The sequence below is a fragment of the Epithele typhae genome (assembly GCF_022376455.1).
Source record: "Epithele typhae strain CBS 203.58 chromosome Unknown BXZ73scaffold_30, whole genome shotgun sequence".
Lineage (NCBI taxonomy): Eukaryota > Fungi > Basidiomycota > Agaricomycetes > Polyporales > Epitheliaceae > Epithele > Epithele typhae.
The window spans coordinates 1-263,807 of NW_025954221.1; the positions used below are offsets into that span (position 1 = coordinate 1).

At 58.9% G+C, this 263,807-nt stretch overlaps 77 protein-coding genes and 5 non-coding genes across 82 annotated transcripts in view; 43 read left to right on the plus strand and 39 right to left on the minus strand.

Annotated features, from left to right (window-relative positions):
- Positions 1–2,789: 2,789 nt before the first annotated feature.
- Positions 2,790–6,964, minus strand: BXZ73DRAFT_102155 (uncharacterized protein; the record flags this gene model as incomplete). The annotated part of the gene is made up of 5 exons (XM_048015129.1): positions 2,790–2,888; positions 2,936–3,064; positions 4,903–5,414; positions 5,787–6,036; positions 6,395–6,964. 5 exons carry the CDS (start codon positions 6,962–6,964, stop codon positions 2,790–2,792), a joined length of 1,560 nt encoding a protein of 519 aa, XP_047876985.1.
- A 2,963-nt stretch (positions 6,965–9,927) lies between these two features.
- BXZ73DRAFT_78163 (uncharacterized protein) lies at positions 9,928–10,852 on the plus strand (the record flags this gene model as incomplete). The annotated part of the gene is made up of 4 exons (XM_048022820.1): positions 9,928–10,098; positions 10,151–10,255; positions 10,317–10,380; positions 10,581–10,852. The coding sequence occupies 4 exons, from the start codon at positions 9,928–9,930 to the stop codon at positions 10,850–10,852; spliced, it is 612 nt and encodes a 203-aa protein (XP_047876986.1).
- A 131-nt stretch (positions 10,853–10,983) lies between these two features.
- BXZ73DRAFT_t118 lies at positions 10,984–11,055 on the plus strand. The gene has a single exon. It is a non-coding gene; the product is annotated as a tRNA-Ala (tRNA).
- Positions 11,056–12,696: 1,641 nt separating this feature from the next.
- Positions 12,697–14,664, minus strand: BXZ73DRAFT_102157 (cytochrome P450; the record flags this gene model as incomplete). Its single annotated transcript, XM_048015130.1, has 12 exons — positions 12,697–12,840; positions 12,881–13,025; positions 13,083–13,161; positions 13,216–13,261; positions 13,318–13,404; positions 13,455–13,574; positions 13,636–13,751; positions 13,811–13,962; positions 14,027–14,101; positions 14,195–14,227; positions 14,290–14,422; positions 14,475–14,664. 12 exons carry the CDS (start codon positions 14,662–14,664, stop codon positions 12,697–12,699), a joined length of 1,320 nt encoding a protein of 439 aa, XP_047876987.1.
- Positions 14,665–19,320: 4,656 nt separating this feature from the next.
- Positions 19,321–20,727, plus strand: BXZ73DRAFT_48152 (uncharacterized protein; the record flags this gene model as incomplete). Its single annotated transcript, XM_048019999.1, has 2 exons — positions 19,321–20,283; positions 20,356–20,727. 2 exons carry the CDS (start codon positions 19,321–19,323, stop codon positions 20,725–20,727), a joined length of 1,335 nt encoding a protein of 444 aa, XP_047876988.1.
- A 3,240-nt stretch (positions 20,728–23,967) lies between these two features.
- BXZ73DRAFT_102159 (uncharacterized protein) lies at positions 23,968–24,489 on the plus strand (the record flags this gene model as incomplete). Its single annotated transcript, XM_048015131.1, has 4 exons — positions 23,968–24,045; positions 24,087–24,110; positions 24,170–24,385; positions 24,433–24,489. 4 exons carry the CDS (start codon positions 23,968–23,970, stop codon positions 24,487–24,489), a joined length of 375 nt encoding a protein of 124 aa, XP_047876989.1.
- Positions 24,490–27,173: 2,684 nt separating this feature from the next.
- BXZ73DRAFT_78166 (uncharacterized protein) lies at positions 27,174–28,276 on the plus strand (the record flags this gene model as incomplete). The annotated part of the gene is made up of 2 exons (XM_048022821.1): positions 27,174–27,407; positions 27,581–28,276. 2 exons carry the CDS (start codon positions 27,174–27,176, stop codon positions 28,274–28,276), a joined length of 930 nt encoding a protein of 309 aa, XP_047876990.1.
- Positions 28,277–33,863: 5,587 nt separating this feature from the next.
- On the plus strand, positions 33,864–36,019 carry BXZ73DRAFT_102161 (cytochrome P450; the record flags this gene model as incomplete). Its single annotated transcript, XM_048015132.1, has 12 exons — positions 33,864–34,056; positions 34,110–34,245; positions 34,303–34,494; positions 34,548–34,690; positions 34,747–34,862; positions 34,921–35,038; positions 35,107–35,120; positions 35,174–35,363; positions 35,416–35,497; positions 35,551–35,679; positions 35,741–35,872; positions 35,938–36,019. The coding sequence occupies 12 exons, from the start codon at positions 33,864–33,866 to the stop codon at positions 36,017–36,019; spliced, it is 1,527 nt and encodes a 508-aa protein (XP_047876991.1).
- A 571-nt stretch (positions 36,020–36,590) lies between these two features.
- BXZ73DRAFT_102162 (Mfs1.1) lies at positions 36,591–38,768 on the plus strand (the record flags this gene model as incomplete). The annotated part of the gene is made up of 10 exons (XM_048015133.1): positions 36,591–36,788; positions 36,839–36,964; positions 37,018–37,229; positions 37,280–37,359; positions 37,418–37,529; positions 37,583–37,751; positions 37,799–37,839; positions 37,892–37,938; positions 37,987–38,351; positions 38,406–38,768. The coding sequence occupies 10 exons, from the start codon at positions 36,591–36,593 to the stop codon at positions 38,766–38,768; spliced, it is 1,713 nt and encodes a 570-aa protein (XP_047876992.1).
- A 1,034-nt stretch (positions 38,769–39,802) lies between these two features.
- BXZ73DRAFT_102163 (uncharacterized protein) lies at positions 39,803–41,680 on the plus strand (the record flags this gene model as incomplete). The annotated part of the gene is made up of 17 exons (XM_048015134.1): positions 39,803–39,885; positions 39,945–40,026; positions 40,079–40,092; positions 40,146–40,244; positions 40,297–40,306; positions 40,363–40,380; positions 40,434–40,459; positions 40,511–40,571; positions 40,628–40,664; positions 40,724–40,739; positions 40,802–40,841; positions 40,890–40,990; positions 41,047–41,106; positions 41,162–41,189; positions 41,248–41,305; positions 41,370–41,581; positions 41,648–41,680. 17 exons carry the CDS (start codon positions 39,803–39,805, stop codon positions 41,678–41,680), a joined length of 978 nt encoding a protein of 325 aa, XP_047876993.1.
- A 692-nt stretch (positions 41,681–42,372) lies between these two features.
- Positions 42,373–48,521, minus strand: BXZ73DRAFT_90470 (P-loop containing nucleoside triphosphate hydrolase protein; the record flags this gene model as incomplete). Its single annotated transcript, XM_048025649.1, has 23 exons — positions 42,373–42,489; positions 42,551–42,574; positions 42,628–42,740; positions 42,867–43,277; positions 43,334–43,527; positions 43,647–43,713; positions 43,769–43,990; positions 44,043–44,282; positions 44,337–44,398; positions 44,448–44,591; positions 44,645–44,712; positions 44,765–44,862; positions 44,911–45,429; positions 45,485–45,964; positions 46,012–46,101; positions 46,206–46,233; positions 46,284–46,329; positions 46,380–46,707; positions 46,766–47,112; positions 47,509–47,636; positions 47,684–47,860; positions 47,918–48,181; positions 48,408–48,521. The coding sequence occupies 23 exons, from the start codon at positions 48,519–48,521 to the stop codon at positions 42,373–42,375; spliced, it is 4,281 nt and encodes a 1,426-aa protein (XP_047876994.1).
- Positions 48,522–49,906: 1,385 nt separating this feature from the next.
- On the plus strand, positions 49,907–56,237 carry BXZ73DRAFT_48202 (multidrug resistance-associated ABC transporter; the record flags this gene model as incomplete). The annotated part of the gene is made up of 33 exons (XM_048020009.1): positions 49,907–50,038; positions 50,097–50,351; positions 50,411–50,578; positions 50,627–50,690; positions 50,815–50,881; positions 50,933–51,047; positions 51,107–51,286; positions 51,331–51,419; positions 51,486–51,613; positions 51,676–51,811; positions 51,871–51,916; positions 51,973–52,027; positions 52,081–52,140; positions 52,199–52,239; positions 52,294–52,698; positions 52,751–52,799; positions 52,853–52,940; positions 52,997–53,069; positions 53,128–53,220; positions 53,275–53,545; positions 53,596–53,693; positions 53,747–53,814; positions 53,874–54,017; positions 54,075–54,136; positions 54,195–54,434; positions 54,488–54,590; positions 54,648–54,775; positions 54,958–55,200; positions 55,259–55,281; positions 55,338–55,764; positions 55,872–55,984; positions 56,045–56,068; positions 56,121–56,237. The coding sequence occupies 33 exons, from the start codon at positions 49,907–49,909 to the stop codon at positions 56,235–56,237; spliced, it is 4,305 nt and encodes a 1,434-aa protein (XP_047876995.1).
- Positions 56,238–56,517: 280 nt separating this feature from the next.
- On the minus strand, positions 56,518–59,630 carry BXZ73DRAFT_48308 (uncharacterized protein; the record flags this gene model as incomplete). Its single annotated transcript, XM_048020026.1, has 12 exons — positions 56,518–56,673; positions 56,731–57,097; positions 57,146–57,659; positions 57,713–57,736; positions 57,796–57,961; positions 58,034–58,190; positions 58,256–58,518; positions 58,566–58,685; positions 58,737–58,827; positions 58,882–58,988; positions 59,043–59,264; positions 59,373–59,630. The coding sequence occupies 12 exons, from the start codon at positions 59,628–59,630 to the stop codon at positions 56,518–56,520; spliced, it is 2,445 nt and encodes an 814-aa protein (XP_047876996.1).
- Positions 59,631–60,507: 877 nt separating this feature from the next.
- On the minus strand, positions 60,508–61,620 carry BXZ73DRAFT_78171 (uncharacterized protein; the record flags this gene model as incomplete). The annotated part of the gene is made up of 3 exons (XM_048022822.1): positions 60,508–60,540; positions 60,839–61,270; positions 61,399–61,620. 3 exons carry the CDS (start codon positions 61,618–61,620, stop codon positions 60,508–60,510), a joined length of 687 nt encoding a protein of 228 aa, XP_047876997.1.
- Positions 61,621–62,027: 407 nt separating this feature from the next.
- On the plus strand, positions 62,028–62,539 carry BXZ73DRAFT_48244 (signal recognition particle, SRP9/SRP14 subunit; the record flags this gene model as incomplete). Its single annotated transcript, XM_048020017.1, is given in 4 exon segments — positions 62,028–62,099; positions 62,160–62,174; positions 62,194–62,244; positions 62,315–62,539. The coding sequence occupies 4 exon segments, from the start codon at positions 62,028–62,030 to the stop codon at positions 62,537–62,539; spliced, it is 363 nt and encodes a 120-aa protein (XP_047876998.1).
- Positions 62,540–63,504: 965 nt separating this feature from the next.
- On the plus strand, positions 63,505–63,984 carry BXZ73DRAFT_102168 (uncharacterized protein; the record flags this gene model as incomplete). Its single annotated transcript, XM_048015135.1, has 3 exons — positions 63,505–63,703; positions 63,770–63,791; positions 63,849–63,984. The coding sequence occupies 3 exons, from the start codon at positions 63,505–63,507 to the stop codon at positions 63,982–63,984; spliced, it is 357 nt and encodes a 118-aa protein (XP_047876999.1).
- A 1,857-nt stretch (positions 63,985–65,841) lies between these two features.
- On the plus strand, positions 65,842–67,843 carry BXZ73DRAFT_48175 (cytochrome P450; the record flags this gene model as incomplete). The annotated part of the gene is made up of 9 exons (XM_048020003.1): positions 65,842–66,034; positions 66,089–66,218; positions 66,282–66,470; positions 66,525–66,789; positions 66,841–66,969; positions 67,026–67,297; positions 67,350–67,478; positions 67,537–67,680; positions 67,735–67,843. 9 exons carry the CDS (start codon positions 65,842–65,844, stop codon positions 67,841–67,843), a joined length of 1,560 nt encoding a protein of 519 aa, XP_047877000.1.
- An 882-nt stretch (positions 67,844–68,725) lies between these two features.
- BXZ73DRAFT_78174 (P-loop containing nucleoside triphosphate hydrolase protein) lies at positions 68,726–75,316 on the minus strand (the record flags this gene model as incomplete). The annotated part of the gene is made up of 34 exons (XM_048022823.1): positions 68,726–68,845; positions 68,897–68,920; positions 68,981–69,093; positions 69,149–69,163; positions 69,220–69,628; positions 69,688–69,710; positions 69,769–69,962; positions 69,991–70,018; positions 70,191–70,309; positions 70,359–70,461; positions 70,520–70,759; positions 70,823–70,884; positions 70,938–71,046; positions 71,131–71,227; positions 71,257–71,354; positions 71,410–71,666; positions 71,721–71,812; positions 71,865–71,964; positions 72,000–72,087; positions 72,141–72,189; positions 72,249–72,653; positions 72,711–72,751; positions 72,802–72,861; positions 72,914–72,968; positions 73,023–73,068; positions 73,127–73,262; positions 73,318–73,444; positions 73,563–73,584; positions 73,618–73,756; positions 73,884–74,054; positions 74,248–74,311; positions 74,364–74,531; positions 74,584–74,835; positions 74,888–75,316. The coding sequence occupies 34 exons, from the start codon at positions 75,314–75,316 to the stop codon at positions 68,726–68,728; spliced, it is 4,455 nt and encodes a 1,484-aa protein (XP_047877001.1).
- A 1,111-nt stretch (positions 75,317–76,427) lies between these two features.
- Positions 76,428–78,571, minus strand: BXZ73DRAFT_48277 (MFS polyamine transporter; the record flags this gene model as incomplete). The annotated part of the gene is made up of 12 exons (XM_048020022.1): positions 76,428–76,491; positions 76,540–76,681; positions 76,739–76,924; positions 76,980–77,171; positions 77,225–77,337; positions 77,385–77,513; positions 77,553–77,620; positions 77,669–77,815; positions 77,887–77,978; positions 78,042–78,125; positions 78,177–78,349; positions 78,411–78,571. 12 exons carry the CDS (start codon positions 78,569–78,571, stop codon positions 76,428–76,430), a joined length of 1,551 nt encoding a protein of 516 aa, XP_047877002.1.
- Positions 78,572–79,272: 701 nt separating this feature from the next.
- BXZ73DRAFT_90475 (uncharacterized protein) lies at positions 79,273–80,303 on the plus strand (the record flags this gene model as incomplete). The annotated part of the gene is made up of 6 exons (XM_048025650.1): positions 79,273–79,466; positions 79,493–79,541; positions 79,598–79,640; positions 79,830–80,057; positions 80,112–80,212; positions 80,265–80,303. 6 exons carry the CDS (start codon positions 79,273–79,275, stop codon positions 80,301–80,303), a joined length of 654 nt encoding a protein of 217 aa, XP_047877003.1.
- A 774-nt stretch (positions 80,304–81,077) lies between these two features.
- On the plus strand, positions 81,078–82,745 carry BXZ73DRAFT_90476 (MFS general substrate transporter; the record flags this gene model as incomplete). Its single annotated transcript, XM_048025651.1, has 5 exons — positions 81,078–81,131; positions 81,158–81,539; positions 81,594–81,743; positions 81,802–81,870; positions 81,955–82,745. The coding sequence occupies 5 exons, from the start codon at positions 81,078–81,080 to the stop codon at positions 82,743–82,745; spliced, it is 1,446 nt and encodes a 481-aa protein (XP_047877004.1).
- Positions 82,746–83,151: 406 nt separating this feature from the next.
- BXZ73DRAFT_78177 (uncharacterized protein) lies at positions 83,152–86,688 on the minus strand (the record flags this gene model as incomplete). Its single annotated transcript, XM_048022824.1, has 9 exons — positions 83,152–83,384; positions 83,482–84,393; positions 84,479–84,652; positions 84,889–85,003; positions 85,057–85,449; positions 85,491–85,657; positions 85,999–86,065; positions 86,157–86,338; positions 86,679–86,688. 9 exons carry the CDS (start codon positions 86,686–86,688, stop codon positions 83,152–83,154), a joined length of 2,253 nt encoding a protein of 750 aa, XP_047877005.1.
- Positions 86,689–90,345: 3,657 nt separating this feature from the next.
- On the plus strand, positions 90,346–92,336 carry BXZ73DRAFT_102173 (pyridoxal phosphate-dependent transferase; the record flags this gene model as incomplete). The annotated part of the gene is made up of 10 exons (XM_048015136.1): positions 90,346–90,359; positions 90,418–90,533; positions 90,590–90,658; positions 90,715–90,827; positions 90,889–91,273; positions 91,321–91,383; positions 91,443–91,582; positions 91,633–91,744; positions 91,815–91,933; positions 91,992–92,336. The coding sequence occupies 10 exons, from the start codon at positions 90,346–90,348 to the stop codon at positions 92,334–92,336; spliced, it is 1,476 nt and encodes a 491-aa protein (XP_047877006.1).
- A 1,093-nt stretch (positions 92,337–93,429) lies between these two features.
- BXZ73DRAFT_90478 (major facilitator superfamily domain-containing protein) lies at positions 93,430–95,346 on the minus strand (the record flags this gene model as incomplete). Its single annotated transcript, XM_048025652.1, has 8 exons — positions 93,430–93,650; positions 93,713–93,784; positions 93,846–93,964; positions 94,022–94,180; positions 94,410–94,721; positions 94,778–94,838; positions 94,957–95,107; positions 95,158–95,346. 8 exons carry the CDS (start codon positions 95,344–95,346, stop codon positions 93,430–93,432), a joined length of 1,284 nt encoding a protein of 427 aa, XP_047877007.1.
- A 1,372-nt stretch (positions 95,347–96,718) lies between these two features.
- On the plus strand, positions 96,719–98,525 carry BXZ73DRAFT_48183 (Cdc37 N terminal kinase binding-domain-containing protein; the record flags this gene model as incomplete). Its single annotated transcript, XM_048020005.1, has 5 exons — positions 96,719–96,757; positions 96,817–96,875; positions 96,933–97,365; positions 97,613–98,031; positions 98,087–98,525. 5 exons carry the CDS (start codon positions 96,719–96,721, stop codon positions 98,523–98,525), a joined length of 1,389 nt encoding a protein of 462 aa, XP_047877008.1.
- Positions 98,526–99,273: 748 nt separating this feature from the next.
- Positions 99,274–101,879, minus strand: BXZ73DRAFT_102176 (MFS general substrate transporter; the record flags this gene model as incomplete). Its single annotated transcript, XM_048015137.1, has 18 exons — positions 99,274–99,445; positions 99,543–99,608; positions 99,672–100,036; positions 100,091–100,131; positions 100,185–100,410; positions 100,466–100,484; positions 100,542–100,591; positions 100,648–100,684; positions 100,734–100,757; positions 100,814–100,885; positions 100,938–101,021; positions 101,093–101,123; positions 101,183–101,206; positions 101,260–101,357; positions 101,414–101,426; positions 101,497–101,508; positions 101,559–101,619; positions 101,670–101,879. 18 exons carry the CDS (start codon positions 101,877–101,879, stop codon positions 99,274–99,276), a joined length of 1,605 nt encoding a protein of 534 aa, XP_047877009.1.
- Positions 101,880–102,632: 753 nt separating this feature from the next.
- BXZ73DRAFT_48233 (FAD/NAD-P-binding domain-containing protein) lies at positions 102,633–106,374 on the plus strand (the record flags this gene model as incomplete). The annotated part of the gene is made up of 14 exons (XM_048020014.1): positions 102,633–102,825; positions 102,876–102,973; positions 103,024–103,047; positions 103,102–103,132; positions 103,194–103,219; positions 103,271–103,415; positions 103,476–103,562; positions 103,734–103,962; positions 104,018–104,090; positions 104,281–104,311; positions 104,412–104,496; positions 104,931–105,136; positions 105,212–105,428; positions 106,332–106,374. The coding sequence occupies 14 exons, from the start codon at positions 102,633–102,635 to the stop codon at positions 106,372–106,374; spliced, it is 1,488 nt and encodes a 495-aa protein (XP_047877010.1).
- A 3,682-nt stretch (positions 106,375–110,056) lies between these two features.
- Positions 110,057–111,703, minus strand: BXZ73DRAFT_102178 (uncharacterized protein; the record flags this gene model as incomplete). Its single annotated transcript, XM_048015138.1, has 5 exons — positions 110,057–110,121; positions 110,188–111,075; positions 111,172–111,256; positions 111,315–111,451; positions 111,520–111,703. The coding sequence occupies 5 exons, from the start codon at positions 111,701–111,703 to the stop codon at positions 110,057–110,059; spliced, it is 1,359 nt and encodes a 452-aa protein (XP_047877011.1).
- A 1,543-nt stretch (positions 111,704–113,246) lies between these two features.
- On the plus strand, positions 113,247–116,924 carry BXZ73DRAFT_90482 (cytosine-5--methyltransferase; the record flags this gene model as incomplete). The annotated part of the gene is made up of 14 exons (XM_048025653.1): positions 113,247–113,374; positions 113,438–113,542; positions 113,623–113,728; positions 113,779–113,850; positions 114,207–114,239; positions 114,298–114,668; positions 114,815–114,945; positions 115,119–115,341; positions 115,408–115,527; positions 115,590–115,925; positions 115,976–116,355; positions 116,409–116,463; positions 116,519–116,596; positions 116,699–116,924. 14 exons carry the CDS (start codon positions 113,247–113,249, stop codon positions 116,922–116,924), a joined length of 2,364 nt encoding a protein of 787 aa, XP_047877012.1.
- Positions 116,925–118,804: 1,880 nt separating this feature from the next.
- Positions 118,805–120,010, plus strand: BXZ73DRAFT_102180 (uncharacterized protein; the record flags this gene model as incomplete). Its single annotated transcript, XM_048015139.1, has 1 exon — positions 118,805–120,010. The coding sequence occupies one exon, from the start codon at positions 118,805–118,807 to the stop codon at positions 120,008–120,010; it is 1,206 nt and encodes a 401-aa protein (XP_047877013.1).
- A 359-nt stretch (positions 120,011–120,369) lies between these two features.
- BXZ73DRAFT_29930 (uncharacterized protein) lies at positions 120,370–120,883 on the minus strand (the record flags this gene model as incomplete). The annotated part of the gene is made up of 3 exons (XM_048017785.1): positions 120,370–120,458; positions 120,512–120,782; positions 120,839–120,883. Coding segments are annotated over 3 exons (405 nt in total), but the record flags the coding sequence as incomplete, so codon positions are not given.
- Positions 120,884–122,817: 1,934 nt separating this feature from the next.
- On the minus strand, positions 122,818–124,470 carry BXZ73DRAFT_90483 (Smg-4/UPF3 family-domain-containing protein; the record flags this gene model as incomplete). The annotated part of the gene is made up of 5 exons (XM_048025654.1): positions 122,818–123,734; positions 123,787–123,862; positions 123,919–124,013; positions 124,069–124,151; positions 124,238–124,470. 5 exons carry the CDS (start codon positions 124,468–124,470, stop codon positions 122,818–122,820), a joined length of 1,404 nt encoding a protein of 467 aa, XP_047877015.1.
- Positions 124,471–124,714: 244 nt separating this feature from the next.
- BXZ73DRAFT_78186 (uncharacterized protein) lies at positions 124,715–126,668 on the minus strand (the record flags this gene model as incomplete). The annotated part of the gene is made up of 6 exons (XM_048022825.1): positions 124,715–124,805; positions 124,951–125,863; positions 125,894–126,008; positions 126,062–126,172; positions 126,220–126,407; positions 126,554–126,668. The coding sequence occupies 6 exons, from the start codon at positions 126,666–126,668 to the stop codon at positions 124,715–124,717; spliced, it is 1,533 nt and encodes a 510-aa protein (XP_047877016.1).
- A 421-nt stretch (positions 126,669–127,089) lies between these two features.
- On the plus strand, positions 127,090–128,433 carry BXZ73DRAFT_48150 (TPT-domain-containing protein; the record flags this gene model as incomplete). Its single annotated transcript, XM_048019998.1, has 3 exons — positions 127,090–127,632; positions 127,684–127,811; positions 127,863–128,433. 3 exons carry the CDS (start codon positions 127,090–127,092, stop codon positions 128,431–128,433), a joined length of 1,242 nt encoding a protein of 413 aa, XP_047877017.1.
- An 813-nt stretch (positions 128,434–129,246) lies between these two features.
- BXZ73DRAFT_102184 (uncharacterized protein) lies at positions 129,247–130,797 on the minus strand (the record flags this gene model as incomplete). Its single annotated transcript, XM_048015140.1, has 9 exons — positions 129,247–129,273; positions 129,333–129,416; positions 129,473–129,816; positions 129,864–129,987; positions 130,041–130,399; positions 130,472–130,530; positions 130,585–130,634; positions 130,696–130,724; positions 130,779–130,797. The coding sequence occupies 9 exons, from the start codon at positions 130,795–130,797 to the stop codon at positions 129,247–129,249; spliced, it is 1,095 nt and encodes a 364-aa protein (XP_047877018.1).
- Positions 130,798–132,862: 2,065 nt separating this feature from the next.
- Positions 132,863–134,648, minus strand: BXZ73DRAFT_90486 (GTP-binding protein Obg/CgtA; the record flags this gene model as incomplete). The annotated part of the gene is made up of 2 exons (XM_048025655.1): positions 132,863–134,407; positions 134,469–134,648. The coding sequence occupies 2 exons, from the start codon at positions 134,646–134,648 to the stop codon at positions 132,863–132,865; spliced, it is 1,725 nt and encodes a 574-aa protein (XP_047877019.1).
- Positions 134,649–134,963: 315 nt separating this feature from the next.
- On the plus strand, positions 134,964–138,207 carry BXZ73DRAFT_90487 (MCM-domain-containing protein; the record flags this gene model as incomplete). The annotated part of the gene is made up of 11 exons (XM_048025656.1): positions 134,964–135,102; positions 135,154–135,277; positions 135,337–135,683; positions 135,704–135,793; positions 135,819–136,037; positions 136,085–136,828; positions 136,861–136,919; positions 136,973–137,088; positions 137,142–137,235; positions 137,292–137,570; positions 137,626–138,207. The coding sequence occupies 11 exons, from the start codon at positions 134,964–134,966 to the stop codon at positions 138,205–138,207; spliced, it is 2,793 nt and encodes a 930-aa protein (XP_047877020.1).
- Positions 138,208–138,872: 665 nt separating this feature from the next.
- Positions 138,873–140,847, minus strand: BXZ73DRAFT_48194 (alpha/beta-hydrolase; the record flags this gene model as incomplete). Its single annotated transcript, XM_048020008.1, has 7 exons — positions 138,873–139,298; positions 139,388–139,568; positions 139,623–139,733; positions 139,785–139,912; positions 139,969–140,366; positions 140,425–140,508; positions 140,565–140,847. The coding sequence occupies 7 exons, from the start codon at positions 140,845–140,847 to the stop codon at positions 138,873–138,875; spliced, it is 1,611 nt and encodes a 536-aa protein (XP_047877021.1).
- Positions 140,848–141,121: 274 nt separating this feature from the next.
- BXZ73DRAFT_78192 (uncharacterized protein) lies at positions 141,122–142,900 on the minus strand (the record flags this gene model as incomplete). The annotated part of the gene is made up of 5 exons (XM_048022826.1): positions 141,122–141,439; positions 141,724–141,884; positions 142,096–142,485; positions 142,583–142,780; positions 142,810–142,900. 5 exons carry the CDS (start codon positions 142,898–142,900, stop codon positions 141,122–141,124), a joined length of 1,158 nt encoding a protein of 385 aa, XP_047877022.1.
- A 1,201-nt stretch (positions 142,901–144,101) lies between these two features.
- On the minus strand, positions 144,102–145,636 carry BXZ73DRAFT_102190 (uncharacterized protein; the record flags this gene model as incomplete). The annotated part of the gene is made up of 5 exons (XM_048015141.1): positions 144,102–144,458; positions 144,795–144,851; positions 144,971–145,309; positions 145,365–145,436; positions 145,490–145,636. 5 exons carry the CDS (start codon positions 145,634–145,636, stop codon positions 144,102–144,104), a joined length of 972 nt encoding a protein of 323 aa, XP_047877023.1.
- Positions 145,637–145,965: 329 nt separating this feature from the next.
- Positions 145,966–147,055, minus strand: BXZ73DRAFT_102191 (uncharacterized protein; the record flags this gene model as incomplete). Its single annotated transcript, XM_048015142.1, has 5 exons — positions 145,966–146,053; positions 146,510–146,610; positions 146,694–146,718; positions 146,777–146,913; positions 147,011–147,055. 5 exons carry the CDS (start codon positions 147,053–147,055, stop codon positions 145,966–145,968), a joined length of 396 nt encoding a protein of 131 aa, XP_047877024.1.
- Positions 147,056–147,597: 542 nt separating this feature from the next.
- On the plus strand, positions 147,598–148,792 carry BXZ73DRAFT_102192 (uncharacterized protein; the record flags this gene model as incomplete). The annotated part of the gene is made up of 4 exons (XM_048015143.1): positions 147,598–147,860; positions 147,918–148,482; positions 148,544–148,630; positions 148,679–148,792. 4 exons carry the CDS (start codon positions 147,598–147,600, stop codon positions 148,790–148,792), a joined length of 1,029 nt encoding a protein of 342 aa, XP_047877025.1.
- Positions 148,793–149,373: 581 nt separating this feature from the next.
- BXZ73DRAFT_48276 (uncharacterized protein) lies at positions 149,374–151,298 on the plus strand (the record flags this gene model as incomplete). The annotated part of the gene is made up of 7 exons (XM_048020021.1): positions 149,374–149,452; positions 149,511–149,632; positions 149,690–149,859; positions 149,913–150,190; positions 150,255–150,507; positions 150,560–150,728; positions 150,789–151,298. 7 exons carry the CDS (start codon positions 149,374–149,376, stop codon positions 151,296–151,298), a joined length of 1,581 nt encoding a protein of 526 aa, XP_047877026.1.
- An 884-nt stretch (positions 151,299–152,182) lies between these two features.
- On the minus strand, positions 152,183–154,280 carry BXZ73DRAFT_48310 (uncharacterized protein; the record flags this gene model as incomplete). The annotated part of the gene is made up of 6 exons (XM_048020027.1): positions 152,183–152,235; positions 152,293–152,901; positions 152,955–153,023; positions 153,077–153,302; positions 153,693–154,028; positions 154,086–154,280. 6 exons carry the CDS (start codon positions 154,278–154,280, stop codon positions 152,183–152,185), a joined length of 1,488 nt encoding a protein of 495 aa, XP_047877027.1.
- A 1,549-nt stretch (positions 154,281–155,829) lies between these two features.
- Positions 155,830–157,156, minus strand: BXZ73DRAFT_48285 (uncharacterized protein; the record flags this gene model as incomplete). Its single annotated transcript, XM_048020023.1, has 3 exons — positions 155,830–156,549; positions 156,601–156,914; positions 156,973–157,156. 3 exons carry the CDS (start codon positions 157,154–157,156, stop codon positions 155,830–155,832), a joined length of 1,218 nt encoding a protein of 405 aa, XP_047877028.1.
- Positions 157,157–157,654: 498 nt separating this feature from the next.
- On the plus strand, positions 157,655–160,175 carry BXZ73DRAFT_48185 (alpha/beta-hydrolase; the record flags this gene model as incomplete). Its single annotated transcript, XM_048020006.1, has 11 exons — positions 157,655–157,724; positions 157,785–157,989; positions 158,043–158,079; positions 158,130–158,226; positions 158,283–158,318; positions 158,367–158,398; positions 158,448–158,540; positions 158,593–158,706; positions 158,760–158,830; positions 158,880–159,226; positions 159,283–160,175. Coding segments are annotated over 11 exons (1,995 nt in total), but the record flags the coding sequence as incomplete, so codon positions are not given.
- A 796-nt stretch (positions 160,176–160,971) lies between these two features.
- On the minus strand, positions 160,972–161,633 carry BXZ73DRAFT_102196 (uncharacterized protein; the record flags this gene model as incomplete). The annotated part of the gene is made up of 3 exons (XM_048015144.1): positions 160,972–161,471; positions 161,521–161,551; positions 161,604–161,633. The coding sequence occupies 3 exons, from the start codon at positions 161,631–161,633 to the stop codon at positions 160,972–160,974; spliced, it is 561 nt and encodes a 186-aa protein (XP_047877030.1).
- Positions 161,634–163,091: 1,458 nt separating this feature from the next.
- Positions 163,092–163,595, minus strand: BXZ73DRAFT_102197 (uncharacterized protein; the record flags this gene model as incomplete). Its single annotated transcript, XM_048015145.1, has 1 exon — positions 163,092–163,595. The coding sequence occupies one exon, from the start codon at positions 163,593–163,595 to the stop codon at positions 163,092–163,094; it is 504 nt and encodes a 167-aa protein (XP_047877031.1).
- Positions 163,596–163,815: 220 nt separating this feature from the next.
- Positions 163,816–165,234, minus strand: BXZ73DRAFT_48212 (MoaB/Mog domain-containing protein; the record flags this gene model as incomplete). The annotated part of the gene is made up of 7 exons (XM_048020012.1): positions 163,816–164,041; positions 164,099–164,238; positions 164,302–164,501; positions 164,559–164,635; positions 164,694–164,732; positions 164,814–164,894; positions 165,095–165,234. The coding sequence occupies 7 exons, from the start codon at positions 165,232–165,234 to the stop codon at positions 163,816–163,818; spliced, it is 903 nt and encodes a 300-aa protein (XP_047877032.1).
- A 531-nt stretch (positions 165,235–165,765) lies between these two features.
- BXZ73DRAFT_t127 lies at positions 165,766–165,836 on the minus strand. Its single transcript has one exon. It is a non-coding gene; the product is annotated as a tRNA-Gly (tRNA).
- Positions 165,837–167,383: 1,547 nt separating this feature from the next.
- On the minus strand, positions 167,384–167,866 carry BXZ73DRAFT_48269 (uncharacterized protein; the record flags this gene model as incomplete). Its single annotated transcript, XM_048020020.1, has 4 exons — positions 167,384–167,419; positions 167,474–167,533; positions 167,606–167,737; positions 167,795–167,866. The coding sequence occupies 4 exons, from the start codon at positions 167,864–167,866 to the stop codon at positions 167,384–167,386; spliced, it is 300 nt and encodes a 99-aa protein (XP_047877033.1).
- Positions 167,867–172,254: 4,388 nt separating this feature from the next.
- Positions 172,255–173,220, plus strand: BXZ73DRAFT_90492 (uncharacterized protein; the record flags this gene model as incomplete). Its single annotated transcript, XM_048025657.1, has 6 exons — positions 172,255–172,302; positions 172,359–172,468; positions 172,557–172,724; positions 172,863–172,997; positions 173,053–173,089; positions 173,149–173,220. The coding sequence occupies 6 exons, from the start codon at positions 172,255–172,257 to the stop codon at positions 173,218–173,220; spliced, it is 570 nt and encodes a 189-aa protein (XP_047877034.1).
- A 2,170-nt stretch (positions 173,221–175,390) lies between these two features.
- Positions 175,391–176,912, plus strand: BXZ73DRAFT_102201 (aldo/keto reductase; the record flags this gene model as incomplete). The annotated part of the gene is made up of 9 exons (XM_048015146.1): positions 175,391–175,456; positions 175,520–175,539; positions 175,602–175,705; positions 175,763–175,904; positions 175,964–176,174; positions 176,241–176,353; positions 176,414–176,469; positions 176,526–176,700; positions 176,759–176,912. 9 exons carry the CDS (start codon positions 175,391–175,393, stop codon positions 176,910–176,912), a joined length of 1,041 nt encoding a protein of 346 aa, XP_047877035.1.
- A 333-nt stretch (positions 176,913–177,245) lies between these two features.
- Positions 177,246–179,145, minus strand: BXZ73DRAFT_102202 (acid protease; the record flags this gene model as incomplete). The annotated part of the gene is made up of 8 exons (XM_048015147.1): positions 177,246–177,315; positions 177,381–177,421; positions 177,474–177,902; positions 177,957–178,087; positions 178,138–178,337; positions 178,393–178,503; positions 178,558–178,684; positions 179,103–179,145. 8 exons carry the CDS (start codon positions 179,143–179,145, stop codon positions 177,246–177,248), a joined length of 1,152 nt encoding a protein of 383 aa, XP_047877036.1.
- Positions 179,146–182,092: 2,947 nt separating this feature from the next.
- Positions 182,093–184,671, plus strand: BXZ73DRAFT_6388 (Endonuclease/exonuclease/phosphatase; the record flags this gene model as incomplete). Its single annotated transcript, XM_048021765.1, has 2 exons — positions 182,093–182,180; positions 183,692–184,671. Coding segments are annotated over 2 exons (1,068 nt in total), but the record flags the coding sequence as incomplete, so codon positions are not given.
- A 4,698-nt stretch (positions 184,672–189,369) lies between these two features.
- BXZ73DRAFT_48264 (uncharacterized protein) lies at positions 189,370–191,592 on the plus strand (the record flags this gene model as incomplete). Its single annotated transcript, XM_048020019.1, has 3 exons — positions 189,370–189,803; positions 190,200–190,216; positions 191,324–191,592. 3 exons carry the CDS (start codon positions 189,370–189,372, stop codon positions 191,590–191,592), a joined length of 720 nt encoding a protein of 239 aa, XP_047877038.1.
- Positions 191,593–192,222: 630 nt separating this feature from the next.
- Positions 192,223–193,260, plus strand: BXZ73DRAFT_78204 (cytochrome P450; the record flags this gene model as incomplete). Its single annotated transcript, XM_048022827.1, has 6 exons — positions 192,223–192,278; positions 192,344–192,423; positions 192,478–192,607; positions 192,661–192,849; positions 192,909–193,176; positions 193,243–193,260. 6 exons carry the CDS (start codon positions 192,223–192,225, stop codon positions 193,258–193,260), a joined length of 741 nt encoding a protein of 246 aa, XP_047877039.1.
- A 3,154-nt stretch (positions 193,261–196,414) lies between these two features.
- BXZ73DRAFT_102208 (cytochrome P450) lies at positions 196,415–197,431 on the plus strand (the record flags this gene model as incomplete). Its single annotated transcript, XM_048015148.1, has 6 exons — positions 196,415–196,496; positions 196,558–196,571; positions 196,628–196,899; positions 196,954–197,082; positions 197,139–197,282; positions 197,341–197,431. The coding sequence occupies 6 exons, from the start codon at positions 196,415–196,417 to the stop codon at positions 197,429–197,431; spliced, it is 732 nt and encodes a 243-aa protein (XP_047877040.1).
- Positions 197,432–197,897: 466 nt separating this feature from the next.
- BXZ73DRAFT_102209 (Aldo/keto reductase) lies at positions 197,898–199,038 on the minus strand (the record flags this gene model as incomplete). The annotated part of the gene is made up of 8 exons (XM_048015149.1): positions 197,898–197,906; positions 197,963–198,074; positions 198,132–198,306; positions 198,364–198,428; positions 198,484–198,515; positions 198,646–198,772; positions 198,887–198,906; positions 198,973–199,038. 8 exons carry the CDS (start codon positions 199,036–199,038, stop codon positions 197,898–197,900), a joined length of 606 nt encoding a protein of 201 aa, XP_047877041.1.
- A 6,203-nt stretch (positions 199,039–205,241) lies between these two features.
- On the plus strand, positions 205,242–205,763 carry BXZ73DRAFT_5166 (uncharacterized protein; the record flags this gene model as incomplete). Its single annotated transcript, XM_048020676.1, has 2 exons — positions 205,242–205,302; positions 205,357–205,763. Coding segments are annotated over 2 exons (468 nt in total), but the record flags the coding sequence as incomplete, so codon positions are not given.
- Positions 205,764–207,306: 1,543 nt separating this feature from the next.
- On the plus strand, positions 207,307–208,796 carry BXZ73DRAFT_48210 (acid protease; the record flags this gene model as incomplete). Its single annotated transcript, XM_048020011.1, has 5 exons — positions 207,307–207,485; positions 207,541–207,908; positions 207,959–208,089; positions 208,144–208,661; positions 208,727–208,796. The coding sequence occupies 5 exons, from the start codon at positions 207,307–207,309 to the stop codon at positions 208,794–208,796; spliced, it is 1,266 nt and encodes a 421-aa protein (XP_047877043.1).
- A 218-nt stretch (positions 208,797–209,014) lies between these two features.
- BXZ73DRAFT_48215 (aldo/keto reductase) lies at positions 209,015–210,524 on the minus strand (the record flags this gene model as incomplete). Its single annotated transcript, XM_048020013.1, has 9 exons — positions 209,015–209,168; positions 209,231–209,405; positions 209,467–209,522; positions 209,551–209,684; positions 209,751–209,952; positions 210,012–210,153; positions 210,211–210,314; positions 210,376–210,395; positions 210,459–210,524. The coding sequence occupies 9 exons, from the start codon at positions 210,522–210,524 to the stop codon at positions 209,015–209,017; spliced, it is 1,053 nt and encodes a 350-aa protein (XP_047877044.1).
- A 989-nt stretch (positions 210,525–211,513) lies between these two features.
- BXZ73DRAFT_78209 (uncharacterized protein) lies at positions 211,514–215,819 on the plus strand (the record flags this gene model as incomplete). Its single annotated transcript, XM_048022828.1, has 14 exons — positions 211,514–211,882; positions 211,940–212,039; positions 212,101–212,484; positions 212,540–212,616; positions 212,674–213,318; positions 213,411–213,819; positions 214,139–214,217; positions 214,400–214,505; positions 214,528–214,614; positions 214,658–214,696; positions 214,946–215,097; positions 215,202–215,305; positions 215,379–215,547; positions 215,606–215,819. The coding sequence occupies 14 exons, from the start codon at positions 211,514–211,516 to the stop codon at positions 215,817–215,819; spliced, it is 2,934 nt and encodes a 977-aa protein (XP_047877045.1).
- A 2,952-nt stretch (positions 215,820–218,771) lies between these two features.
- Positions 218,772–221,382, plus strand: BXZ73DRAFT_102214 (uncharacterized protein; the record flags this gene model as incomplete). The annotated part of the gene is made up of 8 exons (XM_048015150.1): positions 218,772–218,842; positions 218,893–218,929; positions 219,115–219,221; positions 219,275–219,612; positions 219,681–220,062; positions 220,118–220,390; positions 220,627–220,810; positions 220,867–221,382. 8 exons carry the CDS (start codon positions 218,772–218,774, stop codon positions 221,380–221,382), a joined length of 1,908 nt encoding a protein of 635 aa, XP_047877046.1.
- Positions 221,383–221,943: 561 nt separating this feature from the next.
- On the plus strand, positions 221,944–222,664 carry BXZ73DRAFT_102215 (uncharacterized protein; the record flags this gene model as incomplete). The annotated part of the gene is made up of 3 exons (XM_048015151.1): positions 221,944–222,249; positions 222,305–222,419; positions 222,492–222,664. 3 exons carry the CDS (start codon positions 221,944–221,946, stop codon positions 222,662–222,664), a joined length of 594 nt encoding a protein of 197 aa, XP_047877047.1.
- A 1,336-nt stretch (positions 222,665–224,000) lies between these two features.
- Positions 224,001–225,166, plus strand: BXZ73DRAFT_78211 (uncharacterized protein; the record flags this gene model as incomplete). The annotated part of the gene is made up of 3 exons (XM_048022829.1): positions 224,001–224,436; positions 224,533–224,672; positions 224,783–225,166. 3 exons carry the CDS (start codon positions 224,001–224,003, stop codon positions 225,164–225,166), a joined length of 960 nt encoding a protein of 319 aa, XP_047877048.1.
- Positions 225,167–225,558: 392 nt separating this feature from the next.
- BXZ73DRAFT_48236 (endo-polygalacturonase PG1) lies at positions 225,559–227,525 on the plus strand (the record flags this gene model as incomplete). Its single annotated transcript, XM_048020015.1, has 11 exons — positions 225,559–225,787; positions 226,098–226,152; positions 226,220–226,236; positions 226,295–226,341; positions 226,401–226,450; positions 226,507–226,531; positions 226,582–226,669; positions 226,738–226,999; positions 227,051–227,168; positions 227,231–227,278; positions 227,349–227,525. The coding sequence occupies 11 exons, from the start codon at positions 225,559–225,561 to the stop codon at positions 227,523–227,525; spliced, it is 1,116 nt and encodes a 371-aa protein (XP_047877049.1).
- Positions 227,526–227,820: 295 nt separating this feature from the next.
- On the minus strand, positions 227,821–227,891 carry BXZ73DRAFT_t126. The gene has a single exon. It is a non-coding gene; the product is annotated as a tRNA-Gly (tRNA).
- A 618-nt stretch (positions 227,892–228,509) lies between these two features.
- On the plus strand, positions 228,510–230,617 carry BXZ73DRAFT_48255 (chondroitin AC/alginate lyase; the record flags this gene model as incomplete). The annotated part of the gene is made up of 8 exons (XM_048020018.1): positions 228,510–228,693; positions 228,811–228,877; positions 228,950–229,005; positions 229,065–229,338; positions 229,639–229,806; positions 229,857–229,992; positions 230,060–230,122; positions 230,213–230,617. The coding sequence occupies 8 exons, from the start codon at positions 228,510–228,512 to the stop codon at positions 230,615–230,617; spliced, it is 1,353 nt and encodes a 450-aa protein (XP_047877050.1).
- A 645-nt stretch (positions 230,618–231,262) lies between these two features.
- On the minus strand, positions 231,263–233,538 carry BXZ73DRAFT_48167 (permease for cytosine/purines, uracil, thiamine, allantoin-domain-containing protein; the record flags this gene model as incomplete). Its single annotated transcript, XM_048020001.1, has 11 exons — positions 231,263–231,648; positions 231,708–231,769; positions 231,837–232,114; positions 232,166–232,427; positions 232,480–232,511; positions 232,565–232,721; positions 232,777–232,836; positions 232,894–232,917; positions 232,970–233,053; positions 233,123–233,212; positions 233,279–233,538. 11 exons carry the CDS (start codon positions 233,536–233,538, stop codon positions 231,263–231,265), a joined length of 1,695 nt encoding a protein of 564 aa, XP_047877051.1.
- Positions 233,539–237,648: 4,110 nt separating this feature from the next.
- On the plus strand, positions 237,649–239,136 carry BXZ73DRAFT_90501 (uncharacterized protein; the record flags this gene model as incomplete). Its single annotated transcript, XM_048025659.1, has 4 exons — positions 237,649–237,778; positions 237,802–238,001; positions 238,039–238,267; positions 238,334–239,136. 4 exons carry the CDS (start codon positions 237,649–237,651, stop codon positions 239,134–239,136), a joined length of 1,362 nt encoding a protein of 453 aa, XP_047877052.1.
- A 1,450-nt stretch (positions 239,137–240,586) lies between these two features.
- BXZ73DRAFT_102220 (uncharacterized protein) lies at positions 240,587–241,709 on the minus strand (the record flags this gene model as incomplete). The annotated part of the gene is made up of 5 exons (XM_048015152.1): positions 240,587–240,869; positions 240,927–241,007; positions 241,067–241,164; positions 241,454–241,594; positions 241,647–241,709. 5 exons carry the CDS (start codon positions 241,707–241,709, stop codon positions 240,587–240,589), a joined length of 666 nt encoding a protein of 221 aa, XP_047877053.1.
- A 1,673-nt stretch (positions 241,710–243,382) lies between these two features.
- Positions 243,383–243,787, minus strand: BXZ73DRAFT_3476 (kinase-like domain-containing protein; the record flags this gene model as incomplete). Its single annotated transcript, XM_048017857.1, has 1 exon — positions 243,383–243,787. A coding segment is annotated over one exon (405 nt), but the record flags the coding sequence as incomplete, so codon positions are not given.
- Positions 243,788–245,118: 1,331 nt separating this feature from the next.
- On the plus strand, positions 245,119–246,337 carry BXZ73DRAFT_48179 (SYF2-domain-containing protein; the record flags this gene model as incomplete). The annotated part of the gene is made up of 6 exons (XM_048020004.1): positions 245,119–245,304; positions 245,365–245,614; positions 245,685–245,869; positions 245,926–246,056; positions 246,109–246,205; positions 246,269–246,337. 6 exons carry the CDS (start codon positions 245,119–245,121, stop codon positions 246,335–246,337), a joined length of 918 nt encoding a protein of 305 aa, XP_047877055.1.
- Positions 246,338–246,615: 278 nt separating this feature from the next.
- On the plus strand, positions 246,616–248,902 carry BXZ73DRAFT_102223 (DNA repair protein endonuclease SAE2/CtIP C-terminus-domain-containing protein; the record flags this gene model as incomplete). The annotated part of the gene is made up of 7 exons (XM_048015153.1): positions 246,616–246,678; positions 246,750–247,515; positions 247,572–247,772; positions 247,826–247,948; positions 248,007–248,388; positions 248,439–248,580; positions 248,636–248,902. The coding sequence occupies 7 exons, from the start codon at positions 246,616–246,618 to the stop codon at positions 248,900–248,902; spliced, it is 1,944 nt and encodes a 647-aa protein (XP_047877056.1).
- Positions 248,903–250,108: 1,206 nt separating this feature from the next.
- Positions 250,109–251,025, minus strand: BXZ73DRAFT_90505 (uncharacterized protein; the record flags this gene model as incomplete). The annotated part of the gene is made up of 3 exons (XM_048025660.1): positions 250,109–250,179; positions 250,236–250,865; positions 250,995–251,025. The coding sequence occupies 3 exons, from the start codon at positions 251,023–251,025 to the stop codon at positions 250,109–250,111; spliced, it is 732 nt and encodes a 243-aa protein (XP_047877057.1).
- Positions 251,026–251,485: 460 nt separating this feature from the next.
- Positions 251,486–251,875, plus strand: BXZ73DRAFT_48138 (uncharacterized protein; the record flags this gene model as incomplete). The annotated part of the gene is made up of 2 exons (XM_048019997.1): positions 251,486–251,555; positions 251,601–251,875. Coding segments are annotated over 2 exons (345 nt in total), but the record flags the coding sequence as incomplete, so codon positions are not given.
- A 131-nt stretch (positions 251,876–252,006) lies between these two features.
- Positions 252,007–252,080, minus strand: BXZ73DRAFT_t125. Its single transcript has one exon. It is a non-coding gene; the product is annotated as a tRNA-Ile (tRNA).
- A 281-nt stretch (positions 252,081–252,361) lies between these two features.
- Positions 252,362–253,121, minus strand: BXZ73DRAFT_78219 (uncharacterized protein; the record flags this gene model as incomplete). Its single annotated transcript, XM_048022830.1, has 3 exons — positions 252,362–252,504; positions 252,562–253,009; positions 253,065–253,121. The coding sequence occupies 3 exons, from the start codon at positions 253,119–253,121 to the stop codon at positions 252,362–252,364; spliced, it is 648 nt and encodes a 215-aa protein (XP_047877059.1).
- A 2,810-nt stretch (positions 253,122–255,931) lies between these two features.
- On the minus strand, positions 255,932–259,126 carry BXZ73DRAFT_102227 (uncharacterized protein; the record flags this gene model as incomplete). Its single annotated transcript, XM_048015154.1, has 5 exons — positions 255,932–256,650; positions 257,084–257,630; positions 257,685–257,909; positions 257,969–258,051; positions 258,184–259,126. The coding sequence occupies 5 exons, from the start codon at positions 259,124–259,126 to the stop codon at positions 255,932–255,934; spliced, it is 2,517 nt and encodes an 838-aa protein (XP_047877060.1).
- A 163-nt stretch (positions 259,127–259,289) lies between these two features.
- Positions 259,290–259,363, plus strand: BXZ73DRAFT_t119. The gene has a single exon. It is a non-coding gene; the product is annotated as a tRNA-Ile (tRNA).
- Positions 259,364–262,904: 3,541 nt separating this feature from the next.
- BXZ73DRAFT_102229 (uncharacterized protein) overlaps positions 262,905–263,807 on the minus strand; it is a gene marked incomplete at both ends in the record, with an annotated part of 1,011 nt that continues 108 nt past the window's right edge. The window contains 3 exons of the mRNA XM_048015155.1: positions 262,905–263,551; positions 263,635–263,648; positions 263,701–263,807. The exon at positions 263,701–263,807 is cut by the window's right edge and continues 108 nt beyond it. Coding sequence (XP_047877061.1) covers positions 262,905–263,551; positions 263,635–263,648; positions 263,701–263,807 — 768 coding nt within the window. The remainder of the gene's footprint in view (positions 263,552–263,634; positions 263,649–263,700) is intronic.

The following is a 263,807-nucleotide window of genomic DNA, read 5'->3' on the forward strand; positions in this document are numbered from 1 at the left end:
CGTCCATAGGTACAGTGGTAGGGGTATCACATTCTTCACAACCACAAACAGGATTAAAAACAATCTAGCTACTCCCATACCCAGAGATGCTCACCTGGAGCTCGCACGATTCCAATAGTAGGAACGCCGGCCAGGCGGAGGTCTAGCAACGACGAAATTTAGGGGCAGTGGACGCAGTGAGCATTGAGATCGGACTCACCCGCACCCATAGTTGAACCAGACGGGGGGGGGAACGCACCCTCAGAGGAGTCGTAGTTCACGAAGGACGCCTCTGCAACCCCGACCAGACCGTGTGGGTAAGCCTAGACGGCCGCGACAATGAAAGACAATATCTACGATGATCACGACGGATCCCCTCAACGAGGTCGGCACGATCCTCTTCAAGGGCTGCCCTCGTCTTGCATGACCGTTCGTGGTTCTTGATCCCGCTTGGAGCGTACTTCTTGCCGCATATCGAGCACGGGAGGTAAGAGTCAAGGGGAGCGCGAGGGCGACCTCTCCCGCGCGATGACATAAGCTAGTTGAGGTGCTAAACACACCATCCTGAGCGAGGGTGAATAGAGAGAACGCACCGACTTCAAAGTATAAGGAAGGGTACAGCAGAGAAGGAGAGGGGAGGAGTGAGGAAAGAGGAGGGGCCAAGAGCTATCGCAACAGCATCCAGATCTCGCGATATCATCGCAAGATCTGCCGCCCGTCTCGCAACATACCGCAAGACGCTCAAGGGATTGCGATGCCGCTGTCACATCACGGGAGGCATTGCAATCTAATCACAAGGCGGCTACGAGAATCTCGGCTCGCGAGGCCGATTTGAGTTTTCCGACATGCCATACGGCGCGGGCTCAACTGCAAATACGAACCGTGCTCGGTCTTGGACAGCTTTCGTCTCCTTCGTTCTCTAGGCACGCACGGTCACTTCTGAGATGAACGCGATGCGTTACTTATCCAGCCCCGCTATACATACATGCCGCCATCAGTCTGATTCAGCAGGAACCACGTCGCCTTCGTTCCGACCAAAGTGCACTCCACCACCCCAATCCGCCCATACCACCCTCGACCCATCGCGCGACACCACCACCGTGCTCACGTGTTTGGAGTCCAGCGTCGGCAGGAGACGGTAGAGGCACCCGTTGTGCGTGCTCCAAAACCACGATCGACGGTATTTTGCGTCCTCTTGGCCCACGTCTCGGTAGGTGCCGTTCTCCACGAAGATCCGCACCGGGAAGTCGCCTTCGACGATATCTGAAAGAAAACCTCCGGTCCGTGTCTCCACGACGCAGCACGACCATGTGGTCTCAGACGGCTCGGCGTCCGCGACGCACAAGGCGCGCTCCCCGTCCTCGGATAGGGCTATCACCCCGAACCCTGCATCAGGAAAAACCCAAATCTATAATGAGACGTTACTGAGGCTTATAAGGGCTAATGAGCCCGATTATTGCGTTATTCAGAAGTATTATTATTCGCTTACCCATTTGCTAATGAGAGACCATTACACGGAGAAGGAAATATTAGTCGCAAGAGCAGGCTCTCACCACGTGCATTTAGTCTCACTCATGTCCATAGATCGCTGCTTCAAGCACTGGATATCGAGTAGTAGCACTAATCACACATAGAATATAGCGCAATCACGGATGAGCATTGATTCAATATCTGACATCCAGACTAGACCAGTACCTAGCTACAGCGATATAGAAGTCCATATCAATGAGCGATGATGATGCAATGCAAACGGTGCCGTAGGTGCGCGCGTAGAGACGGGGAAGTGCACGACCGAGAATGCGTGCACGGGGAGGGATGAATACCAAGACGAAGAAGCCGTGTACTAACGAGGGTGGGGCTGGGTCCGGCGCGTGCGCGCGAGCGGCAGAGCGCGGACGCCGCATCCCGAAGCACATGTGGAACAGGTGCTGGCGCACATGGTCTTGTTGGTGCTTTTCGCCGAGCGTGTGGGCCTCCTTCGTGAGGTCGCCAGTTGGGTGCGCACGCGAATAGTGTGCACGCCGCTCGTTTTAGAGACGACCACTCGCGCCCACCGCTGCCGCGACCAGCGCAAGGGCGGCCCTCTCAAGCCTTTCGCACACCGTCTGACGGCGCACGAACCGGCCCTCCCCTTGTCTGCGTTTGGACCTGCTCCCGCGCCTGCGCCTGGGACAGCAGCGGGCGGGCCGTCGACCTTGGAGACGACGAACGTGCCCTCGAGCGGGACCGTGTGCGCTCACGCTCGCTGACGACGTACCCGCGGGAGACGGTGGGGAGGATGCTGCTGTCAACGTGACCCCTGGCGGGACGTGGATGTGAATGACGATGACGATGACGTCCTGGGGGCGGACGCGGCCGTGGAGCGCGCACTCGCGCCAGGCCAGCGCGTATCACGCGGGGTTCTGTGCGTGCGTGAGGGCATGTATAGGGGAGAAAACGGATCAGCAAGCAGAGCGGACGGGGTGAAGTATGCTACCTCACCGGTGACATAGATGTTTGTGATCCCAGACCACATCCGCTTGATGACCATGACCAGGTCCGTCAGGCTCGCCGCGTGAGTCGTCCGGGTCGTGCTTTTCGTCAGCCTTGTTCGAGACAGAAACCGGCGGGGGGCACACCGTGACCGTCGCGCCTCAATCCATCCGTCGCACTCTTCAAATACAGTGCGAGCCCTTCCCTTCTGGGCATTTGCCGGGCACGAAATGACCGCAAGACGAGAGCGGACACACGCCGCTGGCTGCGCTCCCCAGATGCAGCGGCGGTACATCGCGGTGAAAAGGGGCACGGGCGGGAGGTTGCGACAGGGGCACTCACTGATTCCCAAGATAGACGGATGGTCCGCCGCGGTCGAAGACTCGTTGGCCTCGGGCAGAGAGGTGGACGTCAACGGTAGCGCGAATGAGACCAACCTGGCAGATTAGTAACTTAAGGGAGCTTGCGGAAGCGCGAGACATACCTGCGGGGTGCGCGCGGCGGCGAAGGAAGAGCTCTGGGACTCATTGTCGTCCTCAAGGCCGTGGAGGAAAAGGAAGAGGGTGCGACCCAGGGCGTGGCTGATGAGGTGGGCAAGGTGGAGGTCCGAGAACTGGGAATTCAGCGGAGAAAACGACGGGGAGTTTGACGGAGGAGGATGGAGGAGGCGGCGGCGGAGGCGGAGGCGGAGATGTCGATGATGGTCCGTGGAGACAGCTGGAGCCCGGCACCGAGCGGGGACGCGCGTCGCGCGTTGGGAATAGGCGCTAGTGTGGCCGACGGTGACCGGTGACCCTTGGTGACCGCGTCCCGTGATCGCGTCCTCAACGCGTTCATGAGTGGGCGATACGCTGTCCAAACTCCCGTCCAGTCTCCCCTATGCAACGCCCTCTTTTTCTGGTTCTCGCTTCCTCAGCGCTCCCTGCCGCATCTCGTTCCCAGCATACCACTATTCCTGTCCATCAAGCCTCCCCGCATTTGCGTACTTCGACTGCCACAACCACCATCTGGCTTCGTCCCAGGCCCCCTCCGCCCCCCCGCTCGAGCTTGCACCAAGTGGCCGTGAGTTGCCTTGCAGCCTTCATCGCCTACGCACGTAACGCACTCCATCAAACGCGACTGCACACCTCCGTCAGTCTCCCTCTACCTCCTTCGACGACCAAATTCCTGCTTCCCCGCGCCTGAGGGTCGTCAGTTCATCGGCCGTCTGCGACAACACCTATTCCAATACATAGTGGACGATCGCCGGCCAAGGCATGTTCGCGCTTCACGAGACCAACCAGATGGAGCGGTAAATGCGCTCCTACCTAGTGCACCACTCCTTACATCATCACGTCTGCGTCAGCCTGCGCTCACAAACAAGACGCAGCAACCGCTCTCCACTTCGCCGCCAAAGCCCATCTTCCCTCCCGCCACCATCCACGCTGGTGCCCCGCTGTATAGTGCGAGCTCCTCGCGTAGCTTGTACAGCACGCGGCACACCCGGCACCTCCGACACCCCGGAGTCGTCGATGTCGACGTCGCATCCCCCGCGTCGAGCAAATCCCCATCGACCCCGTTCGGCTCCCATGTTTATTTCCCTCGAGGTTCTCTACCACCAGATGCTGGGTGCGAAGATCAAGAGCGATGTGGTCATCGACTCGCGGGTGCACCTGGGTGAGTGCGAGTTCCTGACGCTCCACAACAGCTGCTGAATATCGTCAATGCGCTCGTGTGCGGCTTCTTCGGGGGGTGCGATGGCTGCTTCCCCCTCAATCCGATCGTCGTCAGCGCTTTAGCCGTGATGGCACGTTCAACACTTATACCCAGCTCGCCCCGGGCGCAGTCATTCCTGACGGCGCGACGTACGGCCCGCACGTGTCCTCGCACGACGACCCGTCGCCCGACCTCCACGTGCAGTACAGCGGCGCGGCGCCCTCACTGAGCATTTCCGCACCAACTGTATACGCCCAACACGCGCCGCACATGCACTCCGCGAGCAACGCTGTGATCACTGCGCCCGACTCACTCACGCGCGGTTGGATCCACACCAGCAGGTCTACTCGTCGGGCTGCAATGCTCCCGTCTCACCCACCGCGCCCAGCCCGTGATCGCATTTGTCGCACAAGGCAAGGTTGTCGTAGTACTTAGAACATGAAGCAATAACAGTTTAATGAATGATCTATCTATGCGTGCTGATGTGTGGGCCGCTGAACAGTGGGGGATCATTGTATACTGGCCGGGATCCAGTCGAAAGTATCATAACTGGCTAACTGCATGTACAGATATCCACTACACCCACTCAAACATGTCAAATTATACCTCATCCACCCCATTAGGGAGGCAATAGTTCAACGTAGTGTCTAAAAACTGCGGTGAGTTGGAACAGCGGCAGTATTTTCGCGTATAGGGGCTTACCAATATTTTACCTCTCAATAGGGATTTGGGTTTTTCCTGATGTGCTAGAAGGACCCGCTTGTATGCCGCGAGCGGAGTTCCCGCGGGTTCATCGTCCGCCCCGGAGTCGACTAGGAGCGTGCCGTTAGTGGTCACGGCGAGGACGGCGGGTGTGCCGCAGCCTTCCTCACGCCGCAGAACGGCTTGGAAAATCTCGGCGTAGTGTCCAGGGAGGCCTTCGACGTCCGCACCAAACCGCGGCTGGTATTTTGCAGAGCTCAGATCCCAAGCCTCGACGTATTCACTAGCCATGTTACAAAGGACCTCGACCAGAGCATAGAGGCGGCCGTTGGAAATGTGCACCGATAGCCTGGCGTGTGGATCAGATTTGTCTTCAGTCATGCGGCAAGGGCGTTTGAAATGGAGGTGTTTCGTGTTCTCCGGGTCAACCACGAAAATGTCTCCACCACGCATCAAAGTGAGGATGTATGCGCCGTCCGGAGACCAAGCAGAGGCTAGGATGTCGTCACCCATATCCACAACCGACCTCTCTCGCAGCGGTCGGTTGTAGCCGATCGGCACTTCGTCTGCGTGGGGTAGATCGCAGATGTGGAGATGTTTTCCGAGGGGAAAGATCAGAACTGTGCCAGAGGGGGAGAATACCGGCGAGCTTTGATGATCCTCTGGTCGATTGGGAAGATCTTCATCCACATCATGCCACCGTTCAAGCACGGGAGGACCCCCGGTTCTAGCGTCCCAGACCATCGTCGATATTCCATAGCGAATATCGATATCTAGAGTCGATACTGATTTGCTGGCTGCCCAGCTTCCATCTGGAGAGACGGCGAGGCAATCAACGCAATCAGGATGACCATATGATGCTGGTGCGATGGTTGCTGAAATAGAAAGTGACGGAGTCAGAGACAGGAAAAGGATCACATTTGCAGAATATGGCGCACCATAGTTCTCAAATACTATATGGAGAAGGTCCTGTTCGTGCAGAGGAGACAATAGGCGCTGCAGCCACATTCGGAACCGATCACGGAGGTTCATGGTCGAGTTTTTGATGATGAAAGTGATACCGAAGTTCCCGTTCGAGTATTTCGCGTGATTTTGCACAAGCCGTGAAAGGTCAAGGGAAGTATCCACAGCGTATTTCTGGTCGATGTCGAAGTGAAATAAGTATGCGAAATCGCTGTCTAGAATGATCTGCAGAGAACACAGAGATTTTGGAAAGTCTCCACCCTTGATGATCAGAACGTTGAGCCCTAGCTCTTCCCGAAGCTGCGTTTCTCGGAGTGAACACATGAGCCCATATGCGGTTAACTCCAGGGAAATACAACTAATGTTGGAGAATCCCGTTAGGCGGACGGCTGTAAAGAATACATTCAGCTGAAAGCTCCCTCATCTCTCAGGCACTGCAAAAGTACCTGGAGTAGTCAACCACTTAGACGTATTTACGATGGAAATCTTCTCACCGCGCGAAATCCATTCTGAGTACTGTCTTCTTATCTTCGTAACACATCAAGTTAGCTCGCACTCAGATGTCTGGATATAATTATCTCACCACAAAATTCTTCAAGCTGGGCTGTTTACCAGGGACGAAACTCCAATCGTGCACTGGTCTATTGTCGATGTCGTGGAACTCGGATAGCTCAAGTGTATCGAGGGCAGGCAGGGCGCGGAAAATCCGACGGACGTGATGGTGAGTGGGAAAGATTTGGTAGTAAACCATGAGTGTTTTGAGTGCGGTATAGTGCTGGAGACGAGAGAACACAGCGCTCGGGAAACGGATGCCGTCGTATTTCGAGTACATTTCTAGACTCGTGATGCGGGATCCGATGAAGGGGAAAAGAAATGCGAGCGCCGTGTGGGGAAAGTCGTCGGGGTCTTCGTCCTCGAGCCGGACGGCATGTATGAACCGACTCAACTGAGGAGAGTGCTCAAGCGCTGTACGAACGGAATCGAGGCCGTTCTTGCCATGGATGGTGACTTTGTGCCAGAGATTGAAGGTTGCCCTCGGAACCCAGGAGTGGCACACACGAGCGCAGGTGGAGAGCGTACGGACATCTTCCTGGATGCCGAGGTCATCGAGGACCCTCTCAGCGACTTCGGTTGGTACCGGTCGAGATCTCATCGAGGACGGTGGAAGTCGATGGGGATATACAGATGGAGAAGACATTCTGAGTTGCTGTGTGTGCCGCGAGAGAGAGGGGGGAAAGGCGTGGTGGGATATGCCATCGGATAGCAATGGCAAAGCAGCGCGACACCTGGGTCACGTTACATCCACGTTCCCGCCGAACCTAGGAGTCCCGGTCCGATTGATCCCGCTCTTCAACAAATACCTTCCCGACCCGGAAATTTCTACCGCAGACTCCGGCAGAAAGACATCTGGCTGTAGCTACGTTGTGATCTTTGCACAAAGTCTCCGATCTGGCGCCGAATTGCTCGGTAAGTTATGAACAAGTACCCCAAGGCGTATGTATTCATGTACCGACGCCCCACCCTCGAGCCTCGAGCCCGCTGTGATCGGCGTTGGTGAACGGGGTGGACGACGGAGCCAGGACAAAGGTCGGCGCTTTCCCGGAACCTCGCGATCTTGGTCCGTCGCCGCCTCCACATCAAGTGCACGGACGCAGCGCCGGCCCAGAGGTTATGCTGTTGGCACGTAGTTAGTACCCTACACAGCGCGCGGACTCGGAAACGACGTCACATACCCTCCAGTGTACTGCGCCGACAGCGACGTTCGACGCGCTCGACGCGCAGTCGCAGCCAGGGCGGGCTCAGGAGGCACTGACCCGGGTGCAGCTCCCTGGAGGAGCGGTAGGAATGAACTTTCAGTGAGCGTCGGAACGCGAGAACGACAGGAAGGCTACCAACCCAGGATCGACAATGTATGCCGCGGTGCCCTCCAAATGCCTGTCACCAGCGCAGACTGGCTACTGGCGAAGTGAAGAGATAGAGCCTGGCCCAGCAGAGACGCCACGAGCGAGTTCGATCGTCCCTAGCTATCCCTCACTGACAAGCCTCGCGCGACGCCAAGGATGGGTGCGGGAGAGTGTGGGGGTAGGTGGTGCATTGCGGAGGAAAATCCAAAAAAAGGAAGTCCTGGGTAGAAGTGGAACGTGTCAGCCATGATTTTAAGCGAAAGCAAAGTACAGCGCGGGGTGGACTGATAGGATAGAGGCGCAAACGCAGAAAAGAAGAAGTGAGCCATACCTTGCTGGTAGCCTTCTGCCAGTACGGGCACCGTAATCCACGCCGTCGAAGGGAAGCTTGCTGACGGAGAGCCGTCGAGATCCAGACAGAGCTTATTCGGCATTCGGCCGCACCAGAAATGCATGGGAAGGGAGCGTGGCGTATGCGGGACAGAGGCTAAGGCCCAAGAACGACGAGGCGACCGTGGAGAAGGTCCTGGGCTGTCCTGGGGCCGCAAGTCCACGCCCGGCCGCGCGAGCTCGCGATTGATGGCGCTTACATAATCAGCCCAAGGCATCCGGCGGCTTGTGGGGCCATCAGCTTGTCTCGTTATTGACTGCTCTACTGCTCAACTACTGTCGTCTGACGATTGAAAGACAAATTTTGTCGTACATGCAGTCTGGTAAGTCGCATTCAACGCCAGTAATAAGTATCAGTTTTTGACTGATCCGGGCCGCCCGCCCGATAGAGACACGTCAACAACTGCGGTCGCATCTAGAACCATGGACACGACTTCTTCCTATCCCGTACGTGATTCTGTAATTCCGTGCCCTTGCAAATATCAAGGATATCCTCAGTGCTACAGCGCCTAGATTCTCATCCCCCTCGGACATCCCGATCATGTCACTTCACGCAACCCTCTCCAATCAGCACGATCACGAACCATCCTGGGCCGTAGAGTCCTGTGAATTGGCCGGCCCAGCATACAACCACCTCCCTCACAACCTTGCGTAGCCGTGGACAATCCGACCCAGCGCGTTGCATCCCATACCCACTCTCACGTCTCACGTCCACATGGATTTATAGGTCTCAGAATGTGCAACAACTTGAACGCACCGCTGGCACATTCTAACTAATATCCTTTCTGCTCTCATAAGCGTGACGTGTTTTCAAGATGACGTGTGCCAACTTCTCGGCATTATGATGGGTCTCCGGCGTTGTACATAAGTACTCGTGGCTGCCAGGCTCAAGTCCCGAGCTTGACAAACGTGGGCAGCACGGCGACGGACTCCAAACTAAGTGAGCGCCCCCTGCCGTTCTTGGGCGTGTTCTAACACCGCCGCCCAGCATCAAGCCTTGGAAACCAGATCCCGAGACGGTACGCACGACTCAGAAGCGGCTTCCCTGGAATGCTTCCGGGCATGCACTGATGGGTGATCTCGAGTGAGGACCAAACAGACTGCTGAATGTGCCCAAGGCAGATGGCCATCCCATGGCCGCGTTCTGAATGACAACCATGGAAGGAGATTCCGGTACAGCGCCTAAGGCCCTACCAGTCCTTGGGCCATGCTTTGTTCCCGAGGTTTTCGAGGTGGCACCGAGTTTCAAGACGCGGTTTGTCATGTTGCCCGTCGCGGCTAACACGGAGCATTTACTCGTAACAGACGCCAACCCAATCGCGCAACGAAGAACCCCACAGCTCCATAACCACGACGCCCAGCTTCCGTCGTTCACCAAAACCGTGACGAGCCGCGAGGTACGGTAGGTCGCGTCAAGCCCGCCCTCTCGAGCGGCGAAGTGCCCCCACATTCGGACCCGCGCTGCTGTGCCTCCGGAGCGATTAGCTTCGGGGAGTGCAGTGTCGCTTCGCAGTCGCGCGAACGGATGTGACGCGTGCGCGCCCGGAGGCATTTCCATCCGAGGCTGCTGCCAAACACACCGATGGCGGGACGTCTCCACGCACAGCGCACGGACGACTGGCCTTACATCCACGCATCAGAGTCGCCCTGGGACGTACAAATACCTCTCTCGACAGACCCCGCTCACCAGACCCGGATCTTTCAACGTCTTCGAGCTCTCTGCTCTCGTGCTCTCGAAACCTCCTCTCGCCATCCGCTGTCGCTCTCCCCCTCGTCGCCGTTTTCGTGTACCCCGCTCGCACACTCTCCTCGACCCTCGGAAATGTTCGCCGCCACCCGCTCCGTGGTGTTCGTTGCACTGTTCGGCGCCCTCGCCCTCGCGGCCGCCGTGAAGCGCGTCGACGTCGCGCGCGGCACGTGCTACGACGCCGGGGATAACGCTTGCGGCTTGACGGACTCCAACACCGACCACGGCATCGCTTTCAGTCGCGAGGTGAGCCGCGCATGGCTGCCTCAAACGCTTCATATACTCATTCGGTCTGTAGTTCGAGAACGACAGCGTCAGCACCGACGACAGCAACAACGGCTGGTCGGGTTTTGACGGGGAGGGTCAGAACAACGGCAAGCGGGTGCAGGCGAGGATCGATAAGGTAGGATGGAGTCCTGCTGTTCTCCGTGCCTGGAACCTCTCCTGAAGATACTCGCGCCCAGTGCCTCGGCTGCATGTATCTTCCGAGTGACGAGGACGACCACTTGGTTCCCCAGGAGATTGGAGGTCCGTAATCCTCGTACCTGTGGACCTTGGCGTTCTGCTACAATTCTGTCGTCGCGGGACGATAATGTTAAACGACTGGAACTAAGTCTCAGTATTTGACCGCGGAGTAATGGGGAGGAGCAGCGGTGCGCCCAGGTTGGTATTCAACAGCACTTATGTGTGACCTGATCGTCTGCCATTCTTGCCACGAATTTCGGGAGCGGCCGGCGAGGGACAAGCGGTCAAAATGACCAACCAGATATGGACGGTACACTACGCGTTAAAACAGCCGGAACCGCCTCTGTGCGTGAGAGTTCCGGGGACCCGGAGTGGCGTGCCAGAAGTTGTTGGACACGGGAATTTTCAGTCGACGGGCCTTCTCAGCGCGGCGAGCATTGGGCAAAAACGGCTAATATCAGGAAACGATGTGGAGGTGAGTATGCAAGGCCCGGGAGAAACCAAGAAACAGTCTGAGCTATGGCTTTCTAGCTGAAAAGAAACTAAGAAGCATAACGAATACTGGGGGTAGGCACATGAAGTAAAAACTGCAGTGCGAGCCTTAATCTTACGTGAGTATGTCCTCTCAATGCTGAATGATTGTAAGCCTACGCACCAGCCTTTCAAGGGCACTTGGCACAGTGGTAGCGCGCACGCTTCGCATGCGTGAGGTCCAGAGTTCAATCCTCTGAGTGTCCATTTTTCCTACCAACGGGAGCACGCGTTCCGTTTAGCTGGGCACCGACCCGAAATTCCGTAGGCTGAATGCCCTTCATTTCATGGTCCGTACTACTCCGTGGTCCCTCCAGAGTCTCCGAAACTAGAGTCACGAATAGGTCGCTGCACAGCGCAGTTCCACGGACTCAAGTGGAGCGTGCTCTGACTGTGAGCCTAGATTCAGCGTCACCACGTTAGGACTGAACGGGTGAGACGATGCGCAGGACCTGTACACTGTGCTAGTGATTCTGAACTCCGATCCTAGTATACCGTGGAACACGCATAGCGAGTTTTCACAATCTCGGTTTGGGAGCCGGTATCATCTTGTTGTGCACCGCGCTGACGCACAGACGTTTGTTCGTCATATCCCATATCTTCAGAACATTGTCAGCGACCGTACTACGACTTGGGCACATACCAGTGGACACACCTCAGTCAGAGTTGACACTGTTCGTGAACCAAATGACTTCGTAAAGTTGACGATGTGCAACGTGGCACCCCTTATAACGGTGCGGAGGAACGCGTCAAAGCAGAGAAGTTGACTAGCTGAAGGGATGCACCTACAGTGGCGCAGGTGCGTGGAAGGTCGCATTTATGGCTTGCGATACTGACAGGTCCCATGTTGTTTATCGAGATGCACAGCGAGCGCACCGAGCGCCGCAGCGGAACACCTAGTTGTACGCGTATCAGCCGGCTCCCAGCGGCACAAGGACAGAGCCCGAGACGCACGCGTCCACGAGGAAGACGGCACATCCACCGTGCATCGTGTTGAGACCGTTTGTCATTTCTGGATTGGTAGGGCGCCAGCCGGTGGCCGTCAGACTTCCGTGAGTGCATTAGAGCGTGAAGCAGTCTTACCTAGGGTGACCACGATCTCACAGGTAAGTTTCGCCTGCGTCTTCCCGTCGGTCTTGTGGACGTAAAGCTCAAGTTCCTTGATGAGGACGTTCTTGGCGACGTCGCCGCGAAGGGTATGCCCATCTGGCCGACTTTGACAAGGTAGGCGCGAACGGTTGCTTGCTCTGCAGGGAGCTGAAGGCGTCTCCCTTGACGACGAGCCATCAGTGGCATGGTCCTAATAGAGAGAACGGGAGGGAGGGAGGGAACGCGGTCACTGGGAACCTTAAAAGACAGCTCTGATAGTTATACAGGCGCGAACCAGAATCGGATATCGGGGACTGCCGGTCGGGCGTCGGCGCACATTCACAGCCCGGTCTGGCGCGGAGCGCGATGTCGAGCAGAAGCGGTTCGACGGAATCACGGGTGTGCGAGAAGCATGCTAGTGTTCAGAGGCGCGGGAACTTCGACGCGAGACACGTCAACGCGACCACGTGATTTGAGACGGATGTCACATGTGGCCCCAAACTGGAGGCCACAAGTTCGAATCTCCCGAGCACGCTTATTTCCGCCCCTGCTACATACTACACATACCGAACGAATGCATGTAAACTGTGACGAATCATCATCCACTCATTCGTCTCCTCCGTCTTCTCCGCGCCCCAGTGCAAGTGAGCCTTCAAAGCGGGGTACAAGTTTGTACGGAAACTCTCCGAACTTGCTGGATAGCGCGAACACGCGTGAGCAAGCCGCAAATTCTGATGCATTCTGGAGTTTCTTACAGCGTCAGACCGTCCGAGACGGGCGGGGATTCTCCGGTTTCGGGACGCCGTCCTGCGAGGTGATGTTGTATACGGCGAGGATCGCACTGAGGGGGTCCACAACGCGGCGTCTGCGTAGTATTGCCTGGGCAGATGCTATCGCCGTAATCTGAGACAGGGATTCAATGACATGAAGGCGGTATGCTCACCGGCGGCCAAAGCCAAACACGATCCTCTTCACCACTGCATGCGGTCGTTCGCAATCTCTGCAGTGGTATCGTCCAGTCCGGGATGTAGCGTTCCGGAATGAATGAATCCGGACGGGGGAAGCGGTCTTCCTCGCGCGTCATAGCCCTGAGAGCAGCCAGAGTCATTTCAGTCACGCACAGGGCGGTCAGGAATATTGCGTACCAGACGTTCGCCACGATGGTGGTGTTCTTCGGGAGTGTGTAGCCTTCGAACTCCTCTTCAGTGCTGATGTACCGAGATGCTACGTGCAATGTATCAGCGAACACTTCAATTGGATTGTCGCATAGCGACGTACTCAACGGAATCGGGGGAACCCATCGCAAGACCTCAGTCACGACAGCCTCCAGATACGGAAGGGATTCACGATCACGAGTGTTCGGCAGACGGCCCGGCCAACGACCGCGTCTATCTCGTCTTGGGCCTTACGCTGCGCCTCGGGGTTGGCCAACATGGCCATCAAGAGGGTAGAGCACAGGGAGATCATCTACGACAATGGCGTCTGGTATCATGGCTTTCAAAGGGAGAGGCACTTACAGCAGGGTACCCGCCAGCCATCACAGAGAGAGCCGCGTACTGGGCGATATTTCTGTCGTACGGCGTCTTGCACGTCTGCATCATGTCAACAAGGAATGACTTCTCGGGGGCGTCTGAAGCCTGCTCGCCCCGGATCAACGACTCAACTCGCCGAGGGAGGCAGTAGAAGCACTGTACGCACCAGCTCTTTCGACACGTGCTGCTCCGACCATCGGAAAAGCGTGCGGATCTCCTGCCGGTAGCACGACACAATGCGCGAGACTTCGCTCCCCGCCAACCACGTGGGGACGTACTTGACTGCGCAGAATGGGTGAGCGCAGTCCCGAGCTTCGCGCTGGCACGACGAAACGACGCACATATAGGGAACATCTCTATCCACGCCGTGTTCGAGGACCCGATCAGCCCCGCCGCGTTGTCGCCGATCTTCACGGACAGCAGCATAAGCGCGTCGTCCTCGTCCACCGCCGCGTAGCCGATCGCCCACTTGAGCACCATACGCACGAACGCGCTTGAACCACGAGTCAGCCGGGGCTCGCAACAGTGGCGCGCGCGAAACGAAGTGCGCGACTCACAGGTGGATGCGCCACTCGACCCTTTCTGGGTCGCGCGCGGCGCGCGAGGTCGAGGACGAGCTTGCGCGCCGTTTCCTCGAACACGGGAAGGAGGTCGGAGATCGCGCGGGCGTTCATCGCGTCGTGCATGTGGCGCCGCTGTGGCTTGAACGACGGGTGCCGGCGGACGGGAGGAGGGCGAGCGCGCCGTCGAGCCCCGTGCTGCGCGAGGCGCGACTGTCTCAGCGAGCGCGCATTAAAGGATCTATGAACGGGTTACGCACAGGCTGAGCATGACGCGGTCGGGGCGGTCCGAGAAGCGTGCGGACTGCTTAGTCAGCAGCGCATCTGCGGCGTCGATGGTGTTGATGACGATTACCCGCCTCCAGAAGACGTTGAAAGAGATTAGAGAACTCTCTGGGGCCCGTTGTGAGCACGTAGCAACGCAGTGAATGAAAACTTGGCGTACGGAGCTCCTTGCTACATTGTCTAAACAGCTCATAGGGTTGCTTCTTGATGGACGCCGTGAAACGGCGGTCGCTAGTTGTGAGTTTGGGAGGGAGAGGGAGACGGGAGTGCCTTCGGCGACGAGCGACAGATAGTGGGAAGGTGGCGATGAGGCATAAGAGGCCGATGACGAGCGGAGCGTAGGCGTACATGGCGTTGGAGAAGTTGGTCCGTGCGGTATGGAACTTATAGGAAGCCCCCAAAACTCCCTGCATTTGTCGCATGTTCGGGCGCGGGCATGAAAGTCCAACAGAAGCAGAAGGACGTCCGGATCCTTTTCAGGACGCGGCCAAATTGACGATGATACCCCGAATGTCACGGTGCCTCCGGCGGCGGTGATTCTTGAGCGGCATGAAAGCCAAATGAGCACATCGGGCGCGGGTGATACAAACGCGCCGGTAAGTCACAGCTATGTTGATATTTTCAGCTCGCGGAGACGCCGTGGGGAGACGAGAGAAGGAATGGCATGTGGAACGTAATGTAGAACATCACGCACCAAGCCCGCGCGCTGATAGAAGAACGTTGGAATACCTGCCTTTTCACAACGGGCTGCGTGGATGACTTAGTACATGTGAACGTCAGAGAATCCTGACTGGAGAAATATTCGTTGTATCCGTGCACGTATCGGGCGTCAGATCGAAGTGGACGTCGACTATGTCAGTTTTACGTGCCCACCGGCTGTTCTAGTGCCTCTGCCGCAGAGACAGTTCATGTTCTGTTCTCGAAGTTCCCTATCAGCGTTTTCTGACAGAGGGCTACTTGGAGAAGCTCACCTGAGTGGTCATCTGCGCGTTGGCTGGCGGGAGTTCAGACCCAGTGAGAACGCCCCCTATCCGGAGCTATCTGGAGCTATATGCAGATATCCCCACCTATCTTGACCGATTGGTCCGACATTTAGCGCCAGAACTCTCTCGATTTTGACGCATTGACATGTAAAAGTGTTCTCACAAAGCACAAGCGTGTCTCCCCGAATTGTAATTTTGGAGTGAGCTGTCGTGCGCGCTCTCTCTCTCTCTCGTCTGTCCGCGGTCCGGGCGGGCGGCTCTCGCGGTCACATGAGCTTGTTCAACGCGTCTCCGCTGGAATGCCTCCCTTGAGACTCGCCGATGCGTGACATGTCGTAGCGGCCCCCGCGCGACGACGTCTGTGATATCCTCACCTTTTGGATGGGTCTGTTTGAGCCGAATGGATGAGGTATGTTCCATTTTCCGCCCATATGTGCTTGATTGTGATAGCTAGTATACTTTCGAGTCACCCGCAGCATTAACGGCACTGCGCACTCGACTTTTCGCGCCTCCGCGAGCTCCTGCGCGAGCTTGACATGGCATGGAGCACGCGCAACCTTTGGCGTCCCCCTCGCTTCCGCCAGCTCACACTCGCAGTTCATTACTGCCACCAAACACGCCGCGCAAGTCCCACAGGCTTTGCTGCGGCGGTCTTGGGGGAACACTTGAAAGGTCGCGCGGACGACAGGCGAGTTTATGTCCTCCCTCAACGGCTATAGAGGCACCCAAATCGAGTACGTGCGCGTGAAGTGTTCTACTTCACCGGCTCATACTACACTGGCTCACATATACGCTCGTTCTCCCCACGCTACTCTCCAGACCCCATTCTCCCAACACTCTGCAGTTTCCCCCGCCTGCTATTGTCGACCCCGGGCCTTTCTACTCCAATGCTCCCGGAATGACCCCTCCGACCCACGCACACGGCAGACATTGATCACGAAGGTGAGCCCATGCTGCCCGATTATCCTGCATACCACTTCCCATAGTAGACGCCTTCCGAACGTGCGCAGAGTCGTCAGTCGGCATTGCAGGCACGTGCTCAGGCAGGAGGGGTGTGTGGCCAACGGCGTCCTCCAGGCAGCCCAAGCGGCACCCATCCACGCCGAGGCGATGTGGCCTGCGACGCAGCCTGACGAGCTGCGTGCGCGCGGAGGCGCTGTCTGTTTCGTGTTCTCCCAGATGGCTAGCGAGCTGTCCCAATGCACTGCCCATGTACGACTGGCGAGTCACCGATATGCGATTCACGTGTTTGTCGGGCTAGACGCACTCGAATTCTAGCATCGTCGCATTGGACGCGCTGCGGCACGAGGGGATGATATGGGAGAGCATGGAGGACGAGACGATTGCCGAGTGCTACACTGAACCACCGCGGTAGCACCGCAGCTTCGAGGCTTCGCGGCTGCCTCGAGGGAGCAACTCTGCGAGGGCACGGGTGGGCCTCGGACGACCCGAGACTTACCCGTGCGGATCTGCATCCCAATCTAGGTAACACCACCGCCTGTAACTTGCTCAGCCACTGCACCCCCGAAACCATTTCCGTCTACCGTGCTCCGATTTGCGGCTATGTATATTGATCTGCGTGCATCTAGGAGCACTATTCATCTCACCTTGCCGAGAACGACCATGCAGCCGAGGTCGTTCCGTGTGTACCTCCCCGTAAGACTGGCGATGCCTCGGTAGCTCTGACATTCCTCGGAGCACGTCAAACTGTATTCACAAGGCTCCAAATAAGTCGGTAGGTTGAGATATCCATTGATTCAGTGCGATACAAATAACAGAGGACTCGCACACAGGAGTCACCCATCTTGGCACACACCTTCCCACACCTCGCATATCTCGCCACCATGGCTTCAGCCTCAGAGCCGCTCCACCCTTGCAACTGCGTCAAGGGCTGCGGCGGCCAGCTCAGGATGCTGACGACATCACAATGGAAATCCCATGCCAAATTCCGTCCCGTCCCAGCGGACTTGTTGGACGGGCCGGAGCCAAGTTCTGCACCTCCAAATTTTACTCGCGGACGCGGCGGCGCGGCGGCGACAGTACGTCCACGCCCCCGAAAGCTTCATACAAGCTCGGCTCGCTCACATTTTTATCGCCCTGACAGTCCAGGAGCCGCGGCAGTGGTGGAAGTTCCCCGGCTATGCCACGCAGTGCGTCAAATCGAGCCCGCAATGCTTCACCAATGGTGAGTAGAGCGCAGTTGGTCGTGACTAGCTGACTCTCCGAGCTCACGTTTGTACATTTGCCAGATTTTCCGGGGCTCTGAGGCTGGGAGTCCGAGTCATCCTACCCACCCGGTTCGCGTCCTTTCGTGCCCCCCACCCGTATAACTATTTATCCCATGCAATTACAGCCGCATCAAGCACAACGTTCCATCTCCCAACCGCCGCAGCCTATGCGAAGTTCTCTATCACCTCCGCGGCACGAGTTTGATTCGCCTCCACCATGGTCGCCCTTGCTGCAGCCACGAGCCTCACCCCCTCTGCAACCTCCCCTTCCGCAACCACCCATCCCACGATCTCCTTCTCTTCATCCGCCCGAGCCGCATGTCAACCCAGAGGACGAAGTGGGGGAGCTTATCAACCAAGAGCTCTCCGCTGACCCGTACGACGAGACGGGGGCCACACCAATCCCCACATTGGAGGAGCTCCGCCTTGCGATCGCCTTCCAGGATGCCATCAATCGTCCTGATACTCCACCGGTTCAAACCGTTGTCGATGGCGAAGATGACGACACTCGGGAGGCTGCAAACGAGATGGAGAACCGCCGCCTGAACCCGGTCCGCGGTGTTCCTTCGCTCGATCGATACGATATCGCTTCTCTCAAGATGTACCTCGCCAGGGGTGACGCTTCGCAAGACAATTACACAGACAATCGGGAGGCCATGCTCGAACTTCACCCGGAGGATCGCATTCGCACCTACGCCGGTGTTAAGAAGTTGATTCGATCGGTCACCGGTATGTAATTGTTCGCACATTTGGCAGAGGCACAAGGCTAACCCCGTTCGTTACAGGCATCTACGACATCACGGTCGACATGTGTGTCAACTCGTGCGTGGCATTCACTGGTCCTTGGGAGAATCACACACGCTGTCCGCTCTGTGGAGAAGACCGCTAGGATTCCTCTCAGCCTGCACGACGTAGTAAGAAACCTGTTCCCCGCCGCACGTTCAAAACTTTCCCCATCGGTCCCCAGCTCCAGGCGATGTGGGCCTCAGCCCCGTCCGCAAAACTCATGCGCCATCGGGAGAGAGAAACCACACGCATTCTCGAAGGCCTTCACTCCGGCACCCCCGACACCAGTCTCAACGACATCTATCATGGATACGACTATCTGACGGCAGTGCATAACGGCGCATTCACCTTGACGGACCCCCTCCTCATGTTCTCTATCGACGGTGCCCAGCTCTACGAGAACAAGAGCTCAGATACCTGGATATACGTATGGGTACTTCTCGATCTTCCTCCCACTGTCCGCTACCACAAACGCTTCGTCATTCCAGGCGCTGTGATCCCAGGTCCGAACAAACCCAAGAACTTGGACTCGTTTCTGGTCCCCGGGCTGCGGCACCTGGCCGGGCTCCAACGGAACGGCCTCATGATCTGGGATGGTGAGAGGGCAGGCGCCTTCGACTCTCATCCATATCTGTGGCTCGGAACCGCCGACTGCCCAGGTATGGCGTATATCTCGGGTCTCGCCGGTCATAACGCGAAGCGGGCTTGTCGTGTCTTCTGCGGCCAAGATGGACGCCACAACCCCGGTAAACCTACCTACTACCCCGCGATGAAGCCTATCCAAGGCGACATGTCCGATCCGCACGCGCGCGTTTTCATGCACCACGTCGACTACGGCAAGTACCAGGAGAGAGTCACCAAGTACTCAGAAAGCCTCCGCGCTGTTGTGACGTCACCCTCGCTCACGGTGTACGAGGCCCGTCGACTGAACACCGGCATCTCAAAGCCATCGATCCTCTGCGCTCTGCCACGGTTCCCTGGATGTCCCCGAGGCTTCGGTCTCGATCTCATGCACCTTCTTAGCCTCAACGTCACCGCTCTCATCGTCTCCATCCTCCGCGGATCTCTCAAATGCTACGAGCCCGACGACAAGTCACAGTGGCGATTTTCCCCATTCCGGGACGATTCGGTATGGAAGGCTCATGGGAAACTCGTCGGCGCGTCCACGCGATATCTCCCCGGATCCTTCGATCGTCCTCCTCGGGACCCAGCGGAGAAGATTAGCAGCGGCTATAAAGCCTGGGAGTATCTCCTCTACGTCTACGGCCTCCTCCCCGGATTCCTTCGCATCAACTTCCCCGACAGATCCCCTTTCTACCGCCATTTCTGCAAGCTCGTTCTTCCTGCACGCGCCGCTCTTCAACACTCCATTCCCCACGACCAGATCGCCCCCATGCACCAGCGCTTCTCGGAGTATGTGCACGAGTACGAGGAGCTGTACTTTGAAGGCCGTAGTGAACGGTTGCATTTCGTCCGTCCGTGTCTCCACACTCTCTGTCACATCTTCCAAGAAGTCGAGCGCACGGGCCCGTGCACAGCGTACACTCAGTGGACACTCGAGAACTTCATCGGCAATATCACTCGTGAACTCAAGCAGCACGTCACTCCCTATGCCAACCTCGCAGAGCGCGCACTCCGACGCTGTCTAATCAATGCGCTGAAGGCCTTATACCCTCATATTTTCGACCCTCCTCGTCCTCTCCCTAACACTGCGCTGAAGGTCCTTGACGCTCCCGAGGGATACATCCTCTCCCATCCGAGGGAGCGTAACTCCCGAGCACTCACATCCGAATTGGAGCGCGAGGCACTCCGGCAGTATCTAGTGTCGGTTCAGGAACCTTTGGGGCCAGATTTCCATGCCGTCGTTCAGCGCTGGGCTCGGCTTTATCTTCCGAGTGGACAGATCGCGCGCACGCTCTGGAAAGAGGGCAAGGCGGAAGCACGTGGGCTACAGCCGCGTCGTGCGCGCATGGTCAAGGTGAGTGCGTTGTCACTTGAGCGCGTTTATGTGCGTAAACTCTAACACAACTCTGCGTCTGGGTAGCTCGGGTCGACGATGTATGCTGAAGTGCAGTTTTTCTTCCAAATGCGACTAACTGGGCCTCAAGCTGGCGTGGCCACACTCGCCATGATCTCCCGGTTCACCGCACCTGACCCAAGGATCCTTGCAGAAACTCTTGGTGCGGTGCTGGCATGCACCTACCGTGGTTCAGCCGCGCTAAGTGTCGTTCCGGTACGCTATATTAAGTCCGTAGTCGCGATGGTACCCCTTCCACTTACGAGGATGGAGGAGGAGTCACGCATCGACCTTTCCCAGAGATATTTTGTGGTTGAGAAGCCAGGTTTGGAGATTGCAATGCTCGCTGGCCGTGTATCCTCGCTTTCTGACTCGGACGAAGATCTTCCGATTGAGTAGCTCTCATCTCGCTTCAGATTGATAACTTTCTAGACTACAAGTACAGTTGCGCAGATTCTCGATATGGTGCATGCCCCATGTATTATTTTCTCATTCCCATATGCGTACAACCGAAGCCGATCAAGAGTCTGTGGTGAAGGGAGCAGAGCTTGCTAGATACGCCACTGATTATAAAATCAACGCCAAGATCACTGAGGGATAGCACCACACATACCAATCAAGCGCAATATCTGTTTCATTCACAGTCCGTGATGGCGCGATGTGGATGGCGAAGGCTGGGGAATAGATTCGGGACCAACACCGGATATGAGAACAGATTGAGTACTCACCACACTCGACTTTGCAGATCTTTTGGATAGACCTGGGTTAATCTCCATCCACCTCGTCTGCGGAATTGAAGCCCACTCCTGCTCCCAGGTATACGGTTGTGGAAGAGGTCTGTTTTGAGGAAGAGAGCTTGCCTCCACCAGGGTCGGCGCGTTCATCCTGGTCACTGGGGAGGCGGATCGAGAGCGGCTAGACCGATCTATGGCCTCGAGATGCTTCTCCTTGAATTGAGCCCTGATTGTTTCCAGAACAGAGGGCTTACATCAGGAAAAACCCAAATCTATAATGAGACGTTACTGAGGCTTATAAGGGCTAATGAGCCCGATTATTGCGTTATTCAGAAGTATTATTATTCGCTTACCCATTTGCTAATGAGAGACCATTACACGGAGAAGGAAATATTAGTCGCAAGAGCAGGCTCTCACCACGTGCATTTAGTCTCACTCATGTCCATAGATCGCTGCTTCAAGCACTGGATATCGAGTAGTAGCACTAATCACACATAGAATATAGCGCAATCACGGATGAGCATTGATTCAATATCTGACATCCAGACTAGACCAGTACCTAGCTACAGCGATATAGAAGTCCATATCAATGAGCGATGATGATGCAATGCAAACGGTACCGTAGGTGCGCGCGTAGAGACGGGGAAGTGCACGACCGAGAATGCGTGCACGGGGAGGGATGAATACCAAGACGAAGAAGCCGTGTACTAACGAGGGTGGGGCTGGGTCCGGCGCGTGCGCGCGAGCGGCAGAGCGCGGACGCCGCATCCCGAAGCACATGTGGAACAGGTGCTGGCGCACATGGTCTTGTTGGTGCTTTTCGCCGAGCGTGTGGGCCTCCTTCGTGAGGTCGCCAGTTGGGTGCGCACGCGAATAGTGTGCACGCCGCTCGTTTTAGAGACGACCACTCGCGCCCACCGCTGCCGCGACCAGCGCAAGGGCGGCCCTCTCAAGCCTTTCGCACACCGTCTGACGGCGCACGAACCGGCCCTCCCCTTGTCTGCGTTTGGACCTGCTCCCGCGCCTGCGCCTGGGACAGCAGCGGGCGGGCCGTCGACCTTGGAGACGACGAACGTGCCCTCGAGCGGGACCGTGTGCGCTCACGCTCGCTGACGACGTACCCGCGGGAGACGGTGGGGAGGATGCTGCTGTCAACGTGACCCCCTGGCGGGACGTGGATGTGAATGACGATGACGATGACGTCCTGGGGGCGGACGCGGCCGTGGAGCGCGCACTCGCGCCAGGCCAGCGCGTATCACGCGGGGTTCTGTGCGTGCGTGAGGGCATGTATAGGGGAGAAAACGGATCAGCAAGCAGAGCGGACGGGGTGAAGTATGCTACCTCACCGGTGACATAGATGTTTGTGATCCCAGACCACATCCGCTTGATGACCATGACCAGGTCCGTCAGGCTCGCCGCGTGAGTCGTCCGGGTCGTGCTTTTCGTCAGCCTTGTTCGAGACAGAAACCGGCGGGGGGCACACCGTGACCGTCGCGCCTCAATCCATCCGTCGCACTCTTCAAATACAGTGCGAGCCCTTCCCTTCTGGGCATTTGCCGGGCACGAAATGACCGCAAGACGAGAGCGGACACACGCCGCTGGCTGCGCTCCCCAGATGCAGCGGCGGTACATCGCGGTGAAAAGGGGCACGGGCGGGAGGTTGCGACAGGGGCACTCACTGATTCCCAAGATAGACGGATGGTCCGCCGCGGTCGAAGACTCGTTGGCCTCGGGCAGAGAGGTGGACGTCAACGGTAGCGCGAATGAGACCAACCTGGCAGATTAGTAACTTAAGGGAGCTTGCGGAAGCGCGAGACATACCTGCGGGGTGCGCGCGGCGGCGAAGGAAGAGCTCTGGGACTCATTGTCGTCCTCAAGGCCGTGGAGGAAAAGGAAGAGGGTGCGACCCAGGGCGTGGCTGATGAGGTGGGCAAGGTGGAGGTCCGAGAACTGGGAATTCAGCGGAGAAAACGACGGGGAGTTTGACGGAGGAGGATGGAGGAGGCGGCGGCGGAGGCGGAGGCGGAGATGTCGATGATGGTCCGTGGAGACAGCTGGAGCCCGGCACCGAGCGGGGACGCGCGTCGCGCGTTGGGAATAGGCGCTAGTGTGGCCGACGGTGACCGGTGACCCTTGGTGACCGCGTCCCGTGATCGCGTCCTCAACGCGTTCATGAGTGGGCGATACGCTGTCCAAACTCCCGTCCAGTCTCCCCTATGCAACGCCCTCTTTTTCTGGTTCTCGCTTCCTCAGCGCTCCCTGCCGCATCTCGTTCCCAGCATACCACTATTCCTGTCCATCAAGCCTCCCCGCATTTGCGTACTTCGACTGCCACAACCACCATCTGGCTTCGTCCCAGGCCCCCTCCGCCCCCCCGCTCGAGCTTGCACCAAGTGGCCGTGAGTTGCCTTGCAGCCTTCATCGCCTACGCACGTAACGCACTCCATCAAACGCGACTGCACACCTCCGTCAGTCTCCCTCTACCTCCTTCGACGACCAAATTCCTGCTTCCCCGCGCCTGAGGGTCGTCAGTTCATCGGCCGTCTGCGACAACACCTATTCCAATACATAGTGGACGATCGCCGGCCAAGGCATGTTCGCGCTTCACGAGACCAACCAGATGGAGCGGTAAATGCGCTCCTACCTAGTGCACCACTCCTTACATCATCACGTCTGCGTCAGCCTGCGCTCACAAACAAGACGCAGCAACCGCTCTCCACTTCGCCGCCAAAGCCCATCTTCCCTCCCGCCACCATCCACGCTGGTGCCCCGCTGTATAGTGCGAGCTCCTCGCGTAGCTTGTACAGCACGCGGCACACCCGGCACCTCCGACACCCCGGAGTCGTCGATGTCGACGTCGCATCCCCCGCGTCGAGCAAATCCCCATCGACCCCGTTCGGCTCCCATGTTTATTTCCCTCGAGGTTCTCTACCACCAGATGCTGGGTGCGAAGATCAAGAGCGATGTGGTCATCGACTCGCGGGTGCACCTGGGTGAGTGCGAGTTCCTGACGCTCCACAACAGCTGCTGAATATCGTCAATGCGCTCGTGTGCGGCTTCTTCGGGGGGTGCGATGGCTGCTTCCCCCTCAATCCGATCGTCGTCAGCGCTTTAGCCGTGATGGCACGTTCAACACTTATACCCAGCTCGCCCCGGGCGCAGTCATTCCTGACGGCGCGACGTACGGCCCGCACGTGTCCTCGCACGACGACCCGTCGCCCGACCTCCACGTGCAGTACAGCGGCGCGGCGCCCTCACTGAGCATTTCCGCACCAACTGTATACGCCCAACACGCGCCGCACATGCACTCCGCGAGCAACGCTGTGATCACTGCGCCCGACTCACTCACGCGCGGTTGGATCCACACCAGCAGGTCTACTCGTCGGGCTGCAATGCTCCCGTCTCACCCACCGCGCCCAGCCCGTGATCGCATTTGTCGCACAAGGCAAGGTTGTCGTAGTACTTAGAACATGAAGCAATAACAGTTTAATGAATGATCTATCTATGCGTGCTGATGTGTGGGCCGCTGAACAGTGGGGGATCATTGTATACTGGCCGGGATCCAGTCGAAAGTATCATAACTGGCTAACTGCATGTACAGATATCCACTACACCCACTCAAACATGTCAAATTATACCTCATCCACCCCATTAGGGAGGCAATAGTTCAACGTAGTGTCTAAAAACTGCGGTGAGTTGGAACAGCGGCAGTATTTTCGCGTATAGGGGCTTACCAATATTTTACCTCTCAATAGGGATTTGGGTTTTTCCTGATGTAAGCTTCTCCGTGACGCTCTCGGCAAGGTCGTCTGCTAGTTCCCTCCGCATAGCAGTGAGAAAACGGCCCAGGCGGTGCTCCATGCGGTCAAGGAGATCATCAATGTCAAGAGCCTGGGGTGCTGGAGTGAGTTCTCTGGGAGGGAGTACTGGGGGAGCCATGGGGGTAGAGTCAGGAGAAGGGGAGGTGTCGGAGACTTCTTCGGCGTGCCGTACTAGATAAGCTGCATTGAAAGCAAGGTGGAGGGGTGCTATCACCTCCTGTAGTGCGTCGCGAGTATCACTGTAGTCTTGAAGCGAAGGGGATGGGGCAAAAGCAAGGTCACAGGCCAGTTCTGCAGTGGTGAACATGATATTGAAGAGTGTGTGCACGAGGTGGTCTCGTTCCGGGTGGGATGTTGCCTCTGCCATTTGGTGGGCGCAGTATGCGCGAATCAGCATGTTGATATCCCCTGGATGCATCGTTCTAGCAGAGATGTATAGCGTAGCAGTAGAGAGACGATGAGGGGCACCACAGCGTGAATATCTCCCGTGTGTGCAGACGGCAGATGCGTCTTTGAGATCACGTGCTGAAATTCTCGCGCAGTGGCCGCGCGGCCGCGCCTGTGTGCGCCCAGTCTTGCGCATCTGTTGTCTGCCCTCTACCTCTTCCTATCTCTGCTCCCTCATCCTCTGCTTCACCATACCCCAACTCTAACTCACTCACAACCTGAAAACAGCATGCCCGGGCGCTCAGGCACGCAGTGGTTACATCAGGAAAACCCCCATGTGCTAGTTAGAGAAAGTTTTCTCTATTTGGTGATTAATAGCAAAAATAGTCTAACTAGTGCGAACTAAAGTTGACCATTGCTATTGCATCTACCTAGCTGCAAATAGCTGCAAATTAGATCTTAGGGAGCTCTCTATTTGCTGCAAGTAGATGCCAAGTAGATCTCAAGGAGCACCCAATTAGCGTGTAATATGTTCATAAAATGCTCTCAATAGATCACACAAGGGCAAAGAAGTGAACAAATTTATATTGTCATACTAAGAGATACAGCGTACAGACTATAAATGCAAGACGGACGAGCATACAAATGCTACCATAGAATCCAGTGACAGAAGTGGTGTGGGCTATGCAAGTGACGTGGGCGACGCAAGTAAGGTGGGCGACGTGGGTGGTATGGACGAGACAGGATGAACGAGACGCATGGACGACGTGCTAGCAACGGGTACGACGTGGATTGCAGGCGTGACGCAGATCGAAGGCGCGGCACAGATCGCGGGCGCGACGCGGATCGCGGACGTGTTGTAGGCGACCTGGGGGCAAAATGCAGACGCGTCGCACGATGCGGGTGTGGCGAGCGAGGTGACCGGAATGGGCGAGGTGACGATGTGGGCGAAGTAGGTGACGCAGTTGACGGGGTCGGGAGGGTGGATTGATGAGTGGCACCCCACACGAACGGGCTCATCTGCGTGTAGGTCAAGTGTCATTCAAAAGTGATTTTATCAAGATACATAAACAACTCACAAAGTGCCATCGGGCGACGCGGGTCCGCCGGGTGACGCGAGGGCGCACGCGAGAGGCGAGGTGAGTGAGATGATAGATGCGAACGACCCAGGTGATGTGGGTGACCGGGCAAGGTGAGCGAGAGGTGGGGGACGCAGGCGAGGGCGATATGGGCAAGGGAGCTTATGTGGGCGAGGTGGCAACACGGGTGAGGCGTGCACGGTGGGTGATGTGGGTGTCGAAGGCGAGGTGTGCGATGCGGGCGTGATGTAAGCAACAGACGATCAGCTCCAGGTGAGCGTGACGTAAACCGGACAAGTGCTCACCAGTGTTCTCGAGCCTGATGAGCTCATACTGCTAGCACGTTGGGGGACGAGGGGGGAGGAAGAAAAACATTGGAATAGAATGGGTGTACTCACGCATAGTGTGCATAGTGCGGCGGCAAGTTGGCCCCGGTGCCAACGCCGTCGAAGCGGTCGTGTGAGGGCGTGGGGTGTAGGAGTCGCCGTAGCACATACTGGGCGGAGGTACCCTTGTGGGACGAGTCTGCGAGGCAGTTCTTGACCTCGAGCTGGCTGTGGGGCTCCTGGACGCGTCAGAGGTGCTCGTTCTTGGGCTCGAGCTCGCGAATGCGTAGCAGCGGCGGAGGGATGACGCGACGTACTCATGGCGCAGGTGAGATGCGAAAGGTGGTGACATGAGCGAGGTGCGCGAGGTCAAGGGCAGAAAGGTGGGGCAATGAGGAGCAGGGGAGACGAGATTGAGGTGTGCTGGCAGCAGTCGAAGCCTGAAGGCCTGAAGGGCGGTTGTTGGGCGGCTGCACTTTCGGGGATGCGTGGGAATCGATGCACGTCGCGTTGACTCCAGCGCTTGGCATTGCCAGCACCGTCGTCTTCGTCCTCGTCGTCCTCGCATGCTACCCCCTGCCGCTCTGCGCAGGCCTTCCCTACGTCAACCGCACCAGCTTTTCGCCCTTCAATACTTCCTCACCATCATGCCCGCTAGTTCCCCTCTCCCTGGGATCAGCTCTCAAGATCTCATGCAAGATCCATGTGTGCGAACTATGTAATCCTTTCGCAGTGAGTTCTCCGCCTTTTCCTGCACACCCTGTCTCATTGTGCCCGTGGCCTACGTCACTCCCGTGCACCTCGCCCATCTCGCTCGTGTCGGCCGCCCGGGGACGTGCTTTGGAGCGGGGCACGGCCGCTGCCCTCGCGGTACCTGCGCCTGTTCCTCACGTCCCCGAAGACAGGCATCAGGGACGGTTTCGAGTCCGTCGTCCGGCGCGTTGTCGTCCGGCAGGAGTGGCAGCCAAGGCATGCACTCGTCGCCCGCCTCTGCCTCGCCCACCACCGCGCGCTGCCCACCGCCCACGTCATCCTCCTCCGCCCGCGTCGCCCACCCTCGCCCGCGTCGCCCTCCCGGTGTCGTGGAGTCGGTCGAGGACGCGCACAGCCCGGCGCCCGAAGCCGACAATGAGGACATCGTCATCTCAGAGTTCGGCATCCAGGCCGGCGACGGCGCCGCGAGCCGGATCATCCTGGAGGCATCCATCCTCAAGGAGCAGATCGCCGAAACGTCTGTTAGTACCGCGCCCCATGCTTCTCGCCTGACCGTCACTGACGCCCCGCAGCACGAGCTCACCCTCCTCCGTGAAGCGCGTGAACGCGACGACGAGGCGTTCGGCGAACACGTCCCGGATACAAGGGAGCGCATGGACTCGCTCGGCGAGCGCATCGACGATGCGTACAAGAGCATCGCGGCGCACGACGCATCGCTCCTCGACGCTCAAGCGCGCCTCCAGAGCCTCGGTGCGGCAGTGTCCGACCTCCATCGGCGCACGGCGCTCGCCGAGGGCATCGATGAGCTCACGCGCGAGGTCAGTGCGGCCAGGGATATGCTGCTAGACATGTGCTTTTATATCGCGCACGCCTCGAAGAGACGCTGATGCCTTTGGCAGAGACGTGCGAGCTGCAGCGGCAGACGTGTCCGCATTCGTGTCGCCCGTATCCATGTCCCCTGCGTCCGCGCACCCTCCTCTGCCACCCCGTTGCAGCCCTTGACCTCGTCCACGTCCACGTTGCCCGCCTCGTCCGCCTGGGTCGCCCACGTCTCGCCCGTGTCGCCCACATCACCCCACATAGTCCCCGCCTCAACGTCTGTGTCATCCTTGCCCGCATCTCGCCACCATGTCGCGTCCACGTCGCCCGTGTCCACGTCGCCCGTCCCCGCATTGCCCGCCTCGCCCGCGTCTCGCTTCGTGTAGCCGTGTTCTCTCGCCCGCATCTCCCGTGTCGACCGCACGGCCCTCGTTGGCAGCCGCTTTCCATAAACACTACTTTGTTCCCAGTGTATTAGATAGATCACATTAGACAGCAATATATTTCATTTTCCACGCACTTCTATCTCGTTGTGAACCATTGATAACTTAGTGATATTGAGCATTTCATTTGCAACAAGAGGGCTAACAGGACTCTAATGAGAGACATGTTAGTGCAAACAAGATCCATTTTCCACAAGAACACTTATTTGCACAAGAATAGATCCACCATAGAGCAAATTAGGCAAATTAGATCTAACTAGCAAGTGGGGGTTTTCCTGATGTAAATCGTGAGTTCCATTCGGGGCCACCACCCAGCCTGCCCCCACATGCTGCCATGGCGCTTTGGCCTGGCGGACATGGCGCATATATGCTCCCTCCAACCATGTGGACCCATCCTGGACCAAATGCGTTGGGCCTTAGTGCATCAGCCAGCCATCAGACCCCAGTACCACACCCCCATCTCCGGACTACAATTTGTACGGACATCGAGGCCTCATGCCCCCCGACTCGTCGACCAGTAGTCCACCACTTGCCCCAGCAGATGAGGGTACCTTGTACACGCCTGATGGGTGGGAAGGCGGCCCCGATCATCCTAGCTCCCACATCCACTCTCCAGGCACTCCCATCACTTCATTTGAAACACATACCCCGGTGAGAACAACTGTTCATATGCGCACTCAAAGTACTTATCATCGTGTATACAGACACTCTCTCCTTCTCCCACTTCGTGGGCAGAAGGATACCTCATTTTGACCGCCCAGATCGCAGTGGTGAAGCGCATGTACTCAGAGTTGAAACGGGAGATTGCACAAGTAAAGTAAGTCAAATCATGTTACCTGCATATCTTTTTCTGATCTACGAATCTAGAATGGCTCCTCCAACCATGTAAGTTACATATGTGCCATGTTCCTAGCCTGGGGATACCTAGTACAGCCAACCCTCGGGTGTACTAGGTATCCGCCCGACCCATACTCTCCCCCGCAAATACCGTCACCCACGCAGTGCGGGGAGAGTATGGCTCGCAACTTGCTTGCACTAGGGATGCAGTGTACGATGGGCACACTGTGGCAGGTGTCGAGCATGGGCCGCACGGCGAGCGGCATGTGTCTGGCGGTTACGCGTCAGGCACAGCGGCGGAGTCCAGACTGCACACGTCGGGTGCAGACCGCACTCGTTGGGTCCGGACTGCGCACGTCGAGACTCGGCGCTCAGTACGCATGACGCACCCTTCAATACCCGTGTAACACTCACTGCGCGCGATCTGTGCGGGTCGCGCGGAGGTAGTACTCTATGCATAACATCAGAAGGCTGACTGGAAGCTCGCCACAGGAGCATGGAAGATCGTGAGAGCAGAAATGGTAATGCCTGTGTTTCGATTGGTTTGTGTTTCTACTGATTGTATACACCCCAGCCGAAGCCGCACAGAAGTTCGAGAGAGATGGGCCTGGGCTCTGGAAAGATATGGATCGCAAAAGCGAGTACTTCTCTGCAGAGGTCAACGTAAGTCATACATCGCACTTTCCCCGTGCACTGACCTTATATTCGAACAGAAGAAGATATTTTGGACGAAACGCGAGTTCGACGAGGCCCATAGCAATCAGCCAACAACCGCCAATGAAAAGAAAGGTCCGAAGGGACGGTCACGACTCAAAGGCAACATCAATGTCCGCGCTCTCTATATTACCGACTTGCATGGCATGCCTGTCTCCGGCACGCATGCCGAGAGGATACGCGCGTCATGTCGGCAGTTCTTTTGCCATCTCGCGCTGCACAACAGAGCACCGGCGACGTGGTGGCATGGTATAACTAACGATGATCTTATGGACTTTTACAGGTGGATACGCTCGCAGCACCCAGAACTACAGCTCTGCGAAGCCAACTGGAAGGCGCGACAGCTTGCAATCGACATATATCCTGGGTGGATGCAGGGGCGGAAGCAGCAGACCCCACAGCAAATCGCGGACGAAAACATCGGTGGCGAAGCGGTCGCTTTTGCCCTGAAAGCGATCTCTGGTGCTAATCGCCACGAGCCAGGTAGTGCCCACTCGCATCTATCCTCTTTGCGAGATTCTGACGGAATAACCGACAGACACCACCCCAGGTAGTGAGCACCTCGAATATATGGACACGGATATCAAGCTCGGTGATGCCCTGTACCGCATCTCACCAAGTCCTAGTCCCAGCACTTCCAAACGCTCTTATGATCATGCTGTCGGCTCTACAATGTCCGAAGATTACCTACCATCCAAGCGCCTCCGTCCCTCCGCCTCTGAGTCATCTTCCTCTCTCGCACTTAGCTCGCTGCCATCAACCTCACTCTCTCCTGCACCGTCTCTCTTGCCAACAGTTCAACCCATCCCATTCTCGTATTCTTCCTCTATCCAGCCCTCGACCTTGTCTACCAACACTGCAACTCCACCTCTTCCTGGGTGCACGACGCCCTCGGCCACGCCCAGAGCAGTGTTCACTCCATCTCCCGGGCTCGCGATGCCGACCACTGAGCCTAGCACTGCCTCGGTTGTCGAGCCCACGACGCAAGCGGCGCCACTCGTCAAGCTCAAGACTCTATCCACTGGATACATGACGCCACCTATGGGCCCCACCACCTCACCACCCACCAGAAGTGTGGTGTCCTCCGCCGAGCATGTGACGACTCCCACCACACCCAGCACGACACCATCTGCAGCGCCCGCACCAACGTTGATGGGGAGCACAGCGGCATCTGCCGCCCTGTCTGAGATCGCTCGGACGCCTTCTGCTAGACCCACAACGTCAACGCTCACCAGAAGCGCGACGTCCTCCGTCGAGCCTGTGACGACTCCCGTCACGCGACTCACGCCCAGCACGACACCGTCTGCCGCGCCTGCGCCAATGTTGATGGGGAGCACGGCGGCATCCACCGCACTGTCCAAGATTGCGCAGACGCCTTCTGGTGGACCCACAATGTCGACGCCCGCCGGAAGCGCGGTGTCCCTCGCCGAGCCTGCTTTGACGAATCCTGCCAGGGCCAGCACAACGTCGTTCTCTGGGCCCACGCTCAACTCAGTCATCGAGCCCACGGTGCCACTCGTGAAGCTCACGACACCCTCTGCTGGACCCACGATGCCGCCCGGTGCACTGGCTACAGACTCCAACACTTCTCCTTTCAATGTGTCCACTTACGACTCCTCCACCACCTGTGATACGCACTCTGCAGCATCTGCCCTCGTCACCGCACTGTCACCTCGATCTCTGCACACGGACTTGTCCTCGGCCGCCGACGCTCTGTCTCTATCTATACCGCCAGATCTGGCCACTGCTGTATCTTCTAGTGGTGCACCTGAAATGCGACAACTACCAGCTGCTGAAAATACTGAATTTGACGAACTAGCTAGTACGCTGGAAGGCAACAGCACCTCTCCCTGCGGTGGTGGCGCTACTTGTGCAGAAGCGCGGCCACTTCTTCTGGTATGTACAACTGTGACTCGCACAATGCTGCTCTGCACTCACACGAATGTCGCAGATGCCGAGCGCATTGTATGTATCCTGACATTCATGACTTGCAATCTCTAATCGGCCGTGTTAACAGGAAAGCTGCGTACGGGCCGGGCGGCAAGCTCCCACTACCAGAGAGCCCTATACGGCCCCCAAGCACGCTCGACGAACACGAGGAGCCATTCCAGCAACCGGCATCAATGGCTGCAACATCAGCGAGCAAGAACTCCAAGGGCAAGGGCAAAGCTCGTGCGGAGAAGAGCAAGGCAACTGCCGCAACGTGGCCACCGGTGCTCGAAGCAAACTCTAAGCTCCAGTGCGTTTTATCTTACTTATCTTCACCCGATCTCATCCAGCTGCAGGGTGCATTGTGCGGTCATCTGGTACACGAAAAATCACGGCACCCAAGAAGAATTTTCTGCATGGTACAGGACGCTGAAGCACCCCCAACGTGAGGTATGTGTCATTTACGCCTCACCGTACGGCGAGCGTGGGTGACAGTCATGTATAGACCTACAAGAAGACGGACGGCGCCAGGACATCAAAGAAGGAAGCGGGCGCAACAGGTGCTGGTCCTGCATAGAAGCGCAAGTGCGCAAGGCGGGAGCTGGAGGTCGGGCGCACGGGCAGAGAAGGCGAGGGCACGAAGGTGCGGAGGGCGGCAGGCGCGTGAGGGCGCGAGGGCGCGTGCAGGCGGCGGCGGCACAGGGGTGCGAGGGCGCGTGCAGGCGGTGGCTGCACGAGGGCGGGCGAGGGCGGGCGAGGGCGGGCGAGGGCTCGAGGGCGGGCGGGCGGCGGAGCGGGCGCGGGTGCGCGGGGCACGTGTATGATGTCATACTGTCAATGAAATTGGTGCAGATATATTCAGATCTATGAGGCCTGGTCGCACGTGGTTCCACTGAAAAGGCCCGTTGATAGCTGGGGATACATGGCAATAGGTGGCATCTATCCCCATAATTGTCAGTGGCGTGTCAATCGTTGCGGATAGATGGGGATAGGCGGACATTTATGAAAACCTACGCAATGAGGCATTCAGCAATATCGACCTATCCCCAGCAATCTGGGTCGTTGAGATAGCTCCAGATAGCTCCGGATAGGGGGCGTTCTCACTGGGGTTCAGAGGCCGCTCGATTTGACCTTGGCGAACCGTGGGAGAGCTGACGGAATTAAGCGCACAGAGGGCGTGACGCGGCGCATACTAGCCAGTGCCTGACGCCCATGACTCTCTCCATTCGCCTGAACAAACTGTTTTCAAAAGCTTATGTTCGTCCTTTAGCTTCTTGAACCCACCAAGGTGTGTCTAAAAATCCTGCATAACAAATGAGCATCATCTAATCGTAAATTACAGCACTAGTTTGTTGTGCCCGTCGCCCGAATAATCGCCCCACCTTTGTGTGCACCAAGTGGAAGCCCACAAAGTCCATATTTGTGCGACACAAAGAAGGTGTGTATCATAAGTCGATCTTTCAGATGATCAGAAATTGAACAGCTTCTCAGATTGTGATTATTGTCTGCAAGAAGCGACTGACTCTTGATGCGACCAAAGAACACTATTCAACTGTGCAAATGATTTCGGTTCCCGTGGTATGTCAACTCTACCGCACAGCCTCGTCCTCAGGCACACACACATTCAGACACGCACGGGTCACTGCTCGTCGCAGCACCGCGGTCCCACCTGCTACAGCTTCTCCTCCGCCCGTCTTCTCCTCGTCGCCTCCTGCGGTCTGCGACCTACACGATGGTTCGACTTCTCGTGACGGCCGCGCTCACTGCTTTGACCCCGATCGTCATATTTGCTGTGTGGTCCTCACTGCGCCCCAAGCGCAGCTATCCCCCGGGTCCACCCCCCGCCTTCCTCGTCGGAAACCTTAAGGACATCCCGAGCGGGGGCCACGAATGGGAGCAATGGGTCGCGCTCGCAAAGAAATATGGTTCGTGACTCCTTCACGAGCTTCTCTCCGCGCGTATGTTCATGTATTCTTAGCCACCGACGTTCTCTACCTTCGCGTTCTGGGGGCCGACATCGTCGTCATCAGCTCGTTCGAGGCCGCCCGCGAGCTCCTCGACAAGCGGGGCGCCATCTACTCGTCGCGCCCTCGGATGGTGCTCATCAAGGAAGTGTACGTCCTGCACCGCGCCCGTACTGTCTCACACTCATCGCGCTCCGTCTGCAATAGAATGGACTGGGCGTGGAACCTCGTCCTCATGGACTACGGCCCCACCTTCCAGGCGTACCGCAAAGTCGTCCAGTCTGAATTCACGCCCGCCGTCGTCGCCGACAAGCACCGCGCCGTCATCCAGCGCGAGGTCGCCACCCTGCTGGGGCGCCTGCTCGTCTCCCCGCAGAAGCTCGTCAGGCACATCAAGCTGTACGTGTTCCCGCGCATTCTATTCCTGACGAGCGCCCGAAGAAAAGTTACAGAATGTCGGGTGGCGTTATCATGGACATCTCGTATGGCCACCGGGTCCTGTCCGAGCGCGACGAGTATGTCGCGCTCGCGGTGGCCATGCGCGAGAACGCCGACGGGCAGCCGGGCACCTCGATCGTCGACGTGTTCCCTCCCCGTGAGTGCTTCGGTGGGCTTCTCGTGCGCATCCGCTCATGCACCGGTGTCCGACAGTCAAGTACGTGCCCGCGTGGTTCCCCGGCGCGGGGTTCAAGCGCAACGCTCTTATCGGCGCACAACTCTCGCGGGACATGCGGGACAAGCCGTACAACGCCGCGAAGCGGCAGATGGTCTGGCGCTCTCACGCTGTCGTCCGTCAAGCCCGAGCTAACTCATGCGCGCACTCAGGTGGAGGGCACAGCGGCGCCGTCGCTGGCCACCCGGCTTCTGTCGCAGCACGGGCTGGAGACGGCTGGGGTGGAGCGCGACGAGTTCATCAAGAACTGCTGCGGTGTCGTATACAGTGGTGCGTCCCTGTCTGGACAGCTCGCACACGCGCGCGCGGTGTGCTGATGCGCCATACCCGCTCAACAGCTGGTGCAGACACCGTGAGTTGTTGTCGTGGCACGTTTCCGTCATGCTTACAGACAGCGTGTCACAGACGGCTACAGCCTTGACCAACTTCGCCCTGGCGATGACGTTGTATCCAGACCTCCAGCGGCGCGCACAGGACGAGCTGGACGGCGTGGTCGGACGGGATCGCTTGCCGACGATGGAGGACAGGAAGCGACTGCCGTACGTCAACAATCTGGTAAAAGAGGTACTACGCTGGAAGGTAGTCACGAACCTTGGTGCGACCGTCTGCTCGAGGCTTTGCGCACCCGCTTACAGACGTCGCTCAAGGTGTTCCGCACTCGACCACGTCCGACGACACGTACGAGGGCGGGTACATCCCCAAGAACACAACCGTGATCGCTAACATCTAGTGCGTCCCGCCGCGCACTTGTGCGGCCCTCGATCCTCATACCGTCCTCCCAGCGCGATGCTTCATGACGAGTCCGTGTACGCCAGTCCGGAGACGTTCAACCCGGACCGGTACGTTCCGTCAGCGGAGAACCCTTCAGGCGAACCGGACCCGGCGCGGGCGGTGTTCGGTTTTGGACGTCGGTGAGCGCGGGCACGCCCTGTTTCGTACTTGGCACGGGCGATTGACGGGTCCCGGGTGCAGGATCTGTCCGGGGAGGTTCTTCGCGGACGAGTCCGTGTGGCTGGCCGTCGCCTCGGTGCTGCACGTATTCACGCTCTCCGTACCGGCGACGGCGGGGAAGTCCCATGTCCGATGGTGCTCGGGGCTCGTCAAGTGCGTGTGCTTCGCCGCGGTGTTGCTTGGCAGACGTGGGGACGCTAACGATGTGGTCTTGGCAGCGAACCGTCGCCGTTCCCGTTCGAGATCCAGCCTCGGTTCGAGGATGCGCGGGAGGTTATTGCCCGAGCCGAATCTGAATGAAGGCCCACGGATGCGGATGATAGACTGTCGGACATGGGAGTGCGCGCGACGGAATGACGATATTTGCCATGTACAGTCTGTTTCTCGAAGCACATGCCACACCTTAACTCACATCATTGCAAATGCCGTCCGCGATCGCAGCCCCCGGAGCACCGACGAATTCCTGGCATCTGCATTTGGACCTACCCTCCTTTGTGGCGCGCGCGCATCACCTGTGCAGTGATGTTCGATGTCAGAATGCGTTTCCGCGCCCACGCCGGTGCAGCCTCCAGTTTCGCCGAAGCCCTACCACAGCACCCGTCTGTCACGAACTCAACGCTGGTCACAGGCGCTACACATGGGCGGATTCCGGGCTTCTGTCTGGAGCCGAGATGCCACGCTCGAGCTCGCAGGACCTGCGGTGTGAAGAGAACATCCCCGCGGGCTCGTGCCGTTCTTCGATTCCAGCGCATATGCTAGAGCAAGCACCTTTGAGCCTTCTGACACCCGGCGTGCCCCCTTTAGTACCCTGCTCATCGGAATCCCCCTTTGCCAGCAGTTCTCCTCTAGCATAGCAGACGACGCCCATATCATGTCTACTATTGCCGAAAAATCAGCACAGCCGCCCTCGTCTGATATCTCAAGAGTTTCAGCAGCCAGCCGGGAAGACGATGACCACGTGCCGCCTGCCGCCCTCCCCGAGGCGTCCGCGAGTACGCCCAAGACCGCCCGTTTCTGGATCGTCCTCACTGGGCTCGTCGTCGCCCTGTTTGTTGCCGTGCTCGAAGGGGTCAGTCTCTCTCTCCGTCGTGCACCTTCCATCCCCTCACCCGTCTCTAGTATGCAGTGTCCACCGCCCTCCCCGTCATGGTCAACGACCTGCACACGGACCAGTTCATCTGGGTGGCCTCCACGTACGCCATCGTCGGCACCTCTCTCCTTCCCCTCGTTGGCGGGCTCACCGAGGTAAGTTTCCACCACCGCGTGCTTCTCCTCAACGCTCTCTCATCCCTCGCAAGGCCTTTGGACGCAAGCCCGTCATCCTGGGCGCGCTGCTGCTCTTCATGGCAGGCGCGGCGGTCTGTGGCTCCGCCCCGAACATCAGCGTCCTGATTGCCGGCCGCGCCCTCCACGGCGCCGGCGCCGGCGGCATCCTCTCCTGCACCCAGATCGTCCTCTCCGACCTCGTCACCCTGCAGGAGCGCGGGACGTACAACGGCCTGTTCGGACTGTGAGTCCCGTCTGCTCTCCTTCCCAACCGTACGCTCACGCGCCCCTCAGCGTGTGGGCGATCGGCGGGGGTCTTGGGCCGCTCGTCGGGGGCGCGCTTGCCAAGCCTACGCTCTGGCGTTGGATCTTCTGTGGGCATGACATATGCTCGCCTTCCCTGCGTGCGTTTTCGCTGACTGAGTGCGCCAGACCTCAACATCCCCATCGCGGGGCTCGCGGCACTCGTCCTTCTCGTATTCTTGGACCTTCCGCGCCCATCTTCGCGGTCGGCTCTTGACTGTTTGAAGTCGCTGGACGTTATGTGCGTGCTCGCGCCCTCCTCGCACTCGCATGCTCACGCTGATGCGACTGCAGAGGAAACACGCTGATCATCGGAGCCTCGTGCGCCATTGCTATCGCCATCACATGGGCTGGCGTGCAATTTCCGTGGAGTTCGGCGCAGGTTCTCGCTCCGCTCATCATCGGTGGCGTCTCCCTCGTTTTGTGGTTTGTGTACGAGACTAGGCTCGCGACTCACCCTGCTGTAAGCGTGCTTTTCTGTCCATTTCTGCAGTGCTAACGAGCAAATAGGTGCCCATGGTCATTTTGTCGAACCGAACCAGCCTCAGCGGGTACGTAGCTCGCTCATGAAGCATGAGACGTTTATGCGAACAACAAGCTCAGCTTCGTGCAAATATTCGTCGCGGCCTTCATCAACATAACCCTCGTATGTGAGTCACGTCCGGACACTCTGTCTCGTGCCCTCTAACCCCGATCAGACTACCTGCCCGTGTACTACCAAGCGTGCAAGGACGCATCGCCGATCGCGTCCGGCGTAGACCTGCTCGGGCTCTGCTTCGCCACGGGCGGCTTCGCGATCCTCACCGGGGTGTCCGTCGCGGCCCTGAAGCGCTACCGGCCGCAGCTGTGGGCGTCCTGGGCCCTGATCATGCTCGGCCTCGGGCTGCTCTCCTCGCTCACGGCGGACTCCCCGCGCGGGGCATCGATCGGCTACCAGGTCCTCGTCGGGGTCGGGGTAGGGATGGTGTACTCGGGCGGGTACTTCCCCGTGCTCGCGCCGCTGCCGGCGACGCTGAACGCGCCCGCGCTCGCGTTCTACGTCTTCGTGCGCTCCTTCGCGCAGGTGCGTTCCCCTCTCTCTCCGTGCGCCCCCCACCGTGCTCACCCGCCCTCGCAGATCTGGGGCATCACCGTCTCGGGGGTGCTCCTGCAGAACACGCTCGCGGCGCGCCTGCCGCCGTCGGTCGCCGCGCTCGCGCCGTCGGGGCTCGCGAACGCGGCGTACACCGTCGTGCCGCTCGTGTCGAAGCTGCCGCAGCCGGAGCGGGACGAGACGCGGGCGGCGTTCGCGGCGGGCCTCGCGGACGTGTGGCGCGTCGCGCTCGGGGCCGCCGCGGTCGGGCTGCTCGCGAGCGTGCTGATGGAGGGGCTGCCGCTGCACACGGAGCGGGACGCGCGGTGGGCGGCGCGTGGAGCGGAGCCGAAGGGGCTGGGGGAGGAGAAGGCGGGCGATGCGGAGGTGCAAGTGGTGGACACATAGATCGTAGGCTACACGTCGGGGAGGACGAACTCGCGCGAAGTACGAAACCTGAGCGAGGGAGGCGTGAGAAATTGTAAGATGCCGAAGTCCGGCAGCGCGCAGCATCGGGCGAACCTTAACCTTTTTCGTGCCCCGTCCCGTCTCCCATCCAGGCTGAGACTCCCAGAGTAAGTACTAAAATTTGAAGTCCTAAGTCCTAACCGCCAATCGGGGCATAGCGCTCCGGGGGTCGAAGACAGGACTTCTGTCTCTCCACCAGATCGTGAACGGCATGATGGGTTCGAGGCCAGTGCGTGTCCGCACTACCGCCAGCTATCACCGGATTTTACGGACACGTTCGACTCCCGGTCGATGATTGGTGCCATTGTGCGCTCAAGTACGTTGCAGCGACGATTGCAAATGTAGGCGACCCGCGGTATGCGCGCGTAGGAGTGCGCACACATCTTCCCCCATCTGACAGCACACCACAGCACCGTGCCCACGGGTTCGTCTTCCGCATCGAAGAGGATCACCCCGTTCGTGAACATCGCATTGTGCCTCCTTGCATCACTTCGGCGCTCGCTTGTTGCTCCCGGTTGGCATCTTCCTCCTATCGTGTCGGGTCTTGGCATGCTGAAGACCCTCCGAAGACCTTCAGGTTCTATCAGCAGTCCCACGCTGCCCATTTCAGCGGAGCGCTCGTCATTCTCCGCTCTCTCGCGATTCTCCTCTGCTTCCACTGTGACCGTCACGCAGCAACCGCCGGCGCGGGCTCTGCGAACCCAATCATCTTCCGGTCACACCGACACGCTCTCCTCGCACTTCTCCAGACCAATGCGCCGTGGTCTGAGCGGAGCCGATTTGCAATGGTGCAGATTCGGTCAGACGCCATCGAAGACGCCCCGGATTGAAGATTTTGACGACCACATGACCTATTCTGGGCGGCGGGCTTTCGTCAGGCGCAGTGCCCTTTACACCCGAGGCTGTAACTGATAAGGCCACCGCTCAGCAAATCCTGTTCCCGTTCCTTCTCGGAGTCGCTTCCTCCGACCGCCATGCCGACTTTCTTCCTCCCTCCAGACTTCGATTTCATGCCCCTAGGGGGTGCGGCGTTGCTCGGGACATACATCTCGACCATGTACGCGCCTCTATTCTTGTATTTCATGCAGATCACCCTCACCTTTCCGTTCGTAACAGGCTGTATGGATTCACTACGTTTCAAACATACCGATACTATCAGCTCAGCTGGACCACTGACACAATGTTCCTCAAGCTTTACGTAAGTACTCGCTTTCTCGCTTCGTGCGTACGCTCACTTATACCTTTATTAGGTTTTCATCATCTGGTAGACTTGGATCAGTGGCCACGTTTATACGTGGATAGCTGACAGCTCGCTAGGATCCTCGAGACTCTGCATACCGCCCTGTCGATCGCGTTCACATTCCGTTTCGCGATTGTCAACTACGGAAATCTTGCAGCATTCGAGGTCACCAAACCGTAAGCTGCCCGTTCGCCTCATGTGTCGTGATTTTTGACGTCGTGCCCCTAGCTCTGACGATGTACGTCCTTTGGAGCCCACGCCTGCGCTGCTGAGAAGCTAAGACGTTCTACGAAGGCTGTCACTTTCTCCACAGTACGTCGTAATCCGTTCGTGGACTCCATCGGCTGTAGGTCTGACATACATAGGCGGTCATATCGTTTCTAGTCCACCTGTGCGTCTCTTCCCTTTCCCGCAAAGCGCATCGTATACTGACGCGCCGTAGGTTCTATTGCCGAAGACTGTGGATTCTTAGCAACAATTCTTTCGTCCTTGTTGGGGTTGTGGTACGCAGGCGGACGTCTCTCGTTGGGTCTAGAACTGACGTATATGCTTCCTACAGCTGATCCTGTCCTTCGCCAACTTCGGAATGGAGCTAGGTGAGCTTTCGGCGCCCGCCCAAAGTTGGAGCATTTGTTGACGAGCCTTCTCCGCATAGCTACGGGCGCATTGACGTTCGTCTTCAGGATCCATCATCAATTATGTAAAACAAGCTAAACCATTCGGCTCGTCACAGCTTCGTGCACCCCAAGTTATCAGACTTCCACCTCATCACGGTACGTCAAATGTTACGTTTATTATGACTTGCGCTGAGCGCTACGCAGCCCTACTACACCGGCAGTCTCTCCTTGGCCGCAGCGGTAGATATCATCATCGCAGCATCCCTGTCTTATCTGTTGTACAGGCATCGTGGAATGATGGAAAGGTATGTCCGCCCTCGCTAATCTATCGGGGACCCGAACACATTATTACAACACACAGCACCAACACAATCATTACGAAAATCACTGCGTACGCCATCACAACCGGCGCTCTCACGACGTGCGTCGTCTACCCAAGCCTTCGTCACCTGGCACGATACTCATCCGTTTCCCAGCGTGACCAACATTATTATCCTCATATGCGTAAGCCCCCCGCGTGCCCGCGCCGCGCCCGCTCGTAATTTGACCCCCTGCGCCCCAGTTCGTCACCATGCCGGACAACCTGTGGTACCTCTGCTTCTACAGCTTCATCCCAAACCGTAAGCGACGCAGCATCCTCTTCAGGTTGCCTCCCGGGCCGCTCACCCCCGCCCCCGCCCGCAGTGTACACGAACTCGTTCCTCGCGATGCTCAACTCCCGCGCGGGCCTGCGCGCCGAGACGAAGCACGTCTTCACCAGCACCGGCGTGGGGTCCGACAGCATGCATTTCGCGCGCCGGACCGGGATCAGCTCCGGGACGGTGCGGGTCGGGGTCGACGTCGACGTCGACTCCGCCTCCGACTACGCCAAGTTCGGGCGCGGGCAGAAGGACGCGGTGCGTTCTCTCTTTCTTCTTCGTTGGCGTTTTCTCTACGCGGTCGTTGACGGCTTGGTTCGTTAGTCGCGGGATGACATTGAGATGCGTGACGTGTAGGTGTAGTGTGTTGGTGGTCTGAGCTGGGGACGGGGAGCGACGGTGGTATGTATTGCGTCCTCGGGTGACTTAATTTGGCAGTGCCTTCCTTTGTATTCGTAAAATGTTTCTTCGTGCTCAAAGTTGGCCGCCACGCCCTCGTATTTTCATCCATAGCATCATTGATAGGTACCTAGTGGCTACGCTTGAGGGCCAGTGAGCGGCGAGGGCGCGTGACACGTTTCCGGATCACCTCGGCTTTTCCCTTACTCCCGACACGTGGGGTGGTGGGGAGTACCGGAAGTGACTATAGGTAGCGAGGCACAGTTCAACGCTCAAGTTGACGGTCAAGGACACCGAGGTCGCCGCGCTCTGTCCGTGTAGGTAGGTGTAGGTGCACGGCCAAAGAGGGCCCGCAGCGGATCGAGGGTTGAAGAACCACGGCCTGTCAAAGCTGTTGTGGCATTCGGTCGATAACATGGTTAAAAATACCTTCGCCGCCTCCAGCCGGGGACTCACGACCCTGTAGATGGGTTGAAACCGCCGCGCGCTCTTATTACCCAGGACATCTACGCCAAATAAAGTTAAGAAGGTGGGGGGCAAAGACCTCTCATCCACTGCCAGAAGCATTCCTGTATAACAACCGCATCAACATTCAGTTCGAGATGCGAAGGATTCTTGGGAACCCATACCGTCTTCCGCCCACGACCACATCAAGAAGGCAGTCCGGCCATGGCATAGAGAGTCGCGCGGTCGTCGCTGCCGTCCACAAGCTGACGGAAGTATCCGCCAGTCTTCTTGAGAAGCTCGCTGGGCGGAGCGTACTCGACCTGGATGAATGGAGGATACGTCGGCACGGGCCATCATGTATCAATAAACGCAGGGACGTACGAGTCTTCCCGCTTCGAGAACCATCTGTGCGGGACCATGTGTGAGCAGGAGCGGGACACCATAGAGCCGAGACTTACGATCTTGTCCGCGTCCATGATGCTCTGGAGGCGATGGGCAACCGTCAGCACTGTCACGTCTTTTCCGAGCTCCTCGCGGAGAGACTTCTGGATGATCGCGTCGGTGTCGTAGTCTGCGACGTCGGCTAGTTAGATCAAATGCCACGACACGACCTGTCCACGCTTACCGATCGCGGAGGTAGCTGGGAAGGGAAGAACGATGTCAATGGAGCTCATGTGATCACGTTCAAGAGATGTACCTTCGTCCAAAATGAGCAGCTTGCTGTTGCGTACCATAGCCCGCGCGAGTGCGATGATCTGCCGTTGGCCAACGGAAAGGTTGCCTCCGCCACCTGCGATCTCGGAGTCCAGCGTAAGCTTGGCGCGGCTCTCATCCCCAGAACCGGTGCGCTCCTGAAGGGCGGAGAGACCGGCGGAGCGCAGCGCGTCGTTCAGCGTCATGTCGTCGTGCTGACCCAAAGGGTCGAGGTTCTGGCGCAACGTTCCACTGAGGAGCTCGGGGACCTGGGGGATGATGGTGACATTGGACCTGAGCGCGTCAAGGTTGAGGCCGTCCGTGGGTAAGCCGTCGTAGAATACCTTACCCTCGGTCACGATGCACCGAAGGAGCGACAGGGTGAGAGAGCTCTTGCCACTGCCGGTCCGGCCGACTGCGCGCGAGTCATGAGTACCGCGCGGGTCACGTCACGAAGGGGTACCGGCTCACCGATACCGATGCGTTCACCCGACTTGACCTCGAAGGAGAGCTCGTGCAGGACACGGGGGCCTTCGCGAGAGTAGCGCGCAGACAGCTTCTCCACTCGGAGGCCTCCACTGGCAGGCCAGTACGCGGGAGGGACACCTTCCGGCGTGGGCTTCGGCTCCTGCTCAATGACCATATACTGGTGAATGCGCTCCAAGCTGCACGAAGTGAGTTACTGATGAAATGGAATCTGGATGGGTATCTGACCTGTTGGCTAGTTATCGAGACAGCAGCCGTACAAAAGTAAGTATCGCGCTTACTCCCGACAAAACGCGACGACGTACCGGTGACTTGAAAGTCGTTAAAGACCCGCAACCAGGACAGAATGTAGCTGCTGAATCCAACTTCCGGCGTACTTTCTATAAGAAAATTTCGTGCACAACGTCGTGATGCACTTACCAGCCATAGCAAGCGCAAAACCGGCATTGGATGCGCTGATGTTTGCCGAGTACGTGAGGTACACGGCCAGCACGGTGGTGAGCATAACACCCATGATGTCGACGCGCACCGTCACCCAGCGGTTGAGTGCAGCGTAGGTGAGTCCGGCGCGGGTGAAACGGTCCATGCGCTTGTACGACTCCTGCTTGAACGCCTCTTGGGCACCATACGCACGGATAGATACTCAAGAGTCGAGTAAGGATCCCTGAAAGTAAAACCGAGTGATGCCACGCACCTAATCCAGAAATCGCACCGCCAAAGTGGCCGAGGACAGGCGCCTGGGCGTTGCTCATCTCGCGCTTGACAGACAGCTGCGCGCGCATGTAGATGGACGAGATCCACCACCCGAGGAGTAGCACGATCGCAGCGGGAATGATGAAGATAGGCAAGACGATCGCGATCGAGACGATGCGGAGCGTAAGGTAGACTGAGCCCTCGAGGAGCGAGTGGAGCATCTGAGGGATGGACCCATCGACTGCATCGGATTAAAATGAGTGCCAATTGAGCTCTGGATGATGGATATACGCACCGCCTTGTATGTCGGAAGTGCAGCGCGTGATGATGCGGGAGATTGGTGTCGTGTCGAGCCATCTAAGTCATTGTGAGTAACATCAAAGCGAGAGACGAAATAATGACATGCCGCAAAGTAGTTCCGAGGACCGAAACTACGAGATCGCGATGGATGATCCTCGAAGCACGGATGCGACCGTAGACGTGAATCGACCAACAGATACCGTAGACGATCAGAGCGGCGGCGACGAGGCCAAGGTAACCAGCCAGGTAGCTATGGGTGTGATGTGAGAAGAGCGCTTAAGTTGACACGCACAAGGCACTCACAACCACACTGAAATCTCTGAACGATCATGGGTCTCGTACTGAGCAGCCCAATATCCCAAGAAGTATGACTGAGATGGAGAAGTTAGTGAGATTTCTGATGAGAACATACGCGGAACATACTTGACTGTTGATGGAGGCGTGAGTGAGAAAGAGAAGTGCAATGTAGAAGACCCAGTAGATCCAAGGGACAGCTGCTACGTTCCGCATGTAAAGTTGCACTGTATATCGTCAAAATCGACGTTCGCATGATGAAGCGAAATACTCACAAGCACCCCATCCCACACGTCCGGTACCGATTTCCTCGGCGACAACGAGTTTGCCGTCCTTCTTCGAGAGGTCGGCGGCGGCTTCTCCACTAGCCTCAGGGACGTCAATCTCTTGATCAGCCCTGGCGAGCACCTCGACTTCGTCCTTGAGCTCCGCGTCCTCCTGCAGTACCTTGTCGAGCGAGCCCTGGCTGGCGATCCGTCCATCGTTCCCGACGGCCACGACGAAGTCCGCAATTGGGCGCGTAAGAGCAACGTTGTGGCTGACGAAGACGACGGTGCGCCCGCGAACCAGGTCGCCCTTGAAGCACTTCTCGACGATCCAGCGGCCGGTGTGCACGTCCAGCGCGGCGAGGACGTCGTCGAGGAGCAAGGTCTCCGCGGCCGAGTACACCGCGCGCGCGAGCGTGACCCGGGCTTTCTGGCCGCCGCTGAGGGTGATGCCCTTCTCGCCGACCTCGGTCATGTCACCGGCGTCGAACAGGCTCAGATCGCGGTCGAGCGCGCATTGTCGGATGACTGGATGGTCAGGTAAGTTGATCGCTTGGACGTGGGACGTGCACCGAGAACTTACCCTCGTTGTAGCGCTCATCGTCAAACGGCGCCCCGAAAAGGATGTTGTCTCGGATGGTCTCGTTTTGCACCCAGCTTTCTTGAGCGGCATAGGCAACGCCACCGGCGCGAGGGAGCCCGACGAACGCCTCGGGCCCTTCGGGGGTAGCGTGCATCTCGCCGAGTAGGGCCATGAGGAGCGAGGTCTTCCCGGAACCGGTAGGGCCAACGACAAGGGAGATCTTCCCGCGAGGAAAGACTAGAGGTTCGTTGATCCGGAGAGCGAAGTGGCGCCCAGTTAGTGCGCTGGCGTCAGGAGCCGCAAAAGGCGTCGCGGAAGCGGCGGACCAGGTGAAGGTCGTGTGGGCAAGGCCGAGAACCGAGTCGTTGCGCGACGGACGAGCGAACGCCGCGGTGGCAGATGCTGGACGTCTGGGCTCAAAGTCATCCAGGAGTTCCGTATCGTGGAGGAAGTCGTTGATGCGGTCCAGAGATATCTTGGCTGAAAGACATTGGTAGTGCAAGCGGAGAAAAGGGTCAGAAACGTACCTTGGGTGCTCACAGGAACGGCGTAGAATATGATATGAAGCTCCATTTGGATCATCAGGAAGGCTGACAAGGGTGTGAGGCTAGATGCCGCTACAATGATGGAGCAGACATACCGGTCAGCGACGAGAAGACCTTGGAGGCTGTTGAAACGCATTTGGTCAGGACATGTGGAAGCGATAAAGTAGGAATCTTACCGTTGAGGTCTTGCTTCGCGACTAGTGTCTACAAAAAGGTCCTCAGTGCATTGTTCTCTGACGACACGTAGCACTCACGTAAGTACCAAAAGTGATGGCCATGGTAACGAGCGGGATGGAGAAACTGCAGGCTATCAGCACAACGCAGGGCTTCTGAAAGACACATGCGCCCACTTGATGAGATTGTTGATGAGCTCGAGGTACTTCTGCATCGTCAAGTGGGACAGCTCCGCGTCCCTCTTCTCCTCAATCTGCTTCTCCACGCGGTGCTCCCACCCGAACAGCTTTATCATGCGGACCACGTTGAGCGTCTCGTTAATGAGCTGGACGCGAGCATCTGTACGGCTCATCATGCCCGCCTGGTAAGTCTGAATCCAGCTGCTTAGGTAGCCGGGTATCGGGAGGAGGATGACGATAGACGCGAGCCCGACAAGCGCGCTCCAACCAAGCACCCTCCAGACGAAGAAGATGGCGACGCCGATGAGAACAGGGACACGGATGACTGCAAAGGCCTTTATAAGCGCAAATTCCCCTTGTGCGAACGCACGGGAGACACTTACAGAGCTGCATCCAGAACTTGTTCCCCTCTTTGATGTTCTCGATGTCGCTTGTAACCAAATTGTTGATCTTCCCGATCATGTTCTTGTCCTTCTCGTCGTTAAGCCCTTGACCATCCCCGCTTCTCTCCGATTTCACACGAATGCGTAGCGCGTGCTGGAAGAGGAGCTCGGTGACGAGGGCCTGCATGCAGAAGTTTATCCTGTAGATGATCCACATGTACTGTTCCTCGGTGAGCGTGACAAACACAGGGCCAACGAACATGAGCACGATCCACGCCCAGGATTTCAACTCGGACTGCGGGCCATTGGCTTCGATGTCCGCTAAAAGACCGTTGACGGCGAGCGGGCTAGTAATGGTGATGACAGACTGGGTATGAAAAAGTGCGTCAGTAAAAGGAAACTTGTTGGCAAGTAGAGTTTAATTACACAGAAGAACATCAAGGCTGCGTAAATTGCGTATGGATTTACTGCAGCGAAGGGTCAGTCAAGAACGCGAGTATGTGATAGACATGTCCCAGACACAAGAACGAACGAACGACCGCCCCAGATGGCAAAGCGTGTATACCATCTCATTCCCTGACAACCACGAACCCCACCAACGACGAGGCAGAGAAACGTCCTGAAGGAGGTCATGACGGGCGCGATGTGGCGGACTTGAGGGAACCTAAGGTCGAGCTGGGAAGATGCACAGCCGGGTGGGTTGTGCGGCCAAAAGCGCGGGCAGCCAGCTCTCGCAAACTCACGCTCGAATACCCGCGAAGCAACAGTGCTGCCCGTCTCCGAATGCCAATGGGAGGAATGACTCACTGAACGCGCGCATTAAACCCCAGAAGATATGTTCGTCTTTGCCCAGCTCGAAGGGATCAATTTTCTGTCAAGCGTAAGCCAATCGTACCATCGCAGCATGCAAGGACGAACCGGAAAGACCTCCTTGGTGAGATTCTTGGTCTCATCGATGTCCGCAAGAGGAGGGAACTCGTCAAGTGGAAGGTGCTCCACCCGGGACGCCTTCGCAATGGTTGGGTCTATCCAGCTGAAGAGCGCGCGGGACAGGAGCGACGCAGTCTGCTCGGGGCTCGGCACCTCCACCGGTTCCTGCAAGTTGTCTTGTTCATGTCAAGTGCGACAGACCATCCCGGAAAATGCACACACCTCAGGATGTAAAGGCACGTATGTGTGAGGAGTGACAAACGGAATGGCGGCGGCCGCGACAAACAGAAGCGAGAGCTTGATCCACAGTAGAACGCCCTCCTGGGCGTCCTCTGGCCAGTTGCGCGAGTGGAAAAAGAGTGGAGCAAAGTCGCGGAAGGTGTATGTGGCAAGAGTGACAAGGAGGACGAAGGAGAGGTGTGACTCCAGCAGCTGACCATGCTTGCGAGTGATAATCGACCCAAAAGCGAGCGCGGACGCGTATCCCTGGAGGAGTTCGTGAGCACAGGGGTGATTATATGCGCGAAAAAGGAAGAGTTTCGCACATAAACGTCGCAGAGGATAATAGCTATCCACCAAGGACGGACGGGGGTGGTATTATGCTGTTCCTGGAGAGCCGTCGCGATGGACAATCCGAGGAGGGCGAGGCAGCAGGCGAGGCGAATGAAGTTGAGGACGAATATTGTTGGACCTCCCGCGCGCCTCACGACACGACGGAGCGCGTTGCGCTCCTCGGGCGTGGTGGCGGATGTGTCATCGTCGCCGTCGTAGAAGAGCGGGGCATCCTTCTGCGCGCAATGGCCTGCCAGCAGAGACGAGCCTCCATGGATGAGAAGAGCAAGCGCGGAAGCAGCCGCGCCGTAAACGGGCGCGAAAGCCGTGTCGCCGATCTGAAACGGGCTGCGAGCGCGTATTTGTAAGCGTTGGTTCGAATCCTGGAGGTGCCCTTTTGGTCACAGCCACGACGTAGATCCTCACCTGTCGGCCATGGCGGATGGAAGGCGGTTTAAAGCCAGGCTACGAAAACGGCGAGTGTTCAAATACGTGAGGCTGTACTGCGGTTGCTCTGCACCGAGACATCACTCCGCCAGTCACGGAACACGTGTCGGGCTGCGAGTGGATCCCCATCAATCCCGCAGGTGGGCCAGGACCTTCGCCGTAGTTTGTCGTCGCTCCGCATCCATACAACGCTCTACTCGAGCGCAGCTGGTGTCCTCGTTGCGCAGGACTGCGGTCATCAGCCAGGACTTGAGCCCTGGACAGTGGAATCGCAGTCAGCAGCGCGCCTCTTGCGGTCAACGCTAGATGCCGTGTCGCTTGATCAATTTCGCCAGCGACTCCTTCTCAGGAAGACAGGCGGATACTTCCGTCAGCTCGTGGACGGCTACGACGACTGCGCCACTCTCTATCCCATGGTCGGACTATTCTTTGTGGAAGACGATTGATGACGTTGTTTTACAGGAATCCTTCTGGTGGCTATTGAGAGGTGTTCTTGCACCTCGTCTCGCAACTTGGTCTAGCGCAGATGTCGTTCCCAATATGTATGAGCATTCAATAACGGTTTTCTGGTGTCACACAGCGGTTTCAGCTCGTCTACGGGGATGCTTAATCGCAAGTCCCGGGCCGGAAGCGGTGCTGACATCACCAAAAAGACATCTTATCGACTGAATGCCACAACGGCATTGATAGGCCGACGTTGTGGTCCACGCGTTCAACTTTCGCCGTGCACGGACTGCGTATTCGGCGACGTTGGTTCCTGACCGTCAACTTGGACGTTGAATTGTGCCCTACTACTTGAGGCCACGTCCGGTGACGCAGCGGCCGTTCTCATCATCCCCCAGTGCTCCCCACCACCCGCGACCGCCGACAGTCGAAAGCCGCCCCTCTGAAAAAGCCATGGTTTTTGACTCAAGGTAAGTACAAGTACTGCCAGAAGTTGCGAGACCTGACATGTTCTCGCTGGCGGTCCAGCGCTTGGGGCGACACGCGCGCGGTCCCCATTTTGGGCGCCTGTGTCTCTGCATTGACTCTCGCTCTCCAGGTCGTGTACACGTGGCACTTTCAACCTCCCCATTTCAAGCATCCCGTTATCGTCAATCAAAACGCGTGCCCGCAAGGATCACGTGTGACCTATGAAGAGACAGAGCACCAGGATGGCCAATACAACCTTGAACGTGTCATGGAATTTAACGCGGTCCGACGCGATTTTACATGAAGACGGCACGCCTCGCTTGCTGCGTTGCCCTCGCTACGTTGTCCGCCGTTCCCCTCGTCCTGGCGAGCCGGCGAACTCTAGAGCTGCCTGCCTCCCTGGAGTATGAACTTGTACACTGCGGCTTATACGTAAGTTCGATTCACTTTGCATTGAATCGGCCGAAACACTCACTGTCGTTCATCCCAGATTTACGCCTCCGCTCTCGCTGTGGGACATCTGTTATCTCGGAAGCACAGCTCAGCGTTCGCATCACATTTAGTTATAGTCACCTTCTTGGCGCTTGCCGTATCCGCAGGTCGCAACGTTGTCCCGTTGTTTGTCATAGGAGGTGTGCCTGCTGATCTGGCGACGCAAGGTGTTCTTCTCTGGGCCAAGATTGTCTTGCTTTTTGAGATCTCCGTCATGATTCCGCTGGTCCTCCCGCACTACGACCCATCCATCGTAAGTTCTGTTTCTCGCTCACAGCGTCCTTTGTCTATTTCTCATACCACGTTCGTAAGCCGAATCCAAACGACGAACAACGCAGTAGCCTGCTAGCTTACTGTTTGTTCGCATGGCTAGACGTCACCATATCGAAGGCCTCACGGACATCTCATCTTTCGCACAACGAGCTACCGTCACTTGCTGAGGATAACCGTGCGCGAAGTCTGGTGGAGCGCAGCTTCTCGGTGTGTGCGTTCATATCACTTCTGAAGGACCGATCTCATGGACCATAGTACATCGATCCTCTCAAAGTAAGGTCAGACAGACACATTATTTGGGGCCTTCTGCTGTTCTATCGTGAGTGACCTCTTCCGAGCGTTCGCGGTGAAACCAACTATTTCGATCAGGCAACGATCTCGTGGTACGGGTCATCCTGTCCCTTGTTGCTGTGAGGTTCACTTCAATCTGGTGCATGATTCAGCACCTCACGGTTCATCGCAGGCTGTCGTACCCCTCGCTACGCCCATCGCACTTCGAAACTTGCTTAAGTAAGGGCCCATGCTGGTTCGGTGTCGAGTGCGCTGACAGCTACTTGAAAGCGTCCTGGAAACTGGCGGGGAGCACTCTCGGTATGAGCCGTGGACCTGGATCGTCCTCATGTTCATTGGCTCCTCGATCTCCACGTTGGCGGATCAGTGGTACATTTGGATTGTGGTAAGCGGACCAACATATGTATCCTGACGACATCCTGACGCCGTCCGGATCACGTTCAGCATCGTCAACATGTCAAGACACAAGTCATTCTCACTGAGCTCATCTTTCAGCACGCGCTGCGCATCCGCGTCAAGGCCGAGACTTCGGCTGCTGACGGATCGACAGCCAGGAGTGCCAATCTGTCAGGGAGGTTGAATAACCTTGTCACGAGCGACATAGAGAACCTTAAGGTCGCAAACGTGTTCTGGATGCACACCTGTGAGCGAACAGACTCCGCGACTAGCATACCGCTAAACATCTGTTGGCAGTAATCAAGTGGCCTTTGCAGATGATCGCTGCAGTCTTGCTGCTCTACCGCATCTTGGGATGGAGGTACGTACCGAGACTGCCTCCGATGACATTCCTGATGTGATCTGATGACCGCGACATCAACTTCAGCATTTTTGTAGGAATTGGGGCCATGTTTATAATGCTCCCTTTTCCTACATATGTCACCGACTTCGTGCGCAAGTATCAAGCAATGATGATGGTAAAGATGGACGCACGTGTGCAGTTAATCAGCGAGAGTGAGTAATTGGCATTCCCTTCTCTTCTGGACTCGGACCCGTCTGACGCCGTTTGTTTTCAGCACTTGGAATCGTGCGAATGATCAAGCTTTTCGCTTGGGAACACCACGTTGCCGAGAAGATAACTCGCCGAAGGGATGAGGAGCTCGTTGAGCTGCAGAACTCGCGGATGATGATCCTTCTCAGCAGGCAGTCTACGTTCGTTTACTCTCTGATCGCTAGCGTTTTTCAAAGTGCACATGTTCGTTTTGTCGCAGGTTCAGCATTCCGCTTCTTGTCATGTTGTTGACGTTTGCAAGCTTTGTTTGTCCCTTCATCTTTCTTCCCTATAAATTGGCGTTATTGACGGCGATTCATAGGCACTCCTCCAAAAGGGTGAACTCACGCCATCTCGTGTATTCCCTGCGCTGTCAGGTATGTTGTTTGCTATGACGTCATATTACCGCATATGTTAACTCAATTGTCAGCGTTTATCATGCTCCAGAACCTACAACTACTCTTCGGCAACTTGCCTAGCGTTCTTCGAGGTGTGTTCTTGACCTCAACACTGGTTATTCTAGCCAGCTGATTGCTGTTTACTTGAAGGCAAGTTGTCCATTGATCGCATCAACGACTTTTTGCATGAGGTGCGAACTTCCTCTTCGCACAATCATCTCGTGTCTACATTAACTTGTATTTAGACGGAGCTCCTCGACGAGTTTGAGGACCCCCCAGTACCAGGAGAAGACAGATTCATCGCCTCCGACGCCGACATCGACATCGGCATCAATCACACTCACTTCACATGGTCGTCTTCCGTGCCCGGCAGCGGCGCTCAGACTCCAGTCGACCCGACATCCTCTACCACCCCTGATCTGCGGCGCTTTTCTCTCCGCATCGACGAGCCCCTTCGATTCAAGCGCGGGGCGATCAACCTCATCATCGGCCCGACTGGGTCGGGAAAGACCTCGCTGCTCATGGCCCTCCTCGGAGAGATGCACGCGCGTCCCTCCGAGCCCGGAGTAGGGACGTGCGTGAAGCTGCCGAGGGACGGTGGTGTCGCGTACGCGGCGCAGGAGAGCTGGATACAGAGCGAGACGATTCGGGTATGTCTACCAGTCCGCGCAGGGCTTGCCGGCGCTGAATCCCAGTGGACAGGACAATATTCTCTTTGGGCTGCCTTTCGACGAAGTCAGGTATAAGATGGGTGAGCATGCAACTGCTGCATGCGGGCCGATCTTTTTCTAACAGTGAGGGCAGTGATCAAGCAGTGCGCGCTTGAACGCGACCTCGCCCTCTTTGCGGCGGGAGACATGACAGAGGTTGGAGAGAGGGGGATCACGCTGAGGTACGTCAACGGCCTGGGCCTCATCGTTGGACACGACAATGCTGACCATATCTCAGTGGTGGACAAAAAGCTCGGATCACGCTTGCGCGAGCCGTGTATTCGAAAGCGGAGATTCTGCTCCTTGACGACGTGCGCAAGGCTCTAGTATAGCTCTGATATCACAGCTCTCTAACATCCCCTACTCTAGGTACTTGCCGCCCTCGACGTCCAGACGGGTCGTTCCATCGTCGATCAGTGCTTCATGGGCGATCTCGTCCGCAACCGCACTGTCATCCTCGTTGTACGTCATGTCCCCCATTTTCAATCACGGACGTCGTTTGATACGGTCCCTCAGAGTCACAATGTTGCTCTCACGCGCCCCATCGCTGGTTTCGTCGTCGCCCTCGGTAGCAACGGCCGTATCGCCAGCCAAGGGTCGCTCGACAAGGCACTTGAAGACGACCAAGAACTCATGGAAGAGCTCAAAGCGGACGTCAATGCTCTTGTCAAAGCAGACCAGGATCTAGACAGCCAGAATGTTGCAGACGGTACGGCCGAACAGAGTAGTAACGGAAAACTCTTCGCTGCCGAGGAGATTAGTCGAGGCACAGTCGGATGGGATACCAGTAAGTCTAGCTGTGGTATCAGTGTACTTTGACTGATGACGATTCGACAGTGAGACTGTACTTTTTGAATGCGTCGCGGTCACCGTGGATCTTTTGGTTGACCTATCCGACGTTGATTGCTCTGACGCACTCGATGTTCAACCTTCTCGTCGGTATTCACGCACATGTGCAGAGGTCTCTATTCTGACTTCTGGTGACCAGGAATGGGTTCTAGGTCTCTGGGCTTCGCAGTATGAGACTCATGAGCGAAGCGAAGTTCACGTGGGATAGTAAGTGCAGACATACCTTGTTCGGACGATGCGATCGCAGGCCTGATTTCGAACACTAGCTACGTCTCATACTATCTGGGAGTTCTGCTCGCAGGATCAACTGCATACGCAATTGGCTGGTACATGGTCACAATGAGCTCCCTGCGAGTATCTACGATCGTTCATCAGCAATTAATCAAGTCGGTCCTTGGCACCACGCTACGGTAAGCAGTTGCATACGCTTAGCCCTACCTCAACCATGCACTGATGCTTCGTCGAAGTTGGCTAGATAAGACTCCCACATCACGTATTGTCGCGCGCTGCACCGCGGACATCCACACCGGTACGTGATTCACTCGTCTCCTTCGCGTATCATCATGCTCAGGGTGTCTTCCTCGCAGTCGATACCGCCGTCTATCTTGCGATTCACCATCTCACTGAGCACACTGTGTTCATGCTCACCAAGCTCGTGGCGGTCACCGTGGTCATCCCTGTGTTTGTAATACCCGCGGCTCTGTTTGCGGCCATCAGCAGTACGTTCAGTCGGAGCTACATGCGTGCGGAGCTGCCGATCAAGCGCGAGATGAGCAACGCACAGGCGCCGGTTCTCGGGCACTTCAGTGGGGCCATGGCTGGCCTTGGTGAGTTGTGCGCTTTAAAACGCCTCAGTCTGACGTCTAAACCGTCCTTACAGTGTCAATTCGCGCATACGGTGCTCAAGAAGCGTTCAAGCTGGAGTCCTATAGACGCTTGGACTATTACAGCCGCGCGGCCTTTCCGTTCAATGCGCTCACTCGGTACGAAGTTCCGACGTTCCCACATCTAGTCTGTTTTTAATCCTCAACATCGGTTAGATGGATCACCGTACGCGTCAACCTTCTAGGAATAGTCTTGACGACTGCGCTAGCGACCTACCTGACATACGTGGCCTCGATCGGTGCCGCGAGCACCGGTTTCTCGATGTCTATGGCCAGTAAGTATTGTCTTAAAATTATTCATGAACGGTATCTGATGTCACGCGAACAATTTAGCTGAAATGGCTCAACGCATCTTACATTGGTTCCTTGCATTTAACAACTTCCAGATATCCGGTACGTGTCTCAACGACGTATTATCATCATTTGCTTCGTTCTCTGACGATGCCGATACGCGGACAGCGAACAGGTATGGCATACATGTTTCATTCTGCGCATTTTCCTGACTATCTGCACAGCGTAGAACGTATCCGACAGTATTTGGAGATAGAACAGGAACCGAAATCCACCAAGTCTGGTGTGCCGCCTGCGTACTGGCCTGCAAGCGGGGAGTTGCGAGTCGAGAACCTTTCAGCGAGGTATACCCCTGACGGTCCGAAGGTCTTGCACGACCTGTCGTTCCAAGTCAAGTCCGGTGAACGCATTGGCATCGGTAAGTGGATGTTGTCACCGACGTCGCAGAAGGCGGTCTGACATGCGCTTCCATGCAGTCGGACGCACGGGCAGTGGCAAGGTAAGGATATCTGCCCTTCTCACTACGCTGTCTACGATGCTGAGGTACCTCCCCAGAGCTCGCTCACCCTGTCGCTCCTTCGCGCCATCTACACCGAAGGCAGCGTGTTCTACGACGGCCTCGCCACCGACGCTCTCAACCTCGACGCGCTCCGCTCCAACGTCACCATCATCCCTCAGGTGCCTGACCTACTCAGCGGCACGCTCCGCCAGAACCTGGACCTCTACGACGAGTACTCCGACGTGACACTGAACGACGCGCTGCGCTCGGCGGGTCTCTTCGCACTGCAGGAACGCGGCACTACGAGTTCGAGCGATGGGCACATCGACGGCGGGGACGGCGCACGGCTCACCCTTGACTCTGAGATTGCCGGTGGGGGAGGGAACCTTTCTGTTGGTCAAAGGCAGATCATTGCGCTCGCGCGGGCGATCGTACGGCGCAGCAAGCTGCTCATTTTGGACGAAGGTGTGTTTTCATCCCATCGTGCGCGCGTTTGCGTTATAGTAATGGATTTACGGTGCAGCTACATCGGCGATTGGTGAGCATAGAGCTGCGGAACATTTGACGGATACTGACGGACCTCTGGGAAGACTACGAGACGGACGCGATCATCCAGAAGTCACTCCGAGAGGAACTGGGGAAGGATGTGACGGTGCTCACTGTGGCGCACCGTCTCCAAAGCATCATGGACGCCGACAAGATTGTGAGTCGAACCTTCGCACCGATATCGTTTGATGAGCTCACATAGTTGCTGCTCTTTTAGATGGTTCTTGATGCGGGTCGGATTGTGAGTAGTTGACCGAAGTCATCCTATCCAGACGCTGACCGAGATCATGTAGGTTGAATTCGACAGTCCAAGCATACTGCTGGGGAAGAGTGATGGGTATTTCCGTGGGCTGGTGGACGGAAGTTTGGATCGACACACGCTTTATGCTATGACAGGCGCCACCGCTTGAGGTCATTCCTCGTTCAAATAGTAGGGGATGCGGGGCCACGTGGGGGATGTTCGGTCGGAGTCGAAATTGGTAGTGCTCAGTGCTGCGGTGTTGTCAGCATAATGGGTATTTGAATGGAGAAGGAATGAGAACAGCATGCGCTGCAGTCTGCTGCAGTCCAGCCTTGAGAGATTTGTCTCTGATTCAAGCAAGATACAAGGGGATAACACTACGGATACATGTGTACATTGACAGAGACCCGACGCGCACGAACGGAAACTCCAGAGTCCAGAGCCAGAACCTAGTACTCCTCGACATCAACGTCCGACAGCGACGCGTACTCGCTCTCCGTCCGGTCCTCGTCCGCGTAGTACTCCTGCACGACCTCGACCATCGCGAACCGCATGATCGGCGAGATCGGGACGAGCTTCGGGCCCAGGACCTCTTCTTCCTCTTCCTCTTCCTCTTCCTCGTCCTCGTCTACTTCCACGCCCATGTCCACCCCCGCTCCGACGCCCGAAGCAGGGTACGGCGGGGCAAGCCCTGCAAGCCGCTCGTGCGCGCGGATGATCTCCTCGTCCGACATCGGCTCCATCTCCGCGTCCGACCACACCGTCTCGGGCCGCATCCCCGTCGCCCCCGCCCCCGCCCCCGCCCCCGTCGCGGCCCCAGCACCGACCGCTGAGCTCGGACCGACGCTCGCCCCGCTGGGCCCCGCGCCAGCACCCGCGCCCTCGAGCTCATCCACGGCCGTCCCGCTGCTTCCCGGATCTTGCCTCTCCCTCTCCATCGCTGTCGCCCCTGCCGCCGCGCGCTGCCCAAGCTGCAGCCGCACGCTTTCCCTGGGGGCTCTCCCCGCGCCCCCCATCGTCGTCGCCGTGCTCATCCTCGCCTGCGCGCCCGCCCTTCCCGGCGCCGACCCGTCCCACTCCCGCGACACCGGCTCCGTCCAGCGGAGGTCGAGGATCCGGCCCTTGACCATCCCGTCGATCGCGCGCGCGCCCATCTCGCGGCAGAGCAGAAAGTACGGCAGCGCGCGCGTCCGCGGCTGCGCGAGCCGGTTCATCACCCGCAGCAGCTGGAGCGCAGAGAAGTCGGCCTGGAAGACGGGCGCCTCTTCCCCGTTGCTCGCGCTCGCACCGCTGTGGCCACCGCCGCCGCCCATGATGCCGCTGCCGGAGGGCACGCCGAGGAAGGTGGACGGGGACTGGTGCGGGGTTTGGAGCGGGCTGTAAATGCGGAAGCCTTGGCCGGATGGGCCGGTGCCCGTGTTCATGGGCATTGGTGGGGAGAGACGGTGAATGGCGTGAGTGGACGCGTCTTCATTGTTCTGCGCGCCTGGAGATTCGCCTGCGGCTTGCCCATTAGGGGAGGCCTGCGAAGAGTGGATGACGTGCAAGTTGAGCAGCGCGTGTGCTTGGATGAAGTGGGACGACTGTTGTACTGCGCATGGGATTGAGTATCGGGGTTTTGAGAAAAGGAGCGACTTTACTCACTGTCAATACGTCCGTTCGAGTTCACTGACCGGCACGCGCAGAAGTCAACAACGGCATCCCCTCGAGGCAATGAAGCGACTCACCGTAGTCTGTGACATAATCCTGCCAGTGTGCAAACTTGCCACCGAACGCCTCATACAACTTCTCGAACTCCAGACCACGGCGCAGCTGTTCGGGCACGCCAGGCAGGATCCGCTCGCGGAAATACTTGCGCGTCTCCGCTTTAGGATAGTCGCCGATGGTGATGATCTGCATCGTCCGAAGCGCAAGTCGATCAGCGATAGGGACACACGGAGCGCCGGGCGAGGGAACCGCACGCACCTTGCAATGCTGCATTATGTTCAGTTGGCGCAGCCACGTTTGGTAAAACGGGTCGCTCGTCGCGTGTATGACGTGGCAGAGACGGTCCTGTTTCGTGAGGACCAGCATCGCGTCGAGAAGGCACTTCATCGCGTCGATCGAGCGAATGAGCGCAGGGCTGCGGGCAGGTAAGGCCATTCAGCGACGGCGTATACCGCAAAACGTTGAGGGGACAGTACGTACAGCTTATGCGCCTCGTCGATGAAAAAGACCGGGATCTTCTTCATCGGCGCTTCTGGCTTCTTCTCCTGAGTCTGGGTTGCGTCGCCGTTTTCTCGCGCGGCTTTCTCTGCTTGCTTGCGCCGCATCGAAAACATGCGGTGCGGCCAGGACGGTTTCTCCTGACGCCCTTTCGCCTTGTTTGGGCCGTCTTCGTGTTCTTCGCGGCGCTTTGCTTGGAGAGCTTCGGGGGAAGGTTGGAAGTTCCAATACCGAAGGAGGGAGCTCTGCACCTCATTGAGCACAATACTAGTGCCATATATGCACTACTTACTTGGAAAAGCTCCATCAAACGCGCAATGTCACTCGTTTTGATGTCTCCAACGGGCGACCCGAGCGCGTCAGTTGATTGCCCAGCATTAGACACACGTCGCTCGACATTGAGCCTATCGTGCTTCGATGGACGTTCGTCAGCCACATCAGACACGTTTTCGAAGAAACTTACTTTGAAGCTCCATGCCTCCTTCTCGAACGGTTCGTACCCGGGCATATCGGAGTCTTGTGCGATGGCCATGAAAAATCCCTCCATCTGCTGACTGACAACAGACTGTTCGATGTCGGAAAATGCGCAAAAGGAGGGGGAGACGTACCTCAGACTCATGTACAGACTAGCCAGGTCTGCAAACCCAGCGATGCGAAGGTCGAAATGGAGGACATGATAGTTAGGTTGGGTCAGAACTTGTCGAAGCAACGCGGTCTGGAGACGCGGTCAATCCATGTGCATGAAGCAACCGGTCGAGAAATGACGTACCTTTCCAACACTGCTTGCCCCGAATAGCACCGTGAAGCTCGGCTCTCCTTCGAGTGCTCTTGTGATCGCCTTCAGCTCCGCTGGTCGATCGAAAAAGCCAGGTAGGGGAGAGAAGGTATGCGTGGGGGTCAATTGCGCGCGCTCCCTCGCCTCCTCCAGCTCTCTCCTCGTCTCCTCCAACATCCTCTTGGATTCTGTCAACGAGCGCAGGGTTTCCGATGGCTATATGCGCGTTCCCAAGCGTGAAAAAAGCGAAAAGATACGTCAACACTAGCCGACGCTTCACTGCGGGTGCATGTATGCGCATGCAAAGGACGGAAAGAAACTCACGTTAGCCAATACACTGATGATCTCTCCGACTCCGAAAAAGTTGCGTTTGCGAGCGTCCAGGGGCATAGACATGCCACGGCGGCGGGGGATGTTGGAGCGGAAGAGCCAGTGCAACTGGATGGCGGGACCCTCGCCGATCGCGTACAGGCTCTGGCGGCGTGAGGCGGGGGGCGAGAGGGCGTGCGTGCGGGGCGTGGGCGACGGGCGGGCTCGAGAAGCGTTGCCGCTGCCGGGGGCTGGGGGAGACCTGCGGGCCATGATGGTGGTAGCGTGCTCGGGGACGGCGGAAAGGGCGGTGGGCAGCGGCAGACGATGGGCGTGCGGGAAATGAGAGGGAGTGAGGAGATGGCAGCCGGGCGGGGCGATATGAGCAATTGAGGCCGTCAGCGAGGACCGCGCGCCGGGCGGGCGGAGGGGGCGCCGTGGCGCAGAGAGAGCCCCGGCGGTGAAGAGCGTTGGGGGCATGTGGCCATAGTCCAGAGGCTATGTGCGCAATCGGGAGGGTCTACACGTTGCAACGGCCTGGGGACCGTCCACGGCGCTATGAACTGGGAGAACCCTGTGAGTCGAAGGAGAAGCATCGCGGACGGCTGCTCGATGGCGAACCTGTATGGTTATCCAGGCGGCGAGGAGATGAAGATGAGGGCTCCAGACAAGGCGGAAGATAGAAGCGAGCGTGGCCTGAGCCGACGCGGGCTGCGAAGGTCATCGCGGACGAGCGCAGACGGGCGTCGGTCGTCGGCGGTCGCTGTCAACGATGACGTTTTGCTGCCACCCACGTGCTCCGACGAGTCCCACGTGGCCCGGTCTCTCTCCACATCTGAACGTTGAACCCGGAATCGCGCGTTTCAAGCTTTGGTTCCTCGCGATTTCGTTGTGAAAAGATGTTTTATCCCGTGTGAAGGAAAAGTTCGCGTAGGGTGCACGACAAGCTGGCCAGAGACGTATTGGTTCCAGCGAACCGGAAGAGGTGTTGCTGCAGCTCGTCGAGGAATACGGCAGGTTAAGTATTCTTGATTGCGGACGTCGTTTCGCGGGGTCTCCTCAGCCTTACTGCCGAGGTCGCACGGGAGGTCATATACGTTGAGACTTGAATATATGAATATCCTCCAGTTGTTCGTAGGGGACAGCCCCGTCACCTGCCGTACTTCAGCTGTATAACGCCTATCTACATATTGAACGTGTTTCCGTAGTCTGACATACAGTCTTGGCACCACTACGGCGCATATGGACGCCCCGCATGGAACGAGACAAGAATTACTCCGCTGCATACTGACGAGGATACGAAGATACCATTGCAGGGATCTGTGAGCACATAAATATCCTAGTATGCCGCTGAACACACGCAAAAGATGGCCCAACAAGTCAGTACACGCGACAGAGGTGTCGAGTCCTTCCCCATGCGCTAAACATCCTATTCTTGAGGTCTGCGCGTATTCATCAAAGAGACAGGCACCAAAACGTACCAGGCAGTCGTCCTCCAGGTCAATATACCATAACGTATTAACTACAGCTCCGGATAATGGCTTGAGCGCAGTGTCAAGGGTGTCGAGGACGAAATCGTAGTTGCCGCAGCTCTGCATTCGTCCGTCGTAGTTGTAGTTCGTCCACAGGTAGAGGACGAATCTGTGCTCGAGCGACAATGTCTGCGCTGTGTCCAAGCGCATACCGCATTTCTTTGAAAGGTCGATCGCCATAAGGATGATGGCGATTCCCGCCACTTCCGCCGGGGATCCACCAACCTGGGAAACGAACTCGTCGAAGTTGAGAGTCTCAGCTCCCTCCTCATCAGTGGACAAGCACTTCAGTTTGTGGTGCTTGGCGTACTCGAAGGCGGCCTCCCACTTGAAGGCGTAACCGAAGCGCCAGAGAGGTAGGCAATTTCTGCCATTGTATATCTGTGAACGGCGAAGAGTAAGTCGTGGGCCGTACGTTTCGAGGGCACGAGTGACACGCTACATGTGACGGCACGCCAAATAGAAGGGATCAGGAGAGATGGGCAGTGAGGAGACACGAGGAGACGCACCTGTTCGTAGCGCAGCTCCCATGGATCACGCTCGTCAGGATTCAGAGGGCGCGACACATCTTCGTCAGAGTCCTCGTTGGACTGGCGGTCGCCGGTGGCGGGATGAGACGTGTGGTCGGAGCTTGACGGGAGCGAGAACGCGATAGCAGGAGAGTCACTGTCATCAGATCCATCGTCGATGTCGGTTGGATGGCACTTGTAGGCAGAAATGGTGTGGTCCATCTTAAGGAGATTGAGTGCAGCGAGGAAATTGTCTTCGGACAGGCTTGTATGACACAACAGAACCGAACCATGGGTGATGTGGCGTGGGAAGGTCGGCGCGCCGTAATGAGTTACGGGGGAGACTCCGAGAGAGGTGAGTGTACGGCGGGAGTACCATGGAGGTTGGCTCTATGCACGCGTTGGCAAGAAACGACTCGAAATGATAACTCCCACCACCAGCGCAGATGCCCGCGCGAGCTCGTACCTCATGTTGACAGAGCCGTGAGCGGCAGCCCTCAGGCCTCAGGCCTCAGGCCTCAGGGCTCATGACGGGCGGCCCGACGGTCGGGCCACGCCGTGCCAGTGACCGAGCCGGGCTCGCGGCAGGCGACGGGCTGAGCGGAGGCTGCGGCTGCTCTGCTCCTGCCATGGTCTACATCTCGTCCTGGCAGGAATACCAAGAGGCCGCGGAGGCCCTCTATGACAAGTCTCCCAACACGGTCAGCATCGCTCTCTGTCCTCCCCTTCGCGCGCTGATCTCCCATCTCCCCGATCGCCAGACGCGCTACTGCGCAGTCAAGTGGAGGTAAGTAGTCGGCAGACGGCCAGGGCAAGCTCGTCCTCAAGTTCACCGACAATACCACCGTGCCTACCCATGCGCGCCATCTCACTCGACCTAAAACTCACTTCCGCGCGGCGTCACCCGTGATCGCAGTGCTTGAAGTTCAAGACACATTCCTCCGTCTTCCTCAACCGCTTCGATGCCTTCAACCTCACTCTGATGCAGAAGATGCAGAACAAGCGTCCGACGCAGGCGTCGCCCGCCCCCGCCGCTCCTCAGCCCGCACCAAGCGCACCTCAGGACACTGTGCCCTCTGTGCCCGCACCAGCCGGTCCAGCGGGAGGGGTGAAGAAAAAGAAACCGAAGAAGAAAAAGTAGATGGATGGTGGATAGGACGTATGCGGTCCAGGTCAGATTTCTTGAACCTTTCATGTGCTGTACATCTGCGTCATTCCACGGCGATCATCAATCACACTCCATCTACGATATTCGGGTGTTCACGTCCTCGCCCTCGGCCTGAACTACGCAAGCAGCGGATCGGTAATGTACGCAAGAGCATCACGGAGAGGCCCTCCCATTTACCATCAACTTCGTGAAGCCCTTCGTGACTAACACTCAACGGTAGCTTTCTATCTGCTTCCCCTCCCCTTCAGTCCTATCGAGTACGATGGTTGCCATGGAGGATGGTGGGACCGCACAGGTGTGTCGTCCAGTCAGCGATTAGGATATAGCGCTCATCTACCTGTGTGGTTTGGCGGGCGACGCCCCGCTGTCGCATATGCCAGATGTGCTCCGTACCGACCTTTGCAAAACGGTCTTGGCACGTCGTATTCAGCGAAGGTTTTTCACATAGCGCTTTCTCCGCAGTGTCAGCGCACACATCTTGGACCATGCATATGCTCCCGACCAGTCCGGGGCATCGACTGTCAAACGACGGCGTCGTACACAGCTTGCGTCGTGTGGAAGCGAGCTGTACCTCGTGGTGCAGTTACAAGGGGGTGGCGACGGTCAAGGATTCAGCCTACCCAAACTAGGAGGCCAGCTACCTGCCTCTCGCGCTCAAGCCGCACCTGTGCCGCGGTGGCCCCAACAGAGTCGAACAGCTTCTCGGTATGAACGGAAATTGGCTCCAGGAGGCCACATTTGGCTGTCGCTCGTATCCGCCCAAGAAAGCATGAGCATGTCCGGCATGACAGGCTACAGATTGTAGTAGGCAGCCTGGGCTTCCCACAGCAACGAAGAACACACCCCATCTGCCCATAAAAACCAGCATCGTCCCCAGCTCCCTATCCGCTCTCCAAATCCCAGGCGGCCTCCTCAACTCGTCCAACCCCACCATCACCATGCTCGCCCGCCGCGCCTTCCTCCTCCTCTCCCTCCTCTCCACCGCCCTCGCCAGCGCCGCCCCAGGCCGCCGCACCCCCACGCCCGCAACGCTCCTCCCGCGCGGCAAGTACGACGACAGCGACGGGTGCCCGGTCGGCTCCGCCTCCTGCTCCGCGTTCTCGTGCTACCCGCTCGACGGATCCGTGTGCTGTGCCGGTGCGCCGTCTCCCGCCCCTATCTTCCCCCTCGCGTCGCTGACCCTCCGACCGGCACCGGCGACAGACGGGACGTTCTGCGACCCCGGGTGAGCGCTCCTCGTCCTTCGCGGCCCGCGGGACCGATCGCTGACGGGTGCTCGCAGGTTCACTTGTCAGGCGCAGGCGGACGGCGTCACCGAGTGCGCGGCGAAGCACAACGGCGCGGCGGGGGCGCACCCGGCGGCCGCGGGCACGCTCGCGGGGCTGCTCGCCGTGGGCGCGGCGTTCGCCCTCGCTTGAGTGGGCCGTGGGCGCGGCGTTCGCCCTCGCTTGAGTGGGCCGTGGAGTCCGTCCATGGGGTCTCGGGTGCATATTTTGGTGGGACTCGGTGCTTCTCGCTGTTGCGATGTGTGCTGAACTCCTGTTTTGCAGAGATGACCGCATGGATGGGTGATTGTTATGGTTCGCTTTTCTGGGGACTTGGTGATCCTGCTTTCTCTTGAAATCGAGTTGCTGTACTACATGGATGTATGCCGGTAGAATTGAAGTGAATGCACCATTCATCGTTCCATATATGGTGGCCATCGCAACGTTCCACGTGGTAACGGAACATATCTCGGCGAACCATGTGCATTCGTTCTGGAACCTTTATATGTATCCACCCAACATGTGTGCAGTCCAAGTCTCGCGGCGCTGATTCAGGCACTATGGGACCTTCCTCGCAGCATGGGTTCGACTCCGGGAGACGGCAGACTGTTTCATAAAACACGATGTGACATTCGCGAGGTGGGGTGTGGACAATGCAGTCCTAACTTTTTACACGCACGACAAGCCAACCAACCCAACGCAAGTGCCCAACGTATGCAACCGACTGATCGATCGCTCTAAACTTCAAAAAAAAAGGTAGTACGTAAAACAAGAGTGCACATAAAATATAAAACGAAGCATCCAAGGTGATAGCTACAGCAGAGCGGACATAAGAGTACAGTAAAACAACACTATCGGCGTGTCCGTGAACTGAGTGTGGCGAGAGCGAGTACACAGTCGGCGCGCGCAGGGTCGGGGTTAGGCGTGGTGACTCGTGAGCGATGGCGATGGCGCGGATTTGGGACGAGGACGGCGTGGAGGGATGGTAAATGGAATCCTATGGCAGACCTGAGGAAGAGCGGGGGGCTGGGGATGATCTAGCACGGCGACCCAAGCACATGATGTCGGTACTGCAGTTGCGACGGTGGAATGGCGTCATCGCGCGGCACTCTCCCCCTCAGCACCACGAGCCGTGGACGAGCGCGTCCCACGGCTTCTTCGACTGCAGCGTCTCGACAAAGTGCGTATGTACGCGCGCCAGGGGTCATCGTCCCCGCGGCGGTGGCGGCGGCAGCGTGCGCGTCCGACCCGGGGCAACCATAGGTGATGTGGCGTGGGAAGGTCGGCCCACGAGCCTGGACAGGTGAGTGTACGGCAGTGTACGGCGGGAGTACCATGGAGGACGGTGTTGTTGGTAAGAGACGTTGACGACTCGAAATCCCACCACCAGCGCAGATGCCCGCGCGAGCTCATCGCCGCACCTCATGTTGACAGAGCCGCGAGCCGCAGCCTCCCTCATGATGACGAGTATGTGAGTCAGCCCCCACCTTCGAGATGCCGATCCACAGTGTCATTGACTTGCTGGAAGAGAGGGACAGGCGATATCTAACACCTTCCGGGTACCTTTACACGTCAGGTTTCAGAAAGAGAGACACAGGGGGTAATGAGGCGAGAGCAACGTGCGTCGTGCAAGCAGGCGCGTGGACAGGCGCTTCTTGGCAGCCTTTTCGGGACGAAATCGCGAGGAACCAAATAAGCAAAGCCCGAAACGCGCGATTCCGGGTTCAGATGCAAAACGGATTTGCCACAGTCAGCGAGCTTGGAGATCTCTTCAACATAGTACCAGCTGATGTTCTGCTGGGCGGGGCAGGTGCGTGAATTCTCGGCTGTCTTTTCGAGACGAAATCGCGAGGAACCAGATAAACGAAGCCCAGTGAAACGGCGCGCGGTTCGGCCGGGTTCAGATGCAAACGGTTGTAAGATCGCGCGCACTGCCTGGAAGGCACCGGGCATCACCTAAAAAGACCTCGGGCATCCCGACTCTGAGAGGACTGTCCTCCGTCTCACCAAATGGCGTCCGTGTCCACCGCCGCTGCCTCCCTGCTCACCGTCGCACTCGTGTTCGCGTTTCTCGCGCGCAAGAGACGCAGGAGCACGCTCCCTCTACCTCCGGGGCCGCGCCCCCTGCCGTTCATCGGCAACGCCCTCGACATGCCCTCGAAGGAGATGCGTACTGCCTTCAGGGAGATGAACGAGAAGTACGGTCAGTATGGCCACCATACATCCAGAACTTGGACAGCGCTGACCAGACTTACAGGCGACATCGTCTATCTCGACGCGCTCGGGCAGCCCATGATCATCGTCGGGTCGCACGAGGTCGCGGTGGACCTCTTGGACAAGCGCTCGTCAAACTATTCAGACCGGGGCTCATCAGCAATGATTGACATGTGCGTATCTTCCATCCCGCCGTCCTCTCCCGGCCCGCGCTGACGACCACGGTTCTCCACCAGTGTGGGCGCCGGGTGGGCTGTCACTTTGCTCAGGTATGGAGAAGAGTGGAGACGCCACCGGCGCGCGATCCATCAGTACTTCAACGCGGGCGCCGTGGCACAGTACGCGAAGTCGCAGAAGCTGGAGACGCACCGGCTAGTACGCCGACTGATCGACGACCCAGAGCACTTCCGAAATCACCTCAGGCAGTAGGTGTACGCATCCAGCGTCCGATCTGCGTGACACTCACCTCAGAGGAACAGCTTTTTTGGGTCGTCTGCGCTGCGCATTTCGCACGGCATAGAAGTGGACGACGAACCTGTGGACTACCTCAAGATCGCAGATGACGCGATGGATATATTCGCGGCCGCGTTTGAGCCAGGGAAGTACCTCGTCGAAATCATCCCTTGGCTCGCGCGCATGCCGTCCTGGTTCCCGGGGGCCGGAGCGAAGCGCGACGGGGAGGTTTGGAGACCGATCATCTACAAGATGGTCTCAGCACCGTGGGATGCAGCCATGGAGAAGATGGTAGGGAGAGACGCTTTTCGGAGCAGCAAGGAGCTGACACTGTTGGACTAGCGGCTGGGAACGGCGAGTCCGTCCATGGTTAAAGGCCTCGTGGAGCAAATGCGAGAAGACGACGGACCTGACCAATTGGAGGTTATTAAGAGCGCCGCAGCGGTGACGTTCGCCGCCGGTTCAGATACAGTATGTGTTGTTTTCTAGTGATTTAGAGGTGCCGCTGAAGTTAGTTCTTCCAACAGACTTTCTCGACGATGCAGACCTTCTTCATGGCGATGACGATGTACCCCGAGGTTCAGAAAAAGGCTCAAGACGAACTCATGGCCGTCATTGGCCCCCATCGCCTTCCGGAAAAGGACGACGAACCTTCTCTCCCGTATATACAAGCGATAACCAAAGAGTGCATCCGTTGGCGCTCTGTAGTTCCGCTCAACGTGCCACACCGCTCCTTAGAAGACGACGAGTACAAGGGCTACTTCATCCCCAAGGGTTCAATCATCATCACTAACATATCGTGAGTCTATCTCTTCCACTTTCATCCGATCTCTCGTGCTGACACCCTGAAGCGCGTTCTCACATGACCCCATAATGTATCCGAACCCGGACGTCTTCAGCCCCGAGCGGTTCCTCAAGAATGGCAAGATAGACCCCGCTGTCCACGACCCCGCTACAATGGCATTTGGGTACGGTCGCCGGTAAGCACACACTTCACCGCTCCAATGACAGATCACTGATCCTCTCTTGCTCCTCCAGGGTGTGTCCTGGAAAGCACTTTGCCGAAACCTCGCTGTTCATCGTGATCGCCACGGTGCTCCACACACTTAGCTTGTCCCCGGTAGTCGGACCCGACGGCCAGCCGATTATGCCGTCAGGAAAAATGACACATGGATTACTCTCGTCAGTACCTTTCTGTGAACACTGTTGTTGGATGGTACTCATTGGCGCGCACAGATACCCCGAACCATTCCAGTGCGACATAAAGTCGCGATCGTCCGAACTTGAGGCGTTAATTCGCTCGAGCTGCACTAACATGCAGGGTGTTCGTGCGGCACAATCCTGATACACTACATATATGTTTACCTACTATACCCCCACGTCCTCAGAGTCAAACGAGGTATTTTAGAATGTGTTTGGAAAATCACAACTGTTTGTCTTCGTGGATATTATTTCAAGAATTACAGTATTGACATCCGATCAGTGGAAGGGGTCCCGCGCACCTGTCCTAGAAAGCTCAATTCATCCGAGGCATTATGCATACAAGATCATGTGTGCGTCCCACAGCTCGCGTGCAGCCGTATATGTTCTAATTGCAGATCGGGTCGATCGAGTTCACCTTCGAGCACCGCGCACTGAACGCCGTTATGCTAGTTTGCCACCAACGAGCTGGGCCCGGGCTCGTTTTTGCGCCAAACGACGTGCGCGAGGACTAGCGTGAAAACGCCACCATCGAATCCCAGCTCGCGCACCCGGGCAGAAGCAGCGCTGGGGGGTGCACACTGCACCGGAACAAGTTGAGGAGGAGCGGTGGGAATTCCCCGCTGTCCCGGTCTTGTGAAAGCGACCTAGGACGTTCAAGTAAACAGCGAATTTATAGCATCCTGCAGACTGGCGATCACCTGGACATTCTTCTAATTGACGCACACCCAACGTCCTTCTCGCCGTGGGTTTCGAGGGTGAGATGGGGAAGGCACAGTGTAACAGATCTTCGACTCGAACTACAGCACATCACCGTGCCGATCGCACAACGGCATCAGTAACACTAGTTGTCACGGGCATTGTTTAATTCGTTCGGGACAAACATCCGAAATTTTGCGCGCGCGATTACACGTTCGTATCCAAAGGGCTGTAACGTACTCCTCAAGCACGTACTCACCACGAATGAAAGACAATATCATCAAACACATTCCGAATGGTACAACTCGGACGCCGGCTCAACTCCGTGTCAACACTCCATGATTCCAGCCGTTGCGTAAAGCGTCGCACGATCCATGCTCCCATCGACGAGGCCGCGGAAGAAACCACCATTGTTTTCTAACAGGACCCTTGGACTGTCGAATTCAACCTACATGATCTCGGTTAGCGTCTGGATAGATGACTTCGGTCAACTACTCACAATGTGCCCCGCATCGAGAACCATCTAAAAAAGCAGCAACTGTGTCAGCTCATCAAACGATATCGGTGCGAAGGTTCGACTCACAATCTTGTCGGCGTCCATGATGCTCTGGAGACGGTGCGCAACAGTGAGCACCGTCACATCCTTCCCCAGTTCCTCCCGGAGTGACTTCTGAATGATTGCGTCCGTCTCATAGTCTATGCAGAGATCCGTCAGTAGAATCCGTCAGATACTCAGCAGTCCTATGCTCACCGATCGCAGATGTGGCTGCGCAATCATTCCGTCATTACAATCGAAACACATACAATAGGATGGCAACACACCTTCGTCCAGGATGAGCAGCTTGCTGCGCCGCACAATCGCCCGCGCCAGCGCGATGATCTGTCTCTGCCCAACCGAAAGGTTGCCTCCTCCACCAGCAATCTCAGAGTCTAGGTCGAGCCGTGCGCTGTCCCTGCCTTCAATGTGATCATCGCTAGAGCCCGCAATGACGCGTTCCTGCAGCGCGAACAGCCCCGCCGAGCGCAGCGCGTCGTTCAGCGTCACGTCGGAGTGCTCATCGTAGGGGTCCAGGTTCTGGCGGAGCGTGCCGCTGAGCAGATCGGGTACTTGAGGGATGATGGTGACGTTGGAGCGGAGCGCGTCGAGGTTGAGAGCGTCGGTGGCGAGGCCGTCGTAGAACACACTGCCTTCGGTGTAGATGGCGCGAAGGAGCGACAAGGTGAGCGAGCTCTGAGGAGGCACCTCAGTATCATACACGAGGTAAGCATTGCGAAGGCAGAGATCCTTACCTTGCCACTGCCCGTGCGTCCAACTGCATGGAGGCGCATGTCAGGCTGTCCCCTGCGACATCGGTGAAAACGTCAACTTACCGATACCGATGCGTTCGCCGGACTTGACTTGGAACGACAAGTCGTGTAAGACCTTCGGACCGTCAGGGGTGTACCTCGCTGAAAGGTTCTCGACTCGCAACTCCCCGCTTGCAGGCCAGTACGCAGGCGGCACACCAGACTTGGTGGGTTTCGGTTCTTGTTCTATCACCAAGTACTGCTGGATGCGCTCGAGGCTACATAAATCATGAGTGTGTGTCTCACTCGCTTCGCGATTTTTCTAACCTGTTAGCTGGAGGTAAAAAAAACGACATTAGATAGGCGCACTGATATCCAGATCGAAGGAAACTCGCCTGAGACTTGAAATTCGTTGAGGGCCAAGAACCAATAGAAGACACGTCGCGCAATTTCCGCTGCCATTTCACGTGAGTCACCACAGTCGCCGCTGATACGAGAGAACATACAAGCCATGGACAAAGAAAAGCCGCTGTTCGCGGCGCCGATGGAGGCGGAATAGGTCAAGTACGCAGCCAGAGCAGTCGTGAGGGCTGTCCCAAGGATGTTGACACGGATAGTAACCCAGCTGTGAGATGCATCAGAGACAGCACAGGTAGTCGTCTGAATGGCAGTACCGCGTGAGCGCATTGAACGGGAAGGCGGCTCGACTGTAATTGTCCATGCGCCTGTAAGACTCGAGTCTGAAAGACTCTTGGGCGCCGTAAGCGCGGATGGAGACTGCATCGCCGCCTTATCAACTACCTCTTCTAAGTACCATTGAATAGGAAGTGCGTACCGAGTCCCGCTATTGCTCCGCTGAAGTGTCCGAGCACGGGTGCTTGTGCGTTGCTCATTTCACGCTTGATGGGCAGCTCCGCGCGCATGTAGATCGTGCTGAACCAGCCGCCGACGGCGAATAAGAGCGCGGCTGGAAGGACGAACAAGGGGATGATGATCGTGACTGCGACCAGTTTGGAGAGCATGAAACCCGTGTGCTCGAGCAACTGATGGAATGCCATGAATATATTGTTGTCGACTGTGTCGGAGTGTCAATGAGAGGAGATCAAAAATAATGAATGCGGATGAAGCTATTACTTACTGGACTGAATGTCCGTCGTGCAGCGCGTAATGATGCGCGACGTGGGGGTCATGTCGAGCCATCTTGCGGAACTTCAGTTCTCAAAAATCTGCTGGCTCGTGATAGAATCACGCACCGCAGGGTAGTACCAAGTACCGAGGCAAGAAGTCTCTTGTGAACGATAGCTGAAGCTCTCAGGGAGCCGGTGGTGGCCCAGAACCAACCGACGGAGTAGAGGACAACTCCTACAACAACGAGTGCAACGTATACTGCAACGTAGCTGATGTAAAGTTCAGTAGGTGCGACCTTCTGTAGGAGAGAGAACTTACTATCCGACGTGAACTTCAGTTCTATTATGTTCCTCGTATTGTGACGCCCACATTCCCAGCTCCCATTCCTGGGATTAGTCGGAGATGAGCGCGAATGCTGTCATGACGTCGATAAAGCACACTTACGGCCATGTTCAGCATTGAATGCACAACAGTAAACGCGAGAGGGTAGAGCGTCCAGAACAGCCACAGGTGACTGGAGGTGTTCGCGAAGAATAGATTCACTGTGGTCATTGTTATCTCATCGTCGACGTGGGTAAAGAGGTGCGGAATGCTTACTAGCGCTCCAGGCCACGCTCCCCTCGCTGATCTCCTCTGCAATGGTCAGCTTCCCATCATCTTTAACAGACGGCTTCTCCTCAGTGACAGGATCATCGACCTCCTGCTCTGCCTTCGCGACTTCTGCTTTGAGCTCCTCCATCAGTTCCTTGTCTTCCTGGAGAGCCTTGTCGAGGGAACCTTGGCTTGCGATGCGCCCGCCACTCCCGAGCGCGACCACGAAATCGGCAACGGGGCGCGTAAGAGCGACGTTGTGGCTCTAAGTTGAGCTTGTCAGTGTGGATTTCAGGAGAGCGGCAGAAAGTACTTACGACGAGGACCACGGTGCGTCCGCGCACGAGATCGCCCATGAAACATTGATCGACGATCCAGCGCCCTGTCTGAACTCGAGAGCCGCGAGCACCTGAATAACGATGATCAGATACGCAAGAGACCGGAGACGGATGCATGCGTACATCATCCAGGAGCAAAATCTCCGCTTTCGAGTATACCGCTCGCGCGAGAGTGATCCGAGCTTTCTGACCTCCGCTACGGCATGAGAAGCTCGTCAGGTCACTACAGACGCATTCTAGTCATTCAATCACACGTACCTGAGTGTAATCCCCTTCTCTCCGACTTCCGTCTTGTCCCCCGCCGCGAAGAGCGTCAGATCGCGCTCGAGCGCGCACTGCTTGATCACTGACCACACCGTCAGAACAATATTGGCGCGCATGTAACAGTTCGGCACCCACCTTTGTTATATCTGACTTCGTCGAAAGGCGATCCAAAGAGGATGTTGTCCTGTCATCACGTCAGCACATGCTCCTGCTTCCCGGTCCACTTCCCATTAAGGGACGTACTCGGATTGTCTCATTTTGAATCCAACTCTCCTGTGCCGCGTACGCCACCCCACCTTCCCTCGGCAACCTCACACACGTCCCCAATCCCGGCTGCGACGGGCTCGCGTGCATCTCACCGAGGAGGGCCATGAGTAGCGAGGTTTTTCCTGACCCAGTGGGGCCGACGATGAGGTTCATCGCCCCACGCTTGAAGCAGAGCGGCTCGTCGATACGGAGAGCGAAGTGTCGGGCGTCCAGGGTAGTAGAGGACGTAGGATCGACTGGAGTCTGAGCGCCGCTGGCAGGTGTCGACGACGACCAGGTGAAGACGGTGTGTTCAATGCCAATGTCGATGGTGGTGTCGGAGGCGGTGAAGGCGTCTTCGCTTTGTACTTGGGGGTGCTCAAACTCATCGAGAAGTTCTGCCTGAGATCGGGGTCAGTTGCAGCGGCATCGTGCAAAGAAGCGCAAATATATACGGACCGTGTGCAGGAAATCGTTGATACGGTCAATTGAAACTTTGCCTACACAAGAATTAACGCCCGATTCTAGAAAGGGCGAAGAACGGACGAACCTCGTAGTACAGCTGGAATAGTGTTGAAAACAAACTGCATGCTCTGAATCATAAGGAACGCTAGTGAAAGTACGTCAGATCCCTACAAATCTGCATTGCTCAAACAACCCACCCGAGAGTGCGGGGAACAAGCGTGACGGAGTTAGCTCGCCCTTCTGAAGAATCGTCTGCAGTACATGATCAGCTCGCCGCTCGATTATTGAGAGTAAGATCATTCGCACGTAGCTGGTAAACGTGATAGCCATGGCGAACAGTGGAATCGTAAATCTGGTGAAATCTGTTAGGTCCACAAAAGACTTGAACGAAATACCGTCACAGAACTCACGTAGTTATATTGGCGTAAAGCTCCATCATCCGCGTCTTCCTGAGCTGGACGAGCTCCTCCTTCCGGCGTTCCGCGATCTGCTCAGTGGCGTGTGTCTCCCATCCGAAAAGCTTGATCATTCGCACAACACCAAGGACTGCATAGATATCTGTTCAGTCCGTAGACATAGTATGGCACTCGAAACCACGCACCCTCACTGATGAGCTGCACACGAGCGTCCATCTTCGCCATCTTTGCGCTTGATAAGAGCGCAAGAACGTGCTGAGATAAGTGGGTAGGGATAGCATCGCGAACATCGCTCCGAGTCCGACGAAGGTGCTGCAAAACAGTCCATCAAACACAGCGCGATCACTGGACGGCAATCAAGAACATACCTCCACCCCAGGATACGATAGACGAGGACTATAGAGACAATGATCTGTAGAGGCCATTTTACCACTGTACCGAAACCGTCAGTACTGTAGAGACGACGGGAAGAAGGAGATACTCACAGGTGTGCATCCAGTAGATTTCCCGAGCCGGATGTTTTCCAGATCGCTCGTGACGAGGTTGTTGAGACGTCCCCGAGGTTCCCCTTCCCGCTGTTCCCGTTGGGCGACGACGGGTCCTCGTGTCGCGAGAAGTCTCCGCCTTGACACGAACACGGAGAGCGTGCTGGAAAACGAGTTCAGTTAGGATTGCCTGCGTCATGATATGTTGTCGGTTCTGTGAAGTATGATCGAGGTCAGAGCATATCCGTATAGTCGTCGCAATTCACCTACCACGATCCAAAGATACCACTGGTCTGCGAGCGTGTAGAGAGAGGCGCAGACGAACATGAGGACGACCCACGTCCACGGCTGGTACTTGGAGTTTCCCCCGTTGGCCTCGAGCACGCTGAAACCCTTAGGTGTTAGTGAAGAGCAGTTGCAACAGCCTGTGGTCTCACCTGAGGAGATTTTGGAGAGCAACAGGGGTAGCTATCGGCAATATCCCCTGGAAATCCGGACATTAGTACTAATGCCAGTCATTGTACAACGAGACGTTACCCCAGCTATGGATAACAGCATGCAGACCACGAAGTCCTTGCCTTCAGTGCGCAAGTCAACACGCGGTACGACCAACAGAGAAAAATAACTCACGATAGAACCGGAGGAACCCCCAGAGTATATGGCTATCCTTACCCATCTTGAAAGGATCAACGTACTATATAATCTTCAGCGACCGCCCTCCAAGCATGATCTATGGAGAGACGAACCTGAAAGCTACGGTCCACCAATTCCTTGGCGGTATTGTCGGCGGACAACGCAGGGAGGTCGTCGAGGGACAAATGCGGAACTCGGGCCGCCTTCGCGACGGTGCTGTCGAGCCACGTGAACATCACATAAGCCAACAAAGAAGTTCGCTGCTGCTCGTTCGGATTTTCCTAAAGTAGATGCACTCAGCGCACAGCATAGCTCATGAGACGCGGCACTCACGATGCTCGGGTCGTAGCGGGGAATGACCAGTGGGATTACAATGCCGGCTTCGAACAGGAGGAAGAGCTTGATCCAGAGCACCGTGCCCTCTTTTGCGTCAGCAGGCAATGCTCCGCGAACGAACAGCGGGACGATGTTGCGATAGACGGATACTCCGAAGGAAAGCAATAGGACCGAGACTAGATGGGTGGCGAACGACGAACTATGTTTGGCAGAAAGAATGTCGCCCAAGGAAAGTGCCGAAGCGTAGATCTGAAACGACCGCGGTTAGCGTAAGTTATAACAAGCGTGTCGGAGTACTCACGTATAATGCACAGTATATGCCGTCGAGGAACTGAGCATGTGACGGATTGAAGTGCATGCCCGAAGACGACCATACGAGAGGCACGACTGATAGCGCGGCAAGCGCGACGCAGAAGACCATACGCGCCGTCTTCATGTAGAATCTGGTGTGCCCTCCGTTCTGTGCGACCACACGACTAAACGCGCTGAGATACTCTGGATGACCATCGCCAGCTGCATCTTCGTCCTCCGAGCGCTGAGTTAGAATGACGGGGCCTTTCGCAGAGCCAGTGAACTGCCGTTCGCAGATAAGTTGGATCACCAGCCCGAGAACAGATGCGCAGGCACCATAGAGAGGTACAGCACGCTCCTCGCTCCAGACGCTATATATAATGAGCGCGACGATAATGCACGCAAGTGAACAGAGTACATGCCACGGGAGAGTAACCATTTTGAGAACTTGCGTCAGGAACTAGGAAGCGGGAGAGCCTGACGGGCTTTAAGAGGTTGAATGGGCGTCTTCGCAGTGCAGTGCCACACCGGAAGACGTGAAGCAGCGAGGAATTGACGGGGCTATTTCGACGGAGGCGGTGTGCGCAGTCGAACGTCTTGTGTATGCGAGTCAGAGACGGGTGAGGGGGACGGACTGCGGGGCGGCCACGCTGTGGCTTCGTCTTATGTAGAACGGGGCACAATGACGCGTCCAAGGACGCGCAAGCACCAGTATCTTGGGGCTGACGCGTCGGGGGACGCGCGTCCATCGAGGAGGGCGAAGTCTTCGGTCCAGGAACGGCTTTGACGCGTAAGGGCGCATCGCGGGTGGTAGTCTAAGTGACAAAAATAGGCGTGTGGGTATCAGTCGATTTGCGGCGAGGCGTGCGCTACTATAAGGTACCTTGGCCGGGTTTGCGAATCAGCCTCTGGGAGTTACACTTGTCGCCGAGAGTCTTGAGAAAGCCCGAGTGTTACATAGTCGGCCAACATGGGTCAACAGCAACCGCGCAAGGTGTATCTTCGTGCGTTCCGGCTATCGGACCCAGTAGGAGAACGCTGGCTGTCGCTCAGCTATCAGAAGGGTACCACGCGACACAGCATTTCCGGAGAGTGCGGAAGGATTGCAGGCTGAATACCCGGTGGAACATCCCTCCCATCGGCTTGCCTGCCATGTTCCACCATATGCAGCGCCAAGTGACCCGGGTCGTCCGTGGAGAGCTCGTGAGGGGAAGGAAAGAGTCCATGGCCTGAGATAAGCGCTTGGCAATGGGTGACGCCATAATTTCAAATAGCCGCGATGGCTCTTCACCCGGCCCGAACTGGCCGGGGACACGCTATAGTAGCCGACTCCGACGACGGCGGAGTGGGCGGGGCTTTCAATCATAGAAGCCATAAGTATCAGTCTGCCCACGGCTTGTGGGTATTTGGGAAAAACGATTGGACTGGCGTGGAACAGGCAACTGTGCTCTACATGTCTCATTAATTAAAATCTGTACGATAGCAAAGTTGAACGAGGGGGAAGGTGTGTAACGAAAGGCGTGAGACGGGTCAGCGATCGCGCCGAGAGGCTAGCGTTTGGCATAGCGGCTGGCGTTCCGCAGCCGCTCGCCGTATTTCCAGAAGAGAAACGGACTGCACATAAATTCAAACGCGCACGAATCCTGGAGGCAGGAAAAGCACGCACGGAGGATTCCAACCACGATCGCCACGGCGGCAAGAACGGTGTCTCCCTTCCCGTACCCGAGAGAGCTGAACATGGCCGGCGCGAACAGCGGGAAGCCGAACCCGGCCAGAGAGCGGAAGAAGGTCGCCGCGGCGAGCGCTGTTGGCGGCGCGTTAGTCGCCAAACGACGCAGACATCGAAGAAACTGTAGCCTACCGGAAGCCGCATACAGCGTGAACGCGTCGATGAGGTATGTCTGGATCGTCTGTAAGTTGAGAACCATGCCCGCTCCGACGAGCGCGATGCCGATGTCAGGCGCGATCCAGGGGATGTCGGAGCGGGAAGTCCAGCCAGTGATGAGCAGCCCGATGGGAAGGAGGAATGTCCCGGGAACCATGCATGCTGCGAAACGTCCCTGTCAGAGGGGTCGAGCTCGGTCCCAAAGAACGGCACGCACGAAGTCGGAACTCGGGTTTTCCGACGCCGTCGTTGCGCTGGCAGAGATACTTGTAGACTCGGTCAATAGCGCGCGCGTTGACCTGAGCGGCAACAGCAAGGCCGATTCCAAAGGCGATGTAGTGCAGGCCGGAGATTCCGATAGGCTGCCGGTAAAGACCTTGAAAGATGGACGGGATAGTCGTGAGATACACTGGGAGGAAACAAGTCAATCAGGAGTATCAAACAAAGGATGCAGTGACTTACAGTACAGCGTCCCGTACAGCAGCGACATGTATGCAGCCATCACTTGAATGATTGGCTCTCGGAAGAACATGGCAAACGGTCGAAAGAGTGACTTGTTTACGAACGTTTTCCAACTGACCCAAAATGAGATACTACAAGCTTGGCTGAAAGACCCGCGTACCTTTTGTGAGGATCGTAGTAGGTAGTCTTGATCTCCTTGTGGCATCCGCCCTCGAGGTCGTTCTTCTTCCTTATGGCGGCCGCCTTCCTCTCCAGAAGAACCGGCGCGTACGCTGATGGACAATCAGAGCTCGCAACAGCTTGGCATGTAATAAAGTGGCGGAAGAACTCGCTTTCTTTGAGAAACCATAAACCCACTAACTGCACGGCGACACTAAAGATGGTGGGAGCCCAGAACTACTAGAATGAGCTGAGAAGGAGTGAGTGTCCCCGCAAAGAACTTACCACCCAGCGCCAGTCTCCCAGCTGAGCAATCCACGCTCCGCACAGGGGTCCAATGACGGGTCCAAGGATAGGCATGAGAGAGTAGAGGGAAACGGCTTGACCTCGCTGCTCCGCCGTCCAGACGTCACCAAGGACTCCACCGCCGATCTTGAAGCAGATTATCCACAACAGCTCGTGATGAGTGTCCACTTAACGCGATGGAAGTAAAGACTGCTTACCGTAAGAGTACCGCTACCACCCAACCCCGCCAGAAGACGGAAGACAAGCATCTCTCCAATGTTCTGGGCGAACGCGCACCCGAAGTTCCATGCTGAAGGTGCATGAAAAACCCGAAGTCACGCAAATAGCCAGAACTACGCGATCCCAGGCTCACCTAGATACCAGAAGTTCGCAGCTTGTAGCACCCGAGCACGTCCATATACCTCGCTCAACGGTCCCAGCAACAACGGTCCAAACACTAGTAGGACCATTTCAACTTCGAAAAGTGACGTAATAACGGGAGGCTCACCGTATCCAAGCACGAAGATCGATGTGAGCAGCGCCGACACTGACGAATTCGTCACCCCGAACTGGGCGGCGATGATGTCGCCTGCAGGCGCCATCATCGCGGACGACAGTGGGCTGAGGAGGGTGTAGGCGGAGACAACGACCGTGATGGCCCACTTCTTCCGGACAGGCCAGCTGCGAAGTAGTCGACGTTATGACAAGCGAAACTATGAGCGTAGTCTGAACGAGGACCTACTTTTTGGGGTTGGCAGGGTCCGTTGGTCCCTCCCAGTCAACGACATAGATGCCTTCGTCGTTGGAGGAGTCTGAGGAAGCATTTGTTTGCGGGGGGACTACTTTGTCATCGCGGTGCAAGGGGGATGGAGGCCGGGAGGTGGTTTTCTCGGTGTCAGCCATCATAGTGACTTGAAAGCGTTTCTACGGCGAGCCTGCAGGAAGGAGAGTGGGGGAAGTCCGAGGAGCATGACGACGCGATGCTGCCTTTAAGCCGTGGCGGGTGACGGTGAGTGCAATAGCTCCGTGTGTTCATTTCCACTGGGGACTTGCTGGGTCGGGGGGCAAGCACAGCGCGCTTGACGTGAACGCCGAACAAAACCGAAAGGCCGAAAGGCAGCTTCTGCCACCCATTCGCACGGTTCCAGTTCCTCACATAGGGGGCACTGATCGCGACAATCATTTCCTCCAGTCGGGGCCGAAGCTCCGAGTGGCTTGAATCTCGCAGAATGCGTTGCACTAGAGCCACTGGTAGCGAATTTGCAGTGCTGAGTGCGCCGGTCAAGCGTGGGTCAGATATTGGAATTTGCAATTACTTCAAACGTGGTAGAGATGGAGTCGAGCTCACCAGTTTCCGTTGGAACTTGGGATCCAGTGAACGAGGGCGTAACGGACGGACACCGAGCGCTGCCCATGTGGTCACGACTCACGACCAGCGAGGAACTGGAGAGACTCATCATCAATCTCATGTCAGGGAGAGCCATCTGCCCACGTGACACTTGAACTGTGCGCGCGCGGTGTCTGCCGTCCAATCCTGTCCAATCTCTGGCAACTCTCGACTTTCCAACTCTTGTTCTGCGAGCAGCCCACACCGTTCCCCACCTATGCCACCACCAACACCACACACACCTCTCCGAAGGCTCTCCCAAGGATCACTTTCTCGCCTTTCACGCTCAGCCACATACCCCGACGCCCCTCATGGACTCGGTTTTCTTGAACCCGCGCTCGCGGAGCTGATAGACGAAGCCGAAACCCTCCAGACCAACGTCGAAGGCCTCCGCGCCCTGGAGATTCGCTAGTGGTATTCAACGAGAGCTTCGCGAGCCTGCTGTACGTGATGAACATGCATGCCCTCACCACGGACTTTCCTCAAGTGAGTGCTCTTTCGGTAGAGTCTCTACACAACGCTGAGGGACAAAGTGAGGTTAGGCACCGAGCGACGCGTCGTTTGCCTTGGCATCCCGAAGAGCAGGTGAGAACATGAGTTTCTTGATGCCCTGATCGTCACTTGACACGCCTATAAGCGCAGAGGAAGATGCGCGCGCCGCCCTCGAAGCTATCCGAGCGGCTGAGGCGGCGGCCGCAGCTGCTCGGCGACCCCCCACACCAGAGAAGACTGTCACGACCCACGGATCTGCTGCAGACCGCACATCAACCACAGATGCGACGATGTCAACCCAGCCCGCCTCCGGGGACAGACCCAAGTCTATCTTGAAGAACAAAGGTCCCCGGAAGCTGACGGCGAAGGAGAAGCGCGAGCGCGGCTTAGAGCTGGAGAAGATCCTCGCTGCGCTGCCTTTGGAGTTCAGAGGCGACGACCCGAACTTGCGGAGGAACATCGAGCAGGTCATCGAGAAGTTTTTGGACAACCCGGGAGACGCGTTCAATAGTGAGTGCATACGCCCTTATGCTCCCTGCCTGTCGTTGAGCAAGCTCGTCGCAGTCACGGCGTTCGTCAAGCCGCCTGAACTCAACCAAGCAAAGGTGAATAAGTGCTTGATCGCGCTTGTCAATCGCAAGATTGTCATCAAGAAGAACAGCACGGTGGGTAGCCCTGCTCTTCAAAGTCGTCTTTTCTCATCTATGCGTCGTGTAGGGTGTTGTATTGTACCACTGGCAAGGCCCGCCTTCATGAGCGCTGTACTATCAACACCACCATTGTATCATTCGTCTGCATGGCAGCTTTACGATTGTGCTGCAACCTCTATTGGAAGTTTGTGGCTATGGCAGGGACTACAATGTGATTGATAGTGCGCCGCCCACTTCAATCTGACTGATAGCAACAGCTATCCGCCCTCGTTATCTCAGTCGCGTGAGTGATTTGGAACGGCATCCGGCATGTTGCCGATGACTTACAGTGACTTACTCCATGCTTATCTAGCTGCAGGGAGCGCGCGTGTTATCTGGTTACCGACTTGCTATCTGGAACGCGACTGGCGCCTTTCAAAGCGATCATAGAGGAAAACGGTTTACAAGTCGATTCAACTAATGTTCCGTTAAGGACAGCCTTCATTCCAACGAACGGCACGAGCTTTCCTTCCATGCGCCTTCTCCTCACGCGAGTCTTGGCAGGCACCGCGCCAGCTTAGCCCGCGGCTGCAGTAGGTCAGTTTTAACTCGTCATGTTCCAGCGGCAGCCATTGAAATCCATCTTCCAGCGCAGAGTTTGTCGATACGCGCCCGCGCCATGTGCCTCTCGACACGTGCCTACTGAATTGGGGATAGACTTTGACCCCGGGTTGCTCGCGTCCGATAGGCCTCCATGCGCAAAAGTATAAAGTGCACGCGGACTGGCCGCGGTCGCACACCTGTCTTCTGTCCAGGCTACGACCTCGGCACAAAGCCCCACCATCGGACGCGCGGCCGCTTCCGCTTCCGCTCTACGACAACGACGACGGCGACGACCACGATGAGCGATCTCAAGTCCTCTCACAGCGGAGCTCCTCGCTCAAGAGCGGCTCACGTCCCACATCCGTACGCGATGCTGAGCGCGCATCCCCGTCCGTACCGCAGGCCTCGACCCTACCATCGTTTGACCACGAGCGCGCGCTCGTGCTCAAGTTCGACATACGCATTCTTCCGATCCTCGCGGTTATGTACCTCGCGAACGCGCTCGACAAGGGCAACCTGGGAAACGCGAAGACGAACGGGCTCGAGGCCGACTTGCACTTCCACTCCAACGACTACAACATTATCCTTTCTGTCTTCTTCGTCCCTTTCGTGCTCTTCGCGGTGCCGGTCGCATTCGTCGGCAAGAAGTTCGGTTCAGCCCGCGTGCTCCCCGCGCTCATGTTCATCTTCGGCTCAATGACGCTCCTCAGCGCTGCCGTCAAGAACTTTGCGGGCATGTTTGCTGTGCGGTGGTTCCTTGGTGAGTGTACCTGTGCGCGCTCCATATCGTTTCAATCGCTGACGCTGCGTGCAGGAATGGCAGAGTCTGGCTTCTTCCCGCTCATCATCTACTACCTGACGACATTCTACCGACGCGGAGAGCTCGCGCGCCGTCTGGCGATCTTCTATGCCGCGTCGAATATCGCGAACGCCTTCTCCGGGCTGCTTGCGTTCGGCGTCTTCCGTAAGTAGCGCCCACCTTCATCGCGTGATACCCGGCTGAGGTGTTTACGGCGCGCCAGATATCAAGGACTCCAAGATCCCTGCCTGGCGTTATCTCTTCCTGATTGAAGGTGCTGCGACTGTCTTGTGTACGTTCGCGCCAGTCCACCTGGCGTCAACGATCGCTCATGCCTCTTGAAGTCTCGGTCTTCGCGTGGTTTTACCTCCCGAAGTCCGGTCAGAAGCGTGGTTCCTGACCGACGAGGAGCGCAAGATGGCCTTCCAGCGCATCCAGATGGACTCGTCCTCAATCGTCAACGAAGAGTTTGTGCTCAAGGACGCGCTTCAGATCTTCAAGATGCCCGCGACCTACGCCTGGCTTTTGATGAGATCTGCTCGGCGTCCCCATCCAGTCCGTCGGCCTCTTCCTCCCCCAGATTGTCGCCCGGCTCGGCTTCTCGTCCGTCAAGACGAACCTCTACACCGTCGCGCCCAACGTCGTCGGCGCCGTCTTCTCCTTCTCCTCGCCTTCTCCTCCGACTACGCGCGCATCCGCTTCCCGTTCATCGCCGCCGGCTTCCTACTCACCTTTATCGGCTTCATCGTCTACGCCACGATCGACGTCGAGCGCGAGCTCCACGTCGCCTACTTCGCGACGTTCATGATGACCTGGGGCACGAGCGCGCCGAGCGTCCTGCTCAGCACGTGGTACAACAACAACGTCGCGCACGAGGGCCGCCGCCTCGCGCTCACCTCCGTCGGCGTCCCGCTCGCGAACGTCATGGGCCTCGTCTCGTCCAACATCTTCCGGAACCGGGACGCGCCGCGGTACATCCCCGCGCTGATCGTCACCGCCGCGTTTGGCGCGGTGGGCGCGGCGGTCACGCTGTGCCTCGGGGCGTACATGGTGCTCGACAACCGGAGAATGGACGCGCGCGAGGGCGTGCGGCGGCGAGCGCTGGATGTGAGCACGGAGAAGCTGCGGGAGGGTCCGAAGAGCCCCGAGTTTAGGTGGTTCTTGTAGGACGACAGTGGTTGGGTGGAGGTAGACCAATATCTTGATACTCGTGAGGCATCTCCTCACGAATCGCTTCAGAATTCGAGTTCGTGCGCGTTCCCAGCGATGGACGTGTGGTGAGACAGAGCACCTGCATTGAACATTGACTACCACTAACGATCATACATGCCAGGCAAGGTCCACCGGAGCCCCTTTAATGTCGTAAACATGAGAACTATACTGTGTGTGTTTCGATCGGACGCCAACGTTCATCATGACCTCGTCCATGTACGCCTGGACGACCTCTTCTTCAAGAAAGTGATATTCCAGGCCGCGGAGGCGGAACACGCAAACTCTAGCACCACATTTCTCGCCGCGACCCCGTCGAGCTAGGGCACATCGAAATGGCCTTGGGAATCGAAGGTCCTGCCCGTCACCGTACGACTTCGATGGCCTCACCCAGCACATCGCAAACCCGATCGAAGAATACCGCCCCGCTGTCGCTCGCGCGCATCACCATCGACCCGTCCTCCGACAGCACCATCAGACTCGGCTCATGCCCGACCCTCTCCCGCAACGCATGCACGCGCCCGTCGCGCAGGTCCCAATACACCGCCCGCCCCAACGTAGGCACCCGCGCCTGGCCCACGTCAGGAACGCGACCGCCTTCGGGTCCACCGAGAGCCCACAGGGGATCGACAACCCGCTGATCTCGACCGGCCCGGAGACGGTCGCGCCAGTGACGGTGTCCACGACGCGGTACACCCTGTTGGCACGTCTTTGCCATCGTCGTCGTCGCCGTCGCGCGTGGGGAAGTCGGTGGACAGCGCGTGGCGGCCGTCGGGAGACAGGTGGACGACGCGGCGCCCGTCGAGCGCCAGCGACGCAACGGCGTAGTTGCCCCGGGCCGTGGAGTCGATGAAGAGCCTGCCGCCGTGGGCTGGTGGGAACCCGAGGACGTCGACCTCGCCGGGGTTTTTCGAAGGCCGTAGTGAGAAGGCGTAGGGTGGGCTGCTGTCGGGACCGCCGATGAGGTTGGTGAAGAGTGGCCGAGCTGTGCCAGTGGTCAAGTCCCAGAGGTAGAGGTAATCGGTGATAGCGCCGCCGCAGCGCGAGCGGTGGAGAGCGCGTTGGCCGTCTGGGGAGACGGAGAGGTTCGCTTCGTAGATTTTGTGGTCGTCTCTGCTGGGGAGCGGGGAAGGCATGGAGCGGATGAGGGTTAGGGTCACGGCATCCCAGACGTGCACCTCTCCCGATTTGTGAGCGACGGCGATTTGCGTGCTCTCTGGGATCCAAGCGATATCGAGTGCGTTCCCTGCGGAAGTTTTCAACTGTGCGGATCCCAGTTTCCGAGGTGCGGCGCCCGGGGTTGCGCAGTCGTCGGCAGAGGGTAAAGTGAAGGTTGTGAGGATGTCGTGGGTGTAGAACGCGAGGAGGGTGTCCGAAGGAGAGAACTTGGCACACGGGGAGACACGTCCCATAGGACTGAACATCCCATGGCAATACTGCTCTAGCACTGGTTCGCCAGTGGAGACGTCCCAGATCAATACCTCTTGAAGCAGCCTGGGGTGGTTACTGGAAGAACCACTCCAGCTAACTGCCCATCTTCCGTCGCGAGAAAACGCCATTTCATGAACATCCGTTGAGTGCCCATACGCTTCCGCAATGTACCATGCTGCGAAATGTAGGTATAAGTCCACGAAGACGAAGAGTAAAGCAAGAATTAAACGTACGAGCACGGTGTTCTACTCGCAACAGACCTCGGAGATGGAGCGCCGCGAAAGTTTGCTCCAATATTGTCGACCACCTCTCAGTGTGGTTCTTGAACGAATTTTGAACGACGCAGGTGATTCCGTTCTTACTGAGGGTGGGGTGCTCTTGCACCAGGCGTGTGAGTGTGGAAATGGCTTTTTTCTGTTCTTCATTGACTTCGCCTTGAAACCAGGTGAGATGTCTCCCATGAATCACGATATTGAGTGATTGTAACGACTGTGAGAACCCGGTTTTGTAATTCTGGAACTGGCGAAAGAAACGGCCGGTATATATGTCGTTGTCTCCCATATTCACCGTGATGGAGAGATGAGCGAGAGCAGGAAGAGCTATCAGATCCGGAGCTGTCCACGGGAAAATCTAGTCAGCCTCAGTTCTCCAAACTCTGAAGTTTACTTACCTATCTTGGAAGACACGAACAATAGACGACAGCTGAGAGTAACGTCCACCAATGTAGCTGCGCTGGTGCGAAGCAACTCCTTGTAGAAAGGGGCATATATATAAATCCCTGAACCCTATGGAAAGTCTGTCAATGACTTTGACTCGCCGGGTATCAAAACGCCCTTACCACGACGAGCTTGTGCAGGCGCACAGGATCAAGTTGTGGAGACGGGGGTAACGTCGAGTCGTCTTCCGTCGGATCTTCGTCTTCGTCTTCGTCTTCGGGGATCCACACGCCAGATAGGCTAAGCTCTTGGAGAGTAGGAATTCCTCGGAGCAGTCGCTCCAAGTGCGCATACGTGGGGAAGCTAAATCGCTTGAGGGAGAGCTTGGTGACGGTGCTGTACTGGGACAGGCTGTTGAGCATCGACAAGGGAAACAAGGCGTAACAATGGTTGGTGCAGGTAAAATCCCAGTGGTCGATGTACCGGAGGTAAGGTGGGAGGATGAGCAGAGCGTCAGATATGAACTCCTCTTCTGCTTTGTCCATCAGTAAAAAACGACATGTCACCGGAGTGCTCTGGAGCCTCCAGAGCAGTCGGAGCACGGTGAGACAAGTACCCTTTTATGGAGCCGCGAGAGCTTGGCCGGCGCCTCCCAGGCACTCCAGAGACACAGCCGCTTGCTCGGCGAGCACTCTGGAGTAGCCCCGAGTATCTTCTCCAGAGTACTCTGGAGCTCTCCTGAGCACACCTGAGCCGAGCCATTTCTAGGGCGAACACCCGGTACTCATGTAGCACACATGTATCGAGCTTAAAAACAAATAATCATTGAGAGACGACTACAACTCATACATATTGGCTAATACAACACAGACCAAAAGGAGCGTAGACGGTACAGGCCTATGTCTCTCCCGAACAATCGAAACTTACCTTGATGGGCACGATACACTGCACAATCTTCCATCCCATGCCCCACTCCTACTTCTCCGGCCCACTGCGAGGCGACGATTGACCCGAGACCGCCCTGTCTTCATCCGGCTCAAGAGCGCAATACGAACGGAACGGTGGGGTAAACTGTGTGCGTAATATCAGCAAACACTCACGTAGAGTGGTGAGACAGGACGTACCAAAGGACGAGGTGACGGTCTTGGACTCGTGTGAGCCGAGGACGGCGATGCGCCCGACGAGGTTCACCTTGAAGAACGTGCTGACGGGGCTGCCAAGAAGCCACAGTTAGCACTGATCCTGAGACGAGGTGCGGGGCGTGACGTGGACGGCTACGCACCTTGCCCTCCGGGTCCGCGGGTACTACCACAATGTCGCCAAATATGACCATCGAGCCCAGGCCACCGTTGGCCTCGCGAGTAGGGGCTTTTGGTACGCGATGCTTCTTGCCACTGACGATGATGCAGGCGTTCTGGCAGATGAACGAATCAAAGGCCTCCGCGGTGGACGCAGTGTACTGACCTGTGAATCGTGATGCGTTGCTGAACGATGTTCTGGAGGTCGTGGAGGATATGGTGCGTGTAGAAGGGTAGGCACGAGAGATGGGGTGCTGATGGAAGGGACAAGGGAGAGAGGGCTGCGAGGGATGGAGACGGACTGCGCGAGGTAGGGCTCTGGCGGGAGGCGACGACGTCAATGTATGGCGTACGTTACATACCGAGATGGCGTCAAGACTCAACACGACGCGGGTGCTGACGCGTCTTTCTGTTCATAGCGGGGAGGGTAAGCCGTCGTCCTTCCGTGTCCTGTTCTTAAGGAGTTTGGTTAGCAGGCAGGGCGCGCGAGCCCTCGTTGCACTTACATGACAACATCGGGAGGAGAGACGGGTAGAGACAGCGAGGAGGAAAGAATTGAAGACGACCGAGAGCCGCGCTGCTGGCAGTGGGCGGTGCCGCCCAGAGGTCTGTGCGTGGGAACAACCTTCCACAACCTGTTCTGGCGGACTTGTGTTCAAGCACTCAAGTCCCTGACCGTTTGATTCTCTTCCCTATATATGTAAGTACTGGCTGCGAAACTCGCCAACATTTTATTGGTCTCCAGTGGCAGCAACCCAGTTTTGTTGCCCCCTTGGCCACTCGCAAGATGTGTGCGCTCGACTGCGTTCGTCTTTCTCACGGCTACAGCCAGGACTCGGCCTTCCCCTGCCGCCCGCGCAACCACTTCAAGTGAGTGTCGCTAAAAACCACGCAACTGGCACGGTCTGAGCGGCTGTACTAGTCACCGGTTTTATTTCTCGTTAATATAACTACCAGAAATCCCGCGTTGTATCACGCCGGTGCGGGAAAGCATACGAGAGCGTATATACGAGTTTCGTGTGCTATACTCACGCGTTACCGCTTGTATCGGAGGATGATATCGAGGACTCTCATGCCACCACTGCAGCACGAGAGACCTCGAGTGATCCTGGCCGTGGCTCTCAAGACGTCGTTAGCAGTCACTGCTACTCTGGAGAGCTCCAGAGCACGCTTGCGCTACTCGAGAGACCTCGGCATCATTAGTCATCGCGCGAGGGCGCTCAAGCGCCCTCCCGGTCATCATTGGCGGCAAGGGAGTGATGCCGAGTCCGGGCCGGGGCTCTGGCGCACGGCGCTTTTTCCTGATGTCCACAGGGGTTGGAGAACGAGACCACGAGGATCCATGGGGACTATCGAGCCGGACGATGCGAACCAGAGGGCGGAGTTCGGAGGTGTTTTCGAGGGCTTTTTGGAGGGAGTGGAGCTGAGCGGGACTGGCTATGGTGAGTTTGCGCCAGAGGTGGAAGCGGGACCTCGGAAGCCAGGCGCTGCAAATGAGGGCGCAGGTGCGGAGGGTGTGGAAGTCGTCCCTAGCGTGGACTAGATCGATCACCTGCTCAGTAATCTCAGTCGGCATAACAGGCGAGGATAGAGTCTTCATCGCGACGGGCTACCAATGTTCGGGATCGAGTGCACGGCGGTGGACGAGCGCGATTCTAAGTCTCGAAGCGTAGCTCGCCGGTTGGACCACGTGATGGCGACGCAGACGCCTGTACAGGGTCACTTGTTCGAGTCGGGTCCGGCGCCCGACAAGTCGCACTGCTCGTTGCTTTTTGCCAGACACGACCACGCAGAACCGTTGTTGACCATTCTCGCGCAAGTCTTCCTCTCCAATTTGAAACAGGGCTATGCTATCCTTACGCTCTCCGGAAGACGACGAATATGGATGGGTTTTTTCTCGGGGAGGCCTCCTGATATTTTTGGGGCCTCGCAGAGCTGCACCAGTAAGCATGTTCTGGGCCGTCGTCCAAACATGAGGCTAGAAGACCGGCCGTATTCAATTCTATCCGCCCACGAACCCACACCTGGCCGCAACAAGGAGAGTCCGTCGAAAGAAAGTCCAGGCCGCGAGAGTATCTCGACAATTACTCTTCTTGTTCCCTAGGACCGAAACTCGCAATGACGCCTTCGCTAACGAAGGAGAGGACCGACGAGGCATACTTACGCCTGGTTCACTCTCTATTGCGGGTCTGTCCTTCCGTTAGCTGTGGTGTGTGTGTTTCGTATGACGTGCGATGTACTTATCTTGACTGGTCCTACCGCAAACGCGAATCACTCTTTCCGATGGGGATCTTTCCACAGGCGCGAAGAGGTGCGCAGGTGGGCGTGCATGTGCTCGCGCTTGCTGCAGCTGTGGCGCGAACACCTAAGTGTTGAACAAGTTTTATTCAGGCGAGTTTCTTCCAAGTTTCTTCGCTATTAATCCACTCCCTTACGTCATAGAGCGAAGCTGGTTTCCTCGCCACCGAACATCCGATTCTCGGGGATTCTCTCTGATACTAGCACTTCCTACTCACATCTCACGGGTTGAACACCCGACGGAATGCCGATTCAAGATTGCTAGTCGTGACTCGTCGCACTCATTTTTGGACCGCCACGTTTCTCGGGTGTCATAATTGATCATCTCTGTATCCATCATCAGCGGTGGCAGCGTATGGCTTGGACTTACAACACCACTGGCGAGCGGAGGGATAAAGTGAAATTAATTGTGAACGCATCCACGAGTCGAACTTCGAGCTCCGGTCCCCAGCACGTGACTAACGCGTCATTGGGCAGCTCCGAATCGGCGCACTGGCACCGACTCCTGTCTCCCCCCTTCTCCTTCGCCATCTACTCCGCTCGTCGTCTCAACCACTCCGATGATGTTCAGTGCCTGCTGGCAGGATATGTTCATCCCTCAGTCCCCACGATTCACCCCCATCGCGCGGGGCAAGTGCGTCGATATTCTCAAGTAGCACCATCCAGCCTGCTAGAAGAGGGAGGTGCGGCCTCCAGCGGACAAACCAGACTCACGGACGCTCGCGCCACCAAGCTTCTCCCGCGGACTGCGGCAGTGTGAGGTTATTGGCGACAGCGTCCATAGACTGAGCAGGTGAGCCTTGTCCGACGCCCAAAACTCCATTCCCCTGTTACCTCAAGCCGAGCCCCTTCTCCCCAAGCTCGCCAGCTCCGACTTCGCTTCCCGCATTTCGTGGCTTGCCGCCCAACACCCTTGGCCGCGCTTGACCGGTTCGATGCACAGATGGCGGTACGTGTTCTTTCAAACTCTAGGAGACACATACATCGTACCACCCCGCTAATACGAATACCAGATGGTGCTCAAGTACGTTCCTGAGCCTTTCCCCGCGGAATGACCGCGAGGCGAATAGAAGACGACGAAGATTAGAAGAGAGTGTGGTGAAAGCTCCACGACATAGGCATCGCTTTCCAGCCGATAGGACGTCGGGGCGGGGCAGATGCGGAACGTTTTCGATTGGATCGAGTCATCAAGAGCCCGTGGAAGCACCTACGGCGACGAACGCGAGCGGCGAGAGGTCGAGGCACCGAGCAGCGGATGTCGGAATCGAGGGGGAGAAGAAAAGGCTGCTGCACTGGCGCAGGGGCGCAGGACGGACCGTGTCACCTATCATGTCCCTCTGGAGATCTCTTTGTCTGCTACAGGTTTCAAGAAAAGAGACACAGGGACGCAAAGGGATCAGAGCAATGCGCAAGCACGCCGGCGCAGGACATAGACAGGCGCTTCTAGGTTGCCTTTTCGGGACCAAGTCGCGAGGAACCAAATAAACAAAGCCTGAAACGCGCGATTCCGGGCTCAGATGCAAACGGCTGTACATATGCAAGTTCTTCCGGTGGGTTCCAGTCCATATACGCTCGGGCCTTGTTCGTGTCTCTCGTTAGAAATTCAGAGACTAAAAATCTGTACCGGAAGACACGTCGGAACCTCGGAAGCGAAACTTGAACAGCCCAATCTCGCCTGCTCTAAGTCTTTGGCCGAGCCGCGGAGGTGGCGTGGACGCATGATTTCATATCTCCTTTGAGTCATTTGCAACACCACGTCCCGCCCACTGTAGATAAAAGCGTCGTGATCGATCGCTGACCACCGCCTCCTCCTCCTCCTCCTCCTCCTCCTCCTCCACTGATACCCTTCAGGTCGAAAACCCCCACGAACTTAGAATGGATATCGAGGCGTGAGCATTTGTGATTTTATATTGCAGTCCCAGGAACTGACAATCTGCGCCGATTCAGGTTTCGCAAGGCTGGATACCAGGCGATCGATCGCATTTGCGACTACTTCGAGTCGCTTCACAGCAGACCTGTCGTTGCCCAAGTTGATCCCGGATTCTTGATAGACGCACTTCCCGGTCTGTTCCCATACTGGCTGTAGTCTTGGCTTCGCCTGACTGGGCGCGTGCTGCAGAAAATGCACCTGAGGAGGGCGAGGACTTTTCGGCCATCGCGGACGACTTCCAGAAGCTCATCCTGCCCGGTATGCTCTCCGGATTGTCTGTGGTTTTGGTGTTGAACATGGCGCACGATAAACAGGAATAACGAACTGGCAGCACCCAAACTTCTTCGCCTTCTTCCCGACCGCGAACACCTTCGAGAGTGTCCTGGGCGATCTCTACTCCTCCAGCGTCTCGAACCCCGGCTTCAGCGTACGCTACTCGCACTCCTTTCCGCGATAGTCCTCGCTCATCTCGTTCGCCCGTACACCAGTGGCTCGCCAGCCCCGCCTGCACCGAGCTAGAGCAGGTCGTCATGGACTGGACCGCGCGACTCCTCGGGCTCAGCCCCCACTTCCTCTGCGCCTCGGGCACCGGCGGCGGCGCGATCCAGAACTCGGCCTCCGAGGCGTTCATCGTCGCCGCCGTCGCCGCGCGCGCGCGGTACATGCGCGAGAACCCGAACGCACGCATGGAAGAGCTCGTGCTCTACACCACGACGCAGACGCACTCGCTCGGCGCCAAGGCGGGGCTCGTCCTCGGCCTCGAGGTGCGCGACCTGCAGGTTCGTGCGGAGGACGGGTTCGCGCTGCGGGGTGCGATGGTGCGCGAGGCGGTGGAGGAGGACATCGCCCGGGGGAAGCGTCCGTTCTTGGTTGGTGAGTGCATTTCCATGACCTTTTGTTGACCCTGCTGAATCACGTAGTCGGGACCGTCGGGACCACGAACACGGGCGCGGTGGACCACGTCGACGAGATCGGGCAAGTCCGTGAGTGCGCCTGCGGTTCGCCATGCGCCGTAGATGCTGATCGTGCCGACCGCGTCCAGTGAAAGACTACCCTTCCATCTGGCTGCACGTCGACGCCGCGTGGGCCGGCATATGCTTCGTGTGCCCCGAGTACCGCGAGCAGGGCCAACTCGCTGCCATCAACGAGTACGCAAACTCGTTCTGCACCAACTTCCACAAGGTCCGCTACGCGCACTGTCCCGCCCGCCCTCGCTGACCGTACGCGCGCAGTGGGGCCTCGTCAACTTTGACGCAACCGCGCTCTGGGTCCGCCAACGCCACGACCTGATCGACGCGCTCGATGTCACGCCCGCGTTCCTGCGCACGAAGCAGTACGACGCCGGTCAGTCGCCCGCTCGCTCTCCAACCGCCACCACGCTCCAGAGCTGACGCGCGCGTGCGCTCCCTACCAGGCTCCGCGGTCGACTACCGCAACTGGCACCTCGGCCTCGGCCGCCGCTTCCGCTCGCTCAAGGTCTGGTTCGTCCTCCGCAGCTACGGCGTCGCCGGCTTCCGCGCGCACATCCGCAAGGTGCGCGTGCCCCCCTCTTCTCCTTCCTCCTTCCCCACGCTCACCCCGCACGCGCCAGGGCGTCGCGCTCAACGACCACTTCGTCGCGCTGGTCCGCGCCGCGCCCGAGTTCGAGTTCGCCGCCGCGCCCGTCCTCGCGCTGTCCGTCATCCGCCTCAAAGACCCCGCGGGGGCGTCCGCGGAGGCCGCGGACGCGCTGAACCGCGCGTTCGCCGCGCGCGTCGCCGCCGCGAACGGGCGGGTGTTCCTCACCCAGTCGACGCTCGCGGGGCGGACCGTGCTGCGCTTCGCGATCGGCGCCGAGCGGACCGAGGTCGCGCACATCGAGGGGGCGTTTGAGGTCATCAGGGGATGCGCGGCGGAGGCGCTGAAGGAGTTCGAGGCTGGCGGGGCGGAGGCGTGAGTCGGGTGTTGAAGTGAATAAGGTTTAGATCTAAGTGGCTACGAACGATTCCAGTTGTTTGTCTCGTCGCTTTCTCGCGCCGCCACGCGTGTCGTGGCTTCCGTGGGTCCGCGGTGCTTATGTGTTGCAGGGGCACGCTTGCGCTGGACAGGAGCGGCCAAGGTACGGTAAGGGGCCGGGTATGAACTCCCCAGCGATGAGGGCGAGTGAGGAATTAGTGGGATGAGTTGCGCGATGCGCTCCCAATGCGCCCCCCTCGTCCCGCAATGCGTCTCAACGTCTACCTTTCAATGCGCTCACAACGTGTGTACATGCAGCTCGTTTGTTTGCACTCGTTTATTGCACGACGGGCGGCGCAGAATACCTGGCTGGCGGAAATGCGAACGAAAATTGGTAGAAAGCATGCCTTTCGTCCAGCTGGGCGCCTATATTTCTGATAGGTCGATTGTTTAACAGTCAGCCACATTTCGTCCCGGTAGAAAGGTAAACTGTCCGCCCGCCTTTGTCTTTTACGCGATGTCGTGCAGACCGAGATCGCGCGAGTCGTGAGCTGCGTGAAGCGGGGACGCGCGTGCGCTGTGCGGGACATGCTCAATGCATGACGCGCACGCATCCCATTCGTGTGTCGTGTGTCGTGTGGACCGGGCCCGACGCGCGAGTCGTGAGTTACATAAGGTGGAGACGTGCGCGCGCGCCGTGCATCACGGGGCACCAGGACGTGCGGACAGTTTAACTTTCGACCGACACGAAATACGCACACACAAATAGTTAAATAATAGCCCTATCAGAAATATAGACGTCCACCCGGACGTGATGATAACGATGATGATGATGATGATGATTTCGTGCCAGAGCTCGTTAACTACACGCGTAATGCTAATTACATTCAGGACGTCCACTCGGACGAAAGGCATGCTTCTACCGCATTTCCGCCGCATTTCCTCCTAGCAGACATCCTGCATTGCCCGTCGTGTTGGTGCATGAAAGGGAGGAGCGCGAAGTCCGTCTAAGTCTATGTAGTTCTCATGTCATAACAGTCTGGACGATTCGTACAGCCCGGGCGCCGCCCGCCCGCTCCGGGCATACCACACTTTCACTCCTCTACGCCCGCGTCTTCTCGTTTCCTCCCCAACAGCTGCACCCGCGGGGAGCCGACGAGTCCCGCCCCAGCCATGACTACCGTGCCCGCGACGAGGAGGACCCCAGTGAAGACGATCAGGTTGTTGAAGTGAGACTGGTCCGTGGTCGTGAGCAGCGCGCCCGCGGTCGGCGTTCCCGCCAGAGACGCGATCGCGACGCCGATGTACGTCGCGCCTGCGCGGAGGTGAGCGTTTCGTCGTACGCGCGGGCGGCAGCAGACCTGAGCAAGCACTCACCGAGCCGTGCGCCGAACTTCTCGCGAGGGGAGATCGCGGCGATGTAGGTCGGCAGGAGCGAGACGAAGGCGCCTGGGGTGGGACGTTGGGGGTTCAGTGACTGTGCATGTGACGATGCAGGAGGAGATCGAACCTGAAAACAGGCCGTAAAGGGCCGCGAACGCGATGACGGAGCCGGCGCTGCGCGAGGGCAGCCACAGTCCGAGGGTGAGCACGCTGCAGATCGTTGCGGCTGGTACGAAGACCGGCAGACTGCAAAAGAGGTATCAACATCGAGAGCCCGTCGATAATACAGGCAATTTCACGTACGTTCCGAGCCTGTCCGCGATAAGTCCTGGTAGAATCCGCGAGACGATGTTCATCGCGTTCATGACGGCAAGGAGGTAGTGCGCGATGTGGGGCGCAACCTCACGGAAGTCGGCATAGATCTGGATGTAGAAGTACGGGACGAAGAACGCATAGAAAAGCCTGCAGCGGGATCAAAGGACGTCAGCGAGAACCTCGCACAATCCCCAGATTCTGTTCGGCAACCCGACAGCGCTATTTCGCCCGTCCCACCCTCGCTCAGTGGTGGCCACCGCCCCGGGCGCTTGTGGGTGGAACGCGACGGCGATGTCACCATATTTATGGCAGATAATAGCACTGCCTGAGAGCGCTTTCGGGCTGCTGAACAGGACCTCACAGCTACTACACTCACAAAAACGCGGCGATGTTCGCGAGCGCGTAGCGCGGATCGCGGAATCCGCCCAGGTCGATCGCGGTCCGGAACGACATGCGTCCGGAGAGCGGAAGCCGCGTCTTGATGGTGACGCATGAGATAGCGAGCAGGCCGAGCAATAGGAATGCGACGACGCGAACGGCCCAGGGGAAGCCCAGGGTAGGAATAAGGCGTTCCATGAGGATGGGCACGACCACACCCCCGGTCGCGCTCCCGCCGGTGGTGAGGCCAATCGCGAGCGCGCGTCGGCGGCGGAACCAGTGGCCAATTACGGCGAGCGCAGGGCTGAACCTGTGTGCATCGGAGGATGAGGATGTTTCCAGGATGGCGCGGAGATGAAAACGGACAGCAGAGAGATGCCGATCCCGAAAAGAACTCCATGGGAGAGGAAGACCTGGTAGAGCTGGTCTTTTTGGCACAGGGAGAGCATCATCAGTGAGAACACCGAGATGATGGTCCCAGCGGGGATGAGGTACTGAGAAGATGATGTCAGCGTTGTCATTTAGACACGCCGGGCAAGGGCGACTCCTTGCCTTGGTTCCATAGGCATCGAATGCCCTGCCTGCAAACGTCCCGAGGAAATAGAGAAGAAATATCTGGATGGACCCTATGAAAGAGATCGTGGACGGCGATGACGAAGGCAGCAAATCTGTCTCGTAGTATGCCTGGAATGTGCCCTGTGACTTGGTTAGTAAGACGCGGTCAGAGAGATTCCAGGGCCGCTCACGTATGCGTTCACCAATCCCGCCGATGCGAACAGCGACAGCGACGACCCCAGCACGACTAGCCACGCCCTCCAACCACCATCCGGGACGTCTTCGAGAGACGGCACGGCCGCGTGTGCTTCTGAGGAGGCGGTTGCCTCCTTCAGCTCCGATCCCAGAGCTTGGTGGGAAAGTGAGCTGTTACCGGACATACCTTGCTCTCAAGGTGGTGGTGGAGAGAACGATGGCGTCCATCACTTTGCGTTTGTCCGACCCCTGCGGCTCGGCCGTGCCCACGCCGCGCTCTCCGGACTGATTCGGCGCGCGAGCGCGTGCCGTTTTTGAAATGATGTCTTTTTATCCGCCTTGCACTGCACCCTGTTCGCCAGGCATGTCGCCGATATGTATCTCCGGAAAGGCGGGAGAAGAGAGAATCTCGCCAAAGGGTATCACCCGTATCAGTTCTATAGATGCGCAGGCATGTTCTACGCTCAAGTGCCTGTGCCGAAGCTCGGACTTTGCAAGCGCGAGCGCAGAATCGAAATCCACCGACGCGTCGCTCTCGACTGGGCAGGCGATGGTGCTCTCGTTGGAAATGTTGCTCTGAAATAGAAGGGCTTGCGGACGGATTTCAGGGGTGTGCTCGAGTATGTTAGCGGGCCGCGAGAGCCGATCTCGAGCCTTTACGCCAGAGGTGGGCAGATGGTGTAGACGCGCGCCTAGACGAGGAGTGGATGCATGTCCCCCTGCAGGCGTCGAGCTCGTCCGAGATTACCGGCTCTATAACCTTGCTGGGGATCCGAAGATAGTGTATGGCGATAAGACCGGGGACGTAGGCAGTCGGTCATAAATGGGATTGATCTTACGTAGAGTAAAAACTGTATTGCGAGAGTATGCTGGTGGAAGAGAAAGCGGCCGGCTGAGAACTGTGGTCACAATCGGCTGATGATTATTATTATTATTATCATCATCATTCTATCCCTAACAATCGGCTGATGAGCGGGGGAGCGAGCAGGCATCGCAGTGAGACGGGTTGGAGAAAGAACGACTGAGCGCTGAATCCATAATGCTAGGCGGGTTTCGAAAAAAGCATAGCCTGTATAAGCGGAGACTGAAACAGGAGATGCCGAGATCAGCAATGGGTCTGCTCACGCGCGCCCATCTCCTCACTCAACGTCGCCGCTTGTTTACGGCTGATCTCGACTACCAAATTTAGTCTCCGCCCGAATGTGCCATGTTGAATCACTGCTGAACTTTTTTGGAACCCGCCTAGCGTTATCCTCAGCCAGCCCACACGCCCCACACCGAATCTGTCGACCGTGTGCTGCTCCGCGTCTCCAGTGACTTCTGGGATCTGCCAGCTTTGTGTGCGCTCCGTGGGACCATCGATGAATAACAGCGTTCCTGTGGTCTTTGGGTTCTCCAGTATCCTCAAAAGGCCGCCCTCGAGGCATATGCATCGATGGGGCCGTGTGGAATGGAAGGCGAGAAGGAGGACGCAGCCTCGAACCCTAGTACCCGTCCGACATATAACCCGCGTTCGTCACGTGCAGCCCGCTAGTCCCCCCTCACCTGCCCTGCACAATGCCTCCCATCAACTACTCCAAATGGGACTCACTCGAGGTCTGCCCACACTTACTCCCATCCTCCTCACCTTCGCAGTCCTGACCCGTTTCGTGTAGCTCTCGGACGATTCGGACATTGAAGGCCACCCGAACATCGACAAACGGTCCCTCATAGAGTAGGGGTTTATGTTCACTTCCCAGCCTGCGCCAATCTGACAACTCTGTGTATGCAGATGGAAGCGAGACCGGATTCACAAGGAGCGCAAGGAGCGCAAGGAGAAGCTCGCCGAGAACAAGGCCGCCATCGCCCGCCATGCAGTACTCAGCAAACGTCTGGAGCGGATGGCCACCGATGTTCAAACCCATGGGTTTGAGTCATTCCTCGCTATTGCACACAAGCCCGCCACAGGAGACGCCTCCACCGTGTCAGGAAAAGACGACGAACTGCTCTCTTCCATTGTGCAGGAAGTTTTGGAGGTGGCCAAGAAGAAGCACGCCGAGAAGAGTGGCTGCGACCTTCGGGAGGTCGTCGTCGCCGGACTGAGGGCGCAACTTGTCAAGTCCAACAAGGAGATGGCGGAGCTGAAGAAAGAGGTGGACCAGGAAGAGGCGAAGCGGAGGAAGAAGATTACCTCTGAACAGATCCACGATGGATACGAGTCGCGGGTGAGCAGCTTTGGCCACTGTATGCGTCATCTTTCTCCCTTTCGTGTTGCACATCGGTCGGTCGGTGCCTTTTGTGTGTCGCCACGCATCTGCATCCCCACCTTGTGCGCATATAGTCTGCCAATACCCTTATAGACGTCGCACTTTCTAAGGCTTGTTGCCCTTCGAGGCCTCCTTATTGTCCCGATTTATCCGCTTCCAAGGCGTTGCGATGCTGCTGTGAATACATGGTCTAACTCTCGTCCAGTACATGCCTCCAATCCCCGACCCTCCTCCCCTCAGGAGCTCCAGAGCAACCAGGAAAGCCCCGAAAACTCCCGCAAGCCAATTCGAGACTCTCCATGCCGGAAGCCCTACACCGCTCCCAACTGGAATGCTCTCGGAAGTCACCGACAAGCCCGACCAGAAACCGTTCACCGCCGAGCTCACACCCTCGCTCAAAGAGTTCTGCCGTCTCCCCGTGCTCGACTTTGACAAGATATGGGAGTTCCTCCAGGCTCACCGGGACGTCTACGTCCCAGGAGCAGCCAACGCGCTGCTCGCCGCCGCGTTCGAGGCGCAGTGCCGGGGCGACACCGCGATCGCGTATCAGTGCACCCACCACAGCATTCTCCTGCGCTTCTGCGAGTCGCTCGGGAAGGACGGGCCTTCGGTGTTCTTCCGCAAGTGCGCGTCCCATCCGCTCTCCGCTCTCCGTCGCGCCGCTGACTCCCCCGCGCAGGTTGATCGCGGGCGACCGCGCGGCGCTCAACCTCCTGCAGAGCGACGTGCAGAACACGTACCAGTTCCTCGCCCAGCGCACGTCCGACTACCTCAACCGCCCCGCGAGCGACAACGAGCGGCTCGAGCTGTGCGCCGAGACGCCGGATACGCAGCCGACGTTCCACGTCCCGCGCGGGCCGCCACCAGAGCACATCGAGCTCACGGGTCCCGGCGCGGAGGAGGCGGACGTCGAGGCGTTCCGCGCGGAGCTGCAGGCGCAGTGGGAGATCTTCGACGGTTTCGAGAAGCCGCTCAAGGACGCGCTTCGCGCGGAGGACCTCGGCGCTGTCAACCGCGTGCTGGCGACGTACCCGATGCCGAAGGCGGAGGGGGTCGTGAAGGGGCTGGAGGAGGCGATGATCTTCTCCTTTGCGCCTTCACGCTCGGGGCGGATGTAGGCTGTGTGCTAAGATCAGACCCGCGGTGCGTCGAGTTTGAACTTGTACGAGTACGTCATTGTATGTTGGATTGCTCTCCGTGTCGGATGCTGTGAAATCGCTGTCTGTATCGCCGTTTGCCTTGTTGTAAGACCCTTCGCAGAGAATCATGTCCTCCTTCTTGCATTCTTCGTATGTGCATATCTAGCAGCTCCCGAAGTCCCTTGAAGCACGAACAAATCAATATGCAATCCAGACAACCCAGTTTTTGCACGATGTCTCATCCAATTCCCTTCCAATTCCAATATCGAACTTCCATTACTTCCTCCACAATCTGACGGCGTGGAGAACCTCTTCGCCACGCACCTCCTGGACTCTTTGGCCGCCAGGATTAGCCGAGTTTCAGAATTCGTCATCGTGAGCGGAAGTTGAACGTTTGAACGATGCTCCGCCGCGATACCTCGGTCCACGACCGCCCGAGCCGCGCGATAAGGACCCAGATTGCTCGCTCCCTTCCGTCAGCCTCCGCCCGGTCAACGGTCTGCCCACCGTTCTCTATCGACAGGTTCGTGCGCCACGCTGTTGCAAACCCGTCGCTCCGCAGTGAAACGGCCAGCGCGAGAGAGACACGAAGATAGTCATTCGAGGAGGTCATAATACCCATTAATACAGTCGTGCTTTTCGTCACTAAAAAGAGCCCGTCCCTTCGGGGCTGGCGCATCTACCTCGTACATCCCGCCCGTACCGCGCACACACCCGGGCTCAGGCCTCAGGTCATGAACACGTAGCGCGGGTCGTTGTCCCACACCTCCTCCTTCGCGCCCTGCGCCGGCTTCTCGCGCTCGAGGCCCATCTCGCGCACCTTCTCCGCGTTCTTGCGGTTCATGTGCGCGAGGCGCGTCCGGAGCGCGAACGCCGCGCAGAAGGACAAGAAGACGCATCTGCGGTTCCGGGGAGGGGGAGGGGAGGGGGGCGTTGTGTCAGCGCCACAGCACGAAGGCACGCGCGTGAGCGCGTGAGAGAGACGAGTTGACGCACCCGGCTGCGATCGCGTGGCCCTTCTGGAAGTTTTCCTTCGAGTCGAAGTAGATCTGCGGCGCGGCGCTGCAGAAGACCGAGAGCGCGTCAGCACGCGTGATAGCAGCGGCAGTCGCAGGCGGCACGTACATTGAAACGGTGTTCGAGATCGACACGATGAACGCGGTGCCCACGCCGCGCTTGCTCGTCGGCGAGAAGATGTTCGCCGCCCAGCTCATCACGAGCGGGAACAGGCTGAAGAGGCCGCCGACGACGAGGAATAGGGCAAAATACCGTCCGCCGATGTAGTTGCTCGCGTTACCCTTGGTGGCGAGCGCGGCGAGGATGATGTACCCGATCGTCGCGAGCCCGGTGGAGAGCATGATGTGGTAACCGCGGTCGCGCGTGCGGTCGGAGTGCATGGCTTGGAAGACGACCATGAACCAGCCAACGGCGTAGGGCGCGACTGTGAGGCCCTGAGAAGACAGGGAGTCGAAGCCGAGTTCCTTGATGAGCTGTAGCATGCGTTAGACGTGTTCGACGCGAAGCGATTTCGACTGAACACCTACTGTGGGGAGGAAGTAGGAGATGGTCGCGACGCCCATGTTGACTAAATGCGGTACTTAGCGGGATGCGTGCGTCCGAGAATGAAGCAGTACTCACAACTAGTGTAAACAACGACGAGCATCCACGAGTGTGGGTCATTGACGATCGCCTTGAAGCCTTCCCAGCCAGTCATACCGCCGTGGGATGTCGGCCGGTGATCGCGATTGAGACGCGCCTGCGCGATGGCGCGCTCGCGGGGCGAGAGGAAGGAGGAGGCAAAGGGGAAAGACGGGAGGAAGAACAGGAGTGCAACCGCCATGATGAGCGTTGGGATGGCCTCGATCTGACAAAGGCGACCTTGGTGCTTCAATCTCGTATAACCCGCGATGTGAACTTACGAGGAAGAGGAACTGCCACCTAATCGGCACGAGACTGGTTAAAAACATTCCGATTGGAGGCTGTAAGACGACTTACCCTTTCAAGAGCGGGGTGTGCGCGCGTACGAGGCCAAAGGCCAACAAGCCCTGTAAGTCCGTCGCGTGAATAAACCATGGCCATGAAGAGACTAAAGAGAACTCACACCGATAGCACCGGGAAGCGTTCCTGTCATACAGAGACTGGGAGATGGTTGGGGAGTGGATACGTTGTAGAGTGGCAAATACGTACCTAACGCGCAAAGCCAACTCGGACCTGGACCGATTGGTGCTTCAGAAACTCAACTTACACGGCTTCCTTAAACGGCTCACCGTTTGTACCAGAACGACAGATAGTAGATCATTCCTGCATAGTAGCCGGCTTCGCCGATGCCAAGAAGCACTCTGCACTCTGATTGAATACCACGCCTTGATCTGATTAAAGTGAGCAACTCACCGGAGAGCGAGCAAGGCACCATAGCCTTTAGCATACACAAATGAAAGAGACGAAAAGCCCCAGAACACCATGGACATGAAGAAGCTGAAAGTGCGGGGGTGGCAGTGTTAGTCTCCCGCATGCCGAGGAAAGCCAAGGTGGGAGAGATCGCCCACAATCGGTTCGCGCCTATGTGACGTTGAAGCACTGCGCGTGGCGAGTGGTTAAGAGAGGGGTCATATATATGCGAGCGGAACCAGACTCACCATTCGCGGGCATTTCAAGGAGGCCTGGGGAGAACCATATGGCTCAAAGAACGTTGATAGATGCGCAGAGAACTCACAGTAGCCAACATAGAAGATACTCAGCGCAACCGTCCATTTGCTGTTGCTCGTGACTCCGAAGTTCTCATTGAACTCGGTGATGACATGGGCGTTTCCGCTGATTGGGATCCGCTCAGGATTTGGGATAACGCGTGAGAATGACCGAACACTCACATATTCGTCCGGTCTGTGTGACCGATGCGCCGTTCGGACAATCTGAGATCGCCGTGACCACGACAGGCGAGAAGAGTACGCACCGAACTGATTGACTAATGACTGGGGTGAGCTAGGGCAGGTATGGAAGGGGGAACACACGTACAGACGTAGCTAAGAATCACAAGGGTAAGAACTCGCTTGTCGATCTTACGCCGGACGGCTTTCTGCGGGAAAGATGAGACGCGACTAGGATGAGACAAGAGACGAAACACACCTCCTCAGCCTCGGTAAAGTCCACAGTATCGGCGTCCTTGTTAACGGCTTCTGCCAAAACCGGGTCCGGACGGGCAAACAACCCGGACTTGACGGCGTCGGGGGAGAGTTGGGACTGGTGATAGGTGCCGTCGGCGAAGGCAGAGTCGCGGAGGACGGGGCCTTCTTCGACCTTCTCTACCGAGGGGCGTGTGGGTACGGTGTCGTCCATGGCGCGGGTGCGGAGGGAGGAGAGAGAAGGGCGTCGAGCACGAAGAGCCGTCGAGCGTCGGCGGCAAGAGTGCGGACGAGAAGGCTTCTTATATGCGCCGGTGTGTTTCTGCGTAGTGTTCGCCGGAGTACCGGCAGTGGATCGGGACCTGAAAGCTGATGGGTAATCAGGGTCAAGTGCTGGCTAGTGCTGGATGCGCAAGGTCAGATGGGCATGTTGGCTCTTGTTAGTTTTGCTTTAGCCTCTGCAGGGTCCGGGGGTGGGGGTGTGAGGGTTGAAACGTTGATGCGCGTGGGCGATCAGGGCAGCGGGGGCCATGGGGGGCAGGTAAGACCCAGGGTGAAACTCGCGCACTGGGCAGGAGACGGGAAAGAGGATGGTGAACGTTGAAGAGTTGCATACACTCGGCCACTGGCGCTCAGCTGATATTGGGGACGGCAACCCGGCCGCGGACGCCGGTCACGTGGAAGGCCCGGCTAAGGTGCTGTTCCGAACCTCGGCGCTCGGCGCTCAGCTGCCCGAGGCGCTCCAGACATGGACGGTTTGCGCTTCGCCTTGCGCCATCTTTGCGAACGGAGGATATGTTACGGAGCGTCTGGTCATGGTACTTATAAAACCAGCAGCTGGGCGTCAAAGGGATGTGGCGCTACCCGTGATTCCGTTCCGCCCTCTCCCGATCCTCTCCGGACATACCTCTTATAGTACTACCCCTCCTGAACAACCGCTCCACTACTCTTAGTACCCTCGGCCACTATGGCCTCCCTCTCCGCATCTCTCAGACGTGCTCCCACCTCAACCCTCAGGTCTTCTTCCACCACCACCCTCTCAGCCAGAGAAACACGGACGTACTTCTCCTCAGCCACAACAGGGAAGCCGCGCCTGGTCATTCTAGGTTCTGGATGGGGAGGTTATGAGGTGCTGCGGGCGGTGGACAAGAAGCGTTGGAGTAAGTCGTCAAGTTCGTGCCCTTATCCCCGCTTTCCTCACGACTTTAAGACGTGATTGTTGTGTCGCCGAACAACTACTTCAACTTTACCCCTCTCCTTGCGAGCTGTGCCGTCGGGACTCTCGAGTTCCGTGCTGCGATTGAGCCTGTGCGTTTGGTCGTCTGCGTTATGACGTCATTTGCTCATAGTCGGTGCAGGTTAGACGCTATACGCCTCAAGTGGTACGACTCTCTTTCTTGGAACGCGTCCGTCTTCGCTGAAACGACTTTGTACAGAGTGCTTACACCGCCTGGTGCGACTCCATCGGTGAGTCACTGTCTCTTCCGAGTGAACACCCGCATCCTCAACCCGCCCCCGGCGCTGTAAGACTTCAAGCACAAGAAGCTATTGTGCGTGAGTATATGCGTTTTTCCATCCCTCTTCCTCTCTCATCAGCCAACCAAGACTCCTGCGACGGCGCCAACCAAACTTGGTGAATCACATGCAAGCACGGACGTCAACGAGATCGTGACCAAAGTTTCCGCGAATTCCGACAAGTTCGAACTGACATACGACAAGCTTGTGATTGCGGTCGGAGCATACAACCAAAGTGAAGACCGCATTCCCTCTTTTTGCGCACACTTCGACTAATCCCTTTCATATCGTTTAGCTTTCAACGTTCCGGGAGTGAAAGAACATGCGTATTTCCTCAAGGATATCCGTGATGCGAGGCGAATCCGTTCTCGTGTCCTCGAATGTAAGTCCCTTGTCCTCACCAGCGGAAGGACATGCCTGGAAACGTTTCACCCGACCTGTGCCCACACGGGCACGGCTTTAGTGTTTGTGGGGGTGGCTCGACAGTATCGTGGCGGAGGCCAAGAAGTCTAGCATCACGTGGATGACACTGACCATGTGTTTTCGCCTCCAGGCTTTGAACAGGCAAACCAGCCCACCATCACCGACTCGGACCGGCGCAAGCTTCTTAACTTCTGCGTGATTGGTGGGGGTCCCACCGGAGTTGAATTCTCCGCGGAGCTGCACGACCTTATGCACACCGAGATGACGCAACACTATCCCGCTCTCGCGAAGATGGCGAAGATCAACCTTTACGACGTCGCCCCGAATATCCTCGGCGGGTTCGATGCAGGACTACAGGAGTACGATGTCGCCTTTTCAACGCGCGTGCTGGATACTGACTACCACGACGATTAGATATGCAGTGTCCAAGTTCAAGCGAGAAGGCATCAGGCTACTCACTCAACACCACGTAGAACGTATTGAAAAGGTGAGCGTTAGCTGCCGTCTATCATGCGAATATACTTCACTTCGATTCCGCGTGAAATTGATGGATCTTCGGATATCGTTCGCCGATCGTGCAGCTGTTGGGTGGTTAATCGCGTCGTGTTCGAGGGGCTGTTGTATGAAGTGGCTCCGCGGCTTCATTTCGCGCATGTCCCTGATGTTATCGTCTCCAGGACCGGATGTTCGTGACCGAGGAAGGTGAAGGTATGTCGCGTGGCTTTGTCACTTCCGCAACGGCTCTCCCACAGTCCTGTCACGCTTCGCATCCACTCAAGCAGCTGACTTGCCTCGTTTTACGATACAGTGAACTTTGGTATGCTCGTGTGGAGCACCGGCCTCGCACCGAACCCGCTCATAGAGTCAATCACGGAAGCGAAGAAGACAAATCGGTGAGTGCCTCAGTTCCCAGCCCCCCCGTCTTCCCCGCTCTTCTTCACGCCCGCGACACCCCGCACTGCGCTACTTTCCCCACACTACGCAATCCTCGGGCTTCGGCCACGGGGAGGGTCTCTGCGCGGGACACGGATCTCCGCACCTCGTTTCATGTCCGACCGTCCCACTTTTCGATCTCTGTGACGTGAACACCCTCGTACTCTATCCCCTTCCACGCTGAACTCTGACGTCGTCGTGTGCGGATCTGATGCTAACGTTCTTTCCTGCCGCATTCGCTCCTCGTCCGTGTTCCCGCCGCCAAACGTCTGTTGCCCCGCACTGCGGTCCACGATCGCCGCCGCCCGGCCCGACCCCATTCTGCACCCCTCCACCCTGCACCTCAACACTCCAACCACCCACCACCTCCTCCCCGCACCCCGCGCGCACGCAGGAGCCTGCTCACGACCCCGCACCTGAACGTCGTCATGCGCGCGCCAGGTGGCGGCGTCGGCGACCCCGACGCGGGCGTGGCCGATCCCGACGTATTCGCGATCGGGGATGCCGCCTCGGTCGCGCGCGACCCGCTCCCCGCGACGGCGCAGGTCGCGAACCAGCAGGCAGTCTACCTCACGCGGCGGCTCAACGCGCTCGTCGGCCGTCGGCCGCTCCTCCCGAACCTCTCCGCGCTCTTCCCCAAGGTCACGCCCCCGGCGTCCTCGAAGGAAGACGCAGACGAGGCGGCGCGCGACGCGGCGGACCCGCCGTTCGAATTCCGCAACGCGGGCAGCCTCGCGTACATTGGCGGGTGGGAGGCCGTCTTCGACCGCACGCGCGCGGCGAGCGGGCCCCGCGGGAAGGAGTCGGGCCGCCTCGCGTGGCTGCTGTGGAGGAGCGCGTACTTCACGCAGACGCTGAGCGTCAGGAACAAAATCCTCGTCCCGGTCTACTGGTCAGTGAGTTTCCTTAGCCTTGGAGATCTCATTTCGTTCCGAGTACGTGGTGGGCGTGTGCGTGCGTGCGGAGATGGGAGGTGCGTGCGCACGCGCGCCCCGAGACGTGCAACCCCGTCAATGTCTGCAGACTGCGGGCGCTGCGTCCCCGATGTCATGCGTGCGTTGCGGCGCACAGTCATCGGGGTCGCAGCGACGTCAGCGACTGGGTGCACGCGGGTATGTCTATGAAACCCATGACGTCGGCATCCAAATTTCCGTGCGTTGCATCGCACACCGCGAACAATCGCGATGGCCCCGCCCCCCGGTGCCGGGCTCCCGGTCTCCTCCCCGTCATGTCCTCTTGGCTCGCGCCTCGCGGCAATGACGTCGTCCCCACGGGACAGCGCGCGCCCACCACCCGTCCCGCACGCGCACGCACTCACCGCGCACGGGCGGTGCCGCCGCACGGCTATGTCGCGTCGAAGCGGTGGGTGGTTGTCCACAGGCGTCGCACGCGGACGGACCGGGGCGCCGATTCGCGTCGGAACTTTCATCTCCCGTTTCCCCGTCTCCCCGACGGCGGAGAACAATACCAGCGCAGCAGCTCGAGCGGGGCGTGAGCCTCGTGCATCACCCCTCTCGAAGAATGCGGCGTCTCAGATTCCAGACGTGCAACCGTCGGCGACGGTGTGCACGCACAAAAGCTGTCATCCCCGCGCGTCCGCGCGCTCCGCCCGTGATCCGCGCGGTGCACCCGTGGTGGCCCCGCAGCGTTGTTTTGTGTCCCGTCTCTCCTGTCCGCGGGTCACAGGGAGCGCAGCCACGCCGACACGCTCTGAGACGGCGACTCGTTGTGAACGCTTTCCGTGTATTATCATTTTCCGCCGCATCGCTGACCAGGCCTGCTTTCATCTGCACAGGTTCATCAATTGGATCTTTGGCCGTGACTTGAGCAGGTTCTGAGCGAATTACCGGTCGTAGCACCAGCCTCGTGGCGGGTCTCTCCGCCCCGCACAGGTCGCGAACCCCCTTTCGCGAGGGGCGAGTCCGGGAATTGCGGCCACGAGGCTGGGACTTGCAGGTGGATGGCACCCTGTAACGACTCGTTGGGGTGGACCATCGCCCACGCGCGTCCGCTGGAGCGACCACATAGCAGTGGAGAGGATCAGAGTTTTTCTGTGTCGCGAGCCTCGTGGCGGACGCATGGAGGGTGGAGTGTGGCCGAGGTACCATATCCGGGAAATTTAAATCAGCTAATGTCTTACATAGAAGCCCTCGGACCCTCGGGGGCGTGTATCCAACACCACCACTTAGACTTTTATTTCTAGAAGACGGGCGCAGCGCAGCGCGCGCGTGGGGTGCTCGCCGGCGGTGAAACACCGCGTATTCGACCACGCGCGAGGTCCGCTCAAACCGTTCTACGCTTTCTGTTTGCCTGACCAGTTTTCCAGCGCTGCGCGCGCATGCAAACAAGGCTATTCTCCAGCTCGGTCGATCCGATACGTGATTTTCCCGAAATTCTCGCTGCAGATTTGACGGCACCACCGCGGCGGCGCTAGGACGGTCGGTGAATCGGTGAATCTTACGCTTGTCGGACCCGACTTCGCGCGCGCACCGAGCGCGTCGTCCCTGGTGGTTCGTGGAGATCGCACTGAAGAGGCGAGCACCGAGCGCTGAGCGCTTCGACATACATATGTCGGGGCTGCGGAGCTCGAATATTCCGACAGGCACCGGGCCAGCGCGCGCAGATCCTCCGCTCGGGACTTGCTTCAAACCATCCACTCGACTCGGATTGCCGCGTTACACGAGCTGTGACCGCGCCGACGCGAGGTACGGGCGACACAAAGCAGAAGCGCGCAGCTGCATATGCATACGCAGCGGCCGCGATCACGAGGCGCGGCGGGATTAACTCGCAGTCTTCACATATACACCTGCAGACCCAAACTGCGCTCTATAAGCCTCTTCGCCCGCGATCGCCCGCGCCCACACGGCGCGCTCACACTTCCCGCAGTGACCAGCTCGACGCAGCGGCGATCGATGACGGTGGTCCATCACGCGGCGCGCAGCTTCGACAAAACTTCGAAGCCTGCGCCCGACGCCTTGGACGACCGACCGACGCCCGCGCGCCCACATTCACGGATGCTACAAGAAGCGCCGAGCTGCACCCGCCAGAACTGGCCTCAGGCCACAGGCCACAAGGAAGCTGCAGCGTAGATCCCGCGCGCGCGGACGGGCGCTCTCCAGCGATCCTTTGAGGACTGAATTCATCCTGGTAAATCCGACGATCCTCGTCGGCGCCGTCGGACGACGCGACTGAGAGGCAGCGACGGTCGCCGCTCGTTTGTCGCGTTCGCCGGGAAAGGCCGGACCGCGGTCGGGCCGTCACGCAGCCGCGGCCAGCCACGCTTTGTCCGGGCGCCCGTGACGCAACTGGCTTGCGAAAGCCACGACCTTTGAAATTTGAAGTTTGATGACGCCTCGCGCGGGCAAATTTCCTTCGCCGCAACACCGCGCACTGCGGCGCGCGGGAAGCTTGCATCGTCGACATGAAATCAGCTGCACCGGAGGAAGATACGAAGACATCGGGGATCCCACACGGGCGGGCCTTGTCGCCCTACCGCGTCGCTGAGGGCCCTGCAGCTGCTGGCCAGCGCACAAAGTTTTCGTGAGCGAGCTTCCCCTCGATCGATCACCGGCCTCGGATCCAACGACGGACTCAACGCGCGCTCGATGATCGAGGTGCCACCATCCAGGGCTCTGTCCGCACCGATCTTGGTCGAACGTCGAACTTTGCGCCTCTTTGAAAGCACACACGCACGGACCGCGGCAGCGCGGCAGACGCGTGCCACCCCGCGGGGAGGGGGGGGGGAGAAGTTTGCGCGCTGCGGCCTGCGTCGACCCCAGTGCTGCAGGGCACCGCGCGCGCGACCCTCGACTGCGACTACGCATGCGCACCCCCGGAAGGCAGAAGGCAGAAGGCAGACGGAGGCCCCCGTGCGAGCCCGATGCGACGCAAATAGCTAGGCCTCAGCCGTGCACGCATGTCCGCGTCCCTCTCCCAGCGCGCTCCGAGTCTGAAGATATGAAGCATTACGTCTTGTGGGGCGCCACGGCCTCTCGGGGTGCCCCTCGAGCCCCGTTCCAGAGTCTAGACCGCGGACGGCGGAGCAGGGCGGTGGGAGACGGGAGAAGGAGGGAGGGGGAACCAGGGGGGCCCAACGAGGGCTCCGGGCGTGCGTATGCGTGCGATAAGCTGCGGCTGCGTGCGTGGAGGGGCGTGCTGAGGGTTTGTGTGCAGAGCGCGTAGGTTCTGCGGGTTCCGAGGCGTTGTGCGGTGGGTCTCGTTCGTATGGTATGTGGCTTGCGCGCACGTCGGGTTTTCGCTGGTCCCGATCGCAGCGTTCAAAGCCCTGGAATGGTTGAGGACGATCAGGTCCGGCGTCGAGCGAATTCGAAAGCCAACTTCGCCCGAGAGCCCCCGCGGGTGAATGCTCGGAAGTCCGTCGTCTTACGTGTGGGTGGACGATGTGAGAGATGTTTCACGGTGTTTGTGATTCGTGGAGACGGGGCGTCGGTACATGTAGTTTGTTTGTTTGTTTGTTTATCTCCTGTTTAACGCCCTGGAGGGCCGAGCCCTATGGTAGGCGCTACGTACAGTAGTCTAACTAGCGGTAGAGGAAATGCGTATACGGGACGGATGACGTGTTGGCACGGGGGCCGGAGTAGCCAGAGGAATCTAGCCGTTGCACAATCGAAACGGGGTGAGTGGGTAACGAAGGGGGCAGTGAGTGCGGATGCTAGAGTGGGGTGAGTGCCGGAGGGTACCGTACATGACCTCCGCTCCGCCTGCCCGAGTTCGTCAACTTCCGCCGCGGCCTCTGAGCGCCGGGGGAGTGCCTACTCCGAGTCGTGTGTTCTGGCCTCTGGAGCGAGGTAGTCGCGGCCTCGCGGGTGAGAGTGGTGGGTGTGTGGGGAGGGGATGGGAGCGGGGTGAGAGGGGTGTCGACTTAGGCGGGTGCGGGAGTAGAGTGCGGGAAGGGGCGGGTGGGGGCGAGACGATCAGGACGGGTGCGCGGGACAGGCGGGATGAGTCTATCTAGTGTGGGGGTGTCAGGGTGGTATCGTACTATGTAGTCTGAGGTAGCGGGTGGGAGTAGTGCTCGTTTCGTGCGCCGCGCAGCTTGCTGAGTGGGGGTTCCTTCGACTCCGGTCGCCGGACGGCTCGCCCGCCACCTATTTACTTTCGCGTGCGTTGCCCAGGCGCCGCGGTACATGTAGTACGGGTGCGGAGCGCGGTGCGTCATCGTAATAGTAGGATAGTAGGTGCTGGGACGATAGCATATCGAATGCGTACAAGTACAGCGCGAGAACAAAGTGGAAGACATATGATACAGCCTTAATCGATAACGTGGGAGGGAGCCGGACGGGGACGATGGACGTGAACATGAACGTGAGCCGATATCGTAAGTGGGAGAGAACGGGGAGGAGATAAGTTATGCACCGAGAGAAGTCGAGACGCGCGTGCATGATAAGTGGACTGTGAAGACCAGAGATAGAAGAAGAGGACAACGACGATACAAGAGAGAGAAAAGAAAAAGAAAAAGACGGCCGAGCGCGGCCCTTTGTTCGTCGCTCGCCGCGACAGTCAATAATACACTGGGATCCGCTTCCGCTGCACAGGCACGCACCCGCGCGGGACGAAGCCGGCATCTGAGCGCCATCGCCAGTCGTCAGCGCCGCCGTCCCACGCGCGCGCACCGTAAGTGACCGACTCACCCGACGGCGTGCGCTTCACCCCGCTCCGCGCGCCCCCGGCCCCGCCCATCATGCTCAGGTTCGGGATGACGACCGGGACCGGCGTCGGGTACGGGCCGTACGGGCCCGTGACGAGCGGCGCTGTGGGCGCCGAGAGCGACGCGGGCGGGACAGGCACGGTCGTCGACGCGGGCGCGGAGTGGTGCTGCAGCGGGTGCGAGTGGTAGGCGTGGTGCCGCGTAGGTGCGGGCGCGGGTGCGGGTGCGGGCGCAGGCTCGGGGGTCTTGTGGAGCTCCTGCATCAAGCTCGCCTTGGCGCCGGCGAGGAAGCCCTCAACGAAGTTGATGTCGCGCCCGCGGAGGAGGTCGAGGATGTCGGGGCCGAAGCCTTCCAGCTCTTTGTAGATCAGAGTCCAGCCGTCATCTGCGTCCAGGTCGAGCGCAGCCTTGCGCGGGCTGGGTGACGGCGAGCGGCGCGCGCGGCGCGCCGAAGGGCTCGTGCTTGGTGGAGAGGACGACGGTGTGGACACGGCGGAGGACGAAGCAGAGGACGAGGGGGAAGAGCGCGGAGAGCGGTCGGAGGGGATCGGGACCGAGTTGAGCGGGGCGTCGAGCCCGACGTGCGCGACGTGCACGAATGATCCGGGGGAGGGCGCGGAGATCATGCTTGCAGAGAGTTTGCGTCCGCGCGAGGGCTTTCGCTCGTGCACAGGTGCGGGCTGGACTTGCTGGAGCGCAGGGTGGTTGAAGCGCGGCGAGGGGGGCTGGGGCTGGGCGATGGCAGCTGGCGAGAGGTCGCGCGCGGGCGGCTCGGGGAGAGGGCGCGGGAGGGGCGCAGACGCTGCAGCAGGCGGCGAAGCGGGGAGGGGCTTCGCTGCCGGTCGGCCGTCTGTGCTCTGCGCACGCGGGGCTGTGGAAGCGGGAGTCCAGGAGGGCGACGCGCAGGAGAAGGAAAATGAACGAACGTCAGCGTCTGCGGATTGTCCAAGAGCGCGAGTGCACGCACCAGCGAGCGTGATGCGGCTGGTGATACGAGTGCGGAACTTGTCCGCATCGAAGTCTTCGTCGAAGCGGAAGCCAAACATGCGCGACTGTGCAAATTCCATGAGATAAGAGGAAATGAGAGGTCGAGATGAAAATGAGACTCACAACACCAGAGAAGGTGTGGAAGAACGGCTTGTCCGTCTGGTAGTCGAGGTCGGATGGGATCTCGTGGAACCACACAATTCCTTTTCCTCCGTCCACATCTACGAGCCTGAACCAGTATTTTGGCTCAAACGGCTCGCCTGGGAGCCGATGAGGATCTGTGCGATCACGTCCGAAGACGAGCTGCCCGCGAAGACCAGTGAAGGACCAAGACTCTTGGGAGGTACCGAAGGGGCGTGGTAAACGCGCGCCGGTCCGACGGCGATGAGCTTGGCTTCGACAGGGAGGTAAGAGAGGATGGTCTGGCGTTCGTCGCCGACGAGGGAACAGATGGACGGAGTCGGGGACGAAGTTTCGGAGGACGAAGAGGGCGAGCTGGATGGTTGAGACATTATGTAAAGGTGTCGAGGGTGGGTGTTCGTCGAGGTCGTGAGGAGTAAGGGGCAAGTATGTGCGGCACAATGGGAAGAGAAGGAGAGGAGGAGGGAGGTAGGAAAGAGGCGGATTGGACGAGCGGGGGAGGGCGGACTCTGCAGCCGCCCTCAGAGGTTGATTTATACGAGCAGCGGCTCGGAGGAGGAGCCAGGCCACTGGGCGCCACTGGAGAAAGGAAGGCGCGAGGCGTGTACGCCTCGTGTTGCTTGTTGCGCTGCCGGGTGGAAGACGACGGTGTCGCCTCGTGCCCGGTGCGAGGAAGACATCCCGGGCGGTATGCTCCATCAACTATCACACGCCTCCTGTGACCCATTTCCGCCCGCCCGGCTGTGTGCCGGGGGTGTTGGGTTTCATCGGCCGGTCCGCAGCGATCTGGTGTGGCACAAACAAATCCGGTGGAGCGACCACGGCGGCAGTCATGAGGGGCTGGCGAGCGAACTCTCCGCTATCGGCGACTGCGACGATCCCCATGGTCAGCGTGGTGGTGACGACCATGCAGATAGCGCAGGGCTGACCTGGAGTGGCTTCAACAGTCAATTGACACACCGCGAAGAAGGCTAAGTTGCCGGGTATTGTGCGAGAGTTGGGCTGCCGCGTACGATCACAAGCCGCAGGAAACCTGTGGGCGCGATAGGGATTAGGACTGGTCTGGATCGCCATCGCCGTGAAGAGACGACCGCTTGTGAGCCTGCACTGCTCACGCATTGACCTTCCTTCGCCTCCCGATCACAGACGGACTATCGCGCGTGGCTGATGGAACAAACGAACTTGCCTGGGCCGCGCTGGAACGCCGCCAAAACATCCGCCACGAGGTGAAGACTTGACAAACAAAGAAGCTCTGCACGTGGGATGGCACCAGGATATCTGGGTACACCCAAGACGCCGATGAAACACGTACGTTTGTCCACAAACTTCGTCCCCATAACGGCTCATAGTCGGGATTGTGGCTGGAAAGAACGCGACTGGAGAAGATGTCTCAGGGCGTGCTGAGGATCGCCACGCGGTCGACGCGTTCCGGGAAAACACCGCCAAGGGTCAAGGCACACAGCTGTTCTTCTTTGGCGTCGTGGGGCGGGATGTACAGAGTCAGAGAGGAGATTGAAGACGGGATGAAGTGGAGAGAATACAGAGTAGGTATATGCGAAAGTAGCTTTCAAATTCCAGGCTGCGAGGCCAGTCGACGGCATCACGAGACCCTGAGAGACTGTGTTTTATAATCATCCGATAAGATAACGAGCCATCTTTCCGCTTATTAGGCGCGCAGCTCCTTCCGGCCACCTCCTCCGCGTGCGTGCTAGTGTCGGTCTTATTGACTTCAGGTGGTAGCGGCGCTATCCTCTGCACGCCATGGGAAGGAAGGTGAGGCTTTTTCTGTGTACTCAACCGGCGAGGCACTCATTAATTGTGTAGAAAGGACGAGGCGGTGCCAAAAGCAAAGGCGGCAATGGAGGACGGGGCAATGCCGAGTGGGCTCGCACCGATGTGATAGAGCGCGAAAATATGCGGAATGAACGCCTCGAGAAGTACTACAAGGCTCAAGCCATCCTACCTGAAGACGAGTATGATGCTATGTTCGAGACTATGCGCAACCCCTTGCCGACCACTTTTCGCGTCGCAGGGAGTCGACAGTGAGCTGTTCCGTCTTGGGTATGGAGAGCAACACTAACACCCTACATTATGGACTCCGTAAGGGCTGCGAAATTGCTGAATGAAACGATTAAAGACGTCCATGTTCCACACCTGGCGGGCATTGCGTTCGAAGGGGAGGCAGTGTCGCCACCGCAGCAGCTTCCATGGTTCGTCCACACGTCACATACGCCAGTCCACCCCGATTGCTTACATATATCATGTACGCGGGTAATGTCCACGTCTGCAGGTATCCGGATGGTCTAGCATGGCAGTTCAACGTCGCTAAAAAAGTCGTGAGGAAGTCTCCCGAGTTTAAAAAGTTCCACTCGTTCTTGGTGTTCGAGACGGAAGTCGTGAGTCATTTAGTGCTCAAAGGGAGTAGAACATTGCTCATAGGACGCAGGGTAACATTTCGCGACAAGAAGCAGTTAGCATGCTCCCACCTCTTTTCCTTGAAGTCGAACCTCATCACCGAGTAAGTGGAACCGGTCGGCGCTTGTCAAGGTGGTCTACGTGCTGAGTTCGGACACTCAAGAAACCTGAGTGTCCAAACTCAACTTTGTGGCCGTCATACTAGGTTGCATCCACCTCGCGAAAAGCGAGTACTGTGCAGGTGTTTTGTGTGGTACAGGCGGCTCGGAAGGAGCGCTCATGGCCTATGCCTTCGATGCGTATGTCCCCTGTGTATGTTTTCGCCTGGGAGCCAGTCAACGTAGTATCTACGGTTCCTCATGCATGCTCGTACCGCAACAGTGACCACCTGCTTCGATGCTGTCTTCTAGTCTCCCATTTAACGGCTGTCGCTCCGAATTCGCTTACCAGTAAATGCAGGTCATTGACATGTGCGCCGCTCCAGGATCCAAGGTACGTAATTCCCCACCTTTCCCCGCAATTTTCTGAACGTCTCGGACCGGTTCTTCAGACTGCGCAGCTCCTCGAGGCCCTGCACGCCAACGACACCGCCACCTCCTCCTCCTTGCCCAGTGGCCTGCTGATCGCCAACGACTCGGACTACAAGCGCACGCACCTCCTCATTCACCAGTCCGCGCGCTTACCGAGCCCTTCGCTGATGGTCACCAATCTCGACGCGTCCATCTTCCCCGCGATCAAGATCCCGTCAGAGCAAACGACGTTTGCGGAGGGTACGAAAAAGCGTGTGCAGAGCAAGCGGCAGTACCAACTCATGTTCGACCGCATCCTGTGTGATGTGCCGTGCTCGGGCGACGGCACGATGAGGAAGAACCCAGGTATCTGGAAACACTGGAGCCCGATGGACGGCAACGGGTTGCACAGGTGCGTTCCCTAGACGTGATATTGCTGGCCGCTGCACTGTGCTCATGTGCTTGTCGTCGTCATCGTCACCTCACCTCGCCTTCGGACGTCCGGTCGAATCTTCCGTACACCCCCAACGCGACGTCCCGACTGCTTCGGTCCGACAGTCTGCAGCTCCGGATCCTGCAGCGCGCGATGCGCATGCTGAAGAAAGGCGGCCGCCTAGTCTACTCGACCTGCTCGCTCAACCCGGTCGAGAACGAGGCCGTCGTCGCCGCCGCGCTCAAGTCCATCCCCGGTACGTCCGCCCGCCCGCCTACCGCCGGCTCGCTTAGCTCGCCCTTTACCTCATCCGTGCGCCGCATGTCCTCGCGCTGACCCTGTTTCTTGCTCCTTCCGGTCGTGCGCGATTTCGCGTCGGTCGCTTGCTCGCACATCACGCGCCCGACCGCGGTCTGGGCCTCATCGCAGGCTTCGAACTGGTGGACATGTCGGGGCACCTGCCCGGGCTCGTGTTCCGCCCAGGGCTCACCTCCTGGCGCCCGACCACCTCGCGCGAGATCAGCATGGACTTCGCGACGTTCGCCGAGTACGACGCCAGCCTCGACGACAAGGCGCGTGCGGCGAGCAAGATGCTCGAGTCGCACTGGCCCCCGAGCCCGGAAGAGGCGCGGACGCTCAGCCTGGAGCGGTGGTGCGTCCCCCCTTTGCCACCTGTCCCGTGTGAGGCACGGGTCGCGCTGACGCGGTCTCGGCCCAGTTTCCGGATATACCCGCATCTGCAGGACACCGGCGGGTTCTTCATTGCCGTTCTGCAGAAGACGCCGCCGGCGCGGCGCGCTCAGTCCACGGCCACTGAGGGACCCGCGAAGGAGCACTCGTGAGTCGAGGCCCCGGTCGCGCGCGCGCGTTAGGCATTCTAACAGCCTCTGCCGTGGACAGGGACGCGAAGCGCACGGCAGACGCGGTGGAGGGCCTCGACCGAGAGGAGATCAAGAAACCGAAGCTTGACTCCGGTAACGCGCAGGAGCCGACTGAAGACGCCGAGGAAGAGCTCCTGGAAGAGGCGATGGACGACCCCGACGCCACGCCCACAGCGGAGATGGAAGTCGACGCGCCCGAAGGGGAAGCGGCCGCGGCTGTGATGGACAAAGGCAAGGAGAAGGACCAGAAGATCCGCTTCAAGAAGGGCAAGACCGCGGAGGGCGCGGGCGCGCACTTCAAGGAGAACCCGTACACGTTCATCGCGCCCAACGACCCGATCGTCCAAGCGTGCATGTGCGTCCTCCTCTTCCTCTGGCCGGCCCCTCACTCACGTGCGCCCTCAGCGACAACTTCGACCTCGCTCCGAGCTTCCCGGCGGGGAACATGCTCGTGCGAAACCCGGCGGGCGACACCGTGCGCTCGCTGTACATGGTCAACGCGGTCGTCAAGTCTGTCATCGAGCACAACGACTTTGCGCGCATCCGGCTCATGACCGCGGGCACGAAGGTGTTCGGCAAGCAGGAAGGCACGGAGGCGAAGCGCGCGGCCGCCGCGGACACGCACTTCCGCGTGCTCGCGGAGGGCCTGCCCGTCGTGCTTCCGTTCGTCGGGCAGAAGGCGCAGATGACCGCCGACTTCGCCGCGATGAAGGTCATGATGGAGAGCTACTACCCGCTCACGACGGGCTTTGCCGAGCCCTTCCGGTCTGCGGTGGAGGCTAAGGGTGCGCGTGTGCCGTTCTCGGGCATGTGCGGACGTGCTGACCGTCCTCCACAGGCAATGGCAGCTACGTTGTCCGGTTCCAACCCGGACGCCTGGAGAGCGGTGCGACGTGAGTGGCCTCCCGAATCTCGCCTGTGCGTGCCACTAAACATCCCGATCTACAGCCTCGCGCACGAGCTTGTTTTGCCCATCTGGAAGTCGAACGTCTCAGTCACGCTCATGCTCGATAAGCGCGCCAAAAGGTACGTCCCGCCTCTCGCATGTTCGCGCATCTCTCGCTCAGTATGCCATTCGTCTCTGTGCGCTTGTTTCCACCGTGGCCTTGCTTCCGGGCATTCTTCTAGTGCGCTGAGCCTCAGGGTCTTCGGTGAGGACATCACGGCTGCCGCGCGTCAAGCGGCGGGGAAGAAGAAGGAGGGCGATGCTGAGGTTCAGGGCGAGGCCACCCCGGAAGACCCAGAGGCCTCGACCGAGCCCATGGCGCTCGGCGACGAGGATGCGGTCGGGGAAGACGACGACAACGTGGATGTTCCGGCGGAGGCGGAGGAAGGCGCAACGCGCTCCGAGTGAGTCTCGGCTCGTCCGTGTTGGTCGCGGGCACGAGGCGGGAAAGAGCGCTAGATGAAACATATGTGTGGTGTTTTGTAACAGGATATGGTCGGTGTGCATGTGTGCAGGGTTCGTGTAACACGTGGAGCGTGTATGAACGTTTGAACACTGGCACTACAAAGTTAGGCGGTCGCACACCACCGCCTTCTGGTCCACAAGTGGCCGTGGTGTCTCCAAACGCTGTGGAAGGCCGTTCTTCCTCACAAATGTTCAATAGACGTCTTCTCGGTCGGCTCTCAATGCTCAATATTGATTATCATCGGGGTCTGGAAATAGACTTAAGGGAACCAAGTCGGAGTGTGAAGAATGTAGTAGCGATGCCAGCTCCGCCATCTCTCCCTGAGAATAGGCCGCAGGCGCCGAATCGCTGGTTAGTCGTCCATCTTCTTGTGTCCTCCCTTGAAGCCTCGCAACTTGCTTGCCACCGCATCGCTGTCCATCAGAAATATGCGAAAACCCTCTCACATACCCCTGGAACTCATGGAACAAATACTCGATGAATTGGATGGCCAAGGCGATGGCCAGACTCTCCGAGTCTGCGCGCGCGTTTGCAGCGCGTGGCTCCCCAGGATCCGTCTCCACCTCTGGCGCAAAATCACTATCTTCCATCTAAAGCAGCTCACATTGATTCGTGCAGCTTTTGATGGTACCTCTGGACTTCCTCGGCTCGTGCAGGTTGTTCGACTGGAGCTCAGAGGCTTGAGCTTGGATCCAAACACGAACGACTTCCCCCACGCGGCGCCAATCATACTCCTGCCATATCTCGGCACTCACCTTGTATCTTGGGAGTTTAGATGGTTCCTTTGCTTTCCGCCTCGTGTCATAGCAAGCTTTCGACAGTACTCCTCGGTGACAAGAGTAGTCCTCGAAGGACACAGCCTGCAGACCCTTCCCACAGTGTTGCCAGTGTACAGGCTGCTCGGCGCGTTTCCTTCCCTAAGGCAACTCAGCTTGTCCGACGTGACGTTCAGGAGCAACGTGGCAGATTCATTTCTCCACTCCGCGCGGAATCAAGTACACAGCCCTCTGCAGACAGTAAAGGTACGTTGATATGCGAACCCACGTGCAGTGACAATAAGTTTCACCGCACATTGTACTCTGCGGTCCCGCAGATGGAATTCGAAGACCCTTCACCTCACTTCAACACCTTTTTAACATCCCACGCATCGAGTCTTGTGGATTTGACACTTGGATGTCCCTCATTTGGTGCCGAAGGTATTGATGACTGAAACTCCCTATCGTGGTGGAGCCTCATCGCTCACGGGTTACGGCCCCCTCCGCAGACTTGCATCTGATGGAATTTTCGTGCCTCGTGCGTCTCGCCGTACGAGTGACTGAGAGTTACATCAGGGCGTTTCGTGGTCCCTCCCTTCTTCGACTGGATGACTATATCAAAGTCGGACTCCCGCGATCGCTGCAGTCTCTGGATGTCGTCTTCGACAATGAAGTACTACCTTGGCTCAACGTGCAGAGACCTCGTCAAGATCAAGTCGCTGTCATCCTCAACTTCACACAGCTGGTACAAACCCACGCCACTCTGCAGACGAAAGGCATCACCTGCATAGTGGAGCGCTTGAAACAAAACCACAAGGATATGTGGACAGCGACGCTGACGCAGGTGTTCTCGTCTCTTCATAAACGAGGCCTGCTGCGAGTTTCGTTCGCTCATTCAGGTAAGCTCGGTTTTTACGATTCCCCTCTATTTGCTAGTTGATGAAATTTGTTTTTCCTTCTTAGCGCGACGAGGTGACGAGCGGGTTGGACATTTGGTTGGCGTTGACACCGCAGCTATCTCTGAAGACAGCCGATGGGCGGCGAGCGTTTCGGTCTCAACCGATGCAATGTATCCCGAAGTCCCCCGATGCCTTCGATCAGTGATCATCTGGGACATATGTCACGACGAGAAGCCCGCACTCGTACTGGAACAGTGGTTCTGGGACGATATGACCGATTACCCAGCGGCGCCTTTACTTGCCTTCGCTCCTTCCGGAAGTCAGCTCATGCACTGCCGCCAGTACGACGAGCACGTCAACGTGTATAGCCTATCACGCACTAGCGATCAAGCTCGAGGATCATCTCATGAGCAGGGGGAAATCAGCACTGGGCACTTCGGAAGCATCCTCAAGGTCGCGTGGACTCCGGACAGTGCCCAGATCGCCGTCCTGATGGACTCCGGGGACGTCCATCTCTGGGATGCGGCAACTCTGTCACACACCCGTGCCCTTCACGCTCCCTCTCTTCCGCCGAAGATCCCCGGCGCGGAGGGCCGGGCGAGTAGGCGTGAACGCGATATGGAATCGCTCTCCATCTCTCCGGACGGTCGCCATGTCCTATCCCACACTTCATATTTCCTGACGCCCTTCGACCAGTCCAAGTCCACCAACTTCCACGACCGCATCGTCACGTGGGACTTGACCACAGGGGACTGCCATCTTCACTACGACTCCCTCGGTCTCTACGTCGCTCACGACGGCGATCTCGTCATCAGTTGCGCCGTCTTGCGCCGCGGCGTCCGGAGTGGCGAGACCGACATTCTCGCATGCACGGCCGACGAGTACCTCTGGCTCGAGCCCCTCCCCAGCGCGAACGAGCAGCCAACCGCTGCACGGCGAATCCTTGCCGACTTCGGTGAAACGGTCGCCCTTTCCTCCGATGGAGCTCGCGCGCTCTGCCATGCGTACGAATGCAAAGACTCTTTCTATTCCACCTCGCACACCTACTCCATCGTGGACACCACAACCGGGGTGCGAGTATACGATCCCCTTCGTACCCGGATTCCGCTCCGTATCTTCGTCGGTGACGCCTTCTCGCGCTCACAGGGCATCGTTGTCTCAGTCGGTGGCAAGCGCGCGTCCGACGTTTGGTGGTTTTGGAGGTTCCAGGACGGCCGCCTGTACCGCATCCCGGCGCTTGAAGACATGTCTGGATACTCGGTGACGTTCACGGACGATGGCACGAGGCTCATGATTCATGACGATAAAGAAGGGGATGTCCGGTTTTACTTCGTCCGCGATCTGGTTGTGGAGGAAGCAGAGGGTTGGATCTGATGAGGGTGTATGACATTTCGATGTAGTTTAAAGCGTCTTCGAAAGCTCAAGCGAACGTTGCCTTCAAATCACGGCCTTCGTCCCAAATTCGCGTTACCGATGCTATGTAGTCCAGCTTCCGCTCGTTCACATCTCAGGTATCCCTAGCCACTTTTGACAGGTCAAAAGTTCGTCCTGAACACAGCGTGCATGAGTATCTTAACGTCATCTGACCTCGAACGCAACAAAAATACCTCATTGATGTGGAGTACGTCACGGACGTCCCACCGCACGCCCCGAGACTGCTTCACCGCGGCCTTCCTTATCCACTTCGCATCCCGGTCGTCGACGCGTCTTCCTCGACCATCGACACCTCTATCCTTGAACCGCTCGCACAACGTCTTCACGACGCCCTCCATGACGGCCGCGGCAGTGACGAGCGAAAGGGGGAAGCGCAACATTTCGGGGTCTGCGACGACGCGCATCAGCTCAGCATCCAGCTCGACGCAGCAGTCCACGTACCGAACAGGGCTCCCGCGATGACGATCCACGCCTCGTGCTGGACCTTTCTCCACCCGTCATCGAAGCCCATGAGCCGGCGAAGCGTCGGGAGTGCGGACCAGAGCTCTTCCATGAACGCAGCGGGAGTCGCGCTCCCCACGCAGTGATGGAGGGCGTCCAAGACGCTGCGCTGCGCGTGTTCGAACGCGTCGAAGTCGGTGCCGCGGTGCGCGAGCTGGAGGAACTCTTCGGCGAAGATGATCTCGAGAGGGAAAAGGACGTCGCGATGGAACTGGACGAGGCGCACAGTTAGCGTGGCGTTTAGAGGCGACCATGAGTGCCACAAACCTTGATGCTGATCGCGAGGCAGGCAAGCGCGACCTCCCACACGAGAGCTTCCGGTTCATCATCCTCGTCACACTCTTCCTCCTCGCCGGCGAAAGAGGCTTGCCCAGCTAGTCCCGAGGACTGCATGTACCGCAAGAACAGGTGGCCTGCATGGAAGCGAGTGTCCTCGGAAGTACACAGGAGGTCGTAGAGGTCTCCGGGAGAATAGGTCGTCCGACTTTCGTCGTCTTCTGGAGGCATGACCTAGGCGCATATAGTTAGCCAACGGCGGGGAGCGAAACGCGAAAGCAGAACACACCTCTAGAAACCAGGTCATGACGTCTTGAACGAGCGTTTCTTCGAGATGAAGGTCGATCTCGTCTTGCCATATGGACGCACGACGGACGTCGGCAGCAGAAGATACTGACTGAGAAGCGGACACCTCCTCATCCCCATCGTGCATTTCGTCTTCGTCGCTGTCCATCCAGAACCTCTCTTCTTCGTACTCTCGCTTCTTTGGCGCCTTTGACACCGAGTACAAGCCGTCTGCGATTCGTTGCTCTCGTTCCTTGTACAGGAGCCGGGCGATCCTTTGCTCAGAAGCTTCGTCGGCAGAGAGCGGAGCACGAGGAATCATCTCGAAGGAGGTGGGGCTACGATAGGGAGATTGGCGAGAGGACAGGAACGCGCGGGAGCTGATTTGAGAATAGTAGGTGCCGTGCCGACGGATGTAGGCGTAGTTGGGACGGTGGGTGCGTACGAGTCGTGGGGACAAAGGGCCTTCGTGACGTCTAGATGAAGCTTGGCGGAGCCGGACTTGATATCGATGCTTTGGATGACCTGTGCATTGATATGAAGAGGCGTTTCAATTTGGATGGAGCTCGAACTCACCTCCTTCAGGACATCCTCGACATCTAAAGAAGAAACGCCAGATTTCAGGGAGTCCGCGCGTCTCAGGCTTGCCGGGCGTAGAGCAGCGTGTAGTTTGAAAGCACCTGATAATGTTGAAGCGGGCTGTAATGTAGACACTCGATGTCGATGGTTCGAGCTCAGAGAGAGTTTCCGTCTCTTGGCCGCGGTGTTGTCGTCGTCGAGTTTTCGTTTGATGACTTGTGAGGTACGATATTGAACGCGCAAGTTGGCATGCCGTCCATGATCTTCAGTGACAGGGCTCGATTCGATAGTCAGAGGTTGAGAAAGTGGGCGCCGATCGGCTCTTCCAGCAGACACTTGATCGACCTGGCATAGCAGTAGAAGCGCATCTAACCTTTGCGCGAAAGAGGCTTGATCATCCGAGTGAAAAGGCTGGTTGGTGGAGACGTGATTCCTAGCGAGAGTTCGAGAATTAACAGTGCCGGCAACGTGTTCTAAGGGTTCTGGAGAAACGTCTGCTGCAGGGGTGGAAGGAGCCGGAGAAGACGTTGGAGGTGAAGAGACCGGGTTGGAGGAAGGTAACAGTGTGACTATATGCGCGCTGTCGGAATCGTCATCGTTCTCCAGATGAGCAATGGAATTTTCGCGACGAAAAAGCCGGCTTGAATGCTGTCGATTTTGTACAGTCCCGGCCGGTGAAGAGTATTGGGAGATCATGAAGGCGAATTGGTAAATTTGGGGCAACCGAATCGGCAAGAGGGACTGGAAAAGATGGGAAGGACGAGGGTGAGTACTCGATACTTGCCAGGCAGAGAAGTCTAAAGCCGTCTGCAGGGATGAAAACAGCGAGAGGATGGTAGAGACGGTGGATGAGAGGGACAAGCCAGCGTCTGAGGCTCGGGATGGCCAGCTCGGGTTGAGCTCGGGTGCAGATGATTCTCGAACCGCGATCGATGTGACAAGAACGTAGTAGCCATGCTTTCATTCCCTTTCGACCTCGTTGACAATTATACAACTCCGCTCGATGCACGACACACAACATGAAGGCCATCCCACCATCCTGGGTTTATTTTGTCGAAGGAGGGGTTTCGCGTTGATCCAGAGGGACGAACGCACCAAACAAATCCTCAACCGCCGCCTGCGCCCCTCCCACGTCCACGCCCTCTTCCTCGTCCCCGACCTCGACCACGGCCACCTTCTCCGCCAGCGTTGGAAGCAGTTACACCGTCCCCTGCAACTTCGGCCGTCGTCGTAGCAGCGTCGCCTGCTGGGGCAGCTCTCGCTAGGATCTTCGGGGGTGCTAGCCCTCCTTGCACCTCGCGCGACAGTATTGTAGGTTGCTGCCTCGACGGTCGTTCGCGTTTTTCCTTCTCCTTAGCGGGCATCTCCTCCTTCACCTTGGGAGTGGGAACCGCCTCCGCGCCAGCTTCTCCCGCTTCCTTGCTCTTCTCCTTCTCCTTGTCTTTCTCTCGGCGAGATTTGCGTTCGACTCCTGCGCCACTGAGAGCGGCCTCGAACTGGCGCGACGCAATACCAAGCACCGGACGCGATCGACGGGGAGCAGCAGGTGTTGCAGCCGCCGCCTCTGCTGTCGCCGGGGAAGACGGCCCAGCAGCGTTTGCTGTGGGAGCAGAAGCCGAAGACGAGGATGGTGCAGCGGTGGCCGTGGCCGAGGGTGGCGGACCCTTCTTCTCCTTCGGGGGCTTTGGAGGCTTCGCAATCGCGGTGGGCTGCTTTCCCTTCCCCTCCGCGCCCTTTCCTGCGCCCGCGTCCTTGCTTGACCCTGCCTGTGGCTGGACATGCGCCTGCGCCTTCCCCGCGGGTGCCTTCTTGCCAGGCTTTTTGCCCGCAGCGACCTCGGCTGTGGCGGCCTTGTCCTTGGCAGCCTTCTTCTTGTCGTCCTTCTTTCCGAGACCGCCAGAGTCCTTGTAATGCGCGTGGTTTCGCTGGATAGCGTCCTTGTCCCGTTGTGCGGATTTCTCGGCTTTGAGGGCCTCGAGAAGCGGGGTGGTCGTGGGCGCGGGCGCAGGCTGAGTCGAGGCGACTACGCGGGGCGATGAGGGGGATAAGCAGAGAGAAGTTAGCACGATACGTACTCAAAGTGTCCAAGGTGTCCATGTCGAACGGTTTGGACGCAGCCTCTTTGAGAGACTCCAAAAAGGATATGAAATCCTCGTCTAGCCAGACAGTCAGACGTGACTTTGAGAGGCCGAGCCGGATGTGCTCACCTTTCTCAATAGTCCCGCCCTACTGTCCGCCTTCTTCTTCTCATTTGGTACCTTCTGAAACGGCGCGAATTCCACGACCGCTACCGACTCGTTTCCTGTGTTCGAGCATTGGCTTGTGGGATACTCGCCGCGATAGAACGAGAGGCGCACCAGCCTTATCCCTGAAAATATGTCCATCGTACTCCTTGCTGAATGTCGCCAACGTCATCTCCTCCTTGAAAGCGATGTACGCCCTCGACGGATGTTCTCCTTATTCAGTCTGCCCCCGCGACGCGCCCCAAGTCAGTCTCCGCAATCACAGCTCTTTCGGAACACGCACCGCGTCTTGAACTTGCCCGGACAGTACGTCTTCCACGTCACCGTCTCCTCCGATACCCACTGCGCGACGCTCTGCCAGAAGATGTCCTCGGGCAGGTTCGGCGGCAGCCTGCGGACGACGGTCTTGAGGCGCTCCGTCTGCGATTTCTGGCCGCCGCCGGATCCCTTCGCTTTCTTCTCCTTGTCTTTGTCCTTGTTCTTCGTTCTCGCTTTCGCGACGTCGGGGGCGGACATGATGGAGCGGTGAGAAGGCGAAGAGCAGTGGTGTGTGATGGGAGCAGAGGACAAGGAGAGGAACAGCCTCAGACGCCAGTGGCCCAGATCTCGCCAATGCCTCCTGGGAGGTGCTCATATCGTGCTCGCTATAACTGCGTAACATTTCTTAGACTAGAGAATGTATGCTACATGCCGCACAGAGCATTCAAGACAAGGGTAAGGTAAACGCAAAACGCGGCCTAGCATAGATACAAAATAGGATTCAGTACGCGTATTCGTCTTCGGAGTCATCATCATACGGAGAGTAGCGAGAATCGCGCGCAGGCAGGGATCCATCGTCTCCGTACATCTCCCTGACAAAGAAACCGGTGAGCCACGATAACTAGTGAACCGCGGAAGCGACTCACCGTTCGCGCGCCGCTACTTCCGCAGCGAGACCCTACTCAATGCAGGACCGACCGTCAGCGGACGACGAGACTGGCACAGCAAAGCACTTACACGTAATCTTCGTCGACTTCGTCAACTTCGCCTTTACTAAGCTCGTCAGACAGAGCCTCGTCCTCATCTTCGTCCGAGAGAACGACAGGACCACGAGCAAGACGCCTCGGCCGCCGTCCTCCGAAGCCCACAAACTCGACATCGGACTGATCTTCGTCGTGTTGGTGTTCGCCTTCCCCTTCGTCCTCTTCTTCGTCGATATTGATGATATCCCGACGCTCGCGGTCACGCCGGCGCTCCTCGATCTCCCCGTCGTCGATGAAGCTGTCCTCATATCCTTCGTCCGCCGAATCGTTGTGCTCCCCGGTGTCCGAGTCTTCGGTGAGATCGATCTGGTCATCGCGAGCGAATGCACGTGGAGCGGGGTACGGGTCGGGACCGAACATGTGGCCGAAGAGGTCAAAGATTCCAGCATCGATGTTGAGCACAGGGCCGTCGTAGAGAACGCCGTCAACAAACTCGTCGACCTCGTCACCGTCGTCCAGGTCGTCGTCGTCGTCGTCGTCGTAATAGTCGTCTCCGAACACCTCTGGGACTTGACCGGGCGCCGCGTAGTCGCGGGCGCAGTGCGTGCATACCCCGTCTTCGATCTCGTGGTAGCAGTCCACACAGCGGTAGATGCCGCCGTCCTCATCGTCGCGAATGCCGACCAGGTCGCGGTAGTCGTTTGCACGTTCGTGGCGATGGGACTGGAAGATTGTCTTCCATGGGTCGGGATCCACTTCGCCTGCAGCCCTTTCTTCGGAGTCCGCAGGAAGGGTAACCAGGCCGCTCTTGACCAGAGTGGCAACCATGTCCTTGACTGCCCATACTTCGATCGGTGCTTCCGTGATGACAGTTCGACAGTGAGGGCATGTCTTCTTGCGTAGCCAGACAGGGGGCAGTTCGTCTGGATGAAAGTCCGGGGGAGGAGCTGTAAACCAATTCACTAGACAAGACTGACAAGCAGAATGGCCGCATGGAGAGAGCGCGAACGGCCGGTGCATGAGATCCAAGCAGATTTGACAGGACAGCGATTGTTGGAATGAGGTGACAATATTCTCATGGCGTTGGAGAAGCTGAGAGGGCGGGGGTAAACACGTATACACGATCCGGTAAGACGGGTACGCACCTTCGACTTTTGCTCGAGGGTCTGCTGCAGCACAGTATGTTTCTGACTCCCATCCTTGGTACCGTCGTCAGATATGGCCTTCGTCTTTCCCTTGTAAAGCTTTAATGGTGTCTGGAAAGAATTAGAGCACCAGATGCGTTAATATACTGTCGACGCACTGAGGGTTCAGCCTGAGGAGATGCCGTCCTGTCGCCTCCAGAAGTAAGGGTTTCTGAGGACGCCGTCGATGGACCTGCTGACGGCTGACGGATCTCTTCTGCGCATGAATTCGTGGAAAGCACTTGCAAGGAGCTGCCTGTTGCTTGCAGCTCGGGGAGAGGAGACGTGGGCGGTCTCCTGTGACGATCTTCGAAATACGCGGGGATGTGGCCACTTCAGAGACATCGCGAGACTGAACAACGGAAACCCTATGCTTCTTCTTGCGACGCCTCTTCTTGTCCCTAGAATCTCTCTGCTTCACCTTGTCGTCGTCTGCCTCGTCAGGACGCGTACGTTTGACCTCTGGCTCCTCAAGGTCCTCCGAGTCCGACAGGACACGCTTCTTTCCGTTGATAGTGGGTGAAGACGCAAAGGGGAGAGTTGGGCCGCAAGGTGGAGGTGATTCCATATCGTGTGCGATGAGAAACAGAGAACACGCAGCGGGTGCAGCGGTCAGAGAACAAGCGATGGAGGAGTGGCGGGACAGAGGCAAGACGCGCGACTCGGGATTCCGATGCGGCGGCTAAACGGAGTTTAAAATATGCCGATTAGATTAGATCGCGTGGACAAGGCGGCCCTCCGAGGAAGTTCAAACTTGTCTTGCTCTTGCACTTCTGGGACTCCCACTACGACCACCATCACCCCATCGCTGCGTTCTCCGCCTTGATGAGCAAATGCGGTCTCCGCGAGCCCTCGAGCGACCTTCGGAGCTTTCAAACCATGGCGCATACTTCGACCTCCCCACTCGTGTTCCTGGCTTTGCGATATCTCATCAACTGAGCATGCCAGCGCATAAGATCACAGATGGCTTCGGCTTCTTTGTTCCAGGTATGCAAACGCAAAGAGTTGACCCGTCAGACGCGGGCGACCTCAGCTGGAATCGTTTCGCATCTGCGCAACACAGCCCACGACATCGTTCAGTCTTCCCGCGCGACATCGCAAATACTCCAGCGTTCGTCCTACCTTCACCCCTACTTCCTGAATCCGGCGTCGCCTCCCCTTCTCTTCCTTTCGTTGCTCCTCAAGCTCCGGCCACAATCAAGCGACCACTGGCTACGCGCCGGGGAAAGAAGACGGCGACAAGACGACGCATAGCCAACCCTCAGCTGTTCTGGCTTGCGGCGTACTTCGCCTTCAACCTAGGGCTAACGTTGTACAACAAGGGTGTACTTGTACGCTTCCCATTTCCCTACACGCTCACTGCCATCCATGCGCTTTTTGGGGCTATTGGCGGGGCTATCTTCAAGCGACGAAGGTTGTACACCCCCGCTCGCCTGGATGTGAAGGCCCACGCGGTGCTTGTAGCATTCAGTGTTCTCTTCTCGGTCAATATCGCTGTGAGCAACATTTCCCTGCACATGGTGACTATTCCGGTGAGTTGTATGCGCCCACGAGCCCGTGTACGGGCCCTCATTCGTTCGTAGTTCCATCAAGTCGTGCGCGCCGCCACACCAGTCTTCACCATCTTGCTATCCACATGCATACGAGGCACCCCATTTAATGGCTCCAAATTGATCACTCTAATCCCGGTCATGTTGGGTGTGGCTCTCGCGTACGTCGCATTTCTCCTTTACACTTCTTCATCGCTCACGTCCTGTTGAAGTACCTACGGCGACTACTCCGCCACCACCACCGGCTTCCTCCTCACTCTTCTCGGCACGCTCCTCGCCGCCCTCAAAGCGATCTTCACCAACATCCTCCAAACCTCCTTCTCCCGGGCTTCCCTCCCAAAACTACACCCGCTCGACCTCCTCTCGCGCATGTCTCCGCTCGCCCTCGTCCAGTGCCTCGCCTGCGCCTACCTCTCCGGCGAGCTCGCGCGCATCCGCGCCCTCGCGATCACCCACGGCGCTGCATGGTTCACCCACGCCCTACTCGTCCTCGCGGGCAACGGCGCGCTAGCGCTGGGGCTCAACGTCGTCAGCTTCACCGCGAACGGGCGCGTGGGCGCACTGAGCATGGCCGTCGCGGCGAACGTCAAGCAGGTGCTCACCGTGCTCCTCGCGACGGCCGTGTTCGACGTGCGGGTCTCGGGCGTGAACGCGCTCGGGATCTCACTCGCGCTCGCGGGCGGCGCGTGGTACGCATGGGTGGAGTACTCGGAGAAGGAGCAGGACCGCACCAAGAAGGCGGAGGCGGCGGAGATGCATGCGAGAATGCGCTGGGTCCAATGACGACCTGGCGTTGGTGCTGTTTCGTGCACTTTGCAGGCGATCTCGTTGGGGCATATACTCGGACTGTTCTATACCCACGTCGGTTTTGTACTTTCTTACATCACTAACAAGCTCGCATAGAATCAAGGCTGTCCATCCACAACGTTTGGTGACGATATATGGACGCGCTCAGCGATGGCATGGGCCGGATATCTCTGCAATCTTAGCGTAGACGGACTCTAAGGCCGACCTGTTCTCTCTGTGTGTCATATCATAGCTTTCGCGTTCTGTAGGCCACTCGTATGTATCGTTTAGGGCATGACCCTCGAGTGAAACTGAACCAGTACGTAGACTTCGTTGGACGAAGCTTGAAACCAATCGAAGCTTAAGTAACCCCCTACGGAGTATTGGTTCACGATAGAATCCGGTTTGCAGTCGTCGACACATCTTTGTTATTGAGGTAATCATGATACCAGTCCCGGTCCCGGTCTGCACTCCATTACATGACTAGCACAATCCAGTCTGGAGACAAAAAGCATACATAAAAGAGCGAAAACATGTGTACATGGCGAAACAGCCCGGAAGGCCGTGAACAGGATACGCATAATCGACTATTGACATAGACATAGATGGCACAAATCGAATGTTCACAACAGGATGGCTTCGACGCTTCGGAGGTCAGAGGTCTTCCACATATTGCGCATTCTTGACAGGAGCTTGAGGGCAAGCAAATTATCATCATAGCAGGCAGAGCAAGAGATTTCCCTTTGCCCCATCCATACGATACGTGAATCACGCTGATCAGGCTCACACAGCTTCTGTGAGCCCGTACAATCACGCTTGCACACCAAATTGTCGCCGCTGGAAAGGGTCATTGATGTCAACGCCTAGTAGCGACACCTGCGAGGCGAATGACGCACTAGTTGCATGATCTGGTCGCGCTCTTTAGGTGGGAGCCCGTTGAGCTGTTCGGGGGTCAAGCTGAGCACCTGCATGAGCATATCCTGTATGCGTATAAGCCATCAGCATCGAACGGCTTGAGAGAGTGTCGACTACGTACCCTCTGTTGTTGACCAAGGTCGGGAGCAGCGGCGGGAGCAGCGGGCACTGGCGGGGGTGGTTGAGCATACATGTTCGGCGGAGGCTGCTGTGGGAGTTGTTGCGCGTGCACCGGTACAGGTGGAACCAGCGACGGCGGGGGCCGGTAGTAGCCCGCAGGGCCGGTGGGCGGAGGTGGCATCTGTGGGGACGGCTGCGCGTACATGTTGGGCGGGGGCATCTGGTGCTGTGCGGGCACAGGGGGAGGGATGCCGTACATGTTGGGTGGCGGAGCGTACGGGGCTGGAGTGGGGGCTTGAGGGGGGCGGGCGGAGGGACGACGGCCCCAGTAGCAGCGAGCATGCGCTAAGGAACTGATGAGCCGGGATGGGAGGTACAAGAATGGAAGGGACAAACATTTAGAATTGCTGGGTCGACGATTTTGTGGAGGAGCAGCGCCTGGAAGAGCGCATATCCGAGCTGGGGTTGCGAGGCGAGGAGGGCCCTTGCCTGCTCTGGGTGGGTGATAACGAAAGCCTGCATGCCGTTACTCAGGCCACGCGCAACATGTCCACTACAACACGACTCACCTTCATCTGCGCCAGGACCTCCAAAATCCGGCTCGGGTCTGTCGTCGCCAGCACATGACTGATCGCGTCCGAAGCGTTGGATCCGGGGGGTAGAGGGACGCCTTTGGGCAGGTTCGCGAGGAATGCGTTCGGGTCGTTGCTACGACTGTACCGGTCGTGGTCTCTCTCGCGGTCCCTCCGCTCACGCTCATGTCGCTCGCGCCACTGCGCACGAGTCTCACCGCCGTCCACAATCTCGCCGTGCACTGTTGTCTTGCCCTCTAGGAATGGGTCCGAGTCCGCAAGGTCGATTCGAAGGGGGCGACCGCCGACCTCATAGCCGTTGAGATTGCGCACTGCAGAGGATGCAGTTTCGTGGTCTTAACGATGCGCGGGGGAGGAGCGAATAATGATGAGGGACGGGGCGCGTCCATAGGCCAACTGGGACGTACCTGCGAACTCACAGAAGCCGTACCCTTTCGGCTTGCCAGTGTCACGGTCAAATACAAGTCTGCAGGAGGTACCTGGTTGGCACTTCTTATGACAGAATGATATTTCTTCTCACCTGAGTCCTACAACTTGACCAACACTCTTGAAGACGTCAATCAATTGCTCCTACCGCGGTGAACCCATCCGTTAGGTAAGTCTGAAAGTAACTCGACAGCATGGAACTCACTTCCGCCATGTTGTATGGCACATTTCCGACTAAAAATCGATAATCAGGCCTACGACACCAAGGCGAAGACGGGTAGGACGTACCGAATACCACTTTGCTCATCTTGAGTCGAGGGTGGTCTCAGCACACAGTATAGTTAAGAAACCACCAGCTCTCAACAAGCAGACACTGAAAGAGGTTGGACAGAAAACGATATGGGATATCGGGGAGTGCGTGACTTGCTTGTTCACTCTGGGTTCCGAGTACGTCAATAGTCTTCTGAGTCGGAACGCGAGAGGATGCGTGTTGGCGGCTGGTTATGAGATGCAGTTTCGCTTTGCTAGTGTCTTGCGGAGCTTTAATTTCGGGGCAAGCGCAACAGGCTGAAAGGCAAGACGGCAAGAGAGAAGGTGAAGAGGATGAAGAGGAGTGAGAGGAAACTCGTGCGAGCGTTGCGAACAGGTACAGTGTGTTGCACCGACAAGGCGCGCGTCTTCCCGATACATACATAACACTGCGGGCAGGTGCCCCATTACCCACGACGCGACAGCCTTGTCACAGCGTTGTTAGAGGTTTCCTTTGTCTTCACCGGCGCATAACTATTGCATGACGTGACAGTTAAACTTTTGTTTGCCTTTCGCATCGCTGCCCCACCTCCGGATAGTTTGCCTTGCACATGACTATCCCCTGACTATCCCCTCGACTGCTGCCCCACGTGACAGGTAGACTATCACTAGACTGCCGCTTCGCTACACCTTGACTATCCCCAAACAGATGATCATAGATCCTGATGGAACACCGGTTGTATATGTCACAACGGCTTATCAGGAGGTGCGGACAGAACTGTCCGGACCACGGACCAGTACTAGTTGTATGATATATGTACGAAGTTTATGATTAGCGATGAAAATGTATTGGTAGTAGACTACTACAAGGTGGTAATAATGGGGCTGCAGTAGCTCCGACGCCCCAGCGCGGGACGCACACAAAAGCAGGACCTGGGGATGAAGACGTACCAATCAAAGCTGGGCACACGCGCACGGACTCCGGAGTGGCTCAGCGCGACGTTGTAGGTGTCGTCCGCGGCGATCAGTGTGTGCAAGTGTGCGTGCAGCATGGTGAGGAGCACGGCGAGGGTGAGCGTCGGCGAAGGCGAGGGGGTGGGGTCGATGTAGAGGAACTAGGGGGGGTCCTAATGGAAGAGGCGGATCAAGGCCTAGGGACACAAGCGTGAGGGAGGAACCGGGGTCGTGACTCGTGGTGGGTGGTGGAGCCGTCGTGGGTGACAAGGGGACCTGGAAGGAGGAGGAGGAGGCGATAGAGGGGGCGCGGTGGGACACGGGGGTGTAGTATGTCGAGGGAGAGTGGGAGTAGAGGAGGAGCGTCTGCGAGCCAATTAATGTTCAATCGTGTGCGCAGACGGTGGCTCGTCACACGTGACTGACCCGCAACTGCAAGCGCCTAAACCGTTCACGCCTTTTCGCGGGTACTATAGTAGTACGGGTGCGGGTCAACCCAAAACGACCCGCAGGTTGACCTGGCAGTCGAGGTATAGTTAAACGGCAGTCCGCAGGCGGGGTGGGCGGTAGTTGAAGGATAGCGAAGCGGCAGTCTAGTGATAGTCTACCTGTCACGTGGGGCAGCAGTCAAGGGGATAGTCAGGGGATAGTCATGTGCAAGGCAAACTATCCGGAGGTGGGGCAGCGATGCGAAAGGCAAACAAAAGTTTAACTGTCACGTCATGCAATAGTTATGCGCCGGTGAAGACAAAGGAAACCTCTAACAACGCTGTGACAAGGCTGTCGCGTCGTGGGTAATGGGGCACCTGCCCGCAGTGTAAACTTCCTGCTTATCCATCTTCAAACGGGGCTTATCCATATTTATCCGTCTATAACCCGAGCCTCTTGCAAATATCGCACAACGCTTTTTCCTCCGTCGTAGGATCCCAAGTATGTACTCTTTGCTCTATTTTCTCGCGATATGATCTACCAACACAGTGCATCCACCATTCGCTCGTGGCAGGTGCTCAACCGTCAATATGCACTACACTATGCCGACACGCGCGAATCTGCTTGCTTTTCCCATGAAGTTGCCCGCTCGACGAGCATGAGCGGTATGGAGTCAATATGTGAAGATAAACTAAACATTAAAGCAATGGACTACTAAAGCAGTAAGCGTAGTGGGACACTCAGCTCTTGTCCTTCGCCTCTCGCTCTCGTGCCTCCTCGACGTAGGCTCGCATGAGTGTCACCACCTTTTTCAAGTTCAGACTGAACTTGGCCGACACCGGCACGACGTCCAACGTCTGCTCTGCAACGGCCTCTCCAGTCTCGTCCTTGACCGGGACGCGCATCTCCTCCGCAACGAATGCCTGGAGACGACGAAGCTTCTCCCGTGCTGCGTCGACGTCTTCAGGCGCGGCGCCGCTTCCTCCCAGGAGGTCGGCCTTGTTTGCAACGACGAGGCGCGCCATGGCGCTCATCCCAGGCTTGTACCGCTCGAGCTCCTCGCGGAGTATGCGCAGCTCGTCCCACGGGGCCTCTCCGGCAAGGTCGACCACATACGCCAGCGCATGAGAGCGTTCGATGGAGCGGAGGAACGAGTGCCCTAGTCCAACGTTCACCGATGCGTCCTCGATGAGACCCGGGTTGTCCGCGACGGTGAACCGGAAGACCTCCATGTCATCTTGGAGGGATTGGTCGCGATCGAGAGCGCGCTGTTGGTTACGCGTGAGCGCATCCGCCAGCGCGCCCGACTCCATGAGCTCCCGGTCGCGGGCCTCCTCAAGGCGCGTCTCGTCGTAGACCGCGCCCTCCGTCTCGCCCGTGAAGCCCCCGTCGTCTAAAACCCGTACGATGCCCACGACGGGGTTGAGGGTGGTGAAGGCGTACCCAGCAACTTCCGTCCGCGCGCGTCCGCCCGTGATTGCCCGCAGTAATGTGCTTTTCCCAGCGTTGGGGAACCCAACCAACCCGATGTCCGCAAGGAGCTTGAGCTCCAGAGCGAGGGAGATGCGTTCCCCCGGGGAACCTCTTGTTGCCCACTTCGGTGACCGCATCGTCGGAGAGAGGAAGGCTGGGTTGCCCAGCCCACCCACACCCCCACGAGCGACGAGGTGACCCAATGGCTCTGTTCTCCGATGTCCAAGAGGCGCGTTGGGGTCCTCTGCTTCGGCGGTCTCCTCCGGCTTGTCCAAGTCCAAGAAGACTGAATTCTTCATCTGGAGTCTCCGTACCAGCCGCTTTTCTCGCTCTTGTATGAACATCGCCCGCTCCGCCTGCTTGAAGTCGTCGCGTTGCGTGTTGTCATCGGCGAAGGCAGGGTAATGAACCCACCGACGGTCGCGCATCCGGTTCTTCCGCTCCTCCTCCGGGTACGCCAGGATCTCTGCGGCCTCCGCCTCGAATTCGTCCGGCTGTCGTCGAGGGTCGTCGCGTGGCAATTCGCGAACGATGGTACCCAGAGGGACTCTGATGATGACCGGAGCCCCGTTTCTCCCGTTTTGCCAGGTGCCTTGCCCATTGCCGCCATGAGGGCCCCGTACACGGGTTAATACGGAAGAAAGGCTGGTGAGATGAGGGGTTGGGATGATGTAGACGTCGCTACCCCGTCCGCCGTTGCCACCAGAAGGGGGGCCGTATGGCTTGTAAAGTTCGCGATGAAAGGCAACACAGCCATTTCCACCATTCCCTGCGCGGATGTGAACGATGGTGTGGTCTAGGAAGGACTGGCCCTACGTTTGGCAGAGCGTAAGTCAGCCAATGACATTGATGAGAGCGAGAACAGTGACAGACATTTTGTTTCCGTTTCCACTCCGTCCTTCTCCTCCTCTTCAGTTCATCTTCGTCATGTTGGCTGTCTCGTGCAGCAGACGAAGGACCTGCGGCCGGAATCGAGGTTGTAGAGTAACACCGTCCGGCGAAAGCGGTGACACTGTGTGCTCTAAGAGTCGGAAGAGACTTTGAGCAGAGCATCCAGTGTCAAGCCGGACAAGGCGATGCGCAAGGAGGGAGGAGGAACCAGAGACTCTGTTGGTCAGGCCGCTTGGCTTCGAGGTGACCTTGCTGGTCAACACGTGATCACAAACGCGCGGGAGCGAAAAGACCTGCCCTGAATCTCATATCGACGCGTCGCGCCCACCGTCGCGACTCTCCGCGTCTTTTCACCCTTCCCCTTCCCCTCCCAGCACTTGTTTGACGCGTCAAGATGTCTTCACCACCTAGGGACATACCGACATCTGATCTGGAGGATGTCGAAATGCAAGTAGACGACCCGAGGCTGAACCATCAATGCCGAATGCTCCCCCTCGTGCGCCTCTGTTTCTAGAGGGCACTCCGTCCGTAGCGGGGACGCCTCATCGGAATGCGGTCGCGCAGAGAGCCATGGGGATGAGTACTCCAAGAAGGCAGAAAACGCCTCTTTTCGCTCGTGAGTCCATACTCTGACCACCCTCAGACCGTATCTTGACGATCAACCCAGCCGGGACTTCATCCCCTCTCCCATTCCCGAGCTCCTCCCCAGTGAAGCGAACTCCTGCGCGGGCACGAAGACTGGACTCCGACGTTCCTGGCTCACGCGATTCGGAGCCTCTCGCCTTCCCTTCGTCAGTGCAATTCATTCGCAAGCGATTGCTGTTTGACACTTTCTCGATGTGATCCTCAGGACTCCGGCTTCTGCTGCAGCGACACCCAAGAATCGCCGTGGCGACATCCACTCCTCCTTCAGCTTCACCCCGAGCTCCCGCCGTTCCCGTGCGCCACGCGAAAGAAGACCTGCCCATGACGATTTACGGTCCGACGCGTCTCACCTCTCACTTCCCGCTTCATCCAATCTCAACCTCTCTATTCCTGCTGTTCCTTCCGACGACGAAGATGACAACGGCGAGATAAAGGCTATCTGGGGTACGAATGTCAACGTCGCGGAGACGATTCGAGTTTTCCGTGGGTTCCTGCGTGGGTTCAAGGTCAAATATCGCATTGCCTACGACCGCGAACGCGGAATCCGAACGCGTATCCTTTCTTCCCTGAAGAGGGAGAAGTGCTCCTGTACGAGGGGTACCTTCGTCGCATGCGCCAAACCGACCAGAATATCCTCAACCTCGACATAGACAACTTGCATCGTATCCCCAAGCCGCAAGCTCCAAGTGCTGTTGATCAAGTACCCCCAAGAAGTCGTGCCAATGATGGATCAAGTTCTCAAGGACCTGATGCTTGAGATGGCAGAGGATGATCACGAGGCGGGTATGGAAGGGATGCGCGGGAGTGCAGGAGAGGAGGAGATTACGAATATATACAACAGGGTTTACAACGTTCGTCCTTTCGGTGTTCCCCCGGTCAACATGCGCGACTTAAACCCAGCGGTACGTCGCAAGACTCGTGTCGGTTCTATCATCGTTCCTGACACCTTGCAGATACCGACAAACTCGTTTGTATCAAAGGTCTTGTTATCCGCGCAACCCCCGTCATTCCAGACATGAAGGTTGCCTTCTTCCGCTGCCTCGCATGCAACCATACCGTGCAGGTCGAGATCGAGCGCGGCAAGATCGACGAGCCAAGGCGCTGTCCACGCGACGTCTGCGGCACCCTCGGTTCCATGTCCCTCGTCCACAATCGCTGCGACTTCGCCGATCGTCAGGTCATCCGATTGCAAGAAACTCCCGATGCTGTCCCTGACGGCCAAACTCCCCATACAGTCTCCCTCAGCGTGTACGATGAGCTCGTGGACGTCTCCAAGCCCGGCGACCGCCTCGTCGTCACTGGTATCTTCCGCAGCATGGCAGTACGCGTCAACCCGCGCCAAAGGACTCTCAAAAGCCTCTTCCGGACCTTCATCGACGTCGTACATGTCCGTCTTGGCGCTGAAGATAGACTAGGCTTCGACCGGAGCACGCGTCAAGCCGGTGGTGACCGCATTCCTGGCGTTGGGGGCGTCGCAGGTGGGATCGACATGGACGACGACAACGAGAACGCGGTCGAGCGGCAGCAGCGAGCGTCGAAGCGAGAGGAGATGGAGACCAGATTACGTCTGCTCAGCCAGAGGGAAGACATCTACGAGCTGCTCGCGCGCTCGCTCGCCCCTTCTATCTACGCTCTTGAAGACGTCAAGAAGGGCATTCTCTTGCAGCTGTTCGGTGGTACGAATAAGAGCATTGCACGTGGGGTGGTGGTGGTGGCCCGAGGTATCGAGGCGACATCAACGTGCTGCTGGTCGGTGACCCTGGTGTCGCTAAATCTCAGATCCTTGGTGTACGCGGTTCTCTTTCATGCCCCATTCCTGCACTGACACCCCTTGGCTTTAGTATGTCCACAAGATCGCCCCTCGAGGAGTCTACACTTCCGGGAAGGGTTCTTCCGCCGTCGGTCTCACCGCCTACGTCACGCGTGATCCTGATTCGAAGCAGCTTGTCCTTGAGAGGTGAGTTATATGCGTCATTTAAGAGTGTGCTCGACTTCATATTTGATTATCAGTGGTGCTTTGGTGCTCAGTGACGGGGGTGTCTGTTGTATCGATGAATTCGACAAGATGTCAGACGCGACTCGTAGTGTGCTCCACGAAGTGATGGTTAGTTAATCTCTCTGCTTCTTCCTGTTTGCTCTGTGGCTTACACGCTACTGTAGGAACAACAAACCGTCTCTATCGCCAAAGCAGGCATTATCACAACCTTGAATGCTCGTACTTCTATCCTCGCCGCTGCGAACCCTATCGGCTCCAAGTACAACCCCAAGCAGACAGTGACACAGAACATCGATCTTCCGCCCACCCTCATCTCTCGTTTCGACCTCCTCTACCTGGTTCTCGACGACGCAGACGAGGCGCTTGATCGCCGGCTCGCACAGCATCTCGTTTCGCTGTATCTCGAAGATGCTCCAGAGACCACCCGTGGAGTGGAGCTCCTGGTACGCTTCCCCTACTCACGCCTCAACTCGATCGATGCTCATCAGCGCACCCCAGCCTCTCGAGGAGCTCTCCGCCTACATCTCCTACGCCCGCTCGCGCATCACCCCTACTATCACCGAGCCCGCAGGGGACGAGCTCGTCCGTTGCTACGTCACGCTCCGCAAGGCAGGCGAGGACCCGCGCTCGAGCGAGAAGCGGATCACCGCGACGACGCGGCAACTCGAGAGCATGATCCGCCTCTCAGAGGCGCACGCGCGCATGCGTTTCTCGCCGTTCGTCGAGCTCGACGACGTCAAGGAGGCGTTCCGACTCATGCGCGAGGCGATCAACACCTCCGCACGCGACCCGACCACGGGTGAAATCGACATGGGCCTGCTCGACACCGGCATCGGCCGCCAGCAGCGCAAGATGCGTGGTGACCTCCGCCGCGCCGTGCTCGCTCTCCTCGCTGCTGGTGCCGGCGCCGCGCGTGGCGTGCGCTGGGCGGAGGCGCTTGCGCAACTCGAGGCGCAGAGTAGCGTCAAGGTCCCGCCCTCGGACTTCCAGGAGGTCATCAGAGAGCTCGAGCAGGAGGGGCTGGTGAAGGTCACGGGTGAGCGCGACCGGCGGATGATCCTTCGGGTGGACGGCGTATAACAGTATGCTGGTATGGTATGTGTATATCTCTGTTGAAGTCTGTTCTGATGTATCCAGTATCTGTACTAGTTTTACGATTTGGCTCTCACAATGCTTTCATAGTGCTATCTACCTCCGATACTACTCGGTGCAGTGGCTCATCGTTCCGAGCCCGCAAACCATGATTCGGTGGCACTGGAAGCGAGGACATCTTCCACGCGTCCGAACAAAACCGTCGCGTTTGCTCACCCCAATCCTCTCATGCTCCGGGATGTCGATAAGAACGTCGTCAAGCTTTTGGATGGAATATTTGGAGCCGGACGACTACACGGCCAAACCACGACATTCTCCAAAGATCGCATGGCCGTCTTCGTCTTCAAAGGGATCAATGACGACCTCGCAAACTTCCACTGAGATGTATCGTGTATCCATGTCGTAGATGAGGGGGCACATTGGATGAGAGCGAGACTCTGGACAAGGATGAGGGGCAGGCCATCGCGCGCGGGATGGACGCCGGCGTGCTCCCACGTTCTTTCGGGCAGAGTTCGTGAATGCACACAAGCGCAAGGACGACAATGACGCGGGGAAGCCGATCCAAGATAATCATTCCATGGGTGATTACGCGTACAGAGACCAGCATCCAGCGTCATGGGCAGGCGAGCGACCGCGTCGGAAGCCCAAGCCGCTCACGCTTGCTGGTGGAGCGCCTTGGTCTGCACAAACGCGCACCGCTTCCCCTCGAGCTCGGGCTCGAGCTCCGTGGTGACCCCGCTGACGGTCGTGCTCTTGTCCGCGGGCTCGTTGAGCACGATCCGCATCGGGCTCGCGGCCGTGTACGGCGGCCACGCGGGCGAGCGCGCGAGCTTGTGCGCGCTCGGGTCCGCGGCGCGGACGAAGGAGAGCCAGTAGGCGATCAGCTCCGCGGCGAACGCGCGGTCCGCGTCCGTCTGGGGCTGGAACGTTGTCGAGCCGTTGAAACCGGTCGAGGTGCCGAGGAACATCATCCAGTTCTCGGACGAGTGGGTCGTCGCGGCGGCGCCGTTCACCGGCTGGTTGTAGCGGTACGTAAACGCCTTGTTCTTTTTCGCCGCGGCGCGGCCGACGATCTTCCGCTGCGGGTGCGATTAGGCGCGCGGAAGAGAGAGCGAGAGCGAGCGAGTGAGCAACGGGCGACGCGGGGAGGGGAAGGAGGGAGACGTACGCCGCAGATCACGTCCGATTCGCCAGTCGCGACTTGGAACTGCTGGGCGGCGGAGTTGAAGTCGCTCAGGGGATACTCCGGGAGGAACTCCTCGAGGTCCTGCTGGGTGAGCGCCGGGAAGTAGAACTTCAGCGCGGCGGTGATGTTGGTGCCACTCGACAAGGTCTCGTTGGCGCATGAGCTACGGAATATTATCAGTCCAGACGTGGTGGAGGATGTACTGCACTTCACTTACCCGGCCATGACGGGCACATCAGCAAGGTGGCCCTTCTCGAGCGAGACGGTAGGGTAGTCGATGAAGAGCTTCTTGTCGATGACGGGGTGGAAGGAATGGTAGTGTCCAGTGCTGCAACGGCTGTCTTAGACTAGAAAGCAGACTGAGCGATGAGCAACTCACAAGTTGTACATGACAAGATCCTGCGCACGGGACAGCGCACTGATGTCAGCAGAACGGAGACATGCCATCTTCTTTTCCACAGAGCCCGAGCCGCAACCCGCTTGCGTGGAGTAGTAATTGAACATATCCTTTCAGGTACAAGTCAGCATCGACAACAACATGAGCATACTGCCAGTGGACTTACCCTTTGCTGTTCGACTTGAGGGAGAGGCGTGCGGTAGATGCTCTGCAAGATCGCACCATGGAAGCGTGGCTTCTCATTCGCGACGAGGTGGAGCTCAATCGACGCGGCACCCGCACTCTGGCCGTCGATGGTGACCTTGTTCGGGTCGCCGCCGAACGCGTCGATGTGCTCGCTGACCCACTCGAGGGCCATGCTCTGGTCCTTGAAGCCGGCGTTGAGGTCGCCGAGCGACGGGTTCGTGAGCATCTCGGGCGCGGTAAGGAAGCCGATGGAGTTAAGGCGGTAGTACACCGACGCGATGACGACGTTCGGCGACTGGTGGATCCAGTGGTCGTACGGCCAGTTCGCGGGGTTTCCGTAGACGTAGCCTCCGCCGTGGATGTAGACCAGGACGGGCACTGCTCAGCATGACGTCATCAGCACCGTGCCGCGTGTCAACGGACAAGAGGGGCGTACAGTTGTCTCCCTTCTTCGCGCCGGCCGGAGCGTAGATGTTGAGCTTCAGGCAGTCCTCGCTCCCCGCACCTCCGGCATCACCAGCTACAGAACACGTGTGCTCAGCACATGCGCTCGCGTATCATAAGTGGGATACGTACCACCAGTGCTTCCTTGAACGCAGAACTCTGGGTTCTCGGTAAGGTCGATAATCTTGCCCGCCGACTCAGCGGTCACCCGAGATGTGTTGAGTGGGAGGGGGGCGCGGAAGCGAAGGTCGCCCACGGGGGGCTCGGCGTAGGGTACACCGAGGTACGCAACCGTGTCAGGGAACGACTGGTTGCCGCGGTACTTGGCGTAGCCCGTGTCGACAATGTTCTGTGCGGCGGCGAGGCTAGCGGCGAGCCCGACGAAGGGGAGCAAACGGGTTACGCTGGGGATCATGGCGGACGGAACGACACCAGAGAGATCTACAGGAAAGCAGAGTCGGAGGGGTCAGCGAGGCAAGACGCGTCGGCACTTGGGGATCACGACCCGGCGGTATTTGTACTGAGAGCGAGACGTATGGCAAGCCGGAGTGGACAGCTTCGAGCGCCCACCCTCATCAGCCCTTGCCACGTGGATTTCCTGATGGCACCTCTGACACTCCTCTCCAGCTGCAATACCATCTATCCACAATTTATATCGCCGTCTACATACTAGTCTTGGACGACCTTGCTCACATGTTCGCGGGACCCGTGTCTACCCGTGCATGCCCCGACCGTGCAAGCGCCTTATGGGAGACGCATCCAACCTCCTCGCGTCGCCTCCGCTCGCGCGACGCGCTGCCCTCCGCCTCCTCCACCGTGTCCCTGCCCTCCGCCTCATCCCGTGGATTTGCCTCGCATCGCCCACCACCACCTCCGCGTCGTCCCCAGGGCCCAGGGACACGCGTCTCCCGCTCCTCCTGTCTCGCCTGCGGCCCACAGCACGCCTCGTCCGCGCCTCGTCCGTCGTCCGTCCCCGCGGCATCGTTGCGCTCGCGCCCACAGCCGTTCTATCCCGCGACCCCAAATTCTGGTGGGTTTTCCTGCTTTCCTCACCCATCTGCTTCTCTCTCTGCTCCTCGCGTTACCCCTCCCCCGCGCTGGCAGCGCCCCCCCTCGCCATGGCCTCGCCCGCGTCGCCCAGGCGCCTTCCACCCGTCCGCGCGGTGCCCCTCAAGGCCTCACGGCTGCTCCGCGCCCTACGTCTCCGCTCGCTCGCTCGCTCCCCACACTCGAGACGACACGTCGTCCACAGCGGCACAAGCAACCCCGGCTGGCACCCTCCTGCCTCCACCTGGCCCTTCACCTCCGTATCCATGTCGCACACCTCGACCTCTGCCCCCTCCGCCTCCGCGTTGCCCACCTCCGCCCGCGCCGCGGCCTTGTCGCCCACCTCCGCGTCGTCCACTTCCGCGCGCGTCGCCCACCTCCTCACCGCCCACCGCCTCGCCCGCGCTGCGCTCCTCCGCGTCGACACCCACGGCATGCGGAGGACGTCTACCCGGACGTCCTCCCCCCGGAGATGGGATATTGGGGTCGCCATGAGTTACGGCGACCTCTTCCTTGTTCGGTGAGTACGCCCACCTGCCTCACCCCCCTCCGCTCTCCTACATGCCCAGCTCATTCGTGCGGGGACGTCCACATCGCCCGCCTGTGCCTGCCCCACCCTCCTCCGAAGCGTCTTCTGGCTCCGCGTCATCTCGACCCTCCGCGTCATCCTCCTCTGCACCGGCCTGCTGCGCCTCTGAGTCGCCCGGCTCCGCGTCGCCCACGTCCACGGCGCCCACCACCTCGTCGTCCGCCTCCGCACGCGTCACCCGCGTCCCCATCGCCTGCGTCCACCCGTGCCTCCTGCACCGGACTCCACCGCCTCGCCCACCTCCAGTTTCCCTCCGCTCGCCCATGCCCGGCGCACCACCCTCCACATCCGCGTCCGGGTCGGGCGCGAGCTTGCTCGTCGCGTCAGGCCATGGCCTCCCATCGTCCGCGTCGATGTCCGTGCTCGGGCTTGGGCTCCCGCATCCACGCCCCACCATGTTGCTCACCTCAGGCAGCCCTCCCCGCACCCCCCGCACACCCCCCTACAGCGCGCACTCAACACTCGCCCCCGGCTCCGCCCTGCAGACCCCCACGCGCGGCGGAGACCTGCACACCGCCTCGCCCGCCTCCATTCGGGTCGCCCTCCGCCTCCTCCGCCTCATCCCGGTCCTCCGCCTCGTCCTCCCCCGCGCTCCTCACCTCCCTGCACGCCCGCGCGTCGCTCTCGTCCACGCCGCCCTCCACCTCGTCCGTCTCCACCTCGTCATCCTCCGCACCGCCCTCCTTTGCGCCCACGTCGCCCTCCTTCACGCCTGTGCCGTCCCCTCCTTTGCACCCACACCGCCCTCGACCTGTTCCCCCGCCCGCTCGACTGCGCCGAGCCCGACGGCGTTCTCGCGTACTCCGGTAAGCACTCCTTCCTTTCCCTTCATCGCGCCCCCTCCTCCTGCTCAAACCGCCCATGCGCGCTCGCGATGCAGACCCCGCTCGATGGCACGCGCTCAACCTCCGCGCGTGTGCCTCCCTCACCACCCTCGGGCTCTGCCATCGGGATCAATTCCATCCCGGCACGAGCCATCGACTATGCCACCGACACGGGCTACACCGCGAGGCGAGCCGCATGGCACGCCCACACCTTGGGTGGGACGTCCCCGCAGCGGCGGCGGCGGCGGCTGCACGACACGCCCATGCGTGACGCGTCCAGTCCCCTGCGCTCAATGTGCCTCGTACAACGGTCCTTCGGCCATGCGTCACCTGTAAACTATGTTGTGTACTAATAGTCACTACTTATAATCTTTGTGTGATACTAGTACAGTACCCGCGGGTGACCCGTGGAGGGTCCGTACCCGGGTAGACCCTCGGGCTGAACCAGCGGACCCGCGTGGACCCTTACCCGCGCTCCACGGGTCACGGTATCTGCGGGTAAGGGTAAGGGTAGCCCTCGGACGACCCGAGGGTTACCCATGGTGATCCCTACACGGTGACCCAACACATCCCCTTCACTGCACCCGACATATTCACTTTGCTGCGCTCAACACATCTGTATCAACATGATCCACTCGTCCGTCTCGCTGGCGCGCTCAACACGTCCGTTTGGTCCCAGTCGATGCGCTCTGCGCCGGCGGCCGCGGAAATCCTTGGCCTCGAGACGCTCCGAACACTTCCTCTTGTCCTGCCAGCCTCGGAAAGTACTAAGGATTGAGGTAGAAGATGGCGGACGAGAAGACGATGATGACGTGTGAGAAACGGTTCAAATAAGGTGCAGTACGTGACTACCTAGGCTGCCAGTGAGGCAGAATACATACATCTAAGTAGCACCACAAAAAGCGCAATCACAGGACCGTGTATTGTACTGGGTATGAGTAGGATGAGTGCGGAAAAACCCTGCCGGCTTGCCAACAAGGAACTCGAGAACGTAAGCTTTGTTGAAGAATACCCCACTGATGCGGCCGGCAACAAAGTACTTCGGCTTTCTGATAACTCTGCCATTTCCGAGGATCTTGTACGGAGCTGGCCACCATGGCGTCACTTTGTGAGCCAACTGGCCTGCAAACATGATGAACACATGCCCAGCCAGGTACCTCATCATTGTTGGCTTGTCAGCTTCCAATTTTCAGAGATTTGTTGAATCACTCACTCGAAAACAGTGTCACCAAGCTGTGGAATTTGCATATGGCCTCCTACAAAAAATCCAACTGGGAATGTGACGGTGGGCCCGCCATCCCCACTGTCACAGTGCAAGCCGACATCGAGCTTCCAGACGACGGCTCGGTTGAGCCAGGGTCCGTTATCCTTGACCTGGAACCAACGACCGGCCTTGAACGCCTCCTTGTATGTCTCATAGCAAGCTGGGAAAGAGCCTTCGAAGAGCCCTGCCAGGAAGGCGGTGAGCTCAGCGGTGTTGTTGTACCACGTCAGCACTGAGATGTGCTTGCGACGGCCGGACGGAGTGTCGTCATTGACATGGGTGTCCGTACTGGGAGTGAGAGGCTGAGTGGACGATGAGGACGTCGATAAGTTTGAGATGAGGTTCGAGAATAAGCAGTGGTCTCACTCCTTTCGCCTTGCCGGTTTGCATCCAGCAATGACAGAAATGAAGATTCCCACCGTGACGATGATGATCTTCAGCTTCATTGCGATAATTATGCGGGAGAGCGGCACGAATCGGCTTCGGATGGCGTTTGCATGCGCCACCTTTGCGTTTCTTCCGTCGAGGACGTATGGCAGCTGCCAGATTTTGAGTTGCCGCAAGGAATTGCTCCTGCATACGCTCCTATGTTGTGTCAGGTCACAGTTCAACTGGATACATATTACACATAGACGTACCGGGATGCCGTCACTCCTAACGGTGACATTCGGGTCACGACAAGCCTCAAAGAGGTGCTGCGTGGTCCGATTAGTGTTCCCCAATTCAGAAATAGGCCTTGGGGCACGACTATATGTCTCCTCCTGACAAGAAGGCTTGTTTCAATCGGCAGGAATATGCGCACTGATGAACATACCTGTTCGCCCTGAAGGTGTTCACCGAAGTAAACACCTATGGTGGTACTGTCACTGTCGATGATGGTGGATGAACAGGGGGTGCGATCTTTTGGGAGGAAGGTGCGCTCCTTTCGAGTGGCCTGGGCTATGACCCTGTTGGATTCCTTCCCAAGAGTCACCCAAGATTTGTCCAGTTGATAAATAGGGGCCGTGTCTCGGACTAGTTCGGCGTGGCGCTTGCCGCGGGCGTGGGCACGCTCGAGCAGCTTCTCCATGCTGCGAGGTCGGCTTGGTACCTTTTCTTTCAAAAGATCTTCTGGAGGTATCACGGGGATGACGTGCAATTGACCAGCAGGTATCTGGTGTGGGGGAGAGCGATTGGTACAATGCCAGGACAGTGTGAAGGTGCTTCACCTCAGACTTGACCTCGTCAGTCAGTTCCTGTGGGTCGGGCTCAACTTGCCTAAGCTCCAAGGTGCTTTCGAGCTATCCAAGATTGTTTAACTTGGCATACAAGAGAGCAGGGACACGGGACGCACCACCTCATCCTTACACACGTCACCTGTCGCCTCTTCAGCGGCTCTCCGAGCTTTGTTGGCTGCGATCTTGTGACGCTTCTTCTTGCTCTTGGTATTCTGATCAGAGAACTTCTGCTTTTTCAGAGCTCGATTTGACAGCTGTTCCATGTGTGTTGGAGGAGGTGGATAGGATGATGAGTGTCAGTGTAAAGGACGCCAGTGTGCAACGCACACCACCCACTGCCGGGACCCTCAATGACGTAACTAGTCGGCGTGCAAAAGGGGTTCCGGTATGAAGGAATAGTACACATGTATCGACGTTATATTCTGTAGACTACTACATCATGTTACATACGCACGTCCTGTTCGGATGTGCAGAAAAGAGTCCGGGTGGCTCAACTGTATTGTCCGTGTGTGAGTGGCGACGAATTGAAGTCGTGGACATACGGACAGCGTGGAGACTGCAGGAACCAAGGTCGGTGATCAAACACGCATGCTCAGACCCATGAGGTAGTCGCGGTGAGCGAGCGCACTGGGGCTTCACCCGGGAAAAGAACGAGCTCCATGGCCGACGAGTGCACCCAGCTACGTCAAACTTCGGAGACGATGTTGGTCAGCAACAGGGAGGTTGCCATCTGGGAATACCAGATATCAGCATTTGTTCGGCAGCCCAAGAAACGGGGGCGGGAGAAGGAGAGGGAGGAGGCATTGGAGAACAAGTGGACACCCAAGCGACACTTGATGAAGCGTCCGGGCGTGCCCTTCCGACTTCGGGACGCGTGATGGGTCGTGATGGTACGAGGGGGTCTGAGACGCACCGGCTCATCACGTTGTACAGTGCGAGCATGGACTCCCTGCCCTCCTGCGTCGGGGAGTCTGATACGCCACACAATCTCTGCTTCTCCTCCGTCTCGACTCACCTCCGTAGTAGTTGGAGTCTGCACGTCCCCACGCCCGCCCCATGACGCCCTTCTCGTCGATAAGTGCACACGCACTTTTGCTGTTCAGGGGCGAGAAGCGGATGACGTTGGCCGCACTGACACTGGGACGACCTGCTTGAGGTAGAGCATGCGCGAGGTCTCCTTCGTGGCCTTGACGGACGCCATAGCCGAGTCGCCGACGAGGGCCTCCGGGAGGCACGCCTTGCGGATCGTGGTGCGCCAGTTCGCCGAGCCTTTCGCGAAGATCGCGCAGAGTACGGGTGTTGTGCCCTGTTCGCCTTCACGTTGTTGTTCGCGAACGCGATCGCGCTGTGCATGTTCCCCCGTCAACGCCCCGCACGCGTAGGAAACGACCGATCGCACTCACATGTCCTTGTCGTTGGTCACGTACACCCCGGGGTCGTCCTCGGCGTCCGCGCCGCTGCTGCTCGCAGCCTGGTTAGAGTCGAAGTCGAAGAAGTCGAAGAAGCTGGAGGGCTTGGTCGGCTTCGCGAGCTGGCCCTGCTAGGCCCAGAATGCCGTGGTGTCGCTGTTCGTGCCGTGCCAGCCGATGGTCTCCTGGCTGTCGGCGCGCTTGAAGAGGTTCTTGAGTTCAGAGCACGGCTCCTCCCGCTTGCCGCTGCCCTTGAACTTGTTGGCCGTGCATGTCTTATGGCTGACGGTGGAGCGTGCGAGGAGTGAAGACAGTATACAACGAGAAGGAATAGTGGCAAAGTGAGGGAGAGGACGAGGGTGAGCAAGGCAGAAGAGGATGACGGAGGTTCGACGTTGAACGTTAACGTCTAACTCCGAGCCTTCGCCTGAGAGCGGGAATGGCTTACCTAATCTCGCGCCCTTCATATTCGTGTGTGCGCGACACGTCTTTCTCAACACGTCCCGCGACTTCCACCTGCCCGCTTCCTGGAGTCTTTGGCCAGCTTCGGTGTACGTACAGACCCGCACAATCCCAAGGCGGTCCAGCACTGCGGGGATTGGGCGACTGGGTAGGGCGGGAGGGAGTCCAGAGCGTGTTTCCCCCTTCCCTTTCCCCTCCTCACTTCCCCATCTGCTGCTCTTTGTCTCTCCTTGGCACCCACGACCACCACAATACTAAAACGACGCATTATCTTCGGTGAGCTCTCAGTTTCGTTTCTGCATGCGTCCCCCATCTCGACCGTGTCCTCAGCCGCGTCCTCAACCTCGACCTCGATGGCGTCCCCAATCCCGACGGCGTCCTCGCGTCCTCGTCCTCGACCTCGCGTCCTCGACCTCGACCTCGCGACCTCGACCTCGACCTCGACGGCGTCCTCGCGTCCTCGACCTCGACCTCGTCCTCGCGTCCTCGATGCCGTGCAGGTGACCGGCATACAGCGACGAGGTCGTGATGACGAGGCTGCGCGGTTCGAGGACACGCATATGTTGCCGGCGGGCCTCCAGCGGGTGACGAAGAAGCTCGACAGTACCGCCGCCTAGTACGCGCTTGCCTCCTTCATGCTCCGCCGCTCAGCACTCACCATTTCTTCTCCCAGCATGACGGCGAGCATCGACCACGCGCTCGACGAAATCGCGCGCGCTGCTGCCTTCCCGCCGCCGTCGGGCTGGTCCCAGGTGCTTTCCCTCGCTGCAGCGAGCCCCAAGGCTGCCGCGCGCGCGTTCTTCCGGCCACATGCGGACGGCCTCGCGAGTGTCCGGTCCGAGATCGAGCGCGTCCGAAGAGGGATTCCGCAGCTCTACTACGCGCTGCATCTCGTCTGCGACCTTGGCGAGCAGGACCAGGAGGAACTCAGCGGACGGGCTTTTTGGGGCCTGCGCGAGTGGGATGCCGTCGCGCGGCTGAAAAAGCTGGACGCGTACTGCGAGCTCGGGCAGAACCGGTCGAGGGCCGCGGAGTGGATGCTGGCGGGGCTTGAGGAGGAGGCGGAGGACCGGCTTGGGGTCGACCTCGACCTTGCGTCGTCGTCCTCGACGGCCCCCTCGCGTCTTCGACGGCATCCTCGACCTCGACGGCATCCCCAATCCCGACCGCGTCCTCTCGTCTTTGACCGCTTCCTCGGCCTCGACCTCGCGTTCTCGACCGCGTTCAACCTCGACTGCGTCCTCCCGTTCTCCCTGGCCGCGTCCCGGACTTCGCCGACGTCCTCAACCTGAACCTCAGCCTCGGCCTCTCCACCTCAACTGCGTCCACACCCTCGCCCTTGACCCCACCGGCGTTGACCTCGACCTCGACCTCGACCTTAACCACGTCTTCGCATCCCCGACCACATCCTCGCATCCCCCGACCTCATCCTAGTCCCCGACTGCGAGTCCTTGCATCCTCGTCCTCGACCCGGGCCCCACCAGTGACCTTGACCTCGACCTCGACCTCGCCGTCGTGCTCACTGGCGTCCTCATGAACTCGATCTAGACCTCGCCCGCGACTTCCGAGGACAACACGTGTGACGGAGACATGTTCTCCACGCACACGACAACAGCGACATTTGTCACCTTCACACACGTATGTGTTTGTGCATTCGTTCTGTAATGGTACTGATATCGCACACCACTGCTTTACAGGACACATTCATCCGTGTCTGCCTTACGTTCATGCTCCGACAGGTCATATGTATTTGTTCAATGCGTCCAGATCAGTTCCTCATGCTGACCTCTGCTTTCTTAGATCATGCAGCTGGCATCACGCCCCAGGAGAACTCAGAGAATGAATTGTTAGTCACGCCCTTCATGGGCGCCTATTTCCCGAGGCTCCACCTTGAATGTAATCTCTAGATCTTGTTTGTTGTATGTAGGCTGCTCAGGATCAACTTGTTTACACCATTTCTCTGCTTTTGAAACCACCACACTTGACCACATATTCACGTGTGACCCATGTACAGTTGATCTTGGGAGCTTCAGCCTCGTCCTTGATGAAGCTGAAGTGGGCGCTTGATTGAAAATACCTTCTCATTCGTCTCTACCATACCATCTACTCTCACTTTGCATATCCCTGCCATGGAAAACCGTACAAAAGGAGACAATGACGACACTATCACAGAGGTGTCAAGGAGAAGCAACCAGCACAAGCCCATGCGTAAGTCCATCACTATTTTCGCTCACCGTACGGCGTAGAAATTGACGACGTCGAAAAGCTCCTGATCATATTCTGAAGACCCTAATAACCAAGTACTACAATCTGGGTTTCAATGATAAGAAAATCCACGACTACTTGGTGAAGGAGATCGATGTGGAGAAATACGGTGTCCCTGGGTACGTTGCATACATGCGGTATATTTTGATCATTGCCTGATATCTCTGCGGCAGGCAGAAGACAATCGCCCGACGACGCAAGGAGTGGGAACTTCTCTCGGTCAGAAAGCAAGGCCATACCATGGAGAGCATTCACGAGAACGTGCAGGCACTGAAGCAACGCTTTCCCGGCATGGGCGCACAGAGTTTGAAGGACTCTTTACGTGTATGGGAAGGTCTCCAGGTCCCTCGGTGCGTGTATCTGTCATTGAATGTGGTTTGTTGTCTCCTTACAGATATTCTAGAACCCTCCTTCGAGACTATCTAAAGACGACGGAGCCTGAAGCTGTGGCTGCCAGGCGTTATCGAGGGAAGTTCAAACGGTACCGGTTCTGGTGCGTTGGTGTCAATGATTTCTGGAGTTTCGATCAACACGACAAGTGGGGACCTCGCTTCGGACTGTGGCTACATGTTTGCATCGAGCCCATGTCAGGGAAGATCCTATGGCTCAAGATCTGGTGGACAAATAGTAATCCTCGTCTCATTGCAAGTTATTACCTGGAAGCTGCGCGCGCCCTCAAAGGTACAGTTGCCTCTTGCTGGCATGCTAGTGAGCAAAGATATACGATTAAATGACATCTATATAGGCGTACCTCTCGTTACTCAGAGTGATCCCGGCTCGGAGAACTACGGCATCGCTCATGCTCATACATTCATTCGGCACCGACTCGACCCCTCGCTTGAAGGCACACTCCAGCACCGATGGATGCGAAACAAGATGAACATAAAGCCTGAGATAGCTTGGTCGCAGTTGCGTAGTAACTGGGCCCCCGGGTTCGAGGCCCTGCTCCAATCTGGCGTAGACCAGGGACTGTATGACCCCAGTGATTCTCTGCAAAGGTACGTAAACTAGTTCTCAGTGATACGATCATGTCTGCTTAAGGGCTATCAGTCTCGTATTTCGTTGGCTAGTGATCCCCTGGCTCCAGCGGGAGCTCGACTTGTACCGATTCAGGACCAATAGTACCCAGCGTCGAGCCAAAAAGACGAAGGTTCTTCCTCGTGGTATTCCTGATCTCATCTTTGAAAACCCGACGATGTTCTCCACTTGCGACTTCAAGGTAAGTGCCTGTGATAGATGTGTTTATGTGCGGAATTGTTGACAAATAAATGGATATCAGGTCGGTGTCCCAGCAGAGCTCTTCGATGAAGCCGAGCGAAACTGGGCTCCAAGAGACCATGTCGTATTCCAGCTAGTCCCTCCAGGGTTTCAGCTTCATGTGTCACGCATCTACTCAGCACTCGGAGAACCGGACGTATCATATCAGACCTTTTGGGTTGTCTACCGAGACATTCTAACGGGTTTTTACACACTCGCCGATCACACTGCTCATGAATACCAGATGTTACTTCAAGACATCTCGGAATCTACGCAGGCTGAAAAAGAGGCGGCAGAAGAGCGTTTACAGAAACCGGAGGGTTTGCACCCTGTGGCTCAAGGTGCGCCAGTGATCGGTCAGTTACCCCATGGCGTACGTCAGATACCCTTGGCCGAATTGCAGGGGGATATTAGTGGTGATACTGGTATAGAAGACGGTGGGGCCGTTGGGATGGAGCACGACGACGAGCATTATTTTGTATTTTCATCAGATGAAGAGGAGCTAGACGAAAATGATCCAGGGATGTTTTAAGACATGCAGTCAATCTCCTCATATCCGGGTGTGTCAGTTTGTTGTGGGATCAGCTCACTTATCCATGCCTCATCAACCATCCTCTCGAGCGCGTGCACTTACCCTCATCAGCGTTAGCGAGTCGCCAACCTGTCGGGGCCCACCCTCACTCCCGTGTGCTCGTGTCCGCAACCGTAACGCGATTGTGTGATCTACTCGGAGGGCATTCTAAGGACCCCTGCCTGGAGCAATGCGACATGTTGACGAGCCCATCTGCCCTCTCGCGCACTCCGCCGCAAGAGCACACTTCTATGAACCCGGCACGACCTAACGACAAACCAGCCGGCCGAATCCCTGTGGGCCAATTAACACACCAACGAACAATAAAACAACAGTTTCAGTGTATTAAACCAAATGTAGTAGAACCATGAAGGGGCGAGGTATAAAGACGACATAGGTATCAGAAGTGCTCACAACCATGCGGGAGCATGAGAGCACTATACTTCAAACCTGCGCGTCACAGAATCGCATGAGAATGACCATAGGAGAGATAGTAAGGACACCGAGATTTGCACTACTGCGGGGCACCTAGAGTAATGGTCTGCTGTAAGCATCTGCTATGAAGTAACGTGCCCAGATGACTCGAGAAGCTCACCGTTACCAAGGAACATGAGAGCCTGTGCAGCACTCTCTTCAGCCGTGTTAGGAACAGGTGGATTAACTGATGCGTCGCCCTCAAATGACGGAAGCTTCTTCCACCCCAGCTCGAAGTACTTGCAGAACTTGTGGCAGACGTGCTTGGATTGGAACTCATCAACAGCCTTCCTGAGGTTTCCCCGACCGAATGAGCGAACTGATCTGTGGTTATACTAAGCATCAATAATAACATCATTTAAAAGTTCATATTATGCGCACTCTGTAGTCATGATTTGTGGATCAGACAGCAGAGTACGACCACCTATACCGGGAGTAAATTCAGCTAAAGAAATTACATCAAAGGGAACATGAGACTTACCTTGAAAGTCAGAGACAAAAGTTCGGCCCTCAGTGGCAAGGTACTGCACATGCTGGCAAAAGGAGAGGAAGTATGCGATGTGTATAAGCTCTGGATCATTGTGAATCTTGGGAGAGTTGACTCGAGGCGTGGGGGAGTCGTTGTTGATGTACTTGACCCAAGGTTTCTCGTTGATGCGTTCCTCAAGGAGGAAAACACGGCGAGAGAGCTTGTTTTCTTGCTCGTTGGGAACTACTTCCATGGCCAGTGCGACATAGACGTAGCGAAGTGAAGGGATGTCCAGCCCAGAGTTGGCGGGTGGGGGACGAGACCTGATAAAGTCATACACCTCTCCCATGAGAGCGTTAGCCCACCGCGCGCAGAGAATCTCCATCGTCAGATCAGAGATCTGCTTGTCAGATGCCTCTGGTTGCAGAGACCGAGAGTCAACGAAGACCTGCTTGATGACCACGGCTGCTGAAGGTACATCCGGGAATGGAGGAGGACTGCAATTGCCGAAGTGCGCCATTTTTGAGGCACCGATCATAGGCCTCTGGCCCGAGGAGTATGTGAGATGGCATTGCTGCATCACCACTCCTGAGCTCCACATAGCATTATCTCCGTTGGCATCTAAAGTGTTACATGTCAGATCTAATAAAGATGATGTAGCGGTAAATACTCACTCTTCACTAGCTCAGCAAATGACACATATGGACACACTTGCACTTGAACATTGAAGACGACGGAATCCACTAATGAAGGAATAAGATGCCAAGACCGACAATGAAAAAGGAAAATGACCTACACATCGCAACTGTGGTAGGCTTAGAAGGAGGACCTTGAAGTCCAAGAGCACGCGTAATTTCGGCAGCTGAGGGGAAATACTGGGAAGCCGTTGCCAACGGGAGATTGGTATCCGCCAGGCCGCCGGTCGAAGCTTCAACAGTTTGAGCACAACGGCTTCGCTTGGATACATGGGAGACAGAACGAATGGGAGATACATCCGGGGACACATCCGGGGACACAACCGGCTATATGACCAAAATTGCAAATTAGATCACATATGTCATATTATATTCAAGGTGTCAACGCACCCTTTTGGCACCACGCGGTTGAGAACTTGGCTCCAAGTTGAGCGCGCTGTCCGCTTTAGTCTTCTTACGGACAACTTCTGCTTGAGACTTGATCAGAGATAGAGGATAGCAGAGTTAGGAAATAAGTAACTGTCAAACAATAACTGGACACTCACCTTCTTATTGTGGTCGAAATGAATAGACATTGATCTAGTCGCATCGGAGATGTTCACCAAAGCGTCAGATGAAATCCTACTAGAGGCTCCATCCAACTGGGGCCCATATAGCTCTTCTGCCTGAGTGCGTATTATAAGAGAGTGAACTCACATGCAGGTATGCAGGACTCACCGATTCCTGGGTCTCCAAATGAGCAATATGCCTTGAAGCAGCTCGAAACACCTCTAAAGGGACTTCGAGCAAAATATCAACGGCAGGGGCGCTCTTCAGCTTGAGCTTGCCAGAAGAAGTTTGGCTGTGTGTGTACTTGAGCAACACATTGATGTCAGGGACAAGAGGTGTGATCTCCCCCCATGTTTTGAACCTGATCTTGAACTCGTCAATGCCGGGATAGGGATAGTTACGCGACCACTTCTTCCACGGGGCGAAGAGAGTGACAAAAGAGAGTTTCTTCAGAGGTCGTGCACCAATGTCCACCGGCACATGGTCAAGAGCCTCGAGAACGTTCTATGCAGAAGTGCATGTCAGGTCATGTAGCTCTGACTGATATTTTGCTCGACGTACCCCAACCTGCGTGTGCTTCGACTTCCCAACCTCCAACGTAACCATAACCATCTTGATTGTAACTGCTCCGAAGCCTGACAAGTGACTCCCTGGAGCGTAGGCACGGCTGGCCATATGGACTTTGAGGCTCTCATACATCTTGTGAGCATTTGAGTAGCCGATCTGGTCAGAGACGCCCTGCTGTCGTTGGGACATCATAGCAGTAACAATGTTATCAAGACCGCGGTAAGGAGAATTGAGGTCGGAGGGATCTGCAGTGCAATGAGAATGAGTATGACCGAATGGCAAAGATGACTCTCACAGCTGCCAGAGACACGAGGCACAGTAATGATTGAGGGCGCGCGGCGAGGCACCGCCGCAGGAGGTGGCATAACGGGTGCTGGTGGCACAAAGCGTGTCGAACGCGTTGGAATAGGGACAACAGCGCGCGATGTCGGAGCTATACAACTCATAATATAAGGCCAAGACAGGGAATTCAATGCGATATAACATACCACCTCGTTGAGATGCTGCGACAATCTTGCCAATTTCTGCAGGGGTTTCTGCACGGTGCGGTGGGAGCTGTGTTGATTCTAGCCGCAATGTGATGAGAGTTACATCTGGACATTCAAACCTATGCACTTGAACTCACCAGACTGAGACAGACGAGTGCGAGTGCGAGACTTGGTGATGTACACCTGTATACAGGCGGGACAGAGCAGGTGTCCGCTCTTGTCAGGATGCCTTGAGTTGCAATATTTGAGTTGTGTGGAGGGTGTCTTGCACACATAGCATTCTTGGGACTGCTGAGAAGTGAAGTCAAAGCCCTCAGCAAGCAGCGCCGCTTCTTCCGGGTCCGGATCAGCCATGAGGGAGATAAGATAAGCAGGTATCAAAGGAGTGGCTGGAATGAGTGTAGAGCAAAATGTAGAGTGGAAGGAGACTTTGGCAGGTGCATGTGAAGCCCAGTCTTTATGTAAGGGCAGCGAACTCTCTAGAACGTCTCAGAACTAGTGGGCATTGGTTGATGGTAGATTCTATTTCAAGCAGCATATCAGTGCCGCCAGTCGTGATACACGTGACATGAAAGATGTCTTAAAACAGTGACCGGGGGCCTCACCCCGGCATGGGCTGCCGAGGCCTGAAGCGCTGATGAGGGTGGGCGCTCGAAGCTGTCCACTCCGGCTTGCCATAGAGACGCACCGGCCCTTAGACGAATGTTTCGGCCGGCGATGATCTGGTGGACAATCGCACCGACAAGAAGCGAGAGACCTGGTGCAGCAGATGATGGGTCACATGAGCAGTACTACGGCAGAGGTGCAGCAGTCACCGGATCAGAACTGACCTGCGAGGCACCGTGACTGTCTGATGCGTCGCGGCTTCGTCATTCTGGCAGAGTAGATTAGAAGGGCGGGTGGCTGGCTGCGCCGCTGCGACGCTAGCAGGGCGGGGGAATATTGAGAAGGTTGTGGGGGAAGGAGGTCAGGGGGACATCGCGAATGACCGCACCATTTTTGGACCCGGGCCGGCCATGTGTGGGGCTGCTGTGACTGGACGCGCAAAACTATCACGCGAATGTGATGCCACGCGTTGGGTCACGCGCGGATAAATCGCGGAAAAATAGTCTCGCCTCTACCAAAGGCTCGTTTCGAGCGCATTTAGCTAAATGAAACGGCCATAGCTCAGCGATAGAACAGGGCAAGCCAGGGCGAACTCACCATGCTACCATGCGGAAGTCATGTCTTGCAGGGAAGCGCGTCCGCCGTCATCCCAACAGAACTCCTTTGGAGTTCTCGTCGACTAAAACCAGCTTTGCTCCTTTGAGTACTCGGATCTTTTGGTCCCCATTTCGCCCACGATAGGACCAGGAGTGTAGCGCCGTTCGGATGCTCTGAGAGTATTGCCTATTGTGATACATCTTGAAGTGGTCGATGGCGAGGAACGCGACACGAGTGTTGGCCAGCAGAGTAGAGCGATTTTCAGGGGCTGGGGCTGATGCCGAGGACGCCGTCTGGACTTTGTGTGAACCGAAGCACGAGTATTCCACGGTGGAATTCGTAGAGGACGCAGCTGATGCGGTGTGAAATGAAAGGGAAATGGGCCCGAAGTTCCCGGCATCGCTGAGACTCCGTAAGAAACTCCAGAAAGCGACCAAAGCGGCACGTGTCCACAGGACTGTGTTGCTGTTATGAGGTTGCACTGGTACCGGAAGAACTTCGGAAGGATCCTGAGGAGTGAGAGAAAGTGACTTCGGCTCCTCCATTGTGTCATCCAGAATGTTGGCATTGGTAGCGTCGTCCCATGGTAGCTGGCCGCGAACAGGTACGATCCAGCCTACTCTGGAGTATGGGCTCGCGATGCTCTCTATGCAGCCCTCAAGTGTGTGAGGTGGAATAGGGCTGTACGGATAACAGGGCAATGGAACGTCAGAGAAGTACGAAAGGTACTCGTCCGCGAAGTGCTGCTGAGAATGTAGGAAGTGTGGCTATATGCGCAGTAAGAGTGTTGTTGTGCTCATAGATGAGATAAGGCGTACCATAGGTATGACATATCTCAATGAAGACTGGACGAAACGTGCACGTTTGGTAGACGGAGGGGCAACGGAGGGGCGTTCTGGACTGAGGGGTCGTTTGACAGAGTGATGGACGGAATCCACATCTGATTCAGTGTCGGAAACAGAGAACGCTCCGTGAAGAAATTGGTCTAGCTGTTCCAGACTCCAAGAATCGTCTTCCGAGGGATCAATGGTGGCAGAAGCATCCCACTTTCGCGTCTGGGTAAGTTGGGGCTCCTCCACAAGCAGGCCGTCGGGCGGAGGAAGGTTCCAGAGGTATATGTTAGTCCCTATGTCTTGCGTCGCGAGCATTTGATAAATAGACGCGACATTGATCCATAGATAAGTACTCACTAAAAACGGACAGGTCCAGTGGGCGAGGATTGTGCCATCGGACGTCTTCGGTAGTGTAGATCACTAGCTTCGATGCATTTTCCAGAAGCTCGTGAGGTATTTCGTCTCTTTTACACGCCAGATAGTGCACGGTGAGATCCATGTCAGTTGTACTCGAGCTCGGCGAGGTGAAGGGGTTCGACATGCATATGCCACACAGCACGCCGGGAGTTGCATCGTGGTCACGTGTATGTATTTTAGCCTCAATATATCATGACGCCATCCGGATTCCGCATCCAAACTTTGCTCGTTCTCTCGAACCTCCATCCGCGTTCCTCCTCTCGTGCTCCTCAACGCTCTGTGAAGATCTGCGTTCCCCTCACCTCCCTCGGAACAACCGTACGCTCCCGTGGCATCAAAACGACGAAGAACACAGGACACGTTCTTCTCCGATATCGCGGGAACCCGACGGCCCATCCACATGCGCGCCCCTTCACGGAATAGAAGGTCTTCTACACATGTGGTTGGTGTCACGTTGCTCCCTCATGCAAAAGGTGGTCGTTCTAGCCTTCGGCCTCGGGCTGGACTTAAGGCGGTATGGCGGTAGAGGGCCGATAGACAGTGGAGCCCTCTCCATGTTCTTCGCTCTTCCATTCTCATTGTCTGCTGGAGTCGCTCTCGCGGGCGTGGCGTATGCGCAAACCCCTCCAACACCTTTCCTAACGTTTGGCCGGGTCAGCCGGAGAGCCCGTACGGTCCGGAATGGCAAGATTGTACGTTTCCGTACTATCTGATACGGTCACGTATGTGCGTACCAATCACCGACGACGTAGATTTTGGAGTCCAATATCCGCTCCCTGGCCTGGATGGCATCAATATCCCTCGGAGCTTTGCCGGAAGCATCTCAGTAAATCGCGCCGGACATCCCAACGACACCTTGTTCTTTTGGGGCTTTGAGAAGCAGGGCGGAAACGGGACGTTGACGGCGGGGGCGGGTGAGCTCAGTACCGAACCATGGATACTATGGCTTCAGGGAGGGTGAGCTTTCATTTCTCGTGCGTTCGTTTCCCCGATGTCAACGAAATGCACAGGCCAGGGTCGTCCGGCATGTTGGGATTGTCAACCGAGGTGCGTGCATTGCATATATGACCTACGACCGACCTCACCGTATCAGTTAGAACGGACCGATACATGTCCTAGCAAATGGAACATGGGTTACAAACCCGTTTAGCTGGAATACCCTAGCGGATACCATCTGGATTGACCAACCTGTTGGTACGCTCGAGACTCGTTTACACGATCGTATCTCAGACTGACAGTCAGGGCCGCAGGCACGGGATTTTCGACGGCTGATAATGAAGGATACAGTGAGCATATACTCTCTTCTTTCAGAGCAATCTGTAACGGTTACCCAGTTGCGGATGAGGACCAGATGGGCGAAGATTTCGTGAGTCGCTGTGCCATTTCAGACGCAGCCTTTTAACCGTCCTCGTTAGATCCAATTCTTGTCCAATCTAGTGGCTGTTTTCCCAAGCCTTTCCACTCGCCCTCTGTATCTCACTGGCGAAAGTTATGCTGGAACCTACATCGTCAGTGATTTCCACTCGCCACCTGATGCTTCGTACTGATATGTTCTTGTAGCCTTACATCATGAAGCATCTGGTTCAGCAAGACTCGCCGCCGGTGAATCTTCATAAGGCGGCTATCGGCGATGGTTCCTTAGGGTCTTTCGCCACGATCAGACATCTTCCCGTCGTGAGTCTTGTACTTACTTCCGAAGATCGAGGTCACGCTCAATCGAGGTCCAGCTGAACATTATCGAAACGTATCCCGCTTTGATAGGCTACGATCATGATGTGTTCAACTACTTCAAGGAGCAGTGAGTATCTTACTCTTCGTGTGATTGTTCCCCGCTCATCGCCCGACAGGCATCACCTTTGTGGTTTCGACCTCAACCTGACGTATCCCCAGCTTTCCGGAACATTCCCGACACTCAGTCTCCCGTTGGGACAACGTGCACAGCTTGCGGGTGGAACCCAGAACACCAAACGATCCGCCGCTTCATGGCAGCACGAGATCGAGGTGGAGTACGTGGCACGCGCACAAGGAAGCCCACACATGAAGCGTTCCGACTACCGCGAGCATAGAGCGCAGAAGAGAGAGCATTGGAAGCGTGACCTCTCAGGGCGCGTCAACGGCACGCTCGACCCGTGGTACGCGTGTGACCTTTTCGATGAGATGCGCGACTACGCCGTCAACTTCACATACCCATGGTGTAAGTGCCGTTGCCCACTGGTTCGAGTGCATCTAGCCGAGACACGTCCATTACAGCGAACGGTGGCTTTGATGTCTATGACATACCTGATGCCACAAATCCAGAGCCCTCCCTTGATGCATCGCCCTTCTTGAACTCCCCTGCTGTCCGCGCTGCGCTCCATGCTCCCACATCCAAGAACTGGACGAGCAGCTTCAACTATCCATTCGGCTCCGTGTACAACAAGTCGATCGGGAACGAGCATGGTGACCCTTCCGTCGAGCCCGTCGCCTTCCTCTCCGACCTCTTCGCCAACGCCACCGCGCGCAACATCTCCCTCGTCTTCTACTCGGGCAACGACGACGCCCAAGTCCAGCACCACGGTACCGAGGTCGTCATCCAGAACATCACCTGGGCCGGCCCATCCACCGTCTCCGGCGAGCGCCCCCTGCCGACCCAAGGCTTCTCGCGACGCCCCGCGACGCCGTGGACGGGCGATGACGGCGCGCCCGCGGGGCTCGTGCACCAGGAGCGCGGGCTCACGTACGTCCTCTTCGCCGGGGCGGGCCACCTCGTCCCGCAGTGGCGACCCGCGCAGGCACTCGTCTTCCTGCGTGAGTTTGTGCTCGGCGCGAACGCGACCGGGACGCTCCTCGCGAATGGCACCGTCGTCGGCGGCGAGTCATCGGAGCTCGCGGACGCGGTCATGCCGGGCGGCCTCGAGGTCTTCTTCGGGAGCGGGACGACGGCGGGGACGTCGACGGTGCCGAGTGCGACGGCGGCGGCATGGGAGGTGTTCGTGCGCACGGCGACGGCGACGACGTTTGGGGGTACGGTGTCGGCGACGAGCGGGACGGGCGCGGCGAGCGCGTCCGATGGTGGGGCGGCTCCTACTGGGGGTGCGAATGCAGCGGTGGCGGCGATAGTTGGAGTGGCTGTTATAGTCGGTACGACGTTGTTTGTCTTTTAGCGGGATCAACCCCTTTCCGTCTCAGAGGACGACCTGAGGAGTTCGTCCACCTCCACTTTGTCGCTTTCGTCTTCGAAAATGGTAAACGTGTAAATTGCTTCGAAGCAATTGCACGGCTCGAGAGTCGAAATCAAGACATTCGACTCGGCGCCAAGTGGGCAAGATCACATGGTCAAGCGCCCGTTTCGAATCCAGGCGCCGCCCACTTTTACACTTGCTCCACAACACGACGATTCCCTCCTTTCAAGTCTACTGCTGATCCGCTGTTACGTTTCGGTCATCTTTTCGCTGTATTCTTGCCGTGCGCGAGGAGATGACCCAATTGCAAAGAAGCTCGCACGCTCATGTTCCTCTCGATCTGCAAAACATGAAGGTTCTGGCATCAATATTCGGGGTGAAGTGAGTGCTTCCTGCGATCTCTGCGCTACCCTGCAACTGGCTCTGGCTTCTACTCGGGGTACAAAAATATGAAGTTTCTGGATGTCTTCCTAACGTGGGACGGTACGTTTCCTCCTCTCTGATGCAATTGTCCTCCTATGTGGACCGCGGGTTCGGAAAAACGACCAGGTGCTCCTGCACATGTTGTTGATGAAAGCATGGGGGGAAACGCGTTTTCTGTGTTTACTGGAACTGGAATGTGCACTGCGAGTGGATCCGAAGCGGGGAGGCGGTGAGTCGGCCGCATAGACGACGCTGGTGCGGATCGTCGCCGCTGTCGATCGGGCCGGTTTTTCTTCTGCAGGACATGCAACTTTGAATCTCTATTCGTATTCCGTCGCTCCGGACATACCATTGGTCAATGGCGCCGAGCGGGACCATCATGTGGACGCGGGGCGTCGGAGTCGGAGACCGCTGTTGAGTCCAGTTCGTCTTCAAGCTGGACGTCCTCGGTGCGATGGAAGGACACCACCCCGCAACAACCCGCGCTTCCTACGACCGACCCGTCGTCGGTGAACGCGACCAGATGAGACATGTGAGTGTCCAGGCGGCGCATGCGGTCGTCTTGCGTGCCCCAGTACCACCAGTGTGCAGTGGGTTTCTGGTCGTGGGGTGGCCGTAACCACCAGTGCATGTGTCTCGGGTCGCGGAGTTGCGGACGCAGAGGGATGAACGTGGCGGTGGTGGAGAGCGCGGTGTCGCACGAAGGATGCATCTCCCAAGTGGCGCGACGGTACGTTTTCAGTGGTCGTCTGTGGACTCCCGTGGCAGTGTCCACGACACGGAGAGTGGGTTGAGTGAGCGAGTCCGGTACGTCTGAATCTTCGAGCAGGGCTCGGGCGCCGTCGGAGGAGAGGGCTATCACCGGTGAGCCTGCGAATATCTACGAGCAGTGATGTCCACTGACAGCATCGTTGGTGGTTCCGGAGATCAAGAGCCTGTTGGAGAATGTGAGACCAAGGACGCTGTAATCGTTGTCCTCCGGATTACTACGTAGTGCGACGCTGCGTAAGGCGTCATGGAGGAGGTGCGAGCTGTGGAGTTGGGCGAAATGAGGACGAAAGGTTTCGGTGTCCAAATCCCAAACGATGGTGAAGTCGTGATACTAAAGTTGGTCCCGCACGAGGCCAGTTTCATTGAGAATGTGAATGGGAATGTGGCGGCCCTTCGGGGACACCGATATGGCTCCTTGGAAAATGTGTGATAACGTTTTGGTGGGAAATGGGATTGCAGGTAGTTTGAGTCTGCGGATGAGCTTTGCAGTGTCGGGCTCGAAGATGTGGACGTCCCCTCTACCCGTCAGGACAATGACGTGTGTTTCGTCGGGAGACCATATAGCTTTGAGAATGCCCCCGTAACTCTCCGAGTTGCCGCTTGCCAATATCTCAGGATGGCCGTCATGATGGGGCGAGTTAGGTAGCTTGAATATGTCTAGCTGACCCGCGGGGGCGTGCATCAAACGGGAGCCCGATGGAGCGAAGGAGAGCGTTGGCCCGCATCCGACAGTGTATGAATAGTGGTCTTCAGATTTGAGGATTGGGTACCAATGCTCCATCATCGGATATCCAGAGTGAACGTCCCAGATGATCACCGATCCGAAGAAGCCGCTTCGCCTCAGGCTGGGAGCTTCGCTGGCCGCCCACTTGCCGTCAGAGGAAATGGTTAGCTGGCGAATGGGGCATGCGTGCCCATACGATCGATTGTGGTGGGAAGCTGCATGCGTGCCACATCGTCATCAGTACATCGATGATGAGACGGAAGAAGGGCGATGGAAAGTCACTAACGAGGGTATTCGAACAGAATTCGTAGTAGTCCCTGCTCATATAACGATTGAAAGACCTGTTCGAATACTAGTGCTCTCCATCTGTCCACGTGGTTTTTCATTACGTCTTCTACTACGCAGGTAATCCCATTCACCCTGAGAGCCTCGTGATGGCGCACGAGTTGGGTGAAAATGGAACTTATTTTCGCGGAACTTGATGATGGTACTTGCTTGGTGCTGAGCCAATGTAGGGCAGACGGTTTAAACAGCAATTTCATGGAGCGCAGGGATGGTGGAAGCTTTGGTCCAGCAAACACGATTTTCAGAAGAGGCATCGTCCTCTGTAAAATTGAGGCGTCGTCTAACTCCAGCCTCACGGTAAGATGTACGAGTACCGAAAAGTCTGTCAAGCTGATTTCTAGACGCAGCATTGGTTACTCCGTCCTGAATCGGAAGCGTTTCTTGAATAACACGGACCTCCAACCAGAGCAACTCGGGCATCCAGAGTGAGATGTACGAGTGTACCTGCGTTGCTTGTGAGCAATCCTCTTAGCTCAGGCGCCAGTAGGTAGCCCAACCCGGCGGGTGCAAGCTGCGAGAGGGGCATTAAACATCGAGCAGTACCTCGTGGTCCATCATGTAGAATCTCACCGTGATCCTTTTCAGCCGATTACGCATCCGGTTCAGTGTCGTGGTAAAGTCCGACCGCAGTATAGTCACGAGAGGGTATCGATGAGGTGAAGCTCTTCGAGACCGGGAAACCCGCAGGCCAGGCGTGCGACGTCCAAGGTGGAAATGAGCCGACCGCAGGCGTCGACAACGAGCCTCTTGGTCTCGGCGTAGCTTCTGAGGGAACCTAGGAGGTTTCTTCCTCGGTCCCCGCCGATAACGAGTTCTCCGGAGAACTCCCAGGTGTTGATATGGGCGAGATACGGCAGGAGGACAGCGGGAGCGGCGTGGGGATACTGCCCATAATTTCCTTCGAGTCGGACGGTGCTTACGAGCGAGCGCAGGACGGGTGTGCGCTCAAGCGCGGCGCGGATGGAGTCCAGCGAGTGGAGGCTTGAGATCGTTACGCGTTGCCAGATCAAGAAGCGGCACCTCGGGAGCCAAGCGTTGCAGACCCGTGCGCAGATTGGAAGGGCCCACAGGTGGCCCTGGGCTTGTAGTTGGTCCAGTACGTTCTCCGTTACGTCGATAGGCAGGGGCGGGGGTTCCATCGGGGGAGCTGAGTGCGATCGCGCAGGGACCCTGGTGGATGAGGGGCAAGTTGAGGCCCTGAGAAAAGTGCAGCCTGCGCCGATAAGCGCGGACTGGAGAGCGATTGTTATCAAACGCGAGTGTTTACTTCCAGAAGCCCCATCTTCAACGAGCAAGACTGATAGCGGTGGGAACAAGCGCATATAAGTACATAAGAAAACGTACCCACACCTTGCAACGCTATAGCGCCGCCTTCTCCTTCCGCGCCTCCTCCTCGCTCACCAGCCGCCCCTCGAGCTTCTCCACAACCTCCTTTGCAATCTTGCGCACCCCGTCCGGATCGCGGCCGATCAGCGAGACGTACACACCCTTCTGCAAGAGCGGGTACGAGCCGACGCGGACGCCCTCCGCCTTCGTCTGCGCCTGGAGCTCGGTGAGGTAAGGCGCGATCGACGACTCGGGCATCCTGTGCAATGCCGGCGTCAGCGAGCGCGAGCGCGGGACGAAGTGCAAGCGCACGCACGTAGTGAAGATCTGCTGCCGGAACGGCCGCTCGCTCGGCGGCGGGAGCGGCAGGAGCGCGGTGAGGCCGGCGAGCATGCGCTCGAACAGCTTCGGGATGCCCGGGAAGACGCACAGCTTGCCCTCGAGGCGCACCACCGGCTACAGGTGTGACCGTCCGCGTTAGCCAGACACGAGCGACGCCGCGCGAAGAAGGGGACGCACCACCCAGACGTCCGGGGCGATGTAGAGCACCTCGGCGCGCGCGGGGAAGAGCGCCATGCGCTCGCGCGCGATGCGCTGCTCCGCCGTCTGCTGCGAGAGGTCCGCGCGGGCCTTGATCATCTCCGTCATTCGCCGGAGCGTCTCCTGGTGGTGCTCGAGCGGCTGGTCGAACGCGGCGGCGAGCGAGGCGTAGGTGATGTCTGTCCGTGCGTGCACCAAGTTCAGCGGGTGCCGGGACGAGACGGGGAGAGGCGCACCGTCATGCGTGGGGCCGATGCCTCCGGAGGTGATCACGAAGTCGTACTTGCTCACGAGCCGGCGTGCGGCTTCGACGCTGCAGCAGAGACTTGTCGTGAGGGTGTGAATTCGGCTGAAAGTGTAAATAAACGCACATATCCTCTTCCTCGTCGGGAATGACCTCTATCCGCTTCCTGACGTCATTGGGCGGGGCGAGGGCGGGGGCTGGAAATCACGACCTGCATCGTGCGACACGGGTAGGAAGAGGCACTCACAGGTCGATCCCGTGCTCGAAGCAGAACCGCGCGAAGTGGTTCGAGTTCCGGTCCAGCGTCTTGCCGTTCAGGATCTCGTCGCTGGGGAGCACCAAGGAGGAAACGAATGGTCAGCATAGCTCGCGTGCAGGGGGAATCCCAACGACGTTCGCACATCCACTGAGCGTTCAAACGTTCACATCCGCGCGGATATCCATGCGTTGGAAGACACGGCCCGCAGTGTCCAGAGACGTGGTCCACCGCCCAAACGCTAGAGACTGACGCAGAGAACGAGAGCTCACCCGATCATGAGCGCCGCCGCCGTCTTGATGTACCTGCCCTCCCCAAGCGGGTTCGGCGGCACGGGGGAGACGGCAAAGTTCCACTGCGGCACCGGCAGCTGGTGGTCCTGCGACTGAGGGACGGGCGCGGAGGTCGCCATCGTGCGCCGCAAGAACTTGAAGGCGGGGGTGCGTGTCGGACTTGAGTGGCTGCGTCGACTCGGGAGCGTGCTCGAGCTCGTTATACCGTGCGGCGCGAGCGCACGGAAGGCCGGGCTCGGGATACTATGGCTTGGGCTCGGTGATGTGCCGGAGAGCGGCCGCGGAGCTGGCGCGAAAGAGCGGGTTGGGGGATGAGAGGGGCGTGCGAGACGTGCCAGCCGGACGGGAGGATAGTGGGATAAGAGCGACATGGGCGCGGAGCAAGTCAGCCCCGAGGCCTACTTCCGGGATTCCGCGCTCCGCGGTGCGGCGCGGGAGATCAGTCCCTAGACACAGGCCGGTGGCTTTCGTGTGGTCGTATACTTACCTTCATATACCTACGCGCTGCGCTCTGTACGAGTACGGGGTTCGACACCGTGAGGTTGAATTCGGGACTGGGAATTTAGAGGACTAACCTCTCAAGAATCGGAATGTGCAGGTTCTGAAATCCTATCCACACAACAAAACAAAAGAATCGTCCTGCGCTTTTATGCATTAAGGGGGAATCGAACCCCCGGCGGGTCGATGGCAACGACCCAGGTTACCACTACCCCATTAATGCGATGCCTGAGAAGCTTTGTTGGCTTATATATAGGTTTCCAGAAAAATCCGGCTTCTTGCATGTGTTGTAACGCTCATATCCAAAGGAAACACGGTGCGCGCACTGATGGTACAAGAGGTATCGCTTGAAAGTCTATCGCCTGATGACGGAAAAACAACGGTAAAAGCTAAGCTAAACAAGGGGAGGACGCGGGCTCCGGGAGAGGAACGGTGTGTCAGTACTGCGGCTGGGGCAGACCAAACAAAGGGGCGGGTAGGCAGATATGAAGGGTGGCGCGGAGTGCGGCTGAGCGGCAGCCGCGAGTTGGGGGTGGGGGGATAAAGCGTGATCCGAAGCGAGCCGGGTCCATTATCTGACGACGGAGTTGCACGCTGGGCAGGGGAGGGTGGGTGTGGGTGTCCTGATGTGTGCGTGGAGGCGGTGTGTATGGAACGAGGCTGGTTGAGGTTTGGAACATGGAAAAGCCGGGGACAGGGGCACGTGCGGAGTTGAAGAGAAATGCGCGAAAGCGCGAGTCGAAAGAGCATAGAGGGGCCGGTGCATAGATTTTACGCGGGTATACACAGGGACTCGCACGGCGTAGCGCATGAGCCTCGTAGGAGAGGGACCCGCCCCGAGTGCCGTGCCCGCCTCTGCGGGGACGAAAACCGAATACAAGGGATGTAGAGGAGGGGAGGGGGACGTGTCGGGTCCTAGGATAATTTTCGGTGTAAGATGCTCACCACGAAAGCGCCACCACCAGCGCGAGCACGACCGCCATCGAAACCGAGACAGTCGTACGGCTCGCAGCCGACGTGTTGTTGGGCGCGGACGTGTTGGCGGAGTTGGAGGAAGAATCCGTAGACGACGTAAGCGTTGTGGACACGCGGATCGACGTGGTAATGCTGAGCCGAGTGCCCACACTGGTCGGTGTGTTGCTGGAGGGCGGAACGGAAAGAACAGTCTTGCTCTCCGACGCCACGGACGACGGAGAAGTGAGCCCGGACGGTCCGACAACCGAACTGCTGCTCGATGTAGCCGCGGCGGAGCTTGAGCTTGAACTTGATGCGCTTGTAGAGCTCGATCCGGTGCTTGTAGATGTAGATGCAGTCGCCGACGCCGACGCCGACGAAGACCGCGTAATGCTGGCGGATGTGGAGGTAGACACCGACGACGTGGTGCTTGCCGATACTGAGGTGGACGACGAGAAAGGAATCACGGAGGTGTCACTCGCGATCGGGCTACTGAAGGAGCCCTTCATGCCGTTGATGCTGCAATGACGTGGGTCAGTACCTATGTTTTGCTGCATCCGTTTCCATGCGTGTAACCACCAGTGACTTCAGGTCTCGCACAGGAGCGGAGACTCAACGCCAACGTGAAGGCCACAACAACGGGGGAACAACAGAAAGGTGGTGACACGTAATGCTGAGCAAAAGACACTCACGTAAACATCGTCGAGAACTGGTGGTAGGTGACACCGTTGACAGGGTTCACGGAGGTGAAGTTGATGTAGCTGGCATATTGGTCAGATGGAACCGTCTCAATGCTCAGAGCACGGCCAACACATACTATCCCACAGAGTCCGGGCCAGAGTTCGGGTCAGGCTAACGGAGGTGTAAGACCGCGATATCCTTCCGTTCCTCCCAAAGAGTACACACCGTGAAATCAAGGGAGTGCTGCGACGATACATCCACCGGCTCAATCTGCTGGATGAGCCTCTGCGCAAGCGGAAAGCAAGACATCAAATTCAGTTCTGGTGTGTTTGCATAGTAGGGGAGAAGGCTGCGCACCATGTTCCCGTTGTAGAGCGCGACATAGCACGGCCCAATGACGGGGATCAGGGGCTGTACACCGTCGTCGACCCAGTTCACCGTGCAAGTCTTGCCTCCGGTGCACGTTGTGTCCGGAAGCGGAGATGTGAGCTGTAGGACCAATTCATCAGGACGGAGCGCGGACACAACGGAGGGATAAACACGTACGTAGAGGTCGGCCCGGGCCAAGAGCGCAAAGACGGCCTGGATGAGCAGAAAGGATAACACGTTGCAGAGCATCTTGAAGGACGAGGAGGAGATGGGGAGTTGGATATATGCTTGCGGGTGGGATCCAAAACCGAAAGAGAAGCAGGAACGGATGCTCGAAGGTCACCGGGAGTGAAAGAGCGCAAAGGGCGAGGAAGGAGCGTGGAGATTATAGAGACAGGCTTGCGGAGCCGGACGGGCGCGGAGAGGGTGAGGGGCGCCGCGCGGGAAAGTGGAGGCGAGAGTCAGGAGCGGGGACGAGAAATGGGCCGCAGCGATGGTCAACAACGCCCATCTGCCGGAACCAGATCCCGGAGTCGTCATGCAAACACGATCACGTGCACCCATCCCCAAGTTTTGTCAACGATCGCTCTTCGATCGCCTGGTCTCCGTCTCTGCCCTTGTGTTTCGCAGTCATGGCGCGCCTCCGTCGCTATCCTTTTGCGAGTGGCCCATTGGTACTTGGAGACCGCCATCTTCAAGCCCGGACTTCAAGTATGTTAGCAAGGCGCTCTCGTTCAGAGCTTTGGGTCGATGATGAGATGTACGCTGCAGGTGTGATATCCGTTCTTTACTTCTTTCAGCGTTTGCTGTATTTATTCTGTATCGCCTTTATCCAGTTCACTGTGAGCTGCGGGGTTCTGTTGCAGCTGTCAATCACAATACGCTCTGTAGGTGGATATCTATATCTGGACAGGTAAGATCTGTCCAACCCTCGACGACGTGGTAGTTGAATTCTCACCTCTCTTCGGCACATACAGGCCATCGCCTAGAACATGGACAAGCCTGCTCACTCGGCGTCTCACTGTTCTTTCCCCTGTAGGAAGCGTGTTGACGATCCAATAGCAAACGACTCCTATGCTGCACGTGAACTAATATAACCCAAAGCTCAGCCACGCTGCGTGCTAGATGAGCGTAGCAAGACACGTTGGCTTCTAGCACAAGGCGTCCGTTGCGACGTCTGCGAGCAGCGAGATGTCTTCCGTGACTCCAAAACCACCATACTTATACTTCGATGGCGTATATCGGCATCTTTTATGAATATCTGCATACCTCCGCAGTTTCAGGAATAGCGCGATCTCTCGGTAAGCCTGCTTCACTGACACTGCAATGCATCCCACACTTGGGCTGTTGCAGGATATCCCGGGAATAGACTTGCGCACCATAAGAATACGCGACTTTCCTTCACGACTAGCATCGATCCTACACTGAGATGTTGAAACCTCTCAAGTCACATTCAGCGCCCTCTCCTGCCTTCTGGCCTCGGTCACGGTTACCGCTCTCAAGTGCGGCCGACCTCCTCGCCAATGTCGCCACCATCGTTGAGGCGGTGAGAGACGGGGTCAGTACCACTGGAGGTTTACCAGTTCTTGGGGGCTCCTCTCCATTGTGTTGGGAATCGCAAGGGCCATTGAAGTACGTCCCGCTGCCCTTCTCCCAAGCGCAGTCAGACGCTGAAGTTTGCCCTCCCGCAGCAAACGAGCGGCATACAAGAAGAATCAGTTTTGCTCGTACAGCGTGCCGCCGATCTCGTAAAGCATGTTCAGAGCATCATTGGAAACGACCTTTTTCCTGTCAGCGAAGACATGAGCGTCAATATCTCCCGTCTCGAGATGTACGTTATCTTACACCGACGCGTGCCACGTCCTCCCGCTCACAGCTGCGATCTGGTGTAGAGCACTGCGCTGGGTCGAACATGTGATTGGGAAGGAGATAAGACGCGGCCGCTTGGATCGGTTTCTGCATCGCGCATCCATCAGCACGACATTGAAGAAGTGCATGGTCCATTTGGACGACGCGTGGCGCTCATTTGACGTGCGTGCCCATATCAAACTCATCAGGGTATTTCGCTGAATTCGCAACAGACCGCGACGATGCTATTGCTGGCACGTCAATTGGCAGTCATTGAACGTCAGCACGCTTCGTGTGTCAATAATTCCAAGGTTCGCCTATCGGTGACTGTGGAGGTCATATCGTGCTGATCCGTGCGTAGTTCGAGTATCTTCAGTGGTCCATCCTGGATATGTACGAACGGCGGGCACGTACACTGCCAAGGCAAGTTGTGTGAAGGAGACGAATTTAGTGGTAATTGCGCGGCAAAAATTCATTTCGCACCATACATCGATGGGCATATGAACAAGTTCTGATGCATTTTGTCGTTGTCACACACCTCCAAAACTGATGTATGCTAGCACGAGTACAGTAAACTGCGGATGTATTGTCCAGACCGGTAAGTTTCCCCTACCTCACGCGTCGAGCTGTTAGGCTGACCTCGAAATAGGCATGGCTCGATTTCTCAGATTTTAGGATGCCACATCGCTAGACAGACCTTTCTACGTCCGATTGAATCTGGTATGCTACCGATGGAGTAGATTGGATATCATCACTACGTGCCTTTTTGACACGTAGCCACGCGATCTCTGACAGAGGATTTAGCGACGACAGACCCGTAGTCTGGATTATGAAGTGGATACAACATGTGCGTGTAGCCTATTTCAACTGTACTTCATATGAGAGACTTACTGTGCGAAACAGTTCCTTGACTTCGAGGTATATTTTTCCTGTACTCGTTTCAGGTCTATTCTCATAGCACCCGTGCGTACAGAATGCGCTGGAGGTTTGCAAAAGGGCGGACAGAGATACCCATCTGCAATGCAAGTCTAATCACAATGATCCAGCCCAACAGCGATGTTCATATTTTTATAGCCCAGAAAGGCCGTCACCATGATCACGACGGTGCCTCGCATCTGCGGGCTCAACGGCCAGGGTAGACTCGTTATCGAAGCCTCAGATCTTTGTGGCTCAACTTGGCGTGTATACATCAATGTCTCAGCCGCATCTACAGCGACGTGAGTACCTAGGCTTCCTATCGATGGTTCTGTCAAGCCAACCCAGGACGTCCTTCAGACCCATGGGATTCCTTTTATCCAGCCTTGTACGTGACGGCGGCCCCTCGGACGCTTGTTTGCGTAGCTGATCTGCTTCGTTTATTTTCTAGCATCTTTCTGGACCAGTCCTCTTGCTCCCGGGGTCGCCGTCAAGGCGAGGAACGCACTGGCCCGCAATCCAAATATCTCGCTCGAGGACGCTTCTCTAGACGGACTTACAATGCAGTCACCTATGGGTATCTGTGGAAGTCACCACAAATCGACGCCAAGCTTGGGCGATTACGGCTATTTGGAAGATGGCGGCGACGGCTCGAACAGACGCTTCGTGCGTCTCGGTCACGTAGATGACATCGTCGATGCTCATGTTGCGGGGAACACATGCGGACGTTTTCATCCACGGGAGATGCATGCGCACAGATGTGCGAGGAATGCTCGTGGTCCAGCTCCGTCGAAAGGTGAGCCTGCGTTCGGCGTGCCCCAGCATTCGCCCGTCAATGTACTGAGCATCTAACGGTACATAGCTATCACTTCGACAGCCATGGCAGATTGGAGGCGCATCACGCGTGCAACGAGTGACCATGGCCCGCCGCGTGCCGAGCACGACCTTGTTGGATATATTTTGGAATCATGCGAAGCGTGTGTGCAAACCCACGACATTTCCATCACTCAACTTATCATCCGTAAGTGCCGCACATATTCTCTTCACTTGAGCCTAACACAGGGCCATTTATCGAGTCCACGACTTCCGTTATGACGCCACCGTCGATTGGACGAAATGGCGGTCCTTTGATTCATGACACCGTGAACGAGGAACCCGTTGACCGGGGTACGTTGTCGGTCATAATCCAGTGGCGGGTTTTATTCGAAATGCAGAGACACCTTTCGATCTGTGGTTCCATCAGCTTCCACCAGATCACTGTGGTGCACCTGTCGACCCTTGGGGGTATTGGTCGCTCGGATCGGATCCCAGTGGGAAGCCAAGGTCGCCATATACACGAATACTGAAAATCTGAGGGACGCTGTTGCTGTACAGTGAGTCGCGCGATATTCATGGTCCCTCTGCACGATGCTCAGTTCCGAAACTCAGACAGCGCGTGTATTACTACCAAATGTCTCCATTTGAAGCACGGATGGTGGACATGTTTCACATGCTTCGCCAAGATGTGGATATGGCGGATCCGGCCTGAACAGGCTATGGAGTTTGGCTCATATCCGACTTTGAGTAGCTCATATCTGAAGGCTTTGACTCATATCCGACTTTGTATATTACACTTACGCCTGTGCATAATGATTACGCGCTGGGTACTTCTGTCGGTGGGCTATCCGCAGACAGGATGCGCAGACATGAGCGCCGTGTGGTCTTGTTGGGGCAAAGGACAAGTTGGGGGACGCGGTAAACGTGGGGCAAGCACTCAGAGACGCGTGCGACGCGTGACGTGGGGCGCGTCAGTCGAGCGTCTGCGAACGTGTCCCCGACCGAGGACGCACGCCACGTGTGTTGCCCCAGCCACACTCGCTTTTCCTCCCTCCACCATGTTCTCTGAAGAGCTCAAGACCCTACGGCGACTCGGCTTCCGTCATGTGCGCTGCTCCAAGACTCCCCGCGCGCCGTGCACTGACGCTGCGCCGGTATCCAGGTCCTCCTCCAGATCCTCAACTTCGTCTCCGTCCTCGCCTCGGGCTTGATGATCTGGAAAGGGCTCGGGCTCGTCACGAACACAGAGAGCCCTATCGTCGTCGTTCTTAGGTGCGTTCCTTAGCTCTAACTGGTGCGCACGTGGGGGCGCCATCTGTTTTAGAGCAGCACTCTCATGCGTTCGTCCTTGCGGCCGCAGTGGCTCGATGGAGCCTGCATTCTACCGCGGTGACCTCCTCTTCCTCACCAACCCTTCAGACCAGCTGTATAAGACGGGCGACATCACTGTTTACAAGATTCCGGGCGCAGACATCCCGATTGTCCATCGCGTGCTGGAGACACATGATCTGGTTTCAGCACACAAAGGGTGCGCCAATCTCTTCTTGTCTTTCTGCGCATCCTCCTCCCCCCTTGCGACCCTTCGAAATTGCCTCTTCGTCCTTTTCCCCTGTGTTGGTCTTGTGGCATCTCGTTACTGTGACTGACTGTGGTGTGCGTGGTGTAGACTCGTGGCGGCAAGTCCCCTCGCGCAACGGCAGCTACTTCTCACAAAGGGCGACAACAACCACATCGACGACTTGGAACTTTACCAAGGTCTGGAGTGGCTAGAGAGGAAACACATCGTTGGGAAGGTTCGAGGGTGAGTTGTACGCGCTTCGGTCATCGGCCAGCTGCTCAACTCCCTCATCGTGCAGGTTCCTGCCGTATGTCGGTTATGTGACCATTGCCATGGTAAGTCCAGCGACCGACCATGCCATCCCTGTGTATGCTGACATTGGCGTCCTGTTTAGAATGACTTCCCACAGCTCAAATACGCGTTGCTGGGCGGGCTCGGTCTACTAGCGCTCGTCCAGAGGGAGTAGACAAGCACCTGTATTGTACATTAATTTATCGGAGGTTTTCGATTTGATCCTGTGTGTCAGGTCTCCCTCTCTGCGCAGCCCGTTGAAAAGCTTGCCAGGCAGTCGTGGACACGCTAGGAATACAGGCTTGTGACGACTCCGCAGGACATTGAGCGAAGAACGTTCGATGCAGCGCTCTCCCTTCGGCCGAACGTGCATCGAAGTGCTCCTCAGGAGCTGTAAAGTTGCCTATTCGTTATCTGTAGTCCCGTGTCGAGCCCCAACGGGTTTGAGATGGCTGCATGCGCCTGAGTAGCAGCTGGTAGACGTGATAGGTCTTCCCCAGCCAGGCCATCAGTATTGCTTTCGAAGTCCAGACGAGGTCAAGATCTTCACCAGCATCATACCTCGGCCACATCCTTCGAAGACCCCTTGGTGATCGGATATTCCATAGACACCATCCACCATAGCAGAATCGGGGCATTCACCAATAACAGGTGTCTGTCTTCGCCCTCTCAAAATACCAACTCTACGACGTAGGTGACGGAGTACGGGGCGGAGAAACAGGGGGTTGAAAGTCGTCAGTGGCGAAGAGGGTGGCTCGAGCGAGGGTAATGACGGGGAGATGCGGCGGCGAAAGGGGGAACGGTGCGAAAGAGAAGGGGGCCAGTGGGAGTGCGGGGTGGCGGAGCGCGAGCGCGAGCGAACGAGCGCGGATCTTGGGCGACGGGCGGCGCGCGCGAGGACGAGGCGCGACTGTGCGTTGAGGACGTCGATGCGGACGGATGGGCGCGGTGTCCGGTCGAACTGCGGCGCGGCGAGGGACATACCGGATGGCGACTTGGAGGATACGGAGGGTGGCGGCGCTGGGGAGCCGGAATCTGAGGTGCGCGTTTTCGTACAGCGTATGCGCGGGCGTAGTTGGATGGATGCGATAGGCAGGGGAGACGAGGGGGAAAACGCCAGAGAAAGGATGAAAGGCGTACTCGAACAAACGGACGAGCCTGTTTGTTTGTTTGTTTATCTCCTGTTTAACGCCCTGGAGGGCCGAGCCCTATGGTAGGCGCTACGTACAGTAGTCTAACTAGCGGTAGAGGAAATGCGTATGACGAGCCTGTCTCCACGCGGGCTGTCTACGGCGGCTCCTGCCTGCCTCTCTCAACTCAGATCTTGACGTCCGGGCTGGGCGCTGAACGCGAGCAGCTTCTGCGAGACAGGATGGGAGACGTCACATGCATCGCGCGCGAATGATCTTGGCAGTAGGGTGAGGTGCGAGGAGGACGGCGGGAGGTGGAGTGCAACGGCGCACTGGAGAGGCGGGGCGATGCTCGTGGACGGAAACCGTTGACGGACGTCGAACGCGACGCGTGACTGCTGTCTGGGCGCGGAGGCTATTGCAGCAGCAGCAGGGGTGCGGATCGCGGCGCGGAGGGACCTGCAATATTTGGTGTAGCGTGTGGGGAGACGGTGGAGCTGCGCGGACGCGAACTGAACGGGGTAAGGTCGTCAATGCGCGGACAGAGGCTCCAGAACGGCAGGGTGCGGCGCAGCAGTGAACGCGAGCGGAAAGACGCCGCTGAAGATGCGGGAACTTGAACGAGAGCGCGACGGATGGGGCTTGTGGGCAAGACGATGGCACGTGTGAGCAGGGAGCGGTTGGGCCTGGTGCCAGGCGGCTGGTGCGGAGATCGTCTGAGGTGTTGTCGGCAGCGTGGGACACGGCGCGGGGACGGAAAAAGAGTGGATGTCGGAGGAGGTGGATGAGGGAGAAGCGCGAGGAACGGCACGGAGGGCATGCCAAGCATCCAGTGAAGGAGCTGCAGGAGGGAGGGAAAGCGGATGGTGGTGCTCGCGTACCGATTTGAGAACCCTCGCGGTGGACTCCCAGGGGTCGTGTAGCGCTGCGCCGGCGGTGTGCGAGTGGGTGACCGGTGAGGCCTGTGAGGCCTCAGCACAGGATACCTCGATGCGGCAGGCGACCCACCTACCCCGCTGCGTTTGCAGCAACCCCGCGACGAACGCGCCAGTCAGCCTGGACGACGTTGAATGAGACGGTTGGCATGGGACAGGAGGTATAGGTCGCTGGGGAGTATAAAGGGACCCAGTGGTGCTCCAGAGCATCCTCACCTCTCTTCCCTTCTAGGCTCATATTCTTCCTTCGAACCCAACCTCAACCACTCGATAAGCAACAATGCCTTCTTCCAAGACCGCCACGCTCGGCTTTGGAGAGACCACTGTGACGATTGGACGCATTGGGGTGAGTAACCGCAATTTTCATAACCCTCCCAGGCCAACGCTCACCCTACACCCTTCATGACAGCACGGTCTGATGAACATGAGGTGCGCACAGGATACCACGGCACTCTCAAGTTGTTGGCTGATTATCTCCCCTTTCCATCCAGCACCCGCGACCCGTCCGACGTTCTTCCCGATGAGACCGCCTTCGCTGCGATCAAGATGGGAATCGACGCCTTGCCCGAGGGAGCGCAAATGCACCTCAATACCGGTTCGTCTCTCTCCGCAACGTTGTCCTCACCACTGAAGCTCCCACCCTTTCATCTAGGCGAATTCTACGGCAATGGTTTCAGCATCGCCAACCTCGAGCTCGTCGCTCGCTTCTTCGCCAAGTACCCTGAGTACGCCCCCCGCTCCTTCCTCTCCGTCAAGGGCGGCATGCTTCCCAACTCGGTCAAGGCCGACGGCTCGTGCGTGTTGCCTTTTATTTCAACTTCTGCAACAGCAAGCCGACTGACTTCACGCGCAGCCCCGAGAACCTGCGTCGCAGCGTGACGACGATCGCGGCGACGCTCGCGCCCGGCGGAAAGAAGATGGACCTGTTCCAGATGGCGCGCGTGCCAACGAACGTGCCGTTCGATGAAGCGTTCGGAACCGTAGTCGCGCTCAAGGCCGAGGGCTACTTCACGCACATCGGCATGTCCGAGTGCAGCGCCGCGACGCTGCGCAAGGCCCACGCCGTACGTCCAATCGCTCCGGGATGCGGCTCGGGGTCGGAGTGCTGACGGCGTCGCCGGGAACCGCAGATCCACCCGGTCTCGGTCGTCGAAATCGAGGTCAGCGCGTGGTCGTACGAGGAAGAGACGAAGAAGGTGATCGCCGCCGCGCAAGAGCTCGGGATCGTGATCGCCGCGTACTCGTACGTCCCCTCCGCTTCTCTCGCCACCCTGTGAGGCTGAAAAACGCGCCGACGACACAGTCCACTCGGCCGCGGCCTGCTCTCCGGCACGATCAAGAGTGTCGACGACATCCCCGGTACGTCTCTCCTCGCGTACACATACAACGTTTCACCCCGCTGACGGACCCGGCAGCCGGAGACTACCGCCGGAAGCTGACGCGCTTCCAGGAGGAGGCCTTCGCGCACAACGCGGAGATCGCGGAGGCCTTCGGCGCGGTCGCGGTGCGCAAGGGCGTCACCGCGTCGCAGCTCGCGCTCGCGTGGGTGCTCAACCTCGGGCCACACATGGTGCCCATCCCCGGAACTTCGTGCGTGTTCTTTTCGAGCGGAACGTTGAGCGAATGGATCGGCTGACGACGGACACAGGTCGGCGTCGCGCCACCTCGAGAACATTGCGGCAGCGGACGTCGAGCTGACCGGTGAGGACCTCGCGGAGATCAGCAAGGTGCTCGAGAAGGGCGTCAAGGGGAGTCGCATCATGGACGGTGTGCCGGCCGAGAAGCTCCGCCTGTGGGCGTGATATGCTCGCGGGGGCTAGAAACACGGATGAAGTGCTGGACGATGGAGAGCGGTATTTCGAGTGTCGTCTCTTTCTCGTAGCTGCCGTTACCAACTTGTACTTGCGTGGGAAAGAACCTTGTAGACACCGAACTCAATTAGATGATTCCCCAATGCGAAGGCGCCGCGCAAAGGGCGGCGAACCTTGTTTCCATTAAATTATCATGCTGACAATTCCCGCCTGCTGCTACTTCTCAGGTGTCGCCGGCCATGTCTCCAGCCGCGCTGCTCGAGATGACTCTGAAACCCATTATATCGCCATAAACACACAATCTTCTACTCATCAATCCTTCCCTCACTTCAGCTTAGCGAACCCAACGGAGTTCTGAGCGAACGAAAACGCGGTGTACACGTTCTTCATGAAGCTGTTGGAGGGAGCCCCAAACTCAACACCCGAAGGAATTCCTGTCAGACGACGTCGACAACGCACCTGTCCCCCAGAAGCCACACGTTCGCGCCCAGCCCAAAGTCCTGGCCCGCGAGCGCGCCCACCCACGCACCACGTCGACCCGGCCCTCGTCACTCCCAGGTTGAAGTTGTTTTTCGAGACCGCCCACGCCTTCCCGGTGGGGCCCCAGCTGAACGCCACGCTCGGCGCGCGCGCGCACGGGTACTGGTAGAGCCCGTTCGCGGCGTCGAAGACCTTCGCTCCCGGGACGGCAGCGTAGAACGCCTTGACGGCGGCCGGGGGGCCGTACATGATCGTCGTGCCCGAGTCGATGACGGTCTGGAAGCCGGAGGCGACGCGCGCGCCGTTCGCGAACGCGCTCGCGCCAGTGATCTGCCAGAAGCCGAGGGACGAGGGCGAGACGGGGTGGTACTCGAGCGCGCCGGTGTAGAGCGCGGAGTTGGTGCCGCCGAGGTAGAGCTCGGAGCCGGTCGTGGCGAGCTTGAAGCCGAAGACGTTCTGCTTGGCGGTGCCCTGGGAGAACGCGGTGTTGAAGAACGGTTTCTGGCGGGAGCGGAGTCAGGAGCGACTGGGGACGAGTCAGTCGCTGGCGCTCACATGCTTAAGATTGGACAGCTGCGGGAAGGCAAGACCCATGAGGCCGTCGACGACGTCACTTGTGAACTCAGACGACTCCGTGGTGACAGCGGAGAAGTACTGGCCGGTCGCCTTAATGCCGCCTACGGTCACTGTGCGGAGGCGTTAGCACTTTTCGTTGGGATGCGTGGTGCACGCTGACCGGTGTCGGTGTAAATGGGGCCGGACGCAGAGGAGCCGTCGCCGTACCCGATCTCGAAGGTGCCGCTCTTCTTCGAGCTTGTGGAGGATCTTGCGGGGTTGTACTTCTTGTGGGAACCGCAGGAGGTGCATGCAGAAGACGGAACCCAGAGGTCCGACGAGCCGGTGTCGAAATCGATTAGGAACGTGGTCGGGGCGTACCTATGGCAACCTTTCCCGCCCACTGAACGTCGTGGTCCTCGTCCGTGAGAGGAACGCCGGCGCGTTTGAGGGGATGGGGAGCGACTTTGGATCTGGGATCGACTCGACGCCATCGGGAAGGTGACCAGTGTTCGCCTTGATGTTGATCAGGTTCCTGCGGTACTTGCTGGGGTGTGATACATTGGATGAACGAAAAAGCAGGGGTGTAGAGAATGCATACTTTGCGATCCTTGCGCCGTGCTTGACGGCCATCGCATGGTCGAAGACACCGTGGGGAGTGGTGAGCGAGCCACGCTTGTGGAGAGGGATGTTCACGCCGAGAGGGCGGGCCTCGGGAATAGGAGTGGCTTGAGAGAGTAGAGCGAGGGAAGAGCGGGGAGAATGGCGTTGAAAAACATGAATGGTACAGCGACGAGCAGCGAATGGGAGGGCAGAGGGCGGAAATGACCGTGCCCGCTGTTTCGAAACAGCGCGGGCGGGCCTTATACGGCCGGAAGGCTGCGGGGAAGGCGAGCTGATTCGAGGCGAGCATTGGGGACATGGATAGATGCGCATCGAGATCGGACATGTCGGGAACTAGCGCCACTAGGCAAGTCCGCCACAACAACCGCGTGGTGAGGTAGTGATACAACATTCTGGCCGGTTATGAGCTAGAGAATACTTGCGCTACTATCGTCTACTCGAGGGGCTCAACGGCTGTTTTCAGCGGTAGAAGGAGGAGCGAGCGTGAGTTTGCCATTCAGCTTTAAACACAGCACAGCTCACCTGGCACAGCAGCGATCATGTATGACAGGGCGCAAGTAGCCATATCGAATGCGCGTACGGACGATGTCGCAGAACATAGAAGCCTCCGTGTGAGCATCTAGGCCCTGACGGGACTGCCGGTAAGTGCTTACATTGAGTGACAGGCACAATATCAGTCCCGTTCTAACTTCTGACAGCCTGCATGAAGGCCTGGTTAAAATACTGAGGGGCTGGCCTCCGGAGTCGGGTTTGACGGAGTGGGACTGTGATCCAAATTATCGCATGAGTCGAAATGCGAAGGGATTGAAAACCACGCAAAGGAGACTCCAGGAGACGAGTGTGAGCTCAACACAACGACAGTTGCATTGAAGTTGAAGGCGCCACTGAGACGCCAACGTAAGCAGGCCATAAACAGTAGACGCCGGTGCCACGGTAAGCATGTCACGTGAAAAGTCTTGTGATGAAGTGTTTGTCCGAATTACCAATTCAGCCGAAGTTGGACTCGAGCGCTCCAACACCCATCAGACCTTGACCCTATACCACCACCACCTGCTTAGACGCCCGCTGCGAGGACCGTGACCCACGAGCAGATTCTCTTCCCATCCCACCCCTCTTCCCCTCCCAAGGGTCAAGATGCCCCCGGACCGCACCCAAGACGTCCCAGGAAGCAGCAGGCCAAGTCCGCTCGACCGCGACCGCCCACGGTCGCGCGCCGGCTCCGCCACGTCACAGAGCCCGAGCCCCCAGCGGCGCGCTCTGTCTCTCCCTCCCGGTCGTGACACCTGAACTGTCGACAGACGACACGACAACCCACCCGACGACAACATGGAACAGGACGGAATGTCGCTCGACATGGGCGACGACGATGACACCATCAGGGTCCCCATACCCAACTCCGACCGCAACCTCGGCATGGACACCGACAGCCAAGGCCCGCCACCAAGCCCCGCACCTGGCCCCGACTACGTCGTGCGCTCACGAGCGCTCTGCATCGATGCAAGAGATGAATGGGCGACACTAGTCCCCACCATGGGTGACTCAATAGCCGACATAACGAACCTCTTCCAGACTGCAGCTGAAGAGCTATGCCAACACCGGGACGCACCAAACTATCTCGCATCAATATACAACCCGGTCGCCAACGCAGTGTCCCAACTCAACAGGGCCCTGTACGACCTATTCACCGTGGAACTCGGGCTCGACATGAGACACATCCCGATGGCCCTCAAGCCGGGACCGTGCGCGAAGCAGCACCCACCCACACCTGCCCCGCCCATGGAGGACTGGGAGAATGACTCGATGGAGTTCGACCCAGAGTCAGACTACGACATGGACCGAGGCGACGGATCGCGCGGCGGTACGTCTGCCTCCATCACGCCCCTCTCGTCCCGAGCGTCGTCTCGCACGGGCATGCACGCTAAGCCGCACACCCACGACTCCGAGGACCTCGAAGACGGTTGGGTCAAGACGGACAACACCAAGAACAAGAAGAAGTACAAGGGCAAAGGCAAGGCGAAGGCCCCACCCACGCCGGGACCCGAAGTGAACCGCGAGGTGCCGCGCAAGCGCGGCCGCTCTGACACCACCACCACGAATGCCACGACCGACTACTCGCGCGGCCGCAGCGCGCACCAGTCGGGCCCGGACCCCGACACAGTGATGCGACTCCTGCAGCGCTACCCCAACATGCCATTTGACCAACTGTGCGACCTCTCCGACGCCATGGCTGGCCCATCTGGCCAGGGCACCCACACGAACAGTGCGCACGATGCGCCACAGGAACTCTGGCGGCACACAACACGCCCACCCACACCCGCTCGGCCTGCGCAGCGCGCGCAGACACCCATCGAGCGTGCCCAATCGAAGCGGAGGCGCGTGAAAGCGCCCCAAGGTGCGTCGCGCCGCCTGTACGCGAGGTTCACACATCCGCCACCAGCCGAACGGCGAGTAGGGTCGCTTGCCGCGATTGAGGCCATCAACAATGCTCTCCGCGCGGCGCCCAACGCTGTGCTGCAAGACACCCGGGCCACCGGTATGGAGTGGACTGGGAATGGACAAATGTACGTCCAGTTCTATCGCCCTCCACCGGAGGGTGTAGACACCATCCTTCGCGACCTCATTGTCGCCAACCAGTGGGGCGGGGATCCCATGGACCGGACCTCGGTGACGGTGGAGCGCTTCCGCTACACCTCCCAGCTCTGCTTCCGTGGGGTCCCCTGCATCAACCTGGACGGCTCCCCTGCCAACGCCGCCACGACCGCTGCAATCGCGCTGCGAAACTCGCCCGAGTGGCAGCCCCACCTCCCTCTGCGCAGGGCAAACTTCATGCCCCCTCGCCAAGGAGCCTCGACCTCGACGCTCATCGTCGAAATCACTGACACATCCTCGCGCTCACACCAGCGGGACCTGGAAGGCACGCAAGTTCCGTTTGCCAACGGTATGCGCGCAGCGCAAGTACTCGACGACCGCCGGCAGGTACCACACTGCGGGCTGTGCCAGCGCTGGGGGCACCCACGCGTTCGGTGCACGGCTCCGTCGGCAGTGTGTGAACACTGCGGTGGAGACCACGACATCCGTCACCACTGCGCAATCGCGGTGTGTTGTCGTGGATCCGGCAATGCGGTGTGCCCGCACCCCCCGAAGTGCGTCAACTGTGGCCAGTCGCACCGCGCCAACGCGCGCGAGTGCCCGTACTACGTGCACCGGAACGACTTCGGATGGCACGAGAACAATCGACCGGCACGTGCCCGCCACGGAGCCCCCCAGCAGACCGCCAATGCGGCGTCCGGCAACGGCACGCACGCAAGTGGCCCATCGGTGCGTTTTGCGCCACGTGTTGAGGTCATCCCCATTGACTGGCATACGTCCCCCATGCAGCAGCAGCAGCGCGTGCGGAGCGCGAAGAGCAGCAGCAGCAGGACGCAGGGAGGGCAGGACGAGAGGCAGTACCGTGATCGACGTGGTGACGACGCGGGGGCCCCCGGAGGCTTGGGACTGACCGGGTGGGAGTGATGATGCGCCCACTACGTATTGTATCGCACAACGTGAATCACACACCCGCGCAAACGCACTTTGTGCTGGAGAGCCTGGTCGGAGAGTGTGACATCCTGTTGAGCACAGGTGATTTCCCTGGTGCATCCGTTGCGATAGCCTATCGGCAGCTACGGATGCATCTGGACGGATCTGGCGATCCGCGCCCGTGGAGACGCGCCTCGGTGGGCGGCAAGGACGCGTGGCTGTGATGCACGCCACGCGTCCCTCCCACCGTCCTTGCTCTCCTCCCCGCCTCCTCTTCCTCCTCCTGCTCCGCCTCCACCGTCCAAGCAGACGATAGCGACTATACAGTCGTCCTTCGTCTGCTATTGGACTCCGGTGTCACCTGGTGACACCGTTCAACTCCCCTCATCCTCCTCCCTCGACCTCAACCTCAACCTCCATGCCGTCCTTCGCCCACTTTGCCGGCCGCGTCCACACAGGTCCACACCGCACGAGGACGTCCATCCGGACGTCCTCAGCATGGAGATTAGAATTAGGGGGTCGCGGCGATGTACCGCGGCCCTTGTTTTGGTGAGTCCCCCGCTCCGCCCTCCTGCACTCCCAATGCCCACCTCTCCTCTCCGGCTTCGCCCATCCGGCCTGCCGCCAGCCTTGACCTCCGTGTCCACCTCGCCCACCTCGCCGCTGCCCTCCTCCCCGTTGCCCACCTCCGCGCTGCTCTCCGCCCACCTTCGCGCTGCCCGCCTGCGCCCGCACACCCTCCTCCGCCTCCCGCACCTCCATGTCGCCCTCCTCCGCGTCTCGCCCGCCTCCACGCGGCCCTCCTCCTCAACGCGCGTCGCCCACCTCCGCGTCATCGCCCACCTCCATGTCGCCCGCGTCCGCGTCCGCGCCGCCTCCCGCCACCCGCATCTATGCGCCTCGCTAGGCTTCCCCCTCCTTCGCCTCGTCCCGGCCCCCCGCGTCCGCGCCCCTCCTCCTCCTCCGCGTCCTCCTCTTCCGCGTTGCCCGCCTCCTCCGGCTCGTCCACTTCCGCCCGCGCTGCCCTCCTCTGCCTCCGCCGACGTCACCTCCTCCGCCGGCGTCGCCTCCCCCGCCGGCGTCGTCTCCTCCGCTCGCGTCGCCCGCCCTTGTTGCTCTGCGCCTCCTCCCCCTTCGCACCGCACACCCCCGCTCGCGTCGCCCACCACCTACTCCGCCTCGTCCCAGCCCTCCGCGTCCCTCTCCTCCGCATCGCTTGCCTTCGCGTCGCCCGCCTCCGCGTCTCCCGCGTTCACGTCGCCCACGTCCTCCGCCTTGTCCCGAGGGGCATGGTATTACTTACTAGCACACTTATGTAGTAGTTTACTAATAAATATATTTTTATCACTAATCATATACAAGATGTGGTGTGAAGCAAAGAGGGAGGCGAGCTCACTGTCGGAGACAGCGAGCTCGGGTGGCGGCGCCTGAGGCGCCGGTGTCCGGACATCTGGGTGCGACACTGTCCCAAGGGTGCGCGAGCGCGCTTGGGGAAGGCGGTGTCGAGCGCAACCGGGCCGGCCGGCACCAGATGCATCCGCACCTGCTGATAGGCTGTCACAATGGATGCATCTGGCGAATCACTACTGTAGTCCTGTTGGTACAGGAGCCCTACTACGGGCCGATAAAGACAGTGGCGTCAAGCACAGACCCGGCAGGCGATGTGCTGACTGGCACGCAGGTACATGCAGCGTGGCAGCTTATTGAAACAAGTGAGTCTGCACGCGTGTGTGTGTATGTGAACAAGGAGCTGGGCGACCTCCGCCCCCAAGTATGCTCGCATATCGTGGCGCACCGGGACATCATCCTGGTGTCCCTCCGCATTGACAGGCAAGTGCACTACGTGATGAACGTCTACAATGACGAGCACTGCACAGCCCTGTCGTGGCTTCAGGATCATGCAGAACAGATCCCGCCGCTAGACCTCGTCGCTGGGGACTTCAACCTGCACTCAACACAGTGGGAGCCCGATGCACCGCACGAGAGCGCGCGCGCGGAGGAGCTGACAGGCCTGATGGCTGGGTGGGGCCTGTGCCTCGCAAACGCGAATGGCGCGCCAACACACCGCCCGCACAACACCGCGCTACGCAGCACAACACTGGACCTACTATGGGCCCCGGTGGATCGTGTGACGCGGGGAGAAGTCCAGGTCAGGATTGACCTGGAAGGCCGCAGCCTATCTGACCACGCACTCCTATGCGCGAGTTTTCCGGTGGGATGGTGGGAGAAGACCCTGCCAAAGAACATTAAACGGGGTTCGAAGGAGGAGAAGACCTTCATTGGTGACCTACGTGACGAAGTCGCGACAGTGCCTGCGCACACAGCCACGGTTGAGGAGCTCCAGCACACGTGCGACGGGATCCTGGCAGCCGTCCAGAGGGTGTGGGAGGAGCACGCAGTGCATCCAAAGATATCGTCGCGCTCCAAGCAATGGTGGAATGCCGAGTGCACGGCAACACGGGATGCGTTTCAAGCCACGCGCACGGACGAGAACCGCGCGGCGTTTAAGCGCGCCACCAAGGCCGCGAAGAACAAGTATTTTGATGACCGCATAGCGGATGCATGTGAGAAGGGCAAACGTGTCTGGGACGTGGTCGCATGGACCAAGCCAAGATCACTGCCCATGTACAAGTCTCTGGTGCACAACGGGAGGCCACTCGTGGAACCGGAGGAGTTCTGGGAGGCAGTAGATGCCACCTACAACTCCGCGGAGAGCAGACAGGTTGACGCAACCTTCCTGGACAACATGCCGCAGCAGGCTACACGCGATTGGCCACCGTTTGCGCTGCAGGAGCTGCGCGACGCGATAACAAAGGTATCAGGGCAATCCGCACCCGGAGAGGACCACCTCCGATGGCCGTACATCGCGGCACTGGTGAAACACGAGCAGTGCGCACAGCTGCTGCTCAGTGTCTTCAATGCGTGCATCGACCTCGCATACTGGCCAGCCCAGTTCAAGGAGGCAGTGTCAGTGATTATCCCGAAGCCGAAAAAGGATGACTACTCGCGCCTGAAGTCATACAGGCCGATCGTCCTGCTCAGCTGCCTCGGGAAGCTATGCGAAAAGATGATCACAGCGCGATTGCACTACGAAGGACAGCGCTGGGGCGCCTTCCACCCGGCGCAGTTCGGTGGAACCAAACAACACTCCACGGTGGATGCGGGACTGCTGCTAGTGCACCGCATCAGGCAGGGGTGGAGACGCGGACTCGACACGTCTGTGATAGCGTTCGATGTCGCACAGTTCTACCCATCCGTGAATCATGGAATGCTGCTTGGCATCCTACGGAAACAGGGGTTCAGCCCACGGCTGACAGGCTTCCTTGCTCACTATCTGAGCGGGCGACAGAACAGGTACAGATGGGACACCATGACGTCACCGCTGTTCAATGCGCGCGAGGTCGGGGTGGTACAGGGCTCGGCAATGTCCCCTCCCCTAGCAAACCTATATATTGCCCCAGTGGTACACCGGCTGTGCCCGGTCAACAGTGATCTCGGGGGTGGATACCCAACCCTCCAGTTCTTTGTAGATGACGGCCTGTGGGCTGTCACATCAAGCTCACTGCAGGCAAATGCAGCGATGTTAGTGGACCTCTACAAAACAACTGTAGTGGAATTCCGACGGGTCCATCAGGAAAACCCCAAAATGCGAATTAGCACTAACAGCGTGAAATTAGTCCTAATGACTCATCTAATCGGGCTAACAGAATTGGGGGATCTAGTCACAACTAATGCGTGATAGTTGGGTACTAGCAGTGCAGTCAATCATCTATTCTCAATAATTCTAGCAGCTCTCTCACTAATTGGCGTAATTCACTGGTATCTGATCTCCCACGTCACTAATTTGAACGTCACACAGATATATTGCAGCTAATTAGAGTAACATTGAAAGGACAACATAGGGGGCCATATGGACGACACCGTAGGCGCAACACACGAGCAGAACGGGCAACACGGGTGAGGTGGGCAATGTGGGGGCGACGGGGGCGGGGTGATGCAAGCAGGGGATGGAGTGGGTGACGCGGACACGGGCGACACGAGCCGGGCGAGGGCAAAGTGGATGACGCGCGGGCAATGAGATGTGAACAACGCGTGGGCGAGACAACGAGACGAGGGTGAACGCAAGCGTGGTGAGCGACATGCGGGCAGACAAGGGCGACGTGGTGACGCGAGGGCGAGACGGACGACGCAGGGTGAGATGTGGACGATGTGGGGACGACACAGACGTTGATGCAGGGCAGCGCAGGAGATACGGGTGACGTGGCGACGACACGTGGGCAACGCGGGTGTGGTGGGTGAGGAGAGCGACACGGGGGCGAACGCGGACAACGCGGGGGCGACGAGAGCGCAGTGGGTGATGGGTGAGGCAGATGAAGTTGGTGATACAGGCGACGCAAGGGCGAGACAAGGGCGACATAGGCTAGAGCAAGACGGGAAAAAGGAGGTGGGTGACTCCTGCGGCGAACGAGACAGAGACGGAATGAATACTCACCGAGAAAGACGGGCTGAGCGTCAGGCTGAACGTCGGCGTCACGGGCGGGAGCTTGCTTCCCGCTTATGCCGGCGCGACAGCGCTTGAATACACGTATCCTGTGAGTCCTCAGTCCTGGCTCGTAATCGACGGGATGAATATTGATAGGGGAGGTCTGTGCGTCGTGCCGCCGGTGACGCGGGCGAGGGGGGCGAGGTGGAAAAGCAGGTGAGAGGGCGAGGCGAACAAGGTGGGTGATGTGGGCGACACGGGAGATGCGGGCGCCGTAGGCAAGGTCGAGATGGGCGAGGTGAGTGATGCGGGCAAGGGCGAGACGGGCGAGACGGGCGAGAGCGAGACGGGCAAGACGGGCAAGACGGGCAAGACAAGGAGCAGGAGGCAAGGACGATGAGGGCGACGTGCCAGGCGCCAAACGCTGGAGTCCACGCGACGCGCGTCGATTCCCACGCGTCTGGAGCTGCCAGCACGTCCTTCCCTCCGTCCTCTCCACAGCTGGAACCTCGTCCTCCCCGTCCTCCACATCCAGGCCCCCTTTGTCCCCCAGGCCGTATTCTGCGCCCTTCGCCTCAACCTCCTGACCTCACAATGCGCGAGGATGTCTGTGGCTAGGCCCTGTCTCGGTGAGTCCCCCTCCATCTGCCTGTGCTTCCTGCCTTGCCCACCACCTCCCCAGGCCCCGCCCGAACCATCAACCCCGTCCCCACAACGAGCACGTCCCAACAGACATGCTCGGGATGCTCGTCCACCAATGTGGCCGTGGTGTGCCGGCATTGCCACCCGCCCGCCGCAACGCCGCTCGCCCACGCTTTCTCCGTGTGCAACCCTCGTGCACGGTCTCCTCATCTCGAGTAGGCCACGAAGGAGACGGAGGCCTGCGCCATGGCGGTCACGCGTGTGAAGGCTCGCATCCTCGGACAACAGGGTGTATGTGGAGGAGGGCATGCCCTCAGCACTCGGAGGTAAGCATTTCGTGTCGCCTGCCTTGAGCTCGCTGGCTCACGCGCACTCTCGCCCATGTCGCCTGCCTCGTCCCCATCACCCACTTTGCCCGCGTTGCGCATGTCTCTCCCACGCCGGCCACATCTCCCACGTCGCGCACGTTGCGCGTCTCATCCACCACGCCCACCTTGCCTGCTTCACCCGCGTCTTTCCCGTCTCGCCCTCATGCACCTCACCATTTCCTCGCGTCACCCATCTTCCCCGTCTCAAGCCCACATCACCTACCTCGCCAGCCTCGCACCGCGTCACCCATTCCATACACGTCTCGCGCCCGCGTTGCCACGTCGCCTGCGTTTACCTGTGGGTCGCCTACGTCTCGCCCCTGCGTCAACGTCTGCGTCAACGTCTACGTCAACGACCCCGCCAGCCCTGCGTTGACCTCTGCCTGCGTCAATGTCTGCGTCTCTCACGTCTCGCCCTGCGTTGCTCAACGCCTCGCCCGTATCGCTGTAGCATAGCATGTGTATCTTTACGTTCAAATAGATTTGATTGAACTCTCCAACTGTGTGACTACCCGTGTGCTTATTGTCTCTAAAGTCCGTCTAATTGCGTGTCTAAGGGTGATAATCACCCCTAACGTCTGCCCAATGTGTGTCTAATTCCCCACTACATGCCCAAATACCCGGAGTAACGCATGGCTAATTGTCGAGCTATTCTGTCTAAAGGTTCGAATTCGCAGGGGACCGATCTAATTAGACACTAATCGATAATCCGCACTAATGGCTGATAATCAACTAAATTAGTGCCATTAGTGCGAATTCGCACTTTGGGGTTTTCCTGATGTCGGACTAGTGGTAGAGCACGAGAAGACAGAAGCGTGCCACTTTTCGCACAAACCAGCCCGAAACGACCCAGTGCTGGACCTGGGAGAGGCGCCATTCACAGGCAATACACCTCTCAAACCGGTAGAGGTGCTGCGGCACCTCGGATTCTACCTGGACCGACGGTTGACGTTCCGTCAACATGTGCGATACTATGGGTCCCGTGCTGCGAGCACAGCACAGTCCATGCTCATGCTCGGGAATTCAGTGAAGGGCTTGCAGCCAAAACAACGGCGCACACTATACGTGATGTGCATGCTCCCCTGATGACATACGGCTGCCAGCTCTGGTACCGCAAGTCCGGGTGAAGACGCACCTCAAATTTCTCCGGAAGGCTCAGAATGCGGCCATCCGGTGGATCACGGGAGCATTCCGAACGTCACCGATCGGCGGCATGGAGGTACTGGCTGGGCTACCACCGGTCCGGCTTCACATTGAGAAGCTCGTCCGCCGCGGCGGGATACGAGTCAATACACTCGCGCAGTCGCACCCCCTAGTGGCAGCGATGCCCGAGCCGTGGACAACCAACGACATGGCGGCGGCAGTGGCGTTCCCACTGGGGGAGAGAGCCCCGCAGGCGGAAACGTCCCCGCTACGAGTCATAGAGGAGATTGGGCAAACGTGCACGGAGCGGGCCAACCCGCTTCATCAGGAGGCGCGACCAGGAGCGCGCCTGGTGGACACCCACGGCGAACGCCTCACGTGGAATCTGGAGCACCCAAAGAAGGACTCCGATGCGCTTGAGGAGTGGGTGGAAAAGGAACTGACCCCCCGGCTGCGGGAGGCCATGAGTGACAGCCGCGCCGTGGTAGTGTTCTGCGACGGCGCGGTTTACCCCAAGCCCAAGTGTCGGTCTGGCGCTGCATTCCGCGCGTACCGGTCGAACAGGCTCCTCGTCAGTAAGGGCCGCGCGTGCGGACGCGCGGTGTCGTATGACGCGGAAATGATAGCAGGGGGTATGGGTATTGCGTTCGCCACCAAGCAGGTGTGCGAGACAATCCACATAGTAGCAGACAATGAGTCCGCGCTCAAGACCTTGCTGGATCCGACCCGACCGCACGGGCAACAGCTGGTCTCAGTGATCGCGTGCACCAACGCGCGCGAGTGGCTGGACAGGGATGCACGGCGACGCATCATCTTCCATTGGTGCCCATCGCACGTCGGGATCAAGTGGAACGAGGCGGTCGATGCGGACGCGAAAGCGGCTGCAAACTTGCCTCCAGAGCGCGAGCAATGCTCGGCGGCGTTCGCGCGCCATCTGTTGGCAGTACGGCTGAAGTCGGAGTGGCGGGAACAGTACCGCAACTCACGCCCATATGCGGGCCACGACTTTCTGCGATTGCGGGTGTTCGACCCGCCAAAACACACGACCAGCGCTGCGCTCGGGCTACAGTAGTGATTCGCCAGATGCATCCATTGTGACAGCCTATCAGCAGGTGCGGATGCATCTGGTGCCGGCCGGCCCGGTTGCGCTCGACACCGCCTTCCCCAAGCGCGCTCGCGCACCCTTGGGACAGTGTCGCACCCAGATGTCCGGACACCGGCGCCTCAGGCGCCGCCACCCGAGCTCGCTGTCTCCGACAGTGAGCTCGCCTCCCTCTTTGCTTCACACCACATCTTGTATATGATTAGTGATAAAAATATATTTATTAGTAAACTACTACATAAGTGTGCTAGTAAGTAATACCATGCCCTCGGGACAAGGCGGAGGACGTGGGCGACGTGAACGCGGGAGACGCGGAGGCGGGCGACGCGAAGGCAAGCGATGCGGAGGAGAGGGACGCGGAGGGCTGGGACGAGGCGGAGTAGGTGGTGGGCGACGCGAGCGGGGGTGTGCGGTGCGAAGGGGGAGGAGGCGCAGAGCAACAAGGGCGGGCGACGCGAGCGGAGGAGACGACGCCGGCGGGGGAGGCGACGCCGGCGGAGGAGGTGACGTCGGCGGAGGCAGAGGAGGGCAGCGCGGGCGGAAGTGGACGAGCCGGAGGAGGCGGGCAACGCGGAAGAGGAGGACGCGGAGGAGGAGGAGGGGCGCGGACGCGGGGGGCCGGGACGAGGCGAAGGAGGGGGAAGCCTAGCGAGGCGCATAGATGCGGGTGGCGGGAGGCGGCGCGGACGCGGACGCGGGCGACATGGAGGTGGGCGATGACGCGGAGGTGGGCGACGCGCGTTGAGGAGGAGGGCCGCGTGGAGGCGGGCGAGACGCGGAGGAGGGCGACATGGAGGTGCGGGAGGCGGAGGAGGGTGTGCGGGCGCAGGCGGGCAGCGCGAAGGTGGGCGGAGAGCAGCGCGGAGGTGGGCAACGGGGAGGAGGGCAGCGGCGAGGTGGGCGAGGTGGACACGGAGGTCAAGGCTGGCGGCAGGCCGGATGGGCGAAGCCGGAGAGGAGAGGTGGGCATTGGGAGTGCAGGAGGGCGGAGCGGGGACTCACCAAAACAAGGGCCGCGGTACATCGCCGCGACCCCCTAATTCTAATCTCCATGCTGAGGACGTCCGGATGGACGTCCTCGTGCGGTGTGGACCTGTGTGGACGCGGCCGGCAAAGTGGGCGAAGGACGGCATGGAGGTTGAGGTTGAGGTCGAGGGAGGAGGATGAGGGGAGTTGAACGGTGTCACCAGGTGACACCGGAGTCCAATAGCAGACGAAGGACGACTGTATAGTCGCTATCGTCTGCTTGGACGGTGGAGGCGGAGCAGGAGGAGGAAGAGGAGGCGGGGAGGAGAGCAAGGACGGTGGGAGGGACGCGTGGCGTGCATCACAGCCACGCGTCCTTGCCGCCCACCGAGGCGCGTCTCCACGGGCGCGGATCGCCAGATCCGTCCAGATGCATCCGTAGCTGCCGATAGGCTATCGCAACGGATGCACCAGGGAAATCACCTGTGCTCGCTCGGGGCGCACGGACACTCGCCTGCAGCGATGTCCCGGTTCTGCCGCGCGGTGCTCAACCATGCACCCATCGGATCCTTCCGAACACGATTCTTCAAGGGCGAACCTACAGAATGCCCAAGATGCCATGTGCTGCAAAGCCGCAGCCATGTGCTGCTCGAGTGCACGAGGTACGAGCGCTGGTGGCGCTGCGGGGGCGAGTTCGACTTCTTGCAGCGCCTCGAGGCGTACCAAGACCTCAACGCATTCATCACCGAGAACGATGGCGCGTTCACGTTTGCGGACGCGCCGTCCTAAAAAAGGGGGTGCGTGAAAACATACGCACTAAACAGAGAAGACGAGCGGGTAAAGCAAAACGTGCGCACGACGTGGAAAGACCGCACAGCGGCACAAGCGACAAGCACCCATAAACAAGGGTGCGATCAGCCCTTAGATGCAGGCCCACAGGCTGAGAACACTCGCCCACCCATGTAAAGAGCCGCACCTGTACTCCGTACGCGGGATATAAATGCTTGATATTAAAAAAAAAAAAAAAAAAAAAAAGAGCGCTCCAACACCTTCATCCCCAGACATTTACCCCACCTCAGGCCTACTGTCACGGAGCCATGTCAGAAGACGTGTGAGTTGGAGGAAATGCACGTTTGCTATGACTAGAGGCGCTGATGTCTGAGTGGCTTCTAGGGATCGGCTCGTCTGGGCGGAATAACAAACCGCGCTACGCGATGACTTCTAGGTTGGCTTCTTTGGTCTATGTCCTTCTACGGCGTGATCAGCAGAGCGTACATTTTTTGCGTTTTGCATGGTCAGCGCACACTCCGGTCACCGGAGCGAAGAAGATCCCCGTGGGACGCTGGCGTAGCTGGGCGCCGAGCGCGAGTACTTATCCAAGGTGCACCCACGTTGGAGGCATCGCTGAGAATCACCACCATGAATACCCCCCTCGTAGTGCTCGCCTTTGCGGTACCAGTCCTCTTGTACATCAGGTCTCTTGTGCGCTGGCAGACTCGCTCGAGTCGCGCGGGCTCCCACTGCCACCTGGTCCCCGCAGCCTTCCTCTCCTCGGCAACGTTGTCGGCATGCCTAAAGGGAAGCCATGGGTAGTATACCGAGACCTCTGCGCCAGCTACGGTGCGTAATCCTCGTACCGGAAAGGAATAGTCTGATCTCACGGAGACCACACAGGACCTGTCGTCCACCTCAATATCCTTGGACAATCGATCGTCGTTCTCGGAGACCCCCGTACGATCTCCGAGCTGCTCGAGAAGCGCTCCGCGCACTCCTCGGACCGGAAGCAGACGCCTCTCGTTGACTTGTGCGTCTCCGTACTACTCTGCGCATATCACCTGCGAAAACCCTCCCTCGTAGGATCGGCGCGTCGTGGAACTTCACCTGGATGGCGTACGGCACGCGCTGGCGGCGTCACCGCCGCGCGTTTTGGCAGTACTTCAATCAGAACGCCGTGCAATCGGCGCACGATACCCAGCGAGACGCCGCGCGGAGGTTCTTAGGCGCTGTGCTCGACGAGCCCGCGCGTGTGGAGGATCACGTGAAGTTGTACGTCTATTTGTGCCGCCCCCTCCGCACTCGCTCGTGGGGGCTGATACCGGGATTAGCACGTTCGCGGCGACAGTGCTAAAGGTGCTGTATGGGATCGAGGTCGAAGCGGGCGATCCGGACGGGTACGTCGCCGCGGTGGGCGCCGCCCTTGAAGGCGTCTCGCAGGGCATGGTCCCGGGCAGGTTTGCGGTCGAGTACTTGCCGTTCCTGAAGACGGCGCCAGCGTGGGTCCCTGGGTCGGGTGAACAACGCATGTTCAAGAAGTGGCAGGCGGCAGGAGACGTGTTGAAGCAGAAGCCGTTTGGGTTTGTGAAACGTGAGATGGTAAGTTCCTTCTTGGACGTCAGGGAAACCCCCAACTCCTAATTAGGACTATTTAGCACTAATTAGACCAATAGTCAGGAATAGTTGATTAGGTCTATTTAGAAGTCCCAAAAACTAATCTAGTCAAATAGACAGGGATAGTCATAGGTGTAGGCAAGCATTAGTTCATACATCTAGACATAGTAGGGCAGCTCATAAATAGTTCAGATTAGCGGACCAATATCAGGGACAGTCACACAGATAGAGAGGTAATGAGAACGAAATATATTGGCAATGACGACTAGACTACACAAAGTATTGTACAAGACAACCAGCTATTTACAGAGATCAGTGCGCACACGGGGAAGGCAGACGAGGCGGGCGAGGGGTAGACGGGCAGGATGGGAACAACGTGGGTGACGCGTGAATGGCGCATGCGAGGTAGACATGCAGCCAACATGGGAACGACGTGAGCGACTGGGCAGCCGACAAGACGTGGACGTGGGCGAGGTGGGTGGACGAAGAGGACGGGGGCGTGAGCCAAGTGGGTGGGGCGGGCAAGGTAGACGAATGACATCGGGGACTTGGGTGACGTGGGCGAGGCAGACGACGTGAGCGAGGTAAGAACGAAATAGGCAAGCGTCGCACGCCGCGTTCCTCCAGTCCCTCGGCGCGACGCACATCGTCGACCACGCACTCCCATCCCCGAGCTCCTCGCCGCGGTCTCCGCCGCCGCTTCGAGCGCGCCGGTGTCCTTCGCGTACGTCGCGATCAGGATGGAGGACACGCAGCGGCTCGCATACGCCGTGCTCGGCGACCGCGGCGGCTTCGTCTCGGTGATGCCGCGCGCGGGGCCCGAGGTCCTCGCGCCAGTGCAGAGGGAGGGCGACGGGAAGCCCGTCGCGCGGCCGTTCGCAAGCTTCCAGATGCCGCCGAATCAGGCACTGGGCGTCGGGGTGGACAAGCGGCTAACGGGGTGGCTCGCAGATGGGACAGTGAAGCCGAACTGGGGCGAGTGGACGAGAAGTCAGCACGTAGAAGAAGCGGAAAGAAAGTTAGAATGGCGGAGGGACGCACAGCGGGTGGGCCAGGAGCTGGGGACAGTAGAGCTGGCCGCCGGAGTAGGAGGAGCACGCGGACGAGGAGGTCGCGCCGACGACGGAGTACGCGCCAGGTGTCGAGCACTGCGAGCAGCTGCCCGCGCTTACGTGGTCGGAGTAAAAGCCGGAGCAGCTGTGAGTACACACGCACAGAGCACGGTCCATCGAAAAGAACGTACCAAGAGCAGCAGGCGGACGCACCCTCCAACGAGAACTGCCCCGCAGGGCAATCCTCGCACCGAGCCGCGCCGTCGCCTGGCTGGGATTACAGGTGGGTGTATCGACAACGCAGGAGCCCGAGTCGTAGTGGGCAAGCGGGCGATATACGAGACAGCGACAACGGCTGCACAGCATGGCCGCACCGGTGGAACGAGCTTCGTTGGGACGTGCTCGTGGTGGGGACAGGGTTCATGGTGCGGCCAGGGCCTGGCAAGGTGGTGGGCAAGATGGGGAGCGCAAGAGGGCAGAACGAGGGACTCACCAAGACAGCTCGTCGCGGCGGGCAAGGGGCGTGCTCGCGTGCTCCTCGAAGATGTTGCATCAGGACGAAAAGACGCGGAGGACAGGGAGGACGGGGAGAACGGGGAGGACGGGGAGAACAGGGAGGACGGGGAGAACGGGGAGGACAGAGAGGGTGCCAGCACAGACACGCTAGTAGCAGGCGCTGCCTCTGGAGGCGTGGGAATCAACGCGTGTCGCGTGCACTCCCGCCCTTGGCACTGCCAGCAGCGTCCTCGTCGTCCCCTTGACGTTGCCCTCGATCCCCTCCACCTGACTCCCGTCCTCGCCGCCCCGACGCCAACCCTTGCCCCGTCTTCTCCGATGCCGCGTACCGAGCCCAACTGCAGGGAGCACGACGTGCACTGACCCCTCTGCTCGAACTGCCCGCATCGCCATGTCGCCCACTTCGTCCGTCTCGCCTGCCTGGCCCGTCTCACCCGCCTCGTCCATCTCGTCTGTGTCGCCCACCTCGCTCGCGTTACCCCAGATCTCGCCTGTCTTGCACTGTCTTGCACCCGCGATCTCGCTCATGCCACCCACGTCCGTCGCCACCTCCGCGACGCCCGCATCTTGCCCCTCTGAGCCTACGTCTCGCACCTCGACCGCGTCCCCTGCGTTGACCGCGCGATTGCATCCCCTGTGTCACCCACCTCGCCCGCCTCGCCCGGCTTGTGCATCTGGCCCATCTTGCCCACCTCGCTCGTCTTGCCCTCGCCCGCCTCGCCCACACCCCGCCGTGTTGCCCCTTCGCCCTCGCCTGCCCTACTCACATCGCGCTTACCTGCGTTTGTCAATCCCGCCTCTCGCTCGTTGCTCGTCCCGCTCTCCTTGCTCGTCCCGCTCTCCTTGCCCGTCCCATCCGCCTCGCCCATCTCGCCCGCGTCGCACTCCCGTCTCGCGTCATCTATTTCACCCACTTCATCCTCGTCGCCTGCGTCTCACCCCTGCGTCGACATGTCACCCACGTCTCGCTCCTGTGTGACTGCGCGACCCGCCTCGTCTGCCCACGTTGTCTGCGTCCACGTCGCCCTCGCCCCCACCCACGTCGTGTTGTGTGTGTCCGTGCCGCCCTCCTTGTCTGTGTCGCCTCCCTTGCCCGCGTCTGCGCCCGCGTCCACGACCCGCCTCGCCCGCGTCTGCATCATCCATGACGCTTACCTCACCAACCTCGCTCTTGCCTGTGTCACCCGTCTCGCCCGAGTGGATGTGTTTAGTGTCTTTGTTCGTAGTCTACTGTGTACCTTGTAGTGTAATGAACACATATTTGCTTCTCCTTCACGTTTTTGTGATCTATTGATTGTGTTGGTAGTTCTGTGGGTCTCCGGAGATGCAGTAGTTAGTCACTGGTTAGACCCTGTGCTAGGTGTGTGCATTCCGACTAGACAGCAGTGTCCAGTGATAGGTGAAGTAATAGTTGCAGATAGATATATTATATGAGAAGCTCAAGCACTAGTATCCCTTTAGTACCTGTTAGAAGGGTCAAAACTCAGTAGTCCCATTAGTGAAGCGATAGCACTAATATTATACTTGATAGTACTAATTAGGATTTTGGGGTTTTCCTGATGGAGTCTTGGTGTACTACGCCACGCTCATCCGTGAGTTTGGAATAGGCGCGGGAGGAGGTCCGAACCTCTATTATTGGTCAGATGGTGCAAAAGATGGACGGAGAGAAGAACGGGTCGGTTGATTTGGGGGAAGAAGAGGACATCATTCAGAATATCGGAGCAGTGGCGTTTGAAGGTGAGCGAGGCGGAAGCGTGCGTTGTCCTTAGGGTATTCACAAGCTACACCCCACTTACAGGAGGAGCGGACACGGTGTGTGCTTTCGTCGTTACTTCCCACCACCCTCGTGCCGAGAAACGACTCCCCAGAGCTTCTCCACGATCCTCGGCATTCTCACCGCGCTCGCCCTCAACCCGGGGGTCGTTGCCAAAGCACACGCTGAACTCGATGCGGTAGTCGGTGCTTCTCGGTTCCCCGATTTCTCGGACCGGGTGGCTCTCGTGTACGTATCCGCGATAGTCCTCGAAGGTTTGCGATGGCACAATGTTGCGCCTCTTGGCGCACCGCACTACACGATGACAGACGATGAGCTGGACGGATTGTTCATCCCCGCCGGGACAATCGTCATAGCAAACACTTGGTATGCGTTTTAGAGCTATTTAGTCTCAGGCGAATGTGCTCACCATTTCTGTAGGGCTTGTCTGCACGATCCTGAGGCGTACCCCGACCCGGAACAATTCCGACCGGAGCGATTTATTAGCGACGGACAGCTGGACAAGAGCGTACGTGACCCCACGGCGTTTGCGTTCGGCTACGGGAGAAGGTCTGGCCGCGCTCTGCCCTCTTGTCAGCATATGCGCTGAACCGGTGATCGTACAGGATCTGTCCTGGGCGGCACTTCGCGGTCGACTCGATATTCATCAACATAGCATCCATTCTGCACGTCTTCGACGTCACTCCCCCGGTTGACGATAATGGAAGGCCGGTCAACGTTGTGTATGAGGCAACGGAGGGGATCATATCGTGCGCAGTTTTTCCCCCTCGACCTGTTCCGGACAGGATCGCTCATGCGAACATATAGCTATCCTGTAGACAGCCGATGCACCATCAAGCCCAGATCTGCCCAGGCCGAACGTCTCATACGATCACAGAACACGAAGGCGGAAGTATGATAGCCTAAGTAGCATCGTTTTCAGCTGATGTGCAGTTTTGTACGAGTGATGCCACTGGTGATCCGTCTCTCTCTTCGTCGCATCAAGGTTGGATCGCGTAAGCACTACTTCGAGCGCCCCATCAGGGAGAGGCCCTGCCATTCCAGGGGAGTTCCTAATATCCTGCGCGCGATGATCAGGCCTCAGGCTTGTCCACCACACCTGCTTCATCCCCAATAACACCGTGGGTTCCTTTACCAGCTTGATCAAGAACGCATAGCTCGCGCTCTCGTCCACGCAAATCGCCGTTGGCTTCGCTGGATGGTACGACCTTTGGATTGGGGAGTCAATGTAATTGAATTCGGCGTCTATAAAGTCCCTTCTTACACAAGTAGAGGTTGATGACGGGAGTGACGAGAATGAGACGACACCGTAAACATCGCTCTCCGGTTTACGTACCCCGTGTCCTCCCAGTGATGCACACCCTTCATCCGTGCTTCCGTCCCCCGTGAGCATCTCACGCCCACAAGCGGAGCTTCTCGGCCGGCACACCGTCCATGATGCGGCTCCGCCCTTCTCGAGCACCTTGCTGATCTCCGCAAGGTCCTCGGCGCTCAGCTCGACGTCCGCCGCAGCGATGTTCTCGAGGTGGCGCGTCGCCGACCTACGTCCGTTGTCAGTCGACCCGTCCGCTCAACGTTCCGCTCAAAAAAACACGCACGAAGTTCCGGGGATGGGCACCATGTGCGGCCCGAGGCAGAGCACCCACGCGAGCGCGAGCTGCGACGCGGTGACGTCCTTGCGCACGGCAACCGCGCCGAAGGCCTCCGCGATCTCGGCGTTGTGCGCGAAGGCCTCCTCCTGGAAGCGTGTCAGCTTCCGACGGTAGTCTCCGGCTGCCGGGTCCGTCAGCTGGGTGAGACGGCTGTATATTTGCGCGAGGAGAGACGTACCGGGGATGTCGTCGAGGCTCTTGATCGTGCCGGAGAGCAGGCCGCGGCGATCACGATCCCGAGCTCTTGCGCGGCGGCGATCACCTTCTTCGTCTCCTCCTCGTACGACCACGCACTGACTCGATCTCTACGACCGAGATCGGGTGAATCTGCTGTCTCCACCAGTCACGTCGTCAGCACTCCGACCCCGAGCCGCATCCCGGAGCACGTGGACGTAAGGCGTGGGCCTTGCGCAGCGTCGCGGCGCTGCACTCGGACATGCCGATGCGCGTGAAGTAGCACGGTTCCGAACGCTTCCTCGAACGTCACGTTTGTGGGCACGCGCGCCATCTGGAACAGGTCCATCTTCTTTCCGCCGGGCGCGAGCGTCGCCGCGATCGTCGTCACGCTGCGACTCAGGTTCTCAGGGCTGCGTGTGAGTTCAGTTGGCTCGATGTTGAACGTCGGACGGGTCGCGGGTGCTGGATGGAAAGGGGAGATAATCAGCCAACAACTTGAGAGTGCCGTGGTGGTCTGTGCGCACCTCATGTTCATCAGACCGTGCTGAAGGGTGTAGGGTGAGCGTTGGGCGGACCTGGTCGGAGGGTTATGAAAATTGCGGTTACTCACCCCAATGCGCCCAATCGTCACAGTGGTCTCGCCAAAGCCGAGCATGGCGGTCTTGGAAGCAGGCATTGGTGCTTATCGAGTAGTTGAGGTTGGGTTCGAAGGAAGAATTGAGCTTGGAGGGGAAGAGAGGTGAGGATGAGGCTCTGGAGCACCGCTGGGTCCCTTTATACTCCCCAGCGACCTATACCTCCCGTCCCATCCCAACCGCCTCGTTCGACGTCGTCCAGGCTGACTGAGAGACATGGCGCGTCGTCGCGGGGTTTCCGCAAACGCAGCGGGGTAGGTGGGTCGCCTGCAGGCTCCTACCCAGCCGACCTACAGCGTTCCCGTTCCCAATCCAAGAGCGGAACACGTGTTTAATATGTGTAGGAGGGGCTGTGTGCGGACGGGCGAGCCAAACCAGGAGATAGGGACGAGGACAAGGGCGGGTGGCAGTAGGTGACATTGGAAGGGGAGGGCGCTACAAGATTGATATGATGCGGGCTACTGAAAATGGATATGTCGGAAACCGCTGATGGGATATGTTACGCAGAGACATGCCTAATATATTCTTGAACGCGGGAAGGGAACGCTGTAGGACGGCTGGGGTCATTGGCCAGACGCCCGACTGCCGACGTTCCCACAGCCAGATCAGAAACTCGACATGAACGCGGAATATCCAACAAATGCTCGGCGCCTCGATGTCGCATAGCGTTCGGGTAAAAGGGACGCCGTGGCCGGGTCATGAGTGGTCACGCGCACTCTCTGAGGGTCACATAAGGCGTGCAGACTTCCAGCAAAAGTCGTGTAGAACATCTGGCACACCCGGGGTAGAGGGCGACGTGTTAGTCGGGGACTCGAGTCTGCATAGCACATCTATCTTATACCAGAAACACTCTGCACCAACTACTATGGATGATCCCACTTGCTTGCCTGAGATCCCCCTTGAACGACTTCTGGAAGCACTGCAACAGCGCATTCAAGATCCATTTGTCATCCCGCAGGTGCTCCGTTGGGCGTTGATGCTGGTCAGCACTCAATGCAAGGGAGAGCTCGTTGGGCTCACCTCGAAGGACTTCGGACTCCATTTCGACGCCAAAAGTGCAACAGAGGTTGAAAGGGTAGAACCAAGAAGACTTCGACATTAAGAAATTTGCGAAGAAGACTCAGGATATTGCACCTACCTGCTGGGCTCTCCAAAACACGGTACTCATCGCTGACGACAGCCTCGTTGTGTGCCGAGAGCGCTGGCGGGAACGAAAGGCTGCGGAGAAGCGTGCAAAGGTGCGAGCTTCGTCCGGGAGGGGCAATGCCAGCTGCGCAGTGTCGACGAGGAGTCTCCTGCGGAGAATCACCAGCCCCGAAATGAAAGTTTCACACCATGTACACATACGACAACTTCAACATTGGGATCAAGCACACGATCCTGACAGTCAAGATGGCCTTTTACACCTGACATTTGACACGCTTATCTCTTGGAGGAGACTGGGCTTGCACGTTTGAGTTGCCCCCACGATGAGTCGATGACGCGCGTCCTACGGCGTCTTTTTTGGATGTGACTATCTGGCGCGCACATATCCCTTTACCCGAACGCTATGCGACATCGAGGCGCCGAGCATTTGTTGGATATTCCGCGTTCATGTCGAGTTTCTGATCTGGCTGTGGGAACGTCGGCAGTCGGGCGTCTGGCCAATGACCCCAGCCGTCCTACAGCGTTCCCTTCCCGCGTTCAAGAATATATTAGGCATGTCTCTGCGTAACATATCCCATCAGCGGTTTCCGACATATCCATTTTCAGTAGCCCGCATCATATCAATCTTGTAGCGCCCTCCCCTTCCAATGTCACCTACTGCCACCCGCCCTTGTCCTCCTCACCAGCCCCTGTTCTCCCCATCTCATAGTTCCCGACGTACACGTATTGAACACGCGCCCCGCTCTCGGATTGGGAACGGGAACGCTGTAGGTCGGCTGGGTAGGAGCCTGCGTCTATCCCATCTACACCCTTTGCGAATCCGCACCGAGGACAGGCAGCAGACTACATGCGCCCGCATCTGGTCTGGAACAAAGTCCAGGTGCTCTGCCGGTCCGCCTCTCCTCATCCGCGACCGATCCCCATTCGCCACGTCCTCGCTCGAGCCTGAGTTGGACTCAATGCGCGTGCTCAAGCTCGCTTTCGAGCGCCGCATCCATGTACCAGACCGTTGTCGCACCGCGCCGCGCGGAACGCACGGCTCACAGACGCCACGTTCTCAGTGGGCTTTCGGCGGCCGTCGCGCCCTCGAACACAGTTCTCAACGGGGCGCATTCACCCTGCTGCGACCACCCTGTTGACCTCCCCCAGGCGTCGCTGCACGCGCCGGCCTTCGTCTTGCGCTCCACGCCGCTGCCCCAGCCCCCCTCCCGCAGTCCTCTGTCTGCAGACACGTACGTCCGTCGTTCGTCTTCTCTGTTGCGCTCTGTCGCCCACCCCGTCGCCCATCGCCTTTCAGGCCACGTCGTCTTGCTCCCCTCCCAGGCCCGGCTCTTATATCCTGCTTCACGCGCCCATGACGGCGCGTTCACGTCCGGCGCTCGCACTCGGCGCTCGGTCTTCCTCCACGACCCTGCACCAAGTTCCGCCGCCCGCCGCCCGCCGCGTACCCACATGCCCAGAGTGCTCCAGAACGGTCGTTGCTCTGTTCGTCTGCACGCCGAAGTGCAAAATCCCGCCCCACCCCCGGTTCAGCAGCTCGACATTGCCCGCCGAGTCCACATTGCGGAACGACCACTCACGCCCTCTCTCGTCCCCATCTCAATCCCTTCCCATCGTCCCTGGGTGCTCACCCATTACCTGTCTGTCGATCCAGTCTGTGCTCTCACCCCGCCGGACCATTTCCAACCGCTTCGAGGTGAGCACAGCACCCGGCACCAGATACTGTACCATTTCGACCCAAAGTTCATCGAAAAAGTTCACGGCCCTCCGTGACCGCGGACGCCCAAGTTCATCCTGTTCATAGCCCTCTTCCTCCACCAAAAACGCGACGAGCGCCCATGAAGCGCCCATGACCTTCCGTGGCGAAAATGTTCATGACCCTTCGTGGCGCGTAATATGAACTTTGGATCGAAATGGTACATTATCTTTGTTCACGTAACTTCCTCCTGCCTCGCTACAGCTCCCACACACGCCAATTAGCCACCCGTGATGCCAACACACCCGCCCCGCTCTCCGCGCACACGGTAAGTTTAGCAGACTGTATGCACACACATCTGGTCTCGAAGAAAGACCAGTTGCTCTGCTGGTCCGCACTTCCTCGTCAGCGAGCAACATAGCCCCGTTCGCCACGTCATCCCGACCATGCGCGCGAGCCCAAGTCGACCCTGGATATCCACGCTAATGCATATTCAAACCACGTTTCAGTTCTTGAACCTCGCGCAGACGAGCCGTACACGACGCCAGGCTCCATCCGTTTCAGGAGCTGCAAAGACCGAATGGGCTACTTTTGCGCGGCGCGAATGCGCTCAAACCTTGATCTGAACACCTCCGCTCGCGGCCCCGACCACCGCCGCTGTCCGCCATCGATCCAGACCCGACCCTGTCTCCCGAGCTGCCTGTGCAGCGTAACGAACGTCTCCCACGACTGCGCAAAGACTTTGTGGTGCGGCTTCAGACGTCTCTCTCATTGCGGTTCATCTCACCTTGCTCGCCCAGCAGATCAACTTCGCGCGTGCTCGAGCCGACCAGCGCATACATGTACTACACCGCAGAACGAAGATCTCATAGAGGACGATTGAACGGAGGCCCCGGCTGGCGTATGCCATCCCGACCTTGAGCGCGAGCAGTGTCGGTACGAGATCCACCAGAGTGCGTACTGTTCAAGCTCTAGAATCCAGCTTCGACGAGCCGTGTACGACGCCAGGCACATGCTTCATCCGTCCTCCCCCCGTAACATTCTCCGGGAGATGGCTTGAGGCTGCAGTCTCGGGAGCCGCCAGCACCGAATAGCCCCCGCGCCGACCGCCATCGACATGCGGCCCTCGGACAACGGAACATGTCATGGCATCACACCAAGGTCCTGACTGACCCGACCTGACCCGACCCTGTCTCCTGAGCTACCGGTGGCCCGCGACAACGCGTCTTCCGTGGTGTTTCGTGGCAAGTAGGGCTTCAGTCGGAGTCTCGCGCATAGTACTCAAGTCTCGTTTGAGCAGCGCATACATGTACCAGACAATCGTCATACCGCGCGGCGCCGGACCGAGAGCTCACGGAGGACAGCTGGATGGAGGCTCTGGGCGGTGTGAATATGAGTATGAAATCTTATTTTGACGAGGTGTAGCTCTCGTTTTCGACTTTCATGTGCGATTTCATTGCATCTGACCGCTTTTCCGCACTGACTTGCCCCAAACCAGCACCTCGTCACGCCCCCTCACCAGGCGCATGACGGACTCGTACGAATGTGTACGACACCGTGAACGATCGTCGTCACGTCTGTACTCTCATTGCCTGAACCCGCCCCTGAGGGCGCTCCCCACCACTTTCCGCCATGATGACGGCACACCCGTGCTTGATCCTCACCGCAAACGCAGCGTTCAAACTTTGACGGAGATCTTGGCACTTTTACGTTTCGCCTAACAGTGGGATTTCATTGCATTTTCGCACGTTTCGCGGTACTGACACCTCCGTGGCAGTGAAACCTCATGCCCATTAGGCTCGGATGTGCACTCACGGACCGCGGTACCGGCCACGACGCTTTCGCCGCCTCCATCGTCGTTGTTGTGTGCCCGGCACTCCAAGGGCTCCCGGAAGAAGGTGTCGTCCGCATAGCGGGCACGGACGCGTGTCGTCGCGATACCGAGCGCAACAAGCTTGCTTTCCGACCAGATGTGTGAGTTCATGGCATGCTGCCACGTCGTCGCGCGGGCCGCACGCGACGACCGCCGTCTCTGAAGCACGTCAGAAGACGCTTTGTCTCTGTCGCTGTGAGTGCCCTATCATCGCGCGTACGAGGCAAGTAATTGCTTGCTGATGCACCCCGGTTGTACGATCGCGTACCGCAACTGTACCAGCAATGCATATCTCGAACACAGTCGCATGCCCGTCTCGGTCGTGGGAGCGTGTGAGAGCGACGCAGAGCGCAAGTCACGCAATCGGTTCATATCGAGTGTGTCTCGTCTCGCTGCCGCCAGCGCTGCGCTCGCCGCTCGAACGGGCCCGTCGTCGACACGGACTATTGCAGCCAGCTACTCTCGCACTAGAAATCCCTCGCCGCCGCCGGTGCAGCACGGACCCCGCGTGCAGGATTCCAAATTCTGGCGGAACCACGCTGACGCCAAACGAACAGGGCAGCGCGCGTGCAGGGCCGTGCCGCCGTCCGACTCGTCTGCGACTGGATTGGCCGCGGCTTCCCGACTCCGTCCACCCTAAGAGCGCAGCCCGACGCCACGGCTCCGGTCGTGTGCGTTTGACTGTCGACGTGCCGGGTGTGTATTTACTCGTGATGTGCTCCTCCGTGCATGCTATGATCAAATGGACTGTTTCAGGAACTCTACGGTGCGCTCGTACAGCAAAGGCCACGACGCCCGTAGCTCACACATGCGGCTCGCCTCATCCTGTAGCATGGACACCGCCGCGTCGGAGCACTACCAGCGTCCGTTCGCGCACGGCGACCATCGTCTCTGAAACGTGTGCGGCGACAGTTTCTCGCTGCCGCTGTCTTTGTGCCAAGTGGCCCATCAAGACGCGTACCAGGCCAATGATTTCTGACTCTTGCTGATGAGCTCCGGTCCGTGCATGGATTGTGGAGTCGTGGGCCTCAGGGATACACCACCCTGTGATTCAAACGCATGAGGTGGGCGTGCGGGGGCGCCACCGACTGTGCACCCGTCTGCGTGAGAACGCCTGGAGGATGCGTCCGCTGCGCGCAAATGGGTTCTAGGTACGCGCACAAGCCGGTTGGTACCGGGTCGTACCTCGGGCGGGACGTCGATTTGCCCGTACGGCGCTCCGTCGAGCAAGTGATGGATTGTTGATGAAGTAGATCGGGCGGGCTGTGCATCGCCCAGGCGCGCCGCGACAAATTTGAAGCATGGCGCCAGGACGGACGCGCGTTGCGAGCGCAAGGGTTAGACGCATGGCATGGTTAATGAACCAGACGATGCGCTCACCCGTGCACCCGCCTCTGCGCCCCCGTCCAATCACTCCTCCCTGCTGGTACGTATTCCGGATACGATGAGCCCAGCGCGTTACTGACATGGAACAGGCTCACCTCACGATGTCCAACAAGCGACGCAAGACGGCCGGCGGTCCCGTAACCTACGCCAGACGCCAGTTCCAGGTGCGTGCGTGGCTGAGAGCGGCGTTGAACGACGGCCTCGGTGAGCAGATCCCTTGGTGCCCACATGCTTGTGTGTTGAAGCGACGTACTGCAGTGAAAGAATCGAAGATGCCCGGGGCCACGATGCGCTACACGGTGGACGACTTCTTGAAGCACATATTCAAGCGATGCCACTTGGTGCTTGAGGGGTGGCCACCGGACATCGTGTTCTGCAACCTGAGCGACGTCGGGGGCGGTCGGAACCTCGGACGTCTGAGGCACGCGTGGGTGCAGGGCGAGCTGCGCTTCGTGCCCGTCACGGACGAGCACAGGGCGGCAGCGGAGGCCGATCCGCTGTCTGTGGTGCCCGGCCGTCTGAACCGCGGATTCCGGAATCGTGCGGAGCGGAGCGACGTCGGAGAGAGGCACTACCGGCCAGTGACGGGAGCCGGGTACCTTCCGCGGCCGTCGCCGTCGCGGGCGGTGGTGACGCCGGAGATGGAGGCAGAGGTGGACGCGGAGGTGCACCGGGCGATGTGCTCAAAGCGGAAGCGGTGGCAGAGCCACGGGAATGAGTTGTCGGACGATCCGATTGACGAGTTAACGTCGGACGAGGAGGGGGAGCTGACGCCGGTAGTGGCGGCACGTTCGATGGAAAGTACTTGGCGGCGTCCGCAGTGGACGGTGGCTGCAAAGCGTCGGCGGCTGGACTTGCAGCTTAGCGGGTTGAACTAGAACATGCAGACTGTGTTAGCGTAGAGCAAACGTAATACGCGCGGGTGTTTGGTGCGGTAGTCATCATGGAAGGGCGCTTGCTGCAAAAGGTCCAAACCAGGCACTCGTCTCCGACGCAGCGCTCACTGTGACTTGCTGTGAGAGTCTCGGGTAAGGCCTGATTGTTTCAGGCGACCGTCGCCCAAGTACAACAGCACACGTACGGTCTCGCCCCAGGCTCCCCTCCGCATCCGAGTCTCCATGCAGGCTCGCCTTCTACCTCCATCGCCGTGTCTTTCCCTCCTCTCTTCCCCTGTCGACCTATGTTTGCCATCCCGCTTCGTCATCACCTGGTACGCAAGGTTGCCTTGAGCCTTGAGGGGACGTGTTTGTCGTGCAGTCAATCCATCGAGGCACGGACGCATCGACCAGACGGAGACACACCTGGAAGCGCGACCACGCGCTCTGGTCGCACACATGCACCTGGTACGTGTTCCGGTTCAAGACGTTCCGGTACGAGCAGCGATGCTGAGACACGATGGCGTGTGCTTCTGGTAGTCGTCTTTCTACAGCTTCTGGCGGTGCCGCGATCAGCACGCGAGACGCCCGGTACGAACCGTGATGACAGCCTCTGCGTGCACACACGCCCCAGTTCCTTTTTGGGACGAATAGCGCACTTGGAAGATTTACGGAGGCCCCCCCCCCTCCGTAGATTTCTGAGCGGCTAGAGATTTACGGACCTCCCTGCGACGTCGGAGTTCCAATCTGACACCCCGACCACTGCGGATCTGTCAGGCACGCGTCGATTTAGGGCTCTCTGCGCCCTAAATCGTCCGTAAATTCTTATGGATGTCTTTCCACTTACCGGCAGTCCCGTCAGGGCCTAGATGCTCGCACGGAGGCTTTTATGTTCTGCGACATCGTCCGTACGCGCATTCGATATGGCTACTTGCGCCCTGTCATACATGATCGCTGCTGTGCCAGGTGAGCTGTGCTGTGTTTAAAGCTGAATGGCAAACTCACGCTCGCTCCTCCTTCTACCGCTGAAAACAGCCGTCGAGCCCCTCGAGTAGACGATAGTAGCGCAAGTATTCTCTAGCTCATAACCGGCCAGAATGTTGTATCACTACCTCACCACGCGGTTGTTGTGGCGGACTTGCCTAGTGGCGCTAGTTCCCGACATGTCCGATCTCGATGCGCATCTATCCATGTCCCCAATGCTCGCCTCGAATCAGCTCGCCTTCCCCGCAGCCTTCCGGCCGTATAAGGCCCGCCCGCGCTGTTTCGAAACAGCGGGCACGGTCATTTCCGCCCTCTGCTCTCCCACTCGCTGCTCGTCGCTGTACCATTCATGTTTTTCAACGCCATTCTCCCCGCTCTTTCCCTCACTCTGCTCTCTCAAGCCACTCCTGTTCCCGAGGCCCGCCCTCTCGGCGTGAACATCCCTCTCCACAAGCGTGGCTCGCTCACCACTCCCCACGGTGTCTTCGACCATGCGATGGCCGTCAAGCATGGCGCAAGGATCGCAAAGTATGCATTCTCTACACCCCTGCTTTTTCGTTCATTCAATGTATCTACACCCCAGCAAGTACCGCAGGAACCTGATCAACATCAAGGCGAACACTGGTCACCTTCCCGACGGCGTCGAGTCGATCCCAGATTCCAAAGTCGCTGCCCATCCCCTCAAACGCGCCGGCGTTCCTCTCACGGACGAGGACCATGACGTTCAGTGGGCGGGAAAGGTCGCCATAGGCACGCCCTCGACCACGTTCCTAATCGATTTCGACACCGGCTCGTCGGACCTCTGGGTTCCGTCTTCTACATGCACCTCCTGCGGTTCCCACAAGAAGTACAACCCCGCAAGATCCTCCACAAGCTCGAAGAAGAGCGGCACCTTCGAGATCGGGTACGGCGATGGCTCCTCTGCGTCCGGCCCCATTTACACCGACACCGGTCAGCGTGCACCACGCATCCCAACGAAAAGTGCTAACGCCTCCGCACAGTGACCGTAGGCGGCATTAAGGCGACCGGCCAGTACTTCTCCGCTGTCACCACGGAGTCGTCTGAGTTCACAAGTGACGTCGTCGACGGCCTCATGGGTCTTGCCTTCCCGCAGCTGTCCAATCTTAAGCATGTGAGCGCCAGCGACTGACTCGTCCCCGGTCGCTCCTGACTCCGCTCCCGCCAGAAACCGTTCTTCAACACCGCGTTCTCCCAGGGCACCGCCAAGCAGAACGTCTTCGGCTTCAAGCTCGCCACGACCGGCTCCGAGCTCTACCTCGGCGGCACCAACTCCGCGCTCTACACCGGCGCGCTCGAGTACCACCCCGTCTCGCCCTCGTCCCTCGGCTTCTGGCAGATCACTGGCGCGAGCGCGTTCGCGAACGGCGCCCGCGTCGCCTCCGGCTTCCAGACCGTCATCGACTCGGGCACGACGATCATGTACGGGCCCCCGGCCGCCGTCAAGGCGTTCTACGCCGCCGTCCCGGGAGCGAAGGTCTTCGACGCCGCGAACGGGCTCTACCAGTACCCGTGCGCGCGCGCGCCGAGCGTGGCGTTCAGCTGGGGCCCCACCGGGAAGGCGTGGGCGGTCTCGAAAAACAACTTCAGCCTGGGAGTGACGAGGGCCGGGTCGACGTGGTGCGTGGGCGCGCTCGCGGGCCAGGACTTTGGGCTGGGCTCGAACGTGTGGCTTCTGGGCGACAGGTGCGTTGTCGACGTCGTCTGACAGGAATTCCTTCGGGTGTTGAGTTTGGGGCTCCCTCCAACAGCTTCATGAAGAACGTGTACACCGCGTTTTCGTTCGCTCGGAACTCCGTCGGGTTCGCTAAGCTTAAGTGAGGGAGGGATTGACGATTGGAGGATGGTGCGTTTATAGCGATTCAATAGGTTTTAGAGTGTCTACAAATTTTCTTCTTACGCGAGTACGAGTTCATGACGACTGTTGCGAGAATGAGACGACACTCGAAACATCGCTCTCCGTCGTCTTCTTCCGATTACCCCGTGTCCTCCCGGTGATCCACGCAATTCATCCGTACTTCCAGCCCCCCGCGAGCATCTCACGCCCACAAGCGGAGCTTCTCGGCCGGCACACCGTCCATGATGCGGCTCCCCTTGACGCCCTTCTCGAGAACCTTTCTGATCTCCGCGAGGTCCTCACCGGTCAGTTCGACGTCCGCCGCAGCGATGTTCCCGAGGTGGCGCGTCGCCGACCTACGTCCGTCGGTCGTCAGTCGACCCATTCGCTCAACGTTCCGCTCGAAAAGAACACGCACGAAGTTCCGTGGATGGGCACCATGTGCGGCCCGAGGCAGAGCACCCACGCGAGCGCGAGCTGCGACGCGGTGACGCCCTTGCGCACGGCGACCGCGCCGAAGGCCTCCGCGATCTCGGCGTTGTGCGCGAAGGCCTCCTCCTGGAAGCGCGTAAGCTTCCGGCGGTAGTCTCCGGCTACCGAGTTCGTAGGCGTCAACGGGGTGAGACAGCTACATGTGTGCGCGAGGAGACATACCGGGGATATCGTCGAGACTCTTGATCGTGCCGGAGAGCAGGCCGCGGCCGAGCGGACTGTGTCATCGGCGCGTTTTTCGGCCACACAGGGTGAGGAGAGACGCGGATGGGACATACGAGTACGATCCCGAGCTCTTGCGCGGCGGCGATCACCTTCTTCGTCTCGTCCTCGTACGACCACGCGCTGACCTCGATCTCGACGACCGAGACCGGGTGGATCTGCGGTCCCCGGCGACGTCGTCAGCACTCCGACCCCGAGCCGCATCCCGAAGCAAGTGGACGTACGGCGTGGGCCTTGCGCAGCGTCCCGGCGCTGCACTCGGACATGCCGATGTGCGTGAAGTAGCCCTCGGTCTTGAGCGCGACCAGGGTTCCGAACGCTTCCTCGAACGACACGTTTGTCGGCACGCGCGCCATCTGGAACAGGTCCATCTTCTTTCCGCCGGGCGCGAGCGTCGTCGTCGCGCTGCGACGCAGGTTCTCGGGGCTGCGTGTGAAGTCAGTCGGCTTGCTGTTGCAGAAGTTGAAATAAAAGGCAACACGCACGAGCCGTCGGCCTTGACCGAGTTGGGAAGCATGCCGCCCTTGACGGAGAGGAAGGAGCGGGGGGCGTACTCAGGGTACTTGGCGAAGAAGCGAGCGACGAGCTCGAGGTTGGCGATGCCGAAGCCATTGCCGTAGAATTCGCCTAGATGAAAGGGCGAGAGCTTCAGTAATGAAGACAACATTGGGGAGAGAGACGAACCGGTATTGAGGTGCATCTGGGCTCCCTCAGGCAAGGCGCCGATTCCGGCCTTGATCGCAGCGAAGGCGGTCTCGTCGGGAAGAATATCAGATGGGTCGCGGATGCTGGGTAGAAAGGGAAGAGAATCAGCCAACAACTTGAGAGTGCCGTGGTGGTCGTGCACACCTCATGTTCATCAGACCGTGCTGAAGGGTGTAGGGTGAGCGTTGGGCGGACCTGGGAGGGTTGTGGAATTTGCGGTTACTCACCCCAATGCGCCCAATCGTCACAGTGGTCTCTCCAAAGCCGAGCGTGGCGGTCTTGGAAGCAGGCATTGTTGCTTATCGAGTAGTTGAGGTTGGGTTCGAAGGAAGAATATGAACTTAGAGGGGAAGAGAGGTGAGGATGCTCTGGAGCACCACTGGGTCCCTTTATACTCCCCAGCGACCTATACCTCCCGTCCCATCTCAACCGTCTCATTCGACGAAGCGTGTAAGACGTTGGCTAAGGCGACCGTAACGGTTTCCCGCCAGCTCGTCCGTGCCAGCTCATGGCCTTGACGTGTTCGTCGCGGGCTTTCTGCGGGCGCAGCGGGGAATGTGGGTCCCGCTGCAGATGCGTTATAAGTGGGTCAAGCATGAAAGGCGGTGGAGAATGCGAAAGCACCGGTCGGACTCACGACAGATCGTAAAGACGCCGATCGAATACGCGACCGGAGCATGACGCGAAAGGGGCGGAGCTAAGCGGCGTTTGGACCGTGGCTGTCGGAGAACAAAAGTCGCGATACTCCGCGCAACCGTATCTGATAATGCAAAGGATGGTTCGTAAGTCCTCTGCGCTAATCAATAGTCCCATAGATGACCCAGGCTCGTACCTAGTAGCTTGATCGGTCTGTTCGAGTTGAGTGTCCCAGCGGCGGACGCCGAGTAGTGAGCGCGTTCCGCGGCGGCGCTGGGCAGTCTGGGGCCCAGTAAGCGCCCTATAACCCGCAATTTGACGCCATCCGCGACTCTCTTTCAGACCATTCCTCGCTCCATCCAGCAGTCTGCTCAGATTCATCTGCATGGGTCTGTATACTGCACCAGCCGAAATAATTGACTCCATCATCGATGCACTCGGTCGCCAGCTCGACATCCAAAGCCTCACAGCCTGCGCCTGTGTGGGCCCTCGATGGCTCCCCCGGGCTCGTTTTTACATCTGGAAAGAAGTGCATATATCCAGCCAGGACGCGCTGACTTCTATCTGTGACTCTCTCGAACGTTTTCCAGATCTCCGCCCACTAGTGCACGCCGTCTACGTCCATCAACCTCGACCTACCAGCCAAATGCACTACGACATGGAGTTTGATGCAGAAGGCCAGGATATAGACGTTCCGCAGTTTCACCCACACGTTCTCGCGGCTCCCTGTCTCCTCCTTCCCTACCTCCCACACATTCAGTCCTGGGGTCTCGATCTTCCCTTTACCAAAGCCGACTTCGACAATGTTTTTCTTGCTTCCCTCCAGTCCTACGTCTCAGTGAAGAAGCTCGTACTACACGGGCTCAGGTTCCTTTCTACTCCATTCCTATGCCAGCTCTCAAATGCATTTCCCTCTCTTGTTGAGCTTGTCTGGGAAGATTTCCATGGCTCGAACCCCGATCCGGACCCCTTCGATAACAATCCTCCGCGAATAAGCAAGCTGGAAAGACTGCGAGTAAGTGTAATTTCCACTTCTTCTGTTGTGTATGTGTCTCTCAACCGACCCAAACAGGTCGGAGGGTCCTTGATCAGCAAGACTGGGTCTCTACTTCGTTATCACTCTACGACGCTTGTGGACCTAACTGTTGGAAGCGGCACGTGGCCTTACCATCGTGAGGGTGGCTCCCAGTCTCGCATCGTTGTTTTACAGCTCACCAACATGCGTTTACACAGACTTCGATTGGGCTCAGATGAGCGCTCTACGAAAGATCAGCTTCATCGTCGACGTGTTTCCATTGGCTAGCGACATCTGCTTTTATCCGCTCAATAGGATGTTACGACAGGGAACGCCTCCATCACTGCGCACCTTGAATATCCTATGCTTGAGGAACTACTACACTCAAGTGGCTGCAGATCACGTCGATGAGCAAAGATGGCCACACCTTGCGGGGTTCATTGGGCTCGTACAGAAGCACAAGACGCTGGGGACCTTGGGGATCACATGCACGGTCGAAGATGCGAAGCAAAACCACATCGCGGGATGGACAACGTGTCTTGGGCGCACTTTCGTCCGCCTACGCGAGCTCGGTCTGCTCCGCATCGTCTTTGTGAGCACATGTACGTGCTACGTTGTTGACTCCATGCATTAGCATACTCATTTATCCCGTTATAGCCCCACGCACGGAAACTTGGTACGGCCACAGTCTCTTCACACGGAAATTGGCGGTAGCTCGAGACGGAAATCTCGCGGTAAGTTCCTCCTACAGCGAAGTGCTGCTGCCCACCCATCTATACACAAACGTGGAGAACATGATCATCTGGGACGTGGCATCCGCCAAACCCCTGATCGAACGCTGGTACACCCCATCCGTTGATCGACAAAATCTCTTCAAGGCTTGCTTCTCATCGTCGAGTCGTCGCCTTGCATACGTCACCGACAGTGGGGTGGATATTTTCTCGATAGAAGTCACGGAGGGTGGATATCGACGTGCAGTAGCCGTTGGTTCTATAGACCTCGAAATGCCTTCCGGACACACGGCCATCGATGCGGCATGCGCTTGGCTTCCGGACGACTCACAGCTCATCGTCGCCTCCAATTCCATCAAGGTCTGGGACACCCGTACATTGACATGCACTCGGGTTATATCCCCGGATACGGCTGCCGTTATTTCCCCCTCGAAGTTCACCCAGGATCGCTTCTCGGCCGGTATATCGATCTCCAATGACGGGAAATACCTTTTGTATCAAGTTCACCGCATCGATTACGACTTGAATGCCCGGACGAGATATGCAGAGACCGTGTCGACGGTCGACCTCGTCACAGGGTCCTTCGCTCGTCTCTTCACCGATATTCCCGCGGCACCCCCTCCGTCCGGCGCCCAGACTCTTTCCACCAACCACCCGGCCGTCCCCAGGACGCCCGCGACGTTCGCCGGCCCCGAGGTGCTCATGGTCCACGGCCCGCAGCTCCTCGCCACCCGCATCCACCCCCGGGCCCGCCCGCGACCCACCCGACCCGCGCGCTCCTCTCCGCTCTCCACCAGAGCCCCGGCATCGGCCGCCCGGTCCGACGCCTGCTCTCGCGCGACGGCGCGCGGCTGCTCGAGATCGACGTCGCGTCCTCGCACGCGCGCCTCGCCGTGCGCGACCTCCGCGCGGGGGGCGCCGTCGTGGCCGCTGTGGAGCTGGGCCGGGAGGCGGCGGGGACGGTGGTGGAGGCGTCGCCGGACCTGCGCGCCGTCGCCGTCGCGCAGCCAGAGGCGGGCGGGTGGGGGCGGATGGCGGTGTGGTGCGTGGACGAGGGTGGGGGTGCGATGCACTGGGTGCGCGGGCGCGACGGGAGGCGCGCGTGGGGGAGCGCGGCGTTCTCGGAGGACGGGGAGGTGGTCGCGTTTGGGTGGGGGGACGGGACGGTGTCGGTCCATCGCGTGCGGGCGCTCGTGACCGGTGCGGGTGTGTAGAGGGGGCGGACGAGGTGCTGGATTTTGGTGTTATGGTGTGTCCCGCCTGTCTGATTATGAGCTTCCAGTGCCGCTGATTACTGTACGTGGCTTATAGTCCCGCATCCACCTTCCCTCTTCCGCACGCGATTGCCTCAGGCTTCCTCGCCACCCTCTCTCACCCTCTCCCTGCCTGTACTGCGAGCCAACAAGGATGGCACTCGTATCCCACCGTCTTTACTCGACCACACCACCTGTATTCCGCCTAACCGACTTCCTCCCGTCCGCGTCCGCTCGACGACGCCCGCGACCATAACACTTGGCGCGTGCAGGGAATATTGTGGTGGATGACCCGACCCGTCAGGCCACAGTATACGTGGATGCAGCAGAGCCGACACAATTAGAGGACGCGTATGGATGGAATTAAGCGATGTTTTGCCACATACGGCTGCCGAACGGTCGGGCTTTAAATACTCACATGGAGTCCGCAGGCTCGCACACAAAGATACCGGCCGTGATTTGTCCATGAAGGCCACCACTCAAGCTTGCAAGAACCGGTCCATGGGAGGATAGCATATAATTCGTGCATACAGTTGGTTTAACAAAGATGGGCCCCTCGCGCCCGTAAATCAAGCATACAGCCTGTTCGAGCAGAGCTACGCGTGCGGGTCCGTTCGCCTGCAGACGCGCCTCGGCAACGTATGTTCCGGGTTTCCGACAGCGCGTACATACCCGACAAGAGACGCTGCAGGCGAAACGCGCCCCTGTTGCACGGCTAGCCGAGGGGCACATCGTTATGAAAACAGCGGTAATTGGACGGCGATAGCCTGATATACACGAGACCGTACAAGCAGTGGGACTGCACCTACGCCCGATCATGGAGTGCGAATGTGAGTTACAAAAGATGCTTGAAAAGAGAGCCTCTTCGCAGTAACTTTGTGGTCCACGATCCCATTGCTCGCGCCTGCGGAGCTTGAACCTGGCAGCTGATCAGAAGCGGAACTCGAGCTTCGGAGCTCCGCCCGTAGGTAGCTACAACTCCATTCCCGGGCGCAGTGCTCCAGCGTTATCAGGGCTCCGGACCCGGCCGGCGAGGTGTCTTTGTCTTGCCGCTGCCATCGGGCCGTGCGGTAGTATAGACTGGGTATCTAAGCGCCCACCTTCGCAGGGTCTGCGTTCCAGTCAGGCTTTTTGCTCGCCGTCAACGCGCCTGCTCTTGCATCCGCATCACATGCGACGCACTAGAGACTAGCGTATCGGAAGTTCGGAACAACGGTAGGGAGGCCCCGCGGTGCGTGCGCTGCAAGCTGCTGCCCCCGTTTGATGGCCGGAGCCCACATCGCGGTGCGCACCGCGCGTAGAGCCTGTGGATCTGCGCTCTGATGCGCTCTGCAGAATCGGGAAGGGCGAAGGAGAGCCCGGCCATCATACGCCCGTGACGGCCGCGGTGTGGTCTGCGTTCCGGCCGCAGAAGAAGAAGCTGGCGTGGCGCCATCACGGTGGGCGGCGTGGGAGGGTGGTGGTGTCCACCGTCTTGTTGGGGAAAGTTCGAGACTAGCGAGCGGCTGCCAGAAGCTTGGGACGAACAAAAGGCGCAGAAGAGGATCTGTTGCGGAATGGGCGGGACTGGAGTCGGGGTCCTGGTGGGATGCGTTAGGACGCCGGTGTCCGGGCTCGATGCTCTAGGATGCTCTGGGCCGCGGAGACCAATCGATCAAGAGCGCGCTCCGAATGTCCAGGGGTAAGTATCGAGTCGTGGGATCGGACACACGTACCGTGCGCGTACGACATACACGAAGCATTTGGTTGGACGGCACCCAGGCCCGGGAAGGGTGGTCGGCCGCCGTTGTACGTCCTGCGGTCCTGATGGGAGAGCGAATTGGGAGGGACGATGAGTCGCTTTTCCCGGTTTGTGTGAGGCTGTGGATCTGTTACGAGAGCTTGGTCGGCTTTACAGTTCGGCGATCCACAGGCGCGAGGGTCCAGTCAGGAAACGAAGCAAATGCCGGCTGAACGACATCTCCTCGGTCGCCTCGTGCAAGGGATCCCAAGCGTCTCACGTGGGGGTCCGTGCGCTGAGAGGCACGACGAAGAGGTTCGACGAAGATCGTCATTGTCCCAGCCAAGGCACCGCAGTGTTACCGACCGGCAATACATTCCCACCGCATTGATCGCCGGGCGGACGGGCGCTTCAGCCTGCCCAGCTTTTCAATTTTGGCTCTGTGCGCGCAACCTACGTGGTAAGTCGAGTGGATCACGTTGGAGAGGACCCCGACGTGCATCGGAGACGCGTTTGAGACGCACAGGGCAGATGGAAGGCTGGGATCACGCAGACAAGACGCTTGATGGGATGATATCCGATGCTTTGAGGAGCAAGACGGGCATCCCGGGGCTCGCGCGTCTTGTCAGGCGTCAGCCCGTCAGCCGTTGCCACCTCTGCCCTGCCCGCGGCTGCTTCCCTTCCCTCCCTCGCGTTGCGCAGGGTCCCTCCCCGCGGGGGAAGTGAGGGGAAGCGACGCTCACACCCTAGCCCATTGTGGAACTCTTCTGGACCGCGCAAGCCCCCAGCTGCCCGCTGGCGCGTGAAAGCGGAATGAACGTCTGAGCGAGTTATTTATACATACGCCATCTACGCTATGAAATACAGCGCAGACCGCAGCGCGCGAGCGACCTGAGATTTGAATGGGCGCGCCCGTCGCGCGGCTCGCCTGGAGCCTCAGCTTGACAGCGCGATCGCACTAGAGTCGTGCTCGATGGTATGTACAGCTCCCGCGGCCGCGCTAGCCCTCCGGGGGCAAGACGCCTCGTCATCCACCGTGCGTGGCGGGCCGTCGAGCCCTGCGCGCCTACAGCGGTTCCGGGGTCCGGCCCTCGCGCGACCTCAGCGCGCATCCTGAACCACGCCTGGATGACCTTCTCTTTTGTTGGGGCGGGAGGGCGTATATGCCTCGCTTAAAGGATGTCCGCGAACGTGCAGCGGGGGGGACCGTCGAGGGGGCATCAGGCTGAAGTTCGAGGTGCCTCGGGCGCCTGTGCAATGTGCGCGATTGCATTCTTAGCAGCAGGGTCCTTCGGTCATCTCGCTGACGGCGACGGCGACGGGACCTGATTGAAGACGCGCATGTGCCGGCGGCACCAGGCCCGCGGCCCCTCCTTCCGTTCTCCTGGGCACATGGGCGAGTTACCGTGGATTCGCCGTGGTGTCGACCGCCTTCTCTTCGCTCTCCATGGTGGGGTTTGACGGTGAGGGTGGGCGCGTCGCCGACCACCCGGACAGCAAGGCGTTACCTGCGCCGCCGGCGACATATCTGCTAACCGCGAAGAATAGTGGATTGGCAGGCGTGTGGAGGAGGAGCGGCGCAGCCGTATGTCAGCCAACGGGCCTAGCGGTGCTTCGTACTAGTGCAAGACGGGCGGCCTCTGCAGCTGGCAGACAGTGACGGCCGTGTGTAGTGCGTGGTGAGCGCCGGGCCTTGTACACGGAAGAGCCAGCGATAAGGGGTGCGTCCGCAGGCCTGCTTCGCCGTTCTGGGAAGGAACACATCGCACGGCCCAAGCGCAGTGACGTCCTGCGATGATGCCAGCCCGGTCCAGAGCTTGGCGGACGGGGCGTGTGTATCACGCGGCGGGGTGTACATACGACCGTTCTCCCGCGTGGACCTGTGTGTCCTGGAAGAAGACGCGAGACGGGCACCCAGTCCTCCATCCCAGGGAGAGCATACACGAGGACACGTCACCGGTCAAAGCCTATCGGGCGCAGGAGGAGTATGATTGCTGAAAGCGGCGCACTGTGCTCCGTACTCTGCGCAGACGACAAAAATGCGACAAAAATGCGGACGACAATTTGACGGACTGGCAAAGCGGAATGGAACACGCACTCGATGTCAAAGTAGCCACTGCGACCTGCAGGGGGTGGTGGCTGATAGCCGCATGGCGAACTCGGCAAGGACGTTCACGTTCGACAAGACGGATTCGTCGATGGGCGAGGTTCTCCCGAGAGCCTCTGGGCATGCGGCGGACAGCCAGGTGCATGAATGGGATCGCCATGTATGTACCAGGCGGCGGCAACGTTGCAGCGGTGCAGTGCTCCCACTGCGTTGTTGCTTCCTCGTGTCCTGCCACCAGGGCTCGCGGGAGGGGGCGAGTTCGGGGTGGTGATGCTTCCAGATTCCTGGCAGAGAGACGACGAGGCCTCCATTGTACGTTGCAAGAGTGTTGAGCGTTTAACGTTGAAACTTCGGTGGCCCTCCTCTTCCCGGCGAACCTCTTCCCGGAAGTGAGGAGATGGCGATAAGTAAGGTCGTCGACGCCGTTGTTGCGGGCAGCTGCCAAAATCGCTTGGGGGACGCTGATTGCGCGTTGCCTTACACGGTCGTGTCTACGCACGCTCCCTCGTCCCTGCGGCGGCTGACCTTGCGCATATATTGGCGCGCGCGGGACGGCTCAGCTGGTCGTGTGTGAGCGCGGGCGTGTCTTCAGATGCCGTGCGTGCCCACGCCAGGCTAGAGTCGACAAAGGCCTATCCGACGGCGCCAGTACTGAGTATGCGCATGGGTGCGAGCGTGCTGGACGTTCGACCGCTCGAGCGAGGGCGGGGCAGGGTGGGTGGCGGTGAGCCGGTTCATTTTGCTGGAGGCGGCAGACGGGCGGGTTGCCGGTGGGTGCCCGGGGGCCTGATCTGGAAGAAGCAAGATCGGCTGGCAGTGGCTGCCCGGCGCGTCTCTCTTCCCGCGCCCATCCTCTCTCTCCTCCTCCTCCCACCACCTTCACGGCTCGCTTCCCCCGCGCCGTCGCTCCTCTTCTTCTCGTCAGTTCCTTACGCTTCGCGCTTTCCGCTTGGACGCGCCTCGTGCGGAGGTCTTCGACAGGATGGAACATTCGCCTAGCCTCGACCCCGAGCTGCTCACCCCCATTCACTCGCCAGTCGCCCACATGCACTTCCCCTCCTCCTCCTCCGCCCCCACCATGTCCGCTCACCACGCCGAGTCCTCCACCTCCAACGGCTCCTCCGGCCAACCCAAGTTCTCAAACGGACCGTGCGTATCCGGTCCCTCTCACCTCAGTTGCGCTATAATCCTCCCTCCAGACATATCCGTTCTCGCATCACTGTCGTCTGCGCGGAGGTGAGTGTATGCTCTTCTGTTCCTTTCCCCCTCCCATTGTCATCTCCGTCCCTCGGACCACAAAGCGATAACATACCCGCGGCCGAATAGCGCCCAGACGCTTTTGGCTCAGCCGGACATCCACCCTCCTCCCTTTCGTTATTCTTTCCCCCTTCCCCCGCGGTCTGTTAACCGGCTCTTTTCAGTGCAAACGCCTGAAGCTCAAGTGCGACCGTCGGACCCCATGCAGCTCGTGCATTAAGCGCGACACCGTTCAACGATGCGTCTACTCCCAGGCTGCGGCCGAGAAAGTGTACGTTCGTTCCTACCTCGTCCTTTCTCTCGCACGCTTCATATCTCGCATAGCGACGTCCAATCCCTCCATAACCGCATTCTCGAGATCGAGCGCGTGCTTGCCCAAATGCAAGCCGCCGGCCCCTCTCCCTCAGCTTCCGCCGCGCTCGCCTGCATCCCTGCGCTCAAGCAGACTGCGAACGCGGTGGCCGGTCCGAGCAGAGCCGGCCCTTCCACTGTCCCTCCCACACTCATGGCCGGCCTGCCATGCAACGACCGCGCCCTTCTCGCCCAAGGCGCGTCGGGGAGTTCCGTGGTCATCAGCCTCGACGACGTCGTCAGTCTTTGGCTCAGCGAGTATGAGGCCGAAATCATCGAAGGCAAGTCCTCAGATCCCCGGCCTGGTTCAAGTCGGTCATCGACGTCCTCGACTACCGTGAAGCTCGAGCCCACATCCGTTCTATCCCCCCTCCCTCAGTCTCCTTCGCCCCCGGCGCAGGTTCACATCTACCAGCCGGCGGCCTGAACTCGCTACAACCCCCCGCGCCCTTCGAAGCGTTTCTTCCGCCTCCTTCAGCAGGTCCTACTGCGCTCCCACAAGTCACCGCCGCGCTGGTCGCCTACCTGCCCGCGGACTCCGCGCGCTCCCGGTTCCTCAAGGCGTTCCGCGAGACGATGCTCCTCCACCCGTCGTTCAATGTGCCCCACTTCGAGCAGCGCATCGCCGCCGTCTTCAGCTGGGCGGAGACGGGCGAGAGCGCGGGCACCGCGACGCCCGCCTACGGGGCGCGACCCATGTCGAAGCAGGAGCTCGCGCGCGACATCTTCCTCTCGTCTGCGAAGCCCGGGGCGGGGGCCAGGTCCGGGTCGCAGCAACGGCGTCGCTGGGCCATCGTCACCGAAACCGACGCTCAGCTTTTTCTCCGCCGCGGCGGCCGCGTTCGCGTTGGGGGCGCTCGTGGCGCGCGACGAGGATCCAGAGGCGGACCGTGCAGAGCCCCTCACGCCGCTGACGCCGGGAGAGAGCGCGGGCACGCCGGCGACGTTGTTCGCGCTGTCGGAGCAGGCGCTGCAGTTCTTCGAGAAGACGTCGGCGTACGACCTCGACTCGATTATCGCGATGATCCTGCAGGTGCTGTACATGCTCCACGAAGGCCAGATGAGCGTCGCGCAGAGCGTTTTCCCTTGGTGAGTTGTCTCGGTGAACGTATGTCGGTGTCGGCCGTTTTTGACTGGGCTATAGGTTGGCAAGATGGTCAATGTGCGAGAATGATGGGGCTGGGAATGGACCCCGACGAGTTCGCTGGGACGTACAGCCTGTTTGAGGCGGAGACCGGAGGAGGATATGGTGGGAGTGTACTACTATGACCTGTGAGTCGTCTTGCTCTTTTTCTGCGCTGGCGGGTCCTCATACCCACTCCAAGCTTCGTGGCCGACAGCATGGGCCATCCTCCCCTCATCGCCGACAACACGCATACAACGCATATTCCCGCCGACGTCGACGAAGATAGGTTCACCCCGTCCTCAACATCCCTACCCATACCAGAGAACTCCGACAAAGACTCGACGTCGGAGTACTTTGCGCTCAAGTGCAAGCTCGCGCAGCTGGTCAAGTCGGTCAAGAAGCAGACATTCCGCGATCCACTGATGACCCCTCAGCCGAGTCAGAACCTCCCATCGACCAAGCCGCGAACTTCGAGGCCGACGTCGAGGCGTTCCTCAACGACCTTCCTCCGACCTGGCGTTTCGAGCCCGTTGCGGACATCACGGCACCCGTCGCTCCTCTCCCCGTCGGCGCGTCGCCCTTCCGTCTCGCGCAAAAGTGCGAGCTCGCGATCCTCGCCCACCGGCTCGTCCTCAAGACCTACCTTCCCTTCCTCAAGACTGCGCGCCCCGGCGCGGCCCACCAGGCGGTCTACGGCGCGATCGGTGCCGCACACAACGTCATCGGGGCGGCGCGGCCCTCCACGCCGTGTGGGCGGCACCCGGCCCGCCGTGTTCGACTTCTACGACTTCGGGCGGACGGTGTTCGACGCGGCCGTCGTGTGCGCGCACGCGGTGTCCAGGAGCCGCACAGCCTCATCGCGGGCGAGGGCGTGAAGGACGTCGCGTGCGCGTTCGCGATCCTCCAGGACATCGGGACGTACGCCGGGGCGTCGAGGGCGTCGGCGCCGGGGTAGAGCGCGCGGCTGGGCGCGACGCGGCGGTCAAGGTCGTCGAGCTCATGAAGCGCCGCGCGGAGGCTGCCCGCGGGATGACGGGCAGCCCTGTACCGTTGCGCTCACGGCGGGCGCGAAGCGCAAGCACGCGGAGATCGAGGAGGACTCGTCGGGCCGCGGCGGGCGCAGACGACCTTCCAGCTGCCTTTCGTGGGCGCGGCGGTGAGCTCGGCCCGCGGGGACCCTCCGCGCTCGAAACCCAGGACAGGTGCACCGGACGGCGGCGCGGCGGCCCGAGGCGAAGAAGCACGCGAAGGACCGGGACACGGAGAAGAGCGCTGGGTCAGTGCGAAGGACAAGGACGGGGCGGGAAGGACAAGGACAACAAGACGAGCGGCGCGGGCAAGTACCTCAACGGGCCGCTGCGCGTGCGGCCAATGTCGGGCCAACCCGCGCCACGGCGGCAGCGCACGGCGAGCGTGTCGACGACCACGGGCTCCGGCACGGGGCGTCAACGCCGCGCGCGCCGCAGCTGGCTCCCCGGGGAGCGCGTCCGCGAACGGGTCGGTGCCGCCATCGCCGATGGGCAAGCAGGGCCAGTTCGAGGCGTATCCCGCGCCGGCCGACGGATCCAAGCGCGGTCGCAGAGCCAGCAGCCGTCGCCGCATGCGCAGACCCATCCGCCACCACCTCCCTCCCGCCCACGCCGCAACAGGAGGAGTACTCGCTCCAGTACAACGGAGCTCCCCCGACACGCCGATGTACGAGTCGCCGCCGACGTTCGACCCCGCGCACGGGCCGCAGCAGCAGTCGTCGCCGTCCTACCCTCCTCAGCCCACGCCTCAACAGCTTCAAGCCAGGCACAGGCGTCGCAGCAGCCTAGCCCGCGTCGGTGACGTTCCCGCCGGGGGCGCCGCCCGCGCAGAACCCGGGACCGGGCCAGTTCTACATGCCGTACGGGAACGAGTTCGAGGGCCAGACGATCAGCCTCGGGATGCTCGAGGAGCCGCCGCATCAGCACCCGCCGCAGTTCATGCACCCCCGCCTCCTCCACACCCGTCGCAGGCACAGGCGCAGGCGCAGGACATGAAGCACGGCGCGGTGCACTACGCGCCGTACCCGCCCCCCAGTATGCGCCCCACCACACCCGCACGCGATGGGGAACGGGCACCACGTGCAGATGCTCCCACACCCGCACCCGCACCCGCAGCACCAGCCGCAGATGGTCGCCGGGGGCTGGTCTACGGCGCCGCCCGGGGACCCGTCGGGCGACGTGTGGTCGGAGTACAAGTATTACGGCTGAGGCGGATCGCGTCGTATTTATTCCTTATGTTGCTCATCTACACGTCCTAGCTCCCGTCTCTCGATGCCCCTCTACTCCCCGCGACGCGCCACGACACCCCACACGCCTCCCGATCTAGTGCGATTTCTTGGTGTTCCGTGCCCCTTCCCGCTCGGTTCGGACGCTCTCGTGCGCCGACTGCTTGACGCTCAAAACGTGCTGCCCCGGCCTCCCGCGCATTCCTATCCCCTCCCCTCCCCCCGCAACCACATCGTAGGCTACGGATCCCGCTTTTCGCGCACCCTCCCTCCCTCCATCTGCCCCTTTCCCGCATTCGCCTTCACCTTCGTTCTTCCTCTTGTGTTCTTGTACTGTAACGAGTCTCCCTGCCCTGCCGCGCCCCGGCCGCCTTTACACGCCCGGCCCGCGCGCGTTACACACATGCGCATTGCTTTCGTGCTCCGTCCCTCTACTCTACCTCTCTACCTCTCTCGCTCTCTCTTCGGTCTGGATGTACATGCTCGCACCCTCCCCTCCTTCTGTGTCTCCGTGCCCCGGTCTCACTCTGTCTCTCTGTCTCTCTCACTCGCTTTGTCCCGCTCGTCCTGTGTATCCTTATGGCCGATACCACGCGACGTTTCTCGATCGGGTTTTCAATAGACACCCTTGCGCGCCGTCGCTTAATACGGTTCATGGCGTCGCCGTTTGTGCGTTCTCGAGTGAGTGCTCGTGAGTACGGGGGTGATGGGGCTCGTCGACGCGCGCTCGGAGTCGAAGGCAGCTCTTTTCACCACGTGCACGTGCACCGCCGCGCGTTCTCGGGACAGGAAAACGCAAGGAAAATCCTTCGCCAGTGAATTTTTCGACGCCTTTTTGAATGCGAGGAAAGGCGACTGATCACGGGTGGTAACAAAACGACAGACCCCTCGGCTTCCTGCAGATACGCGACGGAGCTCGAAAAAAAGCGACGCTTGCGCGGCTGGGCTCCAAAAAATACGCACGAGCGGGAGCGCCTATCGGGGACCCTGGCTGCCAAGCGTCGCTTTATTCGAGCTCCGCCCTGTATCTGCGGGAAGCCGAGGGGCCTATCGTTTGTTACCAGCTGGAAATGGTACATATTTGGTGCATCATCGGAATGCTCCCTTCGAAAGCCGTGTTTTACTGGTCTTTTCCCGCCTTTTTTGCTCGCCCATGAAATCGACGCCGGAAATTTCACTTGCGAGTGACTTTTTCCGCGCCTTTTCATGCGCCAAAAACTCGGTGGTGCACATCGTGTTTGAGCGGCTGCGTTCACTGAGGTCCGAACGCTCTCGAATGCAACCACCACGAGCCTAACCTGCCCGCTCTATCTCCCAGTATGTACACCACGCCGGGGCCGCACACGCCGAAGCGCAGTTCTTTGGTTTGGGGCGACAGTGTTCCCGCGCTGCTGATGGGTGCTAAAAGTGGATCCTGTCGCTGCTGTCCGCTTTGTCTCGCTTTTGCCGCGGCCCGCGGTGTGGACATGTGCCCGGTCCCGTACGCCAATAACGTCGATATGCATGGCCGTCTGATGTGGCAGCACGTCCGCTCGCGACGTTCGGACCACGCTCTGGGGCGCATGATCGGTCGTCTTGATGCAGAACATCCGAGCTTTAGCAGATCTGGGACGCAGGGCTCGCCGCCGGGCCGCGGTGGAATGGGGCTCACGCAGGACGCGACGAATGGGGGAAACGGACCCGAGAGGGACGGGGGGCACGGTGGTCCGGGAGAGAGGAGGGTTGTCGCCAGAGGCGGCGAGAACCTCGGAGTCTGTGCGCAGTACTTTTGGCAGAGTTGTTCCGCCCAATCTTACTAGCACTGCTCGAGCTGGAGGCGGATGTGATATGTTTAGTGTTCTATTTTTAGAGACGGCGGGCCGCCACCCGGGCCGTGGGTGAGTGGAGCACGGGCGGCGGGCGGGACGGCGGCTGATGCCATCATGCGTCTGGTTCACCTTCTCCGTCGACCGCCACCGTCTTGGGTCGCTGTCCTCTCGGGGTCGAGGCAGGTGAGCGCAGGGCTCCAGCGTCCTCATCCGCCCTCATGCGCTGCAACAGATTTTTGGCGGATGGCTGACGTACGGGCCCGCATTTTCCAGTGCCGCGTCGCTCATCCCAGCTCTTGTTGCACAAGAGCACGAGATTCGATGCCTTTATCAGTGCCTCAAGGCGAGAGGGTGGTGTTGCTCACCCTCTGCAGATCACAGGGCACGCACCATCTTGCGGTATTTTTTCCCGTCCACTCATTGAGCGTGAAGTGGTCCGGCGTTCACACCGTCCAACGCGCGTGACGGAAAACAGCGCGCGGAACCGACCTGCTGGCGACCACTTGGAGCTCGTATTGCAAGGGCGTAAGCTCGGGCGATCGACTGGTGTCGCTCGCGCAAACTGCACATTCACCACAGCGGGCCGCCTCTGTACCCGCCCGAGTGGCAACATTCAAATCATTGTCACATCCGCCCTACGGACCAGGTTTATAGATCATCCCCCTTCCGTGGCCTAACCCGATCTCGATGTTCATCTTCCGGAGCAACGCCATCAATAACCTCGCACCCTACCGACGTTCTCACTCCACGGCAGACGGCCTCTCGCGCGCCGCCTGGCCCGCTCTTCCCGTCGTGCCCTGACCCCGTCGCGGCCCAGCATGGCCCAGGGCGCCCTCACTGCCAGGGAGCGTCGCATGCGCGCATACCAGCGGAGTGGCTACGCACTAGCGTCGCGCACACATGATCCACACCATCCCCTTCCCGCCCGTCGTTCTGCACCTGCCCGCGCTCTGTTTCTCCGAGCCCGACGCGCACCTCCAGAGTCGTATAAACGCGCCATGCGTCTCGCCCATCGTCCTCCAGCTTCACCGTCTCCCACCACCGGAATCTGCTCCCCAACCTCGCTACCATGGCCGCACTCCTCCGTCTCGTCGCCCTCCTCGCGCTCGCCCACACCCTCGCCGCCTCCCCGGCCCCCGCGGCCGAGCCCAGGTCGAGCGACTGCACCGGCACGATCTCCTCCCTCAACGACGTCGCCGCCGCGGTCAAGTGCACGACCGTGACCATCAACGCGTTCACCGTCCCCGCCGGCGAGACCTTCAGCCTCTCGCTCCTCTCGGGCACGAAGGTCACGATGAGTGCGTGCCCCTTCCTTCCCTCCTCTGCCGCCCCCTCTCAGCCGCAGTACCGTGTCCGGGCGCATCTGCGACGGCACGGGCCCGCGCCGCTCGGTCGCGCGTCGCGCGTACGCATTTAGCGTTCGCGGACGCGGAGAAAGGGGGGCCGCGGATGCAGTGGCGGTGCAATTTATAGCGGTGCTGACGTCCAAGGTGCCCCACCCCCCTCAATCGCCGACTTCGCGTCGCACACGCGTGCTATTGCCTCCGCGCGCGTCGTGCCGAACCCGCGCATCCACGCGCGCCGTGCTGCGCTCGTGCGTGGACGCAGACGGCGATGTCACTTTCGCGGTGAAAAACTGGGCTGGCCCTCTCTTCCAGATCAGGTGTGTGCGCGGTGGTCGGTGCGGTCGACGTGCGAGCACGAACTGATGCGTTGTGCCTTGTGTTTAGCGGCACTAGCATCACTTGTGAGCTCACCCTGTGTGCGGAAGGGTGTGTCAGTGCTCACGGAAATTTTCTGACCAGTCAACGGCAACGGCCACACCTTCAACGGTAACGGCGCCTCGTACTGGGTGGGTGTGCTCCCAATCGGTGAGTGTAGAAGGTGACTGCTAACCACATCACATAACAGGATGGCCAGGGCGTCAACGGTGGTGTCACCAAGCCCGACCCCATGATGAAGTGCGCATGCTCCTCGCCGTGTACTACTGGTGCGTTATGTGCTAATACCTCTACAGGATCAAGATTTCCGGCACGTTCACCGTACGTTGCGCGCCACCATTGCGTCCGGCACATGCTGACTTTCGCCACAGAACACCAAGGTGCTCAACTCGCCCGCGCGCGTCTACAGCGTCTCGAACCCCGCGACGCTCGTGATGTCCAAGCTCACCATCGACAACTGTACGTCCCCACTCCGCGCACCCCCAGGTGACGACCTCGCGCGCTCACACGTTTGTCCGTCCGCACAGCCGCGGGCGACGCCGCGAACTCCGCGTCCGGCGGCAAGGCCGCGGGCCACAACACGGACGGGTTCGACGTGAGCACGACGGACCTGACGATCGAAGACAGCACGGTGCACAACCAGGACGACTGCCTCGCGATCAACAAGGGCAGCAACATCATCTTCCAGCGGAACTCCTGCACCGGCGGCCACGGCATCTCCATCGGCTCGATCGACTCGGACGTCACCGTGTCCGGCATCCAGATCCTGAGCAACACCATCACCAACAAGTGCGTTCCCTTTTCCGCCCACGGACGATGTCTGACCTGACCCTCCTGCAGCGACCAGGCGCTCCGCATCAAGACGAAGGCGGCGGCGTCGGGCTCGACGGTGTCCGGCATCACCTACTCCGGCAACACCGCGACGGGCATGCGCGAGTTCGGCGTCCTCATCGACCAGGTCCGCGCTCTCCCATCTCCCCTCTCGTCTCAGCCCCGCTCACCGTGACCCCGCGCGCGCAGAGCTACCCCTCGACCCTCGGCACCCCCGGCACTGGCGTCAAGCTCACGGTGCGTCCCGCGCGCCCCCAACGTCTGGACCTCCAGTGCTGACCCGGGCCTCACGCACTCGCGCACACAGGGCGTGAACTTCGTCGGCAGCACGAACTCGATCTCCGTCAACAGCGGCGCGAAGCGCGTGGCCGTCAACTGCGGCTCCGGCGCGTGCACCGGCAGCTGGAACTGGTCCGCGCTCAAGGTCTCCGGCGGCTCCGCCGGCACGATCAACTACTCGGGCATCCAGAACTACTCGCAGTGAGCGCGTGGGGGGAATCGTCGCCCGAGTCTTTGCATTGGTGCGGATGGTTTTGGCTTTGGCTGATGAAGGTTCTCGGTTTGGCTTGTATACTAGCTAGTGATCATACCCTGGCTCCCGCTGCGTCTGTTCAAAAAATCCTATGAAGTACGACGTATTTGCGCTCAATGCAGGCTTGCAGGGCAACTGTTGGTATTATGTGCGTGCGGTAGAAAGCAGCAGATTAAGTTCGTTGTACGTGAAGTGTGATGCTCGCTGATATGTACAGCGAGCAAAAACAATGGAACACTGGGAGAAATGCATTAAGGGGGAATCGAACCCCCGGCGGGTCGATGGCAACGACCCAGGTTACCACTACCCCATTAATGCTATGACAAAGGAGGCTGCATTACATAATATGGGGTGGCAGACGTCCGGCTTGACAGGGCAGACGCGGGGCAGATTTCTTTTCGCTCGTCCTCCGCCCATCCCGTTGCCCCTCGCCGCCACCAACGACACCCGCCCAGCGCATTTGATCTGGTCCCCTTCGTGTACGTACAGGTGCTCATCAATGAGCAGGATGTCTCCGCAACCACGTCCACGCCATTGACATGCCCCTGGTCATGGCGCGCCCTTTCCAATTCCTCGCGTTTCGTGTCTCCGCAGCCTCGACACGCGCACGCGGCAACCTCGGCGCTGCTACTTGTGCGCTGCCATCCAATGCACGGATCAAGGTCTTGGCGGTGGTGGTGCCAGCCTCCAAGCTCACTCGGGCCTGCCCCGGACGACACCAGTTCTCGTGTCTACGATCACGTCTGCCGACATCCTCCCCCACATCCGCCAAGCCCGCTCCCTCCATCCCTCATTTCAAAACTCGGCGCGCGGGTAGCGCTGCCCACCTTTTGCCCCACCCCCTCTTTTCGCTCTCTTGTCCATCGCCCCGTACTCGGAGGCCCTGTCTGTCCTTTCCCCACCCCCTTCCTTCCACTTTAACCGGGCTCTCTCGAAATGCGCGGCACCGTTGCCATCGTCCTGGCCTCCACGGCGCTCAGCGCGAGCGCTTTTACGAGCTACGCCAACGATTTCATCGACCCCAAGATCATCCTCTCCAACGGGCTCAGCAACCTCACCATCGAGGCGCAGGAGACCATCGTCGAGTGGGCGGAAGATCTTGCCGCAGCCGGGCCATGGAGTGGGTGCCTCGTCCTCCGTGCTTCTTTCCCGCGCTCATCGTGCTGCTCCACCCCGACGCCCTTCCTTAACGTTATCTGCGTCCTCCCCCCTGATCCGCCTCGGGGCGTGAGAGCAGATGTTACGAGCAAGCCGTTCACCCCGCCGTCGGGCACGAAAAAAGACTACATGAGCTTTGCACCCTAGTGAGTCACCGTTTGAGCGCGCTGCATGCGTACGGCCTTCCGTGGACGCTCACCCCGACCTACCCGATCTAGCTGGTGGCCAGACTGTTCTAGCGTTGGGAACACCACGGCACTCACTCAGAACGAGGGTACGTTCTTTGTTCAGTTGTCTCTCGCGCGTACACCCACCTCCTTCCCGTCCGCGCAGTCTGGACGACTTGCCCATACGTCGTGCGCGATGGCAAGTTCAACCCCGACGCCCGCGAGGTGAACGACATCGGCAACTTCGAAAGCATGGCCAACGCCGTCTTCTACAACGCCCTCGCGTGGGCGACCAACGGCACCACGACCTACGCCGAATCCGCCGCGCGCTTCATAAACACCTGGTTCCTCGACGCGGACACCGGCATGAACCCCAACCTCAACTACAGCCAGATGCAGCGCGGGCCCACCGGACAGAAGGGAACCCACACTGGAATCTTGTACGTCTTGCCCCCCGTTCGCCCCGTCCTTTGTCGCCGCGCTCCCCCTCGCCCGCATATACCGCGCATGGAACATCTCATGCTCTCATGGCGTGCTTTGCCAAGACTTTTGTCGCGAGCGCCCCTGCTGTTGCGAGCGACCGCTCGTCGACGGCTAGGGCGCTTATCTGTCCGGTCCAACCACCATGCCCACATCCGTGATGCATCGGCTCCCGGGTGCTGTGGGCTGTGTCCCGTTTACGGTCTTCCATGTCCGTCCCAAAGCCCTTGGAGCTCGCTAACTGAGGATTTCTCCAACAGGGACCTCAAGTGCATGGCAAAGGTTGTGTCCGCAGTGCTCCTCATGCGAGAAGGCAAGGCGGCTGCATGGACCACCGAACTCGACACCGGGCTGAACTCTTGGACGACCGAGTACATTGGGTGGCTTACCTCGGCTGGCATCGCGCTTGAGGAGAAGGCTGCGCCCAAGTGAGCGCCTCGTGCTTCTTGTGTGATGTCATGGGGCTGACTTGATGCAGCAACCACGGCACTTTCTACTACAACCAGCTTGCTGCCCTTCAGGTCCTCGTTGGTGACAATGACGGCGCAAAGGCTACTGTGACGGACTACTTTACCACTAAGTACCTTGACCAGATCGCTGCGAACGGCGACCAGGTACGTCCTTCAGGGCGTTCATCTTGTTTGTTTGATAGGTATTGACCGACATGTTGCCTCCAACTAGCCGCTTGAAACTGCGCGCACACGCCCTTACCACTACCGTGCTTACAACCTCGCCGCCATGATTGTATGTGCCAGCCTTCTCTCACACCTGGCACCTGTTGATCCATTCCATGCATCCCGCTTGTCGCCGCTTCCCCGCATTTCGATTCCCTAGACTAACGCCAAGATCGGAGATTACGTCGGCTACTCGGCGTGGAACCTGACGACCCACAAGGGCTCGACGATCCAAACCGCACTCGACTACGCGATGACGCTCGGGCCCGGCACCGAAGTCGCGTCGGAGCTGTACCCGAACATCGTCGCCGTCGGCGCGACGTACGGCGACGCCAAAGGCACGTACGCCAATTTCATGCTCACCAAGGCCGGCGACGGGTACGTCGCGGACGCGCAGTTCCTCTGGAACCAGCCGTTCTCGGACTCCGGCCTCGTCAAGGCCCCCACATCGGCATCCCTGGAGCCAGTGCGCAACATAGGCGGAGCCGGCGGTGTGCGCCCAGGGCTGCTCGGCGCGACCGTCGCGGGGTTCGGCGTCGTGGCCGTGCTTGTGCTCGGGGCGTGACCGTGCGTCGTCCCCGTCTGCTGTGGCCGGTTTCCCGTCTGGATTGGGTTGAATTGGATCGTTCGCACATTGAGTACACCATTGACGGTCATCTTGCATATTTATCGCTCCGGCGGGCGCACCGCTCGCGTCCACATCGCTATACTCATCCGAACCCCGATACCATACCAGCGTATACTATATGTCTGCTCCATTTGCGCGTGGTCGTCCTAAGCGCGATCGTGCCGCGTGTGTAGATCTAGTTCATATCTTGTTAGATTCGACCTTGACGTGACCTCAGCGAGGCACGGTACAGGGTACAATAAATGTACGCAATACTACTGCTGCTGTCCGTTGTTCTTTGTTGTCGAAGAAAGCACTTGCCGCATCCAGTCGAACACGAAGATCCCTGTGACCTCGCTCACACACGCGGCCGACTCCTTCATCCAAACCAAAGTACGCACTACTTAGTGCTAGGGGTTTATCGGAGGTGCAAAGCGTAACGGTAGTGCAATTTTGTGCTCGTCCCCGTCCCCCCTAGCCTATGAAATAAATATTGGGAACGTCAGACTACACTTTCAAGACGAATCAAAGGACATTCAGGGAGGGATGAGGAAGCGTCGTCCGCCAAGCCCAGAATTGGGGTGGACGCGTGCGTACACCGCTCTACGCCTTCTCACCATCGCGCATCCCTGGTATCACTCTCCTCGCCGCAACAACCACCCGCGGCGCCCCCCTCGCCCCCCACCGCCGCCCCAGCGCGCGCGCGCCCGCATACGCCCCCACCGCGACGGCGAACCCCATCAGCATCCCGACGTCGCCCGTCCCGCGCGCGGCGACCGGGCCCGTCCACCACACCTGCTGCATCCCGAGCACGCTCGCGCCCACGGCGGCGGCGAGCGCGAGCAGCGCGGGCCACGGCGGCGGGAGCGACGGGTGCGCCGGGGAGTCCCACGCGTCACGCGCGGGGTACGCGGCGTACGTGCGCCGGAAGAGAATGTGCTCGGTGAGCGCGGCGGCGAGGAAGGGCGCGAGCCAGTATCCGATGAGCGCTTCCAGAAGCACGTGCGTGAGGACGAACGAAAGGATGGGGAGGGGAAGGGCGGCGTACCAAGGATATCGACGAACGTCTCGTAGAAGCTCCGTGCGCCGACGATCGCGACCGGGATAAGCCTGCGGGGGTAAGGGCCGCTTCGGGGTCAGCATCGGCTCCCAGCGTCCTCGTAGTGCGAACACTTACACGGCTGTTGATGCGATGGCGACGACGCCGCGCGGCAGGCGCGCGAACGCGCGGTGTACAGTCATGAAGCTCATGCAGACGGTATACATCGTCGGCGCGCACGCGCTCGGGGCTGTCAAGCTGAGCAGCACGAGCAGGAACTTCCCGAAGCGGCCCGTCGGCGCGAGGACGGCGGCCACGAGCCCACCGACGTCGTTGCCGTCCCCGAGTCCCGCGGACCACGCAGGTACCACGGTTGCGCCCGCGGCGAAGGCCGCGCCTAGCATGTGCGCGGGAACCTGCATACGCGAGTTATAGAGGATTAAAAAGATGAGGATGTAGGTACGCACGGAGGATATCAAGAAGCCTAAGTAGGTATACCAGAATATGCGCCACGCGGACGCATTCTTGTCGTGGTACACGCCATAATCGGGCGTCAGTGTTGACCAACTGACCACGGTGACCGCGAGGGAGGCACCAGAGGTCATGATCGCGGCGGCGGAAGCAGGTCCGGCGGGATTTATGAGAGGCGCGCTCATTAGTTGGTGGCCACCAACGATGAGCATGACGATGAAGGCGATGACGTTGGGGATCCATATGAGGAGTTCGTACCTAAGAGGAAGAGTATTGGCTGAGCCGACTAAACGAGCTGATGAGTACATACCAGTGGAGAACCTGGCAACCACAGAATGTGATCTGCATTTTCTTCAATTAGACATTTTCGATATCATCGAGAAGTGCATGCATACAATGAGGGAAATTAACGCGATGATCACGATGCCCAAAGTAGCATCCAGATGTGGTGAGGCCTCAGCAAGTGTCTGTCCACCAACGATGGTGTTGATCACCAGATAGCCTTGCATCGAAAGAACGTTGAGGATACTGGGGATGACTGCGCCGTAATATCTAGAGACATTGTGTTTGAACAATCACGGAGGCCAGATTCCAGAACCAAACATACCCCCACGAGAATCTTGCAGCAACCATGGATCGTGTGCCCAGCTTGGGCCCAAAAATCGCGCTATTCACGACAGTGAGAGGTAGCAATACCAGAGATATGGTTGAGAGCGGAGCTCACAAGAACGACGGAAAGGCACAGGAACTGTGAGACATCATCATCAACAACAATCCTGCGCTGCTTACGAAGGACTCACATGAGATCGACAAAGAGGATGAGGTAGAAAGAATCCCGGATGCCCAGACCGTAAAACGCAGGTCCAACAGTCCCCGCGCTGAGTCTAGACGAGCATGCAGCATGCAATAATATAAGTCCGAGTCAAGATTTCGCAAGAAAAGAGGCCACGCACGTGAGGATATTCGCATTCGCCGAGAACCACACGAAGAAGAACTGATACAACCTCTTATCTGTCCGCTGCGAGTCTGGTATTGGCTCGATCCTGAACCCGCGTCGTGCGTCGTGATTAGCTCATCTTTCCACGTGATAGTAGAAAGCCGCGACCCACCCTTCCATCTCGAGCCCCAACGCAGCGAGCCGCCGCGTCGCGTGCTGTGTCCACCGTCCGACCCGTGTCCGCGCCTCCCGCACCGCGTTGCCCTCCTCTATGATCAACACACCCGCTGATGCCTTCTCCGCCTTTTCTGCATCCCCGGCGTGAGAGATATGGACGTCAGGGAGGGGGAAATGGTCTTTGGACTTGGTGGAGGATTTGCTCGAAGAGGATCCCTTCTCGGCGGCGGAGTCGATAGCAGTGAAGAGCAGCATCTATGGCGGCTGTGTTGGTCGATGTATGCGGCCAAGAGAGTAAGAAGTGATGCTCGCTCGGGTCGCAGAGGTGTATTCTGTGTACTCTCTGAAGAGAGGGGGGGCTGGGCGTAGTGGAGGTTGTATCTGAACGTCGAACGTCGAACGACGGTGCGCATGGGGTAGTCTTCACCGCGCGTGAGAGAAGCGGAGGCCTGGGATCGGGAACGAGAGTGAGCGTGAGGCGCGAAAAGAAGAATCTCGAGAACTTACAATGCGATAAAGGTCAGCCTTCACTTTCAAGGACGTCGATGTTGCAGCAGCGCCGAAGACGCTTTGTCGAGACAACCATCAATCCGTTGTGCATCTCTTGAGGACATTCGAAAAGCTGCGACATCCGCGAACGGCTCATGGCTTTCGTCAGTCGGATGTGCGATCTCTGAGGCTGGTCGCCGTCGAAACTCCGACTCCGCGTCGCTGGGTTTTGCATGGGAAGAACCAAAAGGGCGAGGCCGGGCCATGGCGCTGGTACGTGGACTTAAGCTCGCCAAAACCGGATGGGGAAAGTTCAGATAACGCGTGGCGTGGTGGAGAGAAAGGCGACCGTGGTGTTTTAGGGCGCGCATATGGATGCTAAGACTGCCTAGACTCGGCACGGGGCTCTAGGGGACCTGCCGAGCCTTGGAGGAAGACCGAAGGATGGAGAGACTTTTCTTGACGCTGTGACTGGGGTCCAACTCCTGGATGTATGCGACGCGCCCCCGTGCTTGGCTTCCTAGAATAGAAAGGGGGACATTTCGATACGATCCACGATCTGAGAACGCAAGAGAACATGGAGTCATGTTGAAAAGGTTGTCGTGGTGCAGGGGCAACCGGCGGCGCTAGACCCGCGACAAGCGCTACCCAAGCGAGCGCGCGTCCCACGCCCGTTTTTCACTGACTTGGTACGCTCAGTGCTCTTCGATTTCGTAGCGTGCCACGATCATTTCATGCCCGGGCATTTTCTCCATCGGATGTCCAAGCCACAGTTAATAACTTGCAGTATGACATAGCGCCGACCTCCCACGAGATTCCAGGTATGTACAACATCCTCGTCACTGGAGAGACACCGACTCATTCTTCCACCAAAACGCAGCCACCTCCCCATCTGCTTAGAACGCAGTGTTAGAAGACGTCAGGAACCCCACGCGCCCCACGCATCTCGCATTGGCTGGACGACACGCCCGTCGAGCGACCTGGAGCCATTCCGCCCGCCTCCATGCCTCCGTCGATCGTGACCGGCGCTGACGGTGACTACAATGGCGCCCGCGTCCCCGACTTCGCGCCTAGGTGAGGCGTACGGAGGCGCGGGCGAGATGGATTTCCAGAAGTGCTGCCAGCGTAGCCCAGCTCGTAGTCAGGAAGAAAAGAGCGTGTGACCGCTCCAGTTCAATGAGAGTCGCTTCCGCGCGAACCTTTTGGCGCTTGATGCAACACGTGCACTGCAATCCCAGATCTAATGGGTTGCGTGCGCTCTCGTCTCTTGAGTCTTGACCACGTCTTCGATCTCCAAGTATGAGAGGCGGAAGCGAGCATGATGTGAGTACCAAACATCCTTCCTATGTTTTCTGAACACAGTTACATAGTCATTTCTTTCGTCTCCCGTCACTTCGACTGTCACTACCTGGCACCGAGCTCATGGCTCCGTCGCCTCCCAGGCGCGGAATGTCTGCTATTGGTGGCTTCAAAACCGTGCTATCAAAATACAGCAGGCCCCTACTCCCGGTCCCCACCGTGCCCAGTGCTTACCACTAGGGCAAGGGCAAAACCTGTCACACGACACGAAAGCGGCCCACAGCATTAGCAGGTGCATGTATGCGCGTGGTCCCCCGGACCGGTGAGTGCTGATCACACTTCAAGTTGAGGTTTATATATGATGCTGTGCGGATGCACGATGCGCTGACGCGTCGCTCGATCCATGACTGCAGGTCAACTGATGCACCGCACCACACAGCATGGCCCGACCTTCACCTCGTCGAGATTCACCGGGCGCAGGCCCCGAAGAAGAGCACCATTACGCCAAAGAGACTCTCGTCGCCCGCACCGCACGATCGAAGAACGTTCGCGTGATCGACGAACCACAGAACGCGCGAAGGCGAGATGAACCGCCAAGGCACACACAGACCGGCCTCCCCGCCGGCCTCGGGGACGCAAGGCGATCAAATGACCATTAGCCGTTCAAGGCGTGGCATTACGCTTCCTTCTTCTTCCGGCTGTCCAGCATCGAGGAAGAGCGCAGGCGTGCCTTCGACGACGTCATCAAATAGGACCTCGCGTCTCGGACCGGGAAAGCGGCACGCGAGAGGCCGGGCCTCGCGCGCGCGGTGCTGTGTCGCGACGGCGCGCTGCCGGCATAACCACCAACGTTTCCGCACGCCGGGCAAGCACCGTACGCACCCGCTGCGCGCATTCCCCCACTCCGCATTTTCGCGCTCTCCTCTCTCTCACGCGGCTAGTTCTCCCGGCGTCTGCGCTGGCAACGTTCGTCGTTCATCTTTCCACGGCGGACTCAAGTTGCCAACCCCTCGTGTATCTTGGCGTTCGTTCGGACTCTCGGGCCCGGTACCAGGGCTCGCCAAGTCCGGATACGTCGAAGTTGGCGCCAGGTGAGCCGCCAACTAGTGTCCACTGCGCAAACGCATGTAAAATGAACTCTTTCCCACTCTGGCAGCACACTCGGTTCCCGGCATTCGCGATTTTCACGCCCTGCCTGTGCGTTTTATTTCGGGCCGACGAGATGGGTACGAGTCTCTCATCGGGTATGAATGGTGGGATAATCTTTCGACTGGCGCCCTGACGAGGCCGCCGACGGTCCTCGACAGTGCACGCACCACTTGCAATGGCAACAATGGAATGCCGTTGTGCTCCGTTTGCGTACTCCTCTACGGGACCTCTCCTAGGCCGGCCACAGCGCTCGTGCGTAGAATACGCGACATGTCCCCGCTCGCACCACCGCGGCGTCCCAAGGTGCGCTTCGAATTCGCGGAGATGCGCGACCCTGAGCTCATTTTGCCACATCTCAGGCGAGTCACCACGTCTCTTCCGTTCACCTCGCCCACGCACGCCGCCGCGCTAGGAACTTGGGAACCCGGCCGGTCGGCGTCAAGGCCCTAGCCCCGCGTGTCACCCATCGTCGCCCAGTCGCTCGCCTTCGAATGGATGCTCGCAGCGCCCGGACGGCGTCAGCTGTCGCCCCTCCCCCCCCCGTTATCGCGTCTTACGAAGGCTGATAGAAGATCCGGAGGCGCGGGGCCAAAAGCGTCACGGCGGGACTCACAGCCGCCACCCTCCCGCCCGCGAAGTTGCAAACATTCCTCGCGCTGCGCCCGGGGACCGGCCACCAAAGCTATAACACGTTCGTCGCCCACGTCTTGTCGCGGTGGCCTTCGCGAGGGATGTGGGCGTGGGGGCGACGGCGGGGAGCGACTCGGAGCCTGGTGCGTGCTCTTTTGGCATTGTTTCACGAAGACGCCGCGCCGCGGCGGCTCCGCGCGCTGGATGAGGCGGGTGGCCTCTCAAGTTCTCAGGAGCGATGTCCCACGTTTGTGGTGCAGCGCCGGAGCCCGGAGTCGGGGAGGGAGCGGAAGTGCGTCTGCCGTTCCGTGCGCCTTTCGTACCCACACAGCATGTGAGCGAGGGCGCACAGACGAGGAAGGCTGTGTGCACGACCCTGGCGTTGGCGGCTCTGACGAAACGTGAGCGATGGATGGGCACACGACCGGGCGCAGGTCAGGGGCGGCGCCCGGGGCGACGAACGAGGGCGGGGGTCGCGTCGCGTGCCCCGCCCGCGTCCGCTCGCCGTTGCACGCGCCGCGGGGGTCGTGCGGGACGGGGCGATAACGGGCTCGGGCAGCGGGCGCGGAGAACATATGCCTGCCGGATCGGGCAGGCCGCGGGGAGGGCGCTGCACGTGCGCCGGGGAGCCAATCGCGGGGGGCGGGGATGGTCGTGCGACGCGCACGTTTCTGAGGCACACGACCATTTGCCCCGCCCGGCGTCCTCGCTCGCGCAGGCCGCGATATAAGCCATGATCGTCGCGCCTTCGCGACCCACCCTCGCCCGCTCTGTCGTGTGCCCCGCCCCGCCCCCGCCATGTCCGCACCCCCCGACGCGCCCATCGTCTACGCCGCGAGCGTGAACCCCCCGCGCCGCGCCAAACGGCAGCGCACCGGCTCCGTCGGAGACACGCCCTCCTCCCCCACCGCCCCCACCACCGCCCGCCGTGTCTCCAACCCATCGCGGCAGCCGATCCTCCCCAAGCAGCCCACGGGCGGGTACGCAGTGCCGTCCCCGACTCCGACGACGCATCCGACGCGGAGGACGACTACGACCCCGGCCGCGACGCCGCCCCTGCTCCCAAGCGCCGCGGCCGCAAGCCTGGGACCATGTCGCGCTCCGCCCGCGAGAGCCTCGCAAGCTCAACCATTCCCGCATCGAGAAGGCTCGTCGCACGAAGATCAACGAGACCCTCTCTGCCCTCAGCACCCTGTCGGAGAGCGCGATCAGGTCGTCGGTGGCTCCGACGGCGTTGTGGCCCCACCGCCTGCCCCGGTGGAGGACAAAGGGAAGAAGGGCAAGGGCAAAGTGGAGGGCGGGAGCGAGAAGGAGTTCAAGCTCGACGTGCTCGTCAAGACCGTCGAATACATGCAAGACCTCGTCGCGCGCGTCCAGGCGCTCGAAGCCGTCGTCCAGGGCTGCGGCTCCTGCCGCCGTGCTGCCGCCTCGATCCCCTCTCCCCCTGGCTCCAACGTCGACGCCGACGTGCAGATGCACCCAGCGCGCTCGGTCCCGTTGTCGCCGAAGCGCAGGCGCGAGGGGCGCGAGGACGACGCGCTCGAGGGCATCCAGCGCGACGCCCGCCGTCTGCGCCTCGGGCACCCCACCCACCCCCACGGCCGCGAGGAAGACGACTCCTACGGAGGCGACGACGAGCACCCGTCCCCGACGCCGCTCACCGCGCCCTCCGCCCCCGCCTCCACATCCGCCCCCACCCCCACCTCCTCGCGCGCGAGCGACCGCTCGACCGCCTCCCCGCGCCTCCCGCCCATCGCGTCGTGGCTCCCGCACCCGTACGTCGACCCGAGCAGCCTCATGTCCGGCCCATCGCCGACCCGCGGCCCCTCCCCCAGCGGCGCCCCCTCCGCCCGCGCGCCGGCGAACGTGCAGCTCCCGAGCCCCCCGCCGTCGGGCCGCTTCCGGCCGACGATCACGCTCGCGAACATGCCCGCGCTCGCGCTCCCCGCGCCCGCGCGCCCCGTCCAGCGGGAGCGCGCGGCGAGCACAACCTCGCACTCGCAGCGGCCGCCATCGCACCAGCCGCACCAACACCAGCAGCAGCAGCAGCAGCAGCAGCGCAAGTCAATCTCGATGTCCCCGGTAGTCTCGCCGACGTGGACGCCGGAGGACGAGTCCGCGGCGTCGCTGCTGCTCCAGATCGGCTCGAAGCCGCGGAGCGCGTCGACGAGCTCGACGGGCTCGATGGCGCTCCCTATGGTGCGCGACGACTGGAGGGAGGAGCGGGGGTTCGCGGCACCGCGCGAGGTGGTGACCCCGAGCGCGTTGCTTGGGATGAGGGATTGAGTTGGGGCGATGCGAGGTATGTGAAGGTCTCGTGTCGACGGGTCGTGGACTCTCGAAGATATGTACCCCTGCCGCAGACTGCAGTACTTGAAGCTTTCGTCGTGTATGATAATCACCTCCTTCGGTATGGTCGCTTACAGGTAACATTATGCACTTGTCACCGGTTCGTTGTCTTTATTCTCTGGTTTCCTCGTTATGTATATGGACAAATTAGAACTGGGATGGACAGAACTGGTGATCTGAATCGAAAGAACGAGCATTGTACATAAGTGACCAGAACGTCATCAGACGAAGGCACTCGTGCACAAGTGGCTACAAGTGGCTGGTCTACTTTTGAGGCGTGCTCGGGTTGACGTTGAACCTTCAAGCTTCGACTCGGTTATCGCCTCAGCGTCGGACACAATTGCTCAGCGGCATGGTTCATGTGAGTCGCGGTCCTCCTCGTGGGTCGTATCCCACTTCTAGAGTCATCACTGGCAGCTTGAGGTCGTTTACTACGCTCTGTTTCCCCGCGCCGGCTGCCTGAGCCCGGCCCCAGTCAATGCACGCGTAGCGGCGTAATCATGTCGTCCCTTGCAGATCATCCCCGCCTCCAGGTCCCAGTCCTCAGGCCTCAGGCCTCAGGGCCTCACTAGCGCCTCACACAAGGCAAGGCACGACCGCCTGTGCCTTGGCTCTGCCACCCAAGTGGCGCTGCTGTGGTCAGACTAATGCGCGGATGGCGGTGCGTCTTGTCCTCCTTCCGGACTCTCGTTTGCCACGGGCGACGTTTTCCGGCGTGTTCCCACTCAACCCGTCCTTCGCCGTACGTGTTCCACTCCGGCACCGAAGAAGCCACCTATCGAGTCACCGGGTGGCAAACGCTGAGAACGAAACCCGCCCCACACGTCGCGGTGCACACGAAGCATGATGAACGAACGTTGGCTCGAGACCGAGTGACAGCGATCGTGCATTGAAGAGTGTAAGCGAAGGTCCGACTGCGTGTTCTAGTGCTAGTCTACGCCATGGCCGTACAGGTACATCGTGAAGAGGTCGTGTAGCGGTCGTCGTCGATCATAAGCGTCCGGCGGAGGCGCAGCAGGGCTCGCACGAGGCGAAGGGCACGACGCACCAACGGCCTTCAAAAACATAAGGCGGTGGGGAGACAGCAGAAGCAGAAGGGGGTTTACGGAGGCGGCGGGACCAGGTGGGAGGGTCGGAGAACACACGATCCTGTCCAACTCATTCATTCGTGGAGCACGATCTGAAATTCGGAGAGAGCGGAAAGCACAGCGAGACCGAGGGAGATACGTAGCCATAACGCAAAAGAGGTAGATGCACCGTAAGTGATGAGCTAGCGCTAGTGTGATGCGGAGCACGAGCACGCTAGCAAAGCAAGTTGTCCGACGCAGTCACAGGAAAGATGACAGAAGGCTGTGACGCGATCGCTGGCTCTGGGGCCCGAATCTCCTTAGAGGAGCATCGCCGAGAAGACGGTCGCGGCGACGCCGGCCGCAACCGAGAGCGCAGAAATAGGGAGCGACGACATCGCACCATTCTTACCGGCGGCAGCCGCGGATGCCGACGACGACGACGACGACTTGGTCGAGGTCGCGATCTTGGAACCAGTCGTCGACGCAGAAGCGGCGGTGGAGGCGCCGGCGGCACCGGTGGTCGAGCCGATGCCTGCGGAGCCGGCGCTGGAAACCAGCGCACCGACGGTGCTGTTGAACGTGCCAGTCATACCGGTAAGGCTAATGATGTTGCCGTCAATCAACATGCTCTGGCCGAAAACTGTGCAGAGTACATACGTAAACTTCGACGAGAACGACTGCTGCATGTAAGGGGCGTTGGTGGTCGACGTGAGGTTGAGCGAGTCGAAGCGGACAAAGCTAAGCGCACAAGGTTCAGTAAACAGGCGCCAAATTTGAACGGAGGCCATGCCACTCACTAGTACTGGCCGTTGGAGCCCATGGAGGCATCGGGGGTGAAGACAATCGAGCTGGTGGTCGCGACATCGACGCTGGGGGTGATCGACTGAAGGAGGACCTAAAAACAAGACGTGTCAGGTTCGGATCAGGCACTATCGCCGCGCATGCCTGCATCACGCCGCGCTGTACATCGGGTTTGACAAGGACAGGTTTCTCGTTCCCTTCGAAGAGCGCAGTCCCAAGACATCACAACGAGCAAGCCTACGTCGCAGTAAGACGCAGGCAGCCATCCCAGGCTCCGTAGTATGATGTCCCGCGGCCACGGTCAATAGACCCCAGGAGAGTTTTCTTGACGGAAACCATGCCTGCCACCATTCCTCAAACCAGAAAAGGTTGTTGATGCTCACCTGCGACGAGGAGGAGCCGACGTAGATGCCAACGCTGGCAGAGCCCCAGGAAGCGAGGGCAGGGTTGGTGCCGTCGTCATTCCACTGAATGGTCTGCTGGGTCCCAGCAGCCCACGAGGTAGCAGCGACGGGCGCGGTGATCTGTCCAGCATATATTAGCGCAGTTTCTTCGGACATACACAGGGCAACTCACGTAGATGGTCGCGAGCGAAGGGACGGCCGCGGCGGCGAGGACGAGGAAGGAAGCAGCACGCATTGTGATTGATTAGTAGAGGTTTTGTGGAGAGCGTCGAAGGAGCGGGTGGGTTAGAGAGTGGAAGGTGCGCTTAAAAGCAGCGGGGGACGGGAGGCCTGGCGGAGGGCGGGAGAGCTGAGGAGAGAGTCAAGACGATGTCGAGGACGAGTCGGTGGCCTGACGACCGATTTTGTACAGTTTCCGGCGGAGTTTCAATTCACCCGTGCCTGGGCCATTCCATCGACCCCGACTCCGAGCAAGCGCGTTCGCCGATCGCAATTTCTGGCGGCGGTGACGGGCGGTCGCTCGCCGTCCTGGCTCGTCCCGCAGCGTGCGCGCGGCCAGAGAGGCCGTGCGACAGGCACCATGGTTCTGCACGCCGCCCACCTCGCAACACGAGCTGCGCTCACAAACCGAGTGTATTAGAACGACCACGACAAATCGACGGAGAGACAACCCATCTGAACGAAAGACACATGGCCCGGAGCCGCGCCACCATGCCGCAGCCAAGAATACTTGCTCGCATACTCCGCCCTGGGCCGTTCGCCAGTGAATCAGGACACTAGCCGCCGCAGCGCACGCCCAATCGAGCGCGCCGTCAAGCGGCGCTTGCCTGCCGCCGCGCCAGATCCATTCGCACTGCGCGCGGGACCATCCGCGTCTAGGGCCGCGGCGCTCCTGCCCGTCGTCGCCGTCGCCGCCGCCGCCGTGTCTCGGCGGTCGGCCATCGTCGCGAGGAGCGCGATAGCGATCTCCTCCTCGAACGCCCATCGTCCGGTCCCCCGACTCGTCGAGTGGCGCCGAGGATTGCGCGCCTCAGGAGCTGCGGCCCAGTCAATGATGCTGGGGCGCGACACGGACAGCCGTTTCCGGAGGTCGAGAATCTTGAACGCTTTCCGAAGGTCGCACACCACACTCCTTCGGCGGAGCGGCGGCGGCGCTCCACATCCTGCGGCGTCTTGATCGCCCAGAATGTTCGGAGAGGTCGGACAGCTGAGGGATTCGAGCCGAAGAGAGGAGAGATCGCACACGAAATTGACGGTTGGCCCAGAGGATACGGAGTTGATACAGCTGAAGTTTGATGGAGACATGTAACCGGCGAGACAGGGGGTATAAGAGATGGATTGTGACGACGGGAAGCTAGGAATGGTCGGAAGAATGGCCAACGTCCATTCGGGGAAGGACGGAAGGGAGGACTCCATGTCGGCATCAGCATGCGCTTGGGTGCCACAAATGTCGATATTCGATGAGTCTTCTTCTGAAGGATGTAGGCGATTAATAGCCTCCCCTTCCCCGTTACTGGTAGCGTATGGAATGTGGACCATGTCGTCACCACAGCTGGTCGCGTCTAGCCGACTGTCTTCGCTATCTTCACCACTGTATGCGCGCAAGTCTAAACGAACGTCATCTTCGACTTCTGGTACGAACTCCACGGTGAATGGAGGGTACGCCTGTGCCGCAATGTCGTCCCACAGGTCTTGTAGAGGATAGAGAAAGGGATGTTCCTTCGCCGCAGATCCATGCAGTCGTTCATCTGGGTCTCGAGCCAACAACTGAACCAAGCATCAGCAAAGTCCACAGACTAGACGAAGTGGCAAACGCACCGCTTCAGTGAAGTCGTCGAATTCCAGACAATGCGCCTCTTCCTCCCGCCTCCACGCGCGCTCGCTCGACGCGTCTTGCTCCAGCCGAGCGTCGCCCAGGGCAAGCTCGCGCAGCATCACGCCAAGACTGTAAAAGTCGACGCGCTCGTCGTACACGAGCACACTCCGGTCGGCCGCCCCCGGGGGTGCGTCCAGGATCTCGGGGGCCGCGTACCGCCTGGTGAAGGACAGTTGGTCGTTCGCGCTTAGCAGGATGGGCCTGAATTTGCACTCCGGGTCCGTGTAACGAGAACTCCCCCAGGCTGCGTTGCTCGAGAAGTCGATGCTCTGGCTCTGGGCGACGGTGTGGGAAGACGGCGCGAGGTCGCATCTGGGCATAAAGTGTGCAGAGCCGAAGTCGGTGATGACAGCGTGCCCGTCTGCGGAGACGAGGATGTTCGCAGGTTTGATGTCCTGGTGGACGATGCCGAGAGAGTGGAGGAACAGTAGTCCAAGAATGAGCTCGGCGGCGAGGAGATGCATAGGAGAGACGCCGTCGTCATAGAGTGTTGTAACCGCGCAACTGGAAGGAAACGCTGCAGGCAAGGAGACGGAGTTCGAAAGAGGGACAGCGCCGTCAAGGGGCACTGGGATTCGCAATTGCTGCTTAAAAGCAGAATGGCTCAGAGCCCCCATATGGCGTTCCTGTACGCAGAGCGTCCCTGTCAATGAAAGGCTTCGGGGAACATGTTGTGTGCACTCTCACCAGAACGATGAATATATGCGCCTTTGTTTGGAAGGTATCGTAAAATGTTTGGAGAAAAGTGGACCCGTTGCAGAGGGAAGTACCACCAGCGAGCATACGCAGGACGCGGATCTCAGACCTGACCTCGTGTGCGTCGTCTCTAGACATCCCCTTCTTGTTGAGGACCTTGACTGCCACATATGCCGAAGGGATCCCAAGAGCAGACATGTCTGCGAGCATGACCTTCCCGTAGCCGCCGCGGCCCAGAGTGCCGTGGAATCTGAGCGTGGACAAGGGATCGGGGGCTGAGCAAAATGGTCGACCGCCAGATTGCGAAGTAATCGGATACGAGACATGGGCTGGCGTACAGTCGGAAAAGACCTCCGGCAAGCCAGATAGATTGTTTTCGACTCCGTGTCTTGAAGGGGCCGGAGATGATCTGAGTGGTGCAGGGGCGTCCGATCCGTCTCGCCAAGAACAGTCAGGGAATCCGAAGGAGCTGAAGATGTAGCTAGAAGTATCCCCATGGGAGAAGTTTGCCGTCTGCAAGGACTGAGGATATTGAGGAGAGATGAACGATGGGGGACAAGGCCAGTGATCTCGGAGACAGTCCAGGCCGTCCGATCGGGAGTCGGTAAGGGAGAGAAAGTCTGAAGACCGCGCTAGTAGGATAGGAAGAGATCCTTGAGAGGATACAGCTGGCTGCGGCGCTTTCGACGACCGCTCTGCCCGAACGGGCTCGTTTGATCGAGTTTCCATGCGCGCTTGTCCGGGGATTCCCAAGTCCAATTTACGCGAGTACCAGACGAAGACCACCGAAGGAGGGTAGATAATCTGACAAGGCAGTCCTTCAGCCAGGAAAGAGGTGCCTGAGACAAGGAGATGCGAGTGCCACTAGAGGCGAAACCACCGAGATGAAGACGAAGAGAAAGGTTGTGCAGGGCCGTCGGCGTTCAAACCCAGTTTCCAAGTCGGGAGATTACATAATCCTTCCGTTTGGGCCAGCGCTAAGCGACGCGTGCCACAGGTTGTGCTGAACTTGCCCCACTCGTCCCTCAACTCTTCTCACTCTCTTCCGTTTTACCAAACCCTGCTTCTTGCGATGTCTACCGGGCCGTCGACCTCCAAAGCCGCCGAAACCCTTCAAAATGTGGCTCAAGCCGCCGACGAGTTCGTCGACAACATGAACCCCGGCACGGAAGACGACGCCGGAGAACAGGAGGCTGAAGGAGACGAGAACACGATGGAAGCTCGGAAGAAGAAGCTCGAGGAGCTGAGGAAGCGCATGGTGTGTCCTTTATATCCATTGTGACTTCAGCCACACATCCTCACCCGGTTATCCGAGCAGAGGTCGTCCGCACAGGCCAACCGAGCCTCCGTAGTTGAGGAGTCAGCGAAGGCGAGGATCACCGCCCGCGAAGCAGCGCGGATGGAGAGGCAACGCAAGCTTGCGGAGACGTTGAGGCAGAAGGCGGACGCGGAGGATCGTGGGGAGGACGTTGAACGGCAGAAGAATTGGGAGTACACCATCGAGGAGAACGATGAGTGGGAGAAGAAACAGGCGCGGAAGGCAAGGAGAGCAGACTTCTCGTTTAACGGTGAGTACCGCTCTGGAACCTCAGTCTGGCCCGACATGTACGAGAGACGTGTTCCTCATCTTCCGCATAGACGACGCCGATGCTGCGCGACGGAGATACAAGAAGGACCTTGACCACATCAAACCCGACCTGGAGAGCTACAACCGGCAAAAAGAGGTTGCACTTGGGTTGGCTCCAGGGACGCTTTCAAAACCTGGCGCTGCTAGCGGGTCGTCTGCCGTGACCAAATTCGACCCGTCCGGCGGGGCATTACAGGTATGCATCTCATGTTTATGCTATCTTCCTGTTCTGAGCTCATTGTCATGTACCAGGCTGCGCCCACGAGCTTGCAGCAACAGCTAGCAGCAGAGAATTTGTACCGTGATGCGAACAGCTTACTGTATGCGGACAATAAGCCCAGTGAAGACGCTATTGATCGAGTCATTGGCAAGATCAACAAGGAGTACGTCTTTTCACCGGTCGTTGTGATGCCGAGAGCTCATCTGGCCCTACAGCGTTGACAAGAAGAGCAAGTTCTCACGTAAGCGTCACAATGAGGATGAGGGCGACATCACGTATATCAACGAACGGAATCGTGTGTTCAACAAGAAGGTAAGGAGCACCGTCATGTCTACAGACACGAGAAACATTATTGACTTAACTTCCCTACGACAGATCGCTCGATACTATGACAAGTACACCACTGAGATCCGTGCTAGCTTCGAGCGCGGGACCGCTCTTTAGCATGAGTATGCTATATCTCAGATGTTGTCATCTGTACCGGACATCGGATGTACTCGTAGATGCTTTTGTATTCTAATTTATTGTACGTGAGCAAGTAATCGATGTTGTCGCAAGCCCAAAACGATCACGTGCCTCTTGTTGAACGCGACATTGTGCGGGACAGTGAGCGCGTATATCTTTGTCTTTGTCCTCAGCCACATACATCCCCCCTCTACTCGACAACTGTCCAGTGCTACCACAATTTATCCATATCACGCTACCTGTTCCCCCCTCTCTGCATGCGCAAGACAGCCCACAAGGATGCTTCCGGCAATGAGTCCGCTCGCCTCTTGGAAACGAAGGTATGTCTATCCTCGAGTCTGTGAATGCATGACGCACTCCTCGCACATACATCCCCTGATGCATTTTTCAGATGAACAACCTCCGTTGGGCCAATAACGATCTCAACAAGCAAGTCTTCGCCGCCATCCAACGCGGTCATCGCCTCGCGGGCAAGCTCGGCTACCGAGACCTAGAAGAGGCCGAAGCCGCCTTGGCAACCCAGCTCCCCGAGGCGCAGCAGAGCCAGCTCGAAGAGTTATCTCAGCTTCCTTCGGACGAGCTCGCCGAACATGTACAGGCGTTGCAGGCCGAACTCCTAAGCCATGTCCAGCTGAGCAAGGCGACACTTGAAGCCCTCGGAGATGCCTTGAAGGCGCTCATGGACCTACGCGCGGAGAACGAGAGGTTGGTTCAGACGCTGGATGCCGAGAGGAGGGAAAGGAGAGCCAGTCGTAGTGAGGATGAGGTAAACTTTGGTCCATCCACCACGTCCACGGAGAACCCCGCGTCGCTCGCGTACGCTCGGGCAGAGCTCGCTGCTCTGCAAGACAAGTACGCTTGTCTTTTACGGGCCAAGGAAGCTGCGGAAAAGAAACATGCAGAGGACTACAAGCGGTGGAAAGAGTTCAAGCAATGGCTTTTCGACGAGAAGATGAAGATCCTGGAACGCCCCTCCAAGCGCAGGAAGTTCAGTCACGGAGAAGATGATGAAGGCGATGGCAAGACAAATGCAGGCCCTTCCCGTTCTAAGGTCCGGTCCCCTCGTTCGGCCAAGATCCTAAAAGGAGTTGGCAACGTAAAGCGGAAGCTAGCCCTTGATGGGGTCCCTTTATCGGACATCGACTCGCTGCCTCCTGGTGAGCTTCGCATGTCTTACAGGTATACACAGTCTGATCGAGTGTTCCGTTCGCAGCATCTATACCTCCTGCCCCCTGGCCAACCGTATTGACGTCCCGAGACCTGAACACGGTCCCCTCAAACACTGCCATTATGCTAGCCTCGCCGGAGATCAGGACCGTCATCATGGTGCCTCCGCTCGAGGCCTCGGAAAGTGTTGAGAGTATATGCGACAATCCCGTGCTCGGGTCGTCGCAAACTGAACCAGATCTTGAGCGTAGGTTGAATGCACATCTCATTGCTATATGCACGCTCAATCGCCCCTCTCAGCGGTGTCTTTCCTCTATCCATCCTTGCAAGAGATCGCCCGCAGATCATTGACCATCCCTCGCAAACGTTCCCGTCTCGACGCCTTCGATCAAGAGCCATCAGACACCGAGCTCGAGTCTCAAGGTGAGAACCGTCCACTTCAAGTGGATTGACGTATCTCACGGCCTCGTGTTATTTACAGCGCCAAGTTTCCTTCTCCCGTCACAAATTGTACCCATCACACCTGCGCAAATGGCAGATGCGACACCCAGGCCTGACGCACCGCCATTACCTGCGGCTCAGCTGATGACGCCTGAGACGCTCCCTCGCCTTCAAGGCCCTGGGAGGCGTGTCAGCAAGGCTCCCGGTCAGGCCGCCCTTGTCATCTCCTCGCCGTCGTCATCGTCCGACCCTCCAAGCACGCCTACATCGCGTCGTTCGAAGAAAGCGAAAGAGCGTGCTGTAGAGAACGACGAGAACGCGGCCACATCTCCTGAATCACATCCAGGTCCTTCCGGCAGCAAGAACCGTCCTGCGGATTATTCGGCGTACAAAGGGCGTGGTCGTTACGCCGCCTTGAACAAGTGCGTTTTATTCTCACACCGTGTCCTTCCTTTGCTTACTGCGTGCTTAGGGCGGATAAGGAGACGATCAATGCGAAGTTCGAAATCGATCCCGCGCGGAACAACGGCGTCGGGTACCAGTTCGACGAGGTAGTGCGCGACAAGGAGCGTCGCAGGCAGATGCACGGGCACGACTGCGAGTGTTGCCGCGATGTACGTCTTCCCATGCTTCTTGCGCTCCCTGCTGATCTGGGTTGGCAACTCTTAGTATTACGCGGCTCTCAAGCCTCCTCCCCCGCGTCTGCAAGCCCCAATGTGGCGATCTCCGTCGTCGTCGCCCGTCAAGCCCGTGGCAGAGGCTAGCACGCACAAGCAGACGGTGTCGCGACATCGCGCGACATGGGCGCGCGCGAAGACGCCGCCCGGGTACTGGAACATCGGCTTCCCGGACACGCAGGAGGTCGCAGCGCTGAACGCCGAGGCAAACCGCATGCATGCGGAGAAGCGCGCGGCCGTGGCGGACGAAGCTGAGTAAGTCTGCGTTCTTCCTTCAAGATGTGTCCGTGCATAACTGACGAGCGTTGTGGCAGACGGGGTGGCAAGTATCGGAAACGAGGTTAGAGGACGGGGGACTGCTTTGGTTTATGCTCGCTCCTATCGTTATGCTTCATCATGCTCTATGCACGCTTACAGCTCTATATTGCATCATCTATCGCGCCACATATCTGCGGGCGAAGTTCGGAAGAAGGGCCGGTGTGGGAGAGTCGTTGGACGTAAACGACGCGTCCTTGGCTCGAGCTCTCCTGTCGCTCATCCCCGCGGTCCTCCGAACGATGCAAGGCTCATCCGATGTGGGTTCGCGATACATTCCGGCCAAAACCCGCGAACCCATCATCGACGTACTCGAAGAGCCGTAGGACTTCAAAGCAATCGCCAGGTGCATCCGCGTCTGCTGGGATTCACTACCTACATCTCTGGCGCGAAGTCCACATCACCAGCTACTCCCGTCAACAGGCACTGCCACTCGCTCGGACGCAACCCAGAGGTTCGAACGCTAGTCCATGCCGTATATGCCATTCCCCAGATGTGGGAGTGCTTCTCCGCAGCCCCCGCGTGGCGCCGCACGGGAAGCAGTTCGCTGCGGCACTACCCCCCTCACGGACACCTCATCCTATGCTTGGTTTCCAAAGGGGACGCGGCCCATTGGTTACTCGCCCTGGAGGCTTTCAATACCAGCTTTCAGAGGACGGCTCTCGCATCATCGCCTTTGAGGGATGGGAACGCACTGTCTTCGGTGCGGTTATGGGTGCCATAGTGTCCAGATTTTCGCGCACCACATCCGACGATCGGTTTGCTTTTTCAACGGATTGCAAGATGGCGCCGCTCCACAATATCTAGACACTCGAGGATGGAATCCTGGAGCGTAGACGCCAACGTGAAGCTAGGTCTCAGCAGGGGAATACAGTGGTGACCAAGATCTCGAGATATTCCACGGCGATCGCATCTGCATGGGACAACGGACGGTCTCATTCCATGGTATCGAGGAGCTACTTTCAATCAAAGCGGTAGATACGTTCGTAGGTGGCGTTGGATTCCTCCATAAGACGAGGTCGAGAGGGCATGTTCACTTGACATCGATGACAACGCAGCGCCGTGATGGTTTTGGGGATGTTGTACAAGCGAGTTCGCGGAAGATGGAGAACATGTCGATCGATTGGGTGCAAGATATCTAGATAGCACCCTATGTACGCAGCCACGCCGTCTTTGCCAGCTTTTTCTGCTTCTTCTGTTCCCTGAACCGCTCCTTCGCCCCTAGAATCAGTACGCTACAAAGAACGGTTACCACTGCCCCGACGGGAGAGACTCACCAGGTCCTTCTTGGCGGCCCTTCCGCTTCTTGCTTTCCTCCTCCTGCGCCTCCTCGAGCTTGCGCTGCTCGACCTCCCGCTCCCACGCGTTCACGTCGAAGTAGAACTCGTTCATCCGCTTCGCGCGCTCGTACTCGGACAGGTGCGTCGGGTCCCGCCCGTCCGGGCGCGTGAACGCCCCCGTGCGGGCGTTGAACTTGGCCGTGTATGTACCCGCCCCAGGCGCCGCGCCCGCCGCGGCGAGGGACGGATCGAGGTGGGCGAGTGCGGAATCGATGCCCTGCGCGGCTGCGGCCGCGTAGACGTCGTAGCCGCCTGCAGCCCCAGCCGACGACGACGACGACGACGACGACGCACCCTCGGTCTCGGCGGTGTCTTGCGCCCCGGTCGCGGCAGACGGCCCCGCCTCCGCGGAGGGCTGGAGCGGGTTCGTCCAGGTGGTCTCGTGCGTCACCGAGTTGTAGAAGTAGTACGCATTGTGGGCCGGCGACCAGACTGCCTGCCAGTCCTGGGGCGACGGGGTGGTAGAGGTTGAGGAGGACGCTGATTCGTGAACATCAGCAGGAGTGGCGGCGGAGGCCGCGTCCTCGGCGCCGGGCGCATGCGTTTCAGGCAAGTCCGTAGGGTGACCTGGAGAGCAGGTTCCGATTCTTCGTGCCCAGATGGCGAGCGGGGTGCGGGGGACGTGGGAGCAAGAACGGGGGACGGTGGACGGGACATGGAAGGCGGGGAGCAAGGCGCTTCGAAGCCGCCACAGACCTTGCCATCGTCTTGCCCACCACCTTGCCATCGACCCCGCCCGTGCGTCGTGCTTCTCACAGCGACGACAGACTCTGCCGAATGCCGCGCTCAGATCCTTGAAGAGTAACCCCGCCCGGAACTGATAGCCATGCACAGGTGCGCACGACCACCGCGGCTCCGGCGCAAGACGCTGACCCCGCTCGCTGCTGCAGACGACGGCGGTACCCCATATACCAGCGTTCACAGCCCGATTGCCTCGACGACGTCGTCCGACATGGCCTCTCCAGACCGCCCGGGCCACATCCTACTGCCCCCGCCACTCCGCTCGGCGATGGAGAGCAAGCCAGGCCCAACAGTACCGACCCGCTCGTCGCCACGCAGGGCTGCACGCACGATGTTTCCTTTGACACACTCTAAACCCCGCAGGCGAGCATGTTCTCCTACCCACTCCCCGTGTAGAGTGAGGGCTACGCCCGTACACGGAGAGCGGGACACAGGCGCTGGAGTAGTGCCCCCACGGCCTCATCCAGGACGGCGACGAACTCGTCGTCTTCCGCGGCATCGACCCGGACGACTTCGGTGCGTCCAGCTTCAGCCCCACTCTCGTTATTGCATCTGCCGCAGCGGACAAGGACTACGACCTGTACCGCGACGACGCGCGCGAGCTCGTACACTCCATCCAGGAGAAGTGCGTCGAGTACGACCCGGAACGGAAGCTCTCCATCATCGTCGAGTACATCGCCTGCAAGGTCACCTGGACCATCCACCGGCATATCGCGCTCTACCGTCCCGACTCGCTCATCGTCGGCACCCACGGCCAGCGGAGCGTCGTGTCCGCCTGGGCGGCGCGTTTGGGGCTTTGTGTTCTCGCCAACAATATTGAATGCTGTTGTGCCTAGTGTTTTCGTGGTCGATCACTTGGAATGGGGCGGATGTTTCACTGGGGAAATTTGCGGAAGTCACTGGCAGCACATTCCTCGCAGACCAAAAGCATGTATACCGCATCGCAAAAAAGGTTACACACTCAAAATGGCCAACGCCGGGGTCGAACCGACGACCTTGGCGTTATTAGCACCACGCTCTAACCAACTGAGCTAGTCGGCCGTTATCCTACCGTGTTAAATTTATGTTTATATATCAGTTGTGCCTTGCAATCATTCTGTTGAGGTATGCCTGCCTAGAGGGGTTTATGGGGATTCGTGCTTGTGTAAATGTTGAGAACACGATATGTGTGTAGAGTATCAGTCCCTGTTGAAACCCCGACATTTTCAGGAGCAGAGAAGGGGTTTGACGCAGCGTATCAATCCTACAGACAGACCCTACCTGTTTGTTTTATTCCCGTTTTACGCCCTCGAGGACCAAGCCCTATGGTGACCCGTGTCGCGTTAAAGACGTTCCGACGCCCACCGTCGCTCGACATTCCGTCCACGGCGGGCCATCTTTTCCAGCGCCGCCCTAACATGGGGCACGAGCTCCGTGTAGGGCATCCGGTGCAGCTCCGGGCTGATCTTGCACACGTACGTCCAGCCTGCACGGCGCACGCGTGAGCGCGCAGCATGCAGAGAACACGCAGAGAGCGACGCACCAGCCAAGACCCATCGGTGCCTCGCGCGCTCCTCGTCTAAGATCAGACGCGGCCCGTCGTCGGTCCCGTTTATGACGTCCGCCCCGCGCGTGACGACGAGCGCGCACGCGGTCTTGAGCCGGCGGAGGGCGTCCCGCTGGTAGAACCGGACGCCGAGCAGCTTGTGCACGGTGGACGCGAGCGGCATGTGGACCACGCTGGGGTCGTCCGCGTCCTCGCGCAGGGTGTTCGGGCTGATGAGGTGGGACGGGGGCGGTTTGTAGAGGAGGCCGGTGGGGATGGCTCTCATCATGAACGCGGGGGTTGTGAAGGATGGGAAGTCCGCCACGATGCGGTCGCCGTTCGGATGTCGCAAGAGGGGATGAGAGGGGTCGCACACCGACGAGGGTTTAGGCAGCGTACGATCGAAGGCCCATCTCCCAAGCTCTCCGGGGCTTCTCCTTCTGAACTGCGGGATATGCTCAAAGGATGCGCAGAAAGTGAGTGGAGAGGACAGGACGTACGCTCACAGAGAGCCTGGCTGGAGGCAGGTTCGCGAGTTCAGTAAGCCTCATCGTCATTGCCACAAGCCTTGTTGTTCTCCGGGTAGGGCATTGCCGGCGAGGACAATTCTTTGAGGTCCAGGCAAGCTGGAGGGTGGATGCAAGACAAGGTGTGACATGACGAACTTGCGCCTGTGTTAGTGTGTGACATTACTTGTTGATATAGTGACACATGTCACAAACGCATGCAAGTTTCCTTCGAATTCGTTCATCATCAGCTAATCGTACGTATTCACCCATCCAGCAACGTACCATGACAGACATGCGTATTCATCTACCTCACCACCACGCAATATATGATTGTCCAAATATTGGGCACATGGCAGGCATATCGTACATACAGTGAGCCCGTTTGCTACTATCGTGGTCGGACCAAGGTCGGACTCAGCACACGTCGTACGACGGCCCGTAGCACGGGTGTGGGCGACATGTCCCCAAACCGTTTAGGTTCTTCGGTGATTGTCTGAGACACATAGTAAGAGTTCACGAAAGTTCCTCTTTCTGACGACGAGCACAGGGTCGATGAGGAATCAGAGACAGGAGTCAGGACGGTGGAGAGCTCGGAGGATCGCCCTGAGAAAGTCGCCGAGCTCACAAAGACTTGAAGTTACTGGCAGACCTGTTATTACGGAAGATCTCAGAACTGAGCGGTGCAGTACGATGAACCAAGCATGCCAACCTATTACTAAGCGTCCCGATTGCAGTCTTCATACACCAGCGTCCTGCCTCCCTCGAGGCTGGTGATCTGCTGTATTCCACGGATGAGGGCGGCCTGGATCCTCCTTTGTCGTTCGCGTGCTTGATATGGATGTCAAAGGTGGTTCCGTAGTCGATGCTTTCTGCCCGCATTTTGAACTGCACGGCGCGATTGGCGCCCATGGACTCGGGCGACAAATGGTTCCTCATCAACCATACGCTGCCGTCGGGGCCAGATCAACCCGGGGCCGAGCGGACGGGTTCTGAAGCTCCCATAGAGGAGCTGCGTCGTCGTCCAGTCGCTCTCGCAAAGTCGTGACAATCTGATCGATGGCTTCTTTAGATTGAGACATGCTTCACGGACAGAATGGTGAATCAGCTCTGGTTCGCATTCAAAAAGCGTAGCACTACTTGAGCTGTACGAACAATGGACGAAGTTGCGACAGGAGGTGAAGGAGGAGTTGACGCCGGTGGTACACGATGCTGAAGCGCTGACCGTCTGACTCTACGGATCGCGATAGGCTAAACCCGGGCTGAAAGGACTCGGATTTCTTCCCTTAATAAGTACCCAGTCACCCCAGAAGGTCAGAAGCATTCAACTGCACCACGGGTCGCACGACGTCAGATAACTCTAACCATTGTACCTAGCGCGAGGAGCACGAAGACCGTAGTGGTCACGAGAAGCCCACTAGACAAGTATATATTACCTAAAAGCGTTGCCCGAATTTCCTGCATTCGGACTAGGCACCGGACCGCAAGCAGACCCAGCGCGCCGTCCGTGCACTCGGCCTACAACTGCACGCACCTGGGCACCCTCGACACTTGATCTCATCCCCTTTGATCCAGCGCACGTACCACCGTATCGGCCACGGCTGCCTTTTGTCCTCAAACGCACGATGGCAGAACTGTTGATCGAGTCGTCATATCCTCCGCAACGGCCGTCACAATGAAAAACTCACTGCCAGAAACGTATCACAGTCTTGTCCGAAGCAGTACATGTCGAACGCGTACGGGTCAAGTGGTGGTTCGTCTTCTACCATAAACCGAGTGAAGGGGATCTTGATACGACCCTGCTTGCCAGGTCCGAGAGGGAGCATTCGGGAACGTTCGAAGTCGATAATGTACGGTCGATGGCGCACGATGTCTTTCACAGGCTCGTCACCACGTGCCCACATGACGTTTTCATGGCAGAAGTCCTGTAGTTAAGGTCGATATTAGCCGCCATGACTGTGTGCGCTGCCGTACGGTCACATACGCAATGTGCAATCTTTGAGAATGCAGGTACTGAATTGCCTGTGGTCACTCGATGGCAACGATCAGCAGTAGTACTCGTCTGAACACCAACACTGCGTACCTCCAGAACTTGATCGAGACTGGTGAGACTTCTGCTCCATGACATGAACCTTGGAGAGAGTTCAAACTGGTCTCTTAGATATGGCAGCAAAATGAATGGGGGATCGTGATCGTCGACAATGTCGCAGGGAAGGGTATATCTGCTCGACGCGGGGTCTTCTTGCAGTCGACGGTAGATAGCAGCCTCGTTACGGTGGAAGTCCCGCATGAGCCCCAACGGATGGCACATGGGAGATTTCGCCACCCAAATTGGATGAATTTCTCTGCGTGAGACGTATAGCTTCCTCTGCAGGTGCTCGTAAGCCTTCCGAAGCGGTTGGGTGACACATCACAGTACCCACAGGGCGATAATCGTTCATATAAAACGTGATGCCTCGTGAAGTTATCGCTGGGTGTGTTGATAACCATACCGGAAGAATTTCGTCGAAGTCGTTCTCTTCAGAGTTCATAAAGGTGAGATCTTGTCGTGCACTGTGCCACCGAGTAACCACCACTGGTTGCAAGGACCGCGTGTGTCGAGGGAAAGGGACCAAGTTTGACAGGCGCCGGCGTAGTTCGTGCAAGCGCCTCAATATCACACAGGTCACCTGTGACAAGTCACTCGCGTGTTCAAGACGTCTCGACCCAATCTCGACCACCTGGTCAGGCTGCTCGGAAACCAATTGGCACGAAGGAAAAAAAAACTTGGGGTATCATCCATATTGCAGCATGCATCTTCGTACACGTTCAAATCCTCGTCGAGCACAGAAACAAACAGATAGCACGATAGCACTCCTCCTTCAACTCTTCGTCGCCCTCGCCCGCGTCGCCCTCGCCCGCGTCGCCGGCATCGGGATGCCCGACCCTGCGGCAGCATCAGCACTCGCCTTGCCCGCAGCCTTCGTCGCCCGCGTCGTCTTCCCCGCCTTAGCTTTCGCAGCACCCTTGGGAGGTTCCTCCGCATCGTCGTTCGACTCCGGGGTGTTCTCCTTGTCCTCAGGGACTTCAGCCTCCACCGCTGGCGCCGTTGCCGCCGCCCTTCCGCGTGTAGGCCCACGCGGGAGCTTCGACGCCGCAGCCGCGGTCCCGCGCTTGGCTCGTGCCCCGCGGGCAGCGGCTGCAGAGCCTTCGCCTTGGCTCTGGCTGCTCGGGACCCCCTCTTCCTCCGGCTCCTGCTTGACCTTGCTCCGCGTCCCGCGCTTCACCGTCTTCGCCGCCGGGAGCGAGTCCAGCGGGTCCTCGTCCGAGCCGTCGTGCACCGCGGCCTCGACTTCGATCGGCTTCGCGCGCGTTCCGCGCCTGGCGGGCGCGGTGGTGGTGGTAGGGGTCTTCGCACGGGTCTTCCGCGCGGGCTTGGACGGCGGCTCGACGATGTCCTCGGACTGGGAGGCGGCCGAGGAGTCTGTCGCTTGGCGGGTGCGCCGTCCGCGCGTGGGGGCGGCGGTGGCCTCCTCCTCCTCGTCCGTCTTGGGCTCGATCGGGCGGGCTCTGCAGCCTTGGCGCGGGTGGGGCGCGGGATCTGCTGGTTGTGGGTCAGTTGCGCTGCATACAACGAGCGTGCGGGAGAAAACGTACCCCTCCGACGGTGCCGTCGGCGGTGCGCGCCCTGGTCCTGCGAGTGTCGCGGGCGTCGTCGGACTCGTCCGGCACATGCGACGGCGCGCGCGTCGCCTTTGCCGGGGCGGACTGCGGCACCGGGGTGCGTCGGGTCGTCCGCCTGGGAGCAGGGGTCTTCTTCGGCCGACTGCTGCGCGCAGGAAGCTCCGCGACGACCTCCTCCTTCTCCCCTCTTCCTCCTCCTCCTGTTCGTGTGCCTCTTCCTGGGTTTCAGGCTCGGGTTGAGGCGGAGACTGAGCGCGGTAATCCACCGGGGTCGCCATCATGTCCTGCAGGCCCTCCATCCGCGGCGTCTCCGCCGATGGCACCCGCTGCGTGCGGAACATCTCGCGCACGCCCGTCATCGCAGGTGTACCCGCCGTCGCCGCAGGGCGGGCGAAGACGTGCCGCAGGTCGCCCATGTGCGGGGTGCTCGGGCCCGCTGCTGTCCTCCTGCTCTTCCTCTGCGTCGTCGGCCTCGGCCTCGGCGTCCTCCTCCTCGATGAGGATCCGCGACGGGCGGTGGGTGCCGGCGTGGTTCGGCGCGAGGAGAGAGAAGCCGCCGTCGCGCTTGCGCGGGCTCAGGCTCAGGCTCTGCCTGCCGAGGCTCTGGCGCTGCTTCACGCCCTCGACCATCTGCTTCATGCGCGCGAGGAGCACGGCGGTGTCCTCTTTCTCTTCGTCTTTGGTCGACGAGGACGGTTTGGGTGCTGTGGGTGCGGGGGACTCGTCCGAGGCGGCACTTGGTGCGTGCGAGCCTGGGGCGGAGTCAGCCGCCGCTGCGAAGTTGGGCGAGGGGAGCGGGGCGAGAGAGGGGAAGAGCGTGCGGCGCGAGCCGGGCGTTTGGCCCTTGAAAAAGTGGTCTGGGGTAGCAAGCGCGGAGCGTCTGCGGGCACGGATAGCCTGCGGAACGAGGTTCAGTACGAGGCGAGTTTCAGACCGCAGAGGGAGGCGTACCTCGCGTTCCTCGTCGGTAACTTTCTCCTTTGTGGGAGACTTGGGCACATGGAGGGAGGACGAAGCCGTGCTCGACTTGCTCTCGTTGTCCTCTTCTTTGACAGTGACAGGTATTTGTATCTCGTTGACCTTCCATGGGGTGATGACGCGAACCCGGCGTGGTCCGGAGTCGGCGGCGGCGCCCGGGCCAAGGGAGAGGCGGGGATGTTGGGAGTTCCTTGGGATCTGGGGCGACATGAATCGGCCCAAGGGTCGACGGGTTCCTCATTCTCATCTTCGTGCACTTCCTCGTCAGCGTAGTCGTCCCCATGCTCGTCTTGCTCGTTAAATTCTTCGTCTTCATCCATCTCCATGTCCTCTTCCACGTCTTCAGGATAGTCTTGCAAGCCATCTCCTCAAGCACGGGCTCTTCTTCCTCTCCTTGGGCTGCTTCCATGAGAACGACGCCAGCCGCAACAGAAGCGAGACTCACCTCACGGAAAGACCCCTGAACGCCCACCCCAGCCATCCCTGACCATATCCAAACTCTTCCGCCAGCTGCTCGGCTGCGGCTGGCCATTGGGCCCATCGAGCTCTTGGATCTCATCGTCGCCCTCCTCCGCAATCGCCGCAATAACGTCCTCGACCTCCTCCGCCTCCATCTCCTCCTGCATCTGCGCCTCGCGCTGGTACGCCACGCGCTGCGCCGAGCGCACGAGCACCGCGCGGTGCAGCGACGGCCGCGGCCGGCGCACCGGCGTCGCGGGCGGGTGCTGCAGCACCACGGGTGGCAGCGGCAGCGGAAGACTCGACCGCTCCTCCTCCTCTTCCTCGACCTCGTCGAGGATCACGAGGTCCCGGTCCTCCTCGACGACGCGCGGGGTGTCGCTGTGGACGAGGACGATGTCCTCCGCCGCCCCGCGCGCGAACGGCGTGCGCAGCGGCGACTGCAGCACCCGCAGGTTCTCCAGCGGGTCGTGGCTCGGGCGCGGGGTGAACACGTGCGCGCTCGCGATCATCGAGAGGCGGAGGGCGCGGCGCGGGCCCGCGGGCGTGGCGGGGAGCGGGGCGCCGCCGCGCGTGGGGGTGTCGACGCGCGCGGGGCGGAGGTGCTTCGGGGGGTAGAGGAAGCGGAAGCGCTTCCGGTGGACCTCGAGCACGGCGTGGTTCGGGAGCGGGACGGTCGTCGGGCCCGGGGCGGTGGCTGCGGCGGGGAAGAGCGGCTCGTCGTCGAGGAGGACGCCGTTCGTGCCGAGGACGACGAGGAAGGCCTTGCGGTCGATGAAGGTGATCTTGGCGTGGAGGGAGGAGACGGCGGGGTAGTAAAGGCGGAGGGAGCAGGACTGGTCGCGGCCGATGGTGATTTCTTCGTCGTCGATAGGGTAGGCGGTGACGACGGAGTCTTGCGCACCGCTGCGAAGGAGGCAGAGGGCGCCGAGGCGTCCCATATCGCTGGCGTCCATGTCTCGCGTCGGTCGGCGTTGATCGAGTTCGTGGTCAGAGGAGAGTAGCTCGGACTCGAAGAAGCAACTTGAACATCGGCCAAACGCGCTCTCTGTGTCCACGTGATCGTGACTGAAGCATCACAACACTGAATATATTGTGTATTAATTAAGGGACGTTGTCGGCCGACTAGCTCAGTTGGTTAGAGCGTGGTGCTAATAACGCCAAGGTCGTCGGTTCGACCCCGGCGTTGGCCAGTCTTTATGGGGCAGGCTATTTTTTATCTCTGAAAGAGGATCCTCGTGAGTCGTGACTGGTAGATGATGCTCTGCAAGAGGCTTCTAGCTGTCGCACGATTGCATCCTCCTTGACCTCGTACCACCACCATCCCCACAGCGTCTATCCCCTCCCCCCGGACGTTCCACCTATCCCTCAGTACGATGTCGCCCTACCCGAAGAAAGGTAAGGGCAAAAAGAAAGCCACCACCCCGGTCGACAACCACACGACCTGGGAGGACGAAGACGGTGAAGTCTACGGCGCCACCTCCACTGACATTGCCGCCGCGCTCGTCGACGAGCGGCAGCTCTCCACCCTCCTCCGCTACCTGGTCCGCACCATCATTCGTGTTGGTGGGTACACCGGGCCCTACGTCGACGCGGCCGCGGCCGACTACGACTCCCACCTCGCCTCCGTTGGGTCCAAGCACTCCAACGGAGCCTTCAACGCCCTCACCACAACGTACACCACGCTGTGCGACGTGGTCTCCGAAGCCATGCGCGAGACCATCTGCTACACCCGGGAGCGCGCCGCCGTGGCGGCCACCCCCACCTCCCCCCCTGTCTCCGGTGAGGCCATGGACACCACCCCGGTCGACAACCCCTCCCCCACGCCCCTCCCCGCCCCTCCCCTCCAGGCGGCGCCTCCGGCCCTCCCCCCGCCTGCCCCCGCCCTCGAGGCTGCCCCCGTGGTCGCCCCCGTGCCCCCCGTTCACACGCCTGCTGCGTCCACCGGCGTCGCGGCCCTTCCAGCCAGGCCCTTCGGGGCCCCGACCCAGCCTGCCCCCGGCCCTGCGGCCCCGGCCAGCGTCCCCGCGCCCACATGGGCAACGGTTGCACGCGCCGGCGCCAAGAGGAAGGGGAAGGGGGTAACCGGCGCGGCCCGCAAGGGTTCCGTCGCGCGCCCCGCGGCAGCCGCCGCTCCCGCGGCCCCTGCCCCGCCCCCCGCCACCGCTCCCGTCGCCCCGGCCAAGGCCGCGCCGACGGCGCTCCAGAACACGCTGGCTGCGCTCCGCCGCCGCCGCCCAGCCAGGTCTGCCCGGCTGGTCTACCTCCACGCCGCCCACGACCTCACCCACGCCCCCGTGTGGTCGAGCGACGCCAAGGCCCTCGAGGTCCTCCGCCGGGCCGTCGACTTCAAGATCGACCGCCTCTCCTCCAACCCCGCGCGCACGCGGTGGACGGTCGTCCCCGCGATCTGCCCCCGTGACGCCCCCATGTCGTGGGACGCCCAGGCCTCCGCCCTCGCGGACGCCCTCGGCCGCCTCCTCAACAACCCCCTGCGCGCCTCCCGGTACGTCAACCGGGTGTCGGTGCTGTACCACCATGTCGAGTGCTCCGCGCTCGACGACGCCGGCGTCCCCGTCGCCCTCTCCCCCTTCGACGTCCTCCGGGACGCCGTTCACCGCTCTGGTGACACCGCGTGGTCCGACGGCTGCGCGACGCTCCCCGACACCACCACCTCCGTCCGCTGGGGCCCCCACGCCGCGGACGCCACCACCGCCACGCTCTTCGTCGACGTCGTTGACGACGAGGACTACAAGACGCTGCGCGCCCTCAACGGGTCGCGGCTTCTCTTCGACATCGGCCCGCGCGCGTGCACCCTCGCGCGCGTGCCCGACTGCCCCATCCAGTGCTCGAACTGCCAGCAGTTCGGGCACGCGGCCGTCCGTTGCCGTGCGCCCCCGGCGTGCGGTTTCTGCGCCGGCCCGCACCACACCCACCACCATGAGGCGCTCGCAAAGCGCCCGGGCCCCACCGTCCACGTGGCGAAATGCGTGGTGTGCGCGGGAGCGCACCCCTCGTACTCCCCCACTTGCCCCCGCCGCCGGCCGAAGAACGGCGCGCGGGCGGCTCAGACCTCGCCCCCCAAGCCGCCCGCCTCAAAAGCGTGAGCGGCTTGCGAAGTACGGGGTGCCTTCCGACCTCCTGACGGGTGCAACAGCGGACGGGCCGCGACCGATCGAAGGGGGCCGCCGGGATCTATCGGATAACCAAGGAGGGGCACTCAGGTACGGGGGCCAAGAAGCGCACGAACTTTTTTCTCGGCGGACTTTGGTTTCGGAACACGCGCGCTCGCATCAGGGGGTGCCGGGCGCCTTCGGCCCGAGGGTTGAAGTCCGCAACTGCCTACGAGCGCGGTCCCGTGCCCACGCGGGCGTCAAACGAACGCGGGATAGTACCTTAGTCGTGTAGTTACATGTGCACCCTTTGTGACACACGGGGATAGGTTGAGAATAATAATAATAATAATAGCTGTCGCACGATTGGCGATATGTCATGTTATGGAAGTTTATGACATGCGAGAGGCTCCTCATATAGCGCCATTGTTTGTGAACGGTTTAGCAAGAGGAGTCACGTCCTTTGTGATGGTCGCGCGAAGAGCAGAGGCGCGAGAACGAAAAGGATGCGAGACTGAGGCTATCTATAGTATTGTAGACAGGAGTTGCGGAAGGCCTGGAATCACCGAACCAGTCATGGGCATGGATGATGGCATAAGTAATACAGTGGAGATGATGAATGAGACGAGTCGAGAATGCGAGTCGAGAGCCGAGACCGTATACAGTGACTGGGGTGTCGTGAACAGCAGAAAACAAGAAACATACAGTGATATGTGAACGCGATAGCGGAATAGTGGACCATGGCTGACAGGCCCACAACATCCTTGATGAGAAGCCTCATGAACTCATCGGCAGTAGTCCATCCAACAACAGCCCTCCCACCACACACTGCTCATCTCCGCAGGTGGGCACTGGAGACCCTGAGCAGCGTGCGCATCGGCGCGGGATCTGACTCTAACCCTCATATATCCACCTCTTTGTTCCTCCAGATCCTCGAGCGGCGATCGTCGTGCGGTCGATGGCCATGGCGACCGGTGTTTAGACTTCGTCGGACGCTCGCACGCGACCGAAGGGCCGCATTGTGCGGGGTACGTCCGTGGAACGTCTCGTCCGAAACGTCTGCCCAAAACCGGCGCGAAGGCCGCGCGCACGCCGAGGGGCGCGGGGCCGCGGAGCTGCCACGCGCGCCGGCTGCTTTGTCGTTGCGTGTTCGCGCGGGGCGCACAATGCGATTGTCTAAAAAAGTCTGGAGCCGATTTGATTGTGGGTGGACGGCGGGGTGTGCATAATAGTACGACAACGGCGAAGCGAAACGAGACGAGGGGACCAGTAGGGATACAGTGGGGGTGCCGAGAACGGGGTTCGAAGTAATACACGGGGGGTATGCAAGATGGCGGGGGCGGTATGCGCGGGGCCTTGGGACGGATGCATGTACTAGGCTAAGATAGAGCGGGGTGTACACTAGGGGAAGGCAAGCATATGTGAGGTCCGGGAAGTGGTATGGGGGTGATGCAGCGGAAACGAAGACCCTTTTCAGACAGACGAGCGGAGAGTGAGACCGAGAGAGAGGAGAGGGTGAGAAACAAGGCAGAGGCGGAAAGAGAGTAGCGAACAGAGGGAGCAGCCCAGCGACGCGCAGCGTCACCGAGCCGCGTCTCCCTAGAACCTTGCAGCGCGAGCCTCACGCCTTGTTCTCCATGACCTTGGTCATCGCCGCGAGCACGACCTCCCACGCGAGGTCCATCACGCCCCAGAGCTCATCGTCGAACACGCCGAGCGCGCACACGTTCTGCCAGAGCCCGTTGACGACCTTGATGTGCGCCATGAGGCTCGCCATCGCGGCCTGGCTCGAGCCCCCGCGCTGGAACGCGGCGCCGGCGAGCGAGTGCGCGAGGCGGACGAGCCGGTCGGACGTGAACTGGCCGACGTACGCGCGCTCGCCCGCGGCGCTCGAGGGCCCGCTCGCGGCGAGGGTCGGGAGCGCGCCGGCGAGCGCGGGCAGGAGCGCGGCGAGGAGGGTGTCCGGGCGGAGGGTGTGCAGGTACGCGTGCAGGAGCGCGAACGTCTCCGGGCTCGGGACGGTGAGCGGCACGATGGGGAGCGTGAGCCCGGCGCGGCGCGGGGCATGCGGGTGCGAGCGGGGGAGGGGTGGGAGGAGGGCGCAGTGGGCGGCCATGACGAGCGCGGAGGCGGGGTAGAGCGGGACGGTGGCGGAGGCGGGGAGGGAGGCGCGGTCGCGAAGGAGGCGGCGGTGGGCGTGGACGCGGAGGACGCGCGGGAGGAGAGGATGGCGAAGATGAGGGTCGGGAAGGCGAGCGCGTCGGGGGCCTGGGCGGTGGGGCGCATGGGCGCGTCCAGCGCGGGCGGAAGGTGTGCGCAGGGGAGCGCGGAGGGGATCGTCAGGAGCGAACGCGCGAGGATCATGCTGAGGAAAGACAGTCAGCGTTTGGGTGCGCGGGCGCAGAGGAAAAGACTACTCGCTTGCTTTGCTGGCGAGTATTTTCTTGACGTAGTCGAGTGGTACGCCGGCGAGACCCTTGTCGAGACGGGCGAGGGCGTCACGGGAGGGCTCGGAGAAGGCGGG